This window comes from Oncorhynchus mykiss, chromosome 22 (genome assembly GCF_013265735.2).
Source record: "Oncorhynchus mykiss isolate Arlee chromosome 22, USDA_OmykA_1.1, whole genome shotgun sequence".
In the NCBI taxonomy this organism is placed as follows: Eukaryota; Metazoa; Chordata; class Actinopteri; order Salmoniformes; family Salmonidae; genus Oncorhynchus; species Oncorhynchus mykiss.
This window is the reverse complement of record NC_048586.1, coordinates 42,161,387-42,449,744: the sequence shown is the minus strand read 5'-3', so window position 1 is coordinate 42,449,744 and position 288,358 is coordinate 42,161,387. Positions and strand designations below refer to the sequence as shown.

At 41.4% G+C, this 288,358-nt stretch overlaps 1 protein-coding gene across 1 annotated transcript; it reads right to left on the bottom strand.

The window, feature by feature from the left end:
* Nucleotides 1-60,276: 60,276 nt before the first annotated feature.
* On the bottom strand, nucleotides 60,277-193,328 carry LOC110501889 (contactin-associated protein-like 5). Its single transcript, XM_021579744.2, has 24 exons — nucleotides 193,049-193,328; nucleotides 145,639-145,749; nucleotides 141,513-141,706; nucleotides 120,368-120,515; nucleotides 112,010-112,213; nucleotides 111,230-111,414; nucleotides 109,322-109,465; nucleotides 107,985-108,252; nucleotides 106,750-106,893; nucleotides 105,976-106,150; nucleotides 102,796-102,902; nucleotides 101,508-101,627; nucleotides 100,793-100,993; nucleotides 84,444-84,600; nucleotides 84,071-84,198; nucleotides 83,780-83,950; nucleotides 81,501-81,719; nucleotides 78,070-78,309; nucleotides 76,786-77,010; nucleotides 75,181-75,314; nucleotides 64,800-64,887; nucleotides 64,037-64,240; nucleotides 63,603-63,662; nucleotides 60,277-62,930 (listed from the first exon to the last, which is right to left on the bottom strand). The coding sequence occupies exons 1-24, from the start codon at nucleotides 193,119-193,121 to the stop codon at nucleotides 62,689-62,691; spliced, it is 3,942 nt and encodes a 1,313-aa protein (XP_021435419.1). The 5' UTR covers nucleotides 193,122-193,328; the 3' UTR covers nucleotides 60,277-62,688.
* Between the last annotated feature and the right edge of the window lie 95,030 nt (nucleotides 193,329-288,358).

Below are 288,358 nucleotides of genomic sequence, written 5' to 3'. Positions count from 1 at the left end.
TTAATGACAGGCTTAATGTCAGGCTTAATGACAGGCTTAATGACAGGCTGAATGACAGGCTGACATGCTCTTGCAGATGTTGGATCAGATTGTTTACAGTGTGATCTGGTTGTGAGTGATACCGAGACAGGTGTAGCGATTGGATATGCAAATCCTGTGTGTGAAAGATGCTGAGAAATCACTCTCTAATGATGATGTGGATGATGTGGATGTCATTTAGCTCACTGCAACAATATGGCAGCTCAATTGTCATTTACCTCACTACCCATGTTTTTGACATGCCACCTGGGGTCAGGGGTGGCCCTTGCCGTATAACAACTGCTAGCGCAAAATCGTATAGTATCTTTAATATTTTCAAACCCTATGAATATGCGAAATGTGGTAACATATTATATTAGCCAATACAGGATTTGGGTATGCTTAATAGACATGATCATATATAACATCCAGGAAATGTGAACATTGATCATTTTATAATATTCTGAATTCCCTCCATAGCAAAAGGTGCATTTTTAAATTGATTTTTATTTCACCTTTATTTAACCAGGTAGGCTAGTTGAGAACAAGTTCTCATTTGCAACTGCGACCTGGCCAAGATAAATCATAGCAATTCGACACATGCAACAACACAGAGCTGTACACATGGAATAAACAAAACATACAGTCAATAATACTGTAGAACAAAATAAAACAAAAAGTCTATATAGAGTGAGGGCAAATGAGGTAAGTTATGAAAATAAATAGGCCATGGTGGTGAAGTAATTACAATATAGCAATTAAACACTGGAATGGTAGATTGGCAGAGGATGAATGTGCAGGTAGAGATACTGGGGTGCAAAGAAGCAAAATAAATAAATACCAGTATGGGGATGAGGTAGGTAGATAGATGGGCTGTTTACAGATGGGCTATGTACAGGTGCAGTGATCTGTAAGCTGCTCTGACAGCTGGTGCTTAAAGTTAGTGAGGGAGATGTGAGTCTCCAGCTTCAGAGATTTTTGCAATTTGTTCCAGTCATGGGCAGCAGAAAACTGGAAGGAAAGACGACCAAAGGAGGAATTGGCTTTGGAGGTGACCAGTGAGATATATCTGCTGGAGAGCGTGCTATGAGTAGGTGCTGCTCAGGTGACCAGTATGCTCAGATAAGGTGGGGCTTTACCTAGCAGAGACTTGTAGATAACCTGTAGCCAGTGGATTTGGCGACGAGTATGAAGCGAGGGCCAACCAACGAGAGCGTACAGGTCGCAGTGGTAGGTAGTGTATGGGGCTTTGGTGACAAAACGGATGGCACTGTGATAGACTGCATCCAGTTTGTTGAGTAGAGTGTTGGAGGCTATTTTATAGATGACATCACCGAAGTCGAGGATCGGTAGGATGGCCAGTTTTACGAGGGTATGTTTGGCAGCATGAGTGAAGGATGCTTTGTTGTGATATAGGAAGCCGATTCTAGATTTAACTTTGGATTGGAGATGCTTAATGTGAGTCTGGAAGGAGAGTTGACAGTCTAACCAGACACCCAGGTATTTGTAGTTGTCCACGTATTCTAAGTCAGAGCCGTCCTGAGTAGTGATGCTGGATGGGCGGGCAGGTGCGGGCAGTGATCGATTGAACAGCATGCATTTAGTTTTATTTGCGTTTAAGAGCAGTTGGAGGCCACGGAAGGAGAGTTGTATGGCATTGAAGCTCATCTGGAGGTTAGTTAACACAGTGTCCAAGGAGGGGCCAGAAGTATACAGAATTGTATCATCTGCGTAGAGGTGGATCAGAGAATCACCAGCAGCAAGAGCAACATCATTGATGTATACAGAAAAGAGAGTCGGACCGGGAATTGAACCCTGTGGCACACCCATAGAGACTGTCAGAGGACCGTACAACAGTCCCTCCGATTTGACACACTGAACTCTATCAGAGAAGTAGTCATTTGAGGCAATCATTTGAGAAACCAATGCTGTCGAGTCTGCCAATAAGAATGTTGTGATTGACAGAGTCGAAAGCCTTGGCCAGGTCGATGAATACGGCTGCACAGTAATGTCTCTTATCGATGGCGGTTATGATGTTGTTTAGAACCTTGAGCATGGCTGAGGTGCACCCATGACCAGCTCTGAAACCAGATTGCATAGCGGAGAAGGTATGGTGGGATTCGAAATGGTCAGTAATCTGTTTGTTAACTTGGCTTTCGAAGACCTTAGAAAGGCAGGGTAGGATAGATATAGGTCTGTAGCAGTTTGGGTCTAGAGTGTCACCCCCTTTGAAGAGGGGGATGACCGCGGCAGCTTTCCAATCTTTGGGAATCTCAGACGATACGAAAGAGAGGTTGAACAGGCTAGTAATAGGGGTTGCAACAATTTCGGCAGATATTTTTAGAAAGAGAGGGTCCAGATTGTCTAGCCCGGCTGATTTGTAGGGGTCCAGATGTTGCAGCTCTTTCAGAACATCAGCTATCTGGATTTGGGTAAAGGAGAAATGGTGGGGGCTTTGGCGGGTTGCTGTGGAGGGTGCCGGGCAGTTGACCGGGGTAGGGGTAGCCAAGTGGAAAGCATGGCCAGCCGTAGAGAAATGCTTATTGAAATTCTCAATTATAGTGGATTTATCGGTGGTGACAGTGTTTCCTAGACTCAGAGCAGCGGGCAGCTGGGATGAGGAGCTCTTATTCTCCATGGACTTTACAGTGTCCCAGAGTTAGTACTACAGGATGCAAATTTCTGTTTGAAAAAGCCTTGCCTTAGCTTTTCTAACTGCCTGTGTATATTTGTTCCTAACTTCCCTGAAAAGTTGCATATCACGGGGCTATTCGAATATCACGGGGCTAATGCAGAACGCCACAGTATGTTTTTGTGCTGGTCAAGGGCAGACAGGTCTGGAGTGAACCAAAGACTATATCTATTCCTAGTTCTAAATGTTTTGAGAGGGGCATGCTTATTTAAGATGGTGAGGAAGGCACTTTTAAAGAATAGCCAGGCATCATCTACTGACGGGATGAGGTCAATGTCATTCCAGGATACCCCGGCCAGGTCGATTAGAAAGGCAGGCTCGCAGAAATGTTTCAGGGAGCGTTTGACAGTTAGCAGGCCGGGGCCAGAAACTAGCAGTTAGTAGGCCGGTGCAAGCTAGAAGTTAGCAGGGGCTAGCAGTTAGCAGACCGGGTTAGCAAGCAAGCAAGCAGTTAGCAAGGGCTAGCAGTTAGCAGACCGGACAGGCAAGCTAGCAGTTAGCAGACCGGGTTAGCAAGCAAATAAAATAAAATAGAACCAAATGTATTTCTATAGCCCTTCATACATCAGCTGATATCTCAAAGTGCTGTACAGAAACCCAGCCTAAAACCCCAAACAGCCAGCAATGCAGGTGTAGAAGCACGGTGGCTAGGAAAAACTCCCTAGAAAGGCCAAAACCTAGGAAGAAACCTAGAGAGGAACCAGGCTATGTGGGGTGGCCAGTCCTCTTCTGGCTGTGCCGGGTGGAGATTATAACAGAACATGACCAAGATGTTCAAATGTTCATAATTGACCAGCATGGTCAAATAATAATAATCACAGGCAGAACAGTTGAAACTGGAGCAGCAGCACGGCCAGGTGGACTGGGGACAGCAAGGAATCATCATGCCAGGTAGTCCTGAGGCATAGTCCTAGGGCTCAGGTCCCCCGAAAGAGAGAAAGAAAGAGAGAAAGAGAGAATTAGAGAGAACATACTTAAATTCACACTGGACACCGGATAAGACAGGAGAAGGACTCCAGATTTAACAAACTGACCCTAGCCCCCTCCAACATAAATACTGGAGGCTGAGACAGGAGGGGTCAGGAGACACTGTGGCCCCATCCGATGACACTCCCGGACAGGGCCAAACAGGAAGGATATAACCCCACCCAATTTGCCCAAGCACAGCCCCCACACCACTAGAGGGATATCCCACAACCCAATGGCGGGCGCCAACCCAGACAGGAAGATCACATCAGTGACTCAACCCACTCAAGTGACGCACCCCTCCTAGGGATGATATGAAAGAGCCCTAGTAAGCCAGTGACTCAGCCCCTGTAATAGGGCTCTAACCCTAAGAGAATCCCAGTGGAAAGAGGGGAACCGGCCAGGCAGAGACAGCAAGGGCGGTTCGTTGCTCCAGAGCCTTTCCGTTCACCTTCACACTCCTGGGCCAGACGACACTCAATCATATGACCCACTGAAGAGATGAGTCTTCAGTAAAGACTTAAAGGTTGAGACCGAGTTTGCGTCTCTCACATGGGTAGGCAGACCATTCCATAAAAATGGAGCTCTATAGGAGAAAGCCCTGCCTCCAGCTGTTTGCTTAGAAATTCTAGGGACAATTAGGAGTCCTGCGTCTTGTGACCATAGTGTTCGTGTAGGTATGTACGGCAGGACCAAATCGGAAAGATGGGTAGGAGCAAGCCCATGTAATGCTTTGTAGGTTAGCAGTAAAACTTTGAAATCAGCCCTTGCCTTGATAGGAAGCCAGTGTAGGGAGGCTAGCACTGGAGTAATATGATCACATTTTTTGGTTCTAGTCAGGATTCTAGCAGCCGTATTTAGCACTAACTGAAGTTTATTTAGTGCTTTATCCGGGTAGCCGGAAAGTCGAGCATTGCAGTAGTCTAACTTAGAAGTGACAAAAGTATGGATACATTTTTCTGCATCATTTTTGGACAGAAAGTTTCTGATTTCTGCAGTGTTACCTAGATGGAAAAAAGCTGTCCTTGAAACAGTCTTGGTATCTTCTTCAAAAGAGAGATCAGGGTCCAGAGTAACGCCGAGGTCCTTCACAGTTTTATTTGAGACGACTGTACAACCATCAAGATTAATTGTCAGACTCAACAGAAGATCTCTTTGTTTCTTGGGTCCTAGAACAAGCATCTCTGTTTTGTCCGATTTTAAAAGTAGAACGTTTGCAGCCATCCACTGTGTGTCATCTGCATAGCAGTGAAAGTTAACATTATTTTTTCGAATGACATCCCCAAGAGGTAAAATATATAGTGAAAACAATAGTGGTCCTAATCTGGAACCTTGAGGAACACTGAAATATACAGTTGATTTGTCAGAGAACAAACCATTCACAGAGACAAACTGATATCTTTCCGACAGATAAGATCTAAACCAGACCAGAACTTGTCCGTGTAGACCAATTTGGGTTTCCAATCTCTCCAAAAGTATGTGGTGATCGATGGTATCAAAAGTAGCACTAAGGTCTAGGAGCACGAGGACAGATGCAGAGCATCAGTCTGATGCCATTAAAAGGTAACTTACCACCATCACAAGTGCAGTCTCAGTGCTATGATGGGGTCTAAAACCAGACTGAAGCATTTCGTATACATTGTTTGTCTTCAGGAAGGCAGTGAGTTGCTGCGCAACAGCCTTTTCAAAAAAAATTGAGAGAAATGGAAGATTCGCTTTATTACTGCCACTTTTAGTGAGTTTGGTACAGATCCGGTGGATTGAGAGCTGTTTATTATGTTCAACATAGGAGGGCCAAGCACAGGAAGCAGCTCTTTCAGTAGTTTAGTTGGAATAGGGTCCAGTATGCAGCTTGAAGGTTTAGAGGCCATGATTATTTTCATCATTGTGTCAAGAGATATAGTACTAAAACACTTGAGTGTCTTTCTTGATCCTAGGTCCTGGCAGAGTTTTGCAGACTCAGGACAACTGAGCTTTGAAGGAATATGCAGATTTAAAGAGGAGTCCATAATTTGCTTTCTAATAATCATGATCTTTTCCTCAAAGAAGTTCATGAATTTATTACGGCTGAAGTGAAAGCCATCCTCTCTTGGGGAATGCTGCGACAGTATCAAAAAGGAATTGCAGATTGTTCTTATTTTGCTCAATTAAGTTGGAAAAATTGGATGATCGAGCAGCAGTAAGGGCTCTTCGATACTGCACGGTACTGTCTTTCCAAGCTAGTTGGAAGACTTCCAGTTTGGTGTGGCGCCATTTCCGTTCCAATTTTCTGGAAGCTTGCTTCAGAGCTCTGGTATTTTCTGTATACCAGGGAACTAGTTTGTTATGAGAAATGTTTTTAGTTTTTAGGGGTGCAACTGCATCTAGGGTATTGCGCAAGGTTAAATTGAGGTCCTCAGCTAGGTGGTTAACTGATTTTTGTCCTCTGGCGTCCATGGGTAGACAGAGGGAGTCTGGAAGGACATCAAGGAATCTTTTTGTTGTCTGTGAATTTATAGCACGACCTTTGATGTTCCTTGGATGGGGTCTGAGCAGATTATTTGTTGCAATTGCAAACGTAATAAAATGGTGGCCCGATAGTCCAGGATTAAGAGGAAAAACATTAAGATCCACAACATTTATTCCATGGGACAAAACTAGGTCCAGAGTATGACTGTGACAGTGAGTAGGTCCAGAGACATGTTGGACAAAACCCACTGAGTCAATGATGGCTCCGAAAGCCTTTTGGAGTGGGTCTGTGGACTTTTCCATGTAAATATTAAAGTCACCCAAGATTAGAGTATTATCTGCTATGACTACAAGGTCCGATAGAAACTCAATGAGGAACGCTGTATATGGCCCAGGAGGCCTGTTAACAGTAGCTATAAAAAGTGATTGAGTAGGCTGCATAGATTTCATGACTAGAAGCTCAAAAGACAAAAACGTCATTTTTTTTTTGTAAATTGAAATTTGCTATCGTAAATGTTAGCAGCACCTCCGCCTTTGCGGGATGCACGGGGGATATGGTCACTAGTGTGGCCAGGAGGTGAGGCCTCATTTAACACAGTAAATTCATCAGGCTTAAGCCATGTTTCAGTCAGGCCAATCACATCAAGATTAGGATCAGTGATTAGTTCATTGACTATAATTGCCTTTGAAGTAAGGGATCTAACATTAAGTAGCCCTATTTTGAGATGTGAGGTATCATGATCTTTTTCAGTAATGACAGGAATGGAGGTCTTTATCCTAGTGAGATTGCTAAGGCGAACACCGCAATGTTTAGTTTTGCCCAACCTAGGTCGATGCACAGACACGGTCTCAATGGGGATAGCTGAGCAATTAAACTGACTGTGCTTGTGGCAGACTCCACTATGCTGGCAGGCTGGCTAATAGCCTGCTGCCTGGCCTGCACCCTATTTCATTGTGGCGCTAGAGGAGTTAGAGCCCTGTCTATGTTGGTAGATAAGATGAGAGCACCCCTCCAGCTAGGATGGAGTCCGTCACTCCTCAGCAGGTCAGGCTTGGTCCTGTTTGTGGGTGAGTCCCAGAAAGAGGGCCAATTATCTACAAATTATCTACATATGGGAGGGGCAGAAAACCGTTGTCAACCAGCGATTGAGTTGTGAGACTGCTGTAGAGCTCATCACTCCCCCTAACTGGGAGGGGGCCAGAGACAATTACTCGATGCCGACACATCTTTCTAGCTGATTTGCACGCTGAAGCTATGTTGCGCTTGGTGATCTCTGACTGTTTCATCCTAACATCGTTGGTGCCGACGTGGATAACAATATCTCTATATTCTCTACACTCGCCAGTTTTAGCTTTAGCCAGCACCATCTTCAGATTAGCCTTAACGTCGGTAGCCCTGCCCCCTGGTAAACAGTGTATGATCGCTGGATGATTTGTTTTAAGTCTAATACTGCGGGTAATGGAGTCGCCAATGACTAGAGTTTTCAATTTGTCAGAGCTAATGGTGGGAAGCTTCGGCGTCTCAGACCCCGTAACGGGAGGAGTAGAAACAAGAGAAGACTCGGCCTCTGACTCCGACTCGTTGATTAATGGGGAAAACCGGTTGAAAGTTTCTGTCGGCTGAATGAGCAACACCGGTTGAGCATTCCTACAGCATTTCCCTCCAGAAACCGTGAGAAAGTTGTCCGGCTGCGGGGACTGTGCCAGGGGATTTATACTAACGTTACTATCTGTACTTACTGGTGGCACAGACGCTGTTTCATCTTTCCTACACTGACATTACCCGTGCCTAACAATTGCGTCTGAAGCTGGGCTTGTAGCACAGCTATCCTCGCCGTAAGGCAATCGTTCTCCTGTATATTATGAGTACAGCGACTGCAATTAGAAGGCATCATGTTAATGTTACTACTTAGCTTCAGCTGTTGGAGGTCCTGACGAACCATGTCCAGATAAAGCGTCCGGAGTGATAAAGTTGAATGAAAAAACAAAAATATAAACGGTAATTAAAAAGTAAAAACCGTAAAGTTGTCAGGTAGCAAAGTAAGCAGATAGCAGAGGCTAGAAAGTTAGCCTTTGGGGGACGTCGCGATGGGGGTAAGTCTGTTTTTACCTCTTCGTGCGGTGATGTCGATAGACCAGTCGTGGAATTAGTAGGGTTCCAAGTAGCTCTAGGTAGCTAGCAGGCCTAGCTGGTTAGCATAATGGGCCTTCAGCGGGCGTCGCGCCTGAGGGGCCTGTTGGGAGTCCTTGGGCAGATTATGTAGGTATTCCAGTCGTAGGGGATCTGCGGGTTTCCATGCCCCGTGCCGGCTGTAGAAGGGGTCCAGATATTGTAGCCCAGGAGTATACTTCGGTGGTAGCACAGGAGCCCTGGCTTTGTGCTTGCTCTGGGATGGAAACGCTAGCCAGGAGTAGTCATCTGGGATTGCGGTTAGCTAGTTGTGAAGATCCAGATGAAAATGTTCAGTTTGCGGTAGGAATCCGATGATAAAAATAACAGGTCCGTTATGCGCTGGTTAGAGTCACGTTGTTCGAACTGACGAGAGCTTTCCGGGCTGAAGGTTAGCTGATGACCGCTGGCAATGGTTTGCTGACTGATAGCTGGTAGTTAGCTGGCTTGCTTCAGTTGAGGGATTCCAGATCCGAAGTAAATATAAATACTTTAGGAAAAAAAAGTAGATCCACGCCACATTGGGTGAGGCGGGTTGCAGGATAGTATTTAGATGTTGAGGTTATGCAAAATATTTTAAAGAATACGCGACGAAAAAGATGTAAAACGATATATACATGGGACACGACAGGACAAAGCCATCTTGGCGTAGCATCATTAAAGATGGTGAATATGAATCTAAAAACCAGGCAACATCTTTTGCTGCCGTGGAGACGAGAAAGCAGGCCAAATAGCTGGTATCAAGGGACAGTGAGTGAAAACATCAGAAGATCACATTAGAATTATAAGGCTCTTTGACTAAATGGCAGTCCACAGAAGGTATGTCATGTAATGAGACATCCATTACTGTGCCTCTGAGGGATTCATTTCTAGTCATCTTCCTAACATCAAATAATCTGTTTTACTGATGATTTACGTTGCACAATCCAAAATCTAAAACTGAATAAATATAAATATATATTATAATATTATAAATAAAAAAGCAAAGCCAAGATTGTAACTGCTGTCCTTCGTTACTTAAAATATGTATTTATTTGGATTTTTCATAGCTGTCAACTTATTTAGACATAGACAATGAGAATAAATCAGGATTTTCATCATAGACAGTCTCTTTTCTCCATCAGCAGCCCACTAATAAAATATTTTGACCATAGCATTTACTCAATATAGTTTCTACATCACCTTTACCCACAAAAGTAATGTGGACACACACTACCATTCAAAAGTTTGAGGTCACTTAGAAATGTCCTTGTTTTTTAAAGAAGAAAAAAAAGTCCATTAAAATAACATAAAATTGATCAGAAATATAGTGTAGGCATTGTTAATGTTGTAAATGACAATTGTAGCGTGAAACAGCTGGGGCGGCAGGGTAGCCTAGAGTGTTGGACTAGTAACTGGAAGGTTGCAAGTTCAAATCCCTAAGCTGACAAGGTACTAATCTGTCATTCTGCCCCTGAACAGGCAGTTCCTAGGCTGTCATTTCAAATAAGAATTTGTTCTTAACTGACTTGCCTAGTTAAATAAAACTTTAAATGGAATATCTACATAGGCGTACAGAGGCCTATTATCAGCAACCAATGGCATGTTGTGTTAGCTAATCCAAGTTTATGATTTTAAAAGGCTAGTTGATCATTAGATCAAAACCCTTTTGCAATTATGTTAGCACAGCGGGAAACTGTTGACCTGATTAAAGAAGAAACAAAACTTGCCTTCTTTAGACTAGTTGAATATCTGGAGCATCAGCATTTGTGGGTTCGATTACAGGCTCAAAATGGCCAGAAACGAAGAACTTTCTTCTGAAACTCGTCAGTCTGTTCTTGTTCTGAGAAATGAAGGCTATTCCATTTGAGAAATTGCCAAGAAACTAAAGAAGTCGTGCAACGCTGTATACTAATCCCTTCACAGAAGAGCTCAAACTGGCTCTAACCAGAATAGAAAGAGGAGTGGGAGGCCCTGGTGCACAACTGAGCAAAAGGACAAGTACATTAGAGTGTCTAGTTTGAGAAACAGATGCCTCACAAGTCCTCAACTGGCAGCTTCATTAAATAGTACCCACAAAACACCAGTCTCAACGTCAGCAGTGAAGAAGCGACTCCGGGATGCTGTCCTTCTAGGCAGAGTTCCTCTGTCCAGTGTCTGTGTTCTTTTACCCATCTTAATCTTTTCTTTTTATTGGCCAATCTGAGATATGGCTTTTTCTTTGCAACTCTGCCTAGAATACCAGCATCCCCCGAGTCTCCTCTTCACTGTTGACGTTGAGACTGGTGTTTTGCGGGTAACTATTTAATGAAGCTGCCAGTTGAGGACTTGTGAAGCGTCTGGTTCCTTGCACCTTGTGTGCTGTTAGTAACAGTTAGTTCTGAGTTGCTGCCTAGTCATAAATAAGAATCCCCGGACACCTAACATGGATATTGTACAGAAGGGTTGGAAGGTCACTAGTATCCACACTTCTGCACTGAATATAGAATCCACACCAATACATTTGCTGTTTGGTTTCAGAGTATAAATAAGGGTAACTTTTAGATGGTTAGATGTGTAACTGGAAAGTTCATAATGAGAGGGCTAATAGGTCCAGCTTCAACATAAGAAAGCAATAACTGTGGTTCTGTGGGAATCAGGACCCCACAGAGACGAATGACGGATGCCAACTTGTCCACTGTGACCGGGCAGGCTGCCCAAACTTGTGCCTGTCCGCAGAAGGGCTCCCTTGCCATTTTAATTATGTGGAAATAAACTCTTTACAGGTAATTACAACAACAATTATGCTGTTGAATGGTTAATTATGCCTCCTACCAGAAGTCTATTAAGAGCAGATTATAGGGAGGTAGAAATAAATCCCAATGAGTTTAGACCCACTATGGAGGCCCGGAACAGGACTGATTATAACAATCACTGGGTGATTCATGTGTACTGTGTAGATGCAAGGTCAACCCCCCCCCCTCCCTCCCTCCCTCCCCTAGATTCAGGTCAATCATTTAGTACATTTAGTTTGGTAAAAAAGTGCCTTCTCAACTCCTTTGGTGTCATTTTAGTAAGCACTCTTATCCAGAGTGACTTACAGTAGTGAGAACATACATTTTTGTACTGGTCCTCCATGGGAATTAAACCTACAACTGCAGCATTGCAAGTGACTTGCTCTACCTACTGAGCCACACGGGACCCCCAGCGGACACTATATGGGGGTACCAGTGAAAGGATGAAGCAAGGTTGGCGAAATAGGATCATCTCACTTAAATCCAAGTAATACTAGAAAATATACAGTTGTTCAAGACCACAGGAGGCTGCTGAGGGGATGGATGGTGAATGGAATGTATTTGATACCACTCCACTGATTCTGCTCCTGCCATTACAAAACTATGTCCTTACTATAGCAGGTGAACACTGGCAAGCCCTAGAACTTATAATTTCATGTTCATGAATCAGTCCAGTTAATTGTGTTGTTTTCAATTCAAACTGTGTTAAATTTAACGGAGGTCATGTTAATTGTCAATGTGAAATTCAGGCAATTATATGATGGTAAAACAAGTTGTGAGGAAAAGTTTTCTCAAATTAAGTTAATCAAGTTTGTAGAAAAATATACTGGAAAGTCAAAACAACCAGACAAGGGGACCTGTAAGAACAAATAAAAAAACGATGCACTCACTACTGTAAGTCACTCTGAAAAAGAATGTCTGCTAAAATGTAAAAGTAGTATTCTGTTACTTGGAGTGCATTTATTTACACTTGTAACAAGGTTATAGTTCATTCTGCATCTTACTCATATGTATGGGTCTGTAATCATGATTCCTGCCAAATAAATGAATGAATAAATCACAAATGTATATTGTTTGGTTGAAGTATTATACTCACTCAACGCTGTATACTATTCTTAATACAGGCTATTAATATTGATGCAGCTTACTTCTAAATTCAAATATTACATCTGGCAGGTAGCCTAGTGGTTAGACTGTTGGGCCAGTAACTGAAAGGTTGCTGCATCAAATCCCAGAGCTGACAAGGTAAAAATATGTTGTTCTGCCCCTGAATAAGGCAGATAAGTCCCTGTTCCATGGTAGGCTGTCGTTATTAATACGAAATTGTTATTAATTGACTTGCCTAGTTAAAAAAATGTGTTGCAAAGAGCAGGCTTTTTTAAGCCCTCGGATCCATACAACATTTTCAGTGAACTACAGTATATGGAAAAGCTACAAATGTAAATCTCCAGAATAACTTTGAAATGGTCTTGAGGGCTCGAGGGCCTTTCAATTTGTATCAGGTTCAAACCTTGTGGAAATGCAATGATGGAAAACATGTTTTCTGTGACATTTGTAACATCACGTGATCTTCAAGCAAAGGCTCCTCAGAATATTGATTTATATTTTATATTATACTTGATTAATAAGTATATATAAATATTTATTGATTTAATATTGGTGGAGTGGTAGGTAGCCTAGCTTTTAAGAGCATTTGTCCAGTAACTGAAAGGTTGTTGGTTTTAGTCGACTAGGTGAAAAATCTGTCTGTGCCCATGATCAAGGCACTTCACCCTAATTGCTCCTGTAAATCGGTCTGGATTAAAGGGTCTGCTAAAGGAGTAAAATGTACATTTAATTTGGAGTATATACAGTGCCTTGCGAAAGTATTCGGCCCCCTTGAACTTTGCGACCTTTTGCCACATTTCAGGCTTCAAACATAAATATATAAAACTGTATTTCTTTGTGAAGAATCAACAAGAAGTGGGACACAATCATGAAGTGGAACGACATTTATTGGATATTTCAAACTTTTTTAACAAATCAAAAACTGAAAAATTGGGCGTGCAAAATTATTCAGCCCCCTTAAGTTAATACTTTGTAGCGCCACCTTTTGCTGCGATTACAGTTGTAAGTCGCTTGGGGTATGTCTCTATCAGTTTTGCACATCAAGAGACTGAAATTTTTTCCCATTCCTCCTTGCAAAACAGCTCGAGCTCAGTGAGGTTGGATGGAGAGCATTTGTGAACAGCAGTTTTCAGTTCTTTCCACAGATTCTCGATTGGATTCAGGTCTGGACTTTGACTTGGCCATTCTAACACCTGGATATGTTCATTTTTGAACCATTCCATTGTAGATTTTGCTTTATGTTTTGGATCATTGTCTTGTTGGAAGACAAATCTCCATCCCAGTCTCAGGTCTTTTGCAGACTCCATCAGGTTTTCTTCCAGAATGGTCCTGTATTTGGCTCAATCCATCTTCCCATCAATTTTAACAATCTCCCTGTCCCTGCTGAAGAAAAGCAGGCCCAAACCATGATGCTGCCACCACCATGTTTGACAGTGGGGATGGTGTGTTCAGCTGTGTTGCTTTTACGCCAAACATAACGTTTTGCATTGTTGCCAAAAAGTTCAATTTTGGTTTCATCTGACCAGAGCACCTTCTTCCACATGTTTGGTGTGTCTCCCAGGTGGCTTGTGGCAAACTTTAAATGACACTTTTCATGGATATCTTTAAGAAATGGCTTTCTTCTTGCCACTCTTCCATAAAGGCCAGATTAGTGCAATATACGACTGATTGTTGTCCTATGGACAGAGTCTCCCACCTCAGCTGTAGATCTCTGCAGTTCATCCAGAGTGATCATGGGCCTCTTGGCTGCATCTCTGATCAGTCTTCTCCTTGTATGAGCTGAAAGTTTAGAGGGACGGCCAGGTCTTGGTAGATTTGCAGTGGTCTGATACTCCTTCCATTTCAATATTATCGCTTGCACAGTGCTCCTTGGGATGTTTAAAGCTTGGGAAATATTTTTGTATCCAAATCTGGCTTTAAACTTCTTCACAACAGTATCTCGGACCTGCCTGGTGTGTTCCTTGTTCTTCATGATGCTCTCTGCGCTTTTGACGGACCTCTGAGACTATCACAGTGCAGGTGCATTTATACGGAGACTTGATTACACACAGGTGGATTGTATTTATCATCATTAGTCATTTAGGTCAACATTGGATCATTCAGAGATCCTCACTGAACTTCTGGAGAGAGTTTGCTGCACTGAAAGTAAAGGGGCTGAATAATTTTGCACGCCCAATTTTTCAGTTTTTGATTTGTTAAAAAAGTTTGAAATATCCAATAAATGTCGTTCCACTTCATGATTGTGTCCCACTTGCTGTTGATTCTTCACAAAAAAATACAGTTTGATATCTTTATGTTTGAAGCCTGAAATGTGACAAAAGGTCGCAAAGTTCAAGGGGGCCGAATACTTTTGCAAGGCACTCTATACTGGACCAACATTATTAATATTCAAGAATGTCACATGCTTTGCTGAAATGACAGTGCATGTAGGGCAAGCCTGTGGATATGCCTTCAGGGGAATCTCAGTAATGTATCAACCAGTGCAGAGTCTATGTGTGGCTGAAATTACAATAGATATACCATGGTAAATATTTGTCCCAGTTTCTCCACCACATCCTCCACGTTGTGCCAAAGCACACACATTGGTTTTGCTAAGACATTATGACCTTCAGTATAGATAGATTGGATTGTATAAGTGCAATGTACTGTTTTACTTATCTTGAGATGTTCCAACAGGAGCCAGGCCTAAAGGACAAGCTAGCAGTGTCTTGCACTTTGGCACGGACTTTGATATCTGGAATGAATTTGAATGACCCATTTGTTGCTCCCTCATCGTGAAATATCAGTAATTAAAAAAAATATGATCTTTGCTTAGTGTTTGCTAAATTTGTGCGTCAGGGTGGAGCTAGATTAATCACATTGTTTTAAAGGCGTACTGTAACAATGAGATAATCACATACTTGCAGTAAACAACAGACCAGAGGGCAGGACATTTAACAGGAATATAGCGACCCAGACTTTGCAATAATCAATCGCCCCCTTCTCGTGTCTCCACCTACACTCATTTCATATTGGAAGCACGTTTGTATTTGAAGCTTGAGGGCACTTCTATTGGAAGTGATTTCCTTTGAATGGAACAGTCTGGATGGTAAACAGAGTCCAGAGATATTTCTGATATATTTTATAACTTTTTTGGGATTATGTGTGTATTGTTATTGTATTGCTCGGTATTACTGCACTGTTGGAGCTAGAAACATAACATCTGCAAAGCTGCTGACCAATACACTTTTATTTGCTTTGACACTTTTAACATATTTTTTCAAATGTATTTAACCTTTATTTAACTAGGAAAGTCCGTTAAGAACAAATCATTTTTTACAACGACAGCCTACTGGCAAAAGGCCTCCAGTGGGGATGGGGGCTGGGATTCAAAATACAAAATATAAATATAGGACAAAACACACACCATGACAAGAGAGATAACACAACACTACACTACATAAAGAGACACCTAAGGCAACGACATAGCCAGGCAGCAACACATGACAACACAGCATGGTAGCTACACAACATAACAACATGGTACTGTAGGAACACAAAATGGTAGCAGCACAAAACATTCTTGGGAACAGACAACAGCACAAAGGGCAAGAAGGTAGAAACAACAATACATCGCACAAAGCAGCCACAACTGTCAGTAAGAGTGTCCATGATTGAGTCTTTGAATGAAGAGATTGTGATAAAACTGTCCAGTTTGAGTGTTTGTTGCAGCTCGTTCCAGTCGCTAGCTGCAGCGAACTGAAAAGAGGAGCGACCCAGGGATGTGTGTGCTTTTGGGACATTTCACAGAATGTGTCTGGCAGAATGGGTGTTGTATGTGGAGGATGAGGGCTGCAGTAGATATCTCAGATAGGGGGGAGTGTGGCCTAAGAGGGTTTTATAAATAAGCATATGCATTGGTGGCAAATCTGATGGCCAAATGGTAAAGAACATCTAGCCGCTTGAGAGCACCCTTACCTGCCAAGCTATAAATTACATCTCCGCAATCTAGCATGGGTAGGGTGGTCATCTGAATCAGGGTTAGTTTAGCAGCTGGGGTGAAAGAGGAGCAATTACGATAGAGGAAACCAAGTCTAGATATAACTTTAGCCTGCAGCTTTGATATGTGCTGAGAGAAGGACAGTCTACCGTCTAGCCATACTCCCAAGTACTTGTATGAGGTGACTACCTCAAGCTCTAAACCCTCAGAGGTAGTAATCACACCTGTGGGGAGAGGGGCGTTCTTCTTACCAAACCACATAACCTTTGTTTTGGAGGTGTTCAGAACAAGGTTAAGGGCAGAGAAAGCTTGTTGGACACTAAGCATTGCATCTTCTCAGACCAGAATCCCTAGTGAACCCAGTACAGCGGTGGGCTCAAGGCAGAAGTTAGACTTGTCACTGTAATTCCAGGCTCATTGCAGTACATGCTCAGACTTATTGGTTATATTAGCCAGTAAGACCGAAAAAGTGTCTGATATCAACTCTCCTGAGCCGAATTAAGACATTTGGAAACATTAGCAGTGCATTATTAAGATATATTCACAAATAGACACACATTAGAAAGCTGGATGCTTACTTGTTTGGTCCCTTGTATACATTACATAAAGGACAATTGTACTCTGAGGAATATCACAAATGTGAAATGATCGAATTACTGCTGACTCATTTAATAATTTAACACATTTCACATCACTAACAAACAAAAACACAGGCATTTGCTAGTCTCAGGAAGGACATTTCACAGCAGAATGCTAAATGTAGCTGCCTGCGACTTGCTCCCCAGCATCAGAGTGCCTCTTTTTTTCATTTTCATATTTTCATTTATTGATTTGGGGGAAAAAGGGAAAAAGACATGTTGAAGCAAAACCTAAAAAAAACAGAAATGGAGGTACTGTATGCCTCCTTAAAGGGAAATTTACTAGTTTAACGTTAGGTCTTTTTAACTATGTAACAAATCAAATCAAAGTTTATTTGTCACGTGCGCCAAATACAACAGGTTCTCAACCTTACAGTGAAATGCTTACTTACAGGCTCTAACCAATAGTGCAGAGAAAAAAAAAGTATGTGTGTAGGTAAGTAAAGAAATAAAACAACAGTAAAAAGACATTTGAAAATAAGAGTAGCAAGGATATATACAGAACTTGTTAGTCAGGCTTATTGAGGTCAAATGTACATGTGGGTATGGTTAAAGTGACTATGAATATATGATGAACAGAGAGTAGCAGTAGCGTAAAAAGAGGGGTTAGCGGGTGGTGGGACACAATGCAGATAGCCCGGTTAGCCAATGTGCGGGAGCACTGGTTGGTCGGTGAGAATGGGGACGTGATCGGTGCTCCTTTCCCTGTAGTCCACAATCATCTCCTTAGTCTTGGTTACGTTGAGGGATAGGTTGTTATTCTGGCACCACCCGGCCAGGTCTCTGACCTCCTCCCTATAGGCTGTCTCGTCATTGTCGGTGATCAGGCCTACTACTGTTGTGTCTTCAGCAAACTTTATGATGGTGTTGGAGTCGTGCCTGGCCATGCAGTCATGGGTGAACAGGGAGTACAGGAGGGGACTGAGCACGCACCCCTGGGGAGCTCCAGTGTTGAGGATCAGCGTGGCAGATTTGTTGCTACCTACCCTCACCACTTGGGGGCGGCCCGTCACGAAGTCCAGGATCCAGTTGCAGAGGGAGGTGTTTAGTCCCAGGTTGCTTAGTTTAGTGATGAGCTTTGAGGGTAGTAGCGTGTTGAACGCTGAGCTGTAGTCAATGAATAGCATTCTCACATTGGTGTTCCTTTTGTCCAGGTGGGAGAGGGCAGTGTGGAGTGCAATAAAGATTGCATCATCTGTGGATCTGTTTGGGCGGTATGCAATTAGGAGTGGGTCTAGAGTTTCTGGGTTAATGGTGTTGATGTGAGCAATTTACCAGCCTTTCAAAGCCCTTCATGGCTACGGACGTGAGTGCCACGGGTATCTAGTCCTTTAGGCAGGTTGCCTTTGTGTTCTTGGGCACAAGGACTATGGTGGTCTGCTTGAAGCATGTTGGTATTACAGACTCAATCAGGGACATGTTGAAAATGTCAGTGAAGACACCTGCCAGTTAGTCAGCACATCCCCGAAGCACACGTCCTGGTAATCCATCTGGCCCCGCAGCCTTGTGAATGTTGGCCTGTTTAAAGGTCTTATTCACGTCGGATATGGAGAGCGTGATCACACAGTAATCTGGAACAGCTGATGCTCTTATGCATGCCTCAGTGTTGCTTTCCTCGAAGCGAGCATAGAAGTGATTTAGCTTGTCTGGTTGGCTCGTGTCACTGGGCAGCTCGTGGCTGTGCTTCCCTTTGTAGTCTGTAATAGTTTGCAAGCCCTGCCATATCCGACGAGCGTCGGAGCCGGTGTAGTATGATTCAATCTTAGCCCTGTATTGACGATTTGCCTGTTTGATGGTTCATCACAGGGCATAGCGGGATTTCTTGTATGCTGCCGGGTTAGAGTCGCGCACCTTGAAAGCGGCAGCTCTACCCTTTAGCTCAGTGCGAATGTTGCCTGTAATCCATGGCTTCTGGTTGGGGTATGTATGTACAGTCACTGTGTGGATGAAGTCCTCAATGCACTTATTGATAAAGCCAATGACTGATGTGGTGTATTCCTCAATGTCATCGGAAGAATCCCGGAACATGTTCCAGTCTCTGATAGCAAAGCAGTCGTGTAGTTTAGCATCTGCTTCATCTGACCATTATTTTATAGACCGAGTCACTGGTGCTTCCTGCTTTAATTTTTGCTTGTAAGCAGGAATGAGGAGGATAGAGTTGTGGTCGGATTTACCAAATGGAGGGCGAGGGAGAGCTCTGTACGCATCTCTGTGTTTGGAGTACAAGTGATCTAGAATTTTTTTCTCTCTGGTTGTACATTTAACATGTTGATAGAGATTTGGTAGAACTGATTTAAGTTTCCCTGCATTAAAGTCTCCGGCCACTAGGAGCGCTGCCTCTGGGTGAGTGGTTTCCTGTTTGCTTATTTCCTTATACAGCTGGCTGAGTGCGGTCTTAGTGCCGGCATCTGTCTGTGGTGGTAAATAAACAGCCCATCTAAAGTATAGCTGAGAACTCTCTCTGCAAGTTGTGTGGCCTGGAATTTATCATAATATACTCTACTTCAGGCGAGCAAAATCTAGAGGCTTCCTTAGATTTCGTGCACCAGCTTTTGTTTACAAACATGCACAGACCGCTCCCCCTGGTCCTACCAAAGTGTGCTGTTCTATCCTGCCGGTGAAGCGTGTATCCTTCTAGCTGAATATCCATGTTGTCATTCAGCCACAAACATGGGATATTACAGTTTTTGATGTCCCATTGGTAGGATATTCGTGATCGTACCTCATCTAGTTTATTGTCCAATGATTGCACGTTGGCGAGTAATATTGACGGTAACGTTCCTAGTTGTCTTCTGCGGGTCCGGACGAGGCATCTGGCTCTGCGTCCTCTGCATCGCTTCCTTTTGCGAATAATTGTGATGTCTGCCCTGTGGGGTGTTTGGAGATTGTCGTGTGAATCCTGCATGCTGCTGCTGTTGTTGTTGTTGAAAACTCTTCGTCTAACCCGAGGTGAGTGATCGCTATCCTAATATCTAGAAGCTCTTTTCTACTGTAAGATACGGTTGCAGAAACATGTACAAAAGAATGTACAAATATTGCGAAAAAACCCACATAATAGCACAATTGGTTAGGAGATCGTAAAAATGGCTTGAATAGCTAACTGTAAAAAAAAAACGATCATGGAAAAGCAACCAATGCCAGGGACAGTTTCATCACTCCCAATGCCAGTAACCCCCTTGGCCTTGCATATCCCAAATCCAGGCTCCAAACGGTATCTTGTAATTTACATAATTGGCCATTGAACATAATTATATTGTTGAACCCTCTTTTCTTGATAACCCTACTTGTGGTGTACAATGGTCAACATTATTCCAGGGTTGTTGAATAACAGGGAAAGGACCCTTTCAGGGTAATGGGAGTGTCACGACTTCCACCAAAGGTGGCTCCCCTGCCTGTTTGGGCTACGCTTGGTGGTCGTCGTCACCAGTCTACTAGCTGCCACCAATCCCTTTTTCCTTTTCTGTTTGTTATGTCTGTATTGATTTCACCTGTTCCTTGTTTTAGATTTGTTTTAGGAGCTATTTAAGCCGGTTAGGCCCGCCTGCTTTTGTGCGGGCTTGTTTTATGTTTGTCTGTGGATGGTTGCGTGTAGTATGTTCTCGGACGGTTTTGGTGTCCTGTTTTGGGTCGGTCATATTGTGTTCGCCTGTTGTGTTGGCGTTGACCACTTACCCGTTTACAGAAATAAAGTTGGTTTTCTATGAATCCTCCGCTCTCTGCGCCTGACTCCGCAGCCACCACTCCTAGCTGTGTGACAGGGAGACATAAAGAGAGGAATGACATAGTGGTGACTTTTTGCTGTTTGTGCATATTGAGGAATAAAATATTGCCTTTTTGGAAAGTTTTCTGGGAGTTTTTTGTTGACCAGGACATCAAGTGTTGTGTCGCACATCAATTCTGCCATTCTTCTGTATAGGAAAAGAAGAGGATATACTGTATGTTTGATGGTGGATGTGTCTCTCTGACTCATGAGGGATTACTATTACATCTGGTACATGAAATAAAGGCACACTTCATATCTGACATAACAGTATTACAACATTTCCTCTCTTATTTAAAGAAGGTTGCACAGTGGATTAGGTTTTTTGTACGCGTTGCAAGACTATGTGTGCATAGAACCTAAGATAGTGAAAATAATAACATATCAAGCTTTTGACAATATATTTATTGACTATATTTGATTTATTTACAGGTCATGACACATCAAACAAATCAATATTGGTCTTGTTGTAGGAAGGGAGGTTAGGTACATGTTTAACAAGGTTCCACACATTTTCATGAGAAAATGGACCCCTGCATGTAAATTATCTTACTTGCTTCACATTTACAAAGACATCCACACTGTCTCTACATATCAATGTTTAAGATACTGTACATTGTCCATAACCATATTTAACTAACATACAGGCAGAAATGACATGGATCTATCACTAGCTGGCCACAACAAACCTATATCAAAATGCTTTCCAGAGGATATTTTGTATAACATTGGATGTGCATCAATATACAGTTGAAGTCGGAAGTTTACATACACCTTAGCCAAGTACATTTAAACTCATTTTTTCCAATAACTGACATTTAGTCCTAGTAAAAATTCCGTCTTAGGTCAGTTAGGATCACCACTTTATTTTAAGAATGTGAAATGTCAGAATAATAGAAGAGAGAATGATTTCTGATTTTATTTCTTTCATCACATTCCCAGTGGGTCAGAAGTTAACATACACTCAATAAAGTATTTGGTAGCATTGCCTTTAAATTGTTTAACTTCAAACGTTTTGGATAGCCTTCCACAAGCTTCCCACAATAAGTTGGGTGAATTTTGGACCATTCCTCCTGACAGAGCTGGTGTAACTGAGTCAGGTTTGTAGGCCTCCTTGCTCGCACACACTTTTTCAAATCTGCCCACACATTTTATATAGGATTGAAGTCAGGGCTTTGTGATGACTACTCCAATACCTTGACTTTGTTGTCCTTAAGCCATTTTGCCACAACTTTGGAAGTATGCTTGGGGTCATTGTCCATTTGGAAGACTCATATGCGACCAAGCTTTAACTTCCTGACTGATGTCTTGGGATGTTGCTTCAATATATCCACATAATTTTCCTCCCTCATGAAGCCATCTATTTTCAGAGGTGCACCAGTCCCTCCTGCAGCAAAGCACCCCCACAACATGATGCTGCCACTCCCGTGCTTCACGGTCGGGATGGTGTTCTTCGGCTGGCGAGTATGCCCCTTTTCCCTTCAAACATAAAGATGGTCATTATGGCCAAGCAGTTCTATTTTTGTTTCATCAGACCAGAGGACATTTCTCCAAAAAGTACGATATCTGTCCCCATGTGCAGTTGCAAACCGTATTCTGGCTTTTTTATGGCGGTTTTGGAGCAGTGGCTTCTTCCTTGCTGAGCAGCCCTTCAGGTTATGTCGATATAAGACGTGTTTTACTGTGGATATCGATACTTTCGTACCCGTTTCCTCCAGCATCTTAAAAGGGTCCTTTGCTGTTGTTCTGGGATTGATTTGCACTTTTCCCACCAAAATACGTTCATCTCTAGGAGAGAACGCATCTCCTTCCTGAGCTGTATGATGGCTACGTGGTCCCATGGTGTTTATACTCTTGTACTATTGTTTGTACAGATGAACGTGGTACCTTCAGGCATTTGGAAATTGCTCCCAAGGATGAACCAGACTGAACCAGGTCTCCAATTATTTTCTGAGGTCTTGGCTGATTTCTTTTGATTTTCTCATGATGTCAAGCAAAATAGGCACTGACTTTGAAGGTAGGCCTTGAAATACATCCACAGGTACACCTCCAATTGACTCAAATGGTATCAATTAGCCTATCAGAAGCTTCTAAAGCCATGATATAATTTTCTGGAATTTTCCAAGCTGTTTAAAGGTACAGTCAACTTAGCGTATGTAAACTTCTGACCCACTGGAATTGTGATACAGTGAATTACAAGTGAAATCATCTGTCTGTAAACAATTGTTGTAAAAATGACTTGTGTCATGCACAAAGTAGATGTCCTAACCGACTTGCCAAAACTATAGTTTGTTCACGAGAAATTTGTGGAGCGTGTTTTAATGACTTCAACCTAAGTTTATGTAAACTTCCGACTTCAACTGTACATGTACTAGTGTATTTTAATTAAGCTGTAATTCCTTTTTCATTTAAAACTTATTGTAGTTACTTTTTGTACTTCAAGCTTATTAACTGATGTTGGACTCAACCTTTAGTGATTTAGGACAGATCTAACCTTTTTCAAAAGATCAATTGCTTTCCCCCTGAACAGAGGTTAGCCAAACTCCAGATTGACAGTGGTACCAATCGAAAAGTGAAGTAATCACATCATAGCACATCTTTATTATATGTATTGTTTTGGCGTCAAGCAGGTCTATGATGAGGTTGGAAGCAACAATCCAGAGGGAAAAAACTGTCTGAACAAAACCCCTCGTCTGGAACTGCTCTCCTGCACTGTATGTCTGGCTCCCCAGGAGCCTGCCGACATCACAATGATGCTTAGCAACATGGATGTATTGAAATGAGTCACAGATGGGAGCCCACATGTCAACAGTGTCATTGTCACTAGAGTGTTGGAAATTAAACTCAATCACAGGATGTAAGTATTTACACATTTAGCGCTTACATTTCTGTACTGGTCCCCCATGGGCATCGAACCCACAAGCCTGGTGTCACAAGCAGCTTTTCCAACTGAGCCACACAGGACCTAGGTATTAATTTATACAAAGTTCCGGGTCGGCAGTCAAGGCACAATCTATAACTGTTTTTCCTCAACCGGATGAGGTTTGGGACGATCTGGTTTGGGACGATCTTTGAGTAGTAGAAGATGCTGATCCATACGCATGAGGACCTGCTCCACAATGTTGAGTACATGAAAGAGCAATGTTGACTGTTGTGTTTGGTGGCAAAAAGCTGTCCTAAATGGACCAGAAAGTTGCCATTTGAAGAAGGTAATTGAATGCCAAACATTTGTAGCCTTGCACAAGCCTATCTCTTGTTTCTGTAGCGTGAGGCAGCTTGATGTACAAGTACACCCCCTGGACAAGCCACTAGTCTATGGCAGGGCCTTACCCCCAATCTACAGTACCAGTCAAAGGTTTGGACACACCTACACATTCAATGGTCATTCTTAATTTGTACTATTTTCTTGTAGAATAATAGTGAACACAAAACCATGAAATGACACATGGAATCAATGAGTTCATGTAACCAAAAAAAAGTATTATACAAATCAAAATATATTTTATATTTGAAATTCTTCAAAGTAGCCACCTTTTACCTTGATGGCAGCTTTGCACACTGTTGGTATTCTCTCAACCAGCTTCATGTCACCTGGAATGCATTTCAGGTGTAACTTGTTAAATTTGTGTAATTTCTTTCCTTCTTAATGCGTTTGGGCCAATCAGTTGTGTTGTGACAAGATAGGGGTGGTATACAGAAGAGAAGCCCTATTTTGTAAAAGACCAAGTCCAATTTATGGCAAGAACAGCTCAAATAAGCAAAGAGAATTTACAGCCCATCTTTACTTTAAGACATGAAGGTCAGTCAATCTGGAAAATTGCAACAACTTTGAAAGTCTCTTCAAATGCAGTCACAAAAACAATCAAGGGCTATGATGAAACTGGCACTCATGAGGACTGCCACAGGAAAGGAAGACCCAGAGTTACATTCATTAGAGTTAACTGCACCTCAAATAAATGCTTCAGGCCTTCATGGTCAAATTGCTGCAAAGAAACCACTACTTCAAGGGCACCAATAAGAAGACTTGCTTGGGCCAAGAAACATGTGCAATGGACATCAGACCGGTGGAAATCTAGAAGTTCCAACCGCTGTGTTTTGTGAGATGCAGAGCAAGTGAACAGTTTAATTTGGCATGTCTGGTTCCCACCGTGAAGCATGGAGGAGCTTTGCTAGTGATACTGATTAATTTAGGCGGCACACTTAACCAGCACGCTACAGCACAGCGCTCTGCAGCGATACGTCATCCCATCTGGTTTGCGCTTAGTTGGACTATCATTTGTTTTTTAACAGGACTGTTAAGCACGCCTCTTGGAAGGGGGAACGCAACACCCTGCTACACTCAACTCCCCGTGGAGTGAAAGAGGTATGGGACTGCAGGTGCGGGTAAGGATGACAAGGGCAGATAATTTTACCATTAACAGGGAATTTATTCCTTCATGGTAATTTGGGGGAAATGGGGCTGGACGGAACCAAAGCAAAGAAAGTAAAAGTTAGAGTCAACTCTCCTACCCACAACTTACCTAACTAGCACCAACCGGAACACTAATCAAAATACAAGGGATGTACCGCCTAGGTCTTAGCTAGTGTGCATAGATAGAGTACATACTACAGGTATGCCTGCATGCCTCTTGCCTAAGCACTCCCAAAGTGCCTTCACTTTCCCCCCTGGGAACAAAAACAGAATAATTACAACCATAAGTAAACAATTTCAATAATCAAAAACAGTCCTTTTGACATACACATCTGCAGAACCGGCTACAAAATATTTTACAAAACCTGTCTGAGCACCAACCAACATAGGACATCCAATAAGCTCTCTGAGCAACAACCAATACAGAACATAGCCAGAAGCCCGCTCTCAGCAACAAACAGTACTGGGGCATATTCAGACATGTCCTCTGCACACCAACCACCACAGGACATACCAATAAGCTCTCTCTGAGCAAAGGAACACTGGCTTTTATAGAGCTGGAAAAGGAGTCTGTAATTGCAGACAGCTGTATCCCCTGACAAGAGGGCGGGATCAGCTCCAATCGGCAACAGCGCTGACCAATCAGCTGCTTGGGGGAATCCACGAAGCCATTTCCTGAAATACATACACATACATACAAACCCACAACAACACAGAAACTCGGGAACGTAACAAGACAATGACCCAACACACCTCCTGCTGTGTAAGGGCAATATGACCAAGAAGGAGTGTGATGGAGTGCTTCATCAGATGATCAGGCTTCCATAATCATCCGACCTCAACCCAATTGAAAATGTTTGCGATGAATTGGACTGCAAAGAGAAGGAAAAGCAGCCAACAAGTGCTCAGCATATGTGGTAACTCCTTCAAGACTGATGGAAAAGCGTTCCTCATGAAGCTGGTTGAGAGAATGCCAAGAGTGTACAAAGCTGTCATCTGGGCCAAAGGTGGCTACTTTGAAGAATCTAAAATATATTTGGATTTGTTTAACACTTTTTTGGTTACTACTTGATTCCATATGTGTTATTTCATAGTTTTGATGCGTTCACTATTATTCTACAATGTAGAAAATAGTACAAATACAGAAAAACCCTTGATATCCTTAATACTGAGTGCACATCAGGTACCTTTTTGAGTATATAGTATGACTACGCCAGGGATTGAACTCACAACCTTCTAATCTTAGGGATGACGCTCTAGCCATAAGGCCATTGAGGTGGGAAAAAGGAAAAGATAAGAGTTAAATGTGCTCTTTTATACCTCGTGATCACAATACAGACAAATAGCAAAGAACGTGATCAGAAATATGTGAACAAATAAAACCAACCCCATTATTATTGTATGTACTAAACCCACCACAAATCTCTCTTGTCTCTGAAAGTTGAGTATTTCACACATTTCTCCCATTTTTTCAATTTCAGTATAGTTGGCTTTTGAAGTTTGGTTTTGCTTAGTTAATGCTGGTACCAGAGGATGGGTAAATAACACTCAACAACATGAGGACCAAAACAAACACTGACCTATAGGTATATTTAGCCCGGGATTCAATCCCTAACCACAATGCACCGACAGCACTTTGCGTTTGCGTAAATGTTGCGGTTATTGGCTTCAAGAGTAAATTACCTTTAAAAGTCAACTGCATTGTGATTTGTTTGAATCTCAGCCTTGGCCTCCACCAAAACCAGGTTTATATAATGTTTGCTAGCTAGTATAGATGTTATGTAAACACACTGTGTTATTTACATTTTGCTTTCCCCAGAAGATGTTGTCTTACGTGCTTGTTTGCTCTGTTGATTTTGTCTTCAACAGACCATATCTAGCATGCAGGGTCCATGCAAATCATGTGCTGTGCAAACAACAAATACTTTTGCTTTGCCTAATGGATATTATGCATGACAATAGTAGGCATTGATTGAAGCTCAATGTTAAATTAAAATCTCCCTACCATCATGTCTAAGCCAATATGACACCAATGTTGTAGAAAAATTGCAAATCATATTGGAGGTACACAACACACTCCTTGCCTCTCATCATGAGCCGCCCCGGAGTTTACTGAGAACCACAAACCTGATTTTTAACAGGGTCATTAGCATTAGTAAAAAAATACTATTTCTTGCCCAGACTTAGCTCAATTAATAGGTGTCGGATAAGAACGAGACTGCAGAGTCCATAAAGTGACCATTGAACTTGCCACCTGTCGGACTGAATAAGTTTGTAGAAGCAACAGTTTTGATTACATTTATAATTTATCGCTCTCACGTGCTCATCTTTGTCCATTAAAATAAGAACCAACGATGTGCTACTTTTTTGTAGCATTTCTGACAATGCTAACATCTTTTTTAGCCGAAGCTCAGAGTTCTAACACCGGGTCCAGCAACTTGTTTTTTTTGTCAACACAGCTGCTTTCACCAGGCTGCCAGTCAAAAGAAGTGTATGCGAACAAACATTGGCTACCGTAGATAGCTAATTATATGTTGGTTTTCAAGCTGAAGTTAACATTCCCTAAGTGATCTATTCCTGTAGTCACTACCTGTAGAACACGGAATGAGGGAGAGCTCAGTTTGTTGTTTAGTACAGTTTTCTAAGTCTCTGAAAAAGTGTTCTATTGAAAAAGTATGGTTAATAGCTAGCTACCTTTTGAGTTTGGATCCCGCAATGCAGTTGGCATTGGTTGATGGGACCGCCGCTATCTGTCCAGGGATCCTGCCGACCAATTGTGTGATGAGCTGCTTGGCATAGCAGCTAACCTAGCTGCCACTGTTAGCAGCCTATCAAGCTAGCAGGGGTTCCTTGAGGGTTGGAACGCAGCCCAACAACATGAAAATAGCTTCAAATGTTGTGTCCAAATACTGGTGGAGTCAACTAATAAAATAATGGACAGTTTGCAGTTCTCCCAGGGTCAGCTCGATGAGTTTAAACAGGAAAACGGCAAAATGACAGCAATCTGTCAGTCATTGAGAGAGGACATCAGTTCTGTAAGTGAATCCATGATAACAATGACAGAGAAATCAGATTATCTCGAGGGACAATCAATGCGGAACAACATTGTTGTGGTCGGAAATGCAGAATCTCCACATGATACCTAGACAGAGTCTGAGGACAAAGTTAGGGAAATTATCTCGGAGAAACTGAAGATGAACCACAGGACTGGAAAACTCACCACCGGCCCAGGTGACAGGCCCATGTCAATAGTGATCAAGTTCTTGAGGTTCAAGGACAAGGTAACTGTTCTAGAAAGAGCCAAGAACTGGAGAGGGACGTACAGTACATCTTCCTCAATGAGGACTATCCTGAAGCTGTGCGCCAGAAGAGAAAATAACTTATCCCAGCCAGGAAAGCTGCCGGAGCGTGTGGGAACATTGCTTATATCCGCTATGACAGGCTCATTGTCCATTCTCCCTCCGAAAAGCCTGGAAGGGATGAGAAAGCCAAGCCTATGGGTTCAACCAATGATGAGCTATACGGAAACCTCTGCATTATTACCAAATTTGAGAGGCCCACAGTGATGTGGTATGGAGCTCAATTTGATGCCTCCCATCACATTTTTGGATTAAGCATGAATTGGATCTAAAACACAACAAATTGACTGCTGAATGTGTTTGTTTTTTTCTCTTGCTTTGTTTTTTCTTTTCCATATTATGTCTATCTCTGATAAGCTACCCAGGAAAGGGCTGAAAATAGCCCATGTTAATATATGTAGCCTTAGAAATAAAGTTCATGAAATCAATAACTTGCTAACATCAGACACCGTTCATATATTAACCATTACTAAGACTCACTTAGATGATTCCTTTGATGACACAGCAGTATAAATACGAGGATATAACATCTATGGAAGTGATAGGAATGCTTAAGGGGGAGGTATTGTTATATCCTGTCTAGGACTGGGGTTCCGCTAGCCAGTGAAAGTGCAGGGCACCAAATTCAAAACAACAAAATCTCATAATTAAAATTCCTCAAGCATACAAGTAATTTACACCATTTTAAAGATAAAATTCTCGTTAACTTTTTGACACACCCATCCCTTTAGCGGGATTATTTTCATCAACACCCGCTCAATTGCAGCCCGCCAAATTCAAATTAAATTACTAAAAATATTAAATTTTCATGAAATCACAAGTGCAATATAGCAAAACACAGCTTAGCTTGTTGTTAATCCACCTGGCGTGTCAGATTTCAATACAGCTTTTCGACAAAAGCATAACAAGTGTTTATGTATGAACATCTCTCTCAGTAGACAAAATATTACAAACACTAGCAGCCAAGTAGATTGGTCACGAAAGTCAGAAAAGCAATAGATTAAATCGCTTGCCTTTGATGATCTTTGGATGTTTGCACTCACGAGACTCCCAGTTACACAATAAATGTTCCTTTTGTTCGATAAAGATTATTTTTATATCCAAAATACCTCCATTTGTTTGGCACGTTATGTTCAGAAATCCACAGGCTCGAACGGTCACGACATCGCAGATGAAAATTCCAAATAGTATCCGTAATGTCCATAGAAACATGTAAAGGGGCTGAATAATTTTGCACGCCCAATTTTTCAGTTTTTGATTTGTTAAAAAAGTTTGAAATATCCAATAAATGTCGTTCCACTTCATGATTGTGTCCCACTTGGGGGCCGAATACTTTCGCAAGGCACTGTAACTTCTTTCTGAAGCTATATCCATACCCATTGAATGCAGTGATCACAATATAGTGGCTATATCCAGGAAAGCCAAAGTTCCAAAAGCTGGGCCCAAAATAGTGTATACAAAAGATTTTGCTGTGGCACTTATGTGGATGATGTTAAAAATATTTGTTTATTCTAATGTTATTAATAAGGACCATCCAGACGCTGCGCTTAATGAATTTATGAAATTGCTCCTTCCAATTATTGAAAAACATATACTTGTTAAGAAACTGAGTGTTAGAACTGTTAAGGTTACATGGATTGAGGTAGGATTTGAAAAACTGTATTATTGAAAGAGATCGGACCAATAATTGGCTAATAATTCTGTCTGTACATCTGACTGGCTGACTTACTACAAATTGAGAAATGATGTGACTAAACTGAACAAAACAAAGAAAAAACTGTATTATGAAGCCAAGATCATTTATATAAAGAATTATGGATTTTTTTTTAAACTCCATCTTTCATTGAATCAGATTACTTATTAATCACAAAACCATTTGATGTTGCCAATTATTTGAGTGATTAATTAATTGGCAAAGTGAGAACTTGAATAGGAGGGTCATCGTATTCGTGCATAAAAAAATAAATAAGAAAAGAAAAGCATTGTAAGTTTCAATTTAAGTAAAGTTAGTATGGGAGAAGTGGAAAAATTATTGCTATCGACCCATAGTGGCAAACCTCCTGGAACTGACAACTTGGAAAGCTACTGAGGATGACTCTATAGCCACTCCTATCTGTCATATCTATAATCTGAGCCTAGAGGAAAGTCTTTGTACTCTTTGGCCTGGTAAATTGGTAAAGTGGCCTTTACTGCTTCCAACAGTAGACCCATCTGCTTGTTGCCAACTGTTAGGAAACTGTTGAAAAAAATGGTGTTTGACCAAATACAATGCTATTTCTCTGTAAACAAATTAACTTCTCTAGGGTAGGGGGCAACATTGAGATTTTTGGATGAAAAGCGTGCCCAAATTATTAAACTGCCTGCTATACAACCTGGAATATGCATATAATTAGTAGATTTGGATAGAATACACTCTGAAGTTTCTAAAGCTGTTTGAATGATGTCTGTGAGTATAACAGAATTCATATGGCAGGCAAAAACCAGAGAAAAAAATCCAACCAGGAAGTGGGAAATCTGAAATTTGTAGTTTTTCAACTCTTGGCCTATCGAATACACAGTGTCTATGGGATCATATTGCACTTCCTACGGCTTCCACTAGATGTAAACAGTCTTTAGAACCTTGTTTGGTGCTACTACTGTGAAGTGGGGGCGAATGAGAGGGGAGTGAGTCAGAGGTCTGCCAGAGAGCAATGAGCTCAGTCTCGCACGTTCACGTGATAGTTATCTTGCATTCCATTGCAATTCGACAGACAAAGGAATTCTCCGGTTGGAACATTATTGAAGATTTATGTTAAAAACATCCTAAAGATTGATTCTATACTTCGTTTGACATTTTTTCCACGGACTGTAACGGAACTTTTTGACTTTTCCTCTGCTCCTAGTGATCGCGCATCATGAATTTGGAATCCTGGGCTGAACGCGCTAACAAAAAGGAGGTATTTGGACATAAATTATGGACATTATCGAACAAAACAAACATTTATTGTGGAACTGAGATTCCTGGGAGTGCATTCTGATGAAGATAATCAAAGGAAAGTTAATATTTATAATGCTATTTCTGACTTCTGTTGACTACACAACATGGCGGATATCTGTTCGGGTTGTTTTTGTCTCTGAGCACTGTACTCAGATTATAGCATGGTGTGATTTTTCGGTAATAAAAAAATAAAAAATCTGACACAGTGGTTGCATTAAGGAGAAGTGGATCTAAAATTCAAAGCATAACAGTTGTATCTTTTAGCAATGTTTATTATGATTATTTCTGAACATTTTTATTTTTCGTGAAGTTATTTTTCGTGGAGAAGAAGGACAAGACCCTGCATCCATGCATTGACAACCGGGCACTCAATGACATCACTGTGAAGAACCATTATTCGCAACCACTCATTTCCTCGGCCTTCGAGCCGCTCCATGGGGGCCTCGATCTTCTTCAAGCTGGATCTACGAAATTCCTACCACCTGTGCAAATACGAGAAGGTGACGAGTGGAAGACTGCCTTCAACACAGCTAGAGGCTACTACGAATATGTGGTCATTCCCTTTGACCTCACCAACGCCCCTGCCGTATTCCAGGCTCTGGTGAATGACGTTCTCTGCGACATGCCTTAACTGGTTCGTCTTCTTCTACCTTGATGACTTCCTCATCTTCTCCCGTTCCCCCCATGAACATGTGCTCCATGTCCGTCAGGTTCTCTCGGACCATCTGGAGAACCAGTTGTCCATTAATGCAGGAAAGCACACGTTCCATCGCTTCACCATTCCCTTTCTGAGCTACATCATCTCTGCTGGGAGTGTCCAGATGGATCCAGAGAAGGTGAAAGCGGTGGTGGATTGGCCTCAGACTACGTCCAGGGTGCATCTGCAACGCTTCCTGGGGTACTCCAACTTTATCGCCGCTTTCCCGGGGTTACAGCACCCTGGCCTTCCCCCTCGGAGGCCGATGCTTTGGATGTCAGAGTGGGGGCTGTCCTGTCCCAACGTTCTGCTCTGGACCTTAAGCTGCATCCTTGTGCCTTCTTCTCCCACCGCCTCAATGCCACTGAGAGGAATTACGATGTGGGAATCGGGAGCTTCTCACGGTGAAGATGGCAAATGGAGGAATGTAGGCACTGGCTCGAAGGGATGGAACATCTGTTCATTGTGTGGACTGACCTCAAAAACCTGGTGCATCTCCACACTGCCAAGCGCCTCAACTCCAGGCAGGCGAGATGGACCCTGCTGTTTATCCGGTTCAACTTTTCCCTCTCCTACCGACTGGGGTTCAAGAACGTCAAGCCGGATGCCCTGTCTCGGCGCTATAACCCCAAAGCTACCACCCCAGAGCCTGAGACAATCTTTCCTACCTCATGCGGAAAACAGGTCTGGAAGGCGCAGCGGTCCCCATACAACCGGATAATCATGCCTGACGCTGTCCGCTCCGCAGTCCTGGACTGGGCCCATTCCTTCAGGCTTGCCTGCTACCCGGGCTTCCGGCGGACACTGGCCTACCATGGTTCCGGACGTTGCCGCTTTTGTCGTCGCCTGCACTGTCTGTGCACGGCCCCTAAACAAGCTCCAGCTGGCCTCCTCCAACCTCTGATCGTCCCTCATTTCCCCTGGTCTCACATCTCCCTGGACTTTGTTACGGGTCTCCCCCTGTCTGATGGCAACACCACCATCCTGACCATGGTGTATCACTTTTCCAGGGCCACCCACTTTATTCCTATCCTCAAGTTACCCTCTGCCAAGGAGACGGCCCAGCTCATGGTGCAGCACGTCTTCCGGATCCATGGACTGCCTGTGGACATGGTCTCCGAACACAGCCCTCAATTCTCATCCCGGTTCTGGAAGGCGCTCTGCACCCTCATTGGGTCATTGGCCTGTCCTCCGGGTTCCACCCCAGTCTAACGGCCAGTCGGAGTGAGCCAACCAGGACATCGAGACCGCTCTGCCTGATCTCCGCCAACCCCAACACCTGGAGCCAGCAGTTGGTGTGGGTGGAATATGCCCGCAACACCCTTCCCTGCTCTGCCAAGGGCCTATCACCTTTTGAGTGTTTCCTGGGATATCAGCCCCCGCTCTTCCCTGAGCAGGAAGAGGAGGTTGGCATACCTTCTGACCAGATGTTTGTCTGCTGCAGGCGTCGTACCTGGAGGAGAGCCCGGTCGGTCCTCCTCAAGACCTCGGCTCCCGGGATCGTCTCGGGCAGATGGTATGGCTATCCAGCCGCAAACTCTCCTCCCGGTTTATCGACCCGTTCCCCATCTCCAAGATAATTAGCCCCTCTGCAGTTTGTCTTCTTTTGCCCAGTGACCTTTGCAACCCACCGTTTATGTGTCCAGAGTCATACCCATGTCTCACAGCCCTTTGTCTCCTGTTTCTGGTTTTGACCCTTGCCTGTCCTGACTCCGAGCCTGCCTGCCTGACCACTCTGCCTGCCCCTGACCCGGAGCCTGCCTGCCAACCTGTACCTTTGCTCCCCACTGGATTTTTGACCTCTGCTTATCCTGACCCTGAGCCTGCTTGCCGTCCAGTACCGTTGCCTCACCTCTGGTTTACTGACCAGTTCATGCCTTAACATGTATATTGCCTGCCACTATTGGATCGTTAAACTATTGGGTCTTACCTTCATACCTGATACAGACAGTCATTGAGGCATTCAGTTACTGTTCGATTAAACGTTAGAATGGGCAAAATACGTGACCTAAGTGACTTTGAGCAAGACAACAAGAGCTGACCTTGACACAGAAGGTAGCTAATGTTAGGGTTTTGTCTAGGCTTTACCGAGAACGGTGCGACAAACCAAAAACATCCAGTCAGCGGCAGTCCTGTGGGTGAAAACAGCTCATTGATGAGAGGTCAGAAGAGAATGGCAAAAATCGTGCATGCTAACAGGAAGGCCACAAACAGACAAACAATGGCGCAGTACAACAGTGGTGTGCAGATAGTAATTTCGGAACGCACAACTCATCGGTCCTTGTCACAGACGGGCTATTGCAGCCTACAACCACACTGGGTTCCACACCTATCAGCTAAAAAGTGGAAAAACATTGCCTGGTCTGACATATCCAGATTCCTGTTGCGTCATGGTGATGGCAGAGTCAGGATTTGGTGCAAGCAGCGTAAGTCCATGGCCCCATCCTACCCGGTGTCAATGGTACTGGCTGGTGGCAGGGGTGTAATGGTTTGGGGAATGTTTTCCTGGCACACATTAGGTCCCTTGATAATAATTGGGCAATGTTTCACTTAAGAATTCAGGTTGTTCTGGAGGCAAAGGGGGGGTCTGACTCGGTACCAGATGGGTGTACCTAATAAACTGATTATATAAATGTATTGGATGCATAACTCTGCAATTCTTTAGGCTGAAAACAAGCTGTAAAAGGCATAAGAAAGACGCAGCTCTAGTGTAATTGGAGATATCTTTGTTTAGTCTCTATGGCTGAGGTACACAACCTTCAAAAGTTAATGATTTAAAAACGTTTCATTTTATTTTGCTTTCATTGGGATTTGAGTCACAATAAATTTAACTATTCACCTTCTGAAAACTGCAGACAATTACCTTTGCCTATGCATGGTAAATTCTACACATAGATTAATAATTAGTTCAAAACAGATTTTAGCTTTGAAAGGGAAACAGCCAGCAGACCAGGGTTTAAACCAGCAACCCTTGCAGTTATGCCATCACTCCACCTGTGCCATTAAGGCCCAGACCTTTAGGCAAAAGCCAAATGTAAGGTTACAATAACAATGCCAATGACAGACTTTTGGCTCACTCCGACTGGCATGTGGAAATGTTGTATAATACACATCTAAAGAGTAACAACATAGTGTGGTCAAAAACTTAGTAACTTAATAATAGTCACGATCTGGTTACCTATAAATACAAACATAGTTATCTTTTTGGGTTATTACCTATTTATGAACTTATTCAAGTTATATTCCAAACTAACCAATATGCACTATGTAAATATCTTGCAAGCTTCATAGCAAGCTGCTCTTGGTGAAGTAATTCAATTTCGAGTTAAATAAAAAAATATATAATAATTAGAAGTTGAAAAAGGAACAGAATTGAATGATATATATGGTTATTTATTAATTTGTTTTCAAAATGGTTCAGAACTTCATTTTGCTGGTCGGAACAGTTGAACAGAACAAACATATTAGGTCCTGTTTCTAACAATTGGGAAATAATTTCAGTTCCTGATATTGAACAAACCAAACTAAAGGCCTTATATTATACAATATATAACATTATAACCAAACCAAACTGAATACATTACATTATACAATATATAACATTATAACCAAACCAAACTAAAGGCCTTATATTATACAATATATAACATTATAACCAAACCAAACTGAAGACATTACATTATACATTATAATCAAACCAAACTGAAGACATTACATTATACATTATACATTATAACCAAACCAAACTGAAGACCTTACATTATACATTATCATCAAACCAAACTGAAGACATTACATTATACATTATACATTATAACCAAACCAAACTGAAGACCTTACATTATACATTATACATTATCATCAAACCAAACTGAAGACATTACATTATACATTATAACCAAACCAAACTGAAGACATTACATTATACATTATACATTATCATCAAACCAAACTGAAGACATTACATTATACATTATAATCAAACCAAACTGAAGACATTACATTATACATTATAATCAAACCAAACTGAAGACATTACATTATACATTATAACCAAACCAAACTGAAGACATTACATTATACATTATAATCAAACCAAACTGAAGACATTACATTATACATTATAACCAAACCAAACTGAAGACATTACATTATACATTATAACCAAACCAAACTGAAGACATTACATTATACATTATACATTATAACCAAACCAAACTGAAGACCTTACATTATACATTATCATCAAACCAAACTGAAGACATTACATTATACATTATCATCAAACCAAACTGAAGACATTACCTTATACATTATACATTATAATCAAACCAAACTGAAGACCTTACATTATACATTATAATCAAACCAAACTGAAGACATTACCTTATACATTATACATTATAATCAAACCAAACTGAAGACATTACATTATACATTATAATCAAACCAAACTGAAGACATTACATTATACATTATACATTATAATCAAACCAAACTGAAGACATTACCTTATACATTATAATCAAACCAAACTGAAGACATTACAATATAATCAAACCAAACTGAAGACATTACAATATAATCAAACCAAACTGAAGACATTACATTATAATCAAACCAAACTGAAGACATTACATTATACATTATACATTATCATCAAACCAAACTGAAGACATTACATTATACATTATACATTATAATCAAACCAAACTGAAGACATTACATTATACATTATAATCAAACCAAACTGAAGACATTACATTATACATTATACATTATAATCAAACCAAACTGAAGACATTACCTTATACATTATACATTATAATCAAACCAAACTGAAGACCTTACATTATGATCAAACCAAACTGAAGACCTTACATTATACATTATAATCAAACCAAACTGAATACATTACATTATACAATATATAACATTATAACCAAACCAAACTAAAGGCCTTATATTATACAATATATAACATTACAACCAAACCAAACTGAAGACATTACATTATACATTACAACCAAATCAAACTGAAGACATTACATTATACATTATAATCAAACCAAACTGAAGACATTACATTATACATTATAACCAAACCAAACTGAAGACATTACATTATACATTATACATTATAATCAAACCAAACTGAAGACATTACCTTATACATTATACATTATAATCAAACCAAACTGAAGACATTACATTATACATTATAACCAAACCAAACTGAAGACATTACATTATACATTATACATTATAATCAAACCAAACTGAAGACCTTACATTATACATTATAATCAAACCAAACTGAAGACATTACATTATACATTATACATTATAATCAAACCAAACTGAAGACATTACCTTATACATTATACATTATAATCAAACCAAACTGAAGACATTACCTTATACATTATACATTATAATCAAACCAAACTGAAGACCTTACATTATACATTATAATCAAACCAAACTGAAGACATTACATTATACATTATACATTATAATCAAACCAAACTGAAGACATTACCTTATACATTATACATTATAATCAAACCAAACTGAAGACCTTACATTATACATTATAATCAAACCAAACTGAAGACATTACATTATACATTATAATCAAACCAAACTGAAGACATTACATTATACATTATACATTATAATCAAACCAAACTGAAGACATTACCTTATACATTATACATTATAATCAAACCAAACTGAAGACCTTACATTATACATTATAATCAAACCAAACTGAAGACCTTACATTATACATTATAATCAAACCAAACTGAAGACATTACATTATACATTATACATTATAATCAAACCAAACTGAAGACCTTACATTATACATTCTAATTAAACCAAACTGAAGACATTACATTATACATTATAACCAAACCAAACTGAAGACATTACATTATACATTATACATTACAATCAAACCAAACTGAAGACATTACATTATAACCAAACCAAACTGAAGACCTTACATTATACATTATAACCAAACCAAATGAAGACATTACATTATACATTATAATCAAACCAAACTGAAGACCTTACATTATACATTATAACCAAACCAAACTGAAGACATTACATTATACATTATACATTATAACCAAACCAAACTGAAGACATTACATTATACATTATAACCAAACCAAACTGAAGACATTACATTATACATTATAATCAAACCAAACTGAAGACATTACATTATACATTATACATTATAATCAAACCAAACTGAAGACATTACATTATACATTATCATCAAACCAAACTGAAGACATTACATTATACATTATAGATTATAATCAAACCAAACTGAAGACATTACATTATACATTATAATCAAACCAAACTGAAGACCTTACATTATACATTATAACCAAACCAAACTGAAGACATTACATTATACATTATACATTATAACCAAACCAAACTGAAGACCTTACATTATACATTATACATTATAATCAAACCAAACTGAAGACCTTACATTATACATTATAATCAAACCAAACTGAAGACCTTACATTATACATTATAACCAAACCAAACTGAAGACCTTACATTATACATTATAACCAAACCAAACTGAAGACATTACATTATACATTATACATTATAACCAAACCAAACTGAAGACATTACATTATACATTATAATCAAACCAAACTGAAGACATTACATTATACATTATACATTATAATCAAACCAAACTGAAGACATTACCTTATACATTATACATTATCATCAAACCAAACTGAAGACATTACATTATACATTATACATTATAATCAAACCAAACTGAAGACATTACATTATACATTATACATTATAATCAAACCAAACTGAAGACATTACCTTATACATTATAATCAAACCAAACTGAAGACATTACATTATACATTATAATCAAACCAAACTGAAGACATTACATTATACATTATAACCAAACCAAACTGAAGACATTACATTATACATTATCATCAAACCAAACTGAAGACATTACATTATACATTATACATTATAATCAAACCAAACTGAAGACATTACCTTATACATTATAATCAAACCAAACTGAAGACATTACATTATACATTATACATTATAATCAAACCAAACTGAAGACATTACATTATACATTATCATCAAACCAAACTGAAGACATTACATTATACATTATACATTATAATCAAACCAAACTGAAGACATTACATTATACATTATAATCAAACCAAACTGAAGACATTACATTATACATTATCATCAAACCAAACTGAAGACATTACATTATACATTATACATTATAACCAAACCAAACTGAAGACATTACATTATACATTATAATCAAACCAAACTGAAGACATTACATTATACATTATACATTATAATCAAACCAAACTGAAGACATTACCTTATACATTATAATCAAACCAAACTGAAGACATTACAATATAATCAAACCAAACTGAAGACATTACAATATAATCAAACCAAACTGAAGACATTACATTATAATCAAACCAAACTGAAGACATTACATTATACATTATAATCAAACCAAACTGAAGACATTACATTATCATCAAACCAAACTGAAGACATTACCTTATACATTATACATTGTAATCAAACCAAACTGAAGACATTACATTATAATCAAACCAAACTGAAGACATTACATTATAACCAAACCAAACTGAAGACGTTACATACCTTACCGATCTCAACAGATTATCATTATTGTTAACAGAAAGTCTACACATGCATACAAGAGCAAAAAAGTACCCATATTAAATTCAACTAATTTAAATGTATTGTTTACACAACAATATGTTCTATATCGTCAATGTATCAAATTGATTATCAAAGGTTTTGCACATTAAATGCAACGTATTGACTTAGGCATCAATATCCGTGATCCATATATTTTTGCAAAAGGTTCACAATTTGATGCCAATGAACTGATACCAGCCTCCAAAGAAATATAGCCACCAACTTTTTTGTTGTTGTTGAATAAAAACGAATTGAGACACATAACAGATAACTAATAGCAGTGCATGTAAACACAAGGACTGTATAAAATGTCAAAATAATGCAACAACACATTTCTCATTCACTTAGCTGTAGAAATCCAAGCGCCCGTGAGGCTTTCTCAAAGAGAGCAGTAAACCTTTGTCTGAATACAGATTGAGAGAACCCAAGACACAGAGAGTTACAGAGGCCAACGACAGAGGAAACTGTGCATGATATTAACCCATCTTTATCTAGTTGTTGGTAGAAGTCCAATTCAAATAGGAAGACTAATATTACTGTCCACATACAGCTGAGTAGGCAGAGAGCAGCCTGTAACATGGCTGTTACAGTGACCATCATCTGGCTTTGAAGCTGGGGCTGGGAGAAAGGACTGCTACTCTCCTCCATCCTCTTCATGTGCCTTCGCAGGTAGATGTAGGTGCTGCCGGAGGAAAATATGATTGACGCAAGAAGCCGGGTGAAATATAAACCTTGTGCTGTCAAAGACACAATATACAGATCAGCCCATTCACCATCACCTGGGGTTACAGTTGTATTGAGGGAGTTGTTGGTGAACCAGTTGTTAACTACCATCCCATATTCCATGTAAGTGCTTGACCCACACAGAAGTAAAGTTCCATCTAAGACAAGACCGGAATAAATGACTCTATCAATGTGTTTTTTCATCCAGATGAAAATCGCATGACGCTGTGGGGCAATCAGGAGGTGGTAAAACATACTAATCCAAGCAGTACAGGAGAAGACGGCGCAGTAGCTAAAGTACCCAATAGAGTTTATAATAAAGAAAACCTCAGTGGTGCGATTATAAACTAAATATAACCAGATCGAAAGCAGATTTTCAATTTGGTGGACTGAGTTGCTTAAAACCACCAAGCCCAGCAGGATCCTCAGAGGCAGATGTCGAGTAACACCACTCTCTCTCCGTGGAAGCATCAGGCAAACTATAAAAAATAGATTCAAAATGGTGGCTGCAGTAGCAACAATTCCGCAAGAAATGGCAAACTCTTTGCCGTCCATCGCTAACCCTTTTAATTAGTGACACAGCAGTCCTGATCGTAAGGCACCTGTCTGTACTCTTTTCTTCCACTACAGTGACTCGTGATGACCAATGTCATACCACACTGGACTTTATTGAGAAAAACGGTTGGCTTGTTGGGTCCTCTGAAATGGACCATACCCAGTGTGCATAATATATCATGCAAACCACAGAGTGAGTCAGAAAGAACGCTGCACTTTGGAGAAAAAAACACACATTGTTCCCGCTGCTGCCAGAATAGGCTTGTAGGAAATATGGACATTGTAAACATTTACTAGGTGAAAGAGAGTTAGCACCAATTTCACAAATGGTATTTAGTTCACAATACTGTCATTGCATTTATCTACATAATTTTAAATAAACTGTTTCACTTCATGTTGACTGAAGAGAAGACAGTTTGAGAGAAGGCACAGGGAGAGAGAACAGAGAGATCACAGTGGCCTGTATGTGTCCACAGGGATCCACGTCACCATAGAAGTCCTTTCTCTAGACACATATTACAGTGATCTGGAGTGTCTGCATCATGCATGTCACAGTGAACCTCATCTGGCTTTGCAGAGCTGTAGCTGGGGCTGCTGCTGCTCTCCGCCATCTTTTTGTATGTGCCTTCACAGGTACACGAAGATCCTGCCCCAGGACAATATCATGGTGCCGAAACCCAGGAATAGAGTTAATTCCTTGGGGACTGATGGTGGTGAAATAGAGTATGCATATCCAGCCAGGCACACGAGGACAGGTTACCACAAGTTGTTGCATTATATTTGCTGCATCCTTGACTACAAGGATTTTCAAGAACCCTCGGGAGAAGTGCAAGGAAGAAGTATTGTTGTGTGATAGATGGTGCTTCACTGTGGTCTAGATATAAGGGGGAATCTCAAAGGCTGGTGTAGTGTCTTCCCCAAGTCACCTTTTTGGACACATCAGAAATAACTAAATAAAATCAAAAATTATGTTCTACGTGGTGGTGGTAAAATAAATGTGTCCCCAAAATATCTGCAAACACACTATAATCCATATTTGAAAACATTCCCTTTAACTGTACATTTACGCTTGAAAACATTCCCTTTATCCCTTTAACTGGACATTCACACTTGAAAACATTCCCTTTAACTGGACATTCACGCTTGAAAACATTCCCTTTAACTGGACATTCACGCTTGAAAACATTCCCTTTATCCCTTTAACTGGACATTCACACTTGAAAACATTCCCTTTAACTGGACATTCACACTTGAAAACATTCCCTTTAACTGGACATTCACGCTTGAAATCATTCCCTTTAACTGGACATTCACGCTTGAAAACATTCCTTTTGACTGGACATTCACACTTGAAAACATTCCCTTTAACTGGACATTCACACTTGAAAACATTCCCTTTAACTGGACATTCACGCTTGAAAACATTCCCTTTGACTGGACATTCACACTTGAAAACATTCCCTTTAACTGGACACTCACACTTGAAAACATTCCCTATATCTGAACACTCACACTTGAAAACATTCCCTATATTTGAACACTCACACTTGAAAACATTCCCTTTAACTGGACATTCACACTTGAAAACATTCCCTTTAACTGGACATTCACGCTTGAAAACATTCCCTTTAACTGGACATTCACGCTTGAAAACATTCCCTTTGACTGGACATTCACACTTGAAAACATTCCCTTTAACTGGACACTCACACTTGAAAACATTCCCTATATCTGAACACTCACACTTGAAAACATTCCCTTTAACTGGACATTCACACTTGAAAACATTCCCTTTAACTGGACATTCACGCTTGAAAACATTCCCTTTAACTGGACATTCACACTTGAAAACGTCCCTTTAACTGGACACTCACACTTGAAAACTTCCCTTTAACTGGACACTCACACTTGAAAACTTCCCTTTAACTGGACACTCACACTTGAATACAAATCTTTCAACCCTATCTTGTGCAGCTCAAATGAATCTGGAGCACTCCATTTTGCATGGACATTAACCTCTTAGAGCTCTAGGGGCGCTATTTCATTTTTGGATAAAAAACGTTCCCGTTTTAAGCGCGATATTTTGTCACGAAAAGATGCTCGACTATGCATATTCTTGACAGTTTTGGAAAGAAAACACTCTGAAGTTTCAGAATCTGCAAAGATTTTGTCTGTAAGTGCCCCAGAACTCATTCTACAGGCGAAACCAAGATGATGCATCACCCAGGAATTAGCAGAATTTCTGAAGCTCTGTTTTCCATTCTCTCCTTATATGGCTGTGATTGCGCAACGAATGAGCCTACACTTTCTGTCGTTCGCCCAAGGTCTTAGCAGCATTGTGACGTATTTGTAGGCATATCATTGGAAGATTGACCATAAGAGACTACATTTCCCAAGTGTCCGCCTGGTGTCCTGCGTCGAATTCGGTGCGCAATTGCCAGCTGCTTCCACTTTACCATTTGATTCAGGGGAGAAAGCATGTGTCCAAGAACGATGTATCAATGAAGAGATATGTGAAAAACACCTTGATGATTGATTCTAAACAACGTTTGCCATGTTTTAAGTCGATATTATGGAGTTAATTTGGAAAAAAGTTTGCGTTTTGAGGACTGAATTTATGGATTTTTTTTGGTGGCCAAATGTGATGTATAAAACGGAGCTATTTCTAATACACAAGGAATCTTTTTGGAAAAACTGAGCATCTGCTATCTAACTGAGAGTATCCTCATTGAAAACATCAGAAGTTCTTCAAAGGTAAATGATTTTATTTGAAGGCTTTTATGTTTTTGTTAATGTTGCGTGCTGGATGCTAACGCTAATGCTAACGCTAAATGCTAACGCGAAATGCTAACTCTAGCTAGCTACTTTTACACAAATTATTGTTTTCCTATGGTTGAGAAGCATATTTTGAAAATCTGAGATGACAGTGTTGTTTACAAAAGGCTAAGCTTGAGAGATGGCATATTTATTTCATTTCATTTGCGATTTTCATAAATAGTTAACGTTGTGTTATGCTAATGAGCTTGCTGATAGATTTACACAATCCTGGATACAGGGTTTTTTTCATAGCTAAACGTGACGCAGAAAACGGAGCGATTTGTCCTAAACAAATAATCTTTCAGGAAAAACTGAACATTTGCTATCTGAGAGTCTCCTCATTGAAAACATCTGAAGTTCTTCAAAGGTAAATGATTTTTTTGAATGCTTTTCTGTTTTTTTGTGTAAATGTTGCCAGCTGAATGTTAATGCTAAATGCTACGTTAGCCATCAATACTGTTACACAAATGCTTGTTTTGCAATGGTTGAGAAGCATATTTTGAAAATCTGAGATGACAGTGTTGTTAACAAAAGGCTAAGCTTGAGAGCTAGCATATTTATTTCATTTCATTTGCGATTTTCATGAATAGTTAACGTTGCGTTATGGTAATGAGCTTGAGTCTGTATTCACGAACCCGGATCCGGGATGGGGAGATCAGAAAGGTTAAAACGTTGTTTTCTCAGGTGGTTTTCTGCCTCATTTATGTTTTGTGATAAAAAGATAATCTGCTACCTAGCAACATGCAAAGTGGTTAAGGTGAAAGTAAACTTCCTTGACCTTACCTGGTCACGCCACTAAAGCCACTGTGCATTTCATGGAGACGTCATGTTATCTTGATTGATAGAACCAGGTTACAATAGAAACAGGGGAATACAACTGGGTCCTACATTACAGTACACCTAAGATGCAATTCATTAAATCAAAATGTAATGTATTTTTTAATTGGATGAATAAGAATATCTCCCTGTGTTGTAATATTTGACTAACCTGGGCCCCGCTTTCCCAATAGCGATGGTATTTAGTTTTAGGAGTGTTTTAACGCTCACAAGTACATTGTTGAGGCATGTGTCGATACTGATATGATCGAATCTCCATTCAAATTTGAACCCCTTACATTCATGGAAATAGGCCTGCAGTTGACGTCAGACGTTTACGTACACTAAGGTTGGAGTCATTTTCAACCACTCCAAACATTTATCATTAACAAACTATAGTTTTGGTAAGTCGGTTAGGACATCTACTTTGTGCATGAGTAAAACATTTAAACGTGTTAACCCTCGCAAGGCTGCAGGCCCAGACGGCACCCCCAGCCGGGTCCTCAGAGCATGCGCAGACCAGCTGGCTGGTGTGTTTACGGACATATTCAATCAATCCTTATCCCAGGCGGCTGTTCCCACATGCTTCAAGAGGGCCACCGTTGTTCCTGTTCCCAAGAAAGCTAAGGTAACTGAGCTAAATGACTACCGCCCCGTAGCACTCACTTCCAACATCATGAAGTGCTTTGAGAGACTAGTCAAGGACCATATCACCTCCACCCTACCTGACACCCTAGACCCACTCCAATTTGCTTACTGCCCCAATAGGTCCACAGACGACGCAATCGCAACCACACTGCAGACTGCCCTAACCCATCTGGACAAGAGGGTCTATGGGAGAATGCTGTTCATCGACTACAGCTCAGCATTTAACACCATAGTACCCTCCAAACTCATCATCAAGCTCGAGACCCTGGGTCTCGACCCCGCCCTGTGCAACTGGGTACTGGACTTCCTGACGGGCCGCCCCCAGGTGGTGAGGGTAGGTAACAACATCTCCACCCCGCTGATCCTCAACACTGGGGCCCCACAAGGGTGCGTTCTCAGCCCTCTCCTGTACTCCCTGTTCACCCACGACTCAGTGGCCATGCACGCCTCCAACTCAATCAAGTTTGCAGACGATACTACAGTGGAAGGCTTGATTACCAACAACGACGAGACGGCCTACAGGGAGGAGGTGAGGGCCCTCGGAGTGTGGTGTCAGGAAAATAACCTCACACTCAACGTCAACAAATCAAAGGAGATGATCGTGGACTTCAGGAAACAGCAGAGGGAGCACCCCACATCAACGGGACAGTAGTGGAGAGGGTACTAAGTTTTAAGGTCTGCACAACGTATCACCGGGGGCAAACTACCTGCCCTCCAGGACACCTACACCACCCGATGTCACAGGAAGGCCATAAAGATCATCAAGGACAACAACCACCCGAGCCACTGCCTGTTCACCCCGCTATCATCCAGAAGGCGAGGTCAGTACAGGTGCATCAAAGCAGGGACCGAGAGACTGAAGAAAAGCTTCTATCTCGAGGCCATCAGACGGAGTGGCTGCTGCCAACATACTGACTCAACTCCAGCCACTTTAATAATGGAAATTTATGTACAAATATATCACTAGGCACTTTAAACAATGCCACTTAATATAATGTTTACATACCCTGCATTATTCATCTCATATGTATATACTGTACTCTATACCATCTACTGCATCTTGCCATCTTTATGTAATACATGTATCACTAGCCACTTTAAACAATGCCACTTTTATGTTTACGTACCCATCTCATATTTATAAACTGTACTCTATACCATCTACTGCATCTTGCCTATGCCGTTCTGTACCATCACTCATTCATCTATTTTTATGTACATATTCTTCATCCCTTTACACTTGTGTGTGTATACGGTAATTGTTGTGGAATTGTTAGGTTAGATTACTCGTTGGTTATTACTGCATTGTCGGAACTAGAAGCATAAGCATTTCGCTACACTCGCATTAACATCTGCTAACCATGTGTATGTGACAAATAAAATTAGATTTGATTTGCTTTGCATGACACAAGTAATTTTTCCAACAGTTGTTTACAGACAGATTATTTAACTTATAATTCGCTGTATCACAATTCCAGTGGGTCAGATGTTTACATACACTCAGTTGACTGTGCCTTTAAATAGCTTGGAAACTTCCAGAAAATGAAGTCAGGGCTTAGAAGCTTCTGATGGGCTAATTGACATAATTTGAGTCAATTGAAGGTGTACCTGTGGATGTATTTCAAGGCCTACCTTCAAACCAGTGCCTCTTTGCTTGACATCATGAGAAAATCAAAAGAAATCAGCCAAGACCTCAGACCTCCACAAGTCTGGTTCATCCTTGGGAGCAATTTCCAAATGCCTTAAGGTACCATGTTCGTCTGTACAAACAATAGTACGCAAGTATAAACACCATGGGAAAACACAGCCGTCATACCGCTCAGGAAATAGATGCATTCTGTCACCTAGAGATGAATGTACTTTGGTGCGAAAAGTGCAAATCAATCCCAGAACAAGAGCAAAGGACCCTGTGAAGATGCTGGGGGAAACAGGTACAAATGTATCTATATCCACAGTAAAACAAGTCCTATATCGACATAACCTGAAAGGACGCTCGGCAAGGAAGAAGGCACTGCTCCAAAACCACCATCAAAAAAGCAGACTGCGGTTTGCAACTGCACATGCGGACAAAGATTGTACTTTTTGGAGAATATCCTCTGGTCTGATGAAACAAAAATAGAACTGTTTGGCCATAATGACCATCGTTATGTTTGGGGGAGGTTTGCAAGCCACAGAACACCATCCTAACCGTGAAGCACGGGGGTGGTGGCATCGTGTTATTGTGGTGCTTTGCTGTTTGCTCTCAGAAAGTTAAAGCTTGTTTGCAAATGGGTCTTCCAAATGAACAATGACCCCAAGCATACTTCCAAAGTTGTGGCAAAATGGCTTAAGGACAATAAAGTCAAGGTATTGGAGTGGCCATCACAAAGCCCTGACCTCAATCCTATAGAAAATGGGTGTGCTGAACTGAAAAATCCTCTGTTAGGAGGAATGGACAAAAATTCACCCAACTTATTGTGGGAAGCTTGTGGAAGGCTACACGAAACGTTTCACCCAAGTTCAACAATTTTAAGGCAATGCTACCAACTTCTATTTCAAATCAAATCAAATCAAATTTATTCATAAAGCCATTCTTACATCAGCTGATATCTCAAAGTGCTGTACAGAAACCCAGCCTAAAATCACAAACAGCAAGCAATGCAGGATATGACCCCATCCACCCACCTTGCCAAAGCACAGCCCCCACACCACTAGAGGGATATCTTCAACCACCAACTTATACAACTGAGACAAGGCGGAGTATAGCCCAAAAAGTTCTCAGCCAAGGCACAACCCAAGGGAGAGCGCCAATCCGGACAGGAAGATCACGTCAGTGACTCAACCCACTCAAGTGATGCACCCATCCTAGGGACGGTATGGAAGAGCACCAGTAAGCCAGTGACTCAGTCCCTGTAATAGGTTTAGAGGCAGAGAATCCCAGTAAAGAGAGGGGAACCGGCCAGGCAGAGACAGCAAGGGCAGTTCGATGCTCCAGTGCCTTTCCGTTCACCTTCACACTCCTGGGCCAGACTACACTCAATCATAGGACCTACTGAAGAGATGAGTCATCAAGAAAGACTTAAAGGTTGAGACCGAGTCTGCGTCTCTCACATGGGTAGGCAGACCATTCCATTGAGCTCTATTGGAGAAAGCCCTGCCTTCAGCTGTTTGATTGAGTGTCTGTAAACTTCTGACCCACTGGGAATGTGATGAAAGAAATAAAAGATGAAATAAATCATTCTCTCTACTATTATTCAGACATTTCACATTCTTAAAATAAAGTGGTGATCCTAACTGACCTCAGACAGGACATTTGTACTATGATTAAATGTTAGGAATTGTGAAAAACTGTTTTTAAATGTATTTGGCTAAGGTGTATATAAACTTCTGACTTCAACTGTATATGGATAGGACCAAATTGAAATGTTTCTGACAGAAGAACTGCAAAAAGCATAAGCATGACCATGGTAGCAATTGAAAAATAACACTTTGGAGATTATTGGGATTATAGAGAAATTATCAGGCCAAAGGTGAGGAGACAACAGTTCACCTGACACAAGACTGAATCCAAACATTATTGTTGTTTTTTAAGTGCATTTTTACATTTACTGTACTAGTCACAGCATTTGTCAATAACGGAATCTGAAAATACTCTGGATACGTTCAGTAACATAATAATAATATTGATTGACATTTTGGAGTAGGTGCGAAAAAATGATTAAATGGGTTTGAGTTTGCTGTCTCCATGCGGTCACACACCTCTCTAAACTGCGCACTGTTCCTAAGTAATTTCAATGCACTTTTATGACTCAATGAAAGATCCTTCTGCTATAAGGTGATTTTTTTAGCTCTCCTAGCTTTGCCATTGAAGAACTCAAGCAAGCTCACTCGACCTGGCCCGGGTGTCCTGGAAAGATATGGACCTCGTTCCGTCAGTAGAGGATGCCTGGTTATTCTTTAAAAGTGCTTTCCTCGCCATCTTAAATAAGCATGCACCATTCAAAAAATTAACGAACTAAGAACAGATAAAGCCCTTGGTTCACCCCAGACTTGACTGCCCTTAACCTGCACAAAAACATCCTGTGGCATACAATACTACCCATCATTGCGACCTGTATGCTCTCTTTGGCTGGCCCTTGCTACATATTCGTCGCCAAACCCACTGGCTCCAGGTCATCTATAAGTCTTTGCTAGGTAAATCCCTGCCTTATCTCAGCTCACTTGTCTTCATAGCAGCACCCACCCACAGCACGTGCTCCAGCGGGTATATTTCACTGGTCATCCCCAAAGCCAACTCCTCCTTTGGCTGCATTTCCGTCCAGTTCTCTGCTTTCAATGACTGGAACGAATTGCAAAAATCATTGAAGCTGAAGTCTTTTATATCCCTCACTAACTTTAAGCATCAGCTGTCAGAGCAGCTTACCGATCATTGCACCTGTACACAACCCATCTATAAAATGCCCATCCAACTACCTCATCGCCACATTGTTATTTATTTTTTTGCTCCTTTGCACCCCAGTGTCTCTACTTGCACATTCATATTCTGCATCTTCTGCACATTCATCTATATCTCCAGTCTTTAACTGCTAAATTGTCATTATTTTGCCACTATGGCCTATTTATTGCCTTACCTCCCTAATCTTACTTCATTTGCACACACTGTAAATAGATTTTTCTATTGTGTTATTGGCTGTACGTTTGCTTATCCCATATGTAACTCTGTGTTGTTTGTGTCGCACTGCTTTGCTTTATCTTGACCAAGTCTTAGTTATAAATGCGAACTTGTTCTCAACTGGCCTACCTGGTTAAATACCTTTTGGGGCTTCATAGCAAAGGGTGTGAATACATACGCATGCTATAGAAGAAAAATAAATGCACACCTATTAAGACGAGGTGCTGGCTAGCGGAGTAGAACACTTGAAAATAAAAGAGAGCCGCACACTCTAGGAGCTCAGATGCAAACATTTAATTATCAACGTTTCGACAGCCAAGCTGTCTTCATCAGGGTACATATGCATGCACCACTCTTCCGTTTTATTTATTTTTTTACATTTTTTGAAACAAGTTATTTTTAATTTCACTTCACAAATTTGGACGATTTTCTGTATGTCCATTACATGAAAACCCCCCAAAATCTATTTAAATTAATTGCACACCTCACAGGTATGATTGTATGAATCAACAGATTTGAAGTCAAATGGCGAATTGTTCACCTTGCAATGGAATCGGGGGCTCTGACCTATGCGGAGAAGTCGATCAGCATCTACCCAGACCTGAGTGCCTAACTGCTAAAACAGAGTGTGATCTACAATGAGGTGAGATTCCAGCTACGCAAACTAATATGATGCAGCACTCAGCATAAGAAAATAATGAGGACACACCTTCAAGTGGGTACAAGGAACATTATTACTATTATTGCTAAGTATTGGACTCTGCTATTATTATATTGCCTAACACAGTGATGACACCGCACTAAGTAATGAACAATGGAAAATATATTGAGGTGTCACATGGACTGGGGCTGCTCCCTTCTGGGGTTACTAGCTACTGCTAAGGAGAGATGGACCGTCCCATATGACTGCACAATTATAAATATTTTGGTTGATCACTGTCCCCCTACGTTTAAGCTCTTCAATTTATCTCCCAGGGAGGACAGCCTATAGCCTATGATGAATGATTGTAAGATCTAAAATATAGACTACATTTCTTGCAAATACCCTCTTATTTTTTGTAAATAGTATGGGGCACTTAACTTCTTATGGCTGGGGGGCAGTATTGAGTAGCTTGGATGAATAAGGTGCCCAGAGTAAACTGCCTGCTACTCAGGCCCAGAAGCTAAGATATGCATATAATTAGTAAATTTGGAAACACTTTGAAATGTTCTAAAACTGTTTGAATGATGTCTGTGAGTTTAACAGAACTCATATGGCAGGCAACAACCTGAGAAAAAAATCCAACCAGGAAGTGGGAAATCAGAGGTTTGTAGGTTTTCAAGTCTTTGCCTATCCAATATACAGTGTACAATTTGGTCCGATTGCACTTCCTAAGGCTTCCACTAGATGTCAACAGTCATTAAACCTTGTTTCAGGCTTCTACTGTGAAGGGGGAGAGAATAAGAGCTGTTTGAGTCAGGTGTCTGGCAGAATGCCATGAGCTCAGTCTCGCGTGCGCCCGTGAGAGTTAGCCTCGTTCCTTTTCCTTTCTAAAGACAAAGGAATTGTCCGGTTGAAACATTAATAAAGACAGTATTGATTAAAAACATCCTAAAGATTGATTCTATTCATCGTTTGACATGTTTCTACGAACTGTAATATAACTTTTTTGACTTTTCATCTGAACTAAGCAATCGCGCATTGAGCATTTGGATTACTGGGCTAAACGCGCTAACAAAAAGGAGGTATTTGGACATAAACGATGGACTTTATCGAACAAAAAAAACATTTATTGTGGAACTGGGATTCCTGGGAGTGTATTCTGATGAAGATCATCAAAGGTAAGTGAATATCTCTAATGCTATTTCTGACTTCTGTTGACTCTACAACATGGCGGGTATCTGTATGGCTTGTTTTGGTCTCTGAGTGCTGTACTCAGATTATTGCATGGTGTGCTTTTTCTGTAAAGCATTTTTGAAATTGATACAGCGGTTGCATTAATTCCATGCATAACACTTGTATATTTTATCAATGTTTATTGTGAGTATTTCTGTAAATTGATGTAGCTCTCTGCAAAATCTCTGGATGTTTTGGAAGCAAAACATTACTGAACGTAACGCTCCAATGTAAACTGAGATTTTTGGATATAAATATTAACTTTATCGAACAAAACATACATGTATTGTGTAACATGAAGGCCTATGAGTGTCATCTGATGAAGATCGTCGAAGGTTAGTGATTCATTTTATCTCTATTTCTGCTTTTTGTGACTCCTCTCTTTTGTTGGAAAAATGGCTGTGTTTTTCTGTGACTTGGTGCTGACCTAAGCATGACATGCTTTCGTCGTAAAGCCCTTTTGAAATTGGACACTGTGGTGGGATTAACAACAAGTGTATCTTTAAAATTGTGTATAATACTTGTATGTTTGAGGAATTTTAATTATGAGATTTCTGTTGTTTGAATTTGGCGTCCTGCACTTTCACTGGCTGCTGTCATACCGATCCCGTTAACGAGGTTTCAGCCCGTTAACGATCTCTTTTATAATATTATCTACACCTTGTAATTGACAGCCTACAGCTGTCAAATTAAATTTAAGAATCTCCTAAAAGAGCCACAAGATGGCATTTCAATGTTTCATTACTACAAAATTCTACATTCTGTGATCAATTTGAAATTAAACTAAACTAATTCGTAATTATCACTACAAATTTGGTCGATAACCCCCGGATTCTATAGGATGCTACTGAACTTTCTACTAAAAACTATGCAACTGCATTTGCATCTGGCTTGTCAAAATCACATTTAAAGATCAGAACAGAATTCACAAGGCTATCCAATTTATCTTTTGCTATTTTTATTTTATTATCCATGGAACCCCGGCCGAGGCAATTCGTCAATTGAAGGAAACAATACACATTTACCTAAAACCTACTGATCACTTAATCTCATTATACAAGGATCATATTTTACAATATCTAGACAATGTATCTCAATTGCTCAATGTAATAAACAATGTAAATTCACCTTAATCTCAAGTTACAAAATGTATCTAACCATATCAGCCCTACTTCCTCTCAAGACCCCGATGGAGGACTCCATCTCTACTTATGGAATCCCAAATCTTTCCCATTTTAAATATTTGGGAGTAGATATATTTCCTTCATTAGATTAAACCTTTGCCAGAAACTTTAACAGAACGCTCAAATCAATTCAATCCGACCTCAGTAGATGGACTAACACCCTAGTTGCTTTAACAGGCAGAATATGTATTGTCAAAATGAATATATTGCCAGGGCTGCATTTCTGTAGTTCAATGGTATTTTTGGTATTTTATTAGGATCCCCATTAGCTGTTGCAAAAGCAGCAGCTACTCTTCCTGGGGTTCAACACAAAACATGACACATAATACAGAATGACATAATACAGAACATCAATAGACAAGAACAGCTCAAGGACAGCACTACATACATAAAAAAAGGCCTACTGTACATATCAATGTATACTCTCCTCAACTCTTAGCCAAGAGAGACTGGCATGCATAGTATTTATATCAGCCCTCTGATTACAATGCTTCCCATGTCTCCCACATCTGGTTATTGGGATAAAATCCATAGTGCGGTTAAAAATGTATTTGGCAAGGTAAGTGATCCCAGTTAAAATGAACAAACTTACAAAGAGGCAAAGACGTAAGAGGACTATCCATACCAAACCTTAAATTGTATTTCCAGGCACAAGAATTCTGCCCCATCCTAAATTGGTTTAGACATGATTCATCCGTTCCCTGGCTAAGTATATTTAGAAATGAGGTGTTTCCTATTGCCCTGAAAGAGGTGGTCTTCAGATATATCCCTTAAACAATGTACACTACACTTTGGTCCTATTATTGCTCCTACAATCTCTATTTGATGCTTTATTTGAAAAACTATGTAAATTAGAACAAAAATGGCACATGCCCATACTCCAACATTTCCCAATAATGCCTCAAGATCTGGAGCGCGGCCTTTTGCATCTCCTCATCTGATCCAAATGTGGAATCTGTACCTTTGCAGATATCATGGACAGTAATGGTTTATTCCAAGATTTGAAAGACACACACATTTCCAGGCAACACCTATTTTCTATATTTACAACTTAGGTCAGCTATGCTGGCCTATGGAGTCCCTTGGGGAACCCAATTACTGAACCACTTTGGAAAGCTCGCATTTCGAGCTAGCCAAAACTCTTAAGGATCGGACCCTTTTTTTCAATTTTCGCCTAAAATGACATGCCCAAATCTAACTGCTTGTAGCTCAGGCCCTGAAGCAAGGATATGCATATTCTTTGTTTGTGTAAATATGAAAGGATTTTGTATTTTTTGTACCATCATCTTTGAAATTCAAGAGAAAGGCCATAATATATTATTTCAGCCCAGGTGTAATTTAGATTTTTGTCACTAGATGGCAGCAGTGTATGTGCAAAGTTGTAGACTGATCCAATTAACAATTGCATTTCTGTAAAAAATGTTGTATCAAGACTGCCCAAATGTGCCTAATTTTTTTATTAATATACCTTCTCAAGTTCCAAAAATGTGCACTCTCCTCAAACAATAGTATGGTACTCTTTCACTGTAATAGCGTAGTTAGGTTAACAAGAATCTAAGCTTTCTGCCAATATCAGATATGTTTATGTCCTTGGAAATGTTCTGACTTACAACCTCATGCTAATCTCATTAGCCTACATTAGCTAAACCGCCCCATGGGGGACCCACCGATCCTGAAGAAGACTTACTAAAAAAGTATGGTCCATAGATCTAAATTAATCTTTATACCAAGATGGCGTAGCAGTGAAGACGTGTTTTGTTTGTGTCTCGTGTACTTCTGTATTTTTCGTATTTTTTTGTATATATATATTTCAATTTTATTTTAAATCTCTTTTCTATTTTTAATTCGATTATACCTTCCGGTAACCTGCCTCACCCAATGTGATACGGTATCGCTATTATTTTTAATTTTAGAACCCATTCAAGAACCTCCAGAAGCTAACCAGCTAATTAGCTATTCAGTCATTGTTAGCCACTGCTAGCGGCATTTACCTTCTGCACAGATACCAGCCCTGTTCTTAGCCTGGATAATACTAGCCAGTCTACTAGTATCGGACTGTCTCTCCACAACAATGCCAGATTCCTGCCGTAATCCCTGGACCACTACTTCTGATCTTTACAGCTAGCAGCTAGCTAGCTCACCGTGGCACCCAGTACCGAAGCTATCCCTGAGGCCCACCTTCCGGCCTACTCAGCTGTTCACCCGAACCCCACTCATACACGGCTAGAGCCCGATACTCCACCGGATCCTTGCTGTAAACTCTGGACCTTGGCAACGGATCACCGCTGCTACCGATTGGCTATAGTGGCTAACGCCACTGCCACGAAGCTAGCACCAGTTAGCCGTGAGCCAGGCGCATCTCCCGGCCAGCAAACTAAATTCTACAATACCTCTTTCTCCATCTGGCTTGGATTCTCTGTCGACACGGCGCCCCGCCGCACCACCACGACTGGTCTGCCGACGAATACTCCATCCGCTGTGCCTTCAACCGGCATCCGTCGGAGGGCTACTAACTTTAAACGCCTTGTCGCCTGCTAGCGTAGTGGTGGGTTCCCTGTTCCATCTACTGCTGCCCCATGAACACTATGATCACTTGGCTACATAGCTGATGCCTGCTGGACGGTCCAATAATCACGGTACTCCTTTCTGTTTATTTATTTTTTATCTGTCGACCCCAGCCGCAAACTCAGGCTCTGTGTGTAGTTAATCCGACCCTCTCTGCCTAGTCAACCCCATTTTACCTGCTGTTGTTGATTTAGCTGATTAGCTGTTGTTGTCTCACCTGTTGTTTTAGCTAGCTCTCCCAATCAACACCTGCAATTACTTTATGCCTCGCTGTATGTCTCTCTCGCTGTATGTCAATATGCCTTGTATACTGTTGTTCAGGTTAGTTATCATTGTTTTAGTTTACAATGGATCCCCTAGTTCCACTCTTCATACCCCTGATACCTCCTTTGTCCCACCTCCCATACATGCGGTGACCTCACCCATTACAACCAGCATGTCCAGAGATTCAACCTCTCTTATCACCCCACCATACCCCTGTCTGCGCATTATGCCCTGAATATATTCTACCATGCCCAGAATTCTGCTCCTTTTATTCTTTGTCCCCAACGCTCTAGGCGACCAGTTTTGATAGCCTTTAGCCGCACCCTCACACTACTCCTCCTCTGTTCCGCGGGTAATGTGGAGGTAAACCCAGGCCCTGCATGTCCCCAGGCACCCTCATTTGTTGACTTCTGTGATCGAAAAAGCCTTGGTTTCATGCATGTCAACATCAGAAGCCTCCTCCCTAAGTTTGTTTTACTCACAGCTTTAGCACACTCTGCCAACCCTGATGTCCTTGCCCGTGTCTGAATCCTGACTTAGGAAGGCCACCAAAAATTCTGAGATTTCCATACCCAACTATAACATTTTCCGTCAATATAGAACTGCCAAAGGGCGAGGAGTTGCAGTCTACTGCAGAGATAGCCTGCAAAGTAATGTCATACTTTCCAGGTCCACACCCAAACAGTTCGAACTACTAATTTTAAAAATTACTCTCTCCAGAAATAAGTCTCTCACTCTTGCCGCCTGCTACCTGTTAGGTGACCTAAACTGGGATATGCTTAACACCCCGGCAGTCCTACAATCTAAGCTAGATGCCCTCAATCTCACACAACTCATCAAGGAACCCACCAGGTACAACCCTAAATCTGTAAACAAGTGCACGCTCATAGACATTATCCTGACCTACTGGCCCTCCAAATACACCTCCACTGTCTTCAACCAGGATCTCAGCGATCACTGCCTCATTTCCTGTATCCGCTACGGGTCCGCAGTCAATCACTGTCAAACGCTCCCTAAAACACTTCTGCGAGCAGGCCTTTCTAATCGACCTGGCCCGGGTCTCCTGGGAGGATATTGACCTCATCCCGTCAGTTGAGGATGCCTGGTCATTCTTTAAAAGTAACTTCCTCACCATCTTAGATAAGCATGCTCCATTCAAAAAATGCAGAACTAAGAACAGATATAGCCCTTGGTTCACGCCAGACCTGACTGCCCTCGACCAGCACGAAGACATCCTGTGGCGGACTGCAATAGCATCGAATAGTCCCCGCGATATGCAACTGTTCAGGGAAGTCAGGAACCAATACACGCAGTCAGTCCTGAAAGCAAAGGCCAGCTTTTTCAAGCAGAAATTTGCATCCTGTAGCTCTAACTCCTAAAAGTTATGGGACACTGTAAAGTCCATGGAGAACAAGAGCACCTCCTCCCAGCTGCCCACTGCACTGAGGCTAGGTAACACAGTCACCACCGATAAATCCATGATAATCGAAAACTTCCACAAGCATTTCTCAACGGCTGGCCATGCCTTCCTCCTGGCTACTCCAACCTCGGCTAACAGCCCCCCCCCCCCCCCCCCCCCCCGCAGCTACTCACCCAAGACTCCCCAGCTTCTCCTTTACCCAAATCCAGATAGCAGATGTTCTGAAAGAGCTGCAAAACCTGGACCCGTGCAAATCAGCTGGGCTTGACAATCTGGACCCTCTATTTCTGAAACTATCCGCCGCCATTGTCGCAACCTCTATTACCAGCCTGTTCAACCTCTCTTTCATATTGTATGAGATCCCCAAGGATTGGAAAGCTGCCGCAGTCATCCCCCTCTTCAAAGGGGGAGACACCCTGGACCCAAACTGTTACAGACCTATATCCATCCTGCCCTGCCTATCTAAGGTCTTCGAAAGCCAAGTCAGCAAACAGATCACTGGCCATCTCGAATCCCACCTCAGCCACGCTCAAGGTACTAAACGATATCATAACCACCATCGATAAAAGACAGTACTGTGCAGCCGTCTTCATCGACCTGGCCAAGGCTTTCGACTCTGTCAATCACCTAATTCTTATCGGTAGACTCAGTAGCCTCGGTTTTTCTAATGACTGCCTTGCCTGGTTCACCAACTACTTTGCAGACATAGTTCAGTGTGTCAAATCGGAGGGCATGTTGTCCGGTCCTCTGGCAGTCTCTATGGGGGTGCCACAGTGTTCAATTCTCGGGCCGACTCTTTTCTCTGTATATAGCAATGATGTTGTTCTTGCTACGGGCGATTCCCTGATCCACCTCTACGCAGACGACACCATTCTGTATACTTCTGGCCCTTCCTTGGACACTGTGCTATCTAACCTCCAAATGAGCTTCAATGCCATACAACACTCCTTCCGTGGCCTCCAACTGCTCTTAAAAGCTAGTAAAACCAAATGCATGCTTTTCAACCGTTCGCTGCCTGCACCTGCACGCCCGACTAGCATCACCACCCTGGATGTTTCCGACCTAGAATATGTGGACATCTATAAGTACCTAGGTGTCTGGCTAGACTGTAAACTCTCCTTCCAGACTCATATCAAACATCTCCAATCTAAAATCAAATCTAGAGTCGGCTTTCTATTCCGCAACAAAGCCTCCTTCACTCACGCCGCCAAACTTACCCTAGACTTTGGCGATGTCATCTACAAAATAGCTTCCAATACTCTACTAAGCAAACTGGATGCAGTTTATCACAGTGCCATCCGTTTTGTTACTAAAGCACCTTATACCACCCACCACTGCAACCTGTATGCTCTAGTCGGCTGGCCCTCGCTACATATTCGTCGCCAGACCCACTGGCTCCAGGTCATCTACAAGTCCATGCTAGGTAAAGCTCCGCCTTATCTCAGTTCACTGGTCACAATAGCAACACCCACCCGTAGCAAGCGCTCAAGCAGGTGTATCTCACTGATCATCCCTAAAGCCAACACCTATTTTGGCCGCCTTTCCTTCCAGTTCTCTGCTGCGGGTGGGTTTTGCAAAAATCGCTGAAGTTGGAGACTTTTATCTCCCTCACCAACTTTAAACATCTGCTATCTGAGCAACTAACCAATCGCTGCAGCTGTACATAGTCCATCGGTAAATAGCCCACCCAATTTACCTACCTCATCCCCATACTGTTTTTATTTATTTACTTTTCTGCTCTTTTGCACATCAGTATCTCTACCTGTACATGACCATCTGATCATTTATCACTCCAGTGTTAATCTGCAAAATTGTAATTATTCGCCTACCTCCTCATGCCTTTTGCACACAATGTATATACTCTTTTTGTAATTTTTTCTACTGTTATTGACTTGTTTATTGTTTACTCCATGTGTAACTCTGTGTTGTTGTCGGTTCACACTGCTATGCTTTATCTTGGCCAGGTCGCAGTTGTAAATTAGAACTTGTTCTCAACTAGTCTACCTGGTTAAATAAAGGTGAAATAAAAAATAAAAATATAATACAAAAATCTGAAAAACCCTTTAACTGGAGCAGGATATGTAAAAATATTACCTTGGCGTCCCGTAATCCGAATCATCAAGCTCTAAATTTTAAGTTTAGTTGGCAGCAGCTAGCCTAGTGGTTAGAGCGTTGGAATAGTAAACAGAAAGTTGCAAGATAGAATCCCTGAGCTGACAAGGTAAAAATCTGTCGTTCTACCCCTGAACAAGGCAGTTAACCTACTGTTCCTAGGCCATCATTGAAAATAAGAATTTGTTCTTAACTGACTTCCCTAGCTAAATAAAGGTTAAAAAAAAATTTGCAGAGTGTATATAACACCAAGGAAACATTTTACGATAAAATTGGCCCCAACTCCTAACTGGCGACTGTGTCCCCTAAATCAAGTAAGCACATTTCTTCCTATGATGTGAGTGTCCTGCAGTTGCATATTTCTGGGACAGAGTTACAAAATTCATTTTGAAGTGCATGAATGTAGATATTCACATGTTGGATGGATGGATGGATGGATGGATGGATGAATGAATGGATGGGTGGGGTTGGATGGATGGATGGGTGGGGTGGGGTTGGATGGATGGATGGATGGATGGGTGGGGTTGATGGATGGATGGATGGATGGGTTGGGTTGGATGGATTGGTGGGTTTGGATGGATGGATGGATGGATGGGTGGGGTTGGATGGATGGATGGATGGATGGATGGATGGATGGGTGGGGTTGGGTGGATGGATGGATGGGTGGGGTTGGATGGATGGATGGATGGATGGGTGGGGTTGGGTGGATGGATGGATGGGTGGGGTTGGATGGATGGATGGATGGTTGGGGTTGGGAGGTTGGCTCTCTTATTTTAGTTTATTTTCCTTTACATACTAAATATAAACTCTTTAATACAATCATAATGATCAATACTGTCCTTTTTTTCTAAATGTTTTATTTTCTTTTGGAGTGGCAGCCTACAGGTAAATACGATATTAACTGAGTAGCAAATTATGTGTCGGTTGTCCCTTTAACCCCCCACACACCCAACAAAGAAATCACAGAAAAATATATAAATGTGGTCACAAAAAAAAAGAGACACAATAAAATGTTCCACAACTACAGTTCTGACATCGAAGCAATTTAATGTTCTGGCTTTGTGATTGAATTAGGTCAGATTCCATTTTGTACCCTATTTACCATAACAACGTTTGGAGGAAGACGGGACGTAGTTTCACACCACGTAATGAATGTTTCTACTTCATCAGAATACACAGCACCACCCATCCTTGGTCTGTACATGCTTATACACACATGTACCAACAAATGCAAACACACATACCGTATTCAAAGCCCCAAAAAATGTGTGTGAACGGAAGAAAGAGAATGGTTGTGATAGAGGTTATGTAGCACGGAAACATCTGGAAAATATGAATTATTTTTCAAAAAGAATGTTTGGTTTTATTAAACATATATTCATAATATACCTGTACAATTATAGCCATACAAAATTGGCCCTCAAAGTAATCACAATATCAACAAGTACAAATAGGAGTCTCAGAGGTGAATTATAACTTGCTTTCAAGGACACTTTAATTTGAAAGAAAAATGTTTTCAGGCAATACCTCAGCCAATCTTATTATTTTGTGACGGTGTGTATATGAATTGTTGCTCATGAAAGAGTTTTACGTATGAATTTTCATTCTCTGTTTTTATTGTTTCTAAACTGTCAAACTGGGTAATTTTGCACTGATGATACTTTCCCTCTTCATTTTAGGTGGAAAATAAAACTAAGCTGAGCATCCACATCCATCATCCAATACCAGTAAACACTAATCACCTTATAATGTAGATCTAACATAGGGATACTGTTGACAATCAGTACAAAAGCAATGAATTACAAACTTCAAATAAGAAATAAGATATAAAATGGTCACCAATGCATGACCAGGATCAAAGGTGTGCCAGAACAAATGGCTGCTTGAGGAAGCAATCCAAACGAAACAATGAAAAGTACCAAGAAAAGACAAAGAGCTTATGAGAAGATGAGGAACAACTAAAGCTTTGTATATGGCAGCTCTTTGAAGACTCTTCTAACCCTTGGCCGGCAGCCACTTGAGTGGGATGTGATGGGTTGGTTCTCTTGCTAGGGGACAGCTAGCAGATGTTCCAGTCAGCTGGGTTCTTTTTACAGTCTCTTCCTTGCAGCAATACAAAGCATCCTAGCCTACGGCATAGAAACCTCAAGAACATTGGGCAGAAAGAACAATGATTTTCAATTTTCCAAAGAAAAATGTAGGAAACCGGTCCAGGCACCTGTCTCTTGTATTGATGTAATTTTTAAATGGCTTTATTTAGGGATTTAATGAAATTTAAATATATAACTTTTTGTATTTAATCTTAATTAATCACTGCATTATCAAGATCAGTAAAACAATACTTATCTTATTCCAATGTGTTATTTAATATTATGTTATCTAAGAAGGCCTTTGCATTGAGCCTTTTCAACCATTCCCAGAGCACTGCACTGCGGTACTGTAATTACCATCAAAATGGTGGCTGAATAGTCTCCCTGCCCTCTGAAGGCAACCCACTCTGTATTGACCCTCTGTATTACATCAATGGCACAGATGTGAAAGCTGTTGAACTTCTCGTCCTTTTCGTAAGTATTTGAAATGGAGTAAGTGCATCTGTGTGTAGTTTCTGTGCGTCAGGAGATTTCTTCCCCACACGACAGTGGGATAGTTTAATCTTGGCCATCTACACCATTGTGGCTTTTTCCCATAACATTGCCCACTCTTCCCATAACATTGACCACTCTTCCATAACATTGACCACTCTTCCCATAACATTGACCACTCTTCCCATAACATTGCTCAATCTTCCATAACATTGCTCAATCTTTCATAACATTGCTCACTCTTCCATAACATGGCCCACTTTTACCATAATATTGACCACTCTTCCCATAACATTGACCACTCTTCCATAACATTGCCCACTTTTACCATAACATTGAATATTCTAATCTTTCCAGACTCTTTGTATTTCTGTCATTGGATAAATCCATTGCACCATATCCATATGCTTCAATCTCTTATGGCACTGTTTTCCTGTCCCATCACCACCATTTGTGAGCCGGCCGGTCAACATATTTGCAGCTACAAGTCCCGTCCTACGGAGTATCTACACAGAAACGGGAAGAAATTCCCCATCAGGATATTCCCACAGTTCCCTAAAGGAGAAGGAATTCTTAATTTCTACCCCAGAGGAGGGAGGAAAAAGGCTGCCTCCTCCTGTGCAGACAGCTAGACAAAACAGAAGAGAGGTAAGCGGCGATGGCTAGAAGGCTTGGCTGGACACTGTGGTCAGATATAGTACTCCCTGTTGTCCCTGAGGGTGGAGCTATGACTGTCATGGAGGTGGCACTCTGTCCTGTAGGCTGGTTCTGCCTGGTAGGCTGCTTCTCTCCGGCAGGCTATTTCCAGGTTGGTTTGGTGCTCCTTCTCCTTGATGCTGGCGTCTCTCCGGGCCTGCCGGTGCTGGTACAGGAAACGGGTCATCACCACCACTACACACAGAGTGATGAAGATTACTGCTGACACCACACCTGCGGGGGAGCAAGGGCAGCCATTTTAGTTATAACATCTGAGGGGGGCTGGGGTCATGACTCATATCATGGTACGTCTCAATTTATTAGAAATAAGTTATCCTGGACTTAAAAATGCACTATGCAGAAATCGCTGCGCCATTACCTGGTTGCTAAAATTTGAATAGTTTGCTTAATAGTCCCATTGCACTGTTTATTCCCCCCTATTTTTCTACATGTATATAGCTAGTTGTGTGTCCAGCACTTTTGAACTGTATATGTGACAAAAACAAGCAATTATAGTGTATCATCATTGTACCATCTACACTGCTGTGAAACCTATTTTCCATAACCAAAAATAATTGTATTTTCAGCTGTTTGAAGCTGGTGTACAAAACTGGAAGTAATAGATGCAAAAACGTAACGAAAGAATGGGAAGCATAGAAATAGTGCACATAGAACATATCTACCAGTTACACATTGCAGCTTTAACAATGAGGAACCCAATTCACAAAACACTTCAGAGGGACAGCCATTGTGAGGTAAGAGAGTGAGAGAGAGAGGAAGAGAGAGAGAGGAAGAGAGAGAGAGGAAGAGAGAGAGAGGAAGAAAGACAGTGAAACAAAGTGACATCTGGGACTAGTTTCATATTAACACCGAAACAATAAATTAAGATAAAATAGAGAAACAAACCTCCTATGACTGCCGAGTCATGCAGGCTGATATTATCTTTGTTTGTTTTCGCAGCTTGATCTGGCAGGGAAGAAAGGCCCATTCATTATCTTTCAGTAATGAGTGAACGAGCTGTGCAGCAAAATGGATGTTCCTCAACAGGGTGTATGTGGCAGAAGATAACTTATTTGTTTAACTGCGTAAACAATGAAAAACAAAAGTTCCATCAGGCTGGCAGGCTTCAGCTCATTGTCGACTCATTCGTGATTCATCTGAAATGTAATAATGATGCTTTAAGCAGGAGGCGAGACTGGGAACATCCACAATCGATTCCACACAGCTCCAAATGGCTTCCGCTGTGAAAGCTGAACAGCTGTGGCAGAGTAAAGGAACTCATTTACTTGTTTTATCCAGTTAGCTGAGTGGAGACTGTGTTTTACAACAGCAGCACTTACCTGAGAGTGGGTGTGAGGTTGTTGAGTCAGCCGGAGCCCCACAGTTAGACTCCACCAGGTGACCCCGTACACTGACCAATGAGCTGCCACGGTTCAGTAGCGCTGCCTTCAGTGGAGCCATGTGATTGAACTGGACGGACGACAGGCAGCCAATGAAGCCCTTAGATCCTGCCTGCATCACTTCCTCATCAACATTTTCACCTCCTGTTATACAGAATTAACATTGAAGCATTATAGCAGCAGTCTCCCACTAAAAACTACAAAACATACTTCATGATGTACAAATGAGTCATTGGGGAAGATATGTATGAAGAGCATTTTTAATAGATCTTCATTAGAGCGGGAAAGAGAGGGAGAGGAGGTGAGAGAGTTTGCTTTCTGTCTAGGTTATTGTTTAAGACATTTCTGTGTTTTAGGTCCCATCAATTAATCTTTATTCAGCCTTTATTAGGTTCACCATTATTTCCCTCCGGAATTAAATATACATGTTTCTATGGCAACAGCAGTGAGGGATATAAAAAATAATCATCCTTCAGCAATGATGGTCAAAATCTTTAAATCTGCGATTACAAAAGCTGTTCTGAGACGGGGTATGAACATTTTGGGAAATTGTTATGAGCATTTGAACATTAAGTCAAAAACAGAACATGTGAAAAACCTAAACTTCTTCAGTATCATAGTATGGTTCCACTAAATGGTCCTCCACCTTCCATTATTCAAAATAGCTCCTTGCATGGCAGTAGAATTTAATTGGAAGGCTTACCGACGACTATGCCCAAAGTCAAGGATCTGATTAAGATCAACTCTGCATCAGATGACAGGGTGTACTTCCTGTGGATGTCCTGGTCGATCTGGTGGGAAAGTGAAAGATAATCAAATAATAAGGAGGATTACAGGAATTACAAATCCATTTTACATTTCAATACATTATGGATTGAGTATTCTTTCATTTAAATGGCTGCCGTTTACTGTAGTACCAATGCACTCTCATAGGGGTATACATTTGTTAAATGTTTTTATTTAAACTTTATTTATCAGGGAGTCATACTGAGACAAAGTCTATTTTACAGATGAGCCCTAAATGACATAGATGACAGAAAATATACACATCAAAATGTAAATACAAAAATGCAAGCAGAAAGAAAAACACGGTCATAAAGAACAAACACATTGATCAGTAATAAGGTCCTCAATCAGCTTTCTGAGTTGACCTAGAGGCAGCATAACAAACACCTTCATCAGTAATAAGGTCCTCAATCAGCTTTCTGAATGGACCTAGAGGCAGCAGAACAAACACCTTCATCAGTAATAAGGTCCTCAATCAGCTTTCTGAGTTGACCTAGAGGCAGCAGAACAAACACCTTCATCAGTAATAAGGTCCTCAATCAGCTTTCTGAGTTGACCTAGAGGCAGCATAACAAACACCTTCATCAGTAATAATGTCCTCAATCAGCTTTCTGAATGGACCTAGAGGCAGCATAACAAACACCTTCATCAGTAATAAGGTCCTCAATCAGCTTTCTGAATGGACCTAGAGGCAGCAGAACAAACACCTTCATCAGTAATAAGGTCCTCAATCAGCTTTCTGAGTTGACCTAGAGGCAGCAGAACAAACACCTTCATCAGTAATAAGGTCCTCAATCAGCTTTCTGAGTTGACCTAGAGGCAGCAGAACAAACACCTTCATCAGTAATAAGGTCCTCAATCAGCTTTCTGAGTTGACCTAGAGGCAGCAGAACAAACACCTTCATCAGTAATAAGGTCCTCAATCAGCTTTCTGAGTTGACCTAGAGGCAGCAGAACAAACACCTTCATCAGTAATAAGGTCCTCAATCAGCTTTCTGAGTTGACCTAGAGGCAGCAGAACAAACACCTTCATCAGTAATAAGGTCCTCAATCAGCTTTCTGAGTTGACCTAGAGGCAGCAGAACAAACACCTTCATCAGTAATAAGGTCCTCAATCAGCGTTCTGAGTTGACCTAGAGGCAGCAGAACAAACACCTTCATCAGTAATAAGGTCCTCAATCAGCTTTCTGAGTTGACCTAGAGGCAGCAGAACAAACACCTTCATCAGTAATAAGGTCCTCAATCAGCTTTCTGAGTTGACCTAGAGGCAGCAGAACAAACACCTTCATCAGTAATAAGGTCCTCAATCAGCTTTCTGAGTTGACCTAGAGGCAGCAGAACAAACACCTTCATCAGTAATAAGGTCCTCAATCAGCTTTCTGAGTTGACCTAGAGGCAGCAGAACAAACACCTTCATCAGTAATAAGGTCCTCAATCAGCGTTCTGAGTTGACCTAGAGGCAGCAGAACAAACACCTTCATCAGTAATAAGGTCCTCAATCAGCGTTCTGAGTTAACCTAGAGGCAGCAGAACAAACACCTTCATCAGTAATAAGGTCCTCAATCAGCTTTCTGAGTTGACCTAGAGGCAGCAGAACAAACACCTTCATCAGTAATAAGGTCCTCAATCAGCTTTCTGAGTTGACCTAGAGGCAGCAGAACAAACACCTTCATCAGTAATAAGGTCCTCAATCAGCTTTCTGAGTTGACCTAGAGGCAGCAGAACAAACACCTTCATCAGTAATAAGGTCCTCAATCAGCTTTCTGAGTTGACCTAGAGGCAGCAGAACAAACACCTTCATCAGTAATAAGGTCCTCAATCAGCTTTCTGAGTTGACCTAGAGGCAGCAGAACAAACACCTTCATCAGTAATAAGGTCCTCAATCAGCTTTCTGAGTTGACCTAGAGGCAGCAGAACAAACACCTTCATCAGTAATAAGGTCCTCAATCAGCTTTCTGAGTTGACCTAGAGGCAGCAGAACAAACACCTTCATCAGTAATAAGGTCCTCAATCAGCTTTCTGAGTTGACCTAGAGGCAGCAGAACAAACACCTTCATCAGTAATAAGGTCCTCAATCAGCTTTCTGAGTTGACCTAGAGGCAGCAGAACAAACACCTTCATCAGTAATAAGGTCCTCAATCAGCGTTCTGAGTTGACCTAGAGGCAGCAGAACAAACACCTTCATCAGTAATAAGGTCCTCAATCAGCGTTCTGAGTTAACCTAGAGGCAGCAGAACAAACACCTTCATCAGTAATAAGGTCCTCAATCAGCTTTCTGAGTTGACCTAGAGGCAGCAGAACAAACACCTTCATCAGTAATAAGGTCCTCAATCAGCTTTCTGAGTTGACCTAGAGGCAGCAGAACAAACACCTTCATCAGTAATAAGGTCCTCAATCAGCGTTCTGAGTTGACCTAGAGGCAGCAGAACAAACACCTTCATCAGTAATAAGGTCCTCAATCAGCTTTCTGAGTTGACCTAGAGGCAGCAGAACAAACACCTTCATCAGTAATAAGGTCCTCAATCAGCTTTCTGAGTTGACCTAGAGGCAGCAGAACAAACACCTTCATCAGTAATAAGGTCCTCAATCAGCTTTCTGAGTTGACCTAGAGGCAGCAGAACAAACACCTTCATCAGTAATAAGGTCCTCAATCAGCTTTCTGAGTTGACCTAGAGGCAGCAGAACAAACACCTTCATCAGTAATAAGGTCCTCAATCAGCGTTCTGAGTTGACCTAGAGGCAGCAGAACAAACACCTTCATCAGTAATAAGGTCCTCAATCAGCTTTCTGAGTTGACCTAGAGGCAGCAGAACAAACACCTTCATCAGTAATAAGGTCCTCAATCAGCTTTCTGAGTTGACCTAGAGGCAGCAGAACAAACACATTGATCAGTAATAAGGTCCTCAATCAGCTTTCTGAGTTGACCTAGAGGCAGCAGAACAAACACATTGATCAGTAATAAGGTCCTCAATCAGCTTTCTGAGTTGACCTAGAGGCAGCAGAACAAACACCTTCATCAGTAATAAGGTCCTCAATCAGCTTTCTGAATGGACCTAGAGGCAGCAGAACAAACACCTTCATCAGTAATAAGGTCCTCAATCAGCTTTCTGAGTTGACCTAGAGGCAGCAGAACAAACACCTTCATCAGTAATAAGGTCCTCAATCAGCTTTCTGAGTTGACCTAGAGGCAGCAGAACAAACACCTTCATCAGTAATAAGGTCCTCAATCAGCTTTCTGAGTTGACCTAGAGGCAGCAGAACAAACACCTTCATCAGTAATAAGGTCCTCAATCAGCTTTCTGAGTTGACCTAGAGGCAGCAGAACAAACACCTTCATCAGTAATAAGACATAGAAACATAGAAATGTATCAACCTACGTGATATCAAAGAGGGCCAACCAACTTTCTGGTAGAGAATGCAGTGATGAGTACTAAAACTGTTTCCCATAAAAACATAGAAATGTATCAACCTACGTGATATCAAAGAGGGCCAACCAACTTTCTGATAGAGAATGCAGTGATGAGTACTAAAACTGTTGCCCATAATAAAGCGCAGAGCGCTATGATAAACGGCTTATCAATACTTTAATGCAGTGGCAGATGACGTCGCCATAGATGATGTCGCCATGTTGACTGAATAATCTGCTTTCTACTATTTAACGAGAGGCAGGACCTATTTCCATAGAAGCCCAATTTAATTCTCAGCTTCCTAACTCATCAATATGCATTATAAAATACAATTTGTATCAGTAGATACACAATGAGTTCTATTTGTCAAGTAATTTTTAGACAATTTACATGCAGCCTGGTCTAAGCCAATTGAGGAAAGCTTGTGAATTAGTAGTGAGTGATCAACAGTATCGAAAGCATTTGACAGGTTCATGAAGAAGGGCAGCACAATGTTGCCTTTTATCCATAAAGTCAACCACATCATTTATAACTAGGGATGCATAGAGATAGTGCTATGACCTGGTCTAAAACCCGACTGATGTACAATTGAAATGCATTTCAAAGATAAGTAAGATCTTAGCTGAGAGTTAATCAAGGACTATAATATTTTAGCTAAGTTTAGAAATAGGGCAATAATGAATTAGGTCACAAAGGTCACCTTTCTGAAGGGGGAGTACATGGTCCGTCTTCTAAGCCTTGGAGATAGTACTAGATATAATTGTCAGGTAAATCATATGGGTTAATGACGGAGCAATCAGGCATGTCAGCCCCAGTTAATAATTCACCAAAAGTAAATTGTTGAAATGAAAACAAAGATTCACTAGAAGTTGATGATTTAACCATCCAGTCAGCTAGAGGCTGGCAGATAGAAGAGCAGTTAATTGACTGTCCAGGGTCAATTAAACCACAGTTTCTCTCAAATAAAAAGCCTGCCGAGATAAAATTATGACTAAAAATACAATTTATCCCATTCTTCTCTGTTATTGTCATGTACTGTCATGTTGTGTCTTGTCTCTGTCCTTTCCCTTCACCCTGTCTCCCTCTGCTGGTCGTTGTTAGGTTACCTTTTCTCCCCCTCTTTCCCCCAGCTGTGCCTTGTCTCCTCCTAACCACCTCGTTACCCCTTTTCCCACCTGTTCCCTTTTTCCCTCTGATTAGTCCCCTATATCTCTCTCTGTTTTTGTTCCTGTCCTTGTCGGATTCTTGTTTGTTGTGTTTCATGCCTGAACCAGACTGTCGTCATGTTTGCTGTAACCTTGTCTTGTCCTGTCGGAATCTGCCGGTCCGTCTGAGCCTACCTATGTTTGGTAATTAAAGAAGCTCTGTTTAAGTTAATTCGCTTTTGGGTCCTCATTCACGCACCGTAACAGAAGAATCCGACCAAGAATGGACCCAGCGACTTCGGATCCTCTCCACTCAGCCGTCGGGATCCAGGGAGCGATGCTAGGCAGACACGAGCAGGAAGTGTCTGCTGCTCGACATGCCGTTGAGACCCTGGCCACCCAAGTCTCCAACCTCACAGAACAGGTTCACCATCTCCGCCTCGATCCACCGGCCACTTCCAGGGCTTTCGAATCTCCGGAGCCCAGAATCAATAACCCGCCGTGTTACTCTGGGGAGACCACTGAATGCCGCTCGTTCCTCACCCAGTGTGATATTGTGTTTTCTCTCCAGCCCAACACTTACTCCAGGAGCACTGCTTGTGTCGCCTACGTCATATCTCTCCTTATTGGACGGGCTCGTGAGTGGGGCACGGCAATCTGGGAGGCAAGGGCTGAGTGTACTAACCAGTATCAGGACTTTAAGGAGGAGATGATACGGGTTTTTGATCGATCTGTTTTTGGGGAGGAGGCTTCCAGGGCCCTGTCTTCCCTATGTCAAGGCAATCGATCCATAACAGACTACTCTATTGAGTTTCGCACTCTTGCTGTCTCCAGTGGCTGGAACGAGCCGGCCTTGCTCGCTCGTCTTCTGGAGGGTCTCCGCGCAGAGGTAAAGGATGAGATTCTCTCCCGGGAGGTTCCTTCCAGCGTGGATTCCTTGATTGAACTCGCTATTCGCATTGAGCGACGGGTTGATCTTCGTCACCGAGCTCGTGGAAAGGAGCTCGCGCTCTCCGTCGCCCCCCTCTCCGCATCACTACCATCTTCCTCTGCCGGCTCGGGTGCTGAGCCCATGCAGCTGGGAGGTATCCGCATCTCGACTAAGGAGAGGGAACGGAGAATCACCAACCGCCTCTGTCTCTATTGCGGTTCCGCTGGTCATTTTGTCACTTCATGTCCAGTAAAAGGCCAGAGCTCGTCAGTAAGCGGAGGGCTACTGGTGAGCGCTACTACTCCTGTCTCTCCTTCAAGATCCTGCACTACCTTGTCGGTCCATCTACGCTGGACCGGTTCGTCAGCTTCCTGCAGTGCCTTAATAGACTCTGGGGCGGAGGGCTGTTTTATGGACGAGACCTGGGCTCGGGAACATGACATTCCTCTCAGACAGTTAAAGGAGCCCACGGCCTTGTTCGCCCTGGATGGTAGTCCTCTCCCCAGGATTCAGCGTGAGACGCTACCTTTAACCCTCACTGTTTCTGGTAATCATAGTGAAACCATTTCTTTTTTAATTTTTCGTTCACCTTTTACACCTGTTGTTTTGGGCCATCCCTGGCTAGTTTGTCATAATCCTTCCATTAATTGGTCTAGTAATTCTATCCTCTCCTGGAACGTCTCTTGTCATGTGAAATGTTTAATGTCTGCTATCCCTCCTGTTTCCTCTGTCTCTTCTTCACAGGAGGAGCCTGGTGATTTGACAGGGGTGCCGGAGGAATATCACGATCTGCGCACGGTGTTCAGTCGGTCCAGGGCCACCTCTCTTCCTCCACACCGGTCGTATGATTGTAGTATTGATCTCCTTCCGGGAACCACCCCCCTATACTACTATACTCTCTGTCGGCTCCCGAACGTAAGGCTCTCGAAGATTATTTGTCTGTAGCTCTTGACGCCGGTACCATAGTCCCCTCCTCCTCTCCCGCCGGAGCGGGGTTTTTTTTTGTCAAGAAGAAGGACGGGTCTCTGCGCCCCTGCATAGATTATCGAGGGCTGAATGACATAACAGTGAAGAATCGTTATCCGCTTCCTCTTATGTCTTCAGCCTTCGAGATCCTGCAGGGAGCCAGGTTTTTCACTAAGTTGGACCTTCGTAACGCTTACCATCTCGTGCGCATCAGGGAGGGGGACGAGTGGAAGACGGCGTTTAACACTCCGTTAGGGCACTTTGAATACCGGGTTCTTCCTTTCGGCCTCGCTAACGCTCCAGCTGTCTTTCAGGCATTAGTCAATGATGTCCTGAGAGACATGCTGAACATCTTTGTTTTCGTTTACATTGACGATATCCTGATTTTTTCACCGTCACTCCAGATTCATGTTCAGCACGTTCGACGTGTCCTCCAGCGCCTTTTAGAGAATTGTCTTTTTGTGAAGGCTGAGAAGTGCACTTTTCATGCCTCCTCCGTCACATTTCTCGGTTCTGTTATTTCCGCTGAAGGCATTAAGATGGATCCCGCTAAGGTCCAAGCTGTCATTGATTGGCCCGTCCCTAAGTCACGCGTCGAGCTGCAGCGCTTTCTCGGCTTCGCGAACTTCTATCGTCGTTTCATCCGTAATTTCGGTCAGGTGGCAGCTCCTCTCACAGCCCTTACTTCTGTCAAGACGTGCTTTAAGTGGTCCGTTTCCGCCCAGGGAGCTTTTGATCTCCTCAAGAATCGTTTTACATCCGCTCCTATCCTTGTTACACCTGACGTCTCTAGACAGTTCGTTGTCGAGGTTGACGCGTCAGAGGTGGGCGTGGGAGCCATTCTTTCTCAGCGCTCCCTCTCTGACGACAAGGTCCACCCATGCGCGTATTTTTCTCATCGCCTGTCGCCGTCGGAACGTAACTATGATGTGGGTAACCGCGAACTGCTCGCCATCCGGTTAGCCCTAGGCGAATGGCGACAGTGGTTGGAGGGGGCGACCGTTCCTTTTGTCGTTTGGACTGACCATAGGAACCTTGAGTACATCCGTTCTGCCAAACGACTTAATGCGCGTCAGGCGCGTTGGGCGCTGTTTTTCGCTCGTTTCGAGTTCGTGATTTCTTATCGTCCGGGCTCTAAGAACACCAAGCCTGATGCTTTGTCTCGTCTCTTCAGTTCTTCAGTAGCCTCCACTGACCCCGAGGGGATTCTCCCTGAGGGGCGTGTTGTCGGGTTGACTGTCTGGGGAATTGAGAGGCAGGTAAAACAAGCGCTCACTCACACTCCGTCGCCGCGCGCTTGTCCTAGGAACCTTCTTTTCGTTCCCGTTCCTACTCGTCTGGCCGTTCTTCAGTGGGCTCACTCTGCCAAGTTAGCCGGCCACCCTGGCGTTCGGGGTACGCTTGCTTCCATTCGCCAGCGTTTTTGGTGGCCCACCCGGGAGCATGACACGCGTCGTTTCGTGGCTGCTTGTTCGGTCTGTGCGCAGACTAAGTCCGGTAACTCTCCTCCTGCCGGCCGTCTCAGGCCGCTTCCTATTCCCTCTCGACCGTGGTCTCACATCGCCTTAGATTTTGTCACCGGACTGCCTTCGTCAGCGGGGAAGACTGTTATTCTTACGGTTGTCGATAGGTTCTCTAAGGCGGCTCATTTCATTCCCCTTGCTAAGCTTCCTTCTGCTAAAGAGACGGCACAAATCATCATCGAGAATGTTTTCAGAATTCATGGCCTTCCGTCAGACGTCGTTTCGGACAGAGGTCCGCAATTCACGTCTCAATTTTGGAGGGAGTTTTGCCGTTTGATTGGGGCTTCCGTCAGTCTCTCTTCCGGCTTTCACCCCCAGTCTAACGGTCAAGCAGAACGGGCCAATCAGACTATTGGTCGCATCTTACGCAGTCTTTCTTTTCGCAACCCTGCGTCTTGGTCAGAACAGCTCCCCTGGGCAGAATACGCCCACAACTCGCTTCCTTCGTCTGCGACCGGGCTATCTCCTTTTCAGAGTAGCCTCGGGTACCAGCCTCCGCTGTTCTCATCTCAGTTCGCCGAGTCCAGCGTCCCCTCCGCTCAGGCTTTTGTCCAACGTTGCGAGCGCACCTGGAAGAGGGTCAGGTCTGCACTTTGCCGTTATAGGACGCAGACTGTGAGGGCTGCTAATAAGCGTAGAACTAAGAGTCCTAGATATTGTCGCGGTCAGAGAGTTTGGCTCTCCACTCAGAACCTTCCCCTTAAGACGGCTTCTCGCAAGTTGACCCCGCGGTTCATTGGTCCGTTCCGTATTTCTCGGGTCATTAATCCTGTCGCAGTTCGACTTCTTCTTCCGCGATACCTTCGTCGCGTCCACCCGGTCTTCCATGTCTCCTGCATCAAGCCCGTCCTTCGCGCCCCCGCTCGTCTCCCCCCCCCCCCCCCCCATCCTTGTCGAGGGCGCACCCATCTACAGGGTCCGTAGAATTTTGGACATGCGTCCTCGGGGCCGTGGTCACCAGTACCTCGTAGATTGGGAGGGGTACGGTCCTGAGGAGAGGAGTTGGGTTCCCTCTCGGGACGTGCTGGACCGTGCGCTGATCGAGGATTTCCTCCGTTGCCGCCAGGTTTCCTCCTCGAGTGCGCCAGGAGGCGCTCGGTGAGTGGGGGGGTACTGTCATGTACTGTCATGTTGTGTCTTGTCTCTGTCCTTTCCCTTCACCCTGTCTCCCTCTGCTGGTCGTTGTTAGGTTACCTTTTCTCCCCCTCTTTCCCCCAGCTGTGCCTTGTCTCCTCCTAACCACCTCGTTACCCCTTTTCCCACCTGTTCCCTTTTTCCCTCTGATTAGTCCCCTATATCTCTCTCTGTTTTTGTTCCTGTCCTTGTCGGATTCTTGTTTGTTGTGTTTCATGCCTGAACCAGACTGTCGTCATGTTTGCTGTAACCTTGTCTTGTCCTGTCGGAATCTGCCGGTCCGTCTGAGCCTACCTATGTTTGGTAATTAAAGAAGCTCTGTTTAAGTTAATTCGCTTTTGGGTCCTCATTCACGCACCGTAACAGTTATGATGCCAGAGTCAGATAGAACTTGCTTAGGCAGGGAAGAAGATGAATTTATATGCTTCAGTGCATTTACTGTTTTCAACATTTTAGAAGGATCCCCAGCAGAGTCAGAGATAGAGCTAAAAAAGGTGGCTTGATTTAGCTTTCTTCATCAAGATAGTACATTTGTTTCTCAATTGCCTGAAAGATTGCGAGTCTACTACAGATTCAGTTTTCCTTGCTTTGGCCCAGGCCTGATTATCTCATTTGAACGAGCTCAGAGAGCGCCGAAGAAAACCAAGGATTGGATCTTTCTTTGACTCTGAATTTTTTTAAAGGGGTGTGTTTATCTGCCAAAGCAATACATATGGAGGATACATTTTTCAGGGACAGGAATACAGGAGATAGTGGCTAAATCAGAGCAGAACATGTCATTTAAAAACCCTTTAGGAGAAAACTTTTTAAAATGTCTCCTCTTAAATAAACGAGGATCAGTATTTTGCTGTTTTGTATCTCTAATACCCTCAAACTCTGGACCTCGAAGCTAGTTCCACTGCGTTTTTTTCATTGTTGCTAATCAGGGACTGGTTTAGACCGGGAACACAAGGTGGGTGCAATTAATTATCTGATAGAACAGAAAACCAGCAGGATACGGACCTCAAAGGGTAATAATCGAGTACCCCTGCTCTAACACATACTCTGGGACAAGGATCACTGAGATCATATGCAAATACTCCACTAGACAAATATTTATGGGGGTTATTAATGAGGATTGACATGCCTATATGTAGTGATGGAATTAAAATGCACAGGATCTACACCTTTTGTAAATGTATTCATTGCTCACCTGTAGGTAGACGTCTTTTCCCTCACGGTGGATTCTGATACGGTGGAGGTGTCCGTCTGCCAGGCTGGAGGGTCTGGGACTGAACACATCTGGCCTCCTGTCCACATGGAGATGGTACCAGATCTGTAGACTCCCTATAGACCACAACACAAACTGGGTGAAAACTATGCACTGAAAGATCTTAAACCTACATTAAAGGTTGTTGACTATTGGACTTGTTAAAGTCACGCATTGAAGTCAATGTGAGGACTGTTCGAATATCTCCAGTTACCATTTGGGCTAAAGTATGCGCCAACATGAAATCATATTTTGAAATAATTGAAACAATTGCCCTCATGGTGATTTGTAAACAATATTGCCTTGTTCTTTGAATACAGCCATTATCCATGAGCTCTGCCGATGAGTTTGTCCCAAGCTGGAGGCTTGAGAATAACATTTAAATAGCTAAACTTATCTCATGATGTGGCTCACCTCACCTTCACCTACAAACCTTTATTTTAAATTCATATCAATCAATAGAAATGAGTTTGGAATTAAGATAAGCTTATTAACAAAAATAGCATTTTGACTGAAATACAATGAAGAGTGTTGGCAGTTTATTTATAAATCGACTTCTCTATTGAAGCCCCCACAGTTACCTCTTTAGACATAAATATGTATCCTGGAGCAGCCTAAACTCTTTGCCCTGTGTTGAATATGTCAATATGCACCAAATGTTCCTCCCACACACACACCACACTAGATCAGAGAGGCAGAGAGCTTTCCATTATCAAGTGAAGTTGGGTCAATATTACAATTCCAGCACGGTTGGTGAAGGGATTTATGTTGTGTTTGAGAACCCCCTGACAGTGCCCGGGTGCCTGAGATTACTGTGGATGAAGTGTCCTCCTGATCCTCCCATATTTACAAAGGTGTGATTCATCCACGCGTTCTGATTGAACAAAAGAGCAAAGACTTAAAGAAACACAGGGCGTCACTCAACACGATGCTGATGGGCTTTCTGTACACCTTGGAAGGCTGTCAGATTAGAGGTTAAGGTGCGTGATCAAGGCTTCGTTATGGATGCGGCAGAATAGGCTTAGACGCGCCATTGAACTTGGATCTGTCAAGGTTAAATTAGTTGTTTTTTTTATTCCTGTCTGTTATGTGATGGATGGAAATATTCTCAACATGACACATTACTTGTTCCATACTTGTCAAGGGATTATAAATCCATCTTTCTATGAAACGAATTGCATTCTTTGTGTTGAAAGGTGTGCAAGGCAAAGTGTTTTTTTCAGCTCTTTGCTGTGCAGTACAATGGGAGAGAACACTCAGCTGGAGTAAATAGTACGCAATAGTTAGCACTCTCTTCCATATAATGAGATTACATTCTGATTTTAGAGTTGCCCTCTGCCAGCTAATGGAGTCATTATAACACCCTTCACTAAAGCCTTGGTGGAGTCCCAACTTCTTCCCGTCAGAGTCCAAATACAAATCTGGAAATATGTTTGAAGCATATTGAATTTCACTCATATTACCAAATGCAATGAGGTGTAAATGTACACCTCAGAAATTATTAAATTATTTGTAATACTGACAAATGAGTAGTAGAGGTGTCCCTACCGTTGCGTGCCAGGATGACTGCTATGTACTGCTGGCTGAAGGTGCTGACAGTGAGCAGCATGGCAGGGCTCTGTGTGGTCATGAAGATGAAAGCCATGTTCTCTCTGGCCCTGCTGTTCCCTCTGTAGACACTGGAGGCCTGGAAGCTCCTATTCTGCATCACAGAGAAAGGCTCCTGGAAGGTGTAGGTCACCGACGACTCTCTGTTAAACGACACAGACACCTCTGTAGGGACAGGGAGAGAGGATGGATCATTTGGACAGACATACTGCAATACACTGAATTCAAAAGATAAATTGTTGAGAGCAAATAATGTCCATTAAATTGTAGCTGTTTTCTAGCTAAACCAAAGCAACAGTCAGAAGAAAGATTTTAAAAAACATTCTTGATGAATGCACGTTCTGTCAATTTCATTGGACAAAATAGAACAAAATGTACATCCTATAAGAAACAGACCACCCTTTGTCAAAGACGTGTCTGCTCCATGATAATGGAGCACAATCTACACTCTGAAAGCCACTGATCTCAACACCTCCACTTCAAGAGCAAAGTGAATACCCCTCAAAGCATTCTGTTATTTTCTCTTCTCCCGTTCTCCTCAAAATTAATTAATGGGAAATATATATATTGCATAATTATATAGCAGTCTAAGCACAATCTCAGCGAGTTTTATTTTTTTTATAACTAAGTTTCATAATAAGTCATCATGACTTAGTGGAAAGAGAATAAATAATTGAAGGCTCTCTACCCACACAAGAGCAGATGCTGGAAATAAAGGAGCATCTACAGAAAAGGGTTAAGATTGGTCAATATTGCTTTTTTTCTTAAGAATGATTGAAGGTAAGAATTTCCTTAACATGCAAGTGGCTCAGGTACAAGTATATCCAGTAGTTCAGAGAAAATGAAGCTAAGAACCATATTCAAGAATCCCACACATGCGGCAGTGGATACACAAATCTTTTTGCTCAAGAGTTGCACTTTTTGTTCTAGATTGTGGAGGGCTCAAAACCTGGCAAGGAAAAAAAAAAAGACCCAACACTTTTCGGCAGGGGAGTGGAGAGCTATACAGTACCGGTTGCATATGAATGTCATCATTCTACTGTATAATACATGAAGTATGACGAGGACCTTAGATACATGATTAATCTTCATTTGGAAATGTAAGCCTTTTCTTATGTCTTAATCATTGTGTCAAGTGTTTTTTCCATTCAATAATTAATCAAACAACAATATCATGAGTGAACCCATTTACATCTAGTTCTTGGGGGGCATATCATCACACACCTTCCTTGCAGGAGGGCCCCCCATAGGCAGACTGAGAGCAGTCACAGACGTAGCCGCTGTTCTTCTCAATGCACCTCCCGCTGTTGTGGCAGAGACTGCTGGAGCCACTGCAGTGGCCGGGGCAGCCAGCGCTCACCCCCGGGGTCATCTTAGCCCGCTCCTCCAGGTTAAAGGTCACACCGTTTATAGTCAGAGTTCTGATGCAACCCAAGAAGCCCCTCTGCCTAGCCGCCGTTCCCCCTGGAGGAGGGACGACAGGTTATAACTAGTTCATATGTTTATTACAGTGTTATAACACAATTAGTATATAACGCATCACATTCTACTGAGTACTAGCTGCTGTTCCCCCTGGAGGAACCACAGGTTATAACTAGTTCATAATGCCTATAACAATGTTATAACACATTTGTAGTCTAGTTGTGATACATAATAACTCACCGGGAGGCTAAAGAAGCCCACTGCTTTACTGCAACCCTTGATTTAAGTATGTAAGACATGTAAGAGCTCATTAAGACTAACTATATGCAAATATGGAAGAATAGCTATTAGGATGAAGTGTTGGGCAGACCTTTGCAAACATTATAAGCAGAAGAAACAGTAATGCGCCTGAAAGACAAATCAAGATTTATGGCCAACCAAAGGTTTAATCTCAGGGAAAGCTTATAGGTAATGTCTTATAGGAAACCCATTCATGTGTGTAATGCCTTGGTATAAGCAGAAAGTGACTGTGAAATAATCATAATGAATATGATCATTCATACTGTGACCTATTGTCTATTTGAGGCTATCATAAATCCTAAAATAGCAAATGTACCGAGACAATAGTATATCTCTGGTGGAACTTGTCAGGGGAAAGGCCACTGTTAAAGTCTGCGTATTGAAATAAATTATTTCCTAAGAGGGGTTATATTATATTACTAAGGCCAGCCATACCCGCAAACAGCTGGCTATTGAGACTGAAACTAAGGCTATGAGAAAGGCAGTCCTACCCACAAACAGTTGGCTGTTGAGACTGAAACTAAGGCTATGAGAAAGGCAGTCCTACCCACAAACAGTTGGCTGTTGAGCGTGAGACCAAGGCTATGAGACCAGGCCAGTCCTACCCACAAAGACTGTTTTAAGGGCAGCTTTTTTCCATCTACGTAACATTGCAAAAATCAGAAACTTTCTGTCCAAAAATGATGCAGAAAAATGTATCCATGCTTTTGTTACTTCTAGGTTAGACTACTGCAATGCTCTACTTTCCGGCGACCCGGATAAAGCAGTAAATAAACTTTAGTTAGTGCTAAATACGGCTGCTAGAATCTTGACTAGAACCAAAAATGTTGATCATATTACTCCAGTGCTAGCCTCCCTAAACTGGCTTCCTGTTAAGGCAAGGGCTGATTTCAAGGTTTTACTGCTAACCTACAAAACATTACATGGGCTTGCTCCTACCTATCTTTCTGATTTGGTCCTGCCGTACATACCTACACGTACGCCACGGTCACAAGACGCAGGCCTCCTAATTGTCCCTATAATTCCTAAGCAAACAGCTGGAGGCAGGGCTTTCTCCTATAGAGCTCCATTTTTATGGAACGGTCTGCCTACCCATGTCAGAGACGCAAACTCAGTCTCAACCTTTAAGTCTTTACTGAAGACTCATCTCTTCAGTGGGTCATATGATTGAGTGTAGTCTGGCCCAGGAGTGTGAAGGTGAACGGAAAGGCTCTGGAGCAACGAACCGCCCTTGCTGTCTCTGCCTGGCCGGTTCCCCTCTCTCCACTGGGATTCTCTGCCTCTAACCCTATTACAGGGGCTGAGTCACTGGCTTACTGGTGCTCTTTCATGCCGTCCCTAGGAGGGGTGCGTCACTTGAGTGGGTTGAGTCACTGACGTGATCTTCCTGTCTGGGTTGGTGCCCCCCCTTGGGTTGTGGCGGAGATCTTTATGGGCTATACTCGGCCTTGTCTCAGGATGGTAAGTTGGTGGTTGAAGATATCCCACTAGTGGTGTGGGGGCTGTGCTTTGGCAAAGTGGGTGGGGTTATATCCTTCCTGTTTGGCCCTGTCTGGGGGTATCATTGGATGGGGCCACAGTGTCTCCTGACCCCTCCTGTCTCAGCCTCCAGTATTTATGCTGCAGTAGTTTACGTGTCGGGGGAGCTAGGGTCAGTTTGTTATACCTGGAGTACTTCTCCCGTCTTATCCGGTGTCCTGTTTGAATTTAAGTATGCTCTCTCTAATTCTCTCTTTCTTTCTCTCTCTCGGAGGACCTGAGCCCTAGGAACATGCCTCGGGACCACCTGGCATGATGACTCCTTGCTGTCCCCAGTCCACCTGGCCGTGCTGCTGCTCCAGTTTCAACTGTTCTGCCTGCGGCTATGGAATCCTGACCTGTTCACCGGACGTGCTACCTGTCCCAGACCTGCTGTTTGCATCTCTCTAGAGACAGCAGGAATGGTAGAGATACTCTCAATGATCGGCTATGAAAAGCCAACTGACATTTACTCCTGAGGTGCTGACTTGCTGCACCCTCGCCAACTACTGTGATTAATATTATTTGACCATGCTGGTAATTTATGAACATTTGAACATCTTGGCCATATTCTGTTATAATCGCCACCCGGCACAGCCAGAAGAGGACTGGCCACCACTCATAGCCTGGTTCCTCTCTAGGTTCCTTCCTAGGTTTTGGCCTTTCTAGGCAGTTTTTCCTAGCCACCGTGCTTCTACACCTGCATTGCATGCTGTTTGGGGTTTTAGGCTGGGTTTCAGTACAGCACAGCGGATGTACGAAGGGCTATATAAATACATTTGATTTGATTTGAACAGCTGGCTGTTGAGACTGAGACTAAGGCTATGAGACCAGGCCAGTCCTACCCACAAACAGCTGGCTGTTGAAACTGAAACTAAGGCTGTGAGGCCAGGCCTACCCACAAACAGCTGTCTGTTGAGACTGAGACTATGAGGCTAGCCCTACCCACAAACAGCTGGCTGTTGAGACTGAGACTATGAGGCCAGTCCTACCCACAAACAGCTTGCTGTTGAAAATGAGACTATGAGGTCAGTCCTACCCACAAACAGCTGGCTGTTGAAACTGAGACTATGAGGCCAGTCCTATCCACAAACAGCTGGCTGTTGAGACTGCGACTATGAGGCCAGTCCTACCCACAAACAGCTAGCTGTTGAAACTGAGACTATGAGGCTAGTCCTACCAACAAACAGCTAGCTGTTGAAACTGAGACTATGAGGCTAGTCCTACCCACAAACAGCTAGCTGTTGAAACTGAGACTATGAGGCCAGTCCTACCCACAAACAGCTGGCTGTTGAAACTGAGACTATGAGGCCAGTCCTACCCACAAACAGCTGGCTGTTGAAACTGAGACTATGAGGCCATTCCTACCCACAAACAGCTGGCTGTTGAAACTGAGACTATGAGGCCAGTCCTACCCACAAACAGCTGGCTGTTGAGCCGGAGGCGGAGGAGTCCCTCAGATGGAGCTTCCAAGAAGCGCAGGGGCAGCTGGTCCACCTGCAGCGAGGCCTCCTTCACGCTGCGCTCTGCCCTCACATAGTGCCACTGCCTGTCATTCAGGGGCACGTGGGACTTGACGGCCAGGTCCACCGGCCTGTTTCCCACGTCAAAGGAGAACGTCACCACGGACGGAGCTGAGGCAACAGAACAGGGACACAAGCTGACAGTCAGGTCGCAGAGAACTCATCCTTCAAACATTCATTCTCTCTCTCTCTCCCTCTCTCTCTCAATTCAATTGAAGGTCTTTATTGGCATAGGAAACATATGTTAACTTTGCCAAAGCAAGTGAACTAGATAAACAAAAGTGAAATAAACAATACAAATGTACAGTAGACATTACACTCACAAAGGTTGAATAAAGACATTACAAATAACATATTATGTGCAAATAGTACAAAAGGGGAAATAAATAAACATAAATATGGGTTGTATTTACAATGATGTTTGTTCTTCACTGGTTGCCCTTTTCTTGTGGCAACAGGTCACAAATCTTGCTGCTGTGATGGCACACTGTGGTATTTCAACCAATAGAAATGGGACTTGATAGAAATTGGGTTTGTTTTCAAATTCTTTGTGGATCTGTGTAATCTGAGGGAAATATGGTCATACACGTGGCAGGAGGTTAGGAAGTGCAGCTCAGTTTCCACCTCATTTTGTGGGCAGAGTGCAAATAACCTGTCTTCTCTTGTGAGCCAGGTCTGCCTACGGCGGCCTTTCTCAATAGCAAGGCTATGCTCACTAATCAAAGCTTTGCTTAAGTTTTGGTCAGTCACAGTGGTCAGGTATTCTTCCACGGTGTACTCTCTGTTTAGGGCCAAATAGCATTTTAGTTTGCTCAGTTTCTTTGTTAATTCTTTCCAATATGTCAAGTAATTATCGTTTTGTTATCTCATGATTTGGTTGGGTCTAATTGTGTTGCTGTCTCTCTCTCTCTCTCTCTCTCTATTTCTCTAGGCACATGGCTTATTTTCTGATGTCTATTTGATTACCTTGTTGTTCGTGGAATTATAAGTTTCTTTTCAAAGCTAAGTTGACAGCTTGATGATATAGTGCTGTAGCTAAGTTGACAGCTTGATGATATAGTGCTGTAGCTAAGTTGACAGCTTGATGATATAGTGCTGTAGCTAAGTTGACAGCTTGATGATATAGTGCTGTAAATAAGTTGACAGCTTGATGATATAGTGCTGTAACTAAGTTGACAGCTTGATGATATAGTGCTGTAGCTAAGTTGACAGCTTGATGATATAGTGCTGTAGCTAAGATGACAGCTTGATGATATAGTGCTGTAGCTAAGTTGACAGCTTGATGATATAGTGCTGTAGCTAAGTTGACAGCTTGACGATATAGCGCTGTAGCTCATTTGACAGCTTGATGATATAGTGCTGTAGCTAAGTTGACAGCTTGATGATATAGTGCTGTAGCTAAGTTGACAGCTTGATGATATAGTGCTGTAGCTAAGTTGACAGCTTGATGATATAGTGCTGTAACTAAGTGGACAGCTTGATGATATAGTGCTGTAGCTAAGTTGACAGCTTGACGATATAGCGCTGTAGCTCATTTGATAGCTTGACGATATAGTGCTGTAGCTAAGTTGACAGCTTGATGATATAGTGCTGTAACTAAGTTGACAGCTTGATGATATAGTGCTGTAGCTAAGTTGACAGCTTGATGATATAGTGCTGTAACTAAGTTGACAGCTTGATGATATAGTGCTGTAACTAAGTTGACAGCTTGATGATATAGTGCTGTAGCTAAGTTGACAGCTTGATGATATAGTGCTGTAACTAAGTTGACAGCTTGATGATATAGTGCTGTAACTAAGTTGACAGCTTGATGATATAGTGCTGTAACTAAGTTGACAGCTTGATGATATAGTGCTGTAGCTAAGATGACAGCTTGATGATATAGTGCTGTATCTAAGATGACAGCTTGATGATATAGTGCTGTAACTTCGTTGACAGCTTGATGATATAGTGCTGTAACTAAGTTGACAGGTTGATGATATAGTGCTGTAGCTAAGTTGACTGTAATTGTACTTTATTATACATGGATTATCAAGTGTAAGTCTGTTTGGAATGTGTGTGTGTGTGCATGTATGCGTATGAGTGTGTGTGTGTGTGGGAGTGTGTGTTTTGTGTCTGTGTGAGGCATTCTCATGCTTGTGTGAGTGTGTGTGTGTGGTCCACAGACTCACAGCTGAGCTCCACTCTGATGAAGTCCTTGAGGCCCACGTTCTCCAGGAAGACTCCTGAGGGAGCGCTGGTCTTGAAGTAGAAGGAGATGTCAGCGCTGAGCTCTGCCTGGAGGGTGGGGAAGTGCAGGTAGGATGACTCCTGGTAGAAGGACGCTGCATTCCACACAGACTCTAGAAAACAGGAAATACACGTATTTTCTAAGTTTGAACACAGTCAATATTTACTCAGCATGTTGTTCAAAATGACCATCTGTAAGATAAAAATTTTACAAAATAAAACAGTTCACCTACTGTCGCCATAACAACGCAGCGGGCCGATTCTGTAGAGCGCCTCAGAGCCAGTTCTGTTGGTGTCTCCAATCACGATCTCACTCACTGGTAAGTGCTCTTTGTAAGAAAGTACTCCTGTGTCATTAGCCCTGCAATAGACAGACAGGAGAGTATGCTCTCTGTGGAAGGAATCAAACAATGATGAACCCCTCCCATCACTGTCATGACCCACTTAAGCTGATACATTTGGTCTCTTCCAGAAAATCTCCATCTGACACAAGGTAATATACTGAATATTGCTAAAATGTAGAAATATAGATGGACAAGCACAAGAAAATTTGTAGCTAAATCATTTTGAAGGACAGTAGACAGAGATACATATTTGCCTAGTTACCATGAGTCTGTGTCAGCATCACAGTTGCAGAAGTAGTTCATGTCCATGCAATTCTCCTCCAGGCTGCAGGAGCACTGCTGAACACCTGGCAGGAAGCCTCCCCAGTAGGTCCGTCTCTCTCCACCCTGGTCCACCCACCAGGACAGAGGGCTGCCATCTGGACCAGTCACAGGATTACAATTAGGTCCACATGTAGAGAAACAGAATCTGCACAGTGAATGTGATTAGAGCCCTGGGCATCTTTTGGTATCCCATGGCATTGTGTCAATGAGTCCTCAGTGATGTCAGTTAGACTCGCAGGGCTCATTTCCTGGAGCATCTGTAAGTGGCCCTGCTACAGTCTTCTGTCCCACAACATGACTCTGCCTGAGAGACACTACAGGCCTGCAGAAAGTGTTCTCTCAGCCCTCTGCATAGATATAGGCTTCTATCAACACAACATGACTCTGCCTGAGAGACACTATGGGCCTGCAGGGAGCAGCCTCTCAGCTCTTAGACTGTACTTTTAACACAGGAGGGTGGTGGGAGGGTGGGGACCATATAATGGGATGTAATGAGTAATGTAATGAGAGTAATTTGAAGTGTGGTCATGGGGGGGTTGTGACAGTGGTGCTATTCAAGTCACACTGCCTGACTCTGACAGTGTATTTTGTGGGATAACGGATCACACAGCATCAAAGCTTAATATCCAGTATTCTTCTGCCTTTGTTCATCATGTCAAATTTACATTGTTACTCAATTGAAACAAAGCTGGATAGAATAAAAATGGTTTAGGGAATAACAAATTATATGGAAATAAGATGAATTGTTTGGGAGGAAATGTCGATGTACATTCGCAAATCAACTTGATGCCTTGGCTCATGAGCTGTGCGGCCGTTACCCTGAACCGGATTTTTAACAGGGTCGTTAGAAAAAATGATAATTGCCGTGACCTAGCTCAATATCTAGGCGCCAGATAAGAACGAGACTTCAGCTTCCATAAAGTGACCATTGGACTTTCCATCTTTCGGACTGAATAAGTTTGTAGGGGCAACAGTTTTGATTAAATGTACATGTACATCTTATCGCTGTCACTATATTTTGTTATGGAAAGTTTTTCACATGGCCCTCTGCACACAGAATGCCTCACAGCATTGCTTCCATCCCTCTCCTCAATGCTTCGAGGGTGACTGTTGTTGATGTATGCAGAGGGTCCCTGGTTTGAGCCTAGGTAGGGGCGAGGAGAGGGAAGGAAGCAATGCTGTTACATTCCCAGCCAACGCACCAAATATAATAGTGCTCCGTCCCTCTCCTCGCCCCTACCTAGGCTTGAACCAGGGACACAATGCACACATCAACAACTGACACCCTCAAAGCATCGTTACCTATCGCTCAACAAAAGCCACGGCCCTTGCAGCGCAAGGGAAACAACTACTTCAAGGTCTCAGAGTAAGTGACACGTCACCGATTGAAAGGATATTAGCGTGCACTAGCTAGCCATTTCACACCAGTTACACAATCTAATCGTAGTCGCTGTACTCATAATATAGAGGATAACTATTGGCTTATAGTGAGGATAGCCATGTTGCAAGCACAGCATCAGATGCAATTGTTAGGCAAGGGCAATTTAAGTGTAGGAAAGGATGAAACAATGTCTGTGCCAAAAGTAAGTACAGACAGTAGTATAAATCACCCCCGCAGCCGGACAATTTTCTCAAGGCTTCTGGAAAGAAATGTTGTCTGCATACTCAATCGTTGTCGCTCATTCAACCGACAGAAACTTTCAACCGGTTCTCCCCATTAACTTCTTAAGGTATAGGGGGCAGCATTTCCCTTTTGGATAAATAGCGTGCCCAATTTCAACTTCCTGCTACTCATGCCAAGAATATAAGATATGCATATTATTAGTAGATGTGGATAGGAAACACTGAAGTTTCTAAAACTGTTTGAATCATGTCTGTGAGTATAACAGAACTTATGTAGCAGGCAAAACTAAGAGGACTAACCGTTCAGAATTAGTTTTTTTTAGGTCTCTGTCTGTTCACTGGGCTCTCATTGGCAAACGATATTTCTTAGGAACTTGTTTACAGTTCCTACCGCTTCCACTGGATGTCACCAGTCTTTGGAATTTGGTTGAGGTTATTCATTTGTGCAATGAAGAAGTAGGGCCAACTAGGAACTGGGTAACACTGTTGAGAGTTTCCTCTCGCCCTCTATTGAAAACAGATAGACCCGTCTTCAATTTGATCGATTATTAACGTTTAAAAATACCTAAAGTAGTTTGAAATATTTTGGCAAAGTTTTTTGGCAACTTTTGAAATATTTTGTAGTGACGTTGCACATTTTGGAAGCTGTTTTTTTCTGGATCAAACGCGCCAAATAAATTGACATTTTGGATATATATGGACGGAGTTAATCGAACAAAAGGACCAATTGTGACGTTTATGGGATATATTGGAGTGCCAACAAAAGAAGCTCGTCAAAGGTAATTCATGTTTTATATTTTATTTCTGAGTTTTGTGTAGCGACTGCAGGGTTGAAATATGCTACCCTCTTTGTTTACTGCTGTGCTATCATCAGATAATAGCTTCTTATGCTTTCGCCAAAAAGCCTTTTTAAAATCTGACATGTTGGCTGGATTCACAACGAGTGTAGCTTTAATTGAGTATCTTACATGTTTGATTTTTATATCAATTTATTTGTATTTGCCGCGCTGCATTTTCCCTGGTTTTTGGCCAAGTGGGACGCCATACCATAAGAAGTTTGGTATGTTTTAAGCAACAGTTTTAAGTTTGGTAAGTTTTAAGCAACGAGTCAGAGTCAGAGGACAAGCCTTCTCAGGTGTCTCCTAAAACCCGTTATGGGGTCTGAGCCGCCGAAGCCTACCACCATTAGCTCTGACAAATTTAAAACCCTAGTCATTGGCGACTCCATTACCTGCAATATTAGACTTAAAAAAACAATCATCCATACACTGTTTACCAGGGGGCAGGGCTACCGACGTAAAGGCTAATCTAAAGATGGTGCTGGCTAAGGCTAAAACTGGTGAGAGTATAGGGATATTGTTTAACCATGTCGGCGGAGGAGATCTTCATGGGCTATACTCAGCCTTGTCTCAGGGTAGTAAGTTGGTGGTCTGTTGATATCCCTCTAGCAGTGTGGGGGCTGTGCTTTGGCAAAGTGGGTGGGGTTATATCCTGCCTGGTTGGCCCTGTCTGGAGGTATTGTTGGACATGACCACAGTGTCCCCTGACCCACCCCTGTCTCAGTCTCCAGTAACTATGTTGCAATAGTCTATGTGCTGGGGGGCTAGGGTCAGTCTGTTACATCTGGTGTAAATCTCCTGTCATATCTGGTGTTTTGTTTGAATTTAGGTATGCACCCTCTAATTTTCTCTCTCCTCCTCCTGGCTGTCCCCAGTCCACCTGGTTGTGCTAGTGCTCCAGTTTCAACTGTTCTGCCTGCGGCTAGAGAACCCTGACATGTTCACCGGATGTGCTACCTTGTGACGGACCTGCTGTTTTTGCCCTCTCTATCGCTCTACCACACCTGTTGTCTCGACCTCTGAATGCTCAGCAATGAAAAGCCAACTGACATTTACTCCTGAGATACTGAGCTGCCAACTGACCTGCACCCTCTACAACCACTGTGATATTATCTGACCCTGCTGGTCCCCCTGCTGGTCATCTATGAACATTAGAACAAAGGACTGGCCACCCCTCAGAGCCTGGTTCCTCTCTAGGCTTCTTCCTAGGTTCCTGCCTTTCTAGGGAGTTTTTCCAAGTCACCGTGCTTCTACATCTGCATTGCTTGCTGTTTGGGGTTTTAGGCTGGGTTTCTGTATAGCACCATTTGATTGATTGATGAACACAAACTTTGGGAAATGCCATGTTGCTAATGTATAATACATGCAATGGGCATTGATCATTTTGCATTGCCTTTAGCTAACGTTACTCCATATAAAGTGGCTTGTGAAAGTATTCACCCCCCTTGGCATTTTTCCTATTTTGTTGCCTTACAACCTGGAAGTAAAATTGATTTATGTGGGGGTTTGTATCATTTGATTTACACAACATGCATACCACTTTGAAACAGACAAGAAATAAGACAAAAACTGAAAACTTGAGAGTGTATAACTATTCACCCCCCCAAAGTCAATACTTTGTAAAGCCACATTTTGCAGCAATTACAGCTGCAAGTCTCTTAGGGTATGTCTCTATAAGCTTGGCACATCTAGCCATTGGGATTGTTGCCCATTCTTCAAAGCAAAACTGCTCCAGCTCCTTCAAGTTGGATTGGTTCCACTGTTTGACTAGGCCCTTCCAAGACATGTTAATGTTTTCCCTTAAACCACTCAAGTGTTGATTTAGCAGTATGCTTAGGGTCATTGTCCTGCTGGAAGGTGAACCTCAGTCCCAGTCTCAAATCTCTGGAAGACTGAAACATGTTTCCCTCAAGAATTTCCCTGTATTTAGCGCCGTCCATCATTCCTTCAATTCTTATCAGTTTCCCAGTCCCTGCTGATGAAAAACACCCCCACAGCATGATGGTGTTCTCAGGGTGATGAGAGGTGTTGGGTTTGCCTCAGACATAGCGTTTTCCTTGATGGCCACAAGCTCAGTTTTGGTCTCATCTGACCAGAGTACCTTCTTCCATATGTTTGGGGAGTCACCCACATGCCATTTGGCGAACAACAAACGTGTTTGCTTATTTTTTTTTTTTAAAGAAATTGCTTTTTTCTGGCCTCTCTACCTTAAAGCCCAGCTCTGTGGAGTGTAAGGCTTAAAGTGTTTCTATGAACAGAACAGATACTCCAATCTCCTCTGTCGAGCTTTGCAGCTCCTTCAGGGTTATTTTTGGTCTCTTTGTTGCCTCTCTGATGAATGTCCTCCTTATTTGGTCTGTGAGTTTTGGTGGGCGGCACTCTCTTGGCAGGTTTGTTGTGGTGCCATATTCTTTCCATTCTTTAATAATGGATTTAATGGTGCTCAGTGGGATGTTCAAAGTTTCAGATATTTTTTTATAACCCAACCTTGATCTGTACTTCTCCACAACTTTGTCCCTGACCTGTTTAGAGAGCTCCTTGGTCTTCATGGTGCCACTTTCCTGGTGGTGCCCCTTGCTTGGTGATGTTGCAGACTCTGGGGCCTTTCAGAACTGCTGGATATATACTGAGATCATGTGACAGATCATGTGACACTTAAATAAAGTTCACCTGTGTTCAATCTAACTAATTATGTGACTTCTGAAGGTAATTGGTAGCACCAGATCTTATTTAGGGGCTTCATAGCAGAGGGGGTGAATACATATGCACACACTACTTTCCAGCTACATTTTTTTTAAATAATAATAATTAATTTCACTTCCCCAATTTTGACTATTTTGTGTATGTACATTACATGAAATACAAATAAAAAAACAATTTAAATTACAGGTCGTAATGCAACAAAATATGAAAAATGCCAAGGGGTGTGAATACTTTCGCAAACCTCTGTACTAGTCAACCTGGCTTGCTTAGCAATGTAGCTAGCTAGAGTTACAGCCCTTACCTTATGCATTGATTCAGTATGATCCCTCTGTTAATGCAATTTCTCTTCTGACATCAAATCAAATGTTATTTGTCACATGCACTGAATACAACAGGTGTAAGACCTTAAAATTAAATGCTTATTTACTAGCCCTTAACCAACAATGCAGTTCAAGAAAGAGTTAAGAAAATATTTACTAAATAAACTAAAGTAATAAAATAAAATGAAAAAAGTAACACAATAAAATAACAATAACAAGGCTATATATAGGTGCTACCAGTACCGAGTCAATGTGCGGGGGTACAGGTTAGTCAAGGTAATAATCCACATTTGCGCTGACCGATGAATACAGTACAGTAAAAGTACAGTAATACAGTAAAAAGTAGCCAGGGGTGTGCGGGTGAACATTCTTGCATTCAACACCAACATCTTTGCTTGCGTTGACCTTTGCACATTCAAAAGAAAACACCATGCTTGCTAACCTGGTTAGCAACGTTACCGTTTTCAACACAACATTGTTTTTTTTCTACCAAGCTAAATAAATAAACGTTCAATCAGTACTGGGTGAATGAACAACAACAAAATCTTCCTGTCATCTCCAGACTTTCCATTAAATAGAGTGTCAAGACAAATGTGTTCATGACAGGGTAAAACATAAAATCATGGGATTCGAAGGTCCTGGGTTCACCTCTCGGAGAATACATTTCAACCATTCTCTTTGACACCTCCATCCTTGTCCTGACACACACACACACACCGGCCCGCACGTTGTGTGCTTATCTTTTTTCTATTAGGTGGCTCTTAAAAGAGCATTGTTAAGTGGCAATGGACGGGGACTGTGGTGTGTGTTCTACTGTGTGTGTCTTGTTACTACGGAGATGGTGGAGACTAAAGAGACCAACTCTCAATACTCAATGAATACATCATTGCTCTCATCAGTCAGATGCATTCCAACCCCACGGTACATCCCAGGGACACACTGCTTAATGGTAGGGTGGCGGATTGTGTGTCCCTGAAATGCATGCACCAGCTGATTGAGGGAGTGCAGGAACTTGTCTATGCACTTGTTTATATTCGGGTCCCAATGGAGACCACCACTGTCCCGGGAAATATTCGGATGACCACGTCAAACCACTTCTAAATCCGCACCTCTGCCACACCAGTGCCATCCCCTTGGTGTATCACATGTTGTTTTCACTGAGGTGGATGACTAGGATGTCAGAGGGAGAAACAGCACAGTCCCTCTGCTGGCGCAAAACACAGAGCAATTTGAGCCACTTCATGCCTTGCTCTCCAGGCTACCTAATGTGACAATCAATAATGTAAGTAAATAGTTCATGGGTAGGCTATATGTTGAGTATTTGTGTATTTTCCAGAAGCTTGTAAAAAGGTTTCCCCAGTTTTCTCCAAATTGTCTTAAATGGGTTTCTGTTTTTTCGCTTGCTTCTGTGTCACGCCCTGACCATAGAGAGATGTTTTATTTCTCTATTTGATTAGGTCATGGTGTGATGTGGGGTGGGCATTCTATGTTTTGTTTTCTATGTTTCTTTATTTCTATGTATTGGCCGGGTATGGTTCTCAATCAGGGACAGCTGTCTATCGTTGTCTCAGATTGGGAATCATATTTAGGTAGCCATTTTCCCTCCTTCAGTGTGGGTAGTTATCTTTGTTAGTGGCACTAATGTCCTGTTAAGCTTCATGGTCATTTTGTATTATTTATTGTTTTTGTTGGCGACATTATTCAAATAAAAATAAAATGTACCGTCACCACGCTGCTCTTTGGTCTACTTCTTACGACGCCCGTGACATAACTACCCACCACCAAAGGACCAAGCAGCGTGGTAAGGGGGACTGATGGACTTGGGAGGAAATCCTGGACGGTAAAGGACCCTGGAGGCAGGCTGGGGAATATCGCCGTCCCAAGGAGGACCTGGAGGCAGCAAAGACGGAACGGCATCGTTGCAAGGGAACACGGCTAGCAAGGAACCCCGAGAGGCAGCCTAAAAAATGGGTGGGGCACACGAGGAGTTTGGCTGAGTCAGGTTAGAAACCAACTACCCGTGCTTACCGTGGCGAGCGTCGTACTGGTCAGGCACCGTGTTATGCAGTGGAGCGCAGTGTGTCTCCAGTGCGCGTTCACAGCCCGGTGCGCTACCTTCCAGCTCCCTGAATCGGCCGGGCTAGAGTCGGCATCCATCCAGGTCGGAGGGTGCCGGCCCAGCACATCTGGCCGCCAGTATGTCTCTACGGCCCAGGATATCCTGCGCCGGCTCTGCGCACTGTGTCTCCGGTGCGTCTGCACAGCCCAGTGTGTCCTGTGCCTGCGCCCCGCACATGCCGAGCCAAAGTCACCATCCAGCCAGGACGGGTTGTGCAGGCTTTACGCTCGAGACCTCCAGTGCGCCTCCACGGCCAGTGTATCCTGTGCTCGCACCCAGAACAAAGCCTCCAGTGAGACAGAGCTGAGTAGTTGTTCACATCGCAATACATATTTGTTTTGGGCACGAAGCCTCCAGTGATGATCCATGGCAAGAAGCCTCCAGGGATGATCCATGGCGCGAAGCCTCCAGTGATGATCCATGGTGCGAAGCCTCCAGTGATGATCCATGGCAAAAAGCCTCCAGTGATGATCCATGGCAAGAAGCCTCCAGTGATGAGCCATGGCACGAAGCCTCCAGTGATGATCCATGGCAAGAAGCCTTCAGGGATGATCCATGGCACGAAGCCTCCAGTGATGATCCATGGCAAGAAGCCTCCAGTGATGATCCATGGCACGAAGCCTCCAGCGAGGAGTCATGGCACGAAGCCTCCAGCGACGGCCTCCAGTCCGGAGCCTCCAGCGACATCCTTCAGTACGGAGCCTCCAGCGACAGTCTCCAGTCCGGACCCTCCAGAGACGTCCTCCAGTCTGGAGCTTCCAGCGACGTCCTCCAGTCTGGAGCCTCCAGAGATGGTCTCCTGTCTCAGGCAGTGATGCAACCATGCTCTCGATGTTGCAGCTGTTGAACCTTTTGAGGATATCAGGACACATGCCAAATCTTTAAATTTCCTGACGGGGGAATAGGTTTTGTCGTGCCCTCTTCACCACTGTCTTGGTGCGTTTGGACCATTCTAGTTTGTTGTTGATGTGGACACCAAGGAACTTGAAGCTCTCATCCTGCTACACTACAGCAATGTCGATGAGAATGGGATTGTGCTCAGTCCTCGACTTCCTGTAGTCCACAATAATCTCCTTGGTTGGTTACATTGAGGGATAGGTTGTTATTCTGGCACCACCCGGCCAGGTCTCTGACCACCTCCCTATTGGCTGTCTCGTCGTTGTTGGTGATCAGGCCTACCACTGTTGTGTCTGCAAATGTAATGATGGTGTTGGAGTCATGCCTGGCCATGCAGTCGTGGGTGAACAGGGAGTGCAGGAGGGGACTGAGCACGCACCCCTGGGGAGCTCCAGTGTTGAGGATCAGCATGGCAGAAATGTTGCTACCTACCCTCACCACCTGGGGGTGGCCCGTCAGGAAGTCCAGGATCCAGTTACAGAGGGAGGTGTTTAGTCCCAGGTTCCTTGGCTTAGTGATGAGCTTTGAGGGTACTATGGTGTTGAACGCTGAGTTGTAGTCAATGAATAGCATTCTCACATAAGTGTTCCTTTTGTCCAGGTGGGAAAGGGCAGTGTGGAGTACAATAGAGATTGCATCATCTGTGGATCTGTTTGGGCGGTATGCAAATTGGAGTGGGTCTAGGGTTTATGGGATAATGGTGTTGATGTGAGCCATTACCAACCTTTCAAAGCATCATGGCTATGAACGTGAGTGCTACGTGTCTGTAGTCATTTAGGCAGGTTGCCTTTGTGTTATTGGTCATAGGGACTATGGTGGTCTGCCTGAAACATGTTGGTATTACAGACTTAATCAAGGACATGTTGAAAATGTCAGTGAAGACACCTGGCAGTTGGTCAGCACATGCCCGAAGCACACGTCCTGATAATTCGTCTGGCCCCGCAGCCTTGTGTATGTTGACCTGTTAATAAAGGTCTTACTCACGTCGTCTACGGAGAGCGTGATCACACAGTCATCCAGAAGAGCTAATGCTCTCATGCATGCCTCAGTGTTGCTTGCCTCGAAGCGAGCATAGAAGCGAGCATAGAAGTGATTTAGCTCGTCTGGTAGGCTCGTGTCACTGGGCAGCTCGCGGCTGTGCTTCCCTTTGTAGTCTGTAATAGTTTGCATAGTTTGCAAGCCCTGCCACATAAGACGAGCGTCAGAGCCGGTGTAGCATGATTCAATCTTAGCCCTGTATTGACGCTTTGCCTGTTTGATGGTTCGTCACAGGGCATAGCATGATTTCTTGTAAGCTTCAGGGTTAGAGTCCCGCACCTTGAAAGTGGCAGCTCTACCCTTTAACTCAGTGCGAATGTTGCCTGTAATCCAGTTAGAGCACTGATTATGCTTTTGGGTCCTACTGTCTCTGACAATGAATGGGCGACATAAACCTAAATAGAAACTGACAATTGTGCACAACTACAGGATTACTTACTAAAACTGTTGTTACACTAATGTTTTTTTATTTTGCTCCTACTGTAGTACTGTAGCCCACTCCCGACCAGTCCTGTTGTACACTGAGTGGTGCAATGGGCTAAGACACTGCATCAGCAGTGCAAGCTGTCTTGCTACATATGCTGGTTCAATACCTGGGCCCGGCCTTGACTGTCATCCATGAGATGACTGTAGTGTTTTTCTTTCTCTCCCACTAAAAACATAAATAATTCTAAATAACTAAATGGCTTTATTTAAAAATTAGTAACAATGACTCACCCCTTGTTCAAGAATGTCCCCCCCCCCTCGCTCATTTTACGTTATTTGAAAAACTAAATCTCCAAAATATTTGTATTTTTTAAACAAGGTGATTATTATTATTATTATTATTATTATATAAAATCCCCTTGGATATTCACAGATATACTCTTAATTTATTATACACTGCTCAAAAAAATAAAGGGAACACTTAAACAACACATGTAACTCCAAGTCAATCACACTTCTGTGAAATCAAACTGTCCACTTAGGAAGCAACACTGATTGACAATAAATGTCACAAGCTGTTGTGCAAATGGAATAGACAACAGGTGGAAATTATAGGCAATTAGCAAGACACCCCCAATAAAGGAGTGGTTCTGCAGGTGGGGACCACAGACCACTTCTCAGTTCCTATGCTTCCTGACTGATGTTTTGGTCACTTTTAAATGCTGGCGGTGCTTTCACTCTAGTGGTAGCATGAGACGGAGTCACACAAGTGGCTCAGGTAGTGCAGCTCATCCAGGATGGCACATCAATGCGAGCTGTGGCAAGAAGGTTTGCTGTGTCTGTCAGCGTAGTGTCCAGAGCATGGAGGCGCTACCAGGAGACAGGCCAGTACATCAGGAGACATGGAGGAGGCCGTAGGAGGGTAACAACCCAGCAGCAGGACCGCTACCTCCACCTTTGTGCAAGGAGGACCACTGCCAGAGCCCTGAAAAATGACCTCCAGCAGGCCACAAATGAGCACATGTGACAGACGTGACAGAGTCTGGAGACGCCGTGGAGAACGTTTTGCTGCCTGCAACATCCTCCAGCATGACCAGTTTGGCGGTGGGCTAGTCATGGTGTGGGATGTTGCAGGCAGCAAAACGTTCTCCACGGCGTCTCCAGACTCTGTCACGTCTGTCACATGTGCTCAGTGTGAACCTGCTTTCATCTGTGAAGAGCACAGGGCACCAGTCCAGTCCAGGTCTGGGAGGAGATCCCTCAGGGGACCATCCGCCACCTCATCAGGAGAATGCCCAGGCATTGTAGGGAGGTCATACAGGCACGTGGAGGCCACACACACTACTGAGCCTCATTTTGACTTGTTTTAAGGACATTACATCAACGTTTGATCAGCTTGTAGTGTGGTTTTCCACTTTAATTTTGAGTGTGACTCCAAATCCGGACCTCAATGGGTTGATACATTTGATTTCCATTGATAATTTTTGTGTGATTTTGTTGTCAGCACATTCAACTATGTAAAGAAAAAAGTATTTAATAAGAATATTTCATTCATTCAGATCTAGGATGTGTTATTTTAGTGTTCCCTTCATTTTTTTGAGCAGTGTATATTGGTCAATGCTCCTGAGTAGCACACAATGGGATTGCCTTGCAGTTCTCCTGCTGTATCCACTGAAAGCGAGCGAGGTTCAAGGCACAAGGGAAAGGAGGAAGGGTGGAACTCCACCCTGAGTAGCACAGTGTAACACTTTAAGGGGCATTGCAATAATAATGGCACTGACTAGGGAAACGTTCCTGCTGTTCTTGGTGCCAGTCTGCACGTTCATACCAAAACAATGTAACTAATGGCATATTTATGCTTTTGTTAATAAAATAATTATAAAAATACTCTTTCAAAATGCCGATGTGTATTTAGTTATGGATCCATAACAAATTACTATGGGAATAAATATCACTGAATTAAAGAAATATCCTCCAATGTAATTATTATCTATCTAATTATTGGCGGAGAGTCACGTCATATTTTTCGATATACTGTAGGCAACATGAGTCTCACCAGTGTTGAGTAATGTGCTGAAAAGCGTAGGTCTTGTAAATGTATAGAGCATATTGAAGTTAGAAGCAATAGCCTCCAACTATTTTAGCACAGTTTCACGTTATTCTTTGACAAGCATGGTGACTGGTCTTGATAAATCAATGCGATTTCTGTTTTGACTGAATCTCCGTTTGGGTACTGGTTTGACTACAATTATAGTGTAGAAATGTTATGATCTTTGTGCAACCTTTATTTAACTAGGCAAGTCAGTTAAGAACAAATTCTTATTTATAAGGACAGCCTACTCCTTCCTCCCCGTCAGGGAAATGAACCCCGGTCTCCCACGTGCCTGCACAACATAGGGATTCTTTAGCTAAATAGCCAAGTACTATAGCCTACTCCCGACCGTCATGTGGTACAGCGCCATATTTTCCATTCCATCTTAAAGGAAACTCAGAGGGTTTTTCATTTTTCTTGGAATAGAAACACCATAATATTAAGCAAATTAATATCAAACTATAAAAGTAATTGGAAAGGTAGATACAAATGAATTGTGACATTGTGGTTACAATAAAGGATGTAAACAAGATGCTGTGTTTTTATTTATAGTACTGATGGACAGCTGGTGGCATTTTGAAAACAGGTTTTCAAACATTTTTAGCCCGATAAGCAGGACAATAGACTATTTATAGTCCGGCTACTGTAGGTGTGAACATCCCCCCTACCTGCAAAAAATGAGATTGCGACCAAAGAAAAAAGACAAAGTGGACATTTCATCAAACCAGCTTCTTTCTATGGTGCTACCCGTTCCAGGGTTAGGACCCCAAACACGAGAGGACTTTAAAATGAGTCGGAGGATCACAAAAACGAAAGGTATTTTTTTGGTTTCAGTGTATTTCTTTATTTAAAAAAAATGTATATAGCCCATCAATGTGTAGGCATACTGTGTAACAAAATCTATAATTAAATAAAGGTTCAATAAAAATAGATTGTGTACTAAAATTGTGAATATATTTTTGCAGAGCATACAAACATACCGACAACCATCCGTGGAGTTCAGTGGACAAAGAGCTGGACAACGGGCTGCACTGAAAAAAATGCATGGTTGCCAAGAAAGTGGTTAGTGTTGCTAGATTCTTAAAATGTGTACGCAGCATTTGTGTGTTGGAGTCATTTTTAATTCTTAATTGATCTACTGTTTCTATCATAGGTCACTGTAATCGATGGGGGCTCAGGGCGGTACCATTCTGCTCATCTGATGAAGGTGCACATGGATCAGATTCAAACTTTGAAGACCGAGATCGAGTCATTGAAGGCAGACCAGCAGAAAGAGAAACATTATCGGAGGGCAGAGATACAGGTGACAGCTGATGCATTGGCCTGGAGCCAGGCGGCATTGGCGGAGAATAACGTGTTGAAGTGGGAGATGAACAATCCATGCCAGGCACACCTGTTAGCTCTGGAACTCCACCTCCAACAGCCAGAGTCAACATACCTGGCGGGTTCATCATGTCGTTGGTTCACCCTGACATTTCCATTCATCTTCTGACAACAGAACTTGACCAACTGCTCACCAGGCACAGCTAGGGCCGTCCGGACCGTTATGCTGTTCTGCTATAGCCTAATAAACAGTTGACTTATATCTTCAGAATGCTGTATTATCCAAATGTAAAAGCATAAACAGTACAGTACCGTATTTCTTCATCAGCATCTTTATGCTTTTGTTCATAAAATAATGTTAAAAATACTTGTTCAAAATGCCAATATTTATTTAGTTATGGATCCATAACGAATTACTATGTGAATAAATATCACTGAATTACAGAAATATTGGAACAAAGTTGTCTAATGAAGGTAAACAAATTGTTGCTTACTGGAAAATACTTTTTTCACACAGACATGATCACGTTGTTCAGCGCCATTATGGCTACTGGCAGGTAGCTGGACAATAGACTTGCCTAGAAGGAGGGTAGGGGGATAATTCTATATTCAAATGCATTTCTTAGGTTGGCTGTGATTGGTTGCAAGGCAGCCCTTGCTGTCTCTGCCTGGCCGGTTCCCCTATTTCCACTGGGATTCTCTGCCTCTAACCCTATTACAGTGGCTGAGTCACTGGCTTACTGGTGCTCTTTCATGCCGTCCCTAGGAGGGGTGCATCACTTGAGTGGGTTGAGTCACTGATGTGATCTTCCTGTCTGGGTTGGCGCCCCCCATTGGGTTGTTCCGTGGCGGAGATCTTTGTGAGCTATACTCGGTCTTGTCTCAGGATGGTAAGTTGGTGGTTGAAGATATCCCTCTAGTGGTGTGGGGGCTGTGCTTTGGTAAAATGGGTGGGGTTATATCCTTCCTGTTTGGCCCTGTCCGGGGGTATCATCGGATGGGGCCTTAGTGTCTCCTGACCCCTCCTGTCTCAGCCTCCAGTATTTATGCTGCAGTAGTTTATGTGTCGGGGGGCTAGGGTCAGTTAGTTATATCTGGAGTACTTCTCCTGTCTTATCCGGTGTCCTGTATTGAATTTAAGTATGCTCTCTCTAATTCTCTCTTTCTTTCTCTCTCTCGGAGGACCTGAGCCCTAGGACCATGCCTCAGGACTACCTGGCATGATGACTCCTTGCTGTCCCTAGTCCACCTGGCCGTGCTGCTGCTCCAGTTTCAACTGTTCTGCCTGCGGCGATGGAATCCTGACCTGTTCACCGGACGTGCTACCTGTCCCAGACCTATTATTTGACCATGCTGGTCATTTATGAACATTTGAACATCTTGGCCATGTTCTGTTATAATCTCCACCCGGCACAGCCAGAAGAGGACTGGCCACCCCTCATAGCCTGGTTCCTCTCTAGGTTTCTTCCTAGGTTTTGGCCTTTCTAGGGAGTTTTTCCTAGCCAACGTGCTTCAACACCTGCATTGCTTGCTGTTTGGGGTTTTAGGCTGGGTTTCTGTACAGCACATTGAGATATCAGCTGATGTACGAAGGGCTATATAAATACATTTGATTTTATTTGAATTTCAGTTTAATCCACCAGAGAAGACAAAACAAATAATACAACAAAAAGTATTATTATTATGTAATATTATTATTATGTATCACATCCGACCATGATTGGGAGTCGCTTATGGCAGCACACAATTGCCCCAGTGTTTCTCTCCCTCTAAAAACAGAAATAAAAAGTTTTGGCCTTTACAAAATTTTATTTTGGCCTTTATTCAGATTACAATCGCTCACTTTAGTTTTTTTGAAAACGAAATAACCTCCAAAATATCTTTATTATCAGGTTGATGGCACAGTCCTATAGCCCGGCACCTACATAAAGCTGAGTGACTGTTCTTGTCTATTAATGTTCTGTATTATGTCATGTTTCATGTTTTGTGACCCCAGGAGGAGTAGTTGCTGATTTCGGCACAGCTAATGGGGATTCTAATAAAATACCTCTCCCTCAACATCAACAAAACGAAGGAGCTGATTGTGGACGTCAGGGTTAGGGTTAGATTTGCGGGGCCGCAGTGGAGAGGTTGAAAAGCTTCAAGATCCTCGGCGCACACATCACTGACAACCTGAAATGGTCCTCCCACACAGACAGTGTAGTGAAGAAGGCGCAATAGTGCCTCTTCAATCTCAGGAGGATGAGGAAATTTTGCTTGGCCCCTAAGACCCTCACAAACGCACCATTGAGAGCATCCTGTCAGGCTGTATCACCACCTGGTACGGCAACCATACCGCCCACAACCGCAAGGTTCAATTTGATGTAGCATGAGAAAGACATATTTCATACAGCAGGACAAAAAGAGCATCACCGTGACAATGTAAGGGGCATATTTTGTTTGCAAGTCCAATTATAGTGATCTGTGTTTTTCTTTCGACAGCTGTGGTTTCGGAAGCATTCAAGTAAACAATGAAAGCAATTATGTTTTGTTCATATCTACTGGGCCTGAAAATAGCTAACTTTTATTTTTAATGATCTTGTTCGGGCATAAAACACTTGTTTATTGTCTGCGGTGACACTGCACCTCAGAGAAATCTGACTACATACATATTTCATACATGATGAACCTATAGTTGGGTCTCCCCAAGCGATGAGAGAACTAACTAGATGGAGTCTTCAAGTCCCCATGCGATGGCACACAAACAATGTTCAATAGAACCCATACAGCAGGGAATATACAAACGCTATATAGACAAACAATTGGTATTAAATTGGTTGTGCTTGAGATGCCTACTTAGTGAAATGTGCAAAATATCTGTCACTGAAAGTTTCAAACATGTTGCAAGTCAATACTGGAAAGGCTCACCCCACGTGTTGAAGAGGCGGGACTTCCTGCAGCTGTATACTACTTCCTGTTGACACTGCTCTGACCTGGCCACGAGGGCCATCAGTTGTTCAGGTGAGGCGCTGTAGTTAAACTTCATCATGTAGGGCTTCTGTAGTGTAGAACCCTGGACCCTGACTGGATCTGTGCTGTTGTGGGTCACTACTGTCCACACCTTGTTCTCTACAACACGGAGCAGATAAAAAACAGGTTTTAGTTTAGTTTTTTTGGACACTTGGCTGTAAAAAGGCACAGAGTCAGAATCTGAAAGCACAGTACATTGAGGAGTGATTTGAATATGATTATGCATGATCCTGTACCAAGCTGGGAGGTAGTTACATATTTGACAGTCCCCTTAATTACCAGTCAGTCTCGGTGAACCTCACTAGAGTGCATTGTGATTTTACAGATATGAAGTGGTCTAATGTGGCTGCTTCCCAAATAAAGGCACAAAGGGAAAAGGAAAATGCATGTAATCCAGAATGTTCTGACCTTAAATGAAGCCCCTGAATACTATAGGATGAAGATCTACGAGATAATCAATCTCAGTATATCACAATACTGTTGGATTATCATCAACGGCAATCCGATTAAATACATAATTCTGTCTGTAAACCTAGATTAGTCTGACAAAAAGATCCTAAAGGCCATCAGTTTAAAAATGTATGTAGGGTAGAGGGCCAGGGTGGCAGCTCACCTGTCATGTTGCAGTAGACCTGTGTGGGCCCCAGAGGACCACTGCCATCTGGATCAATGGAGAAGAGGCCTGAGGAGCTGCCAGTCAGCCGGTAGGCCTCACATGATGCCTCATAGATGGCTACAGAGGAACACAGGGAAACATCATGACTCATAGATGGCTACAGAGGAACACAGGGAAACATCATGCCTCATAGATGGCTACAGAGGAACACAGGGAAACATAATGACTCAGATGGCTACAGAGGAACACAGGGAAACATGACGTCTCATAGATGGCTACAGAGGAACACAGGGAAACACCATGCCTCATAGATGGCTACACGTTGATGTATGGCTACATGTATGGCATGTATGGCATGGCTACACCATGCCTCATAGATGGCTACAGATAGCACACGTGTGAGGGGAGAATGAGAATACTATGACAGATGTAATAAAATATGTTACTAAAATAAAATAGCTTGCAGGAACTTCAAAGTTAGATAATGGGGTGGTGTATATTCCTATCAGAGTTTGATAATGGGCGGTTAAGAGCGATGAGCCAGTAACCGAAAGGTCGCTGGTTCGAATCCCCGAGCCTACTATAAGTCGCTCTGGATAAAAGCGGCTGCTTAATGATGTAAATGAAAACAATTGGGGTGGAGTATCAGGCTCTGATAACGAGGTGGTGTATATTCCTATCAGAGTTTGAGGGTACATATTGATAACGGGGTAGTGCATATTGATTACGGGGTGGTGCATATTGATTACAGGGTGGTGCATATTGATTACAGGGTGGTGCATATTGATTACGGGGTGGTGCATATTGATTACGGGGTGGTGCATATTGATTACGGGGTGGTGCATATTGATTACAGGGTGGTGCATATTGATTACAGGGTGGTGCATATTGATTACAGGGTGGTGAATATTGATTACAGGGTGGTGCATATTGATTACAGGGTGGTGCATATTGATTACAGGGGGGTGCATATTGATTACAGGGGGGTGCATATAAGTGTCAAAGAGAGAGGTTATTACCATTTCAAATGTGATGGTGGCCTAGCAATAACTACAGAGTCGCATATCTCACCAAACAATCAATGGCTAAGCACTACAACAACATATTAGATATGGAAATAGTGAGAATAAATTGTTTATTTAAATTAAACAGTGTATATTGCATGGTCAGGGTCAATTCCATTTAAATTCAAGTCAGAAAGTATACCAAAACTTGACAAGCATTGAAGAAAATTGGAATGGAAATTTCACTTCCTGAATTGACTGAAGAGCAGGTGGGGACTCACAGTTGTGGCAGGTGGCTCCAGTGTATCCTGTGCCAGAGCAGTCGCAGTAGAAATGGCTCCAGGACTGTGAACACTGCCCTCCATGTTCACAGAAGTTGGGCAGACATCTGGAGAGACAGGGAAGATCAGACAGTGGGAAGGAGTACAAGTAACCTAGTACCAGAGAGGCAAAGCCATGGAGACAGCGATGCTAAAACAATGTGGTTGCTCCCACTCTGACCAGAATGAACTAGCTGGAGTCAACGGTTTGATGACACTACAACATACACACTAGGGCTGCAGGTAGTCAATTGGTTAGAGTGTTGGGCCAGTAACCCGAGCTGACAAGCTAAAAATCTGTCATCTGCCACTGAGCAAGGCAGTTAACCCACTGTTCCCCGGGTTCCCGAATAAGTGGATGTTGATTATGGCAGCCTTCCGCACCTCTCTGATTCAGAGGGATTGGGTTAAATGTGGAAGACACATTTCAGTTGAAGGCATTCAGTTGTACAATTGACTAGGTATCCCCCTTTCCCACTTGACTGACAATGACAGGTGTTGTGATATCTACTTAACAACAAAACAGCTGTAATTATTCATGACAGACTAATCTCACAGGGAGCTGTTTAAAGATCAGAGCATCTGCATACAAAACTCCTTAGTGTCTGAAGATTTTACCAAACAGAATATTGAGTTTACTGTTCGGATTTTCATAACATGTTGGTTATTTTCCTTTTTGGTGGCGTCTCAAATTCAATTGAACCAGCCAAACTGATTTCAGTGTAAGTAAGGCAGGTGTTTGTGCAGGCATTAGTTTGTAAACAAAGTCACTGCATAAACATGCATGGCTAAGGTAGGTGTCCGCAACCTAACCCCCTCTCCTCACCCCTCTCCCTGTTAACAATATGCAGAAGCATTCCCAGTGAAATGTCTGATTGGCTAATGAAAGACACTTCGATTAATAGTGCCTTCCTCATACCTCTCGAACTTCCAAAATTACTATCATTTTTTAAATAGTATTATTTAATTCAGCTTTAATTGTGAATCCTGTCCCAGGAGGAGCTCTGATTTAGTGGGGGTTGTGCATACAACACAGCCTTTCCAAATTCCATTTACCTATTTAGCTTTACAAAGGGAGTCAACTGTTCTCCGGATAATGTTCAGGTGATGGTTAAATTATTGCTGTGTTATTTTTATTCATGCACATTGAAGGGGCTTTCGTGGACCATATAATGATGCTGCTCAACTTTCAGAACTGTTTCTCCGCGATACATCGGTCAGTGAAGTTTGTGGTAAGAGTGAATGGCGAGGAACGCTCTTGTTCAACAAAATTAGCAATATTCTGAGAGCTTTCTGTTTTACGTAATTAGTTTCATCGGTGACAAAGAAATGAATTGCTTTTGTGTAATATATGTCACAGGCCAAAGCGATGGGTTGGGCATGTCTCCTAATGGCTATATTGAACAGTCAGAGGGACCCTTGGCCTCCTCTCCGAGGTGGCACATGAAAGCTGTGGTCTGCCAGTCAACCTGCACTGGCTGTTAGGGGACAATCAACCTAAACTTGGCACGGTCCTGGAGGATGACAGCTGCTCATGAATGTTTTAAAGCTGGAGAATTGGTGATGGAGAGAGAGGGAGGCCTAGATCTGCTATGTTTTACTATTAATAAACAGGAAGAGTGTTGAGCAGCAGGAAGGATCAATCACTGTTTTGAAACATTCTGAAAAGGTAAAAGGATAGAGAGAACAACTGCCAGGATGATGGAGTAATCTTGTTTGATTGTAGTGATTAGTCCATTACTGTGGAGGTTGCGCAATTATAAGTAGGTAAGCATTATTGAAAAGGTTGAAGACGGAAATGGAAGAATGTATTTGATTGTGTTGATTACTGGAACTTCACAAGCATAAACAGTGCTTAATCCTCACCACAGGAAGAGAATACAAAGTCCTTCAGAAATGGGCGCTTTATCTCTGTTTAAATCTCCAGCTTCCCTAAAACACTCCATGTGGCAGATCCTGAAATAGTGACTAAACTATTTACAGTATTGTTTTGCAAGTAGACATCAGATTATTCATGTGGTGCTTGCTGTAACTAATGTATTGGGTCCTAGTTGCCACATACTGTATTTGACAGATACAGTTGAAGTCGGAAGTTTACACACACCTTAGCCAAATACATTTAAATTCAGTTTCCAAAAACCTGACATTTAATCCTAGTAAAAATACCCTGTTGCAGGTCAGTTAGGATCACCACATTATTTTAAGAATGTGAAATGTCAGAATAATAGTAGAAAAAATTATTTATTTCAGCTTTTATTTCATTCACCATATTCCCAGTGGGTCAGAAGTTTACATACACTCAATTAGTATTTGGTAGCGTTGCCTTTAAACTGTTTAACTTGGGTCAAACATTTTGGGTAGCCTTCCACAAGCTTCCCACAATAAATTGGGTGAATCTTGGCCCATTCCTCCTGACAGAGCTGGTGTAACTGAGTCAGGATTGAAGGCCTAGTTGCTGGCACACGCTTTTTCAGTTCTGCCCAAACATTTTCTATGGGATTGAGGTCAAGGCTTTGTGATGGCCACTCCAATACCTTGACTTTGTTGTCAAGGTATTGCAACATTGTCACATCACTTCAAAATTCAAATACTGTATGCAGTAATTCACTGGTCATCCTAAAAGCCAACACCTCCTTTGGCCGCCTTTCCTTCCAGTTCTCCGCTGCCAATAACTGGAACGAATTGCAAAAATCACTGAAGCTGGAGACTTATATCTCCCACTCTAACTTCAAGCATCAGCTGTCAGAGCAGCTTACCAATCACTGTACCTGTACACAGCCAATCTGTAAATAGCACACCCGACTGACTACCTCATCCCCATATTGTTATTCATCTTCTTGCTATTTTGCACCCCAGTATCTCTACTTGCACATCATCATCTGCACACTATCACTCCAGTGTTAATGCTAAATTGTAATTATTTCGCCTCTATGGCCTGTTTATTGCCTGGTACATGGTACATATATTTTTTTATATTGTGTTATTGACTGTACGTTTGTTTGTGTGTAACTCTGTTGTGGTTTTTGTCGCACTGCTTTGCTTTATCTTGGCCAGGTCGCAGTTGTAAATGAGAACTTGTTCTCATCTGGCCTACCAGGTTAAATAAAGTTGGATATTTATTTTTATTTAAAAAGGTGATACCTGTCATGGATGCCACATGTGTCAAACTGCAGCTCCTTGTAGTCTCCTAGTCGTCCTTGGTGCACCAGGTTCAGGTCCATGGGCTGGCTGTTGATGGAGAAGAGACGCATGCACCCCTGGAACGCCAATGTGGGGTTCTCACAGTACGAGTCACTGGAGGACGAGGAGGGGCAGCCTAATGGAACACACAGCAGAGGGATGTTTACGTAACCAAACATCTGCCAAATCAGCTTCTACTGTAATAATGCAACAAAAGAGGCTTACACAAATATGTTAAGATGCTAAGAGGGTGGTGTGCTGACTGATTTACTGACTGGAGGCATACAACTAGAAATTACGAAAATGGAAATGATTTAAACAGTACATGCACATTAATATAGTTTTTTTCATCTTCAGTGTGACAATCCTGTACAGTTTTTTAATCTCCGTTATGGCTGAGAGAGAAGTTGCCCCCCCCCACCCCCCCCCCAAGAAAAGAGAGCAACTTTAAACCTGTCAAGACATGCCACTATGCAAGTTGAAGCTTTTTAAAAGCAGCTTAATAAAACACCAGCTATCAGAAAATTTTAGATTCACATGTTCTGGGAAGCTAAAGTTTGTACAGGGATGTATTACGTCAATCTCTGCCTACAAGGCAATGTCAACTCCACTAAGGGATTGAAGTGATGATAACAAAGAGTGAGACTTCGTAGGTATTACAGTCCACAGATGTATCAAGTCATACCCAAGCATATTTTAAAATGTAACTTTTAGTCATACTACCTGTCCTCTTACCTCCGAAGTAAAGGCTGTCTCCTGCCTCCATGTGGTCTCCCAGCTCCATAGTTGAGGACGGCTCATTGTCCAGAGTCATGGTGACCTGGAGACCTCGGGAGCTAAGACTCGCAGAGTGCCACAGTCCATCATTCACTCTGTGACCTGTGGACACATGGGGTCAGTTATGAGATAAACCGTTTATAAAGACACGATCAATCTCTGCATATGACTGTGGTTTTACAATAGTAACTACACTGTTACAAAAGCATTTTAAGAAAACAATTTTAGAGTACATTTTTTATATTTATATTTCTAATCTTGTTTGTCCGCAACAAAGCTCTGCATTCAATCTGTTGCTGGTGTTGACTTTATGGCTCTCCCTACACGCTACACACACATTTCATATCGTTTCCCCCCACACTATCAAATAAACAAAGGATCACCCACAACCCCCAGTCTGTTGTGTTTGTGGTTCCATTTTGAGAAGGAACCAATGGAAAAACCTCAGAGGTATAACAGAGGTATATCTTTGCTTTTTGATTTAATTAAACTCAGGCTTTTACAGTGAAGGGCATCCAAGCTGTGTGTCTACAATCCCCTCTGTGCTTGCCATCTGCCTGCAGTGTTAGAGTGAAGTTGCAGGCTAAGAGAATTACCATGGAACGCGATTAAATGCGCTATATTTCAAGCAGTAAATAGTTTGAAACAAACAAACGAAAATCACACCTGGTGCAAACGTTGACTGAAAAGCCTCTGACATGCAATAGATTGGAGGACGACCTCAGCATGTTCTTTCTGATCACATCTGGATTACGTTGCAGTGATTGAGATCAGTCCAAAACGACACAAACCTAACTATGTCTGTCTGCATGGAGGGATTCTGTGTTTTTGGATTTAGTTATTTCTACAGGATTAGCGAGACAGAGCATATTTCATTTCCCCATAGTGGGAAATGGACAAAACCAAATGCTTCTCATTGTGTGTGAACTCAGAAGAGATAAACACAGAGCCAGCTGAATGGATTCTCTCTTATAATCTTTTCTCATAATCTTTACTATCACTATCAGACTATTTATGTGGAAAACCACAAACATTCAGAGTCACAAATGCCTTCTCTGCAATAATAAAATGGGTTTCTCATTGTCTGCCTGCTTCACTGGAACAAAGAGCCTTTTCTACTCTGAGTCCCCATAGACAGAACCACTGATTCCAGCATAGAGTGGGTCTGGGTCAGCTAGACTAGGGGCCCTCACCGGTGGAGACCTCTTCTTTCTGCTGGGCTGACATGTGGTGGGTCAGGCGCAGCCGACTGTTGCTGATCTGCAGCTCCAGTCTCTGGGGCTCCAGGGCCAGCCGGGTAGAGAGCAGTAGCCCATCTGGGTTCCACGTTCTGAACTGGAAACGCACAGCGAAGCCCCCCGAAGCAGACAGCGTGGCCGGGAGCGACAGGAAGCTGCTGCTGGAGCTCAGGAAGGTAGTGGACACCAGCTGAGGCTCAGAGCACGAGAAGGTCACATTGCCCTGGTGACACAAATGGAACACAGTCTTACAGTCACCTTGCCCTGATTCACATCAACTCTCAACATTTCAGGGTTAATTAAACAATTATGCCAACTCTGTAAGTCTAGTGCTGCTATTAATTACTACAAACACTCCCTCCCTTTCTAGAAAGGAGAGAGAGATGGAGAAAGAGACAAAAACAAGTAAGTATTGAGAGAGATAAAGAGACGGAGAGAAAGAGTATGAGGGGAATAATACAGAAAGAGATAGAGTGGGAGAGAGGGAGAACGAGGGAATGAGAGAGACAAAATTAACTCTACAGGGAGCAGGGTTAAATGTCACTACCAGCCCAACTGTGACTCCTAGGGACAGGAAGAGCCAGTACAGAGGACATGAGTTCCTGTACACAGGAAAAGGTCAGAGCAGTGTGGGGATGAACACATCATTGATCGCGGTGACATGGAATGGCAGCAACTAAACCTTTCACAGGGACTCTTCCATCAACTCCACCAAACTTGATTTCAGAGTGATTCTGTTTCAATAGGCTGACACTGAGACACATGATTATTGTGTTCAGGAATCATTGATAACTTTAGTTCCATTTCAGTGTTAGTGGATTTATTGTTAGAGGTAAGGTGAGATTTATTTGTGTTTGGGGCTCTAACAACACTGAGCCAGAAGGTTACTTAAAGTTCATATCCATTGAAGATGTAATTTAGGGTCTGCACTAGACCCTGACATATAGCTTAAATAATGCAATCTACCTCTATCCTACTAATAATACTTCTACAGCTCCTGCTCCCCCTCATCACTGAGCCCGGATCTCTTTTCCAAAACAAGACGTTTTCTCAGCTAAGAGTGGTTCTCGCCACGCATTCTGTAAATCACTGCTTCCCTATCTGCAATCTGACGGTTTATTACTCAACAAATGTTATGGTCCTTTGGCTCTCTAAGGTTATGTGTTGTTAACCTCCACTTCTAACAAAATGGAGCATTATCACATACATAAGTGAATATATTGGTAATGCAGTGTAAAATAAACTTGGGCCTTGGCCGATTCATAAAAAATGTATAGTTGAAAAGCTCTTACCACGCTGTAGATCTGAGGCTTGCGTCGCTTGGCTAGGTCGATGATGTTGATCCCATTGTAGTAGAGGTTCTCAATGCAGCCATGGAAGTTCTTCCTCAGGAAGGTACCAGGCTTACCTGGCAGTGGGATGCCCCCAAAGCTGAGCTATGATGACGACAGAGGGTGAAGTATAGACATGTTAGAACGAAAAAGAAGAAAAGTCCTTTGAGTGTTAGGTGTCACGTTGAAAAGAGATTCTAAAGAGATATACCAAGGGCTCTATTTTCGTTAAAGGGGTGCTAGCGTCAAGCGCACGCTAGTTTTTAATTTCATCATGTAAAAACTGCCACGCTGGCATTTTCCAGCCCTAACGCCAGGTTCGGCAATTTACATGTCTTATATCAGCTCGCTTGCACTCAGATGACGGGGTGGAAATATTTGACGTGTTCCCTTAAAAACAAGATCCAAAGTGCTAATTTCAGGCAGTGCTGAGAGGGATATTTAAGAGCGGTAACGCAGTTGAGCTGGTTGAGGCATGGCGTGGGAGCCTGCCGAGCCAACCGAGACATGTGAACCTCTCGAACCAGCTGAGGATTGCTTCGGCAGCGGCACCCGGACCCAACATCACCAAAAAAATTAATAAATTGTAGTGTCTGCATTCTATAACGGTTCCGTAACCACAGATGCTGGGGGACGGGAAACAAGTACAGGGTGAGGATTTAATATGAAATAAACATGAAACTAAACAAGACCAGCGTCTGGACAAGAGAAACAAAACAACATCAATGCAGACATGGGGGATGAAACTGAGGAAGTGACAGATATAGGGGAGGCAATCAATGACGTGATGGAGTCCAGGTGAGTCAGATGAAGCGCTGGTGCGCGTAACGATGGTGACAGGTGTACGTAATGATGAGCAGCCTGGCGACCTTGAGCGCCAGAGAGGGGGAGCGGGAACAGACGTGACAAGCACAGCCTTCCCTCCTCTCAATTAAGGCTTTTTTTTTGTCTGCCCAATGCAATCGTGAAGTAGTCAATAAAGGGTTTGGCTCCTGAGGCCGCTTGGAAAATAAATCTTAATCACCAAAGCAGGCCCACATTATTTCAAACATGCAGGTCCCGTTTTGGATGTGTGTAAAACCCTCCATAGTCTGAATTGTTTTAATAGTATATGCCAACGGGGAGAAATGATGGTGCTGTAAGTGTGATCAAGCCTATATAAAACAAGATATTGTTTCATTTTGTTTAGAATTTGATTAGAATTATTTGTTGTCTTTTTAGGCCTTATCAAAAATGAATTGAATCTTGCTTATTGACAATCTTTGGTATGCCCATGCACAGCCATAATGCAATTTACACTAGGCCTAGCCCCTATATCAGCATGAACGCTATTGAAGCCTTGCAAATACTTAGAATAATGTGGACTGCAAATGGGTTCAAGTTAACCTATTTAGCAAAGATGGGATAGGTCTACATTTTCTTATTTCATTTCTGTAAACCATTTAACCGATTAACATTGGAATTGGAGTTGACTCCAACACAATGCATAAAAGACAGTAAATAAAAAAACTGAAGAAACCACATATTTTGCCATGTAGCACATTCTGATTGGCCAGTGAGGGGCCAAGTCTCGACACATGCACAACTTGCTTATTCATCAAAACCCAGCACTTTCACGTCAACGCCAGAAAGAAAACCGATAATTGTGATAGTGAAAATCAAAAAAAATATCACACACTTCCGAAGCTATAGTGCTATTGCCAAGCGTTTAGACTTACCATTGCGTTAGGTTTGTTAAAACAGAACCCCAAGTATTACTCTTAATCTTACCATGGCATAAGTTTAAAGTGTTTTTCTGACTGGGTGCTGGTGGTGTAATCTTTTCAGACCTACTGTAAAGGAATATTCTGGATGTTTGGATAGACACACCTCATAGTCCACCTCCAGGGAGTCTCCTTCCCCCTTGGTCCTGAAGTGCTGTGTGTGGGTGTCCACGGTGAGGTTGACCTGCTTGTTGAAGCGCTCGATGAGGACAGAGTGCCAGTGCTGGTCGTCCAGAAGACTGCTGAGAGTGACCGCAACACGACCACTGCTGAACCGCAGCCTTGTGTCATCTGAAGACAGAGAACAGACAGAGAGCAAGATTATATGGTTAGTTTGATATAGATCATAAAACAGTCCAGTATATTGAGGAAAGAAGAGGTCTGAAAGAATGTGCTCACAAGACAATCCCAAAACGGAGTACTAGAACAGTCTTCCCCAGACTCAGATGTTCACAATGTGGATCTTTATGGTTGCCATAGGGACCATTTGATTTGATTTGTATTGAAAGAAGAGGTTCTCTCATAGGAAATGCAGACAAGATAGTCATTTAAGAATCCTCTTTCCCAGCTCAGCTGCTCTCAATGTGGATCCTTAACAGTCTGAGTCTATCTTGTAAATGGAGCTCAGCAGCAGTGGTAACTGGAAGGGTATCGGAACACAAACATCCAGTTACCCTCCCAGACTGCTCCCCAGTCTGCTTTTAAATGGTTCAAAATACTATTTTATCTGCAGTCCGAGTTCCTTGTGTCCTATTACCAATGACCTCTAACCTCTAAACCCTGAGTTATGTGAGCCAAGTTGAGGTAGAGGGCCAACCTGCCCCGGTGTGATTAACTCACCCAGGTTGAGGTAGAGGGCCAACCTGCCCTGGTGTAACTAACTCACCTAGGTTTAGGTAGAGGGCCAGCTTGCCCCGGTGCAGCTCCAGTGTGATGTAGTCGCCCCTCTGTCCCTCTCCATGGAGCAGCACCCCCTCAGCCTGGCGGCTCTTGAAGCTCAGCGAGATCACATCCTTCACCGTGCTCATGGACTTCTGGTTAAACCGGTAGAGTAGCGAGCTTCTGCCATCAAAGTCTGCCACATACGATTCTAGGGGATTGAGAGAAGATCAAAGAATCATCGTGTTTTCAAAAATTGCCCCAACGATAGCTCTCTCTGTCACATCTGAGCTGTGAGTTTTCTGTTGCCACTAATTTTGAGGGGAATTCAAGTGGCAAGTCCCATTTCTCTCAACAGTATAACATTTTCACCACAACTTTTGATTGGAAGTACATGTCAAACTTGCAATTTTTTTGACATACTTTTATCACAATTCTCTAGCTCTGTCTAATAGATTCGATAAACACTGTGTCTCTGCTCAGTGCTCAGTTCATGTGGATGGGCCTGAACTGAAGACATAATGTAGTAAGTTACAGCAGCAGGGGAAACGTTGAATTCCTGTTTTTTAAAGCCTGGATGCATTATATTTTCTGTTGGGATTCAGTTTGTGTAAGTAAAGCTGTCTGAGTAAATAATGAAATCTCTAACATGCACCTGCTATTCCAATGCAGAACAGAAGAAGGGTGATGTGCCTAGAGAAACAAGGGAAGCTATGAGTAGAAGACATGTTTGGGCAAGCTGTTCAAAAAAGGTTTGCTTTACATTGTATCATATGCAAATACCTTTTGGAACTATCACTTAATTTAAAGAATGTCTAACACAGTCATGAACACACAAACAACATGCTAGAATTCCCCTTGTTTTTTCAAATGGTTTACTCAATCTAATGAGACAGTATTGTGTTTCAGTGGAAGTCACCGTGTGATAAAGAAGGTTAGGATTCATTTAAACTCCAAGGTTTTTACCCATATGTATATACCCAAATATGAAAAGTTAATAACTTAGCTGGTATGAGATGATTATACAGGTGAAGTTGGAAGTTTACATACACTTAGGTTGGAGTCATTAATACTTGTTTTTCAACCACTCCACAAATGTCTTGTTGACTTCTGGAGGTAATTGGTTGCACCAGATCTTATTTAGGGCCTTCATAGCAAAGGTGATGAATACATATGCACGCACCACATTTCAGTTTTAATTTTTAATGTATTTTTTTAAGTAATTTTTTTCTCATTTCACTTCACCAATGTTGACTATTTTGTGTATATCCATTACATCTAATCCAAATAAAAATCTATTTAAATTACAGGTTGTAATGCAACCAAATAGGAAATAATAATTTTGCAAGGCACTGTATGTATGTATGTATGTATGTATCAATGAGACATTAAGATAGTTATAACTATTAGTTATTTATTGTGTAGGGTGCTATCCTACTTGAAATAAAATTATGTGAGAGAAAAAAATGGCCACGTTAGCTACCGTAGGCGACACGGCCGTGATACACAAATAGGAAGAACCCTCAGGTTGGCAGCCATGACAAACCGTCTTGAGAGGCAACAAATCTCCCCAATTAGCTGATTCGCTTTTCAAACATCCACTCCTTTCGACACACCTACTCGCCCATACTCCTCCATCTACAGTGCCTTGCGAAAGTATTCGGCCCCCTCGAACTTTGCGACCTTTTGCCACATTTCAGGCTTCAAACATAAAGATATAAAACTGTATTTTTTTGTGAAGAATCAACAACAAGTGGGACACAATCATGAAGTGGAACGACATTTATTGGATATTTCAAACTTTTTTAACAAATCAAAAACTGAAAAATTGGGCGTGCAAAATTATTCAGCCCCCTTAAGTTAATACTTTGTAGCGCCACCTTTTGCTGCGATTACAGCTGTAAGTCGCTTGGGGTATGTCTCTAACAGTTCTGCACATCGAGAGACTGACATTTTTTTCCCATTCCTCCCAGCTCGAGCTCAGTGAGGTTGGATGGAGAGCATTTGTGAACAGCAGTTTTCAGTACTTTCCACAGATTCTCGATTGGATTCAGGTCTGGACTTTGACTTGGCCATTCTAACACCTGGATATGTTTATTTTTGAACCATTCCATTGTAGATTTTGCTTTATGTTTTGGATCATTGTCTTGTTGGAAGACAAATCTCCGTCCCAGTCTCAGGTCTTTTGCAGACTCCATCAGGTTTTCTTCCAGAATGGTCCTGTATTTGGCTCCATCCATCTTCCCATCAATTTTAACCATCTTCCCTGTCCCTGCTGAAGAAAAGCAGGCCCAAACCATGATGCTGCCACCACCATGTTTGACAGTGGGGATGGTGTGTTCAGCTGTGTTGCTTTTACGCCAAACATAACGTTTTGCATTGTTGCCAAAAAGTTCCATTTTGGTTTCATCTGACCAGAGCACCTTCTTCCACATGTTTGGTGTGTCTCCCAGGTGGCTTGTGGCAAACTTTAAACTACACTTTTTATGGATATCTTTAAGAAATGGCTTTCTTCTTGCCACTCTTCCATAAAGGCCAGATTTGTGCAATATACGACTGATTGTTGTCCTATGGACAGAGTCTCCCACCTCAGCTGTAGATCTCTGCAGTTCATCCAGAGTGATCATGGGCCTCTTGGCTGCATCTCTGATCAGTCTTCTCCTTGTATGAGCTGAAAGTTTAGAGGGACGGCCAGGTCTTGGTATATTTGCAGTGGTCTGATACTCCTTCCATTTCAATATTATCGCTTGCACAGTGCTCCTTGGGATGTTTAAAGCTTGGGAAATCTTTTTGTATCCAAATCCGGCTTTAAACTTCTTCACAACAGTATCTCGGACCTGCCTGGTGTGTTCCTTGTTCTTCATGATGCTCTCTGCGCTTTTAACGGACCTCTGAGACTATCACAGTGCAGGTGCATTTATACGGAGACTTGATTACACACAGGTGGATTGTATTTATCATCATTAGTCATTTAGGTCAACATTGGATCATTCAGAGATCCTCACTGAACTTCTGGAGAGAGTTTGCTGCACTGAAAGTAAAGGGGCTGAATAATTTTGCACGCCCAATTTTTCAGTTTTTGATTTGTTAAAAAAGTTTGAAATATCCAATAAATGTCGTTCCACTTCATGATTGTGCCCCACTTGTTGTTGATTCTTCACAAAAAAATACAGTTTTATATCTTTATGTTTGAAGCCTGAAATGTGGCAAAAGGTCGCAAAGTTCAAGGGGGCCGAATACTTTCGCAAGGCACTGTATATTGGGCTGCAGTGACCCATACTCCGCCATCTATATTGGGCTGCAGTGACCCATACTCCGCCATCTATATTGGGCTGCAGTGACCCATACTCCGCCATCTATATTGGGCTGCAGTGACCCATACTCCGCCATCTATATTGGGCTGCAGTGACCCATACTCCGCCATCTATATTGGGCTGCAGTGACCCATACTCCGCCATCTATATTGGGCTGCAGTGAGCCATACTCCTCCATCTATATTGGGCTGCAGTGACCCATACTCCGCCATCTATATTGGGCTGCAGTGACCCATACTCCTCCATCTATATTGGGCTGCAGTGAGCCATACTCCTCCATCTATATTGGGCTGCAGTGACCCATACTCCGCCATCTATATTGGGCTGCAGTGACCCATACTCCTCCATCTATATTGGGCTGCAGTGACCCATACTCCGCCATCTATATTGGGCTGCAGTGACCCATACTCCGCCATCTATATTGGGCTGCAGTGACCCATACTCCGCCATCTATATTGGGCTGCAGTGACCCATACTCCGCCATCTATATTGGGCTGCAGTGACCCATACTCCACCATCTATATTGGGCTGCAGTGACCCATACTCCGCCATCTATATTGGGCTGCAGTGACCCATACTCCGCCATCTATATTGGGCTGCAGTGACCCATACTCCGTCATCTATATTGGGCTGCAGTGACCCATACTTGGATGATGAGGGCCAGCTATGCAAAATGTATTACAAAGCAGTGCAGTGCAAGGGAGGTTTAGGTGCAAAATGACATAAAAAAAACTATTTTACACATAACATTTGCATTGTAACATAATTCTACTCGCAACTAAATTCAGAAAATATATTTATTGACAATGACATGAATGTAGTGGAAAATAGAGAGTGAACAAATGTCAACGATAATGAAGGCCAGTGATGAAGATGCCTCTAATGACTTGCTGGCACAGAGGCCCAAAGTGATGATTCAATCATGATTTATGGCATTGTTTGAATGGCAGACCATCCATGGGCTATCATAGGGGTCAAACACACCTTATCTGTGGTAATCTCGATGAAGAGACATTCCCACAGAAGTCCTAGGGTCACTGAATCCAGGAGAGGTGTGAAGACTGATGAAACTTGAAACGACGCAATGATTGTTACTGTGTGAATTAAATTGTCATGGTTGGATTGTTTCATGAGTTCATAAAGAACTTTGAATTTTGATATGATTCATTGTACTTACTGTAAGTGCTATGGATGTATCGTTACAGTGTTATCCAGTTTGTGGAATGGCGGATAGGCGGATGGCGGATAGTTCAAAGAGGAGCAACACAGAGGTGTGCTCCTATCAAACATGTAACATACATGAAGTAGAGAATGCGTGTGAAGTGTTATGCCTTTTGTTTAAATGTTTTGGGCCATTCAAAGTGACGTTAATTAGACGATGGGAGACACTAGGATTCGGTGCTCTTGGAAGAATAAATGTTGGTTTAAAATGTCAATCATGGAGTAATTTGTAAACCGATCCCCTGATGTACAGTTGAAGTCGGAACCTTATATAAAACCCGTTTTTCAACCACTCCACAAATGTCTTGTTAACAAACTATAGTTTTGGCAAGTCGGTTAGGACATCTACTTTGTGCACTTTGTGTCATTTTTCCAACAATTGTTTACAGATAGATTATTTCACTTATAATTCACTGTATCACAATTCAGGTGGGTCAGAAGTTTACATACACTAAGTTGACTGTGCCTTTAAACAGCTTAAAAAATTTAAGAAAATGATGTCATGGATTTAGAATCTTCTGATAGGCTAATTGACATCATTTGAGTCAATTGAAGGTGTACCTGTGGATGTATTACAAAGGCCTACATTCAAACTCAGTGCCTCTTTGCTTGACATCATGGGAAAATCAAAATAAATCAGCAAAGACCTCATAAAAAAAATTGGAGACCTCCACAAGACTAGTTCATCCTTGGGAGCAATTTCCAAACTCCTGAACATACCTCGTTCATCTGTACAAACAATAGTACACAAGTATAAACACCATGGGACCATGCAGCCGTCATACCGCTCAAGAAGGAGACACGTTCTGTCTCCTAGAGATGAACGTACTTTGGTGCGAAAAGTGCAAATATATCCCAGAATAACAGCAATGGACCTTGTGAAGATGCTGGAGGAAACAGGTACAAAAGTATCTATATCCACAGTAAAACGAGTCCTATATCGACATAACCTGAAAGGCCACTCAGCAAGGAAGAAGCCACTGCATCAAAACCTCCATAAAAAAGCCAGACTACGGTTTGCAACTGCACGGGGTCAAAGATCGTAATTTTTGGAGAAATGTCCTCTGTTCTGATGACACAAAAATATAACTGCTTGGCCATAATGACGTTTGAAGGAAAAAGGAGGAGGCTTGCAAGCCAAAGAGCAGCATCCCAACCGTGAAGCATGGGGAGTGGCAGCATCATGTTGTGGGGGTGCTTTGCTGCAGGAGGGACTGGTGCACTTTACAAAATAGATGGCATCATGAGGAGGGGAAATTATGTGGATATAGTGAGGCAACATCTCAAGACATCAGTCAGGAAGTTAAAGCTCGGTCGCAAATGGGTCTTCCACATGGACAATGAGCCCAAGCATACTTCCAAAATTGAGGGAAAATGGCTTCAGGACAACAAAGTCAAGGCATTGGAGTGGCCATCACAAAGCCCTGACCTCAATCCCATAGAAAATTTGTGGGCGGAACTGAAAAAGCGTGTGCGAGTAAGGAGGCCTACAAACCTGACTCAGTCAGTTACACCAGCTCTGTCAGGTGGAATGGGCCAAAATTCACACAACTTATTGTGGGAAGCTTGTGGAAGGCTACCCGAAACATTTGACCCAAGTTCAACAATTTAAAGGCAATGCTACCAAATACTAATTGAGTGTATGTAAACTTCTGACCCACTGGGAATGTGATGAAAGAAATAAAAGCTGAAATAGATCATTCTCTCTTCTATTATTCTGACATTTCACATTCTTAAAATAAAGTGGTGATCCTAACTGACCTAAGTCAGTGCATTTTTACTAGGATTATATGTCAGGAATTGTGAAAAATGGAGTTTAAATGTATTTGGCTAAGGTGTATGTCAACTTCCGACTTCAACTGTACATAACCATGCTATCAATTACAACAGGGCACTGTCAATGATGGGGAATGCTCAGAACAGTAGTGACAACAGTTCAAGTGATTATTAGTGAAAACAACTCCGATTTGTGGACCCTTTATCAATCAGAAGTGTGAGGGTGCAGGTGAACGAAAACCAAAATGAGATAAACATGGGATAGACATGGACTTGAGTCTACAGATTTGTTTTTCTCCAGATGTTTTATACAAATAAAGACTTGCTAAATTGTGAACATTCTTCATTTTTACATGTTCCTCTGTGACTTTGAGGAAGATCCCAACATTTATTAACATTTTCACAGTCATTGTAAAGGCCTTGTTATTTTGTTGCTTTGACAAAGTCATTGCTGTCGATTATTATTCATTTAAAGGTTAAAAAAAAAAAACTACAAAAAAATCACTTGCTAATTGAAATGCATTTGAATTTGTATTTATTATGGATCCCGATTAGCTGCAGCATCTACTCTTCCTGGGGTCCAGCAAAATGAAGGCAGTTTGCAAAATGAAGGCAGTTTGCAAAATTAAGGCAGCATTCCAGGTGACTACCTCATGAAGCTGGGTGAAAGAATGCCAAGAGTGCGCAAAGGCAGACAGTGGCTATTTGAAGAATCTCAAATATAAAATATATTTAGATTTGTTGAACCCTTTTTTGATTACTACATGATTCCATATGTGTTATTTCATAGTTTTGATGTCTTCACTATTATTCTACAATTTCAAAAATAGTAAAATAAAGAAAAACCTTTGAAAGAGTAGGTGTGTCCAAACGTTTGACCGGTAGTGTATAGATATATATATTTTTACAGTACTTAAACGGTGGAACAGCCCATAAGTGGGAGTTTGCCATCTATGACATGTTCAATGGTAACATATGGCTCTTCATTTGCTTGCTATTAGAGCACCCTGGAGTTACATTTTTTGCAGTTTAAGTGAAATGAGGTGCTGGTGAAGCTGCATGTATTAGCAGAGCACACATTCATCCAACATGAATACAGGGATCATGCTGTGGTACCATTCGGCATTATTTGAAAGTGCTCGCTCGGGAATAATTATAACTGTCATAGTGCAGTATTTCACTGGCTGATCCAGTTAGTGCTACTTCAGAATGTGTGTGAAAGGCGTCCCAGTGAATCCCCTTTATTTATTTAGCATTACCCAGGCAGGAACCGGCTCTTAACTGGCACGCCTGCCTGGCTGTCGCTGTCTACCTCTATTAGCTGGTAGGATTGTGTTTCGGTCAGCATTTTCTTTGATCTCGTTTGAAGGAAAAATGTCTCTTCACCTTGTAGACACTATACAGTATCTCTTTAAATAGTGTGCTAAACAGGATGGTTACAGGATGGTTACATAATCATTACAGGATGGTTACACAATGATTACAGGATGGTTACACAATGATTACAGGATGGTTACACAATGATTACAGGATGGTTACACAATGATTACAGGATGGTTACACAATGATTACAGGATGGTTACACAATGATTACAGGATGGTTACACAATGATTACAGAATGGTTACACAATGATTACAGGATGGTTACACAATGGTTACAGGATGGTTACACAATGGTTACAATGACATAATGCTATTTTCTAATGGAAACCACTGTCAACAAGGGGATACAATCAGCCCCATGATAGATGACATGCTTAAACAAGCCTCAATGTCATCCGTAATAGATGTTAGAGTCTGCACAGGTCTGACCGCACTCTTGTTAGAACATGTTTCCTTGTAGTCCAGGAGTCCCCCAAATTACCACATGGGTTGGAATCATGGCAGAATAGGATGATATTAGCTGAACGTGTTTGTGTTCTGTAAGAGCTGGGGGTCACTTTAATGTAGTCACAGCCTATATGGTCTGAATGTAAGGGCTGGTGGTCTGATCACTCACTGTAGGCACAGCCTATATGGTCTGAATGTAAGGGATGGTGGTCTGATCACTCACTGTAGGCACAGCCGTAGACCTCCACTCTGAGTCCCACCCAGCCACTGGGGTTCCAGTCCAGGGGGACGAAGCGCAGGAAGCGGCTTCTGATAGAGTGAGACAACTTGTGGTGGACGACACCGTCAGCGTTCACGTTCCCCGCAAACCTCTGCAGACAAACAGAGGAGGAAAACAAGAGGGAGAGCAGGGGGAGAGAAGAGGGAGAGAACAGGTTTAATAAGATGTAACAAGTTTCTCAGCGTTCATGCAGTGTCACTACATTTACCCTGTTGGGTGAGGTTTATGACCACCCCATAAATACCTTTCCCCCTTTTCTCTCCACTAGACATAATGGACTCTTGGAATGCTCTTTGTTAACGTAGAGAGAGTATGGTAACATTAACAGTTTTGGGAAAGGTACAATATTTCAGTAATCCAACCAGTTGAAAGTGTCCATTGGTACTTAAAGAATATGATGTCAGATCAGTTGGTGTCTGGGACATAATATCTGATGATAGGATGACATAAATTGTATCTTGGAAAGTCTACACATTATATTTATCAGATTCACATGGAATTGTTGTGCCGCAGCTCTATAAACACACCCTGTGGTGCCCCAGGTTATTAACGAGTTAATTGTTGCATGGTTTAATTCAATCACGTAATCAATCAAACGTTAGGTAATCAATTTGATAAAATGCCTGTCACATAATTTAATCAGTCAGAGACACGACAATGGTAAAGGTCAAAATTACAGTACACCAACTGTAATATTAATACGACATCAAAGCAAGTACTGCGTAATACAATACACAATACAATAAACGCTACCATGATCAGAATGAATGAATGAAATGCATTGAGGAGAGGGGTTTGTATTTCACAGTATTTTACTGTAATTACAAGGGCTTGGTCCAAGCAGATTGGCTGCTGGGTAAAGTGTTTACACATTACAGCATATTAATTCATATTTGGTGTATTATATATTTTGCATATATAATATATATAATTTGCATATTTTATATATTTAGCTTACAGAGAGCTCAGTGGTACAAGTACAATTCTGTATTTAATATTACAGAACACCTGCTGTAATATGAATACGGTATCAAAGCAAGTACTGTATAATGACACACAGTACAATATTGTAAAATGTACTGTGTTATGCTGTAAAAAATTAATTGCTGCCATAATCAGAATGAATGAATAAATGAATACATGAAATTCATTGGCGGGAAGCGGTTTGTATTTCACAGTATTTTACTGTAATTACAAGGGCTTGGTCCAAGCAGATTGGCTGCTGGGTAAAGTGTTTACACATTACAGCATATTAATTCATATTTGGTGTATTATATATTTTGCACGTCTAGCGGCCTTAACAAAGGCTTCCAAACTGGCAGTGACAATAGGGCAAAACAGACCAAAAGGAAATGGCAAAATGTTGAACCATTTCAGGTTTAAGACTTGCTGCCACTCCAAACCATCCACTATACATTTTAAATTAGTGGGGCACTATAACCACATAGGAGTTCAATTGGTACAGCCTTCTCACTCATGGGTGCAACAAATATAGCCTCTTAAAAGGCACGCCTCCAAATATGTTAATGACTCAGAAACAACGATATCATGAGCCCACTAGTGATCAAAAGTGTTTTGGAACTCCAAAGATACGGTACGATAATGTATTCTGTAAAATGGAATTAAGGTAGCATTCGATAATTTCCAGGATGTGTCAGAGTATTTTACTGTTGATAATGACCCAAATGACCTTATAATTACATTTTTCAGTTCATGTCCACAGAAAGTGTACCTTTAAAAATGTATGTTTAATTAAACCTGCTCATCATGTAAATGACGTCATCGACTCCACTGTGTGTGCCCTAACTGAACATTCAGGAATTCACAAAGCAAACATTGAAAGCAATAACAAATGGTCAAAAGTAACCAAACAACGAATAAGAAAGGTCCTTAATTGTTCTCTATCCATTCCATTCTGAACAACAGGTGTTGTGTTACATGGTCACTCCATAGAGACTAAGGACACTAGTGATGGGGGAAGAATCAATACAGTTACATAACGCAGTATATTTTCTGATGATATTATATCGATATTTGACTCCAAGTAATCTAATTTATTTTGCTACTGTAGGTAGCGTTGCTTAGCGCTAGTCAGCTGCACCTGCGCCAAAACTCAAGTATTTTTCACCCTATAGTTTGTTCTCTATCCTTTTTATTTTATTTTTTACCTCTTTTGGTATTAGTTTCATTAATCCTTAATTGATATAGTCCCACAATGTTTTGCATGTCAGCTATCAAGTTTTTAAGATATCTAACTTTCAAAATACAGAAATACAGCCAGTATGATGCATTTTGAATCATATGACGCTGCGTTTTGTTGTTTTGGGATGGAATTTTACTTTAAATAGTGAGCCAACATATTTTCAGCACATTTATTTCCTTGATTGACCAAAACTCATTTTCTCACACTCTCTCTTCTCTCTCTGCAGAAGACACATAGTGAGCAATATGTTTGGAACATCAAATCGCAATAAAATAAGTATTGTGATAATATTGTATGGCGAGGTCCCTGGCAATTTGAAGTCCTTAAGGACACCTGTCCTGCACATTGTGATGCACTGTGGCTTCTGTTGTACACTGTTGTTTACTTCATTAAAACACTTTGACAAAACAACATGAATAACATGGCCAAAGCTATTTAAATGTTTCATTTGCATGAAGTCATTAGCATTCTATTTGAATTAGAATGCCCTGGAAACATATACTGTACCCTGCATGGTGCAATTTAACAATTGTTTTCCCATTTCTGTTTTCCACAGCAGGTGTCAGCTTTCATAGTATTGGATTTTCTTCCCCCTTTTATTAGGATTTATATAGCAGGGTTTATTTATGAATGTATCTTTTTGAAGGCTTTTCCCTGACTAATATAAAACTGCAAAACAATAATTTTTTTGCTATCTAATTTATTGATATTAAAAATCCCCCTCATGGCCAATAGCGTTCAATTATCTTCTCATCAACAGCATATACGCTAATGCCTCACTAGAAGGAAAATGATATAAAATGCAGGTAATAATCAAATGAAAACAATTTATCAGTGTTATCTGCTGTTGTCATTAAATTCTTACATCAATAGGATGGGTGTGCCACACTGATCTGTAATTTTCTCCCTCTAACATTTCTCTCTCTTTTCAAAATGACTTATTTTGATTCAACCCAACTGTCAAGCCCAAATATACGTGTTGAACTGGGTAAGACCTAGAGTCAGCATCTGAAGACTGCAAGAATCATGGTTCAACTCTATTCAGTGAGAGAAAGTGAGTAGACATGGAAGAAGTACTGTTTTTTCTTCTATATAACATATTAACAGTTCAAACACATGGAGACCTTTGGAGGTCATATAAATCACCATGATAAATGACATCTCTTTCTCTCAAATGAGTCATATACAGCAAACCTAAGACCAATTTTTTTGTGTGTTTGGGCCTAAATTGATGAGTGCATGGTGTAACCTTGGAAACACATGTATAACAAGTGATTCAGCAGGGACAGTGACCTCAAGCTTTGCAGCTTGCTTTTAAAAAGCCCCAGCAGTCATCTTGCATCATGTCAGGAAGATTGTTCTCCCATATGAGTGATCTATTTTAAAGCACAATGGAAACCAAACCCTGTCTCAGAACAGCCATTGTTATTCCAGATCGGAAAAAATGGCGACAGCGCATCCATCCAATTACTGTGCAGATGTGAACCAGAGTATCTGGAACCCTGAAGGGAGCCGAAGACCTCCCATTGGACGACAGAGCTTCATGTTAGGCACTCTCTACATAAACAGCTCAACCCCACAGTGACTTCATTCATTCTATTTCTGTATCCATCCTGAACCGACGGTCTCCCTCCCTGTTCATTAGGACTCTTTACTCTTCCTCTCTCATGACGAGGTCCCTAATGTCAAATACATCAGCTGAACACACACAAGCCCCTGGGTACACCGATTCACGCCCCTGCTGTATGCTATGCTGCTACTGCTAAGATATATTCTCAGTATATGAGAATTCAAGATAACAAAATTATTAGACTATACACTGAGTATACAAAACATGAAGAACACCTGTTGTCCTGTAGTCCAATGGGAGGTCTTCTCCTCCCTTCAGGGTTCCAGATACTCTGGTTCACATGACATATACTGAACAGGTGAATCGAGGTGAAAGCTATGATCCCTTGTTGATGTCACTTGTTAAATCCACTTCAATCAGTGTAGATGAAGTGGGAGATATGTTAAAGAAGGATGTTTAAGCCTTGAGAGAATTGAGATGGATTGTGTATGTGTGCCATCCAGAGGGTGAATGGGCAAGATTAAATATTTAAGTGCCTTTGTTGAACGGGGTATGGTTGTAGGTGCCAGGCGTACCAGTTTGAGTGTATCAAGAACTACACTTCTGGGTTTTTCACACTTAACAGTTTCCTGTGTGTATCAAGAATTGTCCACCACCCAAAGGAATTCCAGACAACTTGACACAACTGTGGGAAGTATTGGAGTCAACATGGGCCATCATCCATGTAACACACTTTAGACACCCTTGCAAAAAGATGACTTAGCTACGTGTCAAGCACAAAGAGCACCTGAGAGCCATGGTTGCTGGGCTTACGGGGGAGGCTAAGACAGCTAAGCTCTCCAAGGGGGCCTACGCCAAGCACTTTGTTATCTCACTGCAGTGGATGCTACTCTACACATCCACATTGGTAAACATTACAGACAATCTATTATTTACTCTGTTCAATGAGGAAGAAAACACAGAATAGCATCTGGGATGGAAAACTTTGACAAAATATGATTTCCATCATTCATCACAATACAATACATTGTCCATCATGAAGATATGAATATGACAAAGGCAGACTTGTATATACTGTATATTCTCTGATATGGGAGAAATACGAGCTAATAATCACAGACGCTGTGATCTTATGAGATCTTTGTTTACTTTGTTTACATACTGTAAATAAATATTTTCTGTTTGATTTACTTGAAAGGATGCTGGTATGTCTCCCATATTGATGTGTACAGAATTAAGCTCTGGCTCTTCTCAGAACTGCCTTTGACACAATATTGATACAACAATGGAGACAATAAATTAAACACATTGATGCAGTAACCAAATATATGCACTACTACTATAACACAAGAAAAGCATCTTTCTTAGATTTACAAGAAGAACCTGATGAAGCCCATGTCTGGAACAAGAGTAACGGATGAAGCCCATGTCTGGAACAAGAGTAACGGATGAAGCCCATGTCTGGAGCAAGAGGAGCAGATGAAGCCCATGTCTGGAACAAGAGGAACGGATGAAGTCCATGTCTGGAACAAGAGGAGAGGTTAAAGCCCATGTCTGGAACAAGAGAAATGGATGAAGCCCATGTCTGGAACAAGAGGAGAGGTTGAAGCCCATGTCTGGAACAAGAGGAACGGATGAAGCCCATGTCTGGAACAAGAGGAGAGGTTGAAGCCCATGTCTGGAACAAGAGAAACGGATTAAGCCCATGTCTGGAACAAGAGGAGAGGTTGAAGCCTATGTCTGGAACAAGAGGAATGGATGAAGCCCATGTCTGTTAAAAAGAGGGATAGATGAAGCCCATGGCTGGAACAAGACATGGAATACCCTATGAAGATATAACATTTCCTGTTGTCATAATATGAAAACTAGTAAGGTTACAAATATATATTATTCGGGGGAGTTACTTGCTCAGGCAGTAGGAAGCTCTCTCATCCATTTATATGCAGATGATACAGTCTTGTACTCAACTGGGCCCACCCCAGTTGTGTGTTACACGTTCTACAACAAGCTTTCTCTGCCCTTAACCTTGTTCTGAACACCTCCAAAACAAAGCTCATATGGTTGGGTAAGAAGAATGCCCCTCTCCCCACAGTTGTGATTACTACCTCTGAGGGTTTTGTAGCTTGAGGTAGTCACGTCGTACAAGCACTTGGGAGAATGGCTAGACTGTACACTGTCCTTCTCTCAGCACATATCAAAGCTGCAGGCTAAAGTTAAATCTAGACTTGGTTTCCTCTATCGTAATCTCTCCTCTTTCACCCCAGGTGCCAAACTAACCCTGACTCAGATGACCATCCTACCCCTGCTAAATTATGGAGATGTAATATATTGATCAGCAGGTAAGGGTGCTTTCGAGCGGCTAGAGGTTATTTTCCATTCAGCCATCAGATTTGCCACCAATGCTCCTTATAGGACACATCACTGCGCTCTATACTCCTCTGTCAACAGGTCATCTCTGTATACCCGTCGCAAGACCCACTGGTTGTTGTTATTTACAAAACCCTCTTAGGCCTCACTCCCCGCTATCTGAGATATCTACAGCAGCCCCCATCCTCCACATACAACAGCTGTTCTGCCAGTCACATTCTGTTTAAGGTCCCCAAAGAATACACCCTGGATCCCTTGTCTTTACAGTTCACTGCAGCTAGCGACTGGAACGATCTGAAACAAACACTCAAAATGGACAGTTTTATCTAAATCTCTTCATTCAAAGACTCAATCATGGACACACTTACTGACAGTTGTGGCTGCTTGCGTCATGTATTGTTGTCTCTACCTTCTTGCCATTTATGCTGTTGTCTGTGAATTACATGGGCTTGCTCCTCCCTATCTTTCTAATTTGGTCCTGCCGTACATACCTACATGTACGCTACGGTCACAAGACGCAGGCCTCCTAATTGTCCCTAGAATTTCTAAGCAAACAGCTGGAGGCAGGGCTTTCTCCAATAGAGCTCCATTTTGATGGAATCGTCTGCCTACCCATGTGAGAGACGCAGACTCGGTCTCAACCTTTAAGTCTTTACTGACTCCTCACTTCAGCGGGACATATGATTGAGTGTAGTCTGGCCCAGGAGTGTGAAGGTGAACGGAAAGTCTCTGGAGCAACGAACCACACTTGCTGTCTCTGCCTGGCCGGTTCCCCTCTCTCCACTGGGATTCTCTGCCTCTAACCCTATTACAGGGGCTGAGTCACTGGCTTACTGGTGCTCTTTCATGCCGTCCCTAGGAGGGCTACGTCACTTGAGTGGGTTGAATCACTGATGTGATCTTCCTGTCTGGGTTGGCGCCCCCCCCCCCCCCCCCCCCCTTGGGTTGTGCCGAAGCGGAGATCTTTGTGGACTATCCTCGGCCTTGTCTCAGGATGGTAAGTTGGTGGTTGAAGATGTCCCTCTAGTGGTGTGGGGCTATGCTTTGGCAAAGTGGGTGGGGTTATATACTTCCTGTTTGGCCCTGTCCGGGAGTATCATCAGATGGGGCCACAGTGTCTCCTGACCCCTCCTGTCTCAGCCTCCAGTATTCATGCTGCAGTAGTTTACGTGTCGGGGTCTAGGGTCAGTTAGTTATACCTGGAGTAATTCTAATTCTCTCTTTCTCTCTTTCTTTCTCTCTCTCGGAGGACCTGAGTCCTAGGACCATGCCTCAGGACTACCTGGCATGATGACTCCTTGCTGTCCCCATTCCACCTGGCCGTGCTGCTGCATCAGTTTCAACCGTTCTGCCTGCGGCTATGGAATCCTGACCTGTTCACCGGACGTGCTACCTACCTGTCCCAGACCTGCTATTTTCAACTCTCTAGAGACAGCAGGAGTGATAGAGGTACTCTTACTGATCAGCTATGAAAAGCCAACTGACATTTACTCCTGAGGTGCTGACTTGCTGCACCCTTGACAACTACTGTGATTATTATTATTTGACCATGCTGGTCATTTATGAACATTTGAACATCTTGGCCATGTTCTGTTATAATCTCCACCCGGCACAGCCAGAAGAGGACTGGCCACCCCTCATAGCCAGGTTCCTCTCTAGGTTTCTTCCTAGGTTTTGGCCTTTCTAGGGAGTTTTTCCTAGCCACCGTGCTTCTACACCTGCAATGCTTGCTGTTTGGGGTTTTAGGCTGGGTTTCTGTTGAACACTTTGAGATATCAGCTGATGTACGAAGAACTATATAAATACATTTGATTTGATTTGATTTGTGTCCAACAACGTTTGTACCCTATTTTGTGGTGCTGCCATGTTGTGTTGCTAACATGTTGATGTTACAGTATGTTGTGTTGCTACCATGCTGGGTTGTTATGTGTTGCTGCCATGCTATGTTGTCATCTTAGGTCTCTCTTTATGTACTGTTGTATTGCCCCTCTTTTATTGATGTGTGTTTTGTCCTATATTTGTATTTAATGTATTTTTATTTTTAATCATCCCTGCAGGAGGCCTCTTGCCTTTTTCCTTTTGCCTTTTGCCTTAGGCTAACCAACGTAGCCAGGTGCACGGTGTTTCCTCCGACACATTGGTGCGGCTGGCTTCCCCGGTTGGAGGCGCGCTGTGTTAAGAAGCAGTGCGGCTTGGTTGGGTTGTGTTTCGGAGGACGCATGGCTTTCGACCTTCGTCTCTCCCGAGCCCGTACGGGAGTTGTAGCGATGAGACAAGATAGTAATTACTAACAATTGTATACCACGAAATTGGGGAGATTGGGGGGTAAAATAATAAAATGTTGACCTTGTCATAATTTGAAAACTAGTAGGTTACAAATACATACTATTCCAGGGAGTTACCGCTACCATAGTAATTTCAAGTCACTAGTAGCAGGCTGAAAGAAACATTCCATCATATACGTTGCATAGAAACCCAAATCCAACCATGTAGATAGATAGGTGTGTGTCATGTATGCTAGAATGGAGGTTTTAAAGCGACAGCTGCATGTGCATTTTATCCAACACATATGGCATAGCATACTTTGCAATACAACATTCTTTAAAAGCAGTTGTACGATGTGCTCTGCAATAAGAGTTGGATTTCTAAACCAGACGGGTTCTCAAAAAACATGCCCAATACCATAGTGGGCATGCATAATGTTGGATGCATTGGACTGTAAGACTATACAAAAATCAGTTGGGAATGCAAGTCTCTTGGGGAATGTCACTATATGTCACTATAAGCTTAGCACATCTAGCCACTGGGATTTTTGCCCATTCTTCAAAGTAAACCAGCTCCAGCTCCTTCAAGTTGGATGGGTTCCGCTGGTGTACAGCAATCTTTAAGTCATACCACAGATTCTCAATTGGATTGAGGTCTGAGCTTTGACTAGGCCCTTCCAAGACATTTAAATGTTTCCCCTTAAACCACTCGAGTGTTGCTTTAGCAGTACACTTAGGGTCATTGTCCTGCTGGGAGGTGAACGTTCGTCCAAGACTCAAATCTCTGGAAGACTGACATGTTTCCCTCAAGAATTTCCCTGTATTTCCCTGTATTTAGCGCCATCCACCATTCCTTCAATTCTGACCAGTTTACAGTCCCTGCCGATGAAAAACACCCCCGCAGCATGATGCTGCCACCACCATGCTTCACTGTGGGATGGCGTTCTCGGGGTGATGAGAGGTGGTGGGTATGCGCCAGTGTTTTACTTGATGGCCAAAAAGCTCAATTTTAGTCTCATCTGACCAGAGTACCTACTTCCATATGTTTGGGGAGTCTCCCACATGACTTTTGGCAAACACCAAACTTTTTTGCTTGTTTTTTAGTTTAAGCAATTACTTTTTCCTGGCCACTCTTCCGTAAAGCCCAGCTCTGTGGAGTGTATGGCTTAAAATGGTCCAATGGACAGATACGCCATTATCTGCTGTGGAGCTTTGTATTTGTATTTATTATGGATCCCCATCTTCCTGGGGTCCAGCAAAATTAAGGCAGTTAATACAATTTTAAAACATTACAATACATTCACAGGTTTCACAACACACTGTGTGCCCTTAGGCCCCTACTCCACCACTACCACATATCTACAGTTCTAAATCCATATGTATGTATAGTGCGTATGTTATTGTGTGTGTGTGTGTGTGTGTGTGTGTGTGTGTGCATGTGTCTGTGCCAATGTTTCTGTTGCTTCACAGTCTCCTCTGTTCCATAAGGTGTTTTTTTATCTGTTTTTTTAAATCAAATTTTACTGCTTGCGTCAGTTACTTGATGTGGAATAGAATTCCATGTAGTAATGGCTCTATGTAGTACTGCATGCCTACCATAGTCTGTTCTGGACTTGGGGACTGTGAAGAGACCTGTTGTGGCATGTCTTGTGGAGTATGCATGGGTGACCGAGCTGTGTGCCAGTAGTTTAGACAGACAGCTCGGTGCATTCAACATACCTCTCATGAATAAAAGTAGTGATGAAGTTAATCTCTCCTCCACTTTCAGACAGGAGAGATTGACATGCATATTATTAATATTAGCTCTCTGTGTACATCCAAGAGCCAGCCGTGCTGCCCTGTTCTGAGCCAATTGCAATACAGAACTACTCATTATAAAAATTCAGAAAAGATACAACTATTTTACATTGGTTTAAAGATGAACGTCTTGTGAATCCAACCACGGTGTCAGATTTCAAAAATGCTTTACGGCAAAAGCATACCTTACGATTATTTGAGAACATAGCCAAGCAGACAAATCATTAAAAACAGTAACCAGCCAAGTAGAAGAGTTACACAAGTCAGAAATAGAGATCAAATTAATCCCTTACCTTTGATGATCTTCATATGGTGGCACTCAGAAGACATTAATTTATTCAATAAATGTTCCTTTTTTTCGATAAAGTCTCTCTTTATATCCGAAAAACTCAGTTTTGTTCACGCATTTTCTTCGGTAATCCACAGGCTCAAACGAAGTCACAACAGGCAGACAAAAAAATACAAATTGTATCCGTAAAGTTCATAGAAACATGTCAAACGATGTTTATATTCAATTCTCAGGTTGTTTTTAGCATAAATGATCTATAATATTTCAACCAGACAATAACGTTGTCAATATAAAAGGTAAACAAGAAAGGCACTCTCTCTGGTCGCGCGCATGAAAAAGCTCTGTGATACGGCAGGGTCCACTCATTCAGACTGCTCTTACTACCTCATTTTTCAGATTACAAGCCTAAAACAATTTCTAAAGACTGTTGACATCTAGTGGAAGGCATAGGAACTGCAATTTGAGTCCAAAGTCAATGGATACTGTAATGGCATTGAATAGAAAACTACAACAACAAAAAATCCTACTACCTGAATGGATCTTTCTCAGGTTTTTGCCTGCCAAATCAGTTCTGTTATACTCACAGACATTATTTTAACAGTTTTGGAAACTTTAGAGTGATTTCTATCCAAACTTACTAATTATATGCATATCCTATCTTCTGGGCCTGAGTAGAAAGCTGTTTAATTTGGGCATGCTTTTCATCTAAAATGCCAAATGCTGCCCCCTACCCTAGAGAAGTTAAGAAAGCAGAACATCACTTTATTATAGACAGACTTCTCCCCATCTCAACTACTACTGCATCAATATGTTTTGACCATGACAGTTTACAATCTAGTGTTACTCCAAGCAGTTTAGTCATCTCAAATTTCCACATTATTTATTACAAGATTTAGTTGAGGTACCGGGTTTAGTGAGTGTTTTGTTACAAATACAATGCTTTTAGCTTTAGAAATATTTAGGGCTAACGTATTCCTGCCACCCACTCTCAAACTATTTGTTGAGTGTTGCAGTCATTTCACTCACTGTAGTAGCTGACGTGTATAGTGTTGAGTCATCGGCAAACATAGAAACTCTGATTTACTCAAAGTCAGTGGCATGTCGTTAGTAAAAATTGAAAAAAGCAAGGGGCCTAAACAGCTACCCTGGGAAATTCCTGATTCTAAATGGATTATATTTGATAGGGTTCCATTAAAGAACACCCTCTGTGTTCTGTTAGACAAGTAACTCTTTATCCACATTATAGCAGGTGGTGTAAAGCCATAACACATAAGTTCTTCCAGCAGCAGATTATGATCAATAATGTCAAAAGCTGCACTGAAGTCTAACAAGACAGCCCCCACAATCATTTTATCAACAATTTCTCTCAGCCAATAATCAGTCATTTGTGTAAGTGCTGTGCTTGTTGAGTGTCCTTCCCTATAAGCTTGCTGAAATTCTGTTGTCAAAATGTTTACTTTAAAATAGCATTGTATCTGGTCAAACAAAATTTTTTCCAGAAGTTTACTAAGGGTTGATACGTCGGCTATTTGAGCCAGTAAAGGGGGCTTTACTATTCTTGGGTAGTGGAATGACTTTATTTTTCCTCCAGGCCTGAAGGCACACGCTCTCTTAAATTGAAGATGTGGCAAATAGGAGTGGCAATATCGTCTGCTTTTATCCTCAGTAATTTTCCATCTAGATTGTCAGACCCTGGCGGCTTGTCATTTTGATTAGACAACAATTATTTTTTTCACCTCTTCCACACTGACTTTACGGAATTCAAAAGTACAATGCATGTCTTTCATAATTTGATCCGATATATTTGGATGTGTAGTGTCAGCATTTGATGCTGGCATGTCATCCCTAAGTTTGCTTATCTGAAAAAGTTATTAAAGTAGTTTGCAATATCAGTGGGCTTTGTGATGACTGAGCCATCTGATTCACTTCAATGGAGGAGTTGTCTTTTTTCCCCAGAATCTCATTTAAGGTCCCCCAAAGCTTTTTACTATCATTCTTAATGTAATTTATCTTTGTTTCATAGTGTAGTTACTTTTTATTTTTATTTAGTTTAGTCACATGATATCTTAATTTGCAGCACATTTGCCAAACAGAAAAAAACTAACTGCCAGACTTAATTGCCGTACTGTTTGCCTAATCCCTCTCAACCATACCATTTTTAAATTCCTCATCAATCCAAGGGGATTTAACAGTTTGTACAGTCATTTTCTTAATGGTTGAGTGTATATTAGTTACTGGAATAAGTAGTTTCATAAATGTGTCAAGTGCAATGTCTGGTTTCTCATCATTACACACCACAGAACAGCAAATGTTCTTTACATCATCAACATATGAATCACGACAACACTTCTTGTACCTCTTGTACACTATATTAGGCCCATACTTTGGAACTTTGGTTTTCCTAGATATGGATACTATATCGTGATCACTACATCCTATGGATTTGGATACTGCATTAGTATTCCCCACATATTATCCAGATACTGACTGTTAGCACTTGGTGGTCTATAGCAGCTTCCCACAGGAACGGGCTTTAGGTGAGGCAGATGAACCTGTAGCCATATTATTTCAACAGTATTTAACATTAGATCATCTCTGCAACGGTATTCGTCATCGGAAGAAGAGGAATTTGGACCAAAGTGCAGCGTGGTAAGTCTTCATGCTTGTTTTATTAAAACAGAACACTATAACAAAAATAAACTAGAGAATAACCGAAACAGTCCTAAAGTAAAGTGAAAACACTAAACAGAAATTAACTACCCACAAAAACCATGAGGGAAAAGATAACTAAGTATGGTTCCCAATCAGAGACAAAGATAGACAGCAGTCCCTGATTGAGAAACAATCAGGGCCAAAACAAAGAAATACAAAAACATAGAAAAAGGAACATAGAATGCCCACCCAAATCACACCCTGACCAAACCAAAATAGAGACATAAAAAGCTCTAAGGTCAGGGAGTGACAATCTCTAAGCTTTACAGGAATGTGGTTCTGAATATAGGCCGCAACACCGCCACCGTTTTTTTTTTTTTTTTTTGGCATTTCATTTTTGTGAACCAGGAAGTGGGTATGTTTCTGTGGTCTTATTGCCAGGACCGGCCAGGGGAGTGGGCGAGATACATCCCCTGGGCCGAAATGGCCCAGAACTCACTACGCGACTCCTCTACTAACGTGTCCCCCTTCCAGTGTGTGTTGGGGTACCAGCCAGTCCTGGCACCATGGCATCCAAGCCAGACCGAGGCTCCTGCGGTGGAGGAATGGGTGCAGCACTCCAAGGAGACCTGGAGGGCCGTCCAGCTAGTGGACGGCAGAAAAGGAGTGCTGACCCCCACCGCAGTGAGGCCCCCGTGTTTGTACCGGGGGAAAGGGTCTGGCTCCCGACCCGAAACCTGCCCCTCCGCTTGCCCTGCCGGAAGCTGGGGCTGCAGTGTGTAGGGCCCTTCAAAGTCCTGAGGAGAATAAACGAGGTGTTTTATCGATTACAACTCCCTTCCTATTATCGTATTAACCCCTCGTTTCATGTGTCTCTCCTCAGGCTGGTGGTAGCTGGTCCCCTGCAGGACAGTAAGGTGCCGGAGGTCCCTCCTCCCCCTCTGGACATCGAGGGGTCCTCGGCGTACACGATACGGGCCATTCTGGACTCGAGATGCCAGGTGAGGGGCCTACAGTACCTCGTGGACTGAGAGGGGAGGTGTTGGGTACCGGTGGGGGACATTTTGGATCTGTCAATGTTGAGGGATTTCCATCGCCTCCATCCGGATTGCCCTTCGCCTCGTCCTCCGGGTCGACCTCGAGGCCGGTGCCGGCGCGCTGCTGGAGCCGTGCATCGGGGGGGGGGGGGGTACTGTCACGACTCCGACCGAAGGTGGCTCCCCTTCGGGTGGCGCTTGGCGGTCGTTGTTGCCGGCCTACTAGCTGCCACTGATTATTTCCTCCCCCTCCTTATGTGTTTATTGTTTACACCTGTTTTGAGTTTGTTGTAATTAGTTGGGCTTTATTAGTCAGCCGGCCCGCCCGTTTCTTTGTGCGGGATTAATTATTGTCATCTTTGTGTTTGGTGCAGACGAACGTGTTTGTTTATGTTCGTGGAGTTTGCTGGACAGTTTTCGTCCCCCATGTCTGGGGCATTTGTTTTGAGCACCCAGTGTTTCGTGGGGTGGCCGTTGTTCACCGTGTGTGCATTAAAAGAGCACTATATTGAACTATCTGTTTCCTGCGCCTGACTTCCCACTCACGACACCCAGAATGTTACAATTGTTGTCATTTTATATCAGGTGATGATCAGCAGAAATAAGGGAGTACTAACTAACTCTCATAGTTGTAGATGTGAGTTTCTCTTTTAGAGTTTCTCTTTTAAACAATCGCCTGGCTTTGTACACAGCTAATAGCTAACATTCGCCAGAGCAAGCGAGCTACAATCAAAAAGCCTGTGTGTGTTCTGTTATTCATCTGGGTGATGTGATCAATCCATTTATTACAGGGGGACAAAGATCATACATCATTTTTGGAGAAATGTCCTCTGGTCTGATGAAACAAAAATATAACTGCTTGGCCATAATGACCATCGTTATGTTTGGAGGAAAAAGGGGGAGGCTTGCAAGCCGAGGAACACCATCCCATCCGTGAAGCATGGGGGTGGCAGCATCATGTTGTGGGGGTGCTTTGCTGCAGGATGGACTGGTGCACTTCACAAAATAGATGGCATCATGAGGCAAGAAAATGATGTGGATATATTGAAGCAACATCTCAGGACATCTGTCAGGAAGTTAAAGCTTGGTCGCAAATGGGTCATCCAAATGGACAATGACCCCAAGCATACTTTCAAAGTTGTGGCAAAATGGTTTTAGGACAACAAAGTCAAGGTATTCGCGTAGCTATCACAAAGCCCTTACCTCAATCCTATCATAAATTTGTGGGCAGAACTGAAGAAGTGTGTGCGAGCAAGGAGGTCTACAAACCAGACTCAGTTACACCAGTTCTGTCAGGAGTGTGTTTGACCCAAGTTAATGGGAATGCTACCAAATACTAATTGAGCGTATGTAAACTTCTGAACCACTGGGAATGTGATGAAATAAATAATTCCCTCTACTATTATTCTGATTTTTCAGATTCTTAAAATAAAGTGGTGATCCTAACTGACCTAAGACAGGGAGTTTTTGACTTGGATTAAATGTCAGGAATTGTGAAAAACTGAGTTTAAATGTATTTGGCTAAGGTGTATGTAAACTTCCTACTTCAACTGTAGGTTTTGTATGTCATAGTGGAGACGCAAGACTTGCAACCTTGGCTATACCCAGTAGATACTATTATGGGCCTATAACCTTCACATACTAATGGAGTCAGATAGTGAATCATATTGGGGTCATAGACATTCCACATTGACCATTAGACCATGCTCTTAAGCTAACCAATTTCCACATGGTAATAGACTACATATTGAATGGCCTGTGGGCTGCTCAAGCCTGCATGTAATGGAAGACTAGAGTAGCTGGAAATAAGGGATGAACAGAAGTAGAGGGAGCTTGTGTTCTGATGTATATGGTCATGTGTTCAATCAGGGGTAATGAGAGCCTGCGAGCAGCACTCGGCACTAATAGGTTTGTTAGTCTGTTTATCGTCGCACTTTAAACCAAGTATAACTTATGAATGCTTAATGAAACCTTTCATAAGGCCTCAATGAATGCTTAACAAATCTCCTATTACATAATATGTTACCTGTTAATCAAGGTTCAAAACAAATGTGTGACCTAAACTGTGAGATAAAAGATGGCTTTTAAGAAGCGTAGGTTTTAACTAAGCACAACCTTTTTACGTCTTTATTTCCTCCACATTTGTATGCAACAACGGCAATTGTGCAGCTGTTCTGGCCTCTCAGCGTCTTTGATCCTGGATACCTGGTGACAATTACCAGCAGCATGTCAATGAATACCATTCTCAAAAAAAATGTGCCCTGTCTGATTCACAGGAGAGAATAAAAGTTTCTGAAAAGTGCCGTGTGCCCGAGATCAAAAGAATCAGTGACACCTTTCATGGAGAATAAAGAGCGGGTTGAACCTCGGAAACCTTTACAGCACCATGGTTTGAATGAGAGTGACATTCACCTCATCTTTATTAAGGGCAAAGTCTCTCAGAGAACGGAAGAACAAACCTCATGAGATTTACTGGTGGAATAAAGGTTCAATGAAAAATAAATGTTAAATGTTACGGTTATCAGCACTTTTAGAACTTTATAGTACATAATATAATTGATGTCGCATTAACCCTTTCAAACATGCCCAGTAGGCAGAATTAGCCTGTGACCTATGCTACAAGGTTAGCATTTAGAAACAAAGTGAATCATTTCTAATCTCAATGTCAAATAGATTAACACAGTGCCTTCTTCTCTGTGGCCGACATGAGTAAGACATTTAAGTGTGTTGACCCTCGCAAGGCTGTCGGCCCAGACGGCATCCCTAACTGAGTCCTCAGAGCATGTGCAGACCAGTTGCCTGGAGTGTTTAACAACATATTCTATCGCTCCCTATCCCAGACCACTGTCCTAACATGCTTCAAGATGTCCACCATTGTTCCTTTGCCCAAAAAGGTAACTGAACTAAATGACTATTGCCACGGAGCACTCACTTCTGTCATCATGAATTGCTTTGAGAAACTAGTCAAGAATCATATCACCTCTGCCTTACCTGACACCATAGACACACTTACATTTGCTTACCTCCCCAATAGATCCACAGACGATGCAATCGCCATCGCACTGCACACTGCCCTATCCCATCTGGACAAGAGGAACACCTATGTAAGAATGCTGTTCATTGACTATAGCTCAGCATTCAACACCATAGTACCTCCAAGCTCATCATCAAGCTCGAGGCCCTGGGTCTAATCCCCACCTTGTGTAACTGGGTCCTGGACTTCCTGACGGGCTACCCCCAGGTGGTGAAAGTAGGAAACAACACCTCCACTTCACTGATCCTCAACACTGAGGTCCCACAAGGATGCGTGCTCAGCCCCCTCCTGTACTCACTGTTCACCCATGACTGTGTGTTCACGCATGCCTCCAACTCAATAATCAAGTTTGCAGATGTTGTTACAGTTGTAGGCCTGATTACCAACAATGATGAGACAGCCTAGAGGGAGGAGGTAAGGGCCCTGGGAGTGTGGTGTCAGGAAAAATACCACTCACCTAATGTCAACAAAACAAAGAACCTGATCGTGGACATCAGGAAACAGCAGAGGGAGCACCACCCTATCCACATCGACGGGACCGCAGTGGAGAAAGTGGAAAGCTTTCTCCACTGCGGTTCCTCAGCATACACATCACTGACAAACTGAAATGGTCCACCCACACAGACAGTGTGGTGAAGAAGATGCAACAGCGCCTCTTCAACCTCAGGAGACTGAAGAAATTTGGCTTGGCACCTAAAACCCTCAAAAACTTTTACAGATGCACAATTGAGAGCATCCTGTCAGGCTGTATCACCGCCTGCTACGGCAAATTTTACAGATTTGATAACCGTCAAACAATTACGATGGAACTTTTATTGCAGAAATGTAGTTTGTTTTGTTAGAACAATTTCATTTTCAGCTGCTTTGTATGTAATGGCTGACCAAAAATACCAATCATTACCCTGATCTATTTGTTTAATAAGAGTTAGAAACATATGATGCGCTCTCCAAGTTAAAGATTTTCAAGGCTATTAACAAGGCTATTATTGTGAAATTATTGTGGCAATTTTCTTGGCCAAAGCAAGTTTAACGTTCTATCCCTGTTTTTGAATGTCAATACTTTTATGAGACACAAAGTACACGCATTCCCTCCTAGCAAAGTACATCTGAGAATAGACTATGGCACTATACTCTTGAAAAATATCATTGAGATGACAACTTATGATGCATTAAAGTGTCTAAAATGCATTTCTTTGGGGAGAAGATATGCAGTGACAGTAATAATTGTGTACTGATGAACACTCTACTATGATTCCTCATATCTTACCACTATGAGGAATCAAGGATCACCTGCCATTAACCTCTAGCACTTAGCCATCCCGGAACCGGGATCGTGAATACAGCCTCAAGCTCATTACCATAACGCAACGTTAACTATTCATGAAAATCGCAAATGAAATGAAATGAATATGCTAGCTCTCAAGCTTAGCCTTTTGTTGACAACACTGTCATCTCAGATTTTCAAAATATGCTTCTCAACCATAGGAAAACAATAATTTGTGTAACAGTAGCTAGCTAGAGTAGCATTTAGCGTTAGCGTTAGCATTCAGCAGGCAACATTTTCACAAAAGCCAGAAAAGCATTCAAATAAAATAATTTACCTTTGAAGAACTTCAGATGTTTTCAATGAGGAGACTCTGTTAGATAGCAAATGTTCAGTTTTTCCTGAAAGATTATTTGTTTAGGAGAAATCGCTCCGTTTGGTGCGTCACGTTTGGCTACCAAAAAAAAACGAAAATCCAGTCATCAAAACGCCAAACTTTTTTCCAAATGAACTCCATAATATCGACTGAAACATGGCAAAGGCTGTTTAGAACCAATCCTCAAGGTGTTTTTCACATATCTCTTCGATGATATATCGTTCGTGGAAGTGTGCTTTCTCTCCTGAATCCCAGGAGAAAATGCCCGCACCTGAAGATTACGCACCAATTTAGACAAAGGACACCGGGCGGACCCCTGGAAAATGTAGTCTCTTATGGCCAGTGTTCCAATGATATGCCTACAAATACTTCACAATGCTGCAGACATCTTGAAGAAACGACAGAAAGGGCAGGCTCGTTCGTGGTGCATTCACAGCCATATAAGGAGACAATGGAAACAGAGCTTCAGAACTTCTGCTTGTTTCCTGTTTGAAGTTTCATCTTGGTTTCGCCTGTAGCATGAGTTCTGTGGCACTCACAGATAATATATTTGCAGTTTTGGAAACGTCAGACTGTTTTCTTTCCAAAGCTGTCAATTATATGCATAGTCGAGCATCTTTTTGTGACAAAATGTTGCACTTAAAACGGGCACGTTTTTTTTATCCAATAATGAAATAGCGCCCCCATAGACTCAACTGGTTTTAAGTGACAAAAGCTAGGAGATAAAAATAGATTATCCACTGGACACAGACGTCAGTTCAACGTCTAGTTTTGATTTACATTTGGTTGAGTTGTGAACTCAAGGTGAAATCAACAAAAAACCTCACCATGTCATTGGATTTAGGTTAAAGTTTTGGTGAATTTTTTTTAAACAATACATTAATTACTTTTTGCAAATCGAAATCAGTTTTCCACATTGATTCAACATAATCACAGATGTTTTTTGGTCAAAATGACATGGAAACAATGACATTGGTTCAACAATTTTGTGCCCAGTGGGATGGGTGTGGAGTGATGTGTCCATGTCAGCTCCATAAGAGCCCCAAGCTGGCTTGTCAGCACAGTTATGTCCAATACTCTCAATCTAATGGCTCCTACTCCTCTCACACAAACAACAAAAGTGCAAGGTTTATGTCTGCTTGGTTACAAGTGACAGCACCTAATAGAAAGGTCACTGGAATTGCTGTGGCATCCACTGCAACACCTCAACGACCAGAAACAGAAGTGTTGTTGACCTATGGTTGGGCCTAGCCAATATGACTACTACGTGAGTATCAGGTAGGCTCAGAATGACTGTACCGGGAAAATAAAAGGAGTAGTCGGGCTAAACTCTTTCACCCATCTGTTTCTGAGAGTGTGAGTAATGAAAAGTTCACACCTCCAGGGTGAGACATGGCATCCATTTTGATGAGGCAATAAAGGGACTTGATAAGTAAATCAATCTTTCCTCCTCCAGAGTGTGACTTTTCAATGACACTGCATCTGTGTGCGGAAAATGGACAGAGAGCCAACTGCACCATATCTGAATCGTGTGTGGACATGAATAACTTTATTATTCCACAACCTGGAATGGTGTGATAGAGGAACATGTGTTTAGGCCTGTCCAGGGGGTTGTAGTTGCCTGAAGAGTTGCAACATGCAGTATTGTTTGTCCAGGGGGTTGTAGTTGCCTGAAGAGTTGTATGTGCATCTGCAAAACCATCCTTTGTTATGATTTTAAACCACAGGAACAAAAACAAGTCTAGAAACTTTGATAACCGTTTGTCTGTCCCTCATGGCAATACTAAACAGAAGTAAAGACTTGAAAGAGTGGATTAAAACTTCCTTTTATACGGCGGAAGGAAGATGTAGAGCTCAGATGCTGAGTCACACGTTTCTTATCCAGAAGTAGTATTTAGAAGTGCCATCTATTCTTCCATACGTTCAGTCTGATTCAAATCTACTTCAGCAAACCCAAACATTTCTGTCAGCATGTGCCTCTGAGTTGACAGGTAGAAGGCAAACTAGCTAGCTACGTATATCCCCAAGGATGTCTGTCGTTACTGTCAGATATAACGCCTCTTCGGAGCATTGTCATGAGGAGGACAGTTGTCACGAGGAATGCCAGTTATAGAATTGAAGCTCTCGCATATAAATGAACAAGCTTGGCAAAGCTAACAGCCTGAATTTTTTTAAAGGATTAAAATAGAGAACAGAGTCTTGTACGGTAAATAAATCATCAACGAGGAGACTCACCCCCACCCCGTCCTCCTGTCGGTACTGCTTCCAGGCTCGGCCTGTGTCACTGAACAGGAGCAGGTAGCCGCTGACCCAGTCTGAGCCTCCGTAGCGCCCCTGTGTGGCGACGGCCGTCACCTCCATCCTGTCCCTGAGGTCCAGCTGCAGCCAAGGCTGTCTGTCTGTCACCTGGGGAGACCAGCCTCCCGCTCCTCGGGAGACCAGAGAGAGAAAACAGCTCAGAACAGGAAGGTGCAGAAAGTGACCTAGCATGTGACACAGCAGGAGTAGAACACACACACACACACACACACACATACACAAGCAGATGCGTAGTCCAGACAGCTAGCGCCAGTGCAAAATATTATTTTCCTTAAAACTCCAGCCGATTCAGAGAATATCGAATGTGTGCGAGAGAGTGGGATTGTATCTGGTGACAGGTCACTGTGGCAGTTATAATGACTACAGAGGTGTGAGTCTGCTTTGTCAGACAGGAATAATAAGGCATCATTCAGCTGGGCATTTGGATTAATTAATTCAGACTCCCTGGCTGTACTCTACTATAGGTTAGAATGATCTAAACCCTGTTTAAAAGCAAATACAATTGAATTTGATTTGATTTAATGTAGCCTTATTGGAGGTGATTTGGACAGTGCACTGTAAAAGGGTTACTGTCAATTCAACAGTAGCTTACAGAGAGCTCAGTGGTACAAGTACAATTCTGTATTTAATATTACAGAACACCTGCTGTAATATGAATACGGTATCAAAGCAAGTACTGTATAATGACACAGTACAATATTGTAAAATGTACTGTGTTATGCTGTAAAAAGCGGTTTGTATTTCACAGTATTTTACTGTAATTACAAGGGCTTGGTCCAAGCAGATTGGCTGCTGGGTAAAGTGTTTACACATTACAGCATATTAATTCATATTTGGTGTATTATATCACTTGGACGTCTAGAGGCCTTAACAAAGGCTTCCAAACTGGCAGTGACAATAGGGCAAAACAGACCAAAAGGAAATGGCAAAATGTTGAACCATTTCAGGTTTAAGACTTGCTGCCTCTCCAATCTGTCCCCTATACAATTTAAATTGAAATAACCACATTGACTGGACTTCGCTAAACACCCGCAGATCTCTACATTACTCCCAATTTGTTCACAAAGCCCTTCTTCATAAACATCCATCTTATCTAACTTTGCTGTTTAATTTTTTAAATATATTTTTTAATTTTTACCTTTGTTTAACTAGGCAGGTCAGTTAAGAACAAATTCTTATTTACAATGACAGCCTAGGAACAGCGGGTTAACTGCCTTGTTCAGGGGCAGAACGACACATTTTTAGCTTGTCAGCCAAGGGATTTGATCTTGCAAACATTTAGGTACTGACCCAACGCTCTATCCGCTAGGCTACCTGCTGCCCCACTATGTCACGGCCTGGCCATAGAGAGGCTTTTTATTCTCTATTTTGGTTAGGCCAGGGTGTGACTAGGGTGGGCGTTCTATGTTCTTTTTTCTATGTTTTTGTATTTCATTGTTTTTGGCCGTGTGTGGTTCTCAATCTGGGACAGCTGTCTGTCGTTGTCTCTGATTGAGAACCATACTTAGGCTGCCTGTTTTCCCACTATGGGTTGTGGGTATTTGTTTTCCATTTCAGTGTTTGCGCCATACGGGACTGATTTGGTTTTAATTTAGTCTCTTGTTCTTTTGTATATAGTGTTCAGTTAATTAAAGGCAATATGAACACGTACCACGCTGTGCTTTGGTCTACTCCTTCTTCCTCAGACGAAGAGGATCGTTACACACTATATAGACATCTGAGTTGTCTAACCCATTCACAGGTTTGAACTCTTGAGGTCCCTAGGGTCTCCACAAAGCTGAAGGTCAATCTGCTTTTGTTTTTGTGCACCGTATTGCTGGAACAGAATTCAAAATACATTTAATCTTGAAGTTCTGGTGCCGTTCCGGCAATTTAAAGTATAGTTTAAGGACTTATTTGTGGAGGAACGTAACTGTTTTTCAGGATGATTTGTGATGTTTTATTTATGCTTCCCATGACTGTGTTTTTGTATTTTAATGTGTGTGTATGTATACAGTAGTGTCTGCATAATGTGTCTACATTGTATTATACAGGGTGAATTTGGAAAAGAGACCTAGCTCTCATGTCTTTCTGTAAAAAAAAATAATAATAATATATATATATATATTATTAGGCACTTCTGCAAAATCACTTCTAAATTGGAAATCTAGTAACTATAAGACTCTCAAGACTGGTTGGTTCTAGAGGTTTTGCGGGTCTCCTCTGAGTTAGGGAAGACTGCCTTAAGTTACTGTGCCCCTCATTCTTGGAATGACCTACAGGTCACTCTAAAACTTGATTCTTAAGTCTCATAAGGTAAATTTAGCACTGATTTAAAAAATGTGACCATTGAAAACTGCACGTTTTGATTTATTGTATTTGTTTTTACTGCGCTTTTAAATTTAACACTATGAAATTCTAACTAACTTTGTAAGGATCATTGTTGTTCACATTAGATATGTTGTTTTCAGAGAAACATTGGAAATTAAACTGGTTAAATAAAGGTTCCTAAAACGTATTAACAAACTACAATGTGCTGCAGTAAATTGTTTTACTGTTGATAATACCAAAAACGTGTGTGTATATATGCCAGTTTTCCGTTACAGTGTGGTATAAGGCTATGCCTTATATCAGTCTTGGTAGTGCGCTAGACTAATCCTTCCAGCCGGATCTGAACTAATTTGAGTTTTTCTTTCTTGTCTTTCTGGTAGTGAACCATTAATGGCTTCAATACTGTAGGTCTTCCTTGGAAAAACAGAGTAAACATGAAACCAAAACAACTAACAATAGGCTTTGAACCTAGTCTGATATTGGTATTCAGCATTCTGTTACACGCAGTGTCGTTACTCTTAAATATGAACAGTCTTGATAACCCTTAGCTTGCAAACCTCCCAGATAAACTAACAGAGAAACAGACACGCTAGCAGAGAATGAGTAGTCTGTCATTGAGATGCATATATACTGGTATGTTTTTTCCTAAGCTTGAAATTACTTTCTTTTTTAACTCTCCATTTAAGCTATGCATTTCCAGTATATGGGAAGCTTGTCGAAGCGTTAGGTGAGAAGTAGATCTAATGTATTTTGGTGATAGAAACCCCCCCACTATTTTGTTTGTGTGTCTGTCCATTGAATTTCTAATTTAATTTCAAGATTTACTGAGGGAAACACATTGCCCAGTCCATCTCCATCATATATAGCACTGTTATGAATTCAGTGGCTAAGATTCCACAGGGGGTGGAGATATTGTAAAGTATGGTGTGTTTTTTTTTTAAAGATGAGTTTAATCCCCACAGCTACTCAGTCGTTGAGCGGAAGAAGACAGGTTAGCTCTGGCAGAAAGGTTCATTACTCAGCTGCTGAAGGCTGGTACACACCACCATGGGAGCAGATGAGTGCAGCATATCAAACCAGAGTCTGAGCAACAGAGGAAGCATCGTTTATGGTTGTTACAGACACACGTAGGGGGGTTGGCCGTGGCTAAAAATAACCCAGGGTACAGTCAGCGTTTGATGGACAGGGTGTGAAAAATATATGTGCATATCTGCTACCCTGGAAGATCTGTGGTGGTTATATTTTTATAAGCATGTTAAAGGACATACAGTGAAGAGCAGTTTAGAAGGCAGGCAAGAATGTGCACTTCCAGCAACTCTACGTTGTTGCCACATTGACTACGAACCAGACTGAGGAGTATGGATTACATGGGACAATTAGGTTGGCCTTTGAGTTGATCAATACTTTGACACGTTTTAATTTACACGAGTGAGAGCCACTGATGTTTAGTGATCAGACGCAGGTAGCTGACTCTAAATGAAACAGCTGACAATTATTCTAACTGCTCACAACCATAGAATTAAATGACAAGAAATTGTTGTTTACAATCCATTGATCAAATAATTTATAGCTATACACTGAAAAAAGTATGTTTATTAATTAAGCTACATGTGGAAATGAAATGTTAAACAAACATACTCGGCACGTGATGTTCATGGGAAGTAGGCATCATGAGGATCATTATTACTGATATGTCTACTCGGTGTTGAGCATGGTCTTGGTCTTTACTCACCATCTCGTCTGTTGAGCTTGGCGAAGTGTGGAGCGTTACTGATGGAGGACTGCGAGGACCTCTCAAAGGAGGCCTGAAGAAGATTTGATACCAAAGGGCCATCACAGTTATCTAAAAAGACCAAAACCAGAACACTCAGGTCAGTAAGATCATAAAATAGTCTGAAAACTGTAGCAAATATGCTTTCCACATACATTTTATAACATTGAAATTATCCTATTTCCTGTGATCTCCTTGAGCATGTATTATACTGTCTTCAGTGAATGATTGACGACATTCAAGTGAGGTTCACTGGCTCCAGTATCTGCCAAATGACAGTGTATTGTATATGCAGACAAACGTGACAACCAACTCATTAAACTCTGATGGCATTGGACACAAAAGATGGGAAAGACAAATGGTTCTGAGAAGGGTTACACCTAATGCTTCATTTCAAAGTCATGCACAGGCAGATGAAATATGAGTTCTCCTAACTTTGTCTCTTCGTTTACCAAGCTTTACGTTCTTTGTGGACTGGGAGACTTAACTAATTACATGTCTCATAAATGAGTCAAAAATTTTGGCATTTGTGATGGAGCACCACAGTGAAAATTAATTTACCCTTTGTTGTTATAGTCATTGATACAAGAATGATGGGAAATACAATTATTCTCATTATAAATGATCAGTCATGTGTCATATATCATTGATTCATAGTGGATAATACATGGTTTCCAACATTCTGAAGCTAGCCCTCTTCATCTAGGAATGTGCACCATTTTGTTTACGTTTGTCTCTAGAGAATATGGACAGTTTGATGATGAGTTATGCAGAAAGTACAGAGACCTTCAAATGACCGACAACAAACCGCCTGGAACAGGGATCATCAAAGGCGGGCCCATTTGATGATGAGTTATGCAGAAAGTACAGAGACCTTCAAATGACCGACAACAAACCGCCTGGAACAGGGATCATCAAAGGCGGGCCCATTTGTTCAATGGCGGCCCATTTTTTCAACGGCGGCCAATTTGTTCAATGGAGGCCCATTTGTTCAATGGAGGCCAATTTGTTCAATGGAGGCCCATTTGTTCAATGGCGGCCCATTTGTTCAATGGAGGCCCATTTGTTCAATGGAGGAACCCATTTGTTCAATGAAGGCCCATTTGTTCAATGGAGGCCAATTTGTTCAATGGAGGCCCATTTGTTCAATGGCGGCCCATTTGTTCAATGGAGGCCCATTTGTTCAATGGAGGAACCCATTTGTTCAATGAAGGCCCATTTGTTCAATGGAGGCCCATTTGTTCAATGGAGGCCCATTTGTTCAATGGAGGCCAATTTGTTCAATGGAGGCCCATTTGTTCAATGGAGGCCCATTTGTTCAACGGCGGCCCCATTTTTTCAACGGCGGCCAATTTGTTCAATGGAGGCCAATTTGTTCAATGGAGGCCAATTTGTTCAACGGAGGCCCATTTGTTCAATGGAGGCCAATTTGTTCAATGGAGGCCCATTTGTTCAATGGCGGCCCATTTGTTCAATGGAGGCCCATTTGTTCAATGGAGGAACCCATTTGTTCAATGAAGGCCCATTTGTTCAATGGAGGCCCATTTGTTCAATGGAGGCCCATTTGTTCAATGGAGGCCAATTCGTTCAATGGAGGCCCATTTGTTCAATGGAGGCCCATTTGTTCAACGGCGGCCCCATTTTTTCAACGGCGGCCAATTTGTTCAATGGAGGCCCATTTGTTCAATGGAGGAACCCATTTGTTCAATGAAGGCCCATTTGTTCAATGGAGGCCCATTTGTTCAATGGAGGCCCATTTGTTCAATGGAGGCCAATTTGTTCAATGGAGGCCCATTTGTTCAATGGAGGCCAATTTGTTCAATGGAGGCCCATTTGTTCAATGGCGGCCCATTTGTTCAATGGAGGCCCATTTGTTCAATGGAGGCCCATTTGTTCAATGGCGGCCCATTTGTTCAACGGCGGGCCCATTTGTTCTTGAGTGGATGGTCGGGGGACTGGAATGTAATGACAAATAATTTGTAGACTGCAAATTTACTGCAAGAAGCTCAAACAGATATAATCTTTGGCTAAAACATAATATTTTCAAACCTTGCTTACATTTGTATACGATCACGTGTCTCTATATTATGCGTGGGAACACATTTCCAAAAATAAAATCACATGGAATTGATTTCCTGGTGTTGTTACAGTCTTATGTCCAGCAACTAAAATAAAATAAAAAATCATTTTTTTTAAATGTTTATTTATTTTTTGCTCAGAAAACTTGGAAAGGGGGCAAATAAAACCACGCAGGGTCCAAATTTCGCACCACAGGGCACCAGTTTGGGAACCGTGGCCTAGAACTTGTTTGAAGTTATCTGTCCTGGTCCAAGTGGGTACAAGCCTCTTTAATCTCTCATTGTTGGGATGAAGTCCTTTTCAGTTTAGAGGAAATCATCAAGAAATCGTGTTTTCAATTGTGGCATCAAAGAGCATCAGCACAATATTTGATGATGATGCTGCCAGGCTTTTATATCACATAACGAGCACATATCTCTTCTCTCTTCTCACATTCTTATGTTCCTTCTATTCTTACAGTGCATTCGGAATGTATTCAGACCGTTTCCCCTTGTCCACATTTTGTTACGTTACAGCCTTATTATAAAATTGCTTAAATAAAAAATGGCACTCATCAATCTACACACAATACAACCGTAATGACGAAGCAAAAAAGGTTTTTAGAATTTTTTGCAAATGGTTTAAAAATAAAAAACTGAAATACATTATTTACATAAGTATTCAGACCCTTTACTATGAGACTTGAAATTGAGCTCAGGTGAATTCTGTTTCCATCGATCATCCTTGAGATGTTTCTACAACTTCATTAGGGTCCACCTGTTGTAAATTCAATTGACTTGACATAATTTGTAAAGGCACACACCTGTCTATATAAGGCCCCACAGTTGACAGTGTATGTCAGAGCAAAAACTAAGCCATGAGTTCGAAGGATTTGTCCGTAGAGCTCCAAGACAGGATTGGGTCGAGGCACAGATCTGGGGAAGGGGACCAAATCATTTCTGCAGCAGTGAAGGTCCCCAAGAATGCAGTGGTCTCCATCATTCTTAAATGGAAGACATTTGGACCCACCACCCGGCCAAACTGACCCATCGGGGAGAAGGGTATTGGTCAGGGAGGTGACCATGAACCCGATGGTCATTCTGACAGAGCTCCAGAGTCCCTCTATGGAGATGGGAGAACCTTTTAATCAGGCCTTCATGGTAGAGTGCCCAGACGGAAGCCGAAATGCCAAGCGTCACATCTGGAGGAAACCTGGCACCATCCCTACGGTAAAGCATGGTGGTGACAGCATCATGATGTGGGGATGTTTTTCAGTGGCAGGGACTGAGCGGCTCGTGAGGATCCAAGGAAAGATGAATGGAGAGCACTCAGGACCTCAGGACTCCAGGTGAAGGTTCACCTTCCAACAGGACAACGACCGAAAGAACACAGCCAAGACAATGTAGGAGTGGCTTCAGGACAAGCCTCAAGGCTCCCCATCCAACCTGACAGAGCTTGAGAGGATCTGCAGAGAAGAATGGAAGAAATTCCCCAAATACCGGTGTGCCAAGCTTGTAGTGTCATACCCAAGAAGACTCGAGGCTGTAAACGCTGCCAAAGGTGGTTCAACAAAATACTGATTAAAGGGTATGAATACTTATGTAAATGTGATATTTCCGTTTTTTTTTAAAATACATTTGTAATAATTTCTAAAAACCTGTTTTTGCTTTGTCATTATGGGGTATTGTGTGTAGATTGATGAGTGGAAAAAAATCATTCAATCCATTTTAGAATAAGGCTGTAATGTAACAAAATGATGAAATAGTCAAGGGATCTGAATACTTTCCGAATCCACAGTATGTCTATCTCTTAGACCACATCTGTCCAATTCATTCCACAGAGGACTGAGTGTCTCTGGATTTTCCCTCCTCCCTTGTACTTGATTGTTGAATTAAGGTCACTAATTAGTAAAATAACTCCCCTCACCTGGTTGTCATGGTCTTAATTTAAAGGAAAAAAAGAAAAACCCAAACACACTAGGCCCTCCATGGAATAAGTTTGACACCTCTTAGACTTTCTCTCTTTCCCTGAGGCCAATTAGTACATTACATCATTGATTCAGTAGTACCTCATTGACCTGCTGAGACCTGCTGCTTTCCACTGCACCTTATTGCCACTCACCATAGCGATGCTGAGAACAGTTTGTTTACAGACTGGAGAGAATGCCAGCGTGAGACTCAGCTCCACAGAGAAGTATGTGGTATATATCTCCTTTTCATAGTCCTGTATTCTCTCTGGCTCCCTCTTCTATTTCCTTGCATTTCTCTCTTACTCCTCTCCTCTCTGAACACTTGCCCGCCCCCAGCTCAACTGTCTCTCTCTTTCTCATTAGAGCATATTTCCTCTCATCTTCTCTCCTCTGTGATTGCTGGGGACAGCTTTTTCCCTCATCAGCTGGATGAGGCTTTGCCCTCAGATTGCAGTTTGGGACCTGTCACTGACCCCCTCCCCCTACCTCCTCCCCTCAGAGGAATGCAGAGGAAGACTGTGTCTACTCTATACACTCTCCAGGGGCCTGCGGTTTTAGTTGCCAAGCGGTAGCTAAGCTGATTATTCAGCTAATTAACCTTTTCACGAGTCTGCTCAAAAAGACACACATAAAAAAGATGGCTCCAGGTTTTATGAATTGATTTCCAACAACATCATGAGAGGGAAAGAGATGCGAGAGTGACAGCAGGAAGAAGAGACATATGTTGAAAGCAGGGAGATAGGGTACAAGGTGGCGAGGGCGGTCCTTGAGAGTGTCAGATGCAGGGTGGAGAGGGGTCCTGCAGAGTGAAGGATGCAGGGTGGAGAGGGGTCCTGGAGCATGCAGGGGGCAGGATGGAGAGGGGTCCGGCAGTGTGCAGGGTGGAGAGGGGTCCGACAGGGTGCAGGATGCAGGGTGGAGAGGGGTACGGGACATACAGGATGCAGGGTGGAGAGGGGTCCGGCATGGTGTGGAGGCCCCTCTGGTTAACACTCAGTGTGATTCGTTTCCGCTAAGATACGTCAGAGACAGACAGAGTAGCCTTTACATTCTGTTAAAAAACAAGAAGAAGAAAGGTTGGAAGATGTGATTCTGTGGTTCTAAGCTGTGAGGCTGTAGTGGCCAGGGAATGATATGATACCCAATGAGAGCTCTAAGTACCTAAAGGAAAGGACAGTAGCGAGGCTCCAATCTGCTCAGAAACATACAGGGTATACTGTAGAATCACTGGGATATCCCCAAGCCTTAACCGCTATGGATTGGAGAACAAAACATTTAGAAATTCACACATATCACAGATTTTGTGGTGTTATTTGCAGCACAATTCTTTAAAACAAATTATAACAATCTAAGCAAGAAGCGAAAATGAGGTAGGTGTCCCTTGCCTTCTCTGCATTGGTCACCTTCCGGTTCTCTTTGTTAAAAGACCTCAAGCAGTTTGCCTACCATGTCCTTTAGCTGCCCACACACTGTCCTTTGTGGCAGTCACATCTGCAATAAGCCTCAAGGTTGTTGTCCACCGTATTGGACTACACAGTCTTTGAAAGCAAGGAGAGCCTTGAGTGCAATCCAATTGACTCCTCTTATTGATCTGCTTAATTCCTATGGCTAGGGGTTCCGCTAGTGGCACCCCTCGACAATATTCCGACAACATTCCGCTCAAAAGGCATCGTGGGAAATTAAAAAATATTTTTTTGAATATGTAACTTTCACACATTAACAAGTGCAATACACCAAATGAAAGATAAACTTCTTGTTATCTACCCATCGTGTCCAATTTTAAAAAGGTTTTACAGTGAAAGCACAACATATGATTATGTTAGGTCAGAGCCAAGTCACAAAAACACACACAGCCATTTTTTTAGGAGTCACAAAAAGCAGAAATATCGATAAAATTAATCACTAACCTTTGATGATCTTCATCAGATGACACTCATAGGAAATCATGTTACACAATACATGTATGTTTTGTTCATATTTATATCCAAAATTCTCAGTTTACATTAGCGCGTTAAGTTCAGTAATGTTTTTGCTTCCAAAACATCCGGTGATTTTGCAGAGAGCCACATCAATTCACAGAAATACTCAAAATAAACATTGATAAAAGATACAAGTGTTATTCACAGAATTAAAGACAGACTTCTCCTTAATGCAACTGCTGTGTCAGATTTTAAAAAAACTTTACGGAAAAAGCACACCATGCAATAATCTGAGTACGGCGCTCAGACGATAAAATCAGCCCAAAAAATATCCGCCATGTTGGAGTCAACATTAGTCAGAAATAGCATTATAAATATTCACTTACCTTTGATGATTTTCATCAGAATGCACTCCCAGGAATCCCAGTTCCACAATAAATGTTTGATTTGTTCGATAATGTTCAGCATTTATGTCCAAATTCCTCCTTGTTGTTAGCGCGTTCAGCCCAGTAATCCATCTTCATGAGGCGCGAGCACTACATCCAGACACAGTCCAAAAGTTCCGTTACAGACCGTAGAAACATTTCAAACGATGTATAGAATCATTCTTTAGGATGTTTTTAACATAAATCTTCAATAATGTTACAACCGGAGAATTCCTTTGTCTGTAGAAAAGCCATGGAACGAGAGCTACCACAGAGTTTGTGGCACTCTGCCAGACCACTCACTCAAAGAGCACTTATGAGCCCCTCCTTTATAGTAGAAGCCTCAAACAAGTTTCTAAAGACGGTTGACATCTAGTGGAAGCCTTAGGAAGAGCAAAATTACCCCATAGACACTGTGTATTTGATAGGCCAAGCTTTGAAAAACTACAAACCTCAGATTTCCCACTTCCTGGTTGGATTTTTCTCAGGTTTTCGCCTGCCATATGAGTTCTAATATACTCACAGACATCATTCAAACAGTTTTAGAAACCTCAGAGTCTTTTCTATCCAATACTACTAATAATATGCATATATTAGCATCTGGGAATGAGTAGGAGGCAGTTTACTCTGGGCACACTTTTCATCCAAAAGTGAAAATGCTGCCCCCTATCCAAAACAGGTTTTAATATTACACAGTAAATTGTCATATCTTGATTATATAAGCACTTTCTCTCTCCCTCTCTCTCTCCCCTTCTCTCCCCCTCTCTCTCTCTCTCTCTCTAGCTTTCCTTCACACGCTCTCTTACTCTCTCTCTTTCTAGCTTTCCTTCACACTCTCTCTTCCTCTCTCTCTTTCTCTAGCTTTCCTTCACTCTCTCTCTTATTCTCTCTTTCTCGAGCTGTATTTCTCCCTCTATCTCTCTCATGTTTAATGTGATAATATAAGTGATCAATTGTTTCTACTTCTGAGGTATGAGGCTTAGTCATGCATAGTAATTAAATCAGGGCCACCTGCTATGTGTGTGGCATATGCCAAACTACATTACATTTATCTGAAATGTAATTCATGCATTACCTACCCCTTACATTGTCAAAAACATTATTGTATCTTGCATGTCAATTAATCGGATTTCCATTCCATTTAAATTCACATCACATACAACTCCTTAAACACTGTTGGGTACCAGCTACCTGGCGATAGTTGCTAGTCCATTGTCCAATTTTTGTTGAGGATCTATGAGAAAACATGACATGACTGGTTTCAGTTGAGGATAGGTCTAAAGAAGATCTACAACCATCTTCTCTCAACCGTGACCTTCAGTGCAGACATTTCTATCAGATGCAATATTGTAAGGTACTTCAGGGGAGCATAAACACCTATACAACATACAACTGGGGTTCTACAGCCATAATAACAGAGGTCAATGTCATCTCCATGGCAACAGCCTTTAGCCACACAGAGGGTATAAATGGCCCAAATATCTCTTATGCACCTCTCCTCTGCACCTTGACAGGTGATGTGTAGAATATTAGATGATTGAATTGGCATGTGAATATTGTAGTAATGAAAAACAAAAACATTCCACAACTTGGAATACAATCGTGAGTTATGAAAGCCCCATCCACGTCAGTACGAGACAGCGAGAGAACTGCCTGTGGACTGAATAACACTGAGGGCAAGCTGCGCAGCATGGCTTTGCAGGCTCTGACACGCGGTGGATCATCGGCTCTCTTTAAAACGAGGGCCTATTCTGGCACTGTCAGCCAGGCACTTCTCTCTCAAGGTCTCAGCCCATTGTGAGCAGAGAGAAAACACAGGTTTCCACTGCATATTCTGAATAAAATAACTCAACTTGTCACACCCTGACCATAGTTTGCTTTGTATGTTTCTGTTTTGTTTGGTCAGGGTGTGATCTGAGTGGGCATTCTATGTTAGATGTCTAGTTTGTCTGTTTCTGTGTTTGGGCCTGATATGGTTCTCAATCAGAGGCAGGTGTTAGTCATTGTCTCTGATTGGGAACCATATTTAGGTAGCCTGTTTTGTGTTGGGTTTTGTGGGTGATTGTCTATGTTAGTTGCTTGTGTCAGCACAGGTCTCATTTATAGCTTCACGGTCGTTATTTGTTTTTGTATAGTTTGTATTCAGTGTTCAGTGCTTTCTTTTATTACATTTTCATCATGAACACATACCACGCCGCATTTTGGTCCTCCGATCCTTCTCGCCTCTCCTCTTCAGATGAAGAGGAGGACGCCCGTGACACAACTGAATCAGTATATACAGTATTCTGTAGAATAACTAAACTGACTCTGAATATATTGTATTCTGTAGAAAAACTCAACTGAATCAGAATATACAGTATTCTGTATAATGGTTCTTCTGTGTTGAGTAATAAAAAAAAACATGTTTTACTTTCAGTTCTCTGTCTTAGCATATTACTTTGCCGCACAGATGAAAAGCTGATATAGCTTATGACATTAACTACTGTAAGGTTTGACGTTTCCTGGCCTTTCTGGGGAATTTGCATGTAATTGCAAACACATTTCCACTAAGCTCTCAGCAGCTCACGGTGGCAGCTGCCTCTGAGTCTACCAATCTCACAGGAGTCAATGGCCTTGAGAAAGAAAAATAAAAAGATAATATAATATCAATATTTACTCAAGGGAATTCTTGGTCAACCCAGGCCACTGTTGCTGCATGTCATGAAACCAAATTCCATTTTAATACAGTCAAATGTTCCCTTTTCCATTTTAATATATAGTACCAGTCAAAAGATTGGACACATCTACTCATTCAAGGGTTTTTCTTTATTTTTACTATTTTCTAAATTGTAATATAATGGTGAAGACATCAAAACTATGAAACAACACATATGTAATCATTTCTTAAGCAAAACAGTGTTTATGAGATTATTTGAAGTAGCCACCCTTTGCCTTGATGACAGCTTTGAACACTCTTGGCATTCTCTCAACCAGTTTCATTAGGTAGTCACCTGAAATGCATTTAAATTAACAGATGTTCCTTGTTAAAGGTTCATTTGTGGAATTTCTTTCCTTCTTAATTAATGCGTTTGAGCCAATCAGTTGTGTTGTGACAAGGTAGGGGTGGCATACATTTGGTAAAAGACCAAGTCCATATTATGGTAAAAACAGCTGAAATAAGCAAAGAGAAATGACACTCCATCATTCATTTAAGACATGAAGGTCAGTCAATCCAGAACATTTCAAAAACTTCTAAAGGTTTTTAAGTTCAGTCTCAAAAACCATCAAGCGCTATGATAAAACTGTCTTTCATGAGGACCGCCACAGGAAAGGAAGACCCAGAGTTAACTCTGCTGCAGAGGATACGTTTATTAGAGTTACCAGCCTCAGAAAGTGCAACCCAAAGGAACAGAGTTCAAGTAACATCTCAACATCAACTCTTCCGAGGAGACTGTGTGAATCAGTCCTACATGATCAAATTGCTGCAAAGAAACCACTACTAAAGGACACCAATAAGAAAAGACTTGATTGGGTCAAGAAACACAAGCAATGAACATTAGACTGATGGAAATCTGTCCTTTGGTCTGATAAGTCCAACATTTTGATTTTTGGTTCCAACCGCCATGTCTTTGTGAGATGCAGAGTAGGTGAAAGGAGGATCTTCACATGTGTGGTTCCCACCATGAAGCATGGAGGAGGAGGTGTGATGGTGTGGAGGAGCTTTGCTGGTGACACTGTTTGTGATTTATTTAGAATTCAAGACATCCTTAACCAGCATGGCTACCGCAGTATACTACAGCGATACGCCACCCATCTGGTTTGCCCTTAGTGGGAATATAATTTATTTTTCAACAGGACAATGACCAAACACACCTACAGGCTGTGTAAGGGATATTTGACCAAGAAGGAGAGTGGTGGAGTGCTGCATCAGATGACCTGGCAGATGACCAATCCCCCATTCTCAACCAAATTGAGATGTTTGGGATGAGATGGACCACCAGCGTGAAGGAAAAGCAGCCAACAAGCAGCCAATCAGCAGCCAATCAGCATATGTGGGAACTCCTTCAAGACTGTTGGAAAAGCCTTGCAGGTGAAGCTGGTTGAGAGAATGCCAAGAGCGTGAAAAGCTGTCATCAAAGCAAAGGGTGGCTACTTTGAAGAATTTAAAATAAACTTTAATTTGTTTAACACTTTTTTGGTTACTACATGATTTGTGTTATTTCATAGTTTTGATGTATTCACTATTATTATACAATGTAGTAAATGGTAAAAATAACACAAAAAATGGGAATGAGTAGGTGTGTCCAAACATTTGACTGGTACTGAAGTCAAATGTTTCCTTCCACGCAGTAGTTTCTCTTGCAAAGTTTCACAAAATGTCCAACAGAGTTTTATTGGAAACAATTACTTTTCTGATTAAAAACATATCTTGGACCCTGGGGTGTATTTCATTTCATTACCAGAAAACATTGTTATATCTTCCTATCTGCATAGATTTAAGACAAAGGCAAACTAATGCTGTTGATGCCACACAAACCAAGGTGAAAGAAGAGAAGATACAAAGACATTATAAATAACAAACCAATCATCTTTTGCTGAACTTCCATTGTTATTCAGGAGTAGCTGAATATCTCCTCCATGTATTTACAAGAACATACAGTGTAGCAAACAAGTATTTAGTCAGCCACCAATTGTGCAAGTTCTCCCACTTAAAAATATGAGAGAGGCCTGTAATTTTCATCATAGGTACACTTCAACTATGACAGACAAAATGAGAAGAAAAAAATCCAGAAAATCACATTGTAGGATTTTTAATGAATTAATTAGCAAATTATGGTGGAAAATAAGTATTTGGTCAATAACAAAAGGTTATCTCAATACTTTGTTATATACCCTTTGTTTTGCAATGACAGAGGTCAAATGTTTTCTGTAAGTCTTCACAAGGTTTTCACACACTGTTGCTGGTATTTTGGCCCATTCCTCCGTGCAGATCTCCTCTAGAGCAGTGATGTTTGGGGCTGTTGCTGGGCAACACGGACTTTCAACTCCCTCCAAAGATTTTCTATGGGGTTGAGATCTGGAGACTGGCTAGGCCACTCCAGGACCTTGAAATGCTTCTTACGAAGCCACTCCTTCGTTGCCCGGGCGGTGTGTTTGGGATCATTGTCATGCTGAAAGACCCAGCCACGTTTCATCTTCAATGCCCTTGCTGATGGAAGGAGGTTTTCACTCAAAATCTCACGATTCATGGCCCCATTCATTCTTTCCTTTACACGGATCAGTCGTCCTGGTCCCTTTGCAGGAAAACAGCCCCAAAGCATGATGTTTCCACCCCCATGCTTCACAGTAGGTATGGTGTTCTTTGGATTCAACTCAGCATTCTTTGTCCTCCAAACAAGACGAGTTGAGTTTTTACCAAAAAGTTCTATTTTGGTTTCATCTGACCATATGACATTCTCCCAATCTTCTTCTGGATCATCCAAATGCTCTCTAGCAAACTTCAGACGGCCTGGACATGTACTGGCTTAAGCAGGGGGACACGTCTGGCACTGTAGGATTTGAGTCCCTGGCGGTGTAGTGTGTTACTGATGGTAGGCTTTGTTACTTTGGTCCCAGCTCTCTGCAGGTCATTCACTTGGTCCCCCCGTGTGGTTCTGGGATTTTTGCTCACCGTTCTTGTGATCATTTTGAAACCATGGGGTGAGATCTTGCGTTGAGCCCCAGATCGAGGGAGATTATCAATGGTCTTGTATGTCTTCCATTTCCTAATAATTGCTCCCACAGTTGATTTCTTCAAACCAAGCTGCTTACCTATTGCAGATTCAGTCTTCCCAGCCTGGTGCAGGTCTACAATTTTGTTTCTGATGTCCTTTGACAGCTCTTTGGTCTTGGCCATAGTGGAGTTTGGAGTGTGACTGTTTGAGGTTGTGGATAGGTGTCTTTTATACTAATAACAAGTTCAAGCAGGTGCCATTAATACAGGTAACGAGTGGAGAACAGAGGAGCCTCTTAAAGAATAAGTTACAGGTCTGTGAGAGCCAGAAATCTTGCTTGTTTGTAGGTGACCAAATACTTATTATCCACCATAATTTGCAAATAAATTCATAAAAAATCCTACAATGTGATTTTCTGGATTTTCTTTCTCATTTTGTCTGTCATAGTTGAAGTGTACATATGATGAAGATTTCAGGCCTCTCTCATCCTTTTAAGTGGGAGAACTTGCACAATTGGTGGCTGACTAAATACATTTTTGCCCCACTGTAAATATTTGTCTAGAATACACATTTTCCAGTACTCAGTAGGTTACTATAACCAAATACGAGGCATCCAAGTAAAGTTACAGTAGTTTGTGGATTCATCCATAACTACATCTAACCTTTTAAATCAATGAGTGGGTAAATGACATCCAACTATTTTCTACACCCATTAAATCCTGAGATTGATTTTCTCCACTGGTTCTACAAATCCCCCACCGGTTTTGATTAGCCTATTACCTGCGTTGTGAGGCATGAAAATCCTCTAGGGATTAATACCTGAAACAGGACCTGATGAGTCTTCCTTATAAAACTCCAATTCCCATGGTGATTAGATAACGAGATCATTGCCCAAAGATAAACAAATGAGGACATTAATTGTATCATTCATTCAGATTGCGGCTTGCACGTTTACTGAATCACATATCCAAATTGAGTTGAGTTATAGGCAAAACCTGCACGAACACTTGTCATGTTCCCCTAATCCATCAGTGTGAGATTAGAGCACTTCCACCAGGCAGAAGGAGATTAAGAGGCCAGTGATCTGAGCGTGTCGGCCTCATCTTCCACTTATACAGCCCTGCCCGCCAGGCCCCAATAAGAGCAGTGAGCAGGGTAGAGCTCCTTCACTGCACCACAACTCCTCTTTGTTTTTCCACAGAGCAGTGATCACTCCTGGATCATCACCGTGTAGCTGCTAAAGAGGATCCCAGGCCATAATAAGAACTGGCAACATCTTGATTACAATAATCACTGTAGTCTGTCCGTCAGTTACTCATTCATGGATTTCTCTTTATATAATTTTTCTTTGTGGATGCTGTCTCTATGTTGGAGCTCTCCTCCAGGAAATTTCTGCAGTGTCTAATGACAATTTATTTGGTAGACAACGACATCATGTAAAAAAACAGACAGCAGCAATAAGCCTGTTTGCGCTGATCTTATCTGACCTGACTGATCTTATCTGACCTGATTTGACGACCATAAAATCGCTCGCCAGAAGATGTCTCTGACTCTAAGTGATTCAATACATTTTTTAAGACCCAGATACGGTCGGGCAGTGAGATACACTACATGGCCAAAATCATGTGGACACCTGCTCGTTCGAACAGCTTATTTCAAAAATCATTAATATGGAGTTGGAACCCCATTTGCTGTAACAGCCTCCACTCTTCTGGAAAGGATTTCCACTAGATGTTGGAACATTGCTGTGGTGACTTACTTCCATTGAGTCATAAGAGCATTAGTGAGGTTGGATACTGATTTTGGGCAATTAGGCCTGGCTCGCAGTCGGCATTCCAATTCATCCAAAAGGTGTTCGATGGGGTTGAGGTCAGGGCAATGTGCTGAAACAAGGAAGGGCATTCCCCAAACCATTGCCACAAAGTTGGATGCACAGAAACATGTACAATGTCATTGTATGCTGTAGCGTTAAGATTTCCCTTCATTGGAAATAAGGAGCCTAGCCCAAACCATGAAAAACAGCCCCAGACAATTAATGCTACTCCACCAAACTTAACAGTTAGCACTATGCATTGAGGCAGGTAGCGTTCTGCTGGCATCCACCAAACCCAGATTCACCTGGGTGGCTATGGGGAGGGAGGCTGACTGATTAATCACTTCAGAGAACACGTTTCCACCGCTCCAGAGTCCAATGGCGGCGAGCTTTACATCACTCTAGCAGATGCTTGGCATTGCGCATGGTGATCTTAGGCTTGTGTGCGGCTGCTCTGCCATGGAAACCCATTTTATGACTTTACCAATGACAAGTAATTGTGCTGACATTGCTTCCAGAGGCTGTTTGGAACTCGGTAGTGAGTATTGCAACCGAGGACAGGCGATTTTTACGAACTACACACTTTAGCACTCAGAGGTCCCATTCTGTGAGCTTGTGTGGTCAACCACTTTGCGGCTGAGCCGTTGTTGCTCCTTGACGTTTCCACTTCACAATAACAGCACTTACAGTTGACCGGGGCAGCTCTAGCAGGGTATACATTTGATAAACTGACATGATGGAAAGGTGGCATCCTACGACGGTGCCACACTGAAAGCCACTGAGCTCTTCGTAAGGCCAATCTACTGCCATTGTTTGTCTATGGAGATTGCATGGGTGTGTGCTCGATTTTATACACCTGTCAGCAATGGGTGTGGATGAAAGAGCCAAATCCACTAATTTGAAGTGGTGTCCTGCCAATGTACATTACGAAAATCACTACAGCAAATTCCAATGTGCTCTGAAGAGATTTTGATGTTGGCGTTCGCTTCTTTATTCTGTGGTATGCTGCTGTGCATGTTGGCGGTTTGCTTTCTGTCCTTGCCTATCTCACTCTCTGCCCCTTCTTCTCCCTCTGCTACTCTCTAAGCAGACATGTAAAACCCTGCAGAGCATGCATCTTTACATCAATATTATGTATGGTAAGAGGATCAAGGTTTAAAGATTTAGGGTTCTTGCGTCATCAGGAATGATTAATATTTAACTTTAAATAGATTGGTACTTGCTATTGTTCTATGATTATCAAGCACTAGCAAACCAGCAGACGTGGGACAGCACGTAGGCCTACAGTTGACCTGAATGGATTACGTCGCTAACAACTTTAGCAAGACTCCACTATTCCTATTACACAAGTGGAATAGGGAACAGTTTTTATTCCACTTGTGTAATAACAAAAAGCATTGTTCATAAAACATTGTTACAATAGTCGGTGGTCACATGATGACATTTCCCTGCCGTCAGCAGATTAAGTCTGCTTGCTACTGTTGGAAAGAGGCTGGCTGATGGAGGAAGGCTGGTTGATGGAGTGAGACTGGCTGATGGAGGAAGGCTGGCTGATGCAGGGAGGCTTGCTGATGGAGGAAGGATGGCTGATGGAGGGAGGGAGGTTGGCTGATGGAGGGTGGGAGGTTGGCTGGCTGATCGAGGGAGGCTGGCTGACCGAGGTAGGGAGGCTGGCTGATGGAGGAAGGATGGCTATGGGGAGGGAGCCTGGCTGATGGCATGAGGCTGGCTGATGGTGGAAGGCTGGCTGATGGAGGGAAGCTGGTTGATGGAGGGAGGCTGGTTGGTGAAGGCTGGCTGATGGATGGAGGCTGGCTGATGGAGAACGGCTGGCTGATGGAGAAAGGCTGGTTGATGGAGGAAGGCTGGCTGATGGAGGGAGGGAGGGAGGCTGGTGCAGGGAGACTGATGGAGAGAGACTGAAGCATTGTACTGTAATAGAAGGTTTTAGGCAGCAGAACTTGGCTGGGCAGCACTGGGCTGTGCTATTCTCCTCTGCATGTTTGACCTGGAAAAGGAGGCTTGGTATTAATCTAAATCCCAAATTACAATCCCTTCTCTGAATAAAGGCTAATGAGGGGTTTCGCTATACTCTATTCTGACTCTTGAATTTTAGCCAAAAGGGGAGTTGTTGAGTTGACATAATCCAAAAAGCAAACAGATTAAATGGGTTGATAGCTAAACAGGAATTTGATGGATTATTTATGACCATCTTCAGATACAGTATAAGTAGCCTACACCTGAGATGTGATTTTACCGCCAAGTCAAGTTTTGATGCAGTCAAACAAATCCCTGAAAACATAATCCCAAATACAGTCTGATAGCCTGAAAAGAGCTGTCTGAAGTATAATAGACATATTCCTGAGGGCAAACCATGGTTATATGAACTCACCAGTAATGAACCAAACACAGACAGAAGGGTATAGAGACTTCAGGTCGTTTGCGAGCTGAATACTAAATAGATATACCGATCTTAATTTCAGCCAGTTTCGTACAGCAGGACAGTAATCCTGCAGCAACAGGGAATGTGAATTATTATGTGGATTATAATTAAAGGACGTTATTGTAGGGGTTGATACATTTTCCCTAAGGGAAAACCAAGTCTGATATTTCAAAGTGGAAATTACAAACTTCAGAAGATTTTTTAAACCTCAAATACACTACAAATTAAACATTTCCTGCAACAGGGTCAATGGTCAATGTAGATATGTAGATCCTACATCCATACTAAATGAGTCATTGAGATACACTAGCATATATACATTATCTTCTGGGGTTGAGTCAATAGGGCATCTTCAATCCCCTCCCCACAATTATTTATAATAACCTCATGTTACATAAGATTGGTAACATACATAGAAACCAGTCATGTTTGTTTCATGACAGCTCACCAAATCATGTTCTATTGGCTGCACAGGGATATTTCAGATGGTATACAATGGTAAACACAGGTAAAGGCTTCAATGACTCACGATGATATGCCAACTACACAGTTTTTTAAATTATATTACTGGCCTACATTCAACAAGGAGAATATTGCCAAGTAGTTTAAGTGGCTGAAATAAATGTTGTTTAATAAATGTTAGGTCCAATTTTTTTTAACCAATGTTAGTCCATTACTGTCTTTGGCCCCAGGTCCCTTATCTGTGAAACATGTCCTGGTGACTCCTGATTTTCATGTCGTCTGTCTGACACTGCCTTAAAATAACACATCCTCAACTCTCTGTGCTCATTGGCAAGCTTCTTAGATACCACACAAACATAATTGGCCTACAATGAAACCAGACTCATTTACGTAACAAATTGCCCTATTTTCCCAGGAAAGCTGAGTTTCAAATTGTCCTTGTTTTTCCTTCTCTTCCACAGCCTATATGCCAACTTGGGATTTCGATACTTAATGTTTATATCAGTTCACCCAAACTCAGCAGCCTGGTCACACCAGATTTACTGCTATATTAGAAGTTTGTCCAGGTCCCCAGTCAATTTCAACAGGCGCCGGTGCAACATAACAGGCCTACTTTACTGTTAAAATGGCGTCGGAAGAAATGGCAGCGGTTTTACAGGCACCCAAACAATTGGGTTATTTTGCGTTATTTGTAACTTATTTTGGACATAATGTTTCTGCAACCGTATCTTACGGATTAGACAAAGATTTTTTCTTCAACAAGCAGGACGCCCACGACATTCTCCGAACACCCATCAAGACATCCCAGTTATTGGCAGGACGAAGGGACGCAGGTACAGAGGATACAGAGCGGGGTGCCTCGTAAGGGTTCGCAGAAGGCGAGTGGGAAAGCTACCATTACCGTCAATATTACTCGCCAATGTGCAATCATTGGACAATAAATTAGACGAGGTACAATCACGAATATCCTACAAAAGGGACATCAAAAACTGTAATATCTTATGTTTCAAGGAATCATGGTTGAATGATGACATGGATATTCAGCTAGCAGGATATACGCTGCACCGGCAAGATAGAACAGCGCACTCCGGTAAGACGGGACGGGACGGGGTCTGTGCATATTTGTAAACAACAGTTGGTGCACGAAATCTAAGGAAGTCTATAGATTTTGCTCGCCTGAAGTTTTCTTTATTTTATTTTTTCATTTCACCTTTATCTAACCAGGTAGGCTAGTTGAGAACAAGTTATTATTTCCAACTGTGACCTGGCCAAGATGAAGCAAATAAGTTCCAAACATACAACAACACATAGTTACACATGGAATAAACAAACATACTGTACAGTCAATAATACAGTAGAAGAAGTCTATATACAGTGTGTGCAAATGAGTTAGGATAAGGGAGGTAAGGCAATAAATAGGCCATGGTGGCAAAGTAATTACAATTCAGCAGTTAAACACTGGAGTGATAGATGTGCAGAAGATGAATGTGCATGTAGAGATACTGGGGTGCAAAGGAGCAAGATAAATTAATAAATACAGTATGGGGATGAGGTAGTTGGATGGGCTATTTACATATGGGCTATGTAAAGGTGCAGTGATCTGTGAGCTGCTCTGACCGCTGGGGCTTAAAGCTAGTGAGGGAGTTATGACTCAAGCTTCAGTGATTTTTGCAGTTCATTCCAGTCATTGGCAACAGAGAACTGGAAGGAAAGGCAGCCAAAGAAAGAATTGGCTTTAGGGTGACCAGTGAGATATACCTGCTGGAGCGCGTGCTACGAGTGGGTGCTGCTATGGTGACCAGTGAGCTGAGATAAGGTGGGACTTTACCTAGCAGAGACTTATAGATGACCTGGAGCCAGTGTGTTTGGCGGCAAGTATGAAGCGAAGGCCAGCCAATGAGAGCGTACAGGTCGCAGTGGTGGGTAGTATATGGGGCTTTGGTGACAAAACGGATGGCACTGTGATAGACTGCATCCAGTTTGCTGAGTAGAGTGTTGGAAGCTATTTTATAAATGACATTGCCGAAGTCGAGGATCAGTAGGATGGTCCGTTTTACGAGGGTATGTTTAGCAGCATGAGTGAAGGATGCTTTGTTGCAAAATAGGAAGCCGATTCTAGATTTATTTTGGATTGGAGATGCTTAATGTGTCTGGAAGGAGAGTCTGGAAGGAGAGTTTACATTCTAACCAGACACCTAGGTCTTTGTAGTTGTCCACATATTCTACGACAGAACAGTCCAGAGCACGGGTGGGCAGGTGCGGGCAGCGATGGGTTGAATAGCATGTATTTAGTTTTATTTGTATTTAAGAGCAGTTGGAGGCCACGGAAAGGGAGGGGTGTATGGCATTGAAGCTTGTAGAGTATCTTGTGATAAAATTCAGACCACACTATTTGCCTAGAGAGTTTTCAGCTACACTTTTCGTGGCTATTTATTTACCACCACAGATGGATGCTGGCCCTAAGACCGAACTCAGTCAGCTATATAAGGAAATAAGCAAACAGGAAACCGCACACCCAGAAGCGGCGCTCCTAGTGGCCGGAGACTTTAATGCAGGGAAACTTAAATTGTTTCTACCTAATTTCAATCAACATGTTAAATGTGCAACCAGATAGGTAAACATACACAAGGCTGCAGGGCCAGACGGATTACCAGGACGTGTGCTCCGGGCATGTGCTGACCAACTGACAGGTGTCTTCAATGACATTTTCCACATGTCCCTGATTGAGTCTGTAATACCAACATGTTTCAAGCAGACCACCATAGTCCCTGTGCCCAAGGACACGAAGGCAACCTGCCTAAATGACTACAGACACGTAGCACTCATGTCAGGACCAATGAAGTGATTTGAAAGGCTAGTAAAGGCTCACGTCCGTAGCCATGAAGTGCTTTGAAAGGCTGGTAATGGCTCACATCAACACCATTATCCCAGAAACCCTAGACTCACTCTCCATTGCACTCCACGCTGCCCTTTCCCACCTGGACAAAAGGAAAACCTATATGAGAATGCTGTTCATTGACTACAGCTCAGCATTCAACACTATAGTACCCTCAAAACTCATCACTAAGCTAAGGATCCTGAGACTAAACACTTCTCTGCATCTGGATCCTGGACTTCCTGACGGGCTGCCCCCAGGTGGTGAGGGTAGGTAGCAACACATCTGCCACGCTGATACTCAATACTGGATCCACTCAGGGGTGCATGCTCAGTCCCCTCCTGTACTCCCTGTTCACCCACGACTGCATGGCCAGGCACGACTCCAACACCATCATTAAGTTTGCAGATGACACAACAGTGGGAGGCCTGATTACGGAGAACGACGAGACAGCCTATAGGGAGGAGGTCAGAGACCTCGTTGTGCCAGAATAACAACCTATCCCTCAACGTAACCGAGACTAAGGAGATGATTGTGGACTACAGGAATAGGAGGAGCGAACACGCCCCCATTATTATCGACGGGGCTGGAGCGGAGCAGGTTGAGAGCTTCAAGTTCCTTGGTGTCCACATCACCAACAAACTAGAATGGTCCAAACACACCAAGACAGTCGTGAATAAGGCTCCACAAAGCCTATCCCCCCCTTAGGAAACTAAAAAGATTTGGCATGGGTCCTCAGATCCTCAAAAGGTTCTACAGCTGCAACATCGAGAGCATTAGTCCATTAGTCCATTAGTCCTGACCTTTAGTCAGCCCTATGTGGGGCATCGTGCAAAACAAGCACGTCTAAGGAGCTGCGCAATTTCTGAGGTGTACCTGTACGCCCGAGCTCACTCGTAGCGCATTCCATCTCTTAACATACAACACCGTGAATAATGCAGGCTGTTGTGAAGACAAAAGGGGGCCCTACCCAGTACTGGTTGCGTCACTGCCTGGTACTGTAATTGCTCTCTCTACTACCGCATGGTAAGCGGTACCGGAGTGCCAAGTCTAGGACAAAAAGGCTTCTCAACAGTACATTCATGTACATACTACCTCAATTGGCCTGACCAACAAGTGCCCCCCGCACATTGGCTAACCTGGCTATCTGAACTGTGTCCCGCCACCCACCAACCGCCAACCCCTCTTTAATGCTACTGCTACTCTCTGTTCATCATATATGCATAGTCACTTTAACCATATCTACATGTACACACTACCTCAATCAGCCCGACTAACCGGTGCCTGTATGTAGCCTCGCTAATGTAATTTTTCAGTCTTTTTTACTGTTGTTTTTATTTCTTTACTTACCTATTGTTCACCTAATAACATTTTTGCCAGTAAGCCAGTAAGTAAGCATTTCACTGTAAGGTGTTACTGTTGTATTCGGCGCACGTGACAAATAAACTTTGATTTGATTTGATTGGACTTTAAATTCACCTATAGATGTTTACCCACCCCCCAGTTGCAATATAGCAGGCCTACTCCCCCCCTTGACAAAAACTGAATACTGAAATAAGTCTGTGAGATCTTGCTGAACTCAGACCTGCCTCGGACATCCACGAGTAAAAAAAAAATGCAATTACTTTGGCACTAATTTCCGAACCTTGTGGTCATTTCTCAAAGCTCTAGACACAAAAAATCAAAACAGTCATCACTTGTAACACAGTCTGTCCAATGTTCAAAACATTGCATTGTGCATTCATGTCTTTAAAGAAAACTTGCACTTGCAGATCTATTGGTTCAATTAACTAATTTATCATGAAATACCATAGGAACATTCATTTAGATCACCCACACACAAGATACCGGTAGTTTCACTGTGTAGTTGTTCATACAATCATTAAATATTGTAGTACAAAATATGTGATACATGTTTCATTATAGTACTACACATAAATGCATCACTGTAAAAGGACTAGTACAGAGAATACTACAGAAAGAGTGGAATCATTGAACAAAATCTGAAAATTATTTATGAAATACAACAAAATCACAACAGGTTTCTTTGAATCAAAGCAAAAATAATTAGCTACAAAAAGGAAAAAAACTACAGTTAAACGTCAACTGCAGTGTTGGCTTACCGTAAAAAGCTAAACAAAGGTTGTATTACTGTACTTCTATATTTCCATCAACCCTGTCCTGTGGATTTGGCCATAGGTTCTCATCCACATCACAATGGATGTTTTCATTAGCCAAACATCTTTGGCAGTAACGGGTTGTAATTGTAGATGGGCCTGAAACCATGCTTGCACCCTTGAGCATGATGGAACCTGACATTATCCCACACAATGTCATAGGTCATGCCATCAGCTGCCCTCCTGAGATTTTTACGCACTACAGTCTCTAGCGTTTACAGAGAACGGTGCGATAAACAAAACACATTCAGTGAGCGGCAGTTATGTGGGCAAAAACACCATGTTAATGAGAGAGGTCAGAGGAGAATGTCCAGACTCATTCAAGCTAACAGAAAGGCCACAAATGCTCAAATAACAGCCGTTTAAAACAGTGGTGTGCAGAAGACCATCTCTTAACATACAACACCGTGAATAATTCAGGCTGTTGTGAAGGCAAAAGGGGGTCCTACCCAGTACTAGATAGGGGTACCTAGTAAAGTGTACCTAATAAAGTACAGTAATGTCAAATCTGAAAACATGGTCTGCGAAAAGTGGTACATTGGACGATAGAAACAGTGTCTGATAAAGAATGATGATGAAATATTACATCCATAGATAATGTAGTCCAATTGGTTCATGTTCCACGGTAATTGGTGTCAATGGATCTCATTATCCTGAAACTTTAATGATCTAAACATGGAGTATTGTTTGTCAGTTTCCAGGAAACTGCATTAAGAGTAATGCAACAGTTACTTATCATTTTGAGCAGTTGTATCAATTGATAGTAAGATCATTGTAATGAAATGAATAGACAGTCATCTCAGATGTAATGTGTGAATTGCATTTTGAAATGGTAATACTTTGATGTTAAGTTGTGTCATTTTGAACAGGTAATTTTTAGTTCAATGAACAAATGATATTAGCTTGATGTGTATTGTAGCCAAGCAATTGGAAAAAGTGTTAAGAGTTTTGAAAAATGTGCATTTTGTTCATCGGTTGTGAGTTTTGTGTCGAGAGATTTGAAAAATGACATCAAGGTTCTGAAATTAGTGCCAAAGTGATTGTAAAAAACTGTAATAGGATGTAGGAAGGAATATCACAAAATATCAGAGAAGTTCTATTTTTACAATTCTATTGCCATAGTCACAATCATTGCACGGTGGTAATTCCATTCATATTGGACACTCCAGGTGATCCCGCCTCACCGCTGCTGAATGGCCCTAGTGCTGAGAAACAATCTGGATCTGTGTCGGTCCTAAGTGACCCCACACAGGTTTAATCATTAGCCCTCACTAGAAGTCAGCAACAAGGGGTTTGGGGCTGATTATAGCCCCCAATTGAAAACCCGACTGGAGGAGAGGGATTCCCATTGGAGGAGAATCATGTATCCCAGCAGCCTCAGATGGTGCGTCCGACACTACAGCCCTCTCTGTTTCCTGTAGAAATGTCACCCAGCACACTCACATTTAAATACCCTGGAATAATATCACAGATATTATCAAATAAATGGTGCTAGTATTATGTGGTATATCATGTACTGTATGTGAAGTATTAAGCTGTAAATCATGTATCTGAAGTATTAAGCTGTAAATCATGTATGTGTAGTATTATGTTGTGAAGCGCACATTAATCTATATATAAAAACAGGATATGCCGGTCCATTTTCACCACCAAAGGCATTGAGGTTAGGGCTGGGCGATATATCCTGAATAATGGTATGGCGGTATGGATTCACATAGCGATACTGGTATGGATTTTTACAGTACTGATATTTTGATAGTGTTGAATTTTATGAAAAGTTCTACAAATTGGACTACTTCCCTGTCAGTTTTGTCCTAGTTTGGTTGAGGGTAAAACCATCAGAATGTAGAACGCCCATTTTAACCACTTAGAATTAATTTACTGGAACGAATAACAAAGTCTTTAATTCTGCTTAGATCTTTTAAAACCCACGACTGCGTGGCCATGCACGCCTCCAACTCAATCATCAAGTTTGCAGACGAAACTACAGTGGTAGGTTTGATTACCAACAACAACGAGACGGCCTACAGGGAGGAGGTGAGGGCCCTCGGAGTGTGGTGTCAGGAAAATAACCTCACACTCAACGTCAACAAAACAAAGGAGATGATCGTGGACTTCAGGAAACAGCAGAGGGAGCACCCCTCTATCCACATTGACGGGACAGTAGTGGAGAGGGTAGAAAGTTTTAAGTTCCTCGGCGGACAAACTGAATTGGTCGACCCACACAGACAGCGTGGTGAAGAAGGCACAGCAGCGCCTCTTCAACCTCAGGAGGCTGAAGAAATTTGGCTTGTCACCAAAAACACTCAAACTTTTACAGAAGCACAATGGAGAGCATCCTGTCGGGCTGTATCACCGGCAACTGCCACGCCCACAACCGTAAGGCTCTCCAGAGGGTAGTGAGGTCTGCACAACGCAGGGGGCAAACTTCCTGCCCTCCAGGACACCTACACCACCCGATGTCACAGGAAGGCCATAAAGATCATCAAGGACAACAACCACCCGAGCCACTGCCTGTTCATCACGCTATCATCCAGAAGGCGAGGTCAGTACGGGTGCATCAAAGCAGGGACCGAGAGACTGAAAAACAGCTTCTATCTCAAGGCCATCAGACTGTTAAACAGCCATCACTAACATTGAGTGGTTGCTGCCGTACATGCAATACATGTATCACTAGCCAATTTAAACAATGCCACTTCATATAATGTTTACATAACCTACATTACACATCTCATATGTATATACTGTACTCTATACCATCTACTGCATCTTGCCTATGCCGTTCTGTACCATCACTCATTCATATGTCTTTATGTACATATTCTTCATCCCTTTACACTTGTGTGTGTGTATAAGGTAGCTGTTGTGAAATTGTTCGGTTAGATTACTTGTTGGTTATTACTGCATTGTAGGAACTAGGAGCACAAGCATTTCGCTACACTCGCATTAACATCTGCTAACCATGTGTATGTGACAAATACAATTTGATTTGATTTGATTTGAGACAGGCCTCTACAATGGATTAGTCCACTCAGACAGAACTCTACAATGGATTATTCCAGTCAGACAGGCCTCCACAATAGATTAGTCCACTCAGACAGACCTCTACAATGGATTAGTCCACTCAGACAGACCTCTACAATGGATTAGTCCACTTATACAGGCCTCTACAATGGATTAGTCCACTGAGACAGGCCTCTAAAATGGATCAGTCCACTCAGACAGGCCTCTCTACAATGTATTAGTCCACTGAGACAAGCAGGAGTTAGACAGGTGTCTCATGTGACATAAAATTGTCTATGTATTTGCCACTGCTCTATACAAAACAAATATTGGTTGACCAACAGCCTATCAACCAAACAAAATATAATTTGGGGTCAGCCCTACTGTCCACACATGCAAATTGCTAAAGTTGATGCAAGTGGATAATTTATTTTCAGGCCACTATATTTGTAGCGATTCATCGTTAGACATTATCGGAAGAGAAACACCAGCTTAATGAGAAAACACAACCGTGGGTGAGATGACTTAAAAGGATCTGAGCGGACCTAAAGCGTCATTTTTCACATATTGGAAAATTAAGAAAGCTTTCGAAAATTGGAAAATGAAGAAAGCTAATTTAACAGGAAACAGCTCATGTCCCCCACTACCACTATGCATATTACTCAGACTGTGGCAACTTGAAGACAGCTATTTAATCAAATGAATTGGCTGCGGACCGACTTTTCCAAACCTTTCCTCCCGACAGCTAAAGGTCCCGAAGCCCCTGCACATGTGCAGGACCCTCCCCTCCACACAGTCTTTGCTCCAGAGAACAGGCTACTCTGGCGAATGGTTCGAGATCACATATAACACAACTGAATATAATAGCAGAGTATAACGTTATTTTAAGACAAATGACACAATCTCATTTCTTATGAGATTTTAGGATGACTGTGTGAATGGTCACATTTTTATCTCATGTGGTCTCAACTCAACAGCGTGCCTCACTAGGAAAAATATGTGCTTTGATTGAAACTAAACACAGGTAGACTATGCTAAAGTTTGTTAAAAGCATCTGCTCTAAAACTCACCCATTGTACATAATTCAAAACAACACTGTAGGCTACTATGAAACTGTAGGCTACAACTCAAGAAGATCTAAATGTGTAAGAACCGACGCTGATGATGAGAAGCAGGTACAGAGAGTGAACATTTCATTAAGAACGGACATGGAACAGGACTGGAACAGCGTCAGAACAAGGTAACACAATGACAAACGACAATTAATGCAGAAGCGGGGGACAACCTTGGGAACAGACCGATATAGGGGAGGAAATAAACAAAGGTGAGTGAGTCCAGGTGAGTGTAATGAATCGCTGATGCACCTGACGAGGGGAGCAGGTGTGCGTAATGACGGTGGCAGGAGTGCGTAATGCAGGGCAGCCTGGCGTCCTAGTGTGAGGTAGAGCGGGAGCAGGCGAGACATGAATGCATATCCCCATGAAAACCGATTGAGATCAAATGGTTGGTATGCAGATGCTGCATAGATGTTTCATAGGTAAGATTTGTGAGGAATTAGATGTGATGGAGATTTTTAGAGGGTCATTCAGACCATGTTTATGGCTCAAAGTTGCTTTTACATACATATACAGTGCATTCGGAAAGTGTTCAGACCTCTTCCCTTTTTCCACATTGTGTTACGTTACAACCTTATTCAAAAAATTTAATTTTTTAAAATAAATCCTCATCAATCTGAACACAATACCCCATATTTACAAAGTGAAAACTGCTTTTTAAACTATTTGGGAAATGTATTAAAAATAAAACAAAACATAAATACCTTATTTACATAAGTCTTCAGACCCTTGAGAATGAAATTTGAGATCAGGTGCATCCTGTTTCCATTGATCATCCTTAAGATGTTTCTAGAAATTGATTGGAGTCCACCTGTTGATTGGACATGATTTGGAAAGGCACACACCTGTATATATAAGGTTGACAGTGCATGTCAGAGTAAAAACCAAGCCGTGAGGTCAAAGGAATTGTCCGTAGAGCTACAAGACAGGATTGTTTCGAGGCACAGATCTGGGGAAGGGTGCCAAAAACATTCCTGCAGCATTGGAAGTCCCCAAAAACACATTGGCACAAGTTTGGAACCACCAAGACTCTTCCTAGAGCTGGCCGCCCGGCCATACTGAGCAATCGTGTAGAAGGGCCTTGGTCAGGGAGGTGAACAAGAACCCGATGATCACTCTGACGGTGGTTTCTCTGTGGAGATGGGAGAACCTTCCAGAAGGACAACCATCTCTGCAGCACTCCACAAATAAGGCTTTTATGGTAGAGTGGCCAGACGGAAGCCAGTCCTCAGTAAAAGGCACATGACAGCCCACTTGGAGTTTGCCAAGATGCACCTAAACAAGATTCTCTGGTCTGATGAAACCAAGATTGAACTCTTTGGCCTGAATGCCAAGAGTCACGTCTGGAGGAAACGTGGCACCATCTCTACGGTGAAGCATGGTGGTGGCAGCATCCTGCCGTGGGGATGTTTTTCAGCGGCAGGGACTGGGAGACTAGTCAGGATCAAGGGAAAGATGAATGAAGCAAAGTACAGAGATCATTGATGAAAACCTGCTCCAGAGCGCTCAGGACCTCAGACTGGGGCCAAGGTTCCATTTATAACGTGACAATGACCCTAAGCACACAGCCAAGACAACACAGGAGTGGCTTCGGGACAAGTCTCTGAATGTCCTTGAGTGGCCCAGCCAGAGCCCAGACTTGAACCGATCTAACATCTCTGGAGAGACCTGAAAATAACTGTGCAGCGACACTCCCCATCCAACCTGACTGAGCTTGAGAGGATCTGCAGAGAAGAATGGGAGAAACTCCACAAATACAGGTGTGCCAAGCTTGTAGAGTCATACCCAAGAAGACTTGAAGCTGTAATCACTGCCAAAGGTGCTTCAACAAAGTACTGAGTAAAGGCTCCCCTCGTCACGTGCATCAGCGATTCATTACACTCACCTGGACTCACTCACCTGTGTTTATTTCCTCCCCTAAATGTGATATTTCATATATTTTATGGGGAGGGGATACAATTTCAAAAAACGGTTTTTGCTTTGTAGTTATGTGTTATGTGTGTAATCCCTTTTAGAATAAGGCTGTAACGTAATACAATGTGGACATAAAAGGACACTAGTTTGAAAAAAAAGACACCACAACTATTATAAAATAGCTCATAGCAATGAACATGTAAATGCTCTTTTGTATGTGTGGGTCATTGTGTTATACAGACAAATTGCATTTTAGTCTTGACACTTCAAAACCATTAGACCCTTACCATCCAGTGTGATAAAACAGAATAACAGAACAGCAATAAGACTCTGCCCTGCAGACCTATTTTAAAGAATGAACAATTTACTTGAGTGTGAGTCATACTGTATGACACAATGTATCAAACCACATTCCAAAAACCTACGGTAAATCAAAGCGGACCAGGCACTAGCAAAAACATAACACTAATTTGATCAGGAGCTCATGGGGAGGAAGAACAACCTTTTCCCTCTACCTCTCTTTGCCTTAGTACTCAATTCACCCAGAACACCTGAGGTGCAGAATGAGGTGAGGTTCAGAACAGCCACGTTGTCATCAGTACAAAAAGCAATGGTTTACACAGTGTGGCCTGAACAAGATAAGTCTGGTAGACATTACGGCTGTGTGTTTATCCAGAACAGTTGTGCTTGTAATGAATTCCTATAGAAACCCCTTCAGGATAAAGACAGCTATATTGTCCCTGTGCGAACTGTGTATCATTGCCCTGTCCTCAGTGTCTTGCCAACTCAAACATTTTAATGCCCTCTAAGTCTCACCAGGGCATATCATAATCTGTATTATCTGTGATCCTGGCAGAGCGCTAAGCATGGTGAGTCAGACTATCATGATCCTGATGATGATAACGGTTTATCCCAATGTCCTCTTCAGAGCAAGTCAACAGCTGATTATCATTTTGGAAATATAGCATATCAGCTGATAAGACTGGCCCCATCGTAATTAAACAACAACCCAACAACATCCCTCGCATAAATTATAGTGACATTTTGTCCTCCTCCTAACTCCCTGATCTCTGAATGGATCTCATCTGTCTTGGAGATCTGAAGAGAGACAAGGGGCGAGTGATGGTGCTTTTATCCAGGGCATTTCAGACCATGTCTTTCTCTTAAAGATGCTTCAGTCATCTCTAGATTCACCAATCACTCCCTGGTCTAAAATGATCCCCTATAGAAAAACCTGGAATAATTTAGTCTGGGGCAAAGATGAGAATTATGATCATATGTCACTGCTATTGCATTTGTCTTCCCTCCCAAGTTCATTCATACTGTAACTACGCTCGTTGTGTGGTCAATCTACAATAAGAGCTATCCATTTACATTTTCTAGGGTTTCAACGGTTGGATGGTTTGCAATGTTTGACAGTCTTGTGTGTGTCCCCATGCACACGCTTTGGTGTGTGTGGGAATGTAGGAGTGTAGGTGTATGTGTGTAGGTGTGTGTCTGTAGGAGTGTAGGTGTGTCTGTGTGGGTGTGTATATGTGTAGGTGTGTAGGTGCGTGTAGGTGTGTTATGTGTGTGTGTGTGTGTGTAGGTGTGTGAGTGTAGGTGTGCAGGTGTGTGTGTGTAGGTGTGTGTGTGTGTGTAGGTGTGTAAGAGTGTAGGTTGTGTGTGTGTGTAGGTGTGTGTGTGTAAAGAGTGTAGATGTGTAGGTGTGTGTGTGTAGGTGTGTAAGAGTGTAGGTTGTGTGTGTGTGTGTAGGTGTGTGTGTGTGTAGGTGTGTAAGAGTGTAGGTTGTGTGTGTGTGTGTAGGTGTGTGTGTGTAAAGAGTGTAGATGTGTAGGTGTGTGGGTGTAGATGTGTAGGTGTGTAAGATTGAAGGTGTGTAGGTGTTCTGTGCGATAAATAAATATTCCAAACATAGTCCGGGACAGTTGTGGGATATGGATAGATCTCAAATTAATACAGCGACTGGCATCAAAAAGTAATAATTTTAAGTAATATGCTTGACGCAACAGATGAGATAGTTTAGCTTAAAATGTTGTTAAATTGTTTGGCTGTTTCTTCACATTATGAGCGCAGCAATGTGCACAAGGCAGTGGGCTACAGTGCCTTGCAAAAGTATTAATCCCGCTTGGCGTTTTTCCTATTTTGTTGCATTATAACCTGTAATTTAAATTGATTTTTATTTGGATTTAATTTAATGGGACATACACAAAATAGTCCAAATTGGTGAAAAGAAATGAAAAAAAATTGGTGTGTGCATATGTATTCACCCCCCTTTACTATGAAGCCCCTAAATAAGATCTGGTGCAACCAATTACCTTCAGTTAAATAAAGTCCACCTGTGTGCAATCTAAGTGTCACATGATTTGTCACATGATCTCAGTATATATACACCTGTTCTGAAAGGCCTCAGAATCTGCAACACCACTAAGCAAGCGGCAACATGAAGACCAAGGAGCTCGCCAAACAGGTCAAGGACAAAGTTGTGGAGAAGTACAGATCAGGGTTGGGTGAGAAAAAAATATATAGAACTTTGACCATCCCACGGAGGACCATTAAATCCATTATAAAACAATGGAAAGAATATGGCACCACAACAAACCTGCCGAGAGAGGGCCGCCCACCAAAACTCACGGACCAGGCAAGGAGGGAATTCATCAGAGGCAACAAAAAGACCGAAGATAACCCTGAAGGAGCTGCAAAGCTCCACAGCGGAGATTAGAGTATCTGTCCATAGAACCAGTTTAAGCCATACACTCCACAAAGTTGGTCTTTACAGAAGAGTGTTCAGGAAAAAAACATTGCTTAAATATAAAAATAAGCAAACATGTTTGGTGTTTGCCAACAGGCATGTTGGAGACTCCCCAAACATATGGAAGAAGGTACTCTGATCAGATGAGACTAAAATGTAGCTTTTTGGCCATCAAGGAAAACGCTATGTCTGGCGCAAACCCACCACCTCTCATCACCCTGAGAATACCATCCCAAGCAATACCAAGCATGGTGGTGGCAGCATCATGATGTGGGGATGTTTTTCATTGGCAGGGACTGGGAAACTGGTCAGAATTGAAGGAATGATGGATGATGCTAAATACAAGGAAATTCTTGAGGGAAACCTGTTTCAGTCTTCCAGAGTTTTGAGACTGGGACGGACGTTCACCTTCCAGCAGCAAAATGACACTAAGCATACTGCTAAAGCAACAATAGAGTGGTTTAAGGGGAAACATTTAAATGTCTTGGAATGGCCTAGTCAAACAGTGGAACCCATCCAACATGAAGGAGCTGGAGCAGTTTTGCCTTGAGGAATGGGCAAAAATCCCAGTGGCTAGATGTGCCAAGCTTATCGCTAGAATAACTATGCACTTTTTGCCTTAAGCTGGGCATCATTCACAAGTTATAGACTAATATTGTCACAAAATGTAATTTTGTCTTTACATATACTAAATAATATATGTGTGAAATTTGTTTGATTTAGAATGGACCATTATCATGCACCTGTCTCAACAAGGGCAGCGGAAAAAAATCTACGTCATCTATGTGCTTAATAACCTCTTGGTGTTAGGGGGCAGTATTTTCAAAAAATAACGTTCCCAAAGTAAACAGAATATTTTGTCAGGACAAGATGCTAGAATATGCATATAATTGACAGCTTTGGATAGAAAACACTCTAATGTTTCCAAAACTGTAAAGATATTGTCTGTGAGTATAACAGAACTGATGTTGCAGGCGAAAGCCTGAGAAAAATCCAATCCAGAAGTGCCCCAGGTTTTGAAAGCGCTGCGTTCCAATGACTCCCTTTTCAGCTGTGAATGTACCATCAGCGAGCTTACGCTTTCTACGTATTCCCCAAGGTGTCTACAGCATTGTGACGTAGTTGTACGCATTTCTGTTGAAGAATAGACATAGGCGGCCACATTGCGTAAGTGGTCACATGGTGGCTCCGAGAGAGATTCTTGCGTAAAATACAGAGGTAGCCATTATTCCAATCGGTCCTAGTGAAAAACAAATTGTCCCGACGGATATATTATCGAATAGATATTAGAAAAACACCTTGAGGATGGATTCTAAACAACGTTTGCCATGTTTCTGTCGATATTATGGAGCTAATTTGGAATATTTTTAGCCGTTGTGGTGACCGTAATTTCCGGGCGATTTCTCAGCCAAGCGTGAAGAACAAACGGAGCTATTTCGCCTACAAAAATTATCTTCTGGGAATAAAATGAACTTTGGCTGTCTACCTGGGAGTCTCGTGAGTGAAAACATCTGAAGTTCATCAAAGGTAAACGATTTAATTTGATTGCTTTTCTGATTTCCGTGACAAGGTTGCCTGCTGCTAGCAAGGCATAATGCTATGCTAGGCAATTATAAACTTACACAAATGCTTGTCTAGCGTTGGCTGTAAAGCATATATTGAAAATCTGAGATGACAGGGTGATTAACAAAAGGCTAAGCTGTGTTCCAATATATTTCACTTGTGATTTTCATGAATAGGAATATTTTCTAGGAAGATTTATGTCCGTTGCGTTATGCTAATTAGTGTCAGATGATGACAACGGTCCCGTTCACAGGAGGGGGTGTCACTACAGGTTAAAAAGCGAATGGAGGACGCTTTTGATTAACCTGAGCTCATGGGCTCTCATGAAGTGTTTGATGTGATTTTCAAATACATTTGCATTGATGTTAGAGTGATTAGAGGGACAATAGAGTGCTGAATACCAGACAGTTAGCACGTTTGGTAGACAACTAATGACCATCAGAGAGCATCAGAGCTTGATGAAGCCTAATAACGTGACTAAACGTTCACATGGAATTTGACTGCCATCATGACTTGTGACCACCGGTATGGCGGTAATAAGGTCACAGTAACAGCCCTACATGTGTAAGAGTGCAGGTGTGTATGTAGGTTTGTGTGTGTAGTAGTGGTAGGTGTATGTGTAATAGTGTAGGTGTGTGTAGTAGTGTAGGTGTGTGTAGGAGTGTAGGGGTCTGTGTAGGTGTGTATCTAAAAATCAAAGTCAAATCAAATTTTATTGATCACATACACATAGTTAGCATATGTTATTGCGAGTGTAGCGAAATACTTGTGCTTCTAGTTCCGACCATGCAGCAATATCTAACAAGTAATCTAACAATTCCACAACAACTACCTACTACACACAAATATACTTAAGTGAAGGAATGGAATAATAAAATATACATGTAAATATATGGATGAGCAATTACCAAGCGGCATAGGCAATATGCAATAGATATAAAATACAGTATATATATATATATATATATATACAGTGCCTTGCGAAAGTATTCAGCCCCCTTGAACTTTGCAACCTTCTGCCACATTTCAGGCTTCAAACATAAAGATATAAAACTGTATTTTTGTGAAGAATCAACAACAAATGGGACACAATCATGAAGTGGAACGACATTTATTGGATATTTCAAACTTTTTTAACAAATCAAAAACTGAAAAATTGGGCGTGCAAAATTATCAGACGGTGATTCAGCCCGACAGGATGCTCTCGATTGTGCACCTGTAAAAGTTTGTGAGGGTTTTAGGTAACAAGCCAAATTTCTTCAGCCTCATTAGGTTGAAGACGCGCTGTTGCGCCTTCTTCACCACACTGTCTGTGCGGGTGAACCGTTTCAGTTTGTCCGTGATGTGTACGCAGAGGAACATAAATCCTTCCAATTCTCCACTGCTGTCTCGTCGATGTGGATAGGGGTGTGCTCCCTCTGCTGTTTCCTGAAGTCCATGATCATCTCCGTTGTTTTGATGACATTGAGTGAGAGGTTGTTTTCCTGACTCCGAGTGCCCTCACTTCCTCCCTATGTAAGTGTGTGTGTAGGAGTGTAGGTGTGTTTGTAAGAGTGTAGGTGTGTGTAGTACTGTAGTTGTGTGTGTTCGTGTAGGAGTGTGTGTAGGAGTGTAGGTGTGTGTCTAATATGTGCTCTTGAATAAATCCCTTTGACTCTGTGTGGGTCGTCAAGGCACATTTTCCTATGGTATTGACAGGATCATTTCCCCATGGTACTGACAGGATCTGGAGCAGTATGCTGGAGCCAGACCCTAGGGAAGTATGTCAGAGGTTGTACTATAAGTATGAGCTTTTGTAATGAAACCCCCCTTGCTGTTCCTAGCCCAAGGCAACCTTCACAACCCTACTCTCCCTCCCAGCAGGGTGACTTCATTAAAACTCCTCACATGATTGACCTCATAAAACACTTGAGGTAAAATACCTTATCACACTAATGCTCTGGTCAAAAGTCCACAATCCCCCACAGAGAGTGGGGATGTCTTAGGAATGTGAAATTAGGAGGCCCTTACTGGCCCGGCTGTAAAATTTGCCACCAAGAGGGCAATGAATTATGGATGCAAATGTATGTCTTTGATTTATGTAGATCCACTTGTCATAAGCCCTAATACATGATCTATCACAGCTCTCGACAGCTGCTTTCATAAATACAGTGAATCCCTTTACATATAATGTTTTAACCTTTTGAGTGCTTCTGTCAGAATAAAATCCTCTCCTTGTTTTAACTCTTTAGCTACACGACTATCATACAACTTTTTAATTTCCCAGGCATTTGTGGTGCATCAATCAGTACCAGTTCTAGTAGAAATAAGTTAATATGAGACGGTTGTTTACTCTCTTGCTAGTGTGGCAGCCCTAAACAAGATAATGTTGTACCACGGATTGTCCCGGGTTTGTGGCTGTCTAGATCTCTGCTGTTTGTTGTTTTCAATCTTTCCTGTGACCCACCCTGTCTGGAACTGCGAAGAGCAGCAGCGTAACCTACGTTGCTAGCTACCATGACAAAGACCAAAGCTGGCGGGAGTACCGTTGAGGACAGTGATGTCTGTCTTTCACAGGTGAAGGATATTTTAAACAAACAAAAAGAGTTGTTACAACAACACGAAAATAGTTTCAAGTGTTTTTTCCAAATACTCGTGGATTCTACTAATAAAATAATGGACAACCTATATAGGACCTGAAGAACAGTTCAATGAGTTGAAACAGGAGAACGGCAAGATGACAACAATCTGTAAGTCATTGAGAGAAGACAGCAGTTCTGTGTGTGAATCCATGATAACAATGACAGATAAATCAGACTCTCGAAGGACAATGAAGGCGGAACAACGTGGTTGTGGACGGAATTGAAGAATGTCCACATGAGACCTGGACTGAGTCTGAGGACAAAGTGAAGGAAATGATCTCTGAGAAATTGAAGATGGACCACAGGAAGATTGAGGTGGAACACACCCACAGGACTGGAAAACCCACCACCGGCCCAGATCATAGGTCCAGTCCGATAGCGGTCAAGTTCCTGAAGTTCAAGGACAAGGTAGCTGTTCTGGAAAGAGGCAAGAACTTGGGAGGAACGTATATCTTCCTCAATGAGGACTATCCTGAAGCTGTGCGCTCGAAGAGGAAAGAACTTATCCCAGCCATGAAAGCTGCCTGAGCGTGTGGGGACATTGCTTACATCCGCTATGACAGGCTCATTGTGCACCCTCCCTCCTCGAAGCCTGGAGGGGATGATAGAGCCAAGCCTATGGGTTCGTAGCGTCAATCCCGCAGCACACACACACACACCAATTGATTAATGTACTGCTGAATGCATATTATTTTCTCTTGTCTTGTTTGCTCTTTTGAGTATTACATCTATCTCTGATAAGCCCCACAGGAAAGGGCTGAAAATAGCCCATATGAATATATGTAGCATTAGAAATAAGGTTCATGAAATCAATAACTTGATAACATCCGATACCATTCATATATTAGCCAATGTTAGAGGTTAACAAAGAGTTGCAGTCTGTTTTGGAATGGGTGGCCAGTAATAAACTGGTCCTGAACATCTCTAAAATTAAGAGCATTGCATTTGGTACAAATAATTTCATAAGTTCTAGACCTCAGCTGAATCTGGTAATGAATGGTGTGGCTGTTGAACAAGTTGAGGAGACTAAATTACTTGGTGTTACCTTAGATTGTAAACTGTAATGTTCAAACCATACAGATTCAATGGTTGTAAAGATGGGGAGAGGTCTGGCAGTAATAAAGAGATGTTCTGCTTTTTTGACACCACACTCCAAAAAGCTACTTCTGCAGGCTCTGGTTTTGTCTAATCTTGATTATTGTCGAGTCCTGTGGTCAAGTGCTGCAAGGAAAGACATAGTTAGGCTGCAGCTGGCCCAGAACAGAGTGGCACGTCTTGCTCTTCATTGTAATCAGAGGGCTGATATAAATACTACGCATGCCAGTCTCTCTTGGCTAAGAGTTGAGTAGAGACTGACTGCATCACTTCATATTTTTATGAGAAACATTGTGTTAAAAAAATGCCAAATAGTTTGCATAGTCAATTTACACACAGCTCTGACACACACACGTATCCCACCAGACATGCCACCAGGGGTATTTTCACAGTCCCCAAATCCAGAAAAAAATTCAAGAAGGCGTACAGTATTATTTGGAGCCCTTATTGCATGGAACTTCCTTCCATCTCATTATGCTCAAATAAACAGAAAACTTGGTTTAAAAAAACAGCTTAAGCAACACCTCACGGCATAGCACCTCTCCCCTATTCAACCTAGATAGTATGTATGCATTGATATGTACAGTTGAAGTCGGAAGTTTACATAAACTTTGGTTGGAGTCATTGAAACTCGTTTTTCAACCACTTCACAAATTACTTGTTAAAAAACTATAGTTTGGACAAGTCGGTGAGGGGCACTGAACGCTGCAAAATATTTTATTCAAGTTGGTGTGGTTGAAGGCAAATGTTTCCAGTACAATGGTGTGCAGGTGGTAGATAACATCCAAAACATACACTGCAGCATTTGAGGGGGAGGGGGGCACACAATGCAAATAGTCCAGGTAGCCATTTGATTACCTGGTCAGGAGTCTTATGGCTTGGGGGTAAAAACTGTTGAGAAGCCTTTTTGTCCTAGACTTGGCACTCCGGTACCGCTTGCCATGCGGTAGTAGAGAGAACAGTCTATGACTGGGGTGGTTGGGGTTTTTGACAATTCTTAGAGCCTTCCTCTGACACCGCCTGCTATAGAGGTCCTGGATGACAGGAAGCTTAGCCCCAATGATGTATTGGGCCGTACGCACTACCCTCTGTAGTGCCTTGCGGTCGGAGGCCAAGCAATTGCAGTACCAGGCAGTGATGCAACCAGTCAGGATGCTCTCGATGTTGCAGGTGTAGAACCTTTTGAGGATCTCAGGACCAATGCCAATTCTTTTTAGTGTCCTAAGGGGGAATAGTCTTTGTGGTGCCCTCTTCACGACTGCCTTGGTGTGTTTGGACCATTCTAGTTTGTTGGTGATGTGGAACACCAAGGAACTTGAAGCTCTCAACCTGCTCCACTACAGCCCAGTCGATGGGAATGGGGGCATGCTCGGTCCTCCTTTTCCTGTTGTCCACAATCATCTCCTTAGTCTTGGTTACGTTGAGGGATAGGTTGTTATTCTGGCACCACCCGGCCAGGTCTCTGACTTCCTCCCTATAGACTGTCTCGTAATTGTCGGTGATCAGGCCTACCACTGTTGTGTCGCCTGCAAACTTAATGATGGTGTTGGTGTCGTGCCTGGCCATGCAGTCGTAAGTGAGCAGGGAGTACAGGAGAGGACTGAGCACGCACCCCTGGGGAGCTCCAGTGTTGAGTATCAGCGTGGCAGATGTGTTGCTACCTAATCTCACCACCTGGGGGCGGCCCGTCAGAAAGTCCAGGATCCAGTTGGAGAGTGAGGTGTTTAGTCCCAAGATCCTTAGCTTAGTGATGAGCTTTGAGGGTAATATGGTGTTGAACGCTGAGCTGTAGTCAATGAATAGCATTCTCAGGTAAGTGTTCCATTTGTCCAGGTGGGAAAGGGCAGTGTGGAGTGCAATAGAGATTGCATCATCTGTGGATCTGTTTTGGCGGTATGCAAATTGGAGTGGGTTTAGGGTTTCTGGGATAATGGTGTTGATGTGAGCCATTACCAACCTTTTAAAGCACGTCATGGCTACAGACGTGAGTGCTACGGGTCTGTAGTCATTTAGGCAGGTTGCCTTTGTGTTCTCGGGCACAGGCACTGTGGTGGTCTGCTTGAAACATGCTCGTATTACAGACTCAATCAGGGACATGTTGAAAATGTCAGTGAAAACACCTGCCATTTGGTCAGCACATGCCCAGAGCACACGTCCTAGTAATCTCACGTCGGCTACAGAGAGCGTGATCACACAATCGCCTGGAACAGCTGATGCTCTCATGCATGCCTCAGTGTTGCTTGCCTCGAAGCGAGCATAGAAGGGATTTAGCTCATCTGGTAGGCTTGTGTCACTGGGCAGCTCACAGCTGTGCTTCCCTTTAGTCTGTAATAGTTTGCAAGCCCTATTTGCTTATTTTCTTGTACAGCTGACTGAGTATAGTCTTAGTGCCAGCATCTGCCTGTGGTGGTAAATAAACAGCCACGAAAAGTATAGCTGAAAATTCTCTAGGCAAGTAGTGTGGCCTGCAATTTATCACAATATACTCTAATTCAGACGAGCAAAATCTTCCTTAGATTTTGTGCACCAGCTGTTGTTTACAGATATTCACAGACCGCAGGTCCTCTGTACCTGCGTCGCTTCCTCTTTCAAATAACGGGGATGTCGGCCCTGCCGGGTGTTTGGAGGATGTCTTGTGCGTCTTGTTTGTTGAACAAAAAATCTTTGTCTAATCCGAGGTGAGTCCTGATGTCCAGAAGCTCTTTTTTGCCGTAAGATACGGTTGCAGAAACATTATGTACAAAATAAGTTACAAATAACGCGGGATAAAAACACATAATAGCACAATTGGTTGGGCGCCCGTAAAACTGCTGCCATTTCTTCCGGCACCATTTTCATTTACACCAGCTCTGTCAGGAGGAATGGGTCTAAATTCCCCCAACTTATTGTGGGAAGCTTGTGGAAGGCTACCCAAAACGTTTGACCCAAGTTTAACAATTTAAAGGCAATGCTACCAGATACTAATTTAGTGTATGTAAACTTCTGACCCACTGGGAATGTGATGAAAGAAATAAAAGCTGAAATAAATAATTCTCCTACTATTATTCTGACATTTCACATTCTTAAAATAAAGTGGTGATCCTAACTGACCTAAGACAGGGAATTTTTAAATGTTAAATGTCAGGAATTGTGAAAAACTGAGTTTAAATGTATTTGGCTAAGGTGTATGTAAACTTCAGACTTCAACTGTAGGCTGCAAAATAAAATATGAGGTTCTGTCCTTGAGCTGTTCTTGTTTATTGATGTTCTGTATTATGTTTCATGTTTTGTGTGGACCGCAGGAAGAGTAACTGCTGCTTTTGCAACAGCTAATGGGGATCCTAAAAAAATACCAAAAATACTAAAGCAACAGAGTCTATGTAGAGTCCCATTACACAAAAGTATAAACTTGCTTCTATCACAACCACAGTTCTCTCTCTCTCTCTCTCTCTCTCTCTCTCTCTCTCTCTCTCTCTCTCTCTCTCTCTCTCTCTCTCTCTCTCTCTCTCTCTCTCTCTCTCTCTCTCTCTCTCTCTCTCTCTCTCTCTCTCTCTCTCTCTCTCTCTCTCTCTCTCTCTCTCTCTCTCTCTCTCTCTCTCTCTCTCTGTCTACATAAATGGCTTGGAATTATTATTTCAATGTTATTTCACTGTTCAAGACACAAACTGTTCACAGCCCTCTTGTTGGTGGAGAGAATTTAGGTTTAATGCTTATTTCCTGCAATTCTACACATTTTGTCATTGGGCGCAAAGAAAATGTTGCAGTTTTAAAGCACATTTTCTTGCAATTCTATACATTTTGGCATGTCTAATGTGTATTCATGTGATATTTCAGTGGCAAAAAAATTACACCCTAAACCTAACCCCTAACCCTAACCCTTTTCACTGGGTTAGCCAAAGAGTGTACCCTAAACCTAACCCCTAACCTAACTCCCAACCTTAAATTTAACCCTAACCCTTTTAACTAGGTTGGCCAAACAACATACCTAACCCTAAAATGAACCTTAACCCTAGACCTAAAACAAACTCTAACCCCTAACCTTAACCTAACCACTTATATATGTGTTTATAATTATGTTATATATATATATATATATATGTGTGTACTATATAAGCATCTATCCCTTGATCCCTTGTATATTTTAATATCTTAGTCACTTCATGGTCATAGATAAACAGTCAGACGATCATTTTAGAAACAATATTAACCTACCCTAACCCTAACCCTAACTGCTAACCCCTAACCCCTAATCATAACCCCTAAACCTAACCCTAACCCTAAACCTAATCCTAAACCTAACCCTTTTCACTAGGTTGGCCAAACAGTGTACCTTAACCCTAAATCCTAACCCTAACCGCTAACTCTAACCCCTATCCCATAACCCCAACCTCTAACCCTAAACCTAACCCTAACCCTTTTCACTAGGTTGGCCAAACAGCGTACCCTAACCCTAACCCCTCAACCTAACCCCTAACACTAAACCTAATCCTAAACCTAACCCCTAAAAAACTAACCATTTTCACTAGGTTGGCCAAACAGTGTACCCTAACCCTAACTCCTAACCGCTAACTCTAACCCCGAACCCATAACCCCAACCCCTAACCCTAACCCCTAACCCTACCTCTTTCACTAGGTTGGCCAAACAGTGTACGCTAACCCTAACCCCTAACCCTAAGCGCTAACTCTACCACTAACCCATAACCCCAACCCTTAACCTCTAAACCTAACCCTAAACCTAACCATAAACCCTTTCACTAGGTTAGCCAAAAAGTGTACCCTAAACCTAACCCCTAACCCTAAACCTAACCCCTAATCATAAACCTAACCCCTGACCCTAAACCTAACCCCTAACCATAAACCTAACCCTTTTCACTGGGTTAGCCAAAGAGTGTACCCTAATCCTAACCCCTAACCTAACCCTAACCCTAAACCTAACCCTTACCCTAACCCCTAACCCTTAACCCTTAATCCTAAACCTAACCCTAACCCTTTTCACTAGTTTAGCCAAACAGTGTTCTACAAAAGTAAGAAGAAAAGTCAGCCTTTACCTGTCGAGGAAATTGGATTACTTCACGGACGTTGGGTGGAAATGTTTTCCTGTAACGGATTACAACCACCACTGAATCTTTTGGCTTCCGACGAACATGAGGAAGAAAAACAAATCTTCGGAGCCAAAATGCATGAATGATTGGCAGATCAACAGACCGTACAGTACGTGCACATGGTCAAATGGTTCATTGTGGAAGAAGTGTTTTACTGGAAATCACTATCTATGTTATGTCTTTTAGACATTTGCTATACCTATTTATAACTTTATAAACTAAATACAGAAACGAACAGTAAACCATCTTGTGCTACTTATGAATCCTTAATTGCTAGAACAAAAGGTGATTGAATGGAAATGTCACGTTTCATGCTTCAGGCCGATGCAGATAGTTGACTCAAGACCAAATCCTTTAACTACAGGATGAGAAGATCAGGAGTTATCACAACTGATGTACGAGGTCATTGAACTGTTAGGCCATGAAATTAAATTAGCCACACACAAATGCACACCAACAGTACCCATGCATGCATGCAACCAGTCAGTAACTCACACACACACACAGAGAAAGGGTAAACAGTAAAGTGAGTGTTCTATTTTTGTCATCTGTTAGACATCCTATAACATAACACCCCGTAATATAACACCCTGTAAGTATAACACCCTGTAAGTATATCACCTTGTAAGTATAACCTACTATAAGTATAACCTACTGTAAGTATAACCTACTGTAAGTATAACCTACTGTAAGTATAATCTACTGCAAGTATAACACCCTGTAACTATAACACCCTGTAAGTATAACCTACTGAAAGTATAACCTACTGTAAGTATAACACCATGTAAGTATAACACCCTGTAAGTATAACCTACTGTAAGTATAACATACTATATGTATAACATACTGTATGTATAACCTGATGTAAGTATAACAGACTGTAAGTTTAACCTATTGTAAGTATAACCTACTTACAGTATAATCCAATGTAGGGATAACACCATGTAAGTATAATACCCTGTAAGTATAACACCCTGAAAGTGTAACCTACTGTAAGTATAACCTACTGTAAGTATAACCTACTGTAAGTATAACACCCTGTAAGTATAACATACTATAAGTATAACCTACTATAAGTATAACCTACTATAAGTATAACCTACTATAAGTATAACACCCTGTAAGTATAACACCATGTAAGTTAACCTACTGTAAGTATAACATACTTTAATTATAACTTACTGTAATATAACACAATGTAAGTATAACACCATGTAAGTATAACCTACTGTAAGTATAAAACCATGTACGTATAACCTACTGTACGTATAACACCATATAAGTATAAAAGCATGTAAGAATAACATACTGTAAGTATAACCTACTGTAAGTATAACACAATGTAAGTATAACACCATGTAAGTATAACCTACTTTAAGTATAACACCATGTAAGTATAACCTACTGTAAGTATAACACCATATAAGTATAAAACAATGTAAATATAACTTACTGTAAGTATAACACCATGTAAGTATAACCTACTGTAAGTTGACCTACTGTAAGTATAACCTACTGTACGTATAACATACTTTAAGTAAAACATACTTTAAGTATAACTTACTGTAATATAACAGAAAGTAAGTATAACAGACTATAAGTATAACCTACTGTAAGTATAACCTACTGTAAGTATAACAGTCTAAGTATAACACCCTGTAAGTATAATCTACTGTAAGTATAACCTACTTTAAGTATAACATATTTAAGTATAACCTACTGTAAGTATAACACCATGTAAGTAGAACACCCTGTAACTATAACACCCTCTAAGTATAATACCCTGTAATTATAACATAATGTAAGTATAACCTACTGTAAGTATAACACCATGTAAATATAACACCCTGTAAGTATAACATACTGTAAGTATAACACCCTGTAAGTATAACACCCTGTAAGTATAACCTACTTTAAATATAACATAATTTAAGTATAACACCCTGTAAGTATAATCTACTGTAAGTATAACCTACTGTAAGTATAACAGACTATAAGTATAACCTACTGTAAGTATAACACCCTGTAAGTATAACACCCTGTAAGTATAACCTACTTTAAATATAACATAATTTAAGTATAACCTACTGTAAGTATAACACCCTGTAAGTATAACACCCTGTAATTATAACATACTGTAAGTATAACCTGCTGTACGTATAACACCCTGTAAGTATAACCTACTGTAAGTATAACATACTGTAAGTACAACCTACTGTAAGTATAACCTACTGTAAGTATAACATACTGTAAGTATAACAGTCTAAGTATAACACCCTGTAAGTATAATCTACTGTAAGTATAACCTACTGTAAGTATAACAGACTATACGTATAACCTACTGTAAGTATAACACCCTGTAAGTATAACCTACTGTAAGTATAACACCCTGTAAGTATAACATCCTGTAATTATAACACCCTGTAAGTATAATCTACTGTAAGTATAACCTATTGTAAGTAAAACAGACTATAAGTACAACCTACTGTAAGTATAACACCCTGTAAGTATAACCTACTTACAGTATCATCTACTGTAAGTATAACCTACTGTAAGTAAAACAGACTATAAGTACAACCTACTGTAAGTATAACACCCTGTAAGTATAACCTACTTACAGTATCATCTACTGTAAGTATAATACCCTGTAGGTATTACATCCTGTCAGTATAACATACTCCAAGTATAACCTACTGTAAGTATTACATACTTTAAGTATAACACCCTGTAAGTATAACCTACTGTAAGTATAACACCCTGTAAGAAGCACTGACCAAGACATGGACATTTTCATATCAGATCCATCAGTCTTTTAAGCATTCTGTGCTGAGTTGAGTTCATTCCTTTCCTTGAGTTTTGAGGTTTCAAATTTGGGGAGAAGGATAGTGAGAATGACCCATAATGATCAGAGCACTGCCTGGGAGGAGGACCGTTCAACAGAAGCTTAACTTGATAAGACTGACCCTAACAGAAGAGAGCAGCAGGCCGGTCAAACTGAGGCACTAACACCCCCCCCCCCCCCCCCCCCCCCCCCCCTTCAGGATGCCTTCCAGCACCACGGAGAGCAACAGCAACACAGTTACTGTCTGACGGGAGACATTCAACTGCTGCTGATGATGCCTTCAATCCCAGCTAGCTAGTTTGTGCTGGCTCGTGGCTTGCTGGCAACAACAGCAGCATGGCGCTGTTTCTTGTAAAAGAAAGTGATGTTTATTTCGATGGACGAGGGAGAAAGTAATATTGGTCACCATCTGGATGTCACCGTGACGTGCCAATTAGCTAACGTAACAACAGGCCGCTGCAAACTAAATGTGAATGACCAGTACAATGGTGTTGTATCGAGGTGGTTGCCGACAAGTTGCTTCAAACCAGGCAGCTCTAGTCTGTCACGTGTCTCCGGCAGTAGCTAATGTGGCCAATTTGTTCCATCCCATTTGATTATATTTTTGATAGTAGGATAGCAGCCGAAACGAGAAGAAAAATTGTAATGTTGGTACTCATCTGGGTGTCACCGCGATACAGTCTACTGCTCAATGGGGAGTTTCACTGTGATATAGTCTTCTGCTCAATGGGGAGTTTCACTGTGATACAGTCTACTGCTCAATGGGGAGAGATTCACCGTGATACAGTCTACTGCTCAATGGGGAGAGATTCACCGTGATATAGTCTACTGCTCAATGGGGAGAGTTTCACCGTGATACAGTCTTCTGCTCAATGGGGAGTTTCACCGTGATACAGTCTTCTGCTCAATGGGGAGTTTCACTGTGATACAGTCTACTGCTCAATGGGGAGTTTCACTGTGATACAGTCTACTGCTCAATGGGGAGAGATTCACTGTGATATAGTCTACTGCTCAATGGGGACACAACAACACAGGCCAGTGTGCTTTGCTCCCCAGTAAGGAAAGAGAAGTAGCTAGATAGTGTAGTCAATATAAGGCCAGTAAGGAAAGAGAAGTAGCTAGATAGTGTAGTCAATATGAGGCCAGTAAGGAAAGGGAAGTAGCTAGATAGTGTAGTCAATATAAGGCCAGTAAGAAAAGGGAAGTAGCTAGATATTGACTACACTATAAGGCCAGTAAGGAAAGGGAAGTAGCTAGATAGTGTTGTCAATATAAGGTCAGTAAGGAAAGGGAAGTAGCTAGATAGTGTAGTCAATATAAGGCCAGTAAGGAAAGGGAAGTAGCTAGATAGTGTAGTCAATATGAGGCCAGTAAGGAAAGGGAAGTAGCTAGATAGTGTAGTCAATATAAGGCCAGTAAGAAAAGGGAAGTAGCTAGATATTGACTACACTATAAGGCCAGTAAGGAAAGGGAAGTAGCTAGATAGTGTAGCCAATCTCAGGCCAAGGTGACAGCTAAAGCACATTTATTGTACTGATTCTCACCCAAAATGTACAACTATGGCATTAACGTCTACATTTTAGTTTTAAAAAAATAGAAATTACAATTACAATTAAAAATTGAATGATTCTGAACACTCACAAGTTTCAAAATCTCTTTGAAGTTTCTACTTTTTAGCTACAAGCCTTAGCTAGCTAGCTGGGAAGGGCTCATCAAGACGACTGACTGAACTAGCTAGCTGGGAAGGGCTCATCAAGACGACTGACTGAACTAGCTAGCTGGGAAGGGCTCATCAAGACGACTGACTGAACTAGCTAGCTGGGAAGGGTTCATCAAGACGACTGACTGAACTAGCTAGCTGGGAAGGGCTCATCAAGACGACTGACTGAACTAGCTAGCTGGGAAGGGCTCATCAAGACGACTGACTGAACTAGCTAGCTGGGAAGGGCTCATCAAGACGACTGACTGAACTAGCTAGCTGGGAAGGGCTCATCAAGACGACTGACTGAACTAGCTAGCTGGGAAGGGCTCATCAAGACGACTGACTGAACTAGCTAGCTGGGAAGGGCTCATCAGGATGACTGACTGAAGCAAATCCGTTCGACTCCACTTGACTCTTGCTGCGTGACAGCCGTCATCAATTTGGGCACTAGTCGTGTCCGTATAGCTAAACAGGTGCCAGGCACTAACATTAGCAGCAAAGCCCAATACACAGCAGTATTTTCCTTAACCTTAAACAAGGTTATATTGCATTCAATAATGCCATTTAGACAACATCTCCCTGTTTGAAACAAGGTTTCAAAGAATTGCACAGAAACAGTAAAGGGATTTAGAACTCCAGTGCTACCAAATCAATATCAGAAATTGATTACTAATTTAATTGCATTTATTTATCAAGTCTGAAATAAGCTATGAATTATGAATTGATATTATTTCTACTGAATACTGAACCTTTTATGTTGACAACTCTTTGGTGACGTCTGTCATATTGTACAGCAGTATTTTCAACTCCAGTCCTCAAGTACCCCAACAGTACACATTTTTTTTTTTGTTGCTGTAGCAAGGACTTGATGATGAAGTAGAATCAGGTGTGCTTGTTCGAGGCCACAACAAAAAAGATGTGCTGTCGGGGTACTTGAGGAGTAAGATTGGAAAATACTGCTGTACAGTATACTGTTTAGATGAGGCTCTTTCATGTTGTACTATATGCTGTTTAGATGAGGTTCTGGCATACTGTCTACTATACTGTTTAGATGAGGGAACATGTCATACTTTTCTTAGCTTTGAGAACATACAGTAGTGTTCAGAACTGTATCATTCCACTTCAAAATGATCAATTGTATCCTCTGTTCAAAGCTAATTCTGACCTCTAGTGACAGCGGAAACATTCTAACACCGATTGTAGCCTACATACAGTATTTGCGCTTGACAAGCATGGCATGCTGCATGTGCTTCTCTGGCAGCATAGCCGTCCAGTCGAATTGGGTTCACATTACAGGTAGTAGGTATAGCGCTCTAGTGCGGTCCCTAAAATAAACCGTAGCCTACAAAAAAAAAAAAAAACAGAAACATTGCTGCCTTTTCGCAAGGGCTTCACAAATCCAGAGGTAGAAAAGTGCTGTTGAAAACTTAAATTCAAATGTAGGCCCACAGATCCGTTAATAGAGAACTATGTTCACTACCAATGTGAGAAAGATGGATCTATGCGACACATGTTATGTCCATTCAAAATGACATGTTTCACAACATGTCTCCCAAGAACATGAAGTGTAGGATATTCATTGATCTGAACAATCGATAAGTCGTCCACAAATGCACGAATAATCAGTTTAAATACACTGCAATTGTAGAGACAACGGCACGTTATGGAAAACCTCTCTGAAGCTTGTGTGACTGAGTAGTCAGTCATACAGTATGTTGGGGGCGGACGTGGCATTATTGACATTTCTGCTGATTTAGAATTGCCAGAAAAAAAAACGACCATACAAACTTAGAAAACAGAACCAACTCTCTTTTTACAATATATGTTGTAGTTTTGTCAAGTTACTTACAATGACTGGCCGCCAGCGCAGTACTGAGGACGCCGAGCACGGTGAGATTGAAGGCGATGGCCAGAGATGACATTTCCACCTTGCTCGCCACAGATATCCAGGCTTCTGTATATCCGCAGTCTTTGAGTGAAAATAACTCCGATGGTGCCTCCGTGCAGTGTGGTATAATTCCAGCTGCTTCGACTTTACCTCTTAACTACAGAACCATCAAGAGGCAGGTCTGCCAGCGCGCGCACAACATCCTTTCCTAGTGCGCTTACTCTGCTGCTGTTGCTGCCAATGCTCCGTCACATCGGTGCGTCTCTCTCTCTCTCTCTCTCTCTCTCTCTCTCCTTCTCTCTCTCGCTCGCTCTCTAACTCTCTCTCATAAAAGCCTTTAATCAATTTGAGTTTATGTTTGCACATTCTGCACGATTTAGCAATGGTATAGCAAGATTTACATATTTTGCATTAGTTATGACAGTTTTTGAAGGTTGCAAAATATTTCAGAGGGACTGGGGAGGAGTGAGGGAATGGGGAGAGAGAGACTGGGGAGGGGAGAGGGAGTGAGGAGGGGAAAGGGACTGCGGAGGGGAGAGGGACTGGAGAGGGGCTGGGAGGGGAGAGGGACTGGTGAGTGGACAAGGGAGTGGGGAGGAAAGAGGGAGTGGGATTGGGGAGGGGACATGGGGGACTCTTCTTTACCAGAAACAACAATATCATGCACTCACTAGCGGTCAAAAGGTTTTTGGTGCTCCAAAGATACGGTATGGTATTCTGTGGGGTGGAATTACAGTACAATTCGAAATTAAGCCATTTTTTTCACCACCAACAACATTTTCTCACAATGCACCATCATTTACAGTATACTAGAGTAAGACATTTCAGAGTATTTTACCGTTGCTAATACCCCCAAAATACTGTAAAAATAACAGTTTTCCTTTACAGTGAATACCAAGCTGCTAGCAGACCTGGCTCAAATGAAAACTTCATACTTCAAAACTACGTCTACCAACTTGTTTGGCTTAATATTGCAGTTTCTCTCAAGATATTGTGCCAAAGGCTGTGTGTTTTAAATGTTCAGACTGCACAGACTACAGAGACGCTACAAAGAAACACAGGCAGTTTTCTCTTCTCTCAGTTTATTTACTTCTACCCTCAGTGATTGCCCACAGGCGGTCACCAAATTACCACAGCGGTGAATAACATCCTGTCTTGCAGTGATTACTGTCTCTATTATCGTATCTAGAAACATATTTCCTTTTTGGATGATAATGAAAAACAATATTGTGATCTATGGGCAAAGACTGTTTACGAAATGGTAGGTGGGGTGATATAAGCTCAGAGTCATTCATTTCAAGGTAACACAATTGTGAAGAAAATACCTTCAACACAACAGGTCTTTTCACACACACACACACACACACACACACACACACACACACACACACACACACACACACACACACACACTGTTCCCCTATGCTTCCATATTGCTGTAATCCGTCCATTCATCTATAAGCAGTAATATTTTCTATTATCACAGTTTAGATTTTATTGGCCACCTTTTGGACATAGAATGAGACAGTCCTCTCAAATGTATATATATATATAAAAAAAAACTTTAAATGAGAAGTAGGCATTGGTACTGTATGAAGCTGAAAGAGAAAGGAAATTCACATGAGCACCACAATGCCTACTCCACACATGCTCTACCAATGGCTTCTAGCACAAGGTTTTGTCCTACTGCAGTAGCGATGTTGGTCTACTGTACTTCTAACAATGTGTTTGCAGGTTGCTTAGGATTCAAACCTTCTCACTGCGTGGCAGTTTTCCCAAAGTTTGGTGTATTTAACTGGCAATAATAGCAGCCAAGGATGTTCACTAATGTATTTGTTTGTGCTCTGATTACACACAAGTGTACAAGTCAGCAGTTTCCACAGACATATGAGAAACCTTCTGTAGCAAAATATACCTACTTAGCTAGCTACTTTCCTTTTGCTTCTCATCCAACTGGTGTTAGCTAGCTAAAGCTGCTAGCCTTCTACTAGCTAGCTGCTACTGTTGCACTCGAGCTGTTTAGATTTGGCTGAAAATATGTTAGCATTGTCAGAAATGCTACAAAAAGGTAGCGCATCGTTTATTATCTGACCGAAATGTGCACTTGAGAGTAATAAAATGTGAATTTAATAAAAACTGTTGCATCTAAAAACGTGTTCAGTCCAAATTGATCTAATGGTCGGTCACCTTATGGACGCTGTAGCCTCGTTTTAATCCGACGTCTAGAATTTGAGCTAGGTTTGGGAAAAACATTGTCTGATGACCCTGCTGCTATGAGTTCTACACTAAAGTGATTACAAGGGCCATATTTGACACCTTTCTCGGGCAAACAAAATACGGCCCCAGGTTCAACATCATTTTCACTTGACAAGTGCCCCATGAAAAATGTATACTTTCTTTCAAGTCTCCAAGGTTGGAGCAAATTGAACATTTAACGAGACAGAGTAAAAAGTACTTACTTCCAAAAAGCCAGAAAATCAGCACGTGTTTGTTCCGTTCTAAAATACAATAGGCAGGCTTTAGTGTTAAATCAACTCTACTGATCTGAAAATGTTTTTCTCATTTCAAGGAGTTAATACATAACTTTTATGTTTAGATTGACTTATTGATTTATTGAAAGGCTGATTAGTTGTGATTTGTTTGGGTGATCATTGACTAATGGATAGAGAAAATTAAAGTTTGTTGTTGCAGTGGTGTGTCGAACTAATGACAGTGACTCATTTCACAATGCCTGCAATGGTTATTAGTGAATGACTGTTCTACTGCAATAGAAATTGAAAGACCTAATACTGAATACAATAACATGGTACCCTGAGTACCAGCCACATAATCAGAGAGATGGCTATGGACGTGATTTCATTTGATCTTCACAATAGTCAAACATTAATAAACCCATTCGTCATTTGTGCTCTGCTCTGGTTGGAAGCAGAGGGTGTTGTTGGAAGTGTGGAGAGGATCCATCTGCTCTCTCTTGCTGATGTCGTTGTACCCACTGGAAACAGCCACCCCCACCTGTCCTCCACCGCTCCTTTCTAAGTCACTTTATCGCCTTGCTGCAGATAACTTGAGTCTGGTATAATCAATGCATAGCCAAGAGTAAGATATGTCCTACATGTGCTTGACATGTTAGTGTGGTATTATTTAAAGAACAGAATGTGTTGTGTCAGGTTGTCCACTTAATAATAAAGTTGTGAGCTGTGAGATGCTAAAAAAATGCCATGCATTGACAATTATTATAGTTACATGGCAGTCTACAACATTGTATCATTTAGCAGCTTTCATTAGCAGCCTGTTTACAATGTTTGTGTCTAAATGCACCTCAATGCTACTCTTCCTTGGATTAGACCATAACGGAAATTGGCCATCTAAGTATTAACAGAGCAGGGTGCAGCATTAGGAACACAGTACATTAGCAAAGACTGCCATGTCCTTTGCATTCAAGGTGTTTTGTAGTACTGTTCAAACATGAGATGTTAAATTACAAAGATGCTAGCTAGAAATGTTATATCTGCCATAAATATAAGTCAAAGTTTCTAACTCAGGTGGAGAAAGTGCACTAAGTCACCAAGTCACTAAATTCGCTGCACTCACCAAGGGCAAGTGTGTTCGTTTACTTAGTTTGAAAATCTCATTTTACGGCGCTAGTCAATACAGAAGACAGTTGACCGTTAAAGTTTGCTCAATAACCTTAAACTTCCCAGATGCGTGGTCTAGAGTGTTGCCAAGGTGTAATGTTAAACTGTACTAATGGACTCACTTGATGAAATCTGCAGATAATGAAAATGTGAGGAAAAGATCAAGAGAAAAATGCAGATGAAACAAAATAGAAACTGCTGAAATATTATTCCTGATCAATAATTGAGCATTTCATGGATGTTCTTCTTATTTCCAGAAGTACATTATCTACAATATTCTCCATAGTGTATTGTTTTACTGAGATAGTGATACTGGAATATACAGGAAATGCTAGCCTCAACATTTGAATTCCGGAGTAAAAATCATTGATTTATGGATGGATGGTCTCCCAAGGTACATACTGTGGCTAGTATCATGGTGGTGGTATGCGTTCAAATAAGAAATAGTGGCAATATCAGCAATAGTTTGGTGAACAATGGCACCAAGTACATTATTGTTGAAGGAAAGGATCAAGGAAGTAACAGACATCCTAGTGCTCTTAATTTCTCAGAAAAGGCAAAGTGGAACGACATTAGTTTCCAGGTTATCAGCCAAAATCACTTAAGAGACCCCATCTATATCCTGGCCAGAGCATGTGAGCGGAGTTGCGGGGTTGGAAACTCTTCTCTCATGGCCTTTCTAACCGCTCCGCTAAAAACCACTCAGCGCAGGAAAAAACTGCAGCTCCAAATTCGCTCCATTCATTAAAATCACAATTTAACCAACACCCATCTATTTTTGTGACTAACTGGACGTACCATATGGTTTTTAAGTATTGACACCAAACCATATGAATTTGAATTAAAGTATTTGAATAAACATGAAAATGTGACTGTAGGAAGCCCACATCAATTCAAGTTGCGGTGGCAGGTAGCCTAGTGCGTTGGGCGTTGGGCTTGGAACCGAAAGGTTGCAAGAACTAATCCCTGAGCATGGCAGGAGATTCCCTGAACATGGCAGTTAACCCACTGTTCCTAGGCCGTCATTGAAAATAAGAATTCGTTCTTAACTGACTTTCCTAGTTAGATTAAGATAAAAAATAAATAATAGGCTACATGTAATTTTAAACAGCATATAAACACTCTAAATAGGTCATTATTTCAAGGCCTAAAAAAATATACATTGTGTTTTGTGCGACACAATAGGCTAGTTGGGACATACAGCGCTCAACATTTCATTTAATTGCATGAAATGACAAATTCATTCATATTTATCTACAAATTGTGACTTAATTGTGACCTAAATACAAATTAAACGAAAAATTACTTATTAGTGCCTCTGAATTCATTTTTAGAAACGCGAGTCTGTCCAGTCTGTGACTTCAGGCTCATGCGATTGTGCCTGGAGAGCAGGCCAGCAGTGGAGAATATCCTCTCCACACTTGCAGAGCCACTGGGGATAATAAACACCTCTGTGGCCACTCTTGGCAGGCAGGCAGGCACAGTTGTTTTTTTCTCAATATTTTTTATAGGTGGGCCTAAAGGTTTTTAGGCTAAATAACCCAATCAAAACGGAAAGCTCATTGAACGTGATATGCCAGGCATATTGGGCCAAAATCTAATAGATAATAGAACGAAAATGAACAAAACTTTAAGAGATCAGATTTTTGGTTTATAAATACTTTATTAAAATGACACACTTAGCTAGCCACCCACCTCTTCCTTTTTGTTAGCAAGTTCACGTAGTAAATACACCATCATGCTTTCGGGATACACGTCTTTTCAGATTCCACAATGATTCTTTAGTTGCGGAAACTACATCACCACACTCCCTCTCTTGCTCTTGGTCCTCATCTTTGTAAATCACCTTGATTTAGCATCTGTGTGTTTTATCAGTTTCATTATTAAAATATTTATCAAACTCCATGACAGTAGCTAAAGAAAGGGGCTATAGCAGCACACGAGTAGACTACAAATGCGTGCTGGGCCGGGCATGCCCCGAGCTCCTGAAGTGAGCGCTACTGGAGCGAAATTGGAGCGGGAATGGGCGACACTCCAGCCTTTGGGAATCTCGCTCCGTGTTCCATTAAAATTGGGCACGCTCTGCTCCAGCTCCGCTCTGCTCACATACTCTGATCCTGGCTTTTCCTTTTAGAGGCAGGCAGGATCCTATAGCCTATCTGCAGGTAGGATCCTATAACCTGCAGTATAAGCAAGCAGGATCCTATAACCTCTCGGTATCATATAACCTATCAGCAGAAATAGATTATTGAAATAGACATGTGCATGAAACCGCTATGTAGACTTGTGTAAAATCATTGGCATAATCTGGTGAACACTTTCACCTGAAAATACATTTCATTCTGGGACTCATAGATCACCTAGAGATTCAACACCTCTCTATTTGTTGCATTCTCAGGTTCTCCTCTCCATCACATCACTCTTCTGTGAACACCCTCAGATGGAGGCACGGTGGAGAATTTAATTTGGGAAACAGAGACACCTTAAAGTTCCACTCATATGGATGATGGATGAGGCTGAGATCTCAGATGCAAAGAACTCTCACATTTAGGGCTGAATGATTCTGATGACAATGCCCTTGAGCATTTCTCAATTACCACAGGCCTCTCTATTGAAAAGCTCTAGCATTGGGAAAGTGCTTTTTAACGAATGCTGCCATAAGAAGTCAACAACCCTCTGGCCACAGTGTTACTCATCTCTGTTTCTCAAATGCTCTATCAGTTGTCTGTGTTCCATTTGTTGTCATCTCTGTGTTCTGCTCCTTTGATCTCAATTACAGTGTGGATGCATTGTGGCATCCACAGAACCCGAAACAAATATTGAGGAGAGATCTGAGTCACAGAGTTCTTCAAATGTCATATTAGCTGCCTGGCTTCAAAACTACGATACAATAACCCTTCATTTCTTGCCGTTAGATGTATTTGCAACGATATCAAGGCAATATGAGCTATCTGCTTTTGTATTACCTAGAGACGGGGGCAGATTTGTCATTTAATCATGGCTGCATTAGCCTTTTCATATTATCTCTTGTCCTCTCCCTCAGCTGAAGTAATAGTGTTACCAAGGCAATAACTGACAGGGTTCAAGGTGGGTGTGCGTTTCCATGGCGTTAGGTTTTGTCAAGCAAACCCTCCCAGCAACCCAGGCACAGAGCATAAAACTGGTAGGTGTCATCAGAGGAGAGTGAAGTTGGGAATGTCCTGACTTTAACGATGACGTCGTTACGCAGCCTGATCAATTTACAACTAAATGTTGTTTTTGTCGCTGTTCAAAAACAATATTAGGTTAGCATATATATAGCCTCTTAATTACACTGATAGTGTACATGTATAAAACACGATTGACAGGATGACAAATAAAACACATTCCTCTAGTACACTTGTTTGTTGATGGTGGGAGGATGGAGCTGACATATAGATGTACTGTAGTCTACATATAACATATTCTACATATAACACATATCATATTCTACATATAACATTCTACATATAACATTCTACATATAACATATTCTACATATAACATATTCTACATATAACATATTCTACATATACCATATAACATGTTCTACATATAACAAAATAAATTCTACATATACAGTAACACATTCTACATATAACACATATCATATTCTACATATAACATATTTTACATATACCATATATTCTACACATAAAATATATTCTACATATAACACATTCTACATTTAACATATTCTACATATATGGTATTAAACATATACTGTAACATATTCTAAATGTACCATGTAATATATTCTACATATAACATAGCATATTCTAGAAATAACACAATCTACATATAACATATTAAAAATAACATATTCTACATATAACACATTTTACATAAAACATATTTAATGTAAAACATAGTCTACATGTAACATATTCTACTTATAACATATTCTACTTATAACACATAACATATTCTACTTATAACATATTCTACTTATAACACATAACATATTCTACTTATAACATATTCTACGTATAACACATAACATATTCTACATATAACATATTCTACTTATAACATATTATACGTATAACACATAACATATTCTACATGTAACACATAACATATTCTACATATACAATATTCTACATTTAACATATTCCACATGTAACACATTCTACATATAACATTAAATATTCTACATACAACACATTCTACATATAAAGCATTCTACATATAACACATTCTACATATAACATATGATCCATATAACAAACAACATATTTTATAAATACCATATCCCAGGGGCGTAACTTTGGTTTTAGAAGTGGGGGGGACATCACTTTTTCATTTTTTTATGTTGCAGATAGATAGTTTCTTCCAGTCAAAAGTTACAGAACACCTACTCATTCAAGGGTTTTTCTTGACTATGTTCTACATTGTAGAAAACTGGGGAAGATATCAAAACAATGAAATAACAAGTAGTCATGGAAAAACACATGGAATCATGTAGTAAACAAAAAAGTGTAAAACAAATCAAAATACATTTTATATTTGAGATTCTTCAAAGTAGCCACCCTTTGACTTTGCACACTCTTGGCACTCTCTCAATCAACTTCACGAGGAATGCTTTTCCAACAGTCTTGAAGTAGTTCCCACATATGCTGAGAACTTGTTGGCTGCTTTTCCTTCACTTTGCGGTCTGACTCATCCCAAACCATTTCAATTTGGCTGAGGTCGGGGGATTGTGGAGGCCAGGTCATCTGATGCAGTTCTCCATCACTCTCCTTCTTGGTAAAATAGTCCTTACACAGCCTGGAGGTGTGTTTGGTCATTGTCCTGTTGAAAAACAACTTATAGTCCCACTAAGCCCAAACCAGATGGGATGGCGTGTCACTGCAGAATGCTGTGGTAGCCATGCTGGTTAAGTGTGCCTTGAATTCTAAATAAATCACAGACAGTGTCACCAGCAAAGCACCCCCACATAGTAACACCTCCTCCTCCATGCTTCACGATAGGAAATACACATGCGAGATCATCTGTTCATCCACACCACGTCTCACAAAGATGTGGAACCAAAATCTAAAATTTGGACTCCAGAACAAAAGACACATTTCCACCAGTCTAATGTCCATTGCTTGTGTTTCTTGGCCCAAGCAAGTCTCTTCTTCTTAATGGTGTCCTTTAGTAGTGGTTTCTTTACAGCAATTCGACCATGAAGGACTGATTTACACAGTCTCCTCTGAAGAGTTGATGTTGAGATGTGTCTGTTACTTGAACTCTGAGAAGCATTTATTTGGGTTGCAATTTCTGAGGCTGGTAACTCTAACGAACTTATACTCTGCAGCAGAGATAACTCTGCGTCTACCATTCGTGTGTCGGTCCTCATGAGAGCCAGTTTCATCATAGCGCTGGATGGTTTCTGCAACTGCACTTGAAGAAACTTTCAAAGTTCTTGAAATGTTCAATATTGACTGAACTTCTTGTCTTAAAGTAATGATGGACTGTCATCTATCTTTGCTTATTTTGAGCTTTTCTTGACATAATATGGACATGGTCTTTTAGCAAATAGGGCTATCTTCTGTATACCCCCCCCCCCCCCCCCCCCCACAACTCAACTGACTGGCTCAAACACATTAAGAAGGAAAGAAATTCCACAAATTATCTTTGAAGATGCCACATGTCTTAATTGAAATGGTTCTTGCTGATGTTGGCTGATGTTGGCTTAGATCTGTAGATGATCTTTGTCCTTTCAACGTGGGGACTGACAGTCCAGACGTCCTTGGAACAGAAAGTTACATTTTCGTCAAAGGGCTTATATAGGATTGGGAGAGAGGGTGGTGTTTCATAGTTTACAACCAATGTCTGTTCACATGGGCGGGGCCACTGAGTTGGCAGAGTTTACTCTATGACAAACCGTTCTCTCGTTAAGAAGCTAAATTACATTTAATATTTTCACAAATAGTTTCATATTTAAATTGCACAACAATTCCATGTGAATCTGATAACTATAATGTGTAGACTTTCCAAGATACAGTTTATGTCATCCTATCATTAGTAATAATGCATCAGATGAAAACTGATCTGGCATCATATTCTTTAAGTACCAACACATATTTTCAGCTGGTTGGATTACCAAAATGTGGTTCCTTTCCCCACCCTTTTGATGTTATAAGACTCTCTCTATGTTAACAAAGGACTTTCCAAGAGTCACTCTGTAGAGTAGGGAGAGAGAAAGGGGAAAGGTATTTATGGGGGTCATAAATACCGAAAAACAGAGATGCTTGTTTTAGGTCCCAAGAAACAAAGATATCTTCTGTTGAATCTGACAATTAATCTTGATGGTTGTACAGTCATCTTAAAATAAAACTGTGAATACCTCGGCGTTACTCTGGACCCTAATCTCTCTTTTGACGAACATACCAAGATTGTTTTAAGGACAGCTTTTTTCCATCTACGTAACATTGCAAAATTCAGAAACTTTCTGCCCAAAAATAATGCAGAAAAATTAATCCATGCTTTTGTTACTTCTAGGTTAGACCACTGCAATGCTTTACTTTCCGGCTACCCTGATAAAGCACTAAATAAAATTCAGCTAATGCTAAATATGGCTGATAGAATCCAGACTAAAACCAAAACATTTGATCATATTACTCCAGTGCTAGCCTCCCTACACTGGCTTCCTGTTAAGGCAAGGTTTTACTGCTAACCTACAACGTATTACATGGGCTTGCTCCTACCTATCTTTCTGATTTGGTCGTGCCGTACATACCTACACGTACGCTACGGTCACAAGACACAGGCCTCCTAATTGTCCCTAGAATTTCTAAGCAAACAGCTGGAGGCAGGGCTTTCCCCTATAGAGCTCAATTTTTATGGAATGGTCTGCCTACCCATGTGAGAGACGTAAACTCGGTCTCAACCTTTAAGTCGTTACTGAAGACTCATCTCTTCAGTGGGTCATATGATTGAGGGTAGTCTGACCCAGGAGTGTGAAGGTGAACGGAAAGGCTCTGGAGCAACGAACCGCCCTTGCTGTCTCTGCCTGGCCGGTTCCCCTCTCTCCACTGGGATTCTCTGCCTCTAACCCTATTACAGGGGCTGAGTCACTGGCTTACTGGTGCTCTTCCATGCCGTCTCTAGGAGGGGTGCGTCACTTGAGTGGGTTGAGTAACTGACGTGATCTTCCTGTCTGGTTTGATGCCCCTTGGGTTGTGCCGTGTCGGAGATCTTTGTGGGCTATACTCGGCCTTGTCTCAGGATGGTAAGTTGGTGGTTGAAGATATCCCTCTAGTGGTGTGGGGGCTGTGCTTTGGAAAAGTGGGTGAGTTATATCCTTCCTGTTTGGCCCTGTATCATTGGATGGGGCCACAGTGTCTCCTGGCCCCTCCTGTCTCAGCCTCCAGTATTTATGCTGCAGTAGTTTATATGTCGGGGGCTAGGGTCAGTTTGTTATATCTGGAGTACTTCTCCTGTCTTATCCGGTGTCCTGTATGAATTTAAGTATGCTCTCTCTAATTCTCTCTTTCTCTCTTTCTTTCTCTTGGAGGATCTGAGCCCTAGGACCATGCCTCAGGACTACCTGACATGATGACTCCATGCTTCTACACCTGCATTGCTTGCTGTTTGGGGTTTTAGGCTGGGTTTCTGTACAGCACTTTGAGATATCAGCTGATGTAGGAAGGGCTATATAAATACATTTGATTTGATTTTGATTTGGTCATAAACCTCCCCCCATCAGACAGATGTTACTATGGAATACTGAAGTATAATTACAAACATTGCATACATTTTTATTTATTTAATTTGACCTTTATTTATCTAGGCAAGTCAGTTAAGAACAAAATCAGATTTTCAATGACGGCCTAGGAAGGGGCAGAAAGACAGATTTGTACCTTGTCTGCTCAGGGGTTTGAACTTGCAACCTTCCGGTTACTAGACCAACTAGGCTACCCTGCCGCCCAAGTGCAAAGGCTTTTAATGACAATTACATGAAGTTGATGCAAAGAGTCAATATTTGCAGTGTTGACCCTTCTTTTCCAGGACCTCTGCAATCCGCCCTGGCATGCTGTCAATTAACGTCTGGGCCACAGCCTGACTGATGGCAGCCCATTCTTGCATGATCAACACTTGGAGTTTGTCAGAATTTGTGGGTTTTTGTTTGTCCACCAGCCTCTTGAGGCCTCTCAAGTTCTCAATGGGATAAAGGTCTGGGGAGTTTCCTGGCCATGGACACAAAATATATATGTTTTGTTCCCCGATCCACTTAGTTATCACTTTTGCCTTATGGCAAGGTACTCAATTAGGCTGGAAAAGGCATTGTTCGTCACCAAACTGTTCCCGAATGTTTGGGAGAAGTTGCTCTCGGAGGATGTGTTGGTACCATTCTTTATTCATGGCTGTGTTCTTAGCCAAAATTGTGAGTGAGCCCACTCCCTTGGCTGAGAAACAACCCCACACATGAATGGTCTCAGGATGCTTTACTGTTAGCATGACACAGGACTGATGGTAGCGCTCACCTTGTCTTCTACGTACAAGTTTTTTTCCGGATGCCCCAAACAATCGGTAACGGGATTCATCAGAGAAAATGACTTTACACCAGTCCTCAGCAGTCCAATCCCTGTACCTGTTGCAGAATATCAGTCTGTCCCTGATGTTTTTCCTGGAGAAAATTGCCTTCTTTGCTGCCCTTCTTGACACCAGGCCATCCTCCAAAAGTCTTCACCTCAGTGTGCGTGCAGATGCACTCACACCTGCCTGCTGACATTCCTGAGCAAGCTCTGTTCTGGTGGTGCCCCGATCCAGCAGCTGAATCAACTTTAGGTAACGGTCCTGGTGCTTGCTGGACTTTCTTAGGCGCCCTTAGCCTTCTTCACAACAATTGAATCACTCTCTTTGAAGTTCTTGATGATCTGATAAATGGTTGATTTAGGTGCAATCTTACTGGCAGCAATATCCTTGCCTGTGAAGCCCTTTTTGTGCAAAGCAATGATGACGGCGTATGTTTCCTTGCAGGAAACCACGGTTCACAGAGGAAGAACAATGATTCCAAGCACCACCCTCCTTTTGAAGCTTCCAGTCTGTTATTCAAACTCCACCAGCATGACAGAGTGATCTCCAGCCTTGTCCTCGTCAACACTCACACCTGTGTTAACGAGAGAATCACTGACATGATGTCAGCTGGTCCTTTTGTGGCAGGGCTGAAATGCAGTGGAAATGGGGATTCTTTGGGGATTCTGTTCATTTGCATGACAAAGAGAGACTTTGCAATTAATTGCAATTCTTCTGATCACTCTTCATAACATTCCGGAGTATATGCAAATTGCCATCATACAAACTGAGGCAGCACACTTTGTGAAAATTAATATTTGTGTCATTCTCAAAACTTTTGGCCACAACTGCACATTATTCCATATGTGTTATTTCATAGTTGTGATGTATTCACTATTATTCTATAATGTAGAAAATAGTAAAAATAAAGAAAAACCCTTGAATGAGTAGGTCTTCTGAAACTTTTGAACGGTAGTGTACATTTTGCAGACACAGCATATTTTACAATAGTTGTCTTTTGTTTGTTTTTAGTCCCAACCTTCAGCTCCACTTAACCGTTCCCATCTATCTCTGAACACTATCCAGTTTTGATTTCTATTTGCCATATATTTTTCAACTGTGCTGAGATGTTTCCCAAAAGTTCTGAACCTTTCTATTTTCATAGATTCTACATAGTGTAAATTAAATATATATTTTTGCTAAGAGTATTATTATATTATTGATCGATTGACTATGACTTTATAAATCACACAGCATTACTATTTGCAGAGAGGGACATAACTTGGCAGGGGGTCTGAGGTCCTCCCATTTTTGGGGGCATCTAAAGCACATTTCCTGCATTTCTACATAATCTAATATGACCCATGGCTCTTGTACTCATCTCTATTTAGGGCAACAAAAAGCAGGCAAAAATGCCCACATTGAGGTAAGAGCTCGGTAAGAGATTATGAACTAGGTTTAAGGGATTGATAAGACTTAATTCAATAATCAATATTGTGTTGCACCTTTAACCAACAGCCTAACAAACCAACAACTCTTACAAATAAAGTACATAGACAACTTTTGATTGTCTTTAAGACATCCTCTAAATCAAATTTCAGCCAGACCCCTCAGCCAACCTGAGCCCCCTACACGCCCAACCCACACCAGTCTAGTCAATAACTCCTCTCTCCCAACACAACTTCCTTCCCTTCTTTTTTTAATGTCTCAGGGGAAAGGTTTGGAAAACAAAAGTTGAAAAAACCCCACACATACATTGACAGAAACAGTACAAACTCCATATAATTCATACCATAGGCCTAAGGGTCCATGGCCCTGCAGCGCCCCAACCGAAAACACCCAACTCAGATTTCGGATATTAGTGAAACATGTATTATTGGTTTCAGGTGTGTTAGGCCAAGGCCAGAGTGACAACCAACAGCAGACACCCAGGGACCAGGACTGAGCAGACCAGCAGCTAGGGATTGCCTAAATAGGTCTCTCCCCTGACTTGGTCATGTTTTCAATACCGACTAATTTTGTCGTACAGTATTCCATATAAGTTATCCAGAGCTTGTGAAAGTTGCACAGTATACCCTTAATCTTAAAACAAATCTAGTGATACTGTACATAACCTGAAATTTATTCCATATATTGTGGGAGGATAACCTACCTTCCAAATAATGGCAATGCATTTATTAGCCACTATAAATGCTAGGTTACACAGTTTCTTCTGATAACTGTCTCCAGTATCAACATTTCCAAGTTAACAAAAACAGGGAGAAGGGAGAATCTGTAGACATGCTGAGATAAAAAAATGTAGTCTTTGCCAGAATTTAGCCAGCTTTGACAAGACCACAACATATGTAAATACAGTGCATTCGGAAAGTATTCAGACCCCTTGACTTTTCCACATTTTGTTACATTACAGCCTTGTTCTAAAATGTATTAAATAAAATAAAATCCTCATCAAGATACACACAATACTCCATTATGACATTTTTGACATTGTATTACAAATGTATTACAAAAAAAAACAGAAAAACATTTCTGCAGCATTGAAGGTCCCCAAGAACAAAGTGGCCTCCATCATTTTTAAATGAAAGAAGTTTGTAACCACCAAGACTCTTCCTAAATCTGTCTGCCTGGCCAAACTGAGCAATCCGGGGAGAAGGGTCTTGGTCATAGAGATGACCAAGAACCCGATAGTCACTCTGACAGATTTCCAGAGTTACTCTGTGGAGATGAGGGAACCTTCCAGAAGGACAACCATCTCTGCAGCACTCAACCAAGCAGCCCTTTATGGTAAAGTGGCCAGACAGAAGCCACTCCTCAGTAAAAAGCACAAGACAGCCCACTTGGAGTTTGCCAAAAGGCACCTAAAGGACTCTCAGACAATGAGAAACAAGACTCTCTGGTCTGATGAAACAAAGATTGAACTCTTTGGTCTGAATGCCAAGCGTCAAGTCTGAAGGAAACTTGGCAAAATGTCTTCGGTGAAGCATTGTGGTGGCAGCATCATGCTGTGGGGATGTTTTTCAACAGCAGGGACTGGGAGACTAGTCAGGATCAAGGGAAAGATGAACAGAGCAAAGTACAGAGAGAACCTTAATGAAAACCTGCTCCAGAGCGCTCAGGACCTCAAAGGCCGTAATGTACCAAAATGTGGAAAAAGTCAAGGAGTCTGAATACTTTCCGAATGCACTGTATGTCCCCTTTGGTGCTTCACACCTCCAACAGAATAATACAATTTCTGAGTGCATGATATTCAGTTTCACTGGCGTATGGCACATTCTGTGGATGGCCTTAAACTGCAGTCATTTATGTCTGAGATTATATGAACATGACTGGGCATTCTAACATATCTGTATCCATTCATCATCATCAATAGTGTCTCCCAGGTCTTCCTCACATTTTTGTTTGACATGTTTTGTGTAATCGGGAAAAGCCTCTATCAACCCTTGATAGAGTCTGTAAATCAACTTTGGAAGTGTGTCAGACTGCATCTGGCTTGTCCAGTGTATGCTGGACAGAGAGACGACCATGTTATATCTGCAATAATTCACCTCACCTCTGTCACAGACTGGTCTTCCCTGGCTGTCTGACCCTGCTGAGACCCGTGTCACCATAGGATCCTCCTAAAATGAGGAATGACAAATAATTAATTTGGTGTACATTTATACATTATATTATCCAAGAACAGAACCAATGGTTCAATAATTGAAATGACCATTATTCCCAGATTCCAGACTGTAGATTTAAGCTTCTGTCCTGTAGATACTTTAGGTCTATCCATCAATTCAAGATGGAACTTTGTATCATTCACTGAATATACTGCAAAATGAACTTGAGCTCCGTAGACTGGTCTTCACTGGCTAGACGTCTGACCCTGCTGGGCTCCCTGTCACCATCTGATCCTGCTAAAACATGATGAGCATAGTGTTGTGTACTGACTGCACTAGAGGGCTGCATTCCCTTGGGATGCCTGCAGGACCTGTCGGTCCCAACAGAGATCTTTGCAGTGTTGTCTGCATTTTTCATGCTGCAGGCAGGAGCGAGCGGTCAGACAGACGACTTTGTGATTCAAATATTTTTGTAGTCCCGCAGATTATTTTGAATCTGTCCTCTTTTTAATATGTATGCGTTTGCCTACCTATTGTATTAAAAGCACATATTTTTTCACGTTAATCACACACTCAGAATTCGCTGCAGTAGCCTATCTCTCCTAGTTGGGTGTGAGAGTTCAAGTGCGCCTAGTACATGTAGTCTCATTAAAATAGAGTAGGCTGCCTACATGGGCGGAGAATCACACGGCAGTTAACTTGAATATGAAATGAACTTAAATATGTTTAGACTGTAGTTTACTACAGTGTCATATTGATAATGGAGGGTGCTCTACCAACGTGAGTCGAAGTGCAATCAAAACATGTAATCACGATTGAAAAGTAAAAGGCACAATGCGCACATAGGTTAGGTAACTATGGTGACCATAGGTTAGGCTAATATGGTGACCATAGGTTAGGCTAATATGCTGACCATAGGTTAGGCTACTATGCTGACCATAGGTTAGGCCTCTATGGTGACCATAGGTTAGGCTACTATGGTGACCATAGGTTAGGCTAATATGCTGACCATAGGTTAGGCTACTATGCTGACCATAGGTTAGGCCTCTATGGTGACCATAGGTTAGGCTAATATGGTGACCATAGGTTAGGTTACTATGGTGACCATGGGTTAAGTTACTATGGTGAACATATGGGTTAGGCTACTATGGTGAACATATAAGTTAGGTCACTATGGTAAACACATAGGTTAGGTCACTATGGTGAACACATAGGTTAGGCTACAATGGTGAACATATGGGTTAGGCTACTATGGTGAGACAGCGTTGCGCCTTTTCATTCTCAATAAGTATGGATTTCCCATTTACTTTTCTCTGCCTGCAAATCGTCCTGCTAAAAGGTAGGCTATATCCTATAGGACTATGCAAAACGTAGCAAGTGTCAATGGCATCATTCTTGCTGCTACCAGTTCAGTAATCATACCTGCAAGACAGGTACTCATGTGGTCTTAATTAAACAGTGTAAGCTATAGCCTATGTATACATGGGTGGCACAGGAGGTTGGTGGCACCTTAATTGGGTAGGACTGGCTCGTGGTAAAGACTGGAGCAGAATAGGTTTAATGCCATTCCTTTACTCCGTAACAGCCATTGTTATGAGCCGTCTTCCCCTCAGTAGCACTGATGTGAGGAGAACCAAGGGGGAAGTTATCTATAGAAGGAAATGTATTTCCTAAATAGGCCTATTATTAGGCTATAGTTTACTACATTGTCTAGAATTAGGACTAAATAATGATCACACATATTTCTCCATCTGAAAATCTTCACCATCCTAAAAGGTAGGCTATAAAAATAGCTTCGAGAGAAAGTGCAAGTCTCTCCAACTTTGATCTCTTCAAACTAGCATATTGGCTGATATAACCCAGTAATACAATGTAAGGGCCATGTGAGAATCTCTGGTCATTGAATCTATTTCTTCAATTATTTTTGTGCGTTTCATATTGCCTATAGGGAACCAAATTGCTGGGACCATGGCTGGCAAGTTATCTGCGTCACATACGCCTAAAATAACATTGCGGGACTGCTGTTGGGTTCGGGACCAGTTCTTGCTGTAGCGTGTGGGAGGCGGGAACGGGATAAAGAAATCGGCCCTGCACAGACCTTACTGTGCCTGTCACTTTGGAGCTGTTAATTACTGTGTCAGTGTGAAAAGTAGGTAATTAGCTAGGGAAGGTGACAAATCAAAAACGTTACACTGATATTGCGTGTAACTTGCACCCCTGACATACTCTACATATAATATATTCTACATATAACACAACATATTCTACATGTAACTTATTCTACATTTAACATATAATATATGCTAAATGTACCATATTCTACATATAACAAAATCATATTCTACATAAAACATATGATCATATTCTAGATATAACATATTCTACATAATGCATATCATATTCTACATATACCATATGATCATATTCTACATATGGTCATATTCTACATATAACTTATTCTACATATAATATATCATCAAATTCTACATATAACATATTCTACTATTCTACATATAACATATTCTACATGTAACATATCATATTCTACATATAACATATTCTCAAATTCTACATATAACATATTCTACATGTAACATATCATATTCTACATATAACATATTCTCATATTCTACATATAACATATTCTCATATTCTACATATAACATATTCTACATGTAACATATCATATTCTACATATAACATATTCTCATATTCTACATATAACATATTCTACATATAACATATTCTACATACACTATATTCTACATATGATCATATTCTACATATAATATATTTTACATATTATCATATTCTACATATAACATATTCTACATATAACATATCATCAAATTCTACATATAACATATCATATTCTACTTATAACATATTCTCATATTCTACATATACAGTGCCTTGCGAAAGTATTTGGCCCCCTTGAACTTTGCGACCTTTTGCCACATTTCAGGCTTCAAACATAAAGATATAAAACTGTATTTTTTTGTGAAGAATCAACAACAAGTGGGACACAATCATGAAGTGGAACGACATTTATTGGATATTTCAAACTTTTAAACAAATTAAAAACTGAAAAATTGGGCGTGCAAAATTATTTAGCCCCCTTAAGTTAATACTTTGTAGCGCCACCTTTTGCTGCGATTACAGCTGTAAGTCGCTTGGGGTATGTCTCTATCAGTTTTGCACATCGAGAGACTGACATTTTTTCCCATTCCTCCTTGCAAAACAGCTCGAGCTCAGTGAGGTTGGATGGAGAGCATTTGTGAACAGCAGTTTTCAGTTCTTTCCACAGATTCTCGATTGGATTCAGGTCTGGACTTTGACTTGGCCATTCTAACACCTGGATATGTTTATTTTTGAACCATTCCATTGTAGATTTTGCTTTATGTTTTGGATCATTGTCTTGTTGGAAGACAAATCTCCGTCCCAGTCTCAGGTCTTTTGCAGACTCCATCAGGTTTTCTTCCAGAATGGTCCTGTATTTGGCTCCATCCATCTTCCCATCAATTTTAACCATCTTCCCTGTCCCTGCTGAAGAAAAGCAGGCCCAAACCATGATGCTGCCACCACCATGTTTGACAGTGGGGATGGTGTGTTCAGCTGTGTTGCTTTTACGCCAAACATAACGTTTTGCATTGTTGCCAAAAAGTTCCATTTTGGTTTCATCTGACCAGTGCACCTTCTTCCACATGTTTGGTGTGTCTCCCAGGTGGCTTGTGGCAAACTTTAAACGACACTTTTTATGGATATCTTTAAGAAATGGCTTTCTTCTTGCCACTCTTCCATAAAGGCCAGATTTGTGCAATATACGACTGATTGTTGTCCTATGGACAGAGTCTCCCACCTCAGCTGTAGATCTCTGCAGTTCATCCAGAGTGATCATGGGCCTCTTGGCTGCATCTCTGATCAGTCTTTTCCTTGTATGAGCTGAAAGTTTAGACGGACGGCCAGGTCTTGGTAGATTTGCAGTGGTCTGATACTCCTTCCATTTCAATATTATCGCTTGCACAGTGCTCCTTGGGATGTTTAAAGCTTGGGAAATCTTTTTGTATCCAAATCCGGCTTTAAACTTCTTCACAACAGTATCTCGGACCTGCCTGGTGTGTTCCTTGTTCTTCATGATGCTCTCTGCGCTTTTAACGGACCTCTGAGACTATCACAGTGCAGGTGCATTTATACGGAGACTTGATTACACACAGGTGGATTGTATTTATCATCATTAGTCATTTAGGTCAACATTGGATCATTCAGAGATCCTCACTGAACTTCTGGAGAGAGTTTGCTGCACTGAAAGTAAAGGGGCTGAATAATTTTGCACGCCCAATTTTTCAGTTTTTGATTTGTTAAAAAAGTTTGAAATATCCAATAAATGTCGTTCCACTTCATGATTGTGTCCCACTTGTTGTTGATTCTTCACAAAAAAATACAGTTTTATATCTTTATGTTTGAACCCTGAAATGTGGAAAAAGGTCGCAAAGTTCAAGGGGGCCGAATACTTTCGCAAGGCACTGTAACATATTCTACATATAACATTTTCTCATATTCTACATATAACATATTCTACATATAACATATCATATTCTACATGTAACATATTCTAAACATATAACATATCATATTCTACATATAACATATCATATTCTACATATAACATATCATATTCTACATATAACATATTCTACATATAACATATCGTATTCTACATGTAACATATTCTAAACATATAACATATCATATTCTACATGTAACATATCATATTCTACATATAACATATTCTACATATAACATATCATATTCTACATATAACATATCATATTCTACATATAACATATTCTACATATAACATATCATATTCTACATATAACATATTCTACATATAACATATCATATTCTACATGTAACATATTCTAAACATATAACATATCATATTCTACATATAACATATCATATTCTACATATAACATATCATATTCTACATATAACATATTCTACATATAACATATCATATTCTACATGTAACATATTCTAAACATATAACATATCATATTCTACATATAACATATCATATTCTACATATAACATATCATATTCTACATATAACATATTCTACATATAACATATCATATTCTACATGTAACATATTCTACTTATAACATATTCTCATATTCTACATATAACATATTCTACATATAACATTTTCTACATATAACATTTTCTCATATTCTACATATGATCATATTCTACATATCATATGTTATCATATTCTACATATAACATTTTCTACATATAACATTTTCTCATATTCTACATATGATCATATTCTACATATCATATATTATCATATTCTACATATAACATTTTCTACATATAACATTTTCTCATATTCTACATATGATCATATTCTACATATCATATGTTATCATATTCTACATATAATATATCATCAAATTCTACATATAACATATAATATTCTACATATAACATATTATCATATTCTACATATAACATATTCTACATATGACATATCATATTCTACATATAACATATAATATTCTACATATAACATATTATCATATTCTACATATAACATATTCTACATATAACATATTATCATATTCTACATATAACATATTCTACATATAACATATTATCATATTCTACATATAACATATTATCATTTTCTACATTTAACATATTCTACATATAACATATCATATTCTACATATAACATATCATATTCTACATATAACATATCATATTCTACATGTAACATATTCTAACCATATAACATATTATCATATTGTACATATAACGTACGATCCTATTCTTAAGACCTTGCTGAAGATGCTCTAGCCCCTGGGGACTTTTTCACCACCCACAACACATATTTTCTCTCCTCCACGACGCAACCTATTTTCTCACTTTTTTCCTCTCTCATTTCACTTAAAATCCTGTTTATTCTAAATCCATATAAGTTTGGAATTAACTAGAAGCCAAAATCTTACAAATCCTGTTAATAAGCATGGAAGATGACTGTCATTATAAATTATGAACTTTCACAAGGATCCTTGACTTGATGAATTGATCCATAGCTCGACACCTCACCCAGCCTTACTGTGAGACTGGGTATAGCTTTAGATTTAATGAATCCTACCAGCCTTCATAACCATCTCTACTGAAATTGATCAAAAGAAACCTCTGTCAGATGTCCTCATTGTGAACCATGCTGATATCTGTACTTTGCTGAAGGGCAGAAGTGAAGAATGAATGGGTTATCTTATTAAATACGGAGGAGGAGGTTTTATCGCTGGTTAAATGGCACGCCTCATCTCCTCTGATGTATCACCCTGAGCCCGGGGGGACTATGTGTGTGTGTGTGTGTGTGTGTGTGTGTGTGTTTGTGTGTGTGTTTGACAATGCCCTTCACTGGCTGCGCCCGGAGCTAATGTTGAGACAACGAGAATGCTCTCCTCCATCTCCTCTTCTCACTTATGTTTAAGAGTCTGTTTGTCTTTTTTTTACTGACGGTCATTCAATCAGTCCAGGCACATTAAATCATTAGATCCTCACTGTGTTAGCTGGCTGTTCTGTTCAAAATACCTTTAGGAGATTATCAATGCTCAGTTAATTCTGAACACATGACTTACTGTAGCTGGCTTGATAGCACTCACCCGGGGCTGTTTTTCCACTGAGCAATATAGTGTATATGTCTCAGTTGGCAGAGGACCCCTGTCCTGTCTGGCTCAGTCTGTTTGAAGTCTGCAGTGTATGCCTCTCCTCTCTGGCTGTCGCAGATCAGGCAGGGCCAGACAGAGACAGAGAGACACGTTATGGTATTGAAAGGTTCCGTCTCCAGCTCTGAAGCAGTCACTGGGTCACAGAAAGAGAGGGCATCCCTCTTTTATCGCTAGTGTTGTACTCCGATATGGGATATTATGCTAGGTTCATGTGAAAAAACACTCTAAGGTTGGGCAAGTACACAATACTGTAGGAGTAAATCCTTTAAAGTAGCACAGGTTAGCACATTTCTGTTTTCTGCTCAGTGTAATGTTTTTCTATGAATGCATTGGTGTAGAAATGATTAGTTATTTGACTGAAAATGAATCCTATCCCTAAGTAACGCTCAAGGGACAATCCTCTTCCCTCACCCACAACTACAACTGTGCCAAATGGGACGTTCTAGTGCTCCCATAAAAACTTGTTTCTCCTCTGAATGCCACGCTGCTCCTCAAAGGGAGGCCCATCTGCAGACAAAAGTTAACTTTAAAACACAGGGGTGGGACAACAGAGCCATGATTGAGGAGCCAATAAACTCTGACATGACATCCTTTGGGTGCCAATGGGATGAAAGCACTATTATTGAGTTTTGACATGGGGAGGCATTAACCGTGGCTGATTGGAAGCCCCCATTTGACCTGACAGGCTGTTAGAACTTCAGAGTTATCACACCAAGGATTAGAACCGGGTATGAATGTCATGGTTGATGTACTCTGAGTGAGGGTTCCTACTAACGGCTATCTTCTGCCTGTGGGCTGAAGAGGTGGGTGGGTTTAGGTTCCATCACACAAATGAAACGTTACAAGACTCCCACATTGATGGTGCCTGTGCTTCGTATGCAATCTTAACGAGGACGTTGGTATTTCAATCTGCAATAGAGAGGGGAACCGCGGTTGGTGGCGTTTGGTGACGTTTTTTTTCTATTACAGCATATTGGATGACTGTCATTCATATTCCATTCACCCAGCTCAATGTAACATAGAAAGGTTCAGTGTACTACTTGATACTCAACATTTTCCTTTCAAGAGGTTGCTACTGCATAGCCTATAAATGTAAGTTTACAACGTAGGTGCACAGGTCGAGAGAAATGAGAGTAATCAAGGTGACAGACATTGACACATTTAATACCACCTTGGACACTCTTGCCTGAATCTAGCTGATCTAGGGTGTAATCATTAGTCCAACAGTTGCAAACGAGAGTTTCTATTAGACAAATTCAGGTGTTCATCCTCGTTTCGTTCAATTTGCTTCTGTTTAAAACAGGATCGTCGGAATGAATACACCCCTGATCACACGCAAACACATTTCACTTTCATAGCAGCCACATACAAATGTCATGATCCCTTTGATCATTGTGTTCCTTCTAGCATAGAAACACTCTCCTCCTCTCACCTTTTCTCTCCACTTGTGGACTTCGATGCACAACACAACAGCTTTCTGTGACCAGGTGAAAAAACCTTTCCAAGCTAAACTTTCATGTCATAACCGCTAAGCGCTACACACGTCCTACATTGTTGTCACCATATTAATGCCATAGTCAACATAGCTACTAGATCTAACGCATTAGTGTACAGTCAGTAAGCAGTTTAGCAGTTACACCGGCAGACCCCGGTGGGAATAAATAATAAAACCAAAAGCCTACCTTGACTTGGAAGAGTTCCAGTGTGATAGCCATAATCAGCTAGCTAACATAGCATCACTTACTGTTCGGGCCAGGTGTTTGAGTAGGCCTAACTAGCTAGCTGCATTCGCTAGCTAAGAACACACACACACACATATATATAGCTATCTCTCTCTCAAAACTAATTTGTAACAAAAAAATCAACTGTTGTCTTCTCTCTCTTTGAGTCAAACACTCACCACATTTGATGTACTGCAGTGCTAGCTAGCTGTAGTTTATGCTTTCAGTACTAGATTAATTCTTTGATCCTTTGATTGGGTGGTCAACATGTCAGTTCATGCTGCAAGAGCTCTGATTGGTGGGATGATGTCCTCATGAAGCTGTCATAATCACTGTGTTAATCTATGGAAGGGGGTGAGAACCATGAGCCTCCTAGGTTTGTATTTGTATTTGTATTTATTATGGATCCCTTGGCAGCAGCTACTCTTCCTGGGGTTTATTATGGATCCCCATTAGCCAAGGCAGCAGCTACTCTTCCTGGGGTTTATTACGGATCCCCATTAGCCAAGGCAGCAGCTACTCTTCCTGGGGTTTATTACGGATCCCCATTAGCCAAGGCAGCAGCTACTCTTCCTGGGGTTTATTACGGATCCCCATTAGCCAAGGCAGCAGCTACTCTTCCTGGGGTTTATTACGGATCCCCATTAGCCAAGGCAGCAGCTACTCTTCCTGGGGTTTATTACGGATCCCCATTAGCCAAGGCAGCAGCTACTCTTCCTGGGGTTTATTACGGATCCCCATTAGCCAAGGCAGCAGCTACTCTTCCTGGGGTTTATTATGGATCCCCATTAGCCAAGGCAGCAGCTACTCTTCCTGGGGTTTATTATGGATCCCCATTAGCCAAGGCAGCAGCTACTCTTCCTGGGGTTTATAAACGGATCCCCATTAGCCAAGGCAGCAGCTACTCTTCCTGGGGTTTATTATGGATCCCCATTAGCCAAGGCAGCAGCTACTCTTCCTGGGGTTTATTACGGATCCCCATTAGCCAAGGCAGCAGCTACTCTTCCTGGGGTTTATTATGGATCCCCATTAGCCAAGGTAGCAGCTACTCTTCCTGGGGTTTATCATGGATCCCCATTAGCCAAGGCAGCAGCTACTCTTCCTGGGGTTTATTATGGATCCCCATTAGCCAAGGCAGCAGCTACTCTTCCTGGGGTTTATTATGGATCCCCATTAGCCAAGGCAGCAGCTACTCTTCCTGGGGTTTATTATGGATCCCCATTAGCCAAGGCAGCAGCTACTCTTCCTGGGGTTTATTATGGATCCCCATTAGCCAAGGCAGCAGCTACTCTTGATGGGGTCCGTCAAAATTAAAGCAGTTATACCATTTTAAAAACATTACAATACATTCAATACAGAATTCACAACACAATAAGTGTGTGCCTTCAGGCCCATACTCCACTACCACATATCTACAATGCAAAATCCATGTGTACGCATGTGTATAGTGAGTATGTTATCATGTGTGTGTATGTGTCTGTGCCTATGTTTGTGTTACTTCACAGTCTCCGCTTTTCCACAAGGTGTATTTATACCAGATTTTTAAATCTGATTCTACTGCTTGCATTAGTTACCTGATGTGAAACAGAGTTCCATGTAGTCATGGGTCTATGTAGTACTGTGCACCTCCCATAGTCTGTTCTGGACTTCATTATGGACATACTTCTCCCCATATTAGCTACTGTTGTATCAATACATTTTGACCATGAGTTTACAATCAAGGGTTACTCCAAGCAGTTTAGTCACCTCAACATGCTCAATTTCCACATAATTCATTTCGAGATGTAGTTGAGGTTTAGGGTATAGTGAATGTTTTGTCCCAAATACAATGCTTTTAGATTTGGAAATATTTAGGACCAACTTATTCCTTGCTACCCATTCCTAAACTAAATGCAGCTTAAGTGTTCATTTCAGTCGCTGTAGTAGCTGATGTGTATAGGGTTGAGTCATCCGCATACATAGACACACTGGCCTTACTCAAAGCCAGTGGCATGTCATTAGTTAAGATAGAAACAAGTAAATGGGCCTAGAAGCTTCCTGCTTCTACCTGGATTATGTTTGAGAGGCTTCCATTAAATAACACCCTCAACCTTTGGATTTCCTAGATATGGCTATTATATTGTGTACATCCTAAGGATTTGGATACTGCTTTAAAGAAAATTTCTGCAGCATTAGTAAAAATATGATCAATACATGTTGATTATTTCATTCCTGTGCTGTTTGTAAATACCCTGGTAGGTTGACTGACAACCTGAACCAGGTTGCAGGCACTGGTTACAGTTTCAAGTTTTTTCCTGAGTGGGCAGCTGTAACAATGTGCGCTGAGAGTTAGGAACCAAGTTCAGGGAGTGAGTGTTTTAATGAATAAACAGAACATAATACAAAACAAGAACCTTGAACAACGCACAGACATGAAACAGAAACAATGACGCCTGGGGAAGGAACCAAAGGGAGTGACATATATAGGGAAGGAACCAAAGGGAGTGACATACATAGGGAAGGAACCAAAGGGAGTGACATATATAGGGAAGGAACCAAAGGGAGTGACATATATAGGGAAGGAACCAAAGGGAGTGACATATATAGGGAAGGAACCAAAGGGAGTGACATATATAGGGCAGGTAATCAAGTAAGAGATGGAGTCCAGGTGAGTCTGAAGATGCGCATGTGAGTGTAACGATGGTGACAGGTGTGAGCCATAACGAGCAGCCTGGTGACCTAGAGGCCGGAGAAGGAGCACATGTGACAGCAGCTTGATGAGAGCTAGTCAATATTTTAATTACCCAGAAAATATACAGTACTTCTCTGTTGATATCACATACATTATCAAGCATTTCACACATATTATCCAGATACTGACTGTTAGCACATATGAACCTGTAGCCATATTACTTCAACAGTATTTAACATTAGATTGTCTCTAATCTTTACATGAATGTGGTTCTGAATATAGACCACAACACCGCCACCGTTGGCATTTCTGTCTTTTCTGTAGATGTTATAACCATGTATTGCTACCACTGTATCATCAAAGGTATTATCTAAGTGAGTTTTAGAGATAGTCAGAATATGGATGTAATCTGTTACATGCAAGTTATTGACTTCATGGACCTTGTTTCTCAGGCTACATATGTTAATATGGGCTATTTTTAGCACTTTTCTGGGTTGGTTGATTGTTTTTAATGCTTTACTGGGAAGCTTATCAGAAGAAGACTTGATAGTGCAGGGTGAGCTGCACAAAGTGGTCTTCCTATTAGGGCACACCGCCTCAGTGCTAACAGTGTAACTCTGGTTCATAGGCTCATGATTACTGCATCCATTAGCTGTAGGATTAACAAAGGTATTCAGGGCTATTAGGGGGACGAAGTCAATGTTCCCAGAGGAGGACGGAAACTAGCTGTCCTTCGGCTACACCATCATGCTACCGGCAGAGTGCTGTTGAGGCTATTTCAGACCTTCGTTGAAAAACCGTATGTTTTAATCAATTATTTTGTGACGTGAATATTTAGTATCTATTTCTCTAAAAAGGATTACTTTTTTAAGGTTTTGCTTTTTCTTTTCTCTGAAGTTCACTGAGAAGGATGATCCTCCCCTTTCACCTCTCAGGAGCCTCCACTGGTTCAAACTGACTGTCAATGATCTAACACCTGCCTGCATGATCTTTCCCCGTATTATTAGTCATTGCTTTAAAATATGACACTGTTCTACAAAATCAGCTTTTGTCTAACATTATTATAAAAGACTGGGTTGTTTTTGCCATCTCAAAGGCAGTTCCATATCCTTATGACTTTATGATGTATATCCAGGTAATGTACCATACATGATGAGAGAAAAGCCGCAAGCACATTCGTTTTTGTTGTCTTGGACTTAATCATTAGAGTGTGACAGAATTCAGAGTAATCTGTACACCTGCTTCTGATTGTCTGTCTGTCTCCTCTGAGCACCACTCGGCCTCTGTATCGGTGCTTCTGATTTGCTGTGTGTCTCTTCTGCGTTTCACTCAGTCTCTGTATCTGTGCTTCCGATTGGCTGTCTGGCTCAACTCAGTTCCACTCAGCCTCTGTGTCTGTGCTTCTGATAAGGTGTCTGTCTCAACTCAGTTCCACTCAGCCTCTGTATCTGTGCTTCCGATTGGCTGTCTGGCTCAACTCAGTTCCACTCAGCCTCTGTATCTGTGCTTCTGATTGGCTGTCTGTCTCCTCTGTATCTCTGGTGCTAGAGAGAAAACAAAGCCGACAAACCGGTGACAGGATCTGTAAGTAGCTAAAGCTCAATTACCCTACAGAGGCAATCAGTAGCTGATATGGTATGCTCCTGTCTACCACAGCCAGATGCTTACTCCTGTCTACCACAGCCGGATGTCTATGAAAGATGATGGATGGGAATGTTTCTCTTATATTTCAACAGTGCCTTGATTAGACATTTAAAAAAATAATAGCCTTTGTTAAGTTCATGAAGTTCCTGATATATTGTAAGTGGATGCAGATGCGTCATTCTTAAACGGAGAGGTAGTGCTTTCCCTACAGAGTGTGCACCTAAACTCCAATAAGGGAGTGAACTTTATTTATAACAAGGGATACATGGAGAAAACTGGACTTCTCTGAAATTAAAATGGATTGCTCTCCCTTCAGCAAAATATATTTTACCTAAACCCTCCCTGAACGCCTGAAAAAATAAAAAGTGACCCTTCCCTATACCCCCCCAAAATAATGAAAACAAAGTGGATAGCAGACAACATGTCAGTTTAGCCTCATTTATTGGAGACCAGAGCCTTAGATATGCAGTTATAGAAACTGTTCTTCATCCTGTTAGCATTAGATGGCAACGTGGGAATGTTGATAGCGCACAGGGCTGCGGGCCAGAAGGTTGTGGGTTCTCAGAGTAGGGGTGGAAAAAGCCCTTTACAGACTCATGCAATGCTTTTACTATCAGCGTATCTGCAGGTCCAAGACAAAATAGCTTTTCAGAGGCATTTCATGCAATTCTACGTAATTTTACATATTAGCGTAATCTATATTTTATACCACACAAATTACCAGAATTACAGGCTAAGAGATACAGAGAGATAGGCCTATGTGTTCATTGATAAAAGACAGTACTGTGCAGCCGTCTTCATCGACCTGGCCAAGGCTTTCGACTCTGTCAATCACCGTATTCTTATCGGCAGACTCAATAGCCTTGGTTTCACAAATGACTGCCTCGCCTGGTTCACCAACTACTTCTCAGACAGAGTTCAGTGTGTCAAATCGGAGGGCCTGTTGTCCGGACCTCTGGCAGTCTCTATGGGGGTACCACAGGGTTCAATACCTTGGCCGACTCTTTTCTCTGTATACATCAATGATGTGGCTCTTGCTGCTGGTGATTCTCTGATCCAACTCTACGCAGATGACACCATTCTGTATATGTCTGGCCCTTCCTTAATACCCCTCAATTTGAGTCTTGGTTTTAACTTGACAGTCCTTCCCCGACATGGATGTAGGCTATTTTAAGAGTGCATGGTTGGTGGAGAAATTGACCGACAAATCTATGGATATAGCAGCCTATAGCCTAATTGAATCTGGCCTACCTCTTATTTCTTAGAAAGGAAGAAATAGGCTCCAACACAAAGCCCTCGTTGTTAGTAAAGTCTAATTAAAATTAAGATGGTTCAAATGAATTATGCCTACTCAAATTTTCCTATTGATTGTGCTGCAACTGCTGCTTCAAGTTTCAGCACCACAATGTAAATTACTCAAATCTGGCTTATTGTGAGGTCAATAAAGTACATCATGGACAATAAACATATTGTTTTTAATAAAATCTATTATAGTAGTAGCAAGCTATCAAAGTTGATCTCCGCTCCTCCTCATCTTCGCCCCCTCCTTCTCAAACTGAACAGAACATAGTCTGTAAGCTAGTCCGATGCAAGATGGTGATTTTTTTTTATTAGAAACGTTTGACTCTCCTCCTGAAATGCCACTGTAGCCTTACTGTCACGTTCTGACCTTTATTTCTGTTGTTTTGTATTTATTTAGTATGGTCAGGGCGTGAGTTGGGTGGGCAGTCTATGTTTGTTTTTCTATGTTTTGGGGCAGTTCTATGTTTTCGGCCTAGTATGGTTCTCAATCAGAGGCAGGTGTCATTAGTTGTCTCTGATTGAGAATCATACTTAGGTAGCCTGGGTTGCACTGTTTGTTGGTGGGTGATTGTCTATGTTGATGGCTTGTTTCAGCACAGGTCTCATTTTGTAGCTTCACGGTCGTATTTGGTTTATTGTTTTTGTTACTCGTTTGTATAGTGTTCAGTTTTCCTTGATTAAAGATTTGCCATGGACACTTACCACGCCGCGTATTGGTCCTCAGATCCATCTCGTCTCTCCTCTTCGGATGAAGAGGAGGACGGCCGTGACACTTACAAAGCACAACCATTGGTTAAGCAGCACACAAAAAAAGGTTTTGATCAGCAAGAGCAGAGCAGGCCAGGCTTCAGGGTTGGAATATCCATTGCACAGCCTCCCGAGTGCCTCAAGCATCACAGTGCTTGAGGCATCACTACAGCCCCGGGTTTGATCCCGGGCTGCGTCACAATCGGCCGTGACCGGGAGACCCATGAGGCGGTGCACAATTGGCCCAGCGTCATTCGGGTTAGCGGAGGGTTTGACCGGCCTTGGATTTCCTTGTCCCATCGCACTCTGGAGGCGCCTGCAAGTTGACTTTGGTTGTATGGTGTTTCCTCCGACACATTGGTGCTTCTGGGTTAACTGAGCAGTGTGTCAAGAAGTAGTGTGGCTTGACAGCGTTATGTTTCAGAGTACGCATAGCTCTTGACCTTCGCCTCTCCAGAGTCCGTACTTGAGTTGCAGAGATGGGACAAGACTGTGACTACCAATTGGGGAGAAAAAAGGGTTAAAAATAAAACATTTGATTATTCATTGCAGTGGGAAATACAGCCTAGTTTTATTCACAACATTCCTGCAGCTATCTTAGAAATATAACTTTGCTCTGTGCTTCTCTGAGCATTCACTTTGTAGCCTATTGTCTATACATTTGATTAATACCACACTAAATAGTCCATAGGTGCACTTTATATTGTGTGAATCAGAAGATATATAGTCTAGTAAGCAACTAATTCCTAAACACTTTGAATTTTTTACATTTCATCAATTAAAAATGACATGACCCTCCCATGGACTAGGTTTAAATAATACTAAACCCTCTCCTAAATGTCCCAGATATTGCCTAAAATTGAAGAACCATGACCTTTCACTATTTTCCTCCAGGTAACCAGTCTGTGAATTTCGATGCGTCCCTAAGGCACAAAGCTTAACAAAAGTGCATATTTCTCACTGAAGAATAGGCCCTTGAAAGTTACTTATGCTTAACTAATGGTTTATATTGGTATCAGGAATGTGCAACCGACAGCACTCTAGCAATAGAAAAAGAGCATGCAGTCATATCACATGGGCCCAGTTCACGGCACCCTGTGGGGTGAGTAGCTGTGAATTCTGCCTGGATCCTCTCTGTTTCTTTGCTCTGGAGTGAGATGACAGAGTCAGCGCCACTGCATGGAGCTGCCCGGAGGGGAGGGCTGCAGTCACTCTGATGGATGGGGAAAAAAGCAGGGAGCATAACTGACGAGACCGGGGATCACATTTCTCCATACGTCTTCAACAGGGTAAATATGATGAATATTTATCCATCCCACGGCACTGGCCAAGCCCTGGCCGAGCTCCACTGCCAACCCTGAATATCATGGCCTCTACACCCAGGGGGATCGCCACATAGACACTTGCACTGGGACGCACAGATACACAGAGAGAAAGTATTGTAATTCTAAATCATTACATGCCCAGAAAAAGAAACAAAAATATATTCTAATCAAGAGCAATTTCTCATGCAAGAGTTTAGCTAAGATTGCCTGCGAGTGGTCTGAGTGGGGAGGGGAAAACTGTAAACTAGTTGTTATTGGCAGAGAGGTTTTGAACTCTCTTTCTTATTAGTTTATTAACTATTTTACCACCTGGTGATGTCACCAGGCAGGCCAAAACACCATCCCGCCAAAACAGGTTGAAATTTCGGGCGGTCTCTTCAAACAGCTCTTACACTAAAAGGGCATTACCATAATTTCCCCAGGTCCACTATACCAACCTTATAGTGTGAAAATACATATGAAACAGAAGAAAATCATGTTTTTCATTGCACTGGGCTCGTCACACTCTTTTTGTACTGCTCTGACAATGCAGATCTCTGTTTGTTTTAAAAGTGAAAAATATAAATGGAGATACTGGTCATTTTACCTAGGCTTGAACCAATATGAAATCTACATCTTGATGTCATAACATAATCAGGATAAGTGGAACACTACACTTCTATACATAATATAAAAATGCAAGGGAATAGGGAAATCGCAATTTACTGTATTTTATAAACCACATCACTGGTAACAAATTCCCTACATGCAGTCAGTTAAAGTCCCTTTAGAGATCCAGTCAGCAAAACTTCATCAATATTTAACAATCAGTGTTGTGAAATGTATGTTCAATGTAAAAAACAGTAATAGATTTTACGCCCTGCCCCTCTGGTATGTATATTAATGTACAGCCATTTCTACTTCACCGACTGTAGCTACATTATACTGGACACTACTCTACTCTGCTACTGTACTGTCTGAATCCATACTGTACATCAATCATGCAATATGTTTTATCCACATGAGCCCTCCTGTTTTCAATGGTGTGGCTTCGATGATTCATATGTTTATTCAATAATGTCTCTGTAATAGAGACCCGTGTCTGTGACAGCTTTCAATTGAAGATCGTTCAATAGATCAGATTCTCAGGACATAACTCAATGAGGTTATTTAACTCTTTTAAAGAGCGAGTAGAGAAACGGTGGAGTCTCACTGCATACACCTGTCAATCAAACCTTATACAGCCAACGCCATGACGACAGGTTCAGACAGTTACTCAATACAGCGGTCATGTGACCTGTCAAGGGATATGCCATGGGTGACAGGGTGGTAATATCAGTGTTGAGAGAGGTAGAAAGCTGGTTACAGCCTCCAAGGTGGCAAGAGAACAGAAAGCAGGTAGTCTACACGAACATACAGTAATGTGCATGTGTTGTCGGCACTGGTTGGAGCTAAAACAAGGTAGTAAACTATTGTTTTTACCAACAAATACATTGAACTGAGTGATAACACAATACACAAAAACAAAACAATAAATTGTCACTTTTTCTTCTTCCAAATTCAGACCTGAAGTGGCCCACTAGTCTTCCTCTTAGACTTGAAGTGGCCCACTAGTCTTCAGATGCATTGCACGGTAAGCTCTCACTGTCAAGGAGATTAGTCATAATACCTTGCTGGGCCAGACCCATTCAGTTGTTGTAATACCCTGCTGGGTCAGATCCATTCAGTTGTCATAATACCCTGCTGGGCCAGACCCATTCAGTTGTCGTAATACCCTGCTGGGTCAGATCCATTCAGTTGTCATAATACCCTGCTGGGCCAGATCCATTCAGTTGTCATAATACCCTGCTGGGTCAGATCCATTCAGTTGTCATAATACCCTGCTGGGCCACATCCATTCAGTTGTCGTAATACCCTGCTGGGCCAGACCCATTCAGTTGTCGTAATACCCTGCTGGGTCAGATCCATTCAGTTGTCATAATACCCTGCTGGGCCAGATCCATTCAGTTGTCATAATACCCTGCTGGGCCAGATCCATTCAGTTGTCATAATACCCTGCTGGGCCAGATCCATTCAGTTGTCATAATACCCTGCTGGGTCAGATCCATTCAGTTGTCATAATACCCTGCTGGGCCAGACCCATTCAGTTGTCATAATACCCTGCTGGGCCAGATCCATTCAGTTGTCATAATACCCTGCTGGGCCAGATCCATTCAGTTGTCATAATACCCTGCTGGGCCAGATCCATTCAGTTGTCATAATAACCTGCTGGGTCAGACCCATTCAGTTGTCACAATACCCTGCTGGGCCAGATCCATTCAGTTGTCATAATACCCTGCTGGGCCAGATCCATTCAGATGTCATAATACCCTGCTCGGCCACATCCATTCAGATGTCATAATACCCTGCTGGGCCAGATCCATTCAGTTGTCATAATACCCTGCTGGGCCAGATCCATTCAGATGTCATAATACCCTGCTGGGCCAGATCATTTCAGTTGTCATAATACCCTGCTGGGCCAGATCCATTCAGTTGTCATAATACCCTGCTGGGCCAGATCCATTCAGTTGTTGTAATACCCTGCTGGGCCAGATCCTTTCAGTTGTTGTAATACCCTGCTGGGCCAGATCCATTCAGTTGTTGTAATACCCTGCTGGGCCAGATCCATTCAGTTGTTGTAATACCCTGCTGGGCCAGATCCATTCAGTTGTTGTAATACCCTGCTGGGCCCTTTGTTGAAAATGTTGGTGGGGGCTATTGATGTGTTAGTATACAGTAATTCATCTTTATATTGCAATAAACAACAACAACTCAGAAATAGTGAAATGCTTTTTTTTTTTTTTATTATAAAACAAAATCCCTTTCCTAGGTGGATAATGCTATACAGTGAAATTATAGGCTGATATCGGCCTACCAGTAGTCCGTGCGTTATATACGTAATATAATTGTCAGCTGAAATATAAATGTCCCAGATATCAGTAATGGTTTTTCATATACACACTTACCCCCCCCCACCCGTGGCTGTTTATGCAGTAGAGGCTGCTGGGTAAATTGATATGTTGAGTGGTAGGTTGGGTTTGTGCATATATCAGCATGCTTTGCGTGGGTAAAGGTACAGCACTGAGAATAGAGCAATCTATGTAATGATTTTCTTCCCTGTAGCTATTCAAACAGTTGTATGTAGCAGCAATTACCCTTCATGGACATTTCCCCATGTTTTCATATTGCTTTTGATTGGAAATGCAAATGAGAACTTATGAATTTGGCAATGAGAAAAAATAAATGTCTGTGATATCTCCATTACGCACAACAAGATAACCGTACTTTCATAGTATACTTAACTGAAAGCAAAAACATGCTTGCAAATGTGTAATCATTCCAAGTCATTGAAGCCTTTGTGTCTTTCTTTTGATTTCTGTTTGAATCTGAGCAAATGCTTGTTATGGGTACCAGATAAGCCACATGGCTGGATTTAAATGCCAGATTACATCATAAACGGCACATCAGAAATACTATAAGGGATACCAGAAACAATTCCCCAACATCAAAAGTATCATTAAAAAGCATTTGGCAAAAATGTTATCTGGTGCTTTTTCAGCTGATTGGTTTGGTTTGATAAATATATATATTTTTAAACGTGAGGATTTTGTGATTATAGCCCAATTGACTAAAGGAAATCGACATCAAATGGGGGCAAACTTCTATCATCAGAGACCCAGCTGACTACAGTGTCACCAACAGGCAGTGAGATATCTCTCTCTCCTCCTAAGCATCCTCACTCTTATCCAGACAGGCAGGCTGGCTAATTTCACTCAGGAGAGCCAATACTGTCATTCAATGAGCTAGTCTTTCTATAGTCCATTAAGGAATTACCCATCCATGCCCACAGCAGCACTTCCTGGGGGCTAATAAGGATGATATCAGCTTTATTGAACATGTAAATGTTGCCAGTGTTACACTCTATTCTTCGGACTGACTGTTATGTGCTCCCAATTCTTGGAACAGTTTATTCCACTGGGCACATACTTAAGTTCGATTAAGGTCCTGAATATTCTCACTAATTCCTCTTTAATGGTCAAAACAAGAAAGATGAATAGGCTTATGTTATTTGATTTTGATGCAAATAGGACAGATTGGCCATTTAAAAGAGCAGTCATAACAGAACAGCTTTTATTTAAAGTATAATCTGTGTACGCATCTTAAATAGGAAAAATGAAATATCAAAACCCTTACTATAAATGCTGTTTAAGATCTATCACTATGCAACTCAAAGACTGAGAGTATAGCATAGACTGTGCATTACTGGCAGAGGAGGTTGTTCTTCAGTGATTGACTCCCTGTGTGTTGCGTTAGGAGGGTGGAAGCTGAACATGTGCTTTGTCTGCTTGCTTCCATTAGCTTAATGTTCCATTTGTTCCTGATAAGTGCTGAGGTGAGCGTGACTCCACGTGAAATAATGAAGCCTACAGTGAATCAGAAAGAAAGGGAGAGAGAGAGAGAAAGGTGGAGGGAGAGATGCAGTGTGTGTGTGAGAGAGAGAGACGAATAGATTGTAATTGAGAAACTTTAATTTGTTTGTCTTTCAGTTAAACAACTTCATTGTAGTTTTAACATAATAACAATCTACTTCTTGGATCCCTCTGGGAAAAATGTTGTTAACTAATAACCCACTCTGACATACAAATCCATCATGAAACTAGTGGATAGAGAGGGTGGGGTCAGCATCTGGCTGCCTCACAGCAACAGCTGGATCAGCGAATACTCCTGCTGCTGCATTGCCTGAGGACGTAAATCAGTTCCTAGCATACATGCAACATACCGTAAAAATGGATGCTGTAGGTAGTAACCAATTAATATCAACCACATAGAAAATGCACAGTAGGCTACGGTCAGAGTCAGCGGAACAAGTGTTTGACAGGGGGTCCAGGATTTTTTTAGATATGTTTCTGCTTATAATTTTAGATTTTTTTTATAGGCTATTTGTTAGTCAACCTGTCTATAATTAGATATATTTAGCTTCTCATTATACACTACCGGTCAAAAGTTTTAGAAAAGTTTTACTCATTCAAGGGTTTTTCTTTATTTTTACGATTTTCTACATTGTAGAACAATAGTGAAGAAATCAAAACAATGAAATAAGACATATTGAATCATATAGTAACCAAAAAAGTTTAGACAAATCAAAATAAATTATATGTTTGAGAGTCTTCAAATAGCCAACCTTTGCCTTGATGAATGCTTTGCACACTCTGCAGCTCACACTCACGCTCTCAACCAGCCTCATGAGGTAGTCACTGGAATGCATTTCAATTTACAGGTGTACCTTCTTAAAAGTTAATTTGTCTATCCTTCTTAATGCTTTTGAGCCAATCAGTTGTGCTGTGACAGGGGGGTGTATACAGAAGATAGCCCTATTTGCTAAAAGACCAAGTCCATATTATGGCAAGAACAGCTCATATAAGCAAAAAGAAATGACAGTCCATCATTACTTTAAGACATGAAGGTCAGTCAAGATGGAACATTTCAAGAACTTTGAAAGTTTCTTGAAGTGCAGTCACAAAAACCATCAAGCGCTATGATGAAACTGGCGCTCATAAGGACCGCCACAGGAATGGAAGACCCAGAGTTACCTCTGCTGCAGAGGATAAGCTATTTAGAGTTACCAGCCTCAGAAATTGCAGCCCAAATAAATGCTTCGCAGAGTTCAAGTAACAGACACATCTCAACATCAACTCTTCAGAAGAGACTGTGTGAATCAGGCCTTCATGATCGAATTTCTGCAAAGAAACCACTACTAAAGGACTCCAATAAGACGAAGAGACTGTCTTGGGCCAAGAAACCTGAGCAATGGACATTAGACTGGTGGAAATTTGTCCTTTGGTCTAAATTGAAAATTTTGGTTCCAGCCGCCGTGTCTTTGTGAGAAGTGGTGTGGGTGAACGGATGATATCTGCATGTGTTTTTCCCAACGTAAAACATGGAGGAAGAGGTGTTATCGTGTGGGGGTGCTTTGCTGGTGACACTGTGATTTATTTAGAATTCAAGGCACGCTTAACCAGCATGGCTACCACAGAATTCTACAGCAATACACCATCCCATTTGGTTTGGGCTTAGTGGGACTATCATTTGTTTTTCAACAGGACAATGACTCAAAACACCACCAGGCGGTTTAAGGGCGATTTTACCAAGAAGGAGAGTGATGGTGTGCTGCATCAGATGACCTGGACTCCACAATCCTCCAAACTCAACCAAATTGAGATAGTTTGGGATGAGCTGGACCGCAGAGCGAAGGAAAAGCAGCCAACAACTGCTCAGCATATGTGGGAACTCCTTCAAGCCTGTTGGAAAAGCATTCCAGGTGAAGCTGGTTGAGAGAATGCCAAGAGTGTGCAAAGATTTCATCAAGGCAAAGGGTGGCTATTTGAAGAATCTCAAATATAAAATATATTTTGGTTTCTACATGATTCCATGTGTTATTTTACAGTTTTGATGTCTTCACTATAATTCTACAATGTAGAAAATAGTAAAAATAAAGGAAACCATTCAATGATTAGGTGTTCTAAACCTTTTGACCGGTAGTGTATGTTGCCCCAGAAGATGCTTGCTCACCAGAATAAAACGCTTGCTCACCAGAATAATGTCATAAATCGATAGAATGAATGCTTCAATCTATTTGGTAAAGTTTCTCTGTCATCTCTTCTTCTTTCAAGGAGCAAAGACGTTTACGGACCATGTAGAAAATGCAATAGGCTTAACAAAATAAAAAAGGACTCATTTTCTGTGAAAACGGCCCAACATGTTTCTGATAAGATAACAGTTCGGCTTGTATGCATATTTTATGTGGTTCACCTCTACACCTCTACAGACGGTATCTAACTGCACATTCACATTCTCTCAAAATGCATTTTGACTCCTGTTTTAACAAGTCAAAATGCTGCCTAATTTTGATGCATAATTTTATTGCATGAAATGCTTAATTCAGCAAGAGTGAATATATGAGAGGTTATAACCCTACAGATTCCGGGTTCCAGATTTCACATCTGAACAATAGGCTAAAGTTCCCTTGACGTGCCATAGGCCTATTTGAAGTTCCCATCTTGTGACTGTCGAATTTGTGTAGCACCTCACAATCATCACACATAACACTGCTATCATCCTCTTAGACCACTTCACCAACTCTCCGTTTCGCAACATTTTGCCTCTGTGGATTGATGTTAACTTTTCTGCCTGTTCCCAAAAGGATTTGGTAAATGGTGTGTAGGCTATTGGGCCCACATACAGTTAGGCCCTAAAGCTTAGGCTGAAGCACTAATGCCAGATTAAAATAATTAACTATTTTTATAGGTATTATTTTCTCTTTTTTCAACCTGCCACGCCACCCACCCATCCTTACAATATTTCATGACCCTAAACCCACCCGCCTAGCGAATAGGCTATAACCGCTGGGACTGCAGGTTATGAGTCAGCCCGGGCATCACTAATGTGCAGTACTGCATTGGGAATTCTAGTAGTGTCTAGAAGGAAAGAATACATCAAAAATTGAGAATGACTGGGTTGGCTTGATGAGTTAAATCTCCACATGCCAGGGTTCACAACCAACAAGACTGGCATCTATGACAGGGAAAGACCTCTGCTTCTTTGGCACTAGATGAGCATAGCCTACAGTATTAAGTTTGGGTAAAATAACATTATTTTCTATGGCGATTAGGTATTCATGAGGTTCAGCTTCCACTGCCAGATGGTATTAACTATAGGAAAAATATGAAAAACATGTACACCTGTCAATGATGGTGCCAAACTCAAAGGCTGCTTTTATGCAGGCAGCCCAATTCTGATATTTCTTCCACTATTTGGTCTTTTGACCAATCAGATGAGCTCTGAAAAATAACTAATGTGAAATGATCTGATGTGATCGGTCAAAAGACCAATTATTTGAAAAAATATCAGAATTGGGCTGCCTGTGTAAACGCAGCCAATGTGTGATTGCTTATTGAATATTGTCTATGTGATTGCTTATTGAATATTGTCTATGTGATTGCTTATTGAAGCTGATGTTATTATTTTTAATTTTTTTATTTAACCTTTATTTAACAAGGCAATCAGTTCTTTGACTGTATAATGAAATGTTGTCACGAATAAGACCTTTATTGGGGAAGAAGCATCTTCAAGGCCCTGTAGATAAATGTCAATCTAAACGTCAAGAAGATTAGACAAAAATATGAATTAGGTTAATTTGGATTGGCTCAGTGACTCATTACATATCTTTTCAGTGAGTTATTAGTGACTGAAGTCTTATCCCACACTCATTTCTGTGGTATACGTGGCATGTTCTAAGGTATTGTAGTTGTATAGCTGCAGAAGTGCCACTGAAGGAACACTGACACTAGACACGAATGTTAAGTTTCACATAGAAACATTGTACCATAAATGATTCAAAGCATATTTCACCATATTATGTTCATCATTGGATCAATAGGTACATGAAAAAAGCCAGGATGTAGAGACGTAACTTTGAAAGTTCAATGACAGCTCTGTGGGCCAAAAATACAGCCGAGAATAAACCGGTTTTCAGGTCCTCGTGGTTGGTGGTGTGAAAACGGAGCAGGTTAATGTAGAGATAAATGAAAGGTCCCTTGGAGTGAACAGAGGAGTCTATGTATCGAGCGTCTAAAGCCAGTCTTAGAGCAAAGTTCGATTAGGTCAAGCAGAAGACCAAAAAAATCTTTGGAGGAAGAAGTTTGGAGAGGATAAAAAGTTTGTAATGCCATCAGAGGCCAGACTTAGGCTAAAATGCCAGCAGAAGCCTGAAGAATTGGAACAAGAAAAGAAACACACATTCCAGTTAATTTTTTCCTTTCTTAATTTTTTTTTTTACCCCCTTTTCTCCCCAATTTCGTGGTATCCAATTGTTAGTAATTACTATCTTGTCTCATCGCTACAACTCCCGTACGGGCTCGGGAGAGACGAAGGTCGAAAGCCGTGCGTCCTCCGAAACACAACCCAACCAAGCCGCACTGCTTCTTAACACAGCGCGCATCCAACCTTGCAGTTCTTAATGCATTATTTAATCCAGTTTGTATTAATTTAATCCAGTATGATCTGATCATTCCATATCAAGCTGATTAGCGAAAGGCTAGTAAATGCACAAGAGCTTTTGAAGCACGGTTTCTTGTGGAGTTTCATGTGGATTGGTAACAAAGTACTTCTTATCTAGTTCACCTAGTTATGAGACTGTAAAAAAATCTAAAATAAAAATACACAGGAAATTAAGACTACAATTCTCTTGTGGAGAGGTACAGTGGTTTATTTAATTAAACAGTGTTTAATGGTTTGGGGTTTTCAGATTATTTGATTATCTCCACTTTAATAACCATATCTGTTGTTAATAAAATGAGTCAAGTTCATTGCAGAAAGAGACCCCTTTGCTTTTGTTGAGGTATTGTCCAATAAGCTTAATTACTTAGATGTTATATACAGTTGAAGTTGGAAGTTTGCATACACTTAGGTTGGAGTCATTACAACTCGTTTTTCAACAACTCCACACATTTCTTGTTAACAAAAACTATAATTTTGACATGTCGGTTAGGACATCTAATTTGTGCATGGCACAGGTCATTTTTCCAACAATTGTTTACAGGCAGATTATTTCACGTATATTCACTGTAGCACAATTCTAGTGGGTCAGAAGATTACATACACAAAGTTGACTGTGCCTGTAAACAGCTTGGAAGATTCCTGTAACGGGAGTCGTCGTCTGAAGAAGAGGAATCGGACCAAAGCGCAGCGTGGTAAGTGTTCATGACTTTTTATTTAAACTGAACACTAAACAAAAATAACAACGTGAATAACTGAAACAGTCCTGTCAGGTGCAAAACACTAAACAGAAAACAACTACCCACAAAAGCCGTGTGGGAAAAGGCTACCTAAGTATGGTTCCCAATAAGAGACAAGGATAGACAACTGCCCCTGATTGAGAACCATACCCGGCCAAAACAAAGAAATACAAAAACATAGAAAAAAGAACATAGAAAGCCCACCCAAATCACACCCTGACCAAACCAAAATAGAGACACAAAAAGCTCTCTAAGGTCAGTGCGTGAAAATTCCAGAAAATTATGTCATGGCTTTAGAAGCTTCTGATAGGTTAAATTGACATAATTTGTGTCATGCCCTGACCTTAGTTATCTTTGTTTTCTTTATTATGTTGGTTAGGTCAGGGTGTGACAAGGGTGATATATGTGTTTATTTGCCTGTCTAGGGTTTTTGTATGTTTATGGGGTTTTTCCAGTCTAGGTGTTTTTATATCCATGGTTGCCTAGATTGGTTCTCAATCAGAGGCAGTTGTTTTTTGTTGTCTCTGACTGGGGACCATATTTAGGTAGCCATATGCATTGGAAAGTTTGTGGGTTACTGTCAATGGTTAGTTGCATGTCAGCACTCGTTATATATAGCGGCACGGTTTAAGTGTTCTTCGTTTTCATTATAGAAGAATATATTCATATCACGCTGCGCATCGGTCTCCTCTTTACGACGAACTTGACAATTTGAGTCAATTGGAGGTGTACTTGTTGGTGTATTTCAAGGCCTACCTTCAAACTCAGTGCTTCTTTGCTTGACATCATGGAGAAATCTAAAGAAATCAACTAAGACCTCAGAACAAAAATTGTATACCTCCACAAGTCTGGTTCATCCTTGGGAGCAATTTCCAAACGCCTGAAGGTACCACGTTCATCTGTACAAACAATAGTACGCAAGTATAAACACCAAGGGACCACGCAGCTGTCATACCGCTCAGGAAGGAGACCTGTTCTGTCTCCTAGAGATGAACGTACTTTGGGGCGAAAAGTGCAAATCAATCCCAGAACAACAGCAAAGTACCTTATGAAGATGCTGGAGGAAACAGGTACACAAGTATCTCTATCCACGGTAAAAATGAGTCCTATATCGACATAACCTGAAAGGCCGCTCAGCAAGGAAGAAGCGACTGCTCCAAAATCGCCATAGAAAAGCCAGACTACGGTTTGCAGCAGCACATGGGGACAAACATCATAGTTTTTGGATAAATGTCCTCTGGTTTGAGGAAACAAAAATTAGAACTGTTTGGCCATAATGACCATTGTTAAATTTGGAGAAAAAAGGGGGAGGCTTGCAAGCCGAACGAACACCATCCCAACTGTGAAGTCCGGGGGTGGCAACATCATGTTGTGGGGGTGCTTTGCTGCAGGAGAGACTGGTGCACTTCACAAAATAGATAGCATCATGAGGGAGAACATTTTTGTGGACATTGAAGCAAAATTTCAAGACATCAGTCAGGAAGTTAAAGCTTGGTCGCAAATGGGTCTTCCAAATGGACAATGACACCAAGCATACTTCCAAAGTTGTGTTAAAATGGCTTAACCTGTCTAAGATATTGGTTCCCAATTGGGAATCAACCCTCCCACGTTCAGCTGAAACGGTGGCGCATGGAACGCAAAGATATTCTTAAAAATATTTAACCTCCACACATTAACAAGTCCAATAGCTCAAATGAAAGATAAACACATTGTTCATCTAGCCATCTAGATCTAGAACCGTAGAACATCTAAAATGTTTTACGGCGAAAACATAGCACATATATATGTCAAACCACCACCAGACACAGCTCATTTGAATAGCCAAAACATGCAATCAACAAACGCAGGATTAAAAAATAAATCGTTCACTAACCTTTTGAAAATCTTCATCAGATGACAGTAATAGGACATGTTACACAGTACATTTTTTTTTTCAATAATATGCCATTTATATCCATAAATGTCCATTTACAGTGAGTTCACGTTCAGAAATTACTCAAAAATGCCCGCAGGAAATCTAGGTAGCGCGGCAAGATAACGTAAATAGGCATCATAAACTTTGACTAAATATACATGTTCTACATATAGTTAGAAAGATACACTGCTTCTTTATGCAACCGCTTTGTTAGATTTATTTTTAACGTTACAGAAATCGCACACTATTCAATATGCTGAGACGGCGCTCAGTTACAAGCTACATTTCTACGTAATGTTGGAGTCAACAGAAACACAGATTTAAGCATAAATATTCCCTTACCTTCGATGGTCTTCGTTCAGAATGTTCTGGAAGGCTTCATACTTACCCAATACATCGTTTGGTTTCAAGTCTTGCGTCTTTGTATTAGCTACTGCTAATAACATCAGCTGAAATGCACCCAAAACGTCCTCTGGTCCGGAAAAGTTGCGCATCAAAACTTCAAAATTACATATTATATGTCGACTAAACAGGTCAAACTAAGTGCAGAAGCAAGCTTTATGATGTTTTAGACACACAAAACAAACTTCAATTCAATCGGCCATCGTCTGCCCTTCTCTTGAGTGCTGGAACAAAGGAATGGCTGGGACCAATTCGCGCCACTACGCACAGCCTATTTTCTCGTGGCACGCACTAATTTCACTCCCATAGGGTCAATTTGAATGATTCAAAGCTCTACTGAAAGAGGACATCTAGCGGAAGAGATAGAAAGTCTCCCCAGAATCATAACTGGTTAGGAAGGGTGGGGGCGATGACGTCAAAGTTGCTCCAACTTTCATGACCACAAAAACTAGTTTGGAAGAATGCCTGCCCTGTGAGTTCTACTATACTTACAGACATAATTCCAACGGTTTTAGAATCTTTAGAGTGTTTTCTATCCAATAATAATTTTTATATGCATATATTAGCAATTTTTGACAGATTTTTTTTTCAGTTTACTAGGGGTACCCAATCTCTCCAAAGGGGGCATATGTCTGCCATATCCTTAACAGGTTTTAAGGACAACAAAGTCAAGGTATTGGAGTGGCCATCACAAAGCCCTGACCTCAATCCTATAGAAAATGTGTGGGCAGAACTGAAAAAGTGTGTGCGAGCAAGGAGGCCTACAAACCTGACTCCATTACACCAGCTCTGACAGGAGGAATGGGCCAAAATTCACTTACTGTGGGAAGCTTGTAGATGGCTGCCTGAAACGTTTGACCCAAGTTAAACAATTTAAAGGCAATGCTACCAAATACAAATTGAGTGTATGTAGACTTCTGACCCACCGGCAATGTGATGAAATAAATAAAAGCTGAAATAAATCACTCTCTATTATTCTGACATTTCACATTCTTAAAATAAAGTAGTGATCCTAACTTACCTGAAACAGGGAATTTTACTAGGATTAAATGTCAGGAATTACGAAAAACTGAGTTTAAATGTACTTGGTTAAGGTGTATGTCAACTTCCAACTTCAACTGTATATACACTACTGTTCAATAGTTTGGGGTCACTTAGAAATGTCCTTGATTTTGATTGAAAAGCACGTTTTTTGTCCATTAAAATAACATCAAATTGATCAGAAATACAGTGTAGACATTGTTTATGTTGTAAATTACTATTGTAGCTGGAAACTGCAGATTCTTTTATGGAATATCTACATACAAGTTTATGATTTTAAAAGGCTAATTAATAATTAGAAAACTATTTTGCAATTATTTTAGAACAGCTGGAACTGTTGTTCTGATTAAAGAAGCAATAAAACCTGCCATCTTAAGACAAGTTGAGTATCTGGAGCATCAGCATTTGTGGGTTCGATTACAGGCTCAAAATGGCCAGAAACTAAGAACTTTCTTCTGAATCTCATTACTCTATTCTTATTCAGAGAAATGAAGGCTATTCCATGCGAGAAATTGCCAAGAAACTGAAGATCTCGTACAACACTGTGTACTACTCCCTTCACAGAACAGAGCAAACTGTCTCTAACCAGAATAGAAAGAGGAGTGGGAGGCTCCGGTGCACAATTGAGCAGTTTGAGAAAGAGATACTTCACAAGTCCTCAACTGGCAGCTTAATTGAATAGTACTCATAAAACACCAGTGTAAAGGTCAACAGCGAAGAGGCGATGCTGGCCTTCTAGGCAGAGTTGCAAAGAAAAAGCCATATCTCAGACTGGCCAATAAAAAGAAAAGATTAAGTTGAGCAAAAGAACACAAACACTGGACAGAGATATTCTTACCACGAGAAATGTGTAATTTATCACAGGGTCTAGCAGAGTGCATTGCATGGTGCCGTTGCCAGAGATGTTATAGAAAAGAGATAGGAATCCAATGCATGGAGGAACGGATAACGCCCCACCCAGCAGACTGTCGACCAATCTCATTCACGTTGTCATGCTGCATCATGTGGTTGCTAAGCTAATTGTCACGCAAACAGGTCAAATAAAATTGTATTGGTCACATACACATGATTAGCAGATATTATTGCGGGTGTAACAAAATGCTTGTGCTTCTAGCTCAGACAGTGCAGTAATATCTAACAAGTAATATCTAAGAAATTACACAACAAAATCAAGTTGATGATTGTATTGGAGGCGTGCATGGCCACGCAGTTATGGGTGAACAGGGAGTACAGGAGTGGGCTGAGCACACACCCTTGTGGGGCCCCAGTGTTGAGGATCAGCGGAGTGCAGGTGAAGTTTCCTATATTCAGCACCTGGGGGGCGGCCTGTTAGAAAGTCCAGGACCCAGTTGCACAGGGCAGGTTCAGACCCAGGATCTCAAGCTTAATGATGAGCTTGGAGGGTACTACGGTGTTGATTGCTGAGCTGTAGTCTTGCTGAACAGCATTCTTACATAGATATTCCTCTTGTCCAGATGGGATAGGGCAGTGTGCAAAGTGATGGTGATTGCATCGTCTGTGGATCTATTGGGGCGGTAAGCAAATTTAAGTGGGTCTAGGGTGTCAGATAAGGTAGAGGCTATATGATCCTTAACTAGCCTCTTAAAACACTTCATGATGACAGAGGTGAGGAAAAATGGTTGCCATCTTGAAGCATGTGGGGACAGCAGACTGGGATAGGGAATGATTTAGTGTGACTGTAAACACACAAGCCAGTTGGTTTCGCTGGAAAGAAATCCTTGCTCTAAGTTCATCAACTTTGTTATCCAAAGACTGAACATTGGTGAGTTAAGTTTTGCAGACGACACAACAGTGGTAGGCCTGATCACCGACAACGACGAGATAGCCTATAGGGAGGAGGTCAGAGACCTGGCCGGGTGGTGCCAGAATAACAACCTATCTCTCAATGTAACCAAGACTAAAGAGATGATTGTGGACTACAAGAAAAGTAGGACCGAGCATGCCCCCATTCTCATCGACGGGGCTGTAGTGGAGAAAGTTGAGAGCTTCAAGTTCCTTGGTGTCCACATCAACAACAAACTAGAATTGGTCCAAACACACCAAGACAGCCGTGAAGAGGGCACGACAAAACCTATTCCCCTCAGGAAACTAAAACGATTTGGCTTAGGTTCTGACATCCTCAAAAGGTTCTACAGCTACAACATCAAGAGCATCCTGACCGTTGGCATCACTGCTTTGTACGGCAATTTCTCGGGCTCTGACCTCAATGCACTACAGAGGGTAGTGCGTACGGCCCAGTCACTGGGGCTAAACTGCCTGCCATTTAGGACCTTTACACCAGGCGGGGTCAGAGGTAGGCCCTAAAAATGGTCAAAGACCCCAGCCACCCCAGTTCTCTCTACTACCGCATGGTAAGCGGTACCAGAGTGCCAAGTCTAGGACAAAAAGGCTTCTAAACAGTTTTTACTCCCAAGCCATAAGACTCCTGAACAGGTAATCAAACAGTTACCCGGACTATTTGCTTTGTGTGCCCCCCCCAACCCCTCTTTTTACACTGCTGCTACTCTCTGTTTATCATATATGCAGAGTCACTTTAACTATACATTCATGTACGTACTGCCTCAATTGGGCCGACCGTCCAGTGCTCTCTATTGATTTTGTTCCAGCCATTATTGTGAGCCATCCTCCCCTCAGCAGCCTTCTGTGGTACTCAGTGACACTCACAGAACACAGCAGTGTAGAGTATTGACAAATATTGACAAATATACACAAATATTGAGTAGACCAACATAGCTGGTGTAGTAAGTCAAAGCTGTGTTTTGGGGAAATAGGCATTGTGGTGCTCGTGAAATTCCTGTATTTATCCCCTTCAGACCAATGCATACTTCTCACTTAAAATGTAGTTTTTTGTTTTTAATATTCTGTTAACATACCCAAATTATGTTGTTCACTCATCCTATACTGGTATTTGTGGACAAAGAATAATTTGGAGAAGAAAACATTTAAAAACAAACACCTCAAACTTGTAACACAAACAGACCAAAATGATTTTTTCTCTTATAGGATTATGTCATCATCCTGAGGAGGATGAGCTGGCCAATCAGTTTTCTCGCATGAAAAATTGTAATGACCGGTATACGCCCACACCATTCTGTTGTTGGGGTATTCTCACACCATTCAAACACAGAAAAGCTGCTTTTAAACATATTCAATTACCATTCTTGGGAAGGATAACTATTCCACTCATATTATAATTAAATATAGGTAATATTTCATAGAAATCTGGAAAACCACCCACTCAGCAGGCCTGTCCACTCCTCCCTCCACAGCTTCACCACGACCAAAGAGGCAGGGCGCCATGCAGCTCCACATGGGTTAGGGCACTGCCCTTGTCATCCCTCAGCCTTGGAATCATCTGTCACAGCCTCTGAAGAACTGTAGGGATCAGCACAGAACAATACTTTTCACCCACTCTTATCCCAGTATGTCCTCGACAATTTGCTTTATAGTATGTCTATGGGGAGGGGATTCAGAAATATATTATTTCAAGGTTTCTGACATATTACAGAAAAGTTCTCAAGCGATGATGAAACTGTTATGTTATGGGCACCTTTATCTCAAATGGAATGTTTTGAATTGAATATGTATTTTTCCAGAGCACAGCATTATTAGGACGTACAGTAGGAGTAGGAGTACTGTAGGAGAACATAAGGTGACCTTGTGACATTAGCTAGAGCTGAAATAACTTATTCTTATTTCAGGGAGCTCTAACATAAAGATGGAAAGACTACCAAGCAAAAGTGTATGCTTTTGTATGTGTACTGTATGTCCTGGGAGGAAAAGTGTCACTAGCACTGGTGTGTCACAACACAGACAATCTTCCTGTGTTCAAATCAAGTTGTATTTGTCACATGCTTGGTAAACAACAGGTGTAGACCAACAGTTAAATGCTTTCTTCCAAGCACTGCAGACAGAGAAAAAAGAGAAATAGTAGAAAAACAGCAAAAATAATAACACATGGAATAAATACACAATGAGTGACTTCTCTCTTTAGTGTGATCAAACTGACGTGCCTCCTCTTCCGTGCAGTAGGCCTACATGCTGATGTCTTATGGACAGGCTGTCGACCTCACGCAAAGTGGGGAGAACACCACACATGGCTGGATCAGACTCTTTTCTCTGAGTCTAAAAGCTCATGTTATATAACATCTTTATTACATTTATGATAGAAGAGTATTATTCTCTTTCCTTTATCAAAGAAAATAACAGGAAAATTATAATGTGTTTTGTCTAAACTTGGAATATGAAGACTTGCAATGTCATTAAGCAAGTAAGGTCATCTGAAATGATGGAACAGCAGAACACTCTGCACCCAGAGGATAGAGTGTGCCACCCGGCGTATCTGTCATCACTGGAAGTGCTGAGACTGTGCATGCTGCCAATAACCAGGGTACAGAGTGCACCGTCTGTACAATAACATAGTGTCAACAAACATGTACTCTCCCATTATGGGACAGTCAGAGGATGACAACAATACAACAGTTTTTTAAAAACGTGAGATAACGTCAAGATAGCTCAACAGATGTATTGTATTGTATGTCTCTTAACCCTGAGGCTCCTCAGAGGAGGAGGGGGAGGACCATCCTACTCAGTGAATTCCATAAAAATAAAAATAGTGAAACATTAAAAAGGTATCCTTTTTAGATAAAACTATACTAAATATATTAATGTTAAATAACTTTTTTTGCAATGAAGGTCTACGGGTAACCTCAGCAGCACTCTGTAGCGTAGCACCATGTTGTAGCTGGACAGCTAGCTTCTGTCCTCCTCTGTGTACATTGACTTCAATGCAAAAACCTCGGACGATCATGGTTCTCACCCCCTTCCATAAACTTACACAGTAATTATGACAACTTCCGGAGGACATCCACCAACCTATCAGAGCTCTTGCAGCATGAACTGACATGTTGTCCACCCAATCAAAGGATCAGATAATTAATCTAGTACTGAAAGCATAAGTATAAGCTTACTAGCACTGCAACACTGGAACTCTTCCAAGTCAAGGTAAGCTTTTGGTTTTGTAAAGCAATTGCCATCGGGGCTCTCTGGTGTAACTGCTAAATTGCTTGCTGTACACTGTACCTCATGATTGTAGCGGGAAGAATAACGTGTTAGTTCTAGAAGCTAAAGCATGCCTTCAGATTGTATTCATACCTCTTGTCTTAGTCCGAATTTTGTTGTGTTATAGCCTGAATTCAAACTGGATTCGATAGATTTTTTCTCTCACCCATCTAGTGGAAACTGTAACTTGGCCACTCAGGAACATTCACTTTCTTCTTCATGAGCAACTCCAGCGTAGATTTGGCCTTGCTGAAAGGTGAATTCATCTCCCAGTGTCTGGTGGAAAGCACACTGTGCTTGACTCCATTCTGTTTCTTGTCATCCTGAAAAGCTCCCCAGTCCTTAACGATTACATGCATACCCATAACATGATACAACCACCACTACACTTGAAAATATTGGAGAGTGGTACCCAGTTATGTTTTGTGTTGGAGTTGCCCCAAACATAACACTTTATAGTCAGGACAAAAAGTGAATTGCTTTGCCACATTTTGTTTTGCAGTATTACTTTAGTGCCTTGTTGCAAACAGGATGTATGTTTTGCAATATTTTGATCTATACAGGTGTCCTTAAAGTCACCATTGGCTTTTCCGGTATCTGAGTTAGGAAGGACACTTGTATCTTTGTAGTGAACAGGTGTATTGATACACCATCCAATGTGTAATTAAGGGATAGTCAAGGTCTGCTTTTTTTTTTTTTACCCATCTACCAATATTTGCCATTCTTTGTGAGGCATTGCAAAACCTCCCTGTTCTTTGTGGTTGAATCTGTGTTGTTAATTCACAGCTTGACTGAGGGACCCTACAGATAACGGTATGTGTGGGGTACAGAGAATAGGTAGTCATTCAAAAGTCACTTGAGACTTGACTTTTTTTAAGCACATTTTTACTCATGAACATATTAAATCTTGCAACAACAAAGGGTTGAATACTTATTGACTGATGACATTTCAGCTTTTAATTTGTAATACAAATTGTAACATTTCAAAAAATATATTTCCACTTATAATTTTTGGGGAATTGTGTGTAGGCCAGTGACAAAACAATTTAAATGTAATCCATTTAAAATTCAGGCATTAGCACAACTAAATGTATAAAAAGTCAAGGGGTGTGAATAATTTCTGAAGGCGCTGTATGTTCACTGTGATGTTATTATGGTGAGAATATGCAGGCGGTGTGTAGCGGTTAGGTTTTGTGGTATCAAAGTTTGGCTTGGAAAGGTTTATTTGCCTGGCCAAAGGTGAGAGGAGGAGAGAGCTTAGATGAAAGAAGGAATTATATGCACAGCGAGCAAAGTGATACATTGGTTTATACAGTGGGGCAAAAAAGTATTTAGTCAGCCACCAATTGTGCAAGTTCCCCCACTTAAAAAGATGAGAGAGGCCTGTAATTTTCTTCATAGGTACACTTCAACTAGGACAGACAAAATGAGAAAAATAAATCCAGAAAATCACATTGTAGGATTTTGAATGAATTTATTTGCAAATTAAAGTGGAAAATAAGTATTTGGTCAATAACAAAAGTTTATCTCAATACGTTTTCTGTAAGTCTTCACAAGGTTTTCACACACTGTTGCTGGTATTTTGGCCCATTCTTCCATGCAGATCTCCTCTAGAGCAGTGATGTTTGGGGCTGTTGCTGGGCAACACAGACTTTCAACTCCCTCCAAAGATTTTCTATGGGGTTGAGATCTGGAGACTGGCTAGGCCACTCCAGGACCTTGAAATGCTTCTTACGAAGCTACTCCTTCGTTGCCCGGGCGGTGTGTTTGGGATCATTGTAATGCTGAAAGACCCAGCCACGTTTCATCCTCAATGCCCTTGCTGATGTTAGGTTTTCACTAAAAATCTCACGATACATGGCCCCATTCATTCTTTCCTTTACACGGATCAGTTGTCCTGGTCCCTTTGCAGAAAAACAGCCCCAAAGCATGATGTTTCCACCCCCATGCTTCACAGTATGTATGGTGTTCTTTGGATGCAATTCTTTGTCCTCCAAACACGACGAGTTGAGTTTTTACCAAAAAGTTATATGTTGGTTTCATCTGACCATATGACATTCTCCCAATCTTCTTCTGGATCATCCAAATGCTCTCTAGCAAACTTCAGACGGGCCTGGACATGTACTGGCTTAAGCAGGGGGACATGTCTGGCACTGCAGGATTTGAGTCCCTGGCGGCGTAGTGTGTTACTGATGGTAGGCTTTGTTACTTTGGTCCCAGCTCTCTGCAGGTCATTCACTAGGTCCCCCCGTGTGGTTCTGGGATTTTTGCTCACCGTTCTTGTGATCATTTTGACCCCACGGGGTGAGATCTTGCGTGGAGCCCCAGATCGAGGGAGATTATCAGTGGTCTTGTATGTCTTCCATTTCCTAATAATTGTTCCCACAGTTGATTTATTCAAACCAAGCTGCTTACCTATTGCAGATTCAGTCTTCCCAGCCCGGTGGAGGTCTACAATTTTGTTTCTGGTGTCCTTTGACAGCTCTTTGGTCTTAGCCATAGTGGAGTTTGGAGTGTGACTGTTTGAGGTTGTGGAAAGGTGTCTTTTATACTGATAACAAGTTCAAACAGGTGCCATTAATGCAGGTAACGAGTGGAGTACAGAGGAGCCTCTTAAAGAAGAAGTTACAGGTCTGTGAGAGCCAGAAATCTTGCCTTTTTGTAGGTGACCAAATACTTATTTTCCACCATAATTTGCAAATAAATTCATAAAAAATCCTACAATGTGATTTTCTGGATTTTTTTTTCTCATTTTGTCTGTCATAGTTGAAGTGTACCTATGATGAAGGCCTCTCTCATCTTTTGAAGTAGGAGAACTTGCACAATTGGTGGCTGACCAAATACTTTTTTGCCCCACTGTATGTGGCTGCTAGTTCTGTTTGCATGTGATCAGGGGTGTATTCATCCAGCAAACAGAACAAATGGGGATAAACCTACCTGAATTTGTCCAATCAAATCTGTCAATTGCAACTGTTGGTCTAATGATTACAACCTAGATCAGCTAGATGCAGGCAAGAGTGTGCACGCCTGTATTTAATGTGTCACTGTCTATCACCTTGTTTCCTCAAATGTTTTTCAACCTGTGCACCTGCCTTGCAAATTTTCATACGTAGGCTAGGTTCTAGCAACCTCATGATGGGCATAAGGACAATTTGAGTATCATGCAGTAGCCTAAACCTATCGATATTACATTAAACTGGGTGAAGGGAATATGATTGACAGTCATCCTATATGCTGTAATAGAAATAAGGCCATGCTCATATATATATATTTTAATTGTCCTCCTTAAACGGTACCGACTGCCACTGAACTAGACCATGTACATCTTTCTCACTGAAAACCCTAAGCAATGTAGTCTGAAATGAGAATAGTCTCAATTGGCAGGCAAATGCAATGTTCTGAATAGGGTCAGAGCAGTTATATATGCTACATACAAACCAGAAGTTACATTTTAATAAATGCAACACTGTGGAGTACTGTACATTTGTTGTATGTGGATTAGCAAGGTCATCCTATATGAAGTGACCAGTGCATTCAGTATTCTGACCAATTTATCTCCCAATAAAAACTTTTATCCAAGGTTTCATGCCAGCGCTGTCCCTGGCCTATGTAACACCCCTGGCCAAAAATAACACACATTTACACAACCCTGTTGCCAATGCATTAAATATGACTCCTATTGTCACCCCCAGGCAGTAGATGCCCTGTGGAATGCTCAAAGGCCTCTGTATGAGACAGGGGATACCAGCTAATATGTTATTGCTCACATGACACAGGTGGCCAATTTTATGTATGGTCTCATAGCCTCACTCCAATCCCCTGATGTTGCTGTGTGGTTATGGGCAATTCCATGGTTACAGAATGACACTGAGACTCCAAATGTTCTCTTAAAATGTGTGCCCCATTTTTCATTTTAGTCATTTAGCAGATGTTCTCTTCCAGAGTGACTCACAGGAGCAACAATGACTAAGTGACTTGCTTCAGGGTACATCAACAGATTTTTCAACTTGTCAGCTCAGGGATTTGAATCAGTGACTTTTCAGTTACTGGCCCAATACTTTTAACCGCTAGGCTACATGCCGCCAAATTTGCAAAGTTAAACAAACCCTACAACTCAATGAACAAGGACTAATTTTAAAGGTCCCGCGCAGTTATTCTATTTCCCAAGTAAAAATTGCCTTTGAATAACCAAAACATCACCTTTAATATTTTTATGCTATTAAAATGGTCAGAATTTAAGAAACTGTAACTTCTCTCTCACCTCTAACTATCAGGATGCCTGAAAGAACAGTCTTGAGTGGGCGGGGAGCTTATATTCATGAGATCACCTTGACTGACAGCTCTATAAAACGCCCTTGTTGTCGTTGCCAGGTAACAAGGGAAACAATGGGCTTTTTGTAATTGATGACAAGTTACACAATGGGTGACATGTAATTGATGACAAGTTAAACAATGGACCTCATGTCATTCCAAGCCTAAATAGCATGCCTCAACCCATTTTCTCTGCTAAATGCTCTCATGGTCAACAGAGCTGATCATGGACTGTTGGATATCAGACAAAAAGCATCAATACACAATTTAATTTAAATTGTAGTGTAACTAATTACAGAATACAGTTCAGAGTTCTGACACACTTCTTCACCAGAATTAGTAAAGCCTGTATTGATCCGACATTTATTTGCTTTTTTAAAATAGGCCATCATAGCCAAAATATTGATCAACATGAACACTCATGAGAAATAAAGGGGAGAAATATAAGTGAGAACTTATATACAACTCCAGCTATAACTTCCTCCTTGTCAGGACCCGTAAACTGGGCAAACAGGGGTCCTGGGATGGACAGCTCGCACAGCGTCCTCACATACGATGTTTGATCAGGGGTGACCCCGTTGAAGTGGAGATCCAGGAGCCAGTCTGCTTAGCCTGAAATGTTTTTGAAAATTTAAATGTTTGTTAAATGGTTAGTGAATTTAATTTCCTTTCATTTACAGTTCTGAGTTATGATGCTATCAATTCATTGATGTAATGACCTACTCACTCTACAATGTGTTTTCTGGTGTTTTTGAAGTACTCTGGTTTTCTGGTGTTTTTGAAGCAATATTTGGTTGAGCACTTTTTCAGGGGCAGATTGGCCATTTGGGGATTCTGGCATATACCAAATGGGCTGGACAATTTGTTTGATGGGTGGGCTGGATGAAATTACAACACAATTTTATTTTATTTCATATAAAAATTATACAGTAAAAAAAGGTGACATGGCCGGTGTCCAAGATTTGTGGGTAATTTCTCTGTTATACTAATCTATAATGAGCCTTTTGCTGATCAGTGGTCAACAGCTGGTCCCCCAACCAAAATGGGCCAGCCAGATGTTTTGCTATGCTGAGCTGCGGTCCCGCAAACTCACATTCAAAGTCGAACCAGCATCAGCAAAGACCTGCTCCGAAAGTCATCAATTAAACAGCCAAGATCACAGCTTGGTCTCATAGACTAGACGTAACATTGTAGACACATATATGGGACACTCAAATTAGTATGATACAGTTGAAGTTGGAAGTTTACATACACTTAGGTTGGAGTCATTAAAACTCATTTTTCAACCACTCCACACATTTCTTGTTAACAAACTATAGTTTTGGCAAGTTGATTAGGACATCTACTTTGTGCATGACACACATAATTTTTCCAACAATTGTTTACAGACAGATTATTTAACTTATATTTCACTGTTTCACAATTCCATCTACACACACTAAGTTGACTGTGCCTTTAAACAGCTTGGAAAATTCCAGAAAATGAAATCATGGCTTTAAAAGCTTCTGATAGACTAATGGACATAATTTGAGTCAATTGGAGGTGTACCTGTGGATGTATTTCAAGGCCTACCTTCAAACTCAGTGCCTCTTCACTTGACATCTTGGGAAAATCTAAAGAAATCAGCCAAGACCTCAGAAAGTCTGGTTCATCCTTGGGAGCAATTTCCAAACACCTGAATGTTCCACGTTCATCTGTACAAGCAATAGTACGCAAGTATAAACACCATGGGACCACGCAGCGGTCATAACGCTCAGGAAGGAGACACTTTTTGTCTCCTAGAGATGAACGTACTTATTAGATTAATGTACTTTGGTGCGAAAAGTGCAACTCAATCCCAGAACAACAGCACCGTGTGAAGATGCTGGAGGAAACAGGTACAAAAGTATCTATATCCACAGTAAAACGAGTCCTATATCGACCTAACCTGAAAGGCCGCTCAGCAAAGAAGATGCCACTGCTCCAAAATCAGCATAAAAAAGCCAGAATACGGTTTGCAACTGCATATGGGGACAAGATCATACTTTTCGGAGAAATGTCCTCTGGTCTGATGAAACAAAAATAGAACTGTTTGGCCATAATGACCATTGTTATGTTTGGAGGAAAAAGGGGGATGCTTGCAAGCCGAAGAACGCCATCCCAACCATGAAGCTCGGGGGTGGCAGCATCATGTTGTTGGGGTGCTTTGCTGCAGGAGGGACTGGTGCACTTCACAAAATAGATTGCTTCATGAGGTAGGAAAATTATGTGGAAATATTGAAGTGACATCTCAAGACATCAGTCAGGAAGTTAAAGCTTGGTCACAAATGGGTCTTCCAAATGGACAATGACCCAAGCATACTTCCAAAGTTGTAGCAAAATTGCTTAAGGACAACAAAGTCAAGGTATTGGAGTGGCCATCACAAAGCCCTGACCTCCATCCTATAGAAAATTGGTGGGCAGAACTGAAAAAGCTTGTGTGAGCAAGGAGGCCTGAAGTGCTTTGAAAGGCTGGTCATGGCTCACATTAACACCATTATCCCATAAACCTAGACCCACTCCAAATTGCATACCGCCCCAACAGAACCACAGCTGATGCAATCTCTACTGCACTCCACACTACCCTTTCCCACCTGGACAAAAGGAACACCTACAGTGAGGGAAAAAAGTATTTGATCCCCTGCTGATTTTGTATGTTTGCCCACTGACAAAGACATTTTCAGTCTATAATTTTAATGGTAGTTTTATTTGAACAGTGAAAGACAGAATAACAACAAAAAAATTCAGAAAAACGCATGTCAAAAATGTTATAAATTTATTTGTATTTTAATGAGGGAAATAAGTATTTGACCGCCTCTCAATCAGAAACATTTCTGGCTCCCAGGTGTCTTTTATACAGGTAACGAGTTGAGATTAGGAGCACACTCTTAAAGGGAGTGCTCCTAATCTCAGTTTGTTAACTGTATATAAGACACCTGTCTACAGAAGCAATCAATCAATCAGATTCCAAACTCTCCACCATGGCCAAGACCAAATAGCTCTCCAAGGATGTCAGGGACAAGATTCTAGACCTACACAGGGCTGGAATGGGCTACAAGACCATCGCCAAGCAGCTGAGTGAGAAGGTGACAACAGTTGGTACGATTATATATATTTGTATTTATTTATTTATTTTTCTGTATTTTTTTTAAACTGCATTGTTGGTTAGGGGCTCGTAAGTAAGCATTTCACTGTAAGGTGAAATCATCCACCTTTTGTATTCGGCACATTTGACTAATACAATTTTCTTTTCTTTTATATGAGCTACAGTCATTTTTCATACTTGGGTCACCCTACGTTGAACTGGTTTCATCCAAATATCATCCATTTTTGATGAGAAACATGATTTTCATTTCCTGATCTCTCTTATATCTCTCAAACAGAGCATTCAGAAGGTTTTCATTTCCTGATCTCTCTTATATCTCTCAAATATACAGAGCATTCAGAAGGTTTTCGGACCCTTTGACCGTTTTGTTATGTTACAGCCTGTTTCTAAAATGGTTTAAAGTGTTTTTCTCTCCTCATCAATCTACACACAATGACAAAGCAAAAACAGGTTTTCAGAAAATGCAGTTAATTTATATATTTTTGAAACACTGAAATATCACATTTACATACGTATTCAGACCCTTTACTCAGTACTCAAATCTTCTTTGGTATGACACTACAAGCTTGGCACACCTGTATTTGTATAGTTAAGAATTCAATAACCATAGCAAACAAGTATGGAGAAAGAGTGTAACCCTGTTTAACACCTCTAACAATTCATAATTCTCAGAGAAATAACCATGAATTGTAAATTTACATAAAGGACTGTTACACATTACTTTTATACATTTTACAACAGATTCTCCAAAGTTGAAATAATCCAGTCACTTAGAAATAAATTCTAGCTATACTTTATCGAAGGCTTTCTCAAAATCTGCTATAAAGATTATCCCTGGTTCCTGTGTAATTTCAAAGTTTTAACTACTTTAGATTAATTGTCTAATGCTAATATTGTCTCCAATACATTGTCCTTTTGTGAGTCCTGTGTGATCATGGTAATATACGGTAAGACTTTTTCAATTCTATGAGTATGGCTGTGGTGGTCACAAAATTTTGTCAGCCAGTAAATGTCAAGCAAACAAATGCCGCGGTAACTGACTGCTAATTAACATAAACACATTTAGCATCTCCTGGTTTCCATACATAGCCTACAAGCCACCGATGCAGACATTTAGAACATTTGTGTTTTAAAAGGTAAAGAAATCCCTGTAATATAGCCTACACCTTCACAATAAATCCATTATTTGACATGATATGAAGAAAATGTAGTCAATTTTAGAAGAACAGAATAGCATACTCTGAGCTATCCTTATGTTAGGTCCTGATCTGGCTATGCCAAATGGCTGTGGGCTACACTAGTTCATTTAGCAGATGAGATTTGCTTCGAATTCCATGGCATTATTTTATAATATGAGGAATACAACTGAACAAAGGTGAATAAAATAGAATGGATGTTTTCTGCAAACGATATGAGGGAACGCGCACATGTGGCTGCTCTGTGTGGAGCAGTTAACAAAGAAACAGGTACTCCTACATGCTTAATTTATAGTTATTAATGTAGCTTTAGTTGTTCTACAAACGTTGGGACGTATATTATGATTATTAATACATTGAAAGGCTGCATGACGCGACTCTAACGATGATTTGAAAAACGTTCTGCTTAGTTTTTTTTTTGCGTAGGCTGTACACACTTCACCCGTCTCTCATTCACAATTTGACAAGCTCTTGGTAATGTCTCGAATTTCCCAGTGGCATAATAACATTTGTGTGGCCCCCTTCAAAATAATCCATATATTTTGTGACCAGTGGCCACTGTGATCTTGCGCTAAATATATTAATTATAATTCCCTTCTCCCTGAGTGCAGCGTGCGCCGAAGCACCTCTCACTCAAATGGTTCGCCATCAAGTGATCGAGTCTTTCTCACAGGCTACAAGTGAAGACAGACACATCGGGGATGCAAGTGCACACGTCATTATCCAATTCCGAGGTGCATATTGACGATATTAGAAGAACTGTGCACATTTACTTTTAATCAGCCAACAAGACGAGTAGGCCTAACGAACAGCAAAAGCACTAGCCTACAGCAATCTACCATCCGCGATAGTACAAAAGTTTACCTATTGTATTCTGTGCCAGACATAAATATTCCAAACATAGTGGGATGCAATCGATTCCAAATTAATACAGCCACTAGCATCTAAAACACATTTTTTACGCAATGGCGCAACAGATCAGAACGTTTAGCTTAAAATGTTATAAACTATTAGGCTATTTCTTCACATTATAAGTGCAGAAATGCGCATTAGCGGGGAAATACCATGATCAAAGGTTACCTCAAATGCGATTATGCATGTAATGCTTTTATTAAAAAGGTGAATTTTTATGGTGAAAAATATCTTCCCCAAACTTGAAACTCACACTCTGCTTATGTATGCCAGTGAGGCTCTATACCAGTTGTAAAGCGGATTAACGTGCTTCATTTTAAGAAGTTATTTGGCCACTTTAGTTGCGATACAAAACCTATCAAAACATATAGGCCTATGGGCTAGGCTACATTGTTTCTTGCATTACGCTGGGCATCATTCACAAATTATATTACAGTATATAATTCACAAGTGATTGGCTAATATTGTCACCCATCAGACTATTCTTGATTTAATCTTGTCTTTACATCTATTAAATAATATACACTACCGTTCAAAAGTTTGGGGTCACTTAACAAATTTCCTTGTTTAGGTGTACAGAGGCCCATTATCAGCAACCATCACTCCTGTGTTCTAATGACACGTTGTGTTAGCTAATCCAAGTTTATCATTTTAAAACGCTAATTGATCATTAGGAAACCCTTTTGCAATTATGTTATCACAGTTGAAAACTGTTGTTGCTGATTAAAGAAGCAATAAAACTGTCCTTCTTTAAACTAGTTCAGTATCTGGAGTATCAGCATTTGTGGGTTCGATTACAGGCTCAAAATGGCCAGAAACAAAGGACTTTCTTCTGAAACTAGTCTAGTTTGAGAAACAGATGCCTCACAAGTCCTCAACTGGCAACTTCATTAAATAGCACCCGCAAAACACGAGTCTCAAAATCGACAGTGAGGAGGTGAGTCCGGGATTCTGGCAAGCTAGTGGTGGATTTTTCAATAATTCACTAAAATGTTTGATATATTTTTATTGAAATCCCATCAAGGCCAGGGGTTTTTCCAGTCTGAAAGGAGTCATGTGCCAACCGTAGTTCGTCCTGTGTAAATTGCCCTTCACAATAATTGTTTTGTTTTGAAGACAGTTTAACCAGATTTTTTAAGGAAAAGGATATCATAACGCTCTTCAACATGTAAAGTTGAAGGAACTTGAAAGGACTTTTTCTTCAAAATGTCAGACAATATTTTCACCATCATTTGTAAATATTTCATGTAGGTTCGTTATGGTCGCATTTCTATGTTGTTGGTTGCATTCTACATCCAAATGGCTCATTATTGAAAAATAAATTAAACCAGATCTTTCCCGAATAAGTTCCTCAAATTCCTTTTGTTTTGTCTCTAAACTATTCAGTTTTTATATAGAACAATTATCATGTAATGTTAGTTCTTCTATTTTTGCTAAAAGTATTTTATCTCTCGACCAAATTTGTTTTGGTTTTTGGGATGACAATTGAATTCAATGGCCTCTAAAACACTCTTAAAAGCATCCCATTCTATAAGTGGATCTGATTAACCTATATTATGCAAGTAGAAACCTATTATAAACTACTTAGTTTTCTTCAAAAAATGTATGGTCTGTCAATAAATTCTGATTAAATGTCAAATATCCCCAACCTCATGGAAAGTCTGTCATAGTTACATGGAGGGCTATAGGCTGATGGTCTGATCCCATTCGGTCCTCAACCCATACCTTTTGCACTTTTGGCACAATAGGAAAGGATACCAGAATGTAATCAATACGACTAGCTTGATTCAGCCTCGTCCAAATGTATCTTACAAGGTACTGGTTTTAAAGCCTCCATATATCGAAGTTTAGATAATCATAATAAAATAGCCTTATTCTATTTTTTTTTAATGTTCCCCTCATCAATCTACAAACAATACCCCATAATGACAATGTTAAAAAAATGTTTTTAAAAACTTTATTTACATAAGTATTTAGACCCTTTGCTATGAGACTTGAAATTGAGCTCTGGTGCATCCTGTTTCCATTGATCATCCCTGAGATGTTTTTACAACTTGATTGGAGACCACTTGTGGTAAATTCAATTGATTTGACATGATTTGGAAAGGCACACACCAGTCTTTATAAGGTCGCACAATTGACAGTGCATGTCAGAGCAAAAACCAAGCCATGAGGTCAAAATAATTGTCCGTAGAGCTCTGAGACAGGATTGTTTCAAGGCACCAAGAACACAGTTGCTTCCATCATAGAAATTTGTAATGACCAAGACTCTTCCTAGAGCTGGCCGCCCGGCCACTCTGAGCAAACTAAGCAATCTGGGAAGGGGCCTTGGACAGGGAGGAGAACAATAACCCGATGGTCACTCTGACAGAGCTCCAGAGTTCCTCTGTGGAGAGGGTAGAAAATTCCAGTAGGACATCCATCTATGCCTTTATGGAAGAGTGGCCAAGATTCTCTGGCCTGATGAATACCAAGCATCTCATCTGGAGGAAATCTTGCACCATCCTTACAATGAAACATGGTGGTGGCAGCATAATGCTCTATGGATGTTTTTCAATGGCAGGGACTGGGAGACTAGTCAGTATTGAAGGAAAGATGAACAGAGAAAATTACGGTGAGAACCTTGACAAAAACCTGCTCCAGAGTGCTCAGGACCTCAGACTGGGGCGAAGGTTCACCTTCCAATAGGACGACGTACCTAAGCACACAGACAAGACAAAGCAGGAGTGGCTTCAGGACAAGTCTCTGAATGTCCTTGAGTGGCCCAGCCAGAGACTGGACTTGAACCCGATCGAACATCTCTGTAGAGACCTGAAAATAGCTGTGCAGCGATCCTCCTTTTCCAACCTGACAGAGCTTGAGAGGATCTGCAGAGATGAATGGCAGAAACTCCCCAAATACAGGCGTGCCATGCTTGTAGCATCATACCCAAGAAGACTCAAGACTGTAATTGCTGCCAAAGGTGCTTCAACAAAGTACTGATTAAAGGGTCTGAATAGTTATAGAAATGTAATATTTCAGTTTATTATTTGTAATACATATCCTGAAAAATCTAAAAACCTGTTTTTTGCTGTTTTTTATGGGGTATTGTGAGTAGATTGATGAGGAGTATTTGTTTTATTCCATTTTAGAATAAGGCTGATACGTAACAAAATGTGGAAAAAGTCAAGGGGTCTGAATTCTTTCCAAATGCACTGTATGAGCCATAACTGTTTGTCATCAAGTATTTGAACTGAACTACCCCAACTTCCAAATTACGTTCGAGTACGAACATAACGCCTTTTGCATTTCTTAACCCATGACTGAAATATATTTTACCATCTCGTTCTTTTCCCCAGACCACTTTGTCAAAATATATTGAATGAGTTTCCTGAAGACAATGCATAAGGTATTCCTTCTCCTTTAACCATGTAAAAACACCTCTGTGTTTATTATTATCAGCCAAACCACTGGAATTATAGCTAGCTATACTTCATTCATAGATTGTCATAACGGATTACATTTTATGATAGTTATCAGTGGTCTTACCATAATTGTTATACACTTGTCCATACTAACTGTAAATCAACCTCCAGTTGTACTCCAATACCCCTCCCACAAAAACAAAAAACAATTAACAAAATACAATTACCCTCAAAAATATATTCCCTTTCGCAACCTGTCTCCCTAGTAGAGCTTGGACCCCTAGAGTTACACCCAGCATGAGTCCATGTTGCACTTGGCAACTCCTACACGGAAATTCATTCAAAAAAAGCATATTATTATACTCTCATAACACAATTATAAGTACTGGACAACAAAATACACTATATATACAAAAGTACTTGGAAACCCTTTCAAATGAGTGGATTTGACTATTTCAGCCACACCTGTTGCTGGCAGGTGTATAAAATCGAGCACACAGCCATGCAATATCCATATACAAACATTGGCAGTAGAATGACATTATGTAAGAGCTCAGTGACTTTCAACGTCGCACCATCATAGGATGCCACCTTTCCAACAAGACAGTTTGTCAAATTTCTGCCCTGCTAGATTTACCCCGGTCAACAAGTGCTGTTATTGTGGAGTGGAAATGTGTAGGCCGCACAAGCTCACATAACGGGGCCGCGTAAAAATCGTCTGTCTTCAGTCGCAACTATCACTACCGAGTTCCAAACTGCCTCTGGATGCAGCATCAGCACAATAACTGTTTGTTGGGAGCTTCATGAAATGTGTTTCCATGGCCGAGCAGCTGCACAGAAGCCTAAGATCATCAGTTGCAATGCCAAGTGTCGGCTGGAGGGGTGTAACCCTCGCCGCCATTGTACTCCGGAGCAGTGGAAACACTTTCTCTGAAGTGATAAAACATGCTTCACCATCTGGCAGTCCGATGGACGAATCATGCCAGGAAAACGCTACCTGCCCCAATGTATAGTGCCAACTGTAAAGTTTGGTGGAGTATGAATAATGGTGAGGGCTGTTTTTCATGCTTCGGCTATGCTGCTTGGAAATCTTGATGCTACAGCATACAATGACATTTTAGATCATTCTGTGCTTCCAACTTTGTGACAACAGTTTGGGGAAGGCCCTTTCATTTTTCAGCATGATAATGCCCTCACAGAAATTATTTGTCGGGATCAGTGTGGAATAACTTGACTCGCCTGCACAGAGCCCTGACCTCAACCCACCCAATCGAACACCTTTGGGATGAATTGGAATGCCGACTGTGAGCCAGGCCTAATCGCCAACATCAGTGCCCAACCTCACTAATGCCCTTGTGGCTAAAAGGAAGCAAGTCCCCACAAACGGGTGTCCTGACTCTCTGTGGTCACTAAAGAGCCAACGGCACTTATCATAAGAGTAGGGGCGTTAACCCCGGTGTCCTGGCTACATTCCCAAGCTGTCCCTCATACCATCACGGTCACCTAATCATCCCCAGCTTACAATTGGCTCATTCATCCCCCTCCTCTCCCCTGTAACTATTCCCCAGGTCGTTGCTGTAAATGAGAATGTGTTCTCAGTCAACTCACCTGGTAAAATAAACAATAAAAAAATTATCCAGCATCTAGTGGAAAGCCTTCCCAGAAGAGTGGAGGCTGTTATAGCAGCAAAGGGGGGACCAACTCCATATTCATGACCATGATTTTGGAATGAGATGTTCGACGAGCAGGTGATAAAATATTTTTGGTCATGTAGCGTATATCAAATATTTTTTTATGTGCTCAAAGGTCCTCTATTAACAGCAATAAACAAAAACACTCCATACTTTATTGTATAGTGCTGGGCAGACAACATACACAACAAACTATACATTATTCAAAGTGAAAGTGGTAGTCATCACCATACAGTTTATTTAAAAAAATTATAATATTAATCCCCCTCCAAGGCCTTTCAAATACAAAAAAAATATTTTGTAGCCTCACAAAACAAAATAAAAAATCAATTGTAGCACTCAGAATACAATTATAAGTCTTGGTCAACTAAGTACCGTTATAAAATGGGGTCTTTACCCGTAACCTAACATAACACACATTCTCCTACACATAGGGGAAGGGAGCATCTCTCCATTTAAGTTATTAGCCTCAATTTAAAAGGCAAAGAGAAAACAAATAAACCCCCTAGGCCTTTCGCACAGAAAATACGACTTATTATCGTCCTCAGATGAATATAAAAGTTTGGTCATAAATTAATCCATTGACTGCGGTAGAAGTTTAAGAAGGCTGGAATAAACACACTGGTTTTATTTAGATTTTTAAAATGTGTGGATATTAGTAGTATAGTATACTAGTCTGCATGATTACTAGTTGCATTATGCCTATTCATGATGATCACATAACTAAACATGTAGATTAACGAAGCGTTTTCTGTGTAGACTAGTATCAGTTTATTACACCAGCTATAACTAGTACAACAGCTGACAGAACAGTATGTTCTGTTATAATCTCCACCCGGCACAGCCAGAAGAGGACTGGCCACCTCTCATAGCCTGGTTCCTCTCTAGGTTTCTTCCTAGGTTTTGGCCTTTCTAGGGAGTTTTTCCTTAGACACCGTGCTTCTACACCTGCATTGCTTGCTGTTTGGGGTTTTAGGCTGGGTTTCTGTACAGCACTTTGAGATATCAGATGATGTAAGAAGGGCTATATAAATACATTTGACTTGATTTTGTTTGGAATTAGGATAAACACATCAAAGTTAGGCTATACAGTCCAGTAGCAGTCTTTTGGCATATTGGCCGTAAAAGTAAACTCCAAGGAAATTATGGTCTATCGTTTCAGTCTTTTGGGTCATAAACCTTAAGGCAACAAGCTCAAATGCTTTACCCAACTGTTCACATACCCTGGTCACCTTCCAGTTATCAGCACTTTCCGGTAGAGGCAACACCTCACAACCTTTAAATGAGGAGTTCTATAATATCCATTGTCCTGTTTTCCATTGAGCTTTCCTGTATGCTCACAAAAGTAAAGTTCATTACAACTATCATCGTATAAAACCATCATGCACCCAAGTTGTTCTGCATTAGGGCTTGGTTCAGCTCCATTTCAATGAACATGTAACCTTTATTTAACAAGGCAAGTCAGTTAAGAACAAATTCATATTTACAATGACGGCCTACCCCAAGCCAACACTGGGCCAATTGTGCGCCGCCCTATGGGATTCCCAATCACAGCCTGGATTCAAACCAGGGACTGCAGTGACGCCTCTTGCATTGAGATGCAGTGCCTTAGACCGCTGAGCCACTCGGGAGAGCGAATAAACCAATTCACTTCTTTTTCCAATTCCAGCGACAGTATTGTTTTCATTCTATGTGATTAATTCAAGAAAGAAGAAGAGTATCCGTCAGTACGTTGTAATAAACTTTAGTGAACTATTTTCAAAATAACACACATAGAAGCAGTCACCATTGTACGCCAGGATGCCTTTCGACTGCCAGCCTTCCTCAGCTGGCGTAGCAATTAATTCATAAACAATCGGATGAATTGGATCTATGTATCAATATCACATACTAATAAACAATATCATACGTGGATACATTTCTGTACATTTGTATAGCAATTCACAAGTCACATTACATTACATTCATAATTATCATATCTCAGTACATTTTACAATGTGTGTCCTTCCTAACAATTAAGTGGGGAACTCGACTCTAACAAAATGAACTGTCACGATCGTCGTAGTTAAGAGACCAAAGCGCAGCATGATGTAAATACATACTTTTGATGTAACACGAAGTACACTAAACAAACAATCACCACAAATTACCCAAGGAATATGGCCGCCTAAATATGGTTCCCAATTAGAGACAACAATAAACAGCTGCCTCTAATTGAGAACCAATCTAGGCAACCATAGACATACAAAACACCTAGACTAGTCCCTACCCCATAAACATACAAAAACCCTAGATAGGACAAAAACACAACAAACCACCCCTTGTCACACCCTGACCTAACCAAAATAATAAAGAAAACAAAGATAACTAAGGTCAGGGCGTGACAGGAACACAATGTTTAAGTAGCCTAGCCTATGTTTAAAAATAACCTGAACAGGATATTTACTAAAATATTGCACATCTGTATTTAACATCTAGCAAGGGCTAAATTAGACTAAACTCATTTAAAGTTAATCCTTAACGCAAGTCACATTAAATGGTATTATGAGAGACAGGTCTGTTTTTCTTCTCCTGTGGTGTGACAAATTCATGCAATTAGAGCAGCTGTTGGCCAAGTAGATGTGTTGGTGTGAATAGTGGAGGATGTTGGTGTGAATAGCAGCATGGAGGTTGTGTAAATAAGAGCACAGCCATAGATGGCCGAAGGTTAGGGTTGCTAAGGGAGGGCATATTACCAGTAATTACCAGTAAACTACCAGAATGTTGATAACTTTTAAGGAATATATAAACCATCAACTTAATGAATACCACCCGTGTTTAATAAGAGAGTTTCGGGCATGAAATCATTCGGAAAGTAGTCAGACCCCTTGACTTTTTCCACATTTTGTTACGTTACAGCTTTATGCTAAAATTGATTAAATCGTTTTTTTCCTCAATCTCATCACAATGCTCAATAATGACAAATAATAAAAAAACAGGTTTATATACATTTCTGTACATTTTGCAAAGTTACAAAAAACTTAAATATCACATTTACATAAGGATTCAGAACCATTACTCAGTACTTTGTTGAAGCACCTTTGGCAGCGATTACAGCCTCGAGTCTTCTTGGGTATGACGCTACATGCATGGAATATCTGTATTTGGGGATTTTCTCCCACTCTTCGGTGCAGATCCTCTCAAGCTCTGTCCGGTTGGAATGGTATCATCGCTATACAGCTATTTACAAGTCTCTCAAGAGATGTTCGATCAGGTTCAAGTCCAGGCTCTGGCGGCCTCTCAAGGACATTCAGAGGCTTGTCCCGAAGCCACTCCTGCATTGTCTTGGCTTTGTGCTTAGGGTTGTTATCCTGTTGGAAGGTGAACCTTCACCCAAGTCTGAGGTGATCAAGGATCGCTCAAGGATATATATATATATATAGTTGAAGTCGGAAGTTTACATACACCTTAGCCAAATAGATTTATAACATATATAACCCACTTTATTTAAGAATGTGAAATGTCAGAATAAAAGTAGAGAGAATTATTTATTTCAGCTTCTATTTCTTTCATCACAATCCCAGTGGGTCAGTCTACATACACTCAAATAGTATTTGGTAGTATTGTCTTTTAAGTGGTTTAACTTGAGGCAAACGTTTCGGGAAGCCTTCCACAAGCTTCCCACAATAAGCTGGGTGAATTTTGGCCCATTACTCCTGACAGAGCTGGTGTAACTGAGTCAGGTATGTAGGCCTCCTTGCTCGCACAAACTTTTTCAGTTCTGGCCACTCCAATACTTTGACTTTGTTGTCCTCACGCCATTTTGCCACAACTTTGGAAGTATGCTTGGGGTAATTGTCCATTTGGAAGACTCATTTGCGACCAAGCATTAACTGACTGATGTCTTGAGATGTTGCTTAAATATATCCACATAATTTCCCTCCTCATGACGCCATCTATTTTGTGAAGGGCACCAGTCCCTCCTGCAGCAAAGCACCCCCACAACATGATGCTGCCACCCCCGTGCTTCACGATTGGGATGGTGTTCTTCGACTTGCAAACATCCCACCTTTTCCTCCAAACATAACAATGGTCAATATGGCCAAACAGTTCTATTTTTTGTTTCATCGGACCAGTGGACATTTCTCCAAAAAGTACGATCTTTGTCCCGATGTGCAGTTGCAAACCGTAGTCTGGCTTTTTTATGGCGTTTTTGGAGCAGTGGCTTCTTCTTTGCTGAGCGGCCTTTCAGGTCATGTCGATATAGGACTCGTTTTACTGTGGATATAGATACTTTTGTACCTGTTTCCTCCAGCATCTTCAGAAGGATCTTTTTCTGTTGTTCTGGGATTGATTTGCACTTTTCGCACCAATGTACGCTCATCTGTAGGAGACAAAACGTGTCTCCTTCCTGAGCAGTATGATGGCTGCGGGCCCCATGGTGTTTATCATGGCTTTTGGAAATTGCTCCCAAGGATGAACCAGACTTGTGGAGGTCTACAATTTTTTTCTGAAGTCTTGGCTGATTTCTTTAGATTTTCCCATGTTGTCAAGCAAAGAGGCACTGAGTGTGACGGTAGGCCTTGAAAAACACCCGCAGGTACCCCTCCAATTGACTAAAATTATGTCAATCAGCCTATCAGAAGCTTCTAAAGCCATGAAAACATTTTCTGGAATTTTCCAAGCTGTTTAAAGGCACAGTCAATTTAGTGTATGCAAAGTTCTCACCCACGGGAATTGTGCTACAGTGAATTATAAGTGAAATCCTCTGTCTGTAAACAATTGTTGGAAATATTACTTGTGTCATGCACAAAGTAAATGTCATAACTGACTTGCCAAAACTATAGTTTGTTAACCAGAAATTTGTGGAGTGGTTGAAAAACAAGTTTTAATGACTCCAAGTTGAACCTTCTGACTTCAACTGTATATATATATGCAAAAGACAAATGTTGGAAGCATTTCAGAGTTATGCCATTGTTGATTAGATACTTTTCTTTCATTAATTAGGATATTTTCTCTCTTCTATCCAATAGAAAGTAATTGACAATATGGACACAGATATTTAAAAAATGAATACTATATATGAATACTTTAAAAAAAAGTTTCCATAAGTTGCTATAGACTGCCTGTTAATTAACAAAATTACAGAAGATTCCAGGAACATTACCGGTAGCTTGGCAACCTGGTTGTCCAAGCCAATTATTCATGCAAAAAGAACCATGTTGTGGAGGTCACCCAGGTCACCCAGAAGAGAAGCCTTTAGGGAACAACAATATGTGTTATAGGTTTGGTCATTTGGGCTGCTCTCAAATGCTGCAGTGTATGTTTTGGATGTTATCTACCACCTGCACACCATTGTACTGGAAACATTTGCCTTCAACCACACCAACTTGAAAAAAATATTTTGCAGCGTTCCGTGCCCCTAAAATACCTTCCCTGTATGAATCATACTTTTCATAATTTTGATTGTCCATGTGATTGTTTGATATTGTTATCCAAAATACATTGCCAACTAGGGAGAATCTCAATTGCATTCTGAATGCGTCCTCTCTCACACCTCGCCACCTTCTCAAAACCCATTGGAGAAGGACATAGGGGTGTGACTTCTGGCTTTCACAGCCAATGGGTTTTAAGAAGGAGGAGAGAGGATGCGAGGAGTATACAAGTGAGATTCACCCTAGGTTGCATTTGAATATTTCACGTATGTGGACCTACGGTATTCAGTATTTTCACAAGTGTATCCTTTTCACCATAACTTTATGAAAAGGTACACAAACTACTTCTAAGAGGTCAGATATCACCCAAGCACACAATTTGTTGCCTATTCATCCATCTGAAGGGTCTGACTCTACAGCCTAATCCTTGTCAATTATATTGATGAGGAGAAAATTTGTCATCCATTTGAAGGTTGTGTGGTGGTGCACTCAGACCCCCCTTCTACATCCACTCAGACCCCACTTATATTTCCATTCAGACCCCTCTTATTCCTGTAACCACAATGAAGCTATGCACATGACCTTCCCACCATCTTCTCTCTGAACACTGAAAGCCATTGATTCTAATTAATTGCAGGTTTCAAACATCAAAAGGCAAGTGCACATCCTTGAATGCGAGACAGAAACAGCCAATGGACGATAGATGTTTCTTAAAATCCTGTATGTAGAAGTAAGATAGAGAGGAGATTTAAAAAGCGAAACACGTTAGAGTCATCATGGGGGATGCAGTAAACATGTTGACTTTTAATTCAGTAATTTGTTTAAAGTTATTTGAATATAATGCCAGATATTTCTAAAATAGCACAGTATGAAAAGAGACTTTTCATTAAAGCACAGCTATTTGTCAATCCTCAACATAAATGTATTAGTCTGAGGACATACTGTGCACTGCCTTTGAGTGTAAAAATCAAGGCTAGCAAGCAAACAAAACCAAAACAAACAGCAAATAACCATTCTATTAAATTGTGTAATAATCAATAGTTTCCCAATAGCACAATAATCCACAAACAAGTCAATTTCCAATGTTCTCAGTCAAGACAAAATGTGAAAAATATTACCGGGTGCTGCTGTTTACACTGAGCCACTGAGATGGAACATCCCTGGCTAGAGAACAGCTGTTGTCATACCGTAGAGGTCCTCGTGAAGAGCTGAATATGGGAATGTCCCCCAGCTGCTAAATCCCACTGTGATGGGGAATGTGATTTAATCAAACCCAAGAGACAGCTCAGCGCTTAGTTCCTTTGCTCTAATACAAGCCACAAGTGAACCCTCCCTGGCAGCTACGGAAAAAGAATGCAGTATGTTACTGTATGTCAAAGGAAGGTAATGCAGTTTGTTGAAGACTTTTTGAAAGACTCAACAAAGTTACTTAAGTTCATACACATTTGTATTGTAAAAAGTTTGTTGCACTGTTCACTTAAAACCTCTTAGAGACATGTGAGATGCTAGCGTCCCACCTAGTCAACAGGAAATGGAAGTGCGCAATGCCAAATGCTAATAGTACTCGATAAAACTCAAACTTTCATTAAAACACACATGCATGGTACTGAATTAAAGCTACACTCGTTGTGAATCTAGCCAACATGTCAGATTTTTAAAATGCTTTTCTGCAAAAGCACGAGAAGCTATTATCTGATAGCATGCAACACCCCAAAATACCTGAAGGGGACGTAAACAAAATAATTAGCGTAGCCGGCGCTACACAAAACGCAGAAATAAAATATAAAACATTCATTACCTTTGACGAGCTTCTTTGTTGGCACTCCTATATGTTCCATAAACATCACAATTGGGTCGTTTTCCCGATTTAAATCCGTCCATGTATACCCAAAATGTGTATTTATATAGCCCGTCTGATCCATCCAAAAGCTCTGTTCCAAAACGCAACGTCATTTTTTAAAATTAAATAAGTTGCCTATATTCTTTGACAAAACACTTCAAACCACTTTTGTAACCCAACTTCAGGTATTTGTAAACGTTAATAATCGATCAAATTGATCACTGGGCAATCTGTATTCAATAGCAGCTACTCTAGAAAACGTTGTCCTTTCTCTCTCTCCCAAAAGTCTCTTCCTGTATACTGGACGAAAGGAAGGACCTACTTCTCATTCGACAAAGGATTTAAACCAATGACAATCCCAGTACTGGCGACATCGTGTGGAAGTTGTAGGAACTGCAAGCTCAACGTTATATATTTTTGCTTGCAATAAACAATTCAGAGACTGGCGGATTAATACTTTTCTGTGGTTTTTGTGACCAGGTTTTTCTTGGGATTTCGCTTGCTGTTCACGTTCTGTTATAGTCAGACATTATTTAACCAGTTTTAGAAACTTCAGAGTGTTTTCTATCCACACATACTAATCCTATGCATATACTATATTCCTGGCATGAGTAGCAGGATGTTGAAATGTTGCGCGATTTTTAACAAAATGTTGAAATATTTCAGGGGAGCTTTAAGAGGAAAACCAATTAAATTTGATGAAATTCCAAAGTGGAAATTCCAAACTTCAGAAGCCCTTTTAAACCTCAAATAAAGTAGCTTAACATTCCTTGAAACACGGTGATCAAATTAAATCCTATGTCTGTGGAGTATACATTTAAAAGACACAGACAGACACCTTAGGCACAAGAGAGCCATAAAAATAATTTCTCAAGAGTGTGACTATTTATTTAACCATGTGAAATTATACAATGGAAACTCACAGTACAGTGTGAAACCTCTTAAGAGTCCGCCCCCTTTGTAAAATATTTGACATACCCAAATCTAACTGCCTGTAGCTCAGGACCTGAAGCAAAGATACTCTTGACACCATTTGAAAGGAAACACTTTGAAGTTTGTGTAAATGTGAAATTAATGTGGGAGAAAATAACACATTAGATCTGGTAAAAGATAATACAAAGAGGAAAACATGATTTGTTTTTTGTACCATCATCTTTGAAATGCAAGAGAAAGAACATAATGTATTATTCCAGCCCGGGCACAATTTAGATGTTGGCCACTAGGTGACAGCAGTGTATGTGCAAAGTTTTAGACTGATCCAATGAACCAATGCATTTCTGTTAAAAATGTTGTATCAATACTGCCCAAAAGCGCCTAATTGGTTTATTAATAACTTTTCAATTTCATAACTGTGCACTCTCCTCAAACAATTGCATGCTATTATTTCACTGTTATAGCCACTGTAAATTGGACAGTGCAGTTAGATTAACAAGAATTTAAGCTTTCTGCCAATATCAGGTATGTCTATGTCTTGGAAAATGTTCTTGTTACTTACAACCTCATGTTAATTGCATTAGCTTACGTTAGCTCAACCATCCCGCGGGTGAGCCACCGATCCTGTAGAGGTTTAAAGCAAAGTATGTCCACCACCAATAGTTACTGGTATGTTTCCTGATTACCTGAGCGCTGAATTCACATCCAACCTAATCCACTAATCTTCAAATACACCCCTTAAAGCTCCCATGCAGTCTTTGTAATTGTATGTTTAAATAATCACTGACTAATAAATCACTCTGTGTTAATTTAATTTCATTAAAATAAAGTGATTAGTTCCCTCAGCCTCCTTTGGCCCTTGAAATGCTCCATCCGATCATGTGGGCATTAGGAAACACATGTCAATGTATTTACATTGACAGCCCTGATTGGCAAATAGGCTGGTCTAGAGCCCATCCCTTACCCAGATGAACAGTCATTGGTCTATTATAATCAGATCACATTGTGATGGTATGATGTGGGCCAAAAGTTCCACCCCACCTGAACAGGCTGAAATTCCAGGATTTTTTTTCAAACAGCTCCTACACAAAAAGGGCATTATCATGATTTTTCCAAATTTCAGAGTGTTATTTCAACTTCCTTGTAGAAACAGGAAATATAACATTTCACGTTTTAACTGCACTGCCCCTTTAACAATACAAGCCCTGATCTGTAAGCTAAACATTTCATGACATGGGTGGTGCCATCAGCACAGTAAATTAACCATTTCCACTAATGTCACCCCAAGGCTGTGGAACCAGCAACAACCCAAATGTCTGAAGTCAACCTAGAGAGAGATGGCTCATTTAGCTAACAAGCATGCTCTCTGTCTTCTTGTGGACATTATACATTCAGTAGCCTGTTAATGGTGACATTAAAACCTTATGTATCTAATATCTGACTGAATACACCACTAAATGATCAAGAAACCCTCAAGAGAGAATCCAAACTACTAAGAGAGAATCCAAACTACTAATGAAAACCAGGAAAAAACATTTGAAAAAGTCATTTTTAAGAGATCCACACAGCTCTCAAATCAAATCAAAGTTTATTTGTCACGTGCGTCGAATACAACAGGTGTAGTAGACCTTACAGTGAAATGCTTACTTACAGCCTCTAACCAAAAGTGCAAAAAAGGTGTTAGGTGAACAATAGGTAAGTAAAGAAATAAAACAGTGAAAAGACAGGCTATATACAGTAGCGAGGCTATAAAAGTAGCGAGGCTACATACAGACATCGGTTAGTCAGGCTGATTGAGGTAGTATGTACATGTAGGTATGGTTAAAGTGATTATGCATATATGGTGAACAGAGAGTAGCAGTAGTGTAAAAGAGGGGTTGGCGGGTGGTGGGTGGGACACAATGCAGATAGCCCGGTTAGCCGATGTGCGGGAGCACTGCTTGGTCGGCCCAATTGAGGTAGTTTGTACATGAATGTATAGTTAAAGTGACTATGCATATATGATAAACAGAGAATAGCAGCAGCGTAAAAAGAGCATGCTATGAAAGGGTTTCTACCACTGCGGTGCATGCTAAAGTGTGCATTGTTAGTATCCGTAATCTGTCAAATAATGTTGTGTTCTTGAGCAGTGTTCAAATGCAAAGCAACTGTTGCTAATGAGGAGGAAGTCAAGACTTGATAAAGAGTCAAATGTTGCAATCTGGCTTCTATAATTAAATCCAATCAAATTGTATTAGTCGCATACACATTTTACAGCATGTATAAAAGGTGCAGTGAAATGCTTGCATGCTAGCTTCCTCAATTTCGCAGTACAATATGGTAGTATGCAAAGTAATAAACTTATATGTACACAGTAGGATATACAGTATAGATTATGAATGTGCTATGTCAACGATGACAGCATTTACACATATAAAGTGAGTAGTGATTTGGTCACGCAGTTAAATAAATAGTAAAAAAAAAAGAAATCTGTCATCAATCTAATCTGTTTATTAGTAAAATACCTTTTAAAACCTCAACATCCCAATGTCTGACATTAGGACAACTTTCCCTTTGGACTTCATGTCGTATACTGCTGGGTGTGCCACACAAAGTACTGGAGGACTCTTGAAGAAACTTTGCTTCAAAGGGGGCTTCCTTGTTAGAAGGAGACCAAGGTGCAGCGTGGTAGGCGTATATTATACTTTTATTTTAAATGACACCAAAAAAATAACAAAATGCAAAACGAACGAAAAGGTACGTATATGCAGTGCAGAAAGCAACTACATACAAACAAGATCCCACAACTGAAGGTGGTTACTTTGAAGAATCTTGTGTATAATATATATTTTGATTTGTTTAACACTTTTTTTGGTTACTACATGATTCCATATGTGATATTTCATTGTTTTGATGCCTTCATTATTATTCCACAATGAGTAAATATGTATGATGCATGTTGCTGTATATTCATATTTGTGGAGCGGACCTCTCTGACATAGCTATGCATTTGATGACCTCTGAAGCTCAACATTTCTCATCCATGCACAGTCAAATAGAAACATGTCCCTGGAGGAAACAGAAAGCAAATGGAGTGGAATCACACTAAGATGAGCTAAGAGCTTTCAAAACATGTGAGATAGTGACCATAGAGAAATGTACTCTACAAGACCAAAAGCAGACTCCTGCTTGCCCAAAATAATGGGCATTAATATGGAGTTGGTCCCCCCTTTGTTGCTTTCCACTAGATGTTGATACATTGCTGCGGGGACTTCCATTCAGCCACAAGAGCATTAGTGAGGATGGGTGATTAGACCTGGAGCGCAATCGGCTTTCTAATTCATCCCAATGTCGTTCGATGGGGTTGAGATCAGGGCTCACTTTGTGCACGTGGCACTGTCATGCTGAAACAGGAAATGGCTTTCCCCAAATTGTTGCCACAAAGTTGGAAGCACAGAATTGTCTAGAATATCATAGTATGCTGTAGCCTATGATCCCCCTTCACTGGAAATAAGGGGCGTGGCCCAAACCATGAAAGTCAGCCCCAGACCATTATGCCTCTTCTACCAAACTTTACAGTTGGCACTATACAGTCGGGCAGGTAGTGTTCTCCTGGCATCCGCCAATTCCAGATTCGTCCGTCGGAATACCAGATAGTGAAGCGTGATTCATCACTCCAGAGAACGTGTTTCCACTGCTCCAGTGTCCAATGGCGGTGAACGTTACACCACTCCAGCCGATGCATGGTGATATTAGACTTGTGTGAGGCTGCTCAGCCATGGAAACCTATTTCATTAAGCTCCCGACAAACAGTCATTGTGCTGAAGTTGCTTCCAGAGGCAATTTGGAACTCGGTGGTGAGTTGCAACCGAGGACAGATGAATATTTACACGCTACGCGCTTCAGCACTCAGCGATCCCGTTCTGTAAGCTTGTGTGGCCTACCACTTCCAACTGAGCAGTGGTTGCTCCTAGACGTTCCCACTTCACAACAACAGCACTTACAATTTACCGGGGCAGCCCTAGCAGGGCAGAAATTTGACAAACTGACTTGCTGTAAAGGTGGTATCCTATGATGGTGCCTCGTTGAAAGTCACTGAGCTCTTCAGTATGGCCATTCTACTGTCTTACTCTATTTGTCTATGGAGAGTGCATGGCTGTGTGCTCGATTTTATACACTTGTCAGCAACGGGTGTGGCTGAAATAGCCGAATCCACTAATTTGAAGGGGTGTTCACATACTTTTGCATATATATATGTTGTATGTTTTACGCCTTTTCAAGGCCAATTTTCAAGGCCAATTCTACTGCATTTTATCTAACAAAAAAAGTCAAAGTAATTTGTTGATTTACTTTCTGATTAACTAATAGAGTAGTACATAAGATCAAATGCTTCTTTCACCACTCTCACCTATTTGATGCTCACCAATTAGCAACACATACACGGCATCAATGTCACTAATTGAATTGATTGATGCTGATTGTCGCTCTTAGGGTCACCAGGAGGACACAGCATGCCTAGAAAAGCAATGACATTTTGTCTGTAGCTTCACCATGCCTTTGAACTACTGTAGTTAATTCACTCCCTAACACAAATGACTAGACTTCAAAGATAATGGCAATCTAATGACAGTGGGACTGGTCTAGACAAGGTCATTAACGATACAAGACGAAGTGATGACATGTTATGTACACAAATATACAATATTTGTGTACAATTAATTAGAGAATAATTTACAGTTCTGCAAGTATTGAATTTGTATTAATTAAATTGCAGCATTGAAAGTGAGTCATTTTGTCATGCACTGATCTTTTTCACCTGTCCTTGTGATTGTCTCCACCCCCTCCAGGTGACGCTTATTTTCCCCGGTGTATTCTTCTCTTGCCTGCCCCTTGGATACTAATAAATATCAGACACTCAAACCATCTGCCTCCCGTGTCTGCATCTGGGTCTCACCCTGTGCCCTTATACAGTTGTCATTATGCAAAGATATCGGTCCTAATTCGCCTACATTTGATTGGTTCTGAGCACTTCCTAAATCGCTTGTAGGTGTGTTGGAGGTACAGACATCCTGGACACATTCTTTGACGCATCTATTTGTCCAGGATCCGCCCATAGCAGCCACACGCCTGTGTGCTAGATGGGAGCTGCGCTATAGACAAGACAACAAACTGAAAACTGTTATTCTCACAAAAACGTCTCAAGTCTGATCAGTTTGCGCTCCAGACTATTACAACCCTATCAAGGAAAGCTCAGACTCACACACACAGGTTTTTCTACATAGAAGATCATAAAGACGTATTGCATTGTGATTATTCTTGATGTTTTCCTGAGCTTTCAGACTTCAAACACTCACGGACAGATCACAGACATGGATATAAGGCAAAGGGGGATGTGTTGTGGCTATAACATCAAATGTAATCAATTTACACCCAGGAAATAGTGTCTAAAACTTTGTAATAGACTATAGTTGCTGTCACAAACTCCACACAGTTGTGACTATTTCAATATTAATTTCCCACTGAACCAACATTGCCCTTACCTTTTTAGAACTGGGTTTTGTTTGGCGGACCTCATTTTTGTAGGGACATTAGTCAATAAAACCCATGAATGTAACTTTGTTTCAAATTGTTTTCCATTCTACTTGTAGCCCTGCTTTTCCAGAAAATAACACAGTAAAACACTTCAATATGAGGGTACACAAGCAGATACATGAAATTAGTGAGAAAATGGAACTGAAGGGGCTGATTTCGCTTGGGACAGATAGGACGAAAAAATGCAGACTGCAGTTACCATAATTAAGCTCTTCATATGTTCAATGTAGTGACTACTATAGTAGAGAATCAAAACTGCATTGAAAATGAAATTCTCTCTGAAAGTAATTAGCATTTAAATTATTCGAGGATTATATACACTGCTCAAAAAAATAAAGGGAACACTTAAACAACACAATGTAACTCCAAGTCAATCACACTTCTGTGAAATCAAACTGTCCACTTAGGAAGCAACACTGATTGCAATAAATTTCACATGCTGTTGTGCAAATGGAACAGACAACAGGTGGAAATTATAGACAAATTAGCAAGACACCCCCAATAAAGGAGTGGTTCTGCAGGTGGGGAACACAGACCACTTCTCAGTTCCTATGCTTCCTGGCTGATGTTTTGGTCACTTTTGAATGCTGGTGGTGCTTTCACTCTAGTGGTAGTATGAGACGGAGTCTACAACCCACACAAGTGGCTCAGGTAGTGCAGCTCATCCAGGATGGCACATCAATGTGAGCTGTGGCAAGAAGGTTTGCTGTGTCTGTCAGCGTAGTGTCCAGAGCATGGAGGCGCTACCAGAAGACAGGCCAGTACATCAGGAGACGTGGAGGAGGCCGTAGGAGAGCAAGAACTCAGCAGCAGGACCGCTACCTCCGCCTTTGTGCAAGAAGGAGCAGGAGGAGCACTGCCAGAGCCCTGCAAAATGACCTCGAGCAGGCCACAAATGCGCATGTGTCTGCTCAAACGGTCAGAAACAGACTCCATGAGGGTGGTATGAGGGCCCGACGTCCACAGGTGGGGGTTGTGCTTACAGCCCAACACAGTGCAGGACATTTGGCATTTGCCAGAGAACACCAAGATTGGCAAATTCGCCACTGGCGCCCTGTGCTCTTCACATTTGAAAGCAGGTTCACACTGAGCACATGTGACAGACGTGACAGAGTCTGGAGACGCCGTGGAGAACGTTCTGCTGCCTGCAACATCCTCCAGCATGACCGGTTTGGCGGTGGGTCAGTCATGGTGTGGGGTGGCATTTCTTTGGGGGGGCCGCACAGCCCTCCATGTGCTCGCCAGAGGTAGCCTGACTGCCATTAGGTACCGAGATGAGATCCTCAGACTCCTTGTGAGACCATATGCTGGTTTGGTTGGCCCTGGGTTCCTCCTAATGCAAGACAATGCTAGACCTCATGTGGCTGGAGTGTGTCAGCAGTTCCTGCAAGAGGAAGGCATTGATGCTATGGACTGGCCCGCCCGTTCCCCAGACCTGAATCCAATTGAGCACATCTGGGACATCATGTCTCGCTCCATCCACCAACGCCACGTTGCACCACAGACTGTCCAGGAGTTGGCGGATGCTTTAGTCCAGGTCTGGGAGGAGATCCCTCAGGAGACCATCCGCCACCTCATCAGGAGCATGCCCAGGCGTTGTAGGGAGGTCATACAGGCACGTGGAGGTCACACACACTACTGAGCCTCATTTTGACTTGTTTTAAGGACATTACATAAAAGTTGGATCAGCCTGTAGTGTAGTTTTCCACTTTAATTTTGAGTGTGACTCCAAATCCAGACCTCCATGGGTTGATAAATTTGATTTCCATTGATAATTTTTATGTGATTTTGTTGTCAGCACATTCAACTATGTAAAGAAAAAAGTATTTAATAAGAATATTTCGTTCATTTAGATCTAGGATGTGTAATTTTAGTGTTCCCTTTATTTTTTTGAGCATTGTATATGGCATTAACTGGGTGGTTCCAGCCCTGAATGCTGATTGTCTGAAAGCTGTGGTATATCAGATCGTATACCACAGGTATGACAAAACATTACTTTTTGCTCTTCTAATTACATTGGTAACCAGTTTATAATTGCAGTAAGGCACCTCGGGCGGTTGTGATACCACGGCTAAGGGCTGTATCCAGGCACACAATCAAGTTTACATTAAAATCGCTAAAAAGCTACAAATATGAAGTCCAGACCTAATCCCAATTGAGATGTGGCAGCACTTGAAATTAGCAGTTCATGCTTAAAAACTCACAAATGTCGCTGAGTTAAAGCAGTTCTGCATGCAAGAGTGGGTCAAAATTCCTCCACAGTGATGTGAGAGACTGATCAACAACTACAGGAAGCATTTGGTTGCAGTCATTGCACCTAAAGGTGGCACAACCAGTTATTTGAATGTAAGGGGGCAATTACTTTTTCACACAGGGGAATTGGGTGTATTATAACTTTGTTAATTAAATTAATATATATATATATATATAATATTTTTATTTTACTCTGGTTCCTTTAATCTGATAGTTAAAGAACTTTCAGTATCAAAAAATAGAGAAAATCAGAAAGGGGGCAAATACTTTTTCGCAGCACTGTGCTGCATATCCCTGTAACAATCAACATTCCTTGGTTTCTCCTCCTACATTCAGAAGAAAAGTCCCCTGGGTGTGCTGGCTTGGAATGCCATAACTTTATTAACAGCATGACGATACAATAATATTTTGTTCGTAATTTTTGATATTTTTACGCCACAACATCTGGAACCTAGCGACCCTCTTCACTTTAACAGCTGGCATGGAAGTGCTTCGTCTTGGAGAAAATAACAGTTTGAAAACCTTTGCCACTTGCAATACAGAACTGAAGAGCTAAAGAAGTGAAACTCAGTAGAAGTGTTTTATGGTGTAAACTTTTGAATAACCCCACGCAAGGTTTTTCGGGACATAGAGCATTTTCAGGGGAGACAATTCCACAATGGAATAATCCACTGGTTTAATATTTTTCCATGAACAAAGCAGCTATATTCTGAATAAATTCTTAAAGATTACTAAAATTGTATTTATTATTATTTTGCCTGAGTGAGGAAATACAGAGTAAAATATTGTAATTATACTTCATTGAGATCCAAACCCACCGGATTCAGACGTACACATTGTTATGTTCCCTAAAAAAACTACCAAAAATATTGACTTTTTTGGATTTGATGTCAGACAAACTAAAATAAATAAACCCACACCACTAAGGACAGGGAGTACCAATGGATATGAAGAAAAACTAATATGTCACGCCTGCTCCCGCTCTCCCTCCCTGGCGCTCGAAGGCGCCAGGCTGCCCTGCTTTACGGACTCCTGCCACCATCATTACGCACACCTGCTCCCCTCGTCACGCGCATCAGCGATTCATTATACTCACCTGGACTCAATCACTGTGTTATTGCCTAACCTATATCTGTCTGTTCCCAAGCTCTGTTCCCCGCTTCTGCATTAATGTTCGTTTGTCATTGTATACCCGGTTCTGTTGCTGTTTCTGTCCTGTTCCATGTCTGTGCTAATTAAATGTTCAACTCTCCATACCTGCATCTCATCTCCAGCATTGGGGCTGGGAGGGTGCCTTAGCTGGCTTGTTAGGCTCTGGCTGGCTTGAGAGGTTTCCTTGCCCCAGTTGGCTTGGCAGGCGACCATCCCAAGTCAGGCCTCAGCCGCCAGACTCCCATGCCTCTGCCAGTTCGTTGGGCTTCCACGCCTCAGCCGGCTGGTCCAGCACCCATGCTTCATCGCTATCTAGGGTACTGCCCCCCGGGTGGTGCCCATAGAGGGGAGGGGGGTACTGTCGTGCCTGCTTTCCAACTATATCGAGCCGGAATCAGTCGATACTTGTAAAAATGTCCATTATTTTATGCGTAACTTGTACCTGTGTTTGTCCTGTGTAGTTTCATTATTTTCTTTGGGGCCTACAATCTGTAGTTTAAAAAAAATAAAATTAGCATTTAGATTTTACATTTGAGTCATTCAGCAGAAGCTCTTATCCAGAGCGACTTACAGACACAGGATCTTAATTTGATCACTATTTCGTTGCTGAGAATTTTTCTGCACTCCATGAAATGCAAACTTGTAGTGTATTCAAGGTTTTAAAAGGCTCATAAAGTTTGTAGTTTTCACTTTAATGTCAAAATTGACTTACCCTAATGAAAAATTTATCAACCCCTGCTTTCTTTGTTTTCTGTAATCCATACTTTTTCAATAAACGTTAATCAAATACAACCACTGACTATCCTGGTTGAGATTCAAGTGGCACATGCACATTTGCACTGATTTGCCATCTTAGATCAACAGCAATGAGGAAGCAGTCAATGGTTGTATTTCATTAATGTTTATTGAAAAATTATGGATTTCACAAAAACAAAGAGAGACATGCAACTACACAGGATAAACATAGGCACAAGGTTAACATCTCATTATTTACCATTTTTTAAGTATTGATCTTGGACTAATCCGGAGCTGAATTCCACAAAGCTTGGTCTCTGCTCTACTCCATTGGTGTAGTTAATCATAAACATCATTCACCATGGAGTGGAGTTAAGTCAGCTATACTCTTTCAACATTTACCACACAAAAGCAAGACAATTATGTCACATAAAGAAATCATAAGTACTTGAAGTAATACTCAGAAGTGTATTCTAATTGCTTCCCAACACCCTTCATCATTTGAATTGGGGACGACATCCTCATTGCTTGATGGGAATGATTTGGTCCTTTCAATTATTGTTCCACTCCAAAGTGTGTCCTGGTAGAGTTTTTTTTGTGACCGAGGTTTCCTCTCAGAAATGTCAGACATCTTTTTCTAAGAAAGAGTTGGATAGCGCCTTACTCAACTAGGAGGGAAAGAGAGGCACTGTTTGAAAAGAAAATAGACATCAACCTGCTAGCTACTTCCTGTTTCCTCTGAGGCTTTGCTTTAGGCTTGTATGTCTAGCTTTGTCGCTAGCCCATACTCATCTTCCACTTCTATTTTTGCATATACAACTTGAATTTATTTATTTTGGTGAGCATTACTTTGTTAGGGTAGATGAATGGATGCTGAGACGTTGACGGAAAGCCTTGATATTTGAGTTTTTCTGCAGAGGAAACTTTTTCCTTCCGAGTAAATGGCACACTTTGCCTTCCTTGCATGTTACAAACCAATGAGCTCTGGACCCAGAGAAGTAAACCATGTACTGTTTGTACCTTTATTCAATGTCAGATGTTGATATTCAGATTTATTTAAAATTATAATTATACATTGGGAGAAATGAGTTCTATACTTTAACAAATTGTTCAGTTTTCCTATTTTTTAAAATTTGAACCCAAGGGCTTATCATGTTATGTGCTTTTCTGAATAGAGTTGTTGTTTATGTTGTCTTCAACCCTCCACAGAGACTAGACTACTCCTCCCATCTAATAAGAATATTTACTTTCTCTATCTCTCTGAGAATGTATACATTTAGTTACCCCACAGATACACACAATGTGCAAAACATGAATCCCCAAACCCACTGAGCGGCCTTTAGGGTAACAGACTACAGCTGAGTAATGAACAGAGCCAGGTTATCGCCAATCAAGTCATCCTGGCTATTTTAATTAATGTGCTTTTCAAACTGTAAATAAGAACTCTGGTGTGATTAAATGCAACACATATCAAGAGAGCTCTATGGGCTTCAATGGAATACATTATGAAGCAGATATACTGTAAAAGCAATACTGAGGAGGAAATACAAGGCTGCTTGGGACACCATTTTGTATTCTAGCTTCAGAATCTTAAACAATAGGGAAAACACTGTCCTTAATGCTCTCAACTCTCCCTGAGATATAATTTTTTTCAGAACAGAAAAAGGCCAAAGTTAAATCCAAATGGGAATCATCCAATAGAGAAAAGCTTTTGAACTTGATGCACCTATTCATAGTTGATCAAAGCTGAATATAACATTGGTTTCTGGGCAATATAGGAAAGTAATAAACTCTCTAATTTCCTTATGTACATTCTAGTATCATATTGGGGTATTTGTTGATTATAGTCCATATAAAATACCTATGCTGTAAAACAATCCATGGGCTCTATCTTGTCTGGTATCAAGGTAAGACCCAGTTGAAGACCGTGTCAAAGTAACAATGTTTATTACAACAACAGGGGCAAAGGTACAGGAAGGCAGTCAGGCTCAAGGTCAGGGGCAGGCAGACTGGTCAGGCAGGTGGGTACAGGGTCAGGACAAGCAAGGGTCAAAAACCAGGAGGACGAGAAAAACAGAGACTGGGGGAAAGCAGGAGCTGACACAAAAGCGCTGGTTGACTTGACAAACAAGACGAACTGACAACAGACAAACAGATAACACAGGTATAAACACACAGGGGATAATGGGGAGATGGACGACTAATCCAAAACCCAGACATTTTGTTGTTGCATGATTGGATAGTTTTTTCTCTTCAGTGTTAACCCTTTCCTTTCCAAAAAAACCTGAAAAGATTAAATTACAAAACCATTAAAATTAATAATATAATTATTATTATATTATTACAATAATGACTTAAGTCCTTTGCTCTTCTGAAGGTGTAGAAGGCCCATTTTCCCTACTGTGTTTGGGTTAGTAATAATTTGTATAGTGGCTCTATTTTTTGTCAGCATGCATTTTTTTACTATTCTGAATCCATATGTTTTGTGGAATATGAACACAGAAATACTGGACATGTTGAACTCTTATTATGATTTGACAAAATAACAATCATGGTCTCGGTCCCCTTGTCCCCCTCCCGGTCTCGATGTGGACTCGGTCTCACCATCCCCCTGGTCTTGGTCTTGACCTGGACTCGATTTGCTCCATTCTTGGTCTTGAATTGGTCTCACTTTAGGTGGTCTCGAACACAACAATGGCAATTATATAACTTGAAGCAACCACATATTTAGCCATAGAGGGCTGTAAAGTGGGCAGTGAGGGGTCAAGCCTAGACACACCTAGAATATATTTATTTATCCAAAACCCAGCCCTTTTGTGTCACCGCCAGCTACTGCACCCATAATTCCCACAGGTGAAAATAGCACAAATATTTCTGACATACCTCTGGACATGAAGCACTCTAAAATAAAGCCCCATGTGTCAAATAACCCTGCTCATTGAAAGGAAATTACGAAAGAATAGTGTTTTATGGAGCATTACAGAGAAAAGGAAGCACAGGGAGTCTGAAACTTTCCTTTCTATCCAACAAAGACATCCTTACTGCAACACATTCTCATGGAACACAGACCTCCAACAGTGCAGTTTTCTGTGCAATGCTTTCCTGTTATTCACATTGCAGACCAGGGCTTCAGTTCTCCATGTGATTTCCCTCTCAACGATTCAGAATAGCACATTGAATGCAACTTACCACTGTTGCACTAAAAGCAAGTCACAGATTTGACATTCTTCCACATACATCTGCACCTTTCAATAGCAATGGCTTTGCCCAAACCATCAACTTGGAGATTTAATCTGTGCATTTAGAGCTGTCTGGCCAAATAGAATACAGTAAACTATGATCTTTTATAATATCAAATCTGGAAGGAATCTGAACAACAACAAAAAATGTTTTTTTTACACAGAGGATGAAGAGGTAAAATAGTGCTGAGCATACTGACAGCATAACCCACCAAATTGGGGCCACAGGTACCCGAGTGGTTAGAGCATTGGGCAAGTAACCTAAAGTTTTCTAGATCGAATCCCTGAGCTGTCAAGGTAAAAATCTGAAATCCCCTGAACAAGGCAGCTAACCCACTGTTCCTAGGCTGTCATTGTAAATAAGAATTTGTTCTTAACTGACCTGCCTAGATGAATAAAGGTTCCAAAAAAATGCTAACGACCAACCCTGATGTTGCCACTGTTTACACTTAATTAAAGTGTGAGGTGCAGAGAATACATTTCCCTCACATTAATTAATCCAGAGAATATATTTGACTCAAAATTAGTTAATCCATAGAATATATCCGACTCACATTAATAAATCCAGAGAATGTATTTGTCTGAATATTAATAAATCCAGAGAATACATTTGACTCAAATTAATTAATGGAGAGAATATATTTGACTCACATGAATTACTCCATAGAATATATTTGACTCTTAATTCAGAGAATAAAGTGTTTCCTTTCAAATGGAACCGATATGCATATCCTTGCTTCAGAGCCTGAGCTACAGGCAATTAGATTTGGTTCTGTCATTTAGGCGAAAAAATGAAAAAGGGGGCTATCCCTAAGAAGTTTAAAAACGTTTTTTGCACATAATATATTTTACTCACATTAATTAATCCATATAAAATGTTTGACTCACATTAATGAATCCATATAACATGTTTGACTCACATGAATGAATCCATATAACATGTTTGACTCACATGAATTAATCCATAGAACATGTTTGACTCACATGAATTAATCCATATAACATGTTTGACTCACATGAATTAATCCGTAGAACATGTTTGACTCACATTAATTAATCCATATAACATGTTTGACTAAAATTAATTAACCAAGATAATATATTTGACTCACATTAATTTATCCATAGAATACATTTGACTCACATTAACTATCCCATATAATACAATGGACTCACATTGATTAATTCAGAGAATACATTTGACTCAAATTAATTATTCCATTATAATACACTTTACGCACATTAATTAATCCATAAAATATTTGACTCACATTAATTAATCCAGAGAATATATCTGAATTACATAAATTAATTGAGAGAATATATTTGGCTGAAATGAATTACTCCATAGAATACATTTGTCTGAGTATAATTAATCCATAGAAAACATCTGACTCACATTAATTATTCATTTAAAAAATATATATTGTATTTATTTCACCTTTATTTAACCAGGTAGGCCAGTTGAGAACAACTTCTAATTTACAACTGTGACATGGCCAAGATAAAGCAGAGCAGTGCGACACAAACAACAACACAGAGTTACACATGGAATAAACAAACGTACAGTCAAAAACACAATAGAAAAAACCTATATACAGTGCGTGCAAACGAAGTAAGATTAAGGAGATAAGGCAATAAATAGGCAGTAGTGGCAAAGTAATTACAATTTAGCAATTAAACACTGGAGTGATAGATGTGAAGAAGACAAATGTGTAAGTAGAGATACTGGGGTGCAAAAGAGAAGGAAAAAAAACAATATGGGGATGAGGTAGTTGGGTGGGCTATTTACAGATGGGCTATGTACAGGTGCAATGATATGTGAGCTGCTCTGACAGCTAACACTTAAAGTTAGTGGGGGAGATATGAGTCTCCAGCTTCAGTGATTTTTGCAATTCGTTCCAGTCATTGGCAGCAGAGAACTGAAAGGTGGCCAAAAAGGAATTGGCTTTGGGGGTGACCAGTGAAATACACCTGATGGAGCGTGTGCTATGGGTGGGTGCTGCTATGGTAACCAGTGAGCTGAGATAAGGCGGGGCTTTACCTAGCAGAGACTTAGATGACCTGGAGCCAGTGGGTTTGGCGCCGAATATGAAGCGAGGGCCAGCCAACGAGAGTATACAGGTCGCAGTGGTGGGTAGTATATGGGGCTTTGGTGACAAAACGGATGTCACTGTGATAGACTGCATCCAATTTTCTGAGTAGAGTGTTGGAGGCTATTTTGTAAATGACATCGCCAAAGTCGAGGATCGGTAGGATGGTCAGTTTTACGAGGGTATGTTTGGCAGCGTGAGTGAAGGATGCTTTGTTGTGAAATAGGAAGCTGATTCTAGATTTAATTTTGGATTGGAGATGCTTAATGTGAGTGTGGAAGGAGAGTTTTTTCGTCTAACCAGACACCTAGGTATTTGTAGTTGTCCACATATTCTAAGTCAGAACCGTCCAGAGTAGTGATGCCAGTCGGGCGGGCGGGTGCGGGCAGCGATTGGTTGAAGAGCATGCATTTAGTTTTACTAGCATTTAAGAGCAGTTGGAGGCCACGGAAGGAGTGTTGTATGGCGTTGAAGCTCATCTGGAAGATTGATAACACAGTGTCCAAAGAAGGGCCAGACGTATACAGAATGGTGTCATCTGCGTAGAGGTGGATCAGAGAATCACCAGCAGCAAGAGCGACATCATTGATGTATACAGAGAAAAGATTCGCCCCAAGAATTGAACCCTGTGGCACCCCCATAGCGACTGACAGAGGTCTGGACAACAGGCCCTCTGACACACTGAACTCTGTCTGAGAAGTAGTTGGTGAACCAGGCGAGGCAGTCATTTGAGAAACCAAGGCTGTTGAGTTTGCCAATAAGAATGTGGTGATTGACACAGTAGAAAACCTTGGCCAGTTCGATGAATACGGCTGCACCATATTGTCTTTTATTGATGGCGGTTATGATATAGGTTAGGACCTTGAGCGTGGCTGAGGTGCACCCATGATGCACCCAAATAGTCGGTGACCTGTTTGTTAACTTGGCTTTCGAAAACTTTAGAAAGGCAGGTTAGGATAGATGTAGGTAAGTAACAGTTTGGGTCTAGAGTGTCTCCCCCTTTGAAGAGGGGGATGACCATGGCAGCTTTCCAATCTTTGGGGATGTCAGATGATAGGAAAGAGAGGTTGAACAGGCTAGTAATAGGGGTTGCGACAATTGCGGTGGATAATTTTAGAAAAAGAGGGTCTAGATTTTCTAGCCCAGCTAATTTGTAGGGGTCCAGATTTTGCAGCTCTTTCAGAACATCAGCTGTCTGGATTTGGGTGAAGGAGAAATGGGTTGGCTTGGGCAAGTTGCTGTGGGGTGTGCAGAGCTGTTGACCAGGGTAGTGGTAGCCAGGTGGAAAGCCTGGCCAGCAGTAGAAAAATGTTTATTGAAATTCTCAATAATCATAGATTTATCGCTGGTGACAGTGTTTCCTAGCCTCAGCTCATTGGGCAGCTTGGAGGAGGTGCTCTTACTCTCCATGGACTTTACATTGTCCCAAACTTTTTGGAGTTAGTGCTACAGGATGCAAATTTCTGTTTGAAATAGCTAACTTTTTTCTTTCCTAACTGCCTGTGTACATTGGTTCTTAACCTCCCTGAAAAGTTGCAAATCGTGAGGGCTTTTGGATGCTAATGCAGTACGCCACAGGATGTTTTTGTGCTGGTCAATGGCAGTCAGATCTGGAGTGTTCCTGGTTCAACATTTTTTTTAATTGGCATGCTTATTTAAGATGGTGAAGCACTTTTAAAGAATACCAGGCATCCTCTACTGACAGAATGAAGTCAATATCCTTCCAGGATACCCGGGCCAGGTCGATTAGAAAGGCCTGATAGCTGAAGTGTTTTAGGGAGTGTTTGACAGTGATGAGGGGTGGTCGTTTGACCGCAGACCCATTACGGAGGCAGGCAATGAGGCAGTGATCGCTGAGATCCTGGTTGAAGACAGCAAAGGTGTATTTAGAGGGCAGGTTGGTCAGGATGATATCTATGAGGATGCCCATGTTTACAGATTTGGGGTTGTACCTGGTAGGTTCATTGATAATTTGTGTGAGATTGAGGGCATCTAGCTTAGCTTGTAGGACACTTGTTAAACCTGTTGAAGCCAGGGGTTCTCCTCAGGGAATGCCACCCCCCCCCCCTCCCCGTTCAGCTGAAACGGTGGCGCAGGGAATGCAAAAATATTAGTAAAATATTTAACCTCCACACATTAACAAGTCCAATACCTCAAATTAAAGATAAACACCTTGTTCATCTACCCAGCGTGTCAGATTTTTAAAATGTTTTATGGCGAAAACACAGCACATATTTATGTTAGACCACCACCAAAACAAAGACAGCCATTTTGTCCCACAAAATATAAAATGATAAAACAGGATAAAAAAAAAATCATTGACTAACCTCTTGAAAATCTTCATCAGATGACAGTCATATGACATGTTACACAGTACATTTATGTTTTGTTCGATAATATTCATTTTATATCCATAAATCTTGGTTTACATTGACGCCATGTTCATAAAATTATCAAAAATGTCAGATAACAGAAATACTCATCATAAACTTTGACTAAAGATACATGTTCTACATATAATTAAAAAGATACACTGGTTCTTAATGCAACCGCTGTGTCACATTTTTAACGTTATGGAATTACCCTATCAAGCAATAATCTGAGACGGCGCTCAGACGTAACAATATTACAATATTTCTCCGCTATGTTGGAGTCAACAGAAATACAAAATTAAAACATAAATATTCCCTTACCTTTGATGGTCTTCGATCAGAATGTAGTGGAAGCAGTCCTACTTCAAGAATAAATCATTTGGTTTCATAATGTTCAATTCTAGTGTCCATGTAGCTGCATTTGCTGCCACTTTCAACTCAAATGCCCAAAAAATTACTTCTGGTCCAGCATCAAAACTTCCAAATTACATATTACAGGTCGACGAAACTGGTCAAACTAAGTGCAGAATCAATCTTCAGGATGTTATAAATGTACAAAACGAATGGCATTCCAACAGGACAATCCTAGCTCTTTTCGTGCTGATTGGAAAAGAGGGAGCACACAAAACGCATATGTGCTTTGAAGCACATGAATCTTCTGGGACACTGTGGTAAATTCCTTCCCATTAGGTCAAAGTTTACAGCAAATGCCTGATTACACTTTCTACTGAATGAGGACATCTAGTGGAAGACATAGGAAGTGTTTCCAGATCCATAACCTTTTGGGAAGGGAGGGGGCGATGATGTCAAATTTGCCCCAACTTTCAGGATTCCAAAACTAGTTTGGAAGATTGCCTGCCCTGTGAGTTCTGTTATACTCACAGACATAATTTAAACGGTTTTAAAAGCTTCAGAGTGTTTTCTATCCAATAATAATAATACTATGCATATATTAGCAATTTAGGATAGATTTTGATGCAGTTCACTATGGGCACGCAATTCATCCAAAGGGGAAATACTGCCCCCTATCCTGAACATTAAGCATGTCCCAGTTTAGGTCACCTAACAGTACGAGCTCTGAAGATAGATGGGGGACAATCAAGTCACATATGGTGTCCAGGGCACAGCTGGGGGCTGAAGGTGGTCTATAACATGCGGCAATAGTGAGAGACTTGTTTATGGAAAGGTGGATTTTTAGATGTAGAAGCTTGAAATGTTTGGGGACAGACCTGGATTGTATGACAGAACTCTGCAGGCTGTCTCTGCAGTAGATTACAACTCTGCCCCCTTTGACAGTTCTATCTTGTCGGAACATCTTATAGTTAGGGATAGAAATAGAAATTAGTTAGGGATAGGGATAGAAATTTCAGGATTTTTAGTGGCCTTCCTAAGCCAGGATTCAGACACGGCTAAGACATCCAGGTGTGCTAAAGCGGTGAATAAAACAAACTTAGGGAGGAGGCTTCTAATGCTTGAAACCAAGGCTTTTACTGTTACAGAAGTCAACAAATGAGAGGGCCTGGGGAAAGGGAGTGGAGCTAGGTGCTGCAGGGCCTTGATTAACTGCTTCATCACCATAGAAACAGAAGAGGAGTAGGATAAGGGTACGGCTAAAGACTAATAGAACTGGTCGTCTAGTGCGTTCGGAACAGAGTAAAAATAACAGGTTTCTTGGCGTGAAATAATAGATTCAAGGCATAATGTACAGACAAGGGTATGAAATGTTAGCCAGGAGTAGCCACTCGGATAGCAGCTAGCTAGCTGCGATGATCCAGGTGAAAATGTTCAGAGCTTGCGGTAGGGATCCGGAGATATGGAGATTTGGTGGAGAAAAAGCAGTCCGGTATGCTCTGGGTTGAATCGCACTGTGCAGACTGGCAGGAGTTGAACAGGTTAAGGTTAGCTGATGCCCGCTAGCAGTGGTTAACTGACTACTAGTTAGTAGCTAGTTAGCTGGCTAGCTTCTGTTACGGGTGCTGGTTCTAAAGCATAGAAAATAGCAGACCCATAACACATTGGGTGAGGTGGGTTGCAGGATATTATGTTGATATTGAGGTTAAAAATATAAAACATATATACGAAATATATACGAACCAAAAAAAAATATATACACCGGTCACAAGAAGACAAAGACGTCTGAACTTCTTTGCCATTTTGACTCACATTAATTATTCTATAGAACATGTTTTACTCACATTAATATACTGTATCCATAGAATACAGTTGACTCACATAAATGAATCCATAGAATAGATTTGACTCACATAAATGAATCCATAGAATACATTTGACTCACATAAATGAATCCATAGAATACATTTGACTCAAATAAATGAATCCATTGAATACATTTGATTCACATTAATTCATCCAGATGCATAATAATACATGACTGAACAGCTACAATGTGTCATATGAGGTTACATTATGCTGGGTAGTAATAGAATAGACATCTGGAGTTTGATTAAAGACCTTGTGTGTCTCAGACAGGGGTTAGAGGTTGAGCTGCTAACGGCAAGACGAGCTGACTGGCACACAATGCACATCCTTCCTGGCAGGGCTCTAGCTCTCCTCCCTGACCGACAACATGAAATATAAATAAATAAAGGTCATATAGTGAACCAACATGTTCTCCTGCTATTATGCCTTCCCCTCCAAATGTCTTTAAATACACACAGACAAATGTCATGCTTCTGGAAGAGAAAGATCACAGGGTCCGGTGATGGAGAGGCAGAGTTTAGATGGAGGGAAACAACATATTAATTCCAGTATTATATTAACTAATGGTGTAATGCCTGAAGTGGGCTCATATAATATGCTCAGGTAATAGTCAATACAAACCAGTAAAGGGAGGGTTTACTCTAGCCTACGGTGTGTAGCCCCTAGCTAAAACATAGCAAACTGATTCAGGGATGTTTACCCCTATCTCTACTCAATCGATTTGGAGAGATTCAGCAACCCTGGTTCCTAAAATATACTTCTGCATATCAAACTGCAGTGCCAGTGCAAACCCATCCTCACAGCTCTATGTGCAGCACTATGGAACCAAAACGTATGATTCAGCAACTTGGACAGCGACACTGTTGTGTTGCAGCTACAGTATTTAGGACCATGGACAGACAGATTGCTGTACAGTAACTCTGTCCTCTCCACTCTGTCCTCTCAACCCTGTCCTCTCAACTCTGTCCTCTTAACTCTGTCTTCTTAACCCTGTAACTGTCAAGAATGTGAGAAAAAACATTGGTTTGTACTTACGTACGTAAATGTGATAAACAGAAACAGAGGTGCCAGGGATGTAAAGAACATTAAAGCAGACATTTCAGTAGCCACCTTATCCACACTCCAGGGCTTATCCACACATTAATAGTGACTGCTATCCATGGTCCTGAATAGGTTACTAGGACAGAGTTGAGAGGACAGAGTTGACAGGACAGAGATAAGAAGAGGTGATACTTGATCATACACAAATAAAGGTTCCTTGACTACATTCTTGTTTCGGTCCTTATCATAATTGCAGGAAGCTGCATGACCACACAGTTACACAATAGAATGAAAACAATGGCAGCTGTTCATGAATCACTTATCTTACTCCCACTTTGATGGAAAGGCCTGCGTTGCCTAGCACCATTACAAAAATACTTAGCTAGGCCCCTCTTGCCAAGTCATAAATGGAAGCCATTTCGAGAATCTGTGTTGATTTATTAATATGATTTTCTTAAACAATCTCTGCCATTATAATGCACAATGCGATGTTTCAACCTCAATGTGAGGTAGAGGTGTCATGCACCCCAAAAATCAGAGGAGGCACAAAGTACGTGAGGAGGGCTATGGGGTGGTCCGGTGGGAGGTTATGCCCCCCGTCCGTAAAATTTTTGAATTTTTTATTTTATTAAACACCCAAAACAGCTTTTTCCTGCAATCTGGAGCCATAATCCTTATGCTTAATTCTATGTTCAAAAAAAAAAGATGTACAGTACTAGTCAAAAGTTGGGACACACCAATTCATTCTTTATTTGTACTATTTTTCTTTATTTTTTACTATTATCTACAATATATAATAATAGTGAAGACATCAAAACTATGAAAGAAAACATATATAGTAGTCATGTACTAACCAAAACAGTGTTGAACAAATCATAATATATTTTATATTTCAGATTCTTCAAAGTAGTCACCCTTTGCCTTGATGACAGTTTTGCACACTCTTGGCATTCTCTCAACCAGCTTCACCTGGAATGCTTTTCTAAAAGTCTTGAAGGAGTTCCCACATATGCGGAGCACTTGTTGGCTGCTTTTCCTTCACTCTGAAGTCCAAATCATCGCAAATCATCTCAATTGGGTTTAGGTCAGGGGATTGTGGAGGCCAGGTCATCTGAGTCAGTGTTCCGTCACTCTCCTTCTTGGTCAAATAGCCCCTACGCAGTCTGGAGGTGTTTTGGGTCAGTGTCCTGTTGAAAAACAAATGTTAGTTTTTAGTATCACTGCAGAATGCTGTGGTAGCCATGCTTGTAAAGTGTGCCTTGAATTCTAAATAAATCACAGACAGTGTCACCAGCAAAGCACCCCACACCATCACACCTCCTCCTCCATGCTTCACAGTGGGAACTACACATGCAGAGATCATCCCTTCACCTATTCCGTGTTTCATGAAGATATGGCGGTTGGATCCAAAAATCTAACATTTGGACTCATTAGACCAAAGGACAGATTTCCACCGGTCTAATGTCCATTGCTCGTGTTTCTTGGCCCAAGCAAGTCTCTCCTAATTATTGATGTCCTTTAGCAGTGTTTTCTTTGCAGCAATTCAATCATGAAGGCCTGATTCACGAAATCTCCTCCTCTCCTCTTCACTCCGTG

Excerpts from the sequence above, each read along its gene's own strand:
- LOC110501889 (XM_021579744.2), bottom strand. The coding sequence starts at position 193,121 with ATGTCATCTCTGGCCATCGCCTTCAATCTCACCGTGCTCGGCGTCCTC. Across the intron at positions 112,214-120,367 it reads GGTCTACGGCTGTGCCTACA|AATCGTATGTGGCAGACTTT; the intron begins GTGAGTGATCAG and ends TCAATCCCCTAG. Across the intron at positions 77,011-78,069 it reads GGGGCCCTCCTGCAAGGAAG|AGGTGTCTGTGTCGTTTAAC; the intron begins GTGTGTGATGAT and ends CTGTCCCTACAG.